The sequence below is a fragment of the Rana temporaria genome, chromosome 11 (genome assembly GCF_905171775.1).
Source record: "Rana temporaria chromosome 11, aRanTem1.1, whole genome shotgun sequence".
Taxonomy (NCBI): Eukaryota; Metazoa; Chordata; class Amphibia; order Anura; family Ranidae; genus Rana; species Rana temporaria.
Genome location: NC_053499.1, coordinates 129386034 through 129674391, shown reverse-complemented (window position 1 = coordinate 129674391; position 288358 = coordinate 129386034). Strand labels below are relative to the sequence as shown.

General features: G+C 44.5%; 2 protein-coding genes across 6 annotated transcripts; both read left to right on the top strand.

Annotated features, from left to right (window-relative positions):
- The first annotated feature begins 146956 nt into the window (after positions 1-146956).
- On the top strand, positions 146957-179034 carry CBFB (core-binding factor subunit beta). 4 transcript variants are annotated; one of them, XM_040329139.1, is made up of 6 exons: positions 146957-147151; positions 154348-154434; positions 155405-155521; positions 170608-170724; positions 172371-172466; positions 177584-179034. In XM_040329139.1, exons 1-6 carry the CDS (start codon positions 147074-147076, stop codon positions 177644-177646), a joined length of 558 nt encoding a protein of 185 aa, XP_040185073.1. In that variant the 5' UTR covers positions 146957-147073; the 3' UTR covers positions 177647-179034. The 4 variants fall into 4 exon arrangements, with proteins under 4 accessions (XP_040185073.1, XP_040185076.1, XP_040185074.1 ...); XM_040329142.1 differs by having other exon boundaries at positions 177566-179034; XM_040329140.1 differs by having other exon boundaries at positions 172371-172499.
- An 11570-nt stretch (positions 179035-190604) lies between these two features.
- PHAF1 (phagosome assembly factor 1) lies at positions 190605-266816 on the top strand. Of its 2 annotated transcripts, none has more exons than XM_040329137.1 (17): positions 190605-190694; positions 209024-209148; positions 218019-218101; positions 223989-224072; positions 224152-224195; positions 227723-227802; positions 227879-227973; positions 230015-230112; positions 231565-231677; positions 233639-233772; positions 235209-235292; positions 238729-238811; positions 243770-243813; positions 243927-243970; positions 252716-252774; positions 253648-253720; positions 260664-266816. In XM_040329137.1, exons 2-17 carry the CDS (start codon positions 209085-209087, stop codon positions 260751-260753), a joined length of 1272 nt encoding a protein of 423 aa, XP_040185071.1. In that variant the 5' UTR covers positions 190605-190694; positions 209024-209084; the 3' UTR covers positions 260754-266816. The 2 variants fall into 2 exon arrangements, with proteins under 2 accessions (XP_040185071.1, XP_040185072.1); XM_040329138.1 differs by having other exon boundaries at positions 190636-190684.
- The last annotated feature ends 21542 nt before the right edge of the window (positions 266817-288358 follow it).

Genomic DNA, 288358 nt, shown 5'->3' with positions numbered 1-288358 from the left:
ATTTTTTTGATTATGATGTGCTTCCTGTTGTTGTTTTTTTTTCTCATGCTGCTAACCGCAGTTGACAAAAAAGACTGCGATTACCTGTGGTTATGTGCATATAGCTGCGCTAAATCGCACCTGGACGCATTCAATTCTATTTTTCCTATTTGCACCAAACTGCATGTAACGAAATCGCAGCTAAACGCTGTGTGTGAATGGGGCCATAGGAAAGCATTGTGTGCTTTAACTAGAAAATCTGCAGCTAAAAGCACCATTCTATCCGTCCTTGTGAAAGGGGCCTAAGTAATTTTCTAGCAAAAAATACTTAGCTGGATACATGTAGGGGGCGGATTTTTGAGCCGGCGTAGCGTATCGTATTTACGCTACGCCTCCCTGTAAATCAGAGAGGCAAGTGCTGTATTCACAAAGTAAATAAACCATGACCCGACGTGATTGACGTTTTTAACGAACGGCGCATGCGCCGTCCGTGGACATATCCCAGTGTGCATTGCTCCAAAGCACGCCGCAAGGACTTATTGGTTTCGACGTGAACGTAAATTACGTCCAGCCCCATTCACGGACGACTTACGCAAACGACGTAAAATTTTCAAAATTCGACGCGGGAACGACGTCCATACTTAATAATGGCTAGGCCAGATTTTTGTTGGACTAACTTTGGGACAGATTCACAGAGCAGATACGACGACGTATCTCCTGATACGCCGTCGTATCTGTTGTTCTATCTATGCAACTGATTCATAGAATCAGTTACGCATAGTTAGCCATAAGATCTGACAGGTGTAATTGTTTTACACTGTCGGATCTTAAGATGCAATACCGCAGCCGCCGCTGGGGGGAGTTTGCGTCGTAAACCAGCGTCGGGTATGCAAATTAGGAGTTACGGCGATTCCCGACGGTTTTTCGCGTTCGCTACGTCGCCGCTAGTCTAGTTTCCTGTCGCAAAGTTAGTCGTTTTTTTTGGTGCCTTAACTTTACACAGCAATCGTATTGCTTTATAAAGTATGGCCGTCGTTCCCGCGTCGAAATTTAAAAAATAACGTCGTTTGCGTAAGCCGTCCGGGAATACGGAATTACGCTACGCTTGTCGCCGTTCGAAAAAAAGACGTCACGGCGCGCAATGCACGACGGGAGTTTGGAAACGGAGCATGCGCGGTAGGTCCGGCGCGGGAGCGCGCCTAATTTAAATGGCACACGCCCATTTAAATTGGCGAGCCTTGCGCCGGAGGCCGCCGGCGTAGGTTTTCATCGCAAGTGCTTGGTGAATCAGGCACTTGCGATGAAAAATTGCGGCGGTGTAACGTATCTACGATACGTTACGCCGCCGCTCTTCTATGTGAATCTGGCCCTTTATGCCTGAAAACGCCTTACGTAAACGGCGTATCTTTACTGCGACAGGCAAGCGTACGTTCGTGAATAGGCGTATCTCGCTGATTTACGCATTCTATGCGTAAATCAGCGTTCACGCCCCTAGCGCCCGGCGGAACTAGACAGCTAAGATACGACGGCGCAGGCAGTTGTATCTTAGCTACATTTAAGTGTATATCAATTTGAGAATACACTTAAATGTACGACGGAGCAGATTCAGAGTTACGACGGCGTATCTACTGATACGCCGGCTTAACTCTTTCTGAATCTAGCTAACAGATTTTAACCTGTAAGCAACAATTGTCAGAAAAAGGCTTAGGCATAAAGGGGTTAATAACATTCAATTACAACATGACTTTGTGTTGCAATTGTATATGCTAAAAATATGCTATATTATTATTATTTTTTTTTATTTGCTGTTTTTAACATATCATACTTACCTCCACTGTGCACACAGGGGCCCCGAACCTCGTCTTCTGGGGTCCCCCGGCAGCGTTTGCGGCTTCTCCTGGCATCTGTAAACCCTCTAGGAGAAGTTCTCCCAGGGGGTTACCATGCTGTGCGCTCTCCCGAGTCCAGCATTTGCGTCCGTAGACACAGAATGCCGAACTCGGCCCCGGCCCCCCTTTTAGTCTAATTACTATATGGAGTGTGCTGGATTTTTTTGTATTTATAAAACGCACATCAGAGCGTGTTGTGTGAAAGATAAATGGACCCTGAAGGATAATAAACCAAATCAGTAAATTACAAGTAAATAACACATACAGGTAGACAGCACAGCCATGTGCACAAAGCCAGCACATCTATATTTCTGCTTTCTTGCTTATTTGTATGTAGATGGAAATGTATAGCGGGTAGACAGGTGATTAATCGCTACAAGGGTCTCCGTATCTTTCATTTAAGTCATATGTAGCAGGGAGAAAACAGCAAGCGGGCATCGGGAGCTCATGGCTGCTATGAAAAGCCAAGAAGCAAATACTAGCTTCTGCTAGCCGAGCTCCCCAGAGAAATGCTGCTTTTACAGGCTGACTAGAAGTGTATTGTGTCGCCTCGGCCTCACATGACTGCCGGAACGTCTCCCCCTGTCCCCCATTGATTTGAAGACTATTGTTTGAGCTCTATGATAAATGGGAAGCTCGTGCTCATACATTGTGAATCCAATTAAACTGTCAGTTTAGCTGCACAATTCAGGAGCGCTTCATTCCATGCACACATCACAACAAGAGTAGGATGTTGGGATGTGTTATATCTGTTAGATTCCTCCTCAGTGTGGACATGAAATCCACCTGCCAAATGAAAGTCAGGCTGGATTGTATCACGGTGGCTCAGTGGGTATGGATGCATTCAGGGGGAGGAGTGGCGCTGAGCATGAAGATGGTAATGCTTCATGTTTTTCAAAGGAAGATTGACTTAATCCCTTCTCAGCAGCATGGCTACATTGGGTGAAACATAACGGAGGTACAGTCTACATATACAGATATAAAGGGTCTGAGTGACATCAGTATCGGCTATACAATTCTCAATTATAGCTGCTGTCTCTCCGGCATACAGGCAAGGACCTGAACTGAAAGTGTACCTGTTATGTGACACACTGGGGTTTAGTTACTAAGGCCTCGTACACACGACCGAGGAACTCGTCGTAAATGAAACATCGGGCCATATTCTCATAGAAGTTACGATGGAGTATCTCAGGATACTCCATCGTATCTCCCTTTTTTGGCCCGTGTATCTATGCGACTGATTCTTAGAATCATTTTCGCATAGATACACTTAAGATCCGCCATCTGTAAGTCACTTACACTGGCGGATCTTAAATGTAATGACGCCGGCCGCCGCTAGATGGCATTTACGTGAAGGACTCATTTGCGTATGTAAATGATCCTTCCACGCCAATTGTTGAACGAGTTCGCGTCGCGTAACCGTCGCTAACGTCGTTTGCGTAAGCGGAAACTTACTTCTGCTATATGAGGAGTAAGTTTCCGCAAGTCCCACGTAGGCCATGTTACGGATGGCGTCGGGTCCGCGTCGTGTTTTTTCGTCGGGTACGTCGTTTTACTAAGTCGTTCTTGAATACGACTTTACGTCAATGACACACACGTCGGCGTCATTGACGTTTTCCGCCGAGAACTGGAGCATGCGCACTGGGCTTTTTGAAGCCCGGCGCATGCGCAGTTCATTAGAATCGGGGGCGCACTTAATTTGAATACAAGCCGCCCCCTTGGAGATCCGCCAGGCTACGCCGTCCCAACTTACGGAGCAAGTGTTTGGGGAATACAACACTTGCTCCTGTAAGTTGGGACAGCGGAGTGTAAGTGCCTTTAGCGCAGCCCGCGGATTTTTAGAGAGAATATGGGCCATCGTTTTTCTTGACGAGTTCCTTGTCAGGCATGTCGAGAAACTTGTAAAAATTTGATTGCTTTGCCCTTGGATGGCAATCAGCATCCTTGAGAAAAATAGTGCCACATCCTAAATATATTGGAATTGGAAAGAATCGGAAAATGGACTTTGTAGGCACTTTTGTGTAAAAATACAAAATTTTAATAGAAAATCACAAGACAATAAGTAAACATATCAGTAAATACAAATATTAAAACATGTATAGGGTTGGAGAACCAGGTAAATGGACCATAAAGGGTGATATGTGTTGGCATAAATCACTAGGGAACTTGAGTTCGTGCTTGGTCCACACTTGTTCAGTCCTTAACATGTGAAGAGTTCCACGATTGGCTCAACTAGTTTCGCGGAGCTTATCCGCTTCATCGGGAGCTTGGAACTAAAATATAATATAGAGAATATATATGTCAAAAACAGGTAATATAGGATAAAGTAGGAAACCAAAACCATGACTAGAGATCAGTCCGGTAAGGAAGTTCCTGTAACTTATACTCACCGCTTGGATGGTATTTGTACAGAATGGAATGCTATAGCCAAATGTGCGTCACCCAAAGAACAGAGCCTCCTCCTGACCAACCCAGCCGGGTCAGACTAGGATATACATCACCCACCAGCAGATACCAATAGGGGCCACTTGGGTCGTTCCACAACCTAGGGGGTGCCACTGATACTGCAAAGATAATGATAATATAATTATATGAGGGCGTGATGACCTGGATGGAATTACATAATTACATGTCGAGAAACTTGACAAGCTTTCTTTGCGTACACACTGTCAAGACAAAATCTCGTTGTTCTCAAACGCGGTGACGTAAAACACGTACGACGGCACTATAAAGGGGAAGTTTGATTCCACTGGCGCCACCCTTCTGAGCATGTGCAGGTTTCTAAGCATACACACGAACGTGTTTCTCGTCGAAAACCAGCCCGACGAGGAACGCGACGAGGAAATTGAGACTCTCCACGAGGAAAAAGGGAACTTGTTCTCTTTTTTTCTCATCGAGTTCCTCGACAGTTTTCTCGATGAAAAACATACACACGACCGTTTTCCTCGACAAAAAAAGCTCTCCCACCAAGTTTCTTGATGGATTCTGTCGAGGAAAATGGTCGTGTGTACGAGGCCTAAGAATGGAGAATGCAAAATCTGGTGCAGCTGTGCATGGTAGCCAATCAGCTTCTAGCTTCAGCTTGTTCAATTAAAGTGATTGTAAGGCTTAGTTTTTTTTAAATAATAAATATATCATACTTACCTCCACTGTGCAGTTCGTTTTGCCCAGAGTGGCCCCGATGCTCGACTTCTGGGGTCCCCCGGCAGCGCTGGTAGCTCCTCCCTGCATTGTATAACTCCCTAGGAGAAGCGCTCTCCTGGGGGGTTACCTTGCTGGCGCGATCTCGAGTCCAGCATTTGCATCCATAGACGCAGAATCCTGGACTTAGCTCATTCCCTGGCACCCACATCATTGGATTTGATTGCCAGCAGCGGGAGCCAATGGCTGAGCTTCTATCAATCTATCCAATCAAGAGCCAAGACACGTACACACGATCGGTCCATCCGATAAGAACGGTCTGATGAACCGTTTTCATCGGACCAAACCGATCGTGTGTGGGCCCCATCGGTTATTTATCCATAGGTTAAAAAAAAGCCGATGGATTCCTAACCGATAGAAAAAAAACGATCGTTAGTAGGCACGACCATCAGTTAAAAATCCACGCATGCTCAGAATCAAGTCGACGCATGCTTGGAAGCATTGAACTTCGTTTTTCAGCACGTCGTTGTGTTTTACGTCACCACATTCTGACACGATCGTTTTTTTAACCGGTGGTGTGTAGGCACGACTGACCATCAGTCAACTTCATCCGTTAACCGATGAAAACGGTCATCGGATGGACCGACCGTGTGTACGCGGCATAAGCCTATCATTCAAGGAGAGGTAGAGGAGGCGGGCCTTTTGGCGTGTCATCGAGAGACCTGTCCACTGAACCCGGGAAAAGACGGTAGGCCTCTCAATGACATCAGCTAGAACATGGTGGAGCGGGACAGAGCTGTGGCGGGGCATGAGTGGATCTCAGCAGGACAACGCTGCATATACTGGATGGGAATCTGAAATGTGCAGATACCACCTTCAGGTAAGCGGGGTCAAAAACATAAATGGAAGGGTCAGCCAGAGGTCCTCTGTAACCGTATCTGAGCACCACAACCTGAAGCAGTTTAAATGTCAGGACAGGAAGCGTTGGGACATCTCTCCAACTTTGACCCAGGCCAAACCAGAAACATACTGTGGGACAGGGTAAGAAATTCAATGTATCTATCGATGCCTGTATCTTTGCTACTCGGTATAATTCGGTATAATTCGGTATAATTCTTTCCACCATTTCTTGTACAGGTGTCCCAGGAAGAGGAAGTTGTTTAACTGCTGCTTCTCCACCCAATCAGAAGGTTATTGCTGTGAAGCTTGACTATGGGATGTGCAGATTACTGAGGCTCTTGTTTCCGACAAAGCTAGCAACGACCCGTATTCCTTAAACCCAATGATTGACCAGGCGACATTCTTTTTGGAGTCCAATGGCCATAGCAGCCTTTTTATTACAACAAAATGAAATACAAAAAATGATCAACATACAATGTAATGCATATAATACATTTTTACATATCCATTAAACCAAATAAAAACTTGGCTTAAACCTGCCCGGTCTAGAGATCTTTGAAGGGCAATTTTTTCAACCAACTAGTTGTATCTGTACACCCCATAAAGGCCCCACGCCGCATATTATGCCAGCTCAGGGATTATTACCGTATTTTTCACCTTATAAGACGCACTTTTTCTTCCCCAAAACTGGGGGGAAAAGTTGGTGTGTCTTATACGACGAATATACCTTTTTTTGACTCGCCGATCCGACTGATCCAATCCGTGGAGCGAACCGCCGCCGCGGTCTTAGGAAAGGCAGCGGCTTTGGCCTAGCTCTGGAGCGGTCGGCCATCTTGGTACACTCGGCGCCGGTGCGCGCTGAGCAGAGCAGAGCAGAGGGCTCGCTTGGGACCTTCTATTCCTACCAGAGCGATCTGCAAAAGTGAGTTGGGGGCAATGTTACTGGCTATTATGTGGGGGCAATGTTACTGGCTATTATGTGGGGGCAATGTTACTGGCTATTATTATGTGGGGGCAATGTTACTGGCTATTATTATGTGGGGGCAATGTTACTGGCTATTATTATGTGGGGGCACTGTTACTGGCTATTTTTATGTGGGGGCAATGTTACTGGCTATTATTATGTGGGGGCACTGTTACTGGCTATTATGTGGGGGCAATGTTACTGGCTATTATTATGTGGGGGCACAGTTACTGGCTATTATTATGTGGGGGCAATGTTACTGGCTATTATTACTATGTTGGGGGCAATGTTACTAGCTGTTATTACTAATGTGGGGGCAATGTTACTGGATATTACTAATGTGGGGGCAATGTTACTGGCTATTACTAATGTGGGGGTGGTGTGATGGTGATGACGAGTGGGGGGCAAATATTTTACTACAGTATTTGGTTCAGAACCTTTTTTTTCTAGATTTTCCTCCTTTAAAATTGGGTGCGTCTTATATGCTGGAGCGTCTTATACTGCGAAAAATACGGTACCAGTGTCTTCCTTCCAGATACAACCAACTACAAACCATTGTGTTACCATTGTATTGTTAGTAAGGGAAGGGACACCCATACCTCCAGATGGGCCCAACCCCCCTAAACCTCCATTCTTTTTTCCGGCACCGGATTCAAAGACCCCATGGACCTCCCGGTGCTGCTACTATATAAAAAATAAAGAAAATTAACAAACCTCTAATGTTAATAGGCAAGGGAAACCATACTCCAGTAAGACCTGCCCCACCAGGTGTAAACCATCCTACCTCTTGGGGACCTAGAAAAAATTACAAAGGTGACACCCAAAAAAATACAAACCAAAAAAGGGGAGGGTGGGTGGGAAAAACCTTTCTTCCTCTGTGGCAAAAAAGCTCAGACTGAGCACTGTTGAAAAGAACGCCCCTCTACCTCCCTGACAACACCCCCACACTCAGGACCCACCAATCCTGGTAAGTGCCATAATACCTCCCCCTACCCCCAGCTCTTCCTCCGCCTCACTGCCCACCCCAGTCATGCTGGCCCTCCTCCCAGTTGCACTTTCTGCTCTGGGCCATTACTTTTCCGTTATCAAAATTCATATTTTACAAAACTACTCTGCATCAAGTAGACTGCACGTTCTCTGCATTTCACTGCCATATTTCTTCTGACCTAATTAGCACCTCATCTAAATAAGTAAACAACAAACAATGTTTTACCCCAGCTTTGATGTGACACTCTGTTGTTGCTGTAGGTACAATGGATGCATGGTTTGAAAGCTAGGTATCTAGGTCTACCTATAACATTTTTAAATCAATATGACAAATACACAATAAAGCACAGATATAAAACAGACATGCAAACGAAATGTTTATTTTTTTTAATATTCATTTGTATAACAGAGACAGAAATGTTAAACTAAGGCCGGGTACTCACGACCAAACATGTATGGTGAAAGCGGTCCGTCGGACCGTTTCCACCATACATGTCTGCCAGAGGGCTTCTGTACGATGGTTGTACACACCATCGTACAGAAGTCCGCGCGTAAACAATACGCGGGGCGTGTCCGCGGTGTCGCCGCGTCGATGACGCGGTGTCGCCGCGACAATGACGCGGCGACGTGGGCGGCCCGCCTTTAAAATGCTTCCACGCATGCGTCGAAGTCATTCGACGCATGCGAGGGACGGCGTGCGCCTGGACATGTACGGTAGGTCTGTACTGACGACCGTACATGTCCGAGCGGGCAGAATTCCAGCGGACTGTTTTAAAACAAGTCCAGGAATATTTGTCTGCTGGGAAAAGGCCCGGCGGGCAAATGTTTGCTGGAATTCGGCCCGCTCGCGCCCACACACGACCAAACATGTCTGCTGAAACTGGCCTGCGGGCCAGTTTCAGCAGACATGTTTGCTCGTGAGTATGGGGCCTAAGTTGCCTACATAGAAACACTCTAATCACTTTATTTTCATGGCCAATATATTATTTAACATTTTTATTTTTACTGTTTGTCAGGTTAATAAATAATGATTTTGTATTGCTTTTAACTGTGTACCAAGTATTATTGAACTCACATTCAGTGGCGGCTGGTGCTCAAAGTTTTTGGGGGGGCGCAAACAAAAAAAAGAAAAGAAAACGAATTGCAGCCTCCCTGTGCCCATCAAATGCAGCCACTGTGCCATCAATTGTCACCACTGTGCCATGCCATCAAATGCAGTCACTGTGCCATGCCATCAAATGCAGCCACTGTGCCATCAATTCGCACCACTGTGCCATGCCATCAAACACAGCCACTGTGCCATGCCATCAAACGCAGCCACTGTGCCATGCCATCAAACGCAGCCACTGTGCCATCAATTGTCACCACTGTTCCATGCCATCAAATGCAGTCACTATGCCATGCCATCAAACACAGCCACTGTGCCATCAATTCGCACCACTGTGCCATGCCATCAAACGCAGCCACTGTGCCATCAATTGTCACCACTGTGCCATGCCATCAAACGCAGCCACTGTGCCCATCAATTGTCGCCACTGTGCCAATTGTCACCACTGTGTCCTTTAATTGTCGACACTGTGTCCATTGTCGCCACTGTGCCCATGGATGTCACTGTGCCCTTTAATTGCCGCCACTGTGCCCATTGTCCCCACTGTGCCAATTGTCCCCACTGTGCCCATTGTCACCACTGTGCCCATTGTCACCACTGTGCCAATTGTCACCACTGTGCCCATTGTCCCCACTGTGCAAATTGTCCCCACTGTGCAAATTGTCCCCACTGTGCCCATTGTCACCACTGTGCCCATTGTCACCACTGTGCCCATTGTCGCCGCTGTGCCCCCCCCCCCCCCCCCCCCGCCAGGCACTTACCTTTCTGGAAGTCAGCCATCCTCCTAGTCCTTCCACGTCCCTCGATGTCTTCTCCCGCCCACGATGACGCTTCAGCCAATCAGGTTACCGATAACCAGAACCGGTGAACCTGATTGGCACCCCCCGTACGTTCCCTGGATAAGCATCCGGAAGGCTGAGGGCTGTACTCGGAAAGCCTATCAGAGTCGCTGGCTCTGATGAGCACTTCCGCACAACCACCTGAATAACGGCAGCTGGTTAGGGAATCGCTTCCCTAACACTGACCCGCCTCTCAGCCAATCAGGTGCACCGGGTCTGGTTACCGGTCACCTGATTGGCTGAAGAGACATCGAGGGCGGGAGAAGATATCGAGAGAGCGGAGGGAGCGTGGAGAGGATGGCACTGACCCAAGGAAGGTAAGTGCCGGGTTGGGGGAAACTGGCTGCATTTGGGGGCAAAAAACTGGCGGCAATTGGGGGCACAAACTGGCTGCAATTGGTGGGACAAACTGGCTGCAATTGGTGGGACAAACTGGATGCAATTGGGAGACAAACTGTCTGCAATTGGGGGGACAAACTGGCTGCATTTGGGGGCACAAATTGGCTGCATTTGGGGGCACAAACTGGCTGCAAATGGGGGGACAAACTGGCTGCAATTGGGGGGACAATCTGGCTGCATTTGGGGGCACAAATTGGCTGCATCTGGGGGCACGAATTGGCTGCATTTGGGGGCACAAACTGGCTGCAATTGAGGGGAAAAACTGGCTGCATTTTGAGGCACAAACTGGCTGCATTTGAGGGGACAAACTGGCTGAATTTGAGGGGGAAAACTGGCTGCATTTGAGGTGGCAAACTGGCTGCATTTGAGGGGGCAAACTGGCTGCATTTGAGGTGGCAAACTGGCTGCATTTGGGGGCAAACTGGTGGCGTTTGATGGGCACATTGGCTGCGTTTAATGGGCACAGTGGCTGCGTTTAATGGGAACAGTGGCGGAAGTTGATGTTTTTTTAAGTTTGTTTGTGCCCCCCAAAAATTTTGAACACCAGCCGCCACTGGTTGCACCCCAACCCAGAGAATTACCTGATTCTGGTAATAACCTGGCAATCGGTTTAAAATCCAAGCAAGTTCTTAAGTATATATAAATTACCTTCTCCCCTACAGAAAACAGGTAAAAGTGTTATATCCAGTGATTTCAGCAGCTTGTCATTTAAAAGCAATATCCTGCTCTCTAATTAGTCCAGAGTTGTTCTTTGAAATGTTGCCTACATCTAAGACCTTGTCTGTTGGCTGCATTTATTAGACTTTCCTTTGCTTCCTAGCAAACCAGAGGATCTCCACGGACTCAGCAGTCTGAAGACATTTTTCAAAGGTCACATGTATTTATAATATGCACACCGTTCTATCCTGTAAAAACAAAAGAAAGCACCAATTATTTAGACGGTCCCTTGGGTAGCAGTCAGATGGGCATGCTGCTGTGATAACACAGCAGTCCTTCAGCATATTCACAGCTAAAGCGAGGTTATATTGTTTCTAACTCATAAATATTTTACTTTGGCGATATCATTGTGAACAATTTGTAAATGCTTAAACATTAGTCAACGATAACACCCCAACAGATCCCTTGTTTGATTACCCTGCTCTATAGCAGATTTGACATAGAATGAATAAGATATTTGGCTTGTTGTTCTGATTATCACGATTATCTCTATCTTTATTACGAACAAGCTGAATGAACAATCATTATTTAAAGCTGAACTCCAGAAAATCTAAAATTCTACAAGCAGTTACCCCTTGTAGTGCAAGTGCAGCCCCACTGCCAGAGTTAATTGCTCGTTTAGTCTAGGTCGATGTTTCTCAACCTTATTGAAGCCAGAGCCCAGTCCATTCTTCCAAAACCTTCTGTGCCCCAACGGGAAAAATATACTCACACATATGTATTTAAATTCTGGAAGGCTGTAAATGGGGCTGGGTGTCACTGGAGGAGGATGAAGGATTTAGAGGGGGTTAGGAGACTCTGCAGCAGACTTGGTGTCCTTGTGGAGCAGTGTTGCAGGCACTATGAGGCACTGCAGCATGCTAGAGGGCACCACATTGTGCTGGGAGGCACTGTGGAAGATTGGCAGGCAAAGTGGGGACTGAGGACTCCTAGGCACTGTGAGATGTTGAGAGTAGGGTTGTCCCGATACCACTTTTTTAGGACTGAGTACAAGTACCGAAACTTTTTTTATGTACTAGCCGATACCGAATACCGATACTTTTTTTAAATGTGTCCCCAAATGCAGCCATGTCCCCCCACATATGCAGCCATGTCCCCCACATATTCCAGCCATGTCCCCCACATAATGCAGCCATGTCCCCCACATATTACAGCCATGTCCCCCACATATTCCAGCCATGTCCCCCACATATTACAGCCATGTCCCCCACATATTCCAGCCATGTCCCCCACATAATGCAGCCATGTCCCCCACATAATGCAGCCATGTCCCCCACATAATGCAGCCATATCCCCCACATAATGCAGCCATGTCCCCCACATATTCCAGCCATGTCCCCCACATAATGCAGCCATGTCCCCCACATAATGCAGCCATGTCCCCCACATAATGCAGCCATGTCCCCCACATAATGCAGCCATGTCCTACATACCTTGATGATTCCGCACGTGCCGCCGTTAATCAGCGTGCGGGGAACATTACAGCTTTCATTTGAATAGCTGTATCCCCGCCGTATATAGACACTCCCCCTTGCTCGGGATTGGACAGATCATCCGTCCAATCCCGCACAAGGGGGAGTGTCTATACGCGGCAGGGATACAGCTATTCAAAGGAAAACTGTAATGTTCCCCGCACGCTGATTAACGGCAGTGGCGGCGGCTTTGTGGTTTGCGGCGACGGGTTTGCGGCAGCGGCGGGGGGGGGAACAAGTATTCTATTTCAGTATCGGGGGTATTTGCGGGAGTACGAGTACTCCCGCAAATACTCGGTATCGGTCCCGATACCGATACTGGTATCGGTATCGGGACAACCCTAGTTGAGAGCATTGTAGGCCTCTATGTGAGGATGGGTGACACTATGGGAGCTGGAAGGCACTGTGGGAGGTTTGAGAATCTGCAACTAGCTGGTGGCCAGGTAGAAGGGAGGCCACGCTGCTGCAGTAGGCCATGGCCCGTTGGTTGAGAACCACTGGTGTAGGGGATTGTAAATGCACTTTTACATACCCAGTCCTCAGCTCTCCTAGTAGATTGTGCTCCTTCATGCTCCGGCAGTGGACTGTACCATGCCAATGCAGGGCTATAGACCTTGATGACGTCAGGACCTTGGACCGTCAGAGCATGAAGGATCTTCCAGTTACAGAGTATGTAAACCCAACATTTTATATTCCTGATATGTACCTTCTGTACCATGTACTTGTATGAAAAGGTATCCCGTTCTCTTTGTATTGCTTCCTTTGTGTGCAATCCCTGGTGATCCTGCCAGTCCCTCTGTTCTTCCAGTAAAACTGACTACGCTAGGCATGAGAGCACATGAGAGTACAGAGGGTATGTGATCACATGTAAAAAAGGAAATGTGTTTAGAATGTTTTTATATGTATATACAATTGTTTTGCCTTTCATTTCTATTTTAACCTGAACAGGTTGTTTTACAAGGTGTGGGTTCCCATATGCAGTTGGAGCCACATTGGAAGGGAGCATTTTCACAATTTCCATGAGTTTAGCCTGAAAATAAAACTGCCAATATATAGGTAGATTCAGGTACCTGGGTGCAAACTTGCGGCGGCGTAGCTTAGTCCTGTTTGGGCTACACCACCGTAAGTTAGCTAGGCAAGTACATGATTCTCAATGTACTTGCCTGCTAATATACGGCTGCGTAGCCTAAAGCGGGCGGGCGTAAGGGCGCCAAATTCAAATGTCTTGGAGGGGGGCGTGTTTTATGGTAATGAGGCCTGACCTCACTTTTTTTTTAATGCGCATGCGCCGGGCACCTACATTTCCCAGGGTGCATTGCGGCTAAGTACGCCGCACGGGCCTATTGATTTCGACGTGGACGTAAACGACGTAAATCCCGATCCAATTCGAATCTCGCGGCGGGAACGGCGGCCATACTTTGTACGGCCATACATTGTTATTCCACCTACTAGATGGAATAACTTTAGGCCTGCTAATGCCTTACGGAAACGGGGTAAAACTACTGCGGCAGCCGGGCGTACGTTTGTGAATTGGCGTATCAACTCATTTACATATTCTACGCCGACCGGAATGGAAGCGCCACCTAGCGGCCATCCAAAATATTGCAATCTAAGATAGGACGGCGCAAGCAGTCGTATCTTAGATATGTTTAAGCGTATCTCTGTTTGAGCATACGCTTAAACATAGGTCGGCGTAGATTCTGAGTTAGGTCGACTTATCTACTGATAAGCCGGCCTAACTCTTTCTGAATCTACCTAATAGTCTATAAGGGTGAGTTGGACTTAATTTGGGTAACCCCCAAATCACATTAGAAGCCTGTGGAGCATGCACAGTACGTCCTTGCGATGTCATTTAACGCAATGCACGTTGGGTAATTTTAGGGACGGAGCATGCACAGTACGTTCGGCGCGGGAACGAGACAAATTTAAATGGTCCCCGCCCCATTTGATTTACGCTACGCCGCCGCAAGTTTACAGGCAAGTGCTTTGTGAATCAAGCACTTACGCTGAAAACTTGCGGCGGTGTAACGTAAATGGGATACGTTACGCCGCCGCAGCCCAATTCTATGTGAATCTGGCCCAATGTTCCTGCATTTTGACACTTGTTGGGTTGATCAACTTTATTCTGTTTCTATTTGTTTTTATTCAAAATGTTTAAAACATAAACACAATTCACATTACATTTACAATAAACATACACCAAAATCCATGTTTAACATTCAACATTACATAGATATACATAACAACAACAATAATAATAACAACATTGTCGATATGGGTCTATCCTACGTTTTTTTTTTTTTACTGTAAGCTGTTGTCAATTGCTTGTTGTCAATCTTATAACGATTCAACCATAAGCAGAATATGTATGTAATTCACACAGGGCCGCCATCAGGAATTATGAGGCCCCTTACAGGTGTACTGCATGTACCCCCCTGATGGCGGCCCTGACTTCACATATAGTGCGGCATTCAATGCTTGTCTGATATCAAGGAGTGAACATTGCAGAATTTGCTATGGGAACTGGTCTGCCCTTGAAGGCATGTTCTGTAATTTTGAAAACAAACCTATTGACTTTAAAAGCATACACAATATCTCACAAAGGTAAGTACACCCCTCACATTTTTGTAAATATTTTATTATATCTTTTCATGTGACAACACTGAAGAAATGACACTTTGCTACAATGCGAAGTAGTGAGTGTACAGCTTGTATAACAGTGAGTTATCTCCATCAGCTATGTGCTTTTACTGACCTCATTTATTGGCATACTTTGTGTATCTGTGACCTAGGGCGCCTTCAGGTTTCTTCAAGGTTGCCTTGACAAAATGCCTGAATGATGCCCAAAAAGTCTATACAAGCCAGCAGGTGGAATAAAGCCTCCCTTTTAGTTACACAAAGCCACGTTTTTGCAAAGGGAACTGAGTTCCTGCTGTGAAAAAAGTGCAGGAACTCCGTTCCCACACGTTCCCGCAGGACTTGAGCCCTGTCTTTCACACTGCCCAAAGCCAGCACTAACAATTCACCCTCTCCCACACAGACAGGAGAGGAGAGAGGGGGAACACTGAGATCACCGATGTACGGAGAGGACTCTGATGTAAGGGGGAAGACTGTGACCTCTGGTGTAAAGGGGAACTCTGATGTAAGGAGTGCTCTGGGAACTGTGATTTACCTTAGTGTACTCACTCAGAGACAGGAGAGAGAAGGGGGAGACTTCAGTCGCAGATAGGGATGGATGGTGAGCTCACTCACACCTTGGCAGTCAGCACCTCTCATCCAGATGTAGCTAAGACTACTGGACTTCAAATTTCCAGTCCCCTCTTTCTTATTCTGGGGCACAGCGCCGGGGGTTAGATTGGGGGCAGACACAGAAGAGTAGGGGCGGGAAGAAGAGGTGCAGATCAAGCCCTCTCTCCTCTCCTGTTTTTGTGGGAGAGGGTGAATTGTTAGTGCTGGCTTTGGGCAGTGTGAAAGACAGGGCTCAAGTCCTGCGGGAACGTGTGGGAACGGAGTTTCTGCACTTTTTTCACAGCAGGAACTCAGTTCCCTTTGCAGGACTAGAGCAGCCGAGAGCAGCCGAGCCGCCCGAGCCAATCCTTCACTAAGCGGCGATGCCCAGCTCGAGTCACTGTCAGGGGCAGGCGAACTTTAGTAATCCTTCTTAGAAAGAACTTGCTTTTTTCTAAATCCCGCGATAACTCGCGGCAGACCTCCGCAATGTCTCCTGGGAGCAATGACAAAAGCTCCCAGGAGACATTGCCGCATTGAGGAAGTGACGGAATACCCGCACACTACCCGATGAATCCATATACAGGAAGCGGCCAGTAACATAAAGGATTACTAAGGTACAGTGGATCGAAAAAAAAAGAAACATGCGGTTTAGTAATCATGCATATGAGCGTATAATTTTTTTTTTTTTTGCTGGGGGAGTGGATCTTGGGTGGCAGTTCCCACACTTTTTCCCCAGGACTTGACCCCTGGTGAAAGAGAGTGTCAGGCCTCGTACACACGACCGAGAAACTCGATGGGCGAAACACATTGTTTTGCTCGTCGATTTCCTTGTTTGGCTGTCAAGGATCTCTGCGAGCCAAATTTCTCCATTGCCGTAGAGGAAAAAGAAGACATGCTCTCTTTTTGGCTCAACGAGATCCTCGACAGTTTCCTCGTCGAAAAGTGTACACGTGACCGGTTTCCTCGGCAAAAAAAAAACCAGCAAGTTCCTTGCTGGTTTTTGCCAAGAAACTCGGTCGTGTGTACGAGGCCTAACAGACACTCTCAGCTTAGACATCTGCAGCCAGCAACCCTGCTGGGAAGTCATAGTCTGGTCTGAATAATGTGTCCGGGTTTCAGGCGGTCTCAACCCCCGGATGCATGAATCCAAATCCGAACTGTCCGGGTGAATCCTAGACAGGTAGCAACCCTATAAGGGGGTTGGTGAGCTGACAAGTTTGGGGACCCTTAGCTAATGATTAAAACAATAGGCCAGATTCACAAAAGAGATACGACGGCGTATCTCCTGTTACGCCATCGTATCTTTGAGATCCGTCCGTCGTAACTATGCGCCTGATTCATAGAATCAGGTTACGCATAGATCTCACAAAAATCCGACAGGTGTAATTGACTTACACCGTCGGATCTTAGGCTGCAATTCGAGGCCGGCCGCTAGGTGGCGATTCCATTGCGGTCGGCGTAGAATATGCAAATGACTAGTTACGCCGATTCACGAACGTCCGCTTTGCCCGTCGCTGTAAATTTACGTCGTTTCCGTAGAGATACGCGGCGTCAAACTAAGGGTGCCCTCTAGGTGGCCTAGCCAATGTTAAGTATGGCCGTCGTTCCCGCGTCGAAATTTGACATTTCACGTTGTTTGCTTAAGTCGTCCGTGAATGGCGCTGGACGCCATTTACGTTAACGTCGAAACCAATGACGTCCTTGCGACGTCATTTAGCGCAATGCACGTCGGGTAATTTTAGGGACGGAGCATGCGCAGTACGTTCGGCGCGGGAACGAGCCTAATTTAAATGGTCCCCGAAGCCCATTTGAATTAGGCGGGCTTGCGCCGGGCGGATTTACGCTACGCCGCCGCAAGTTTACAGGCAAGTGCTTTGTGAATCAAGCACTTACGCTGAAAACTTGCGGCGGTGTAACGTAAATGGGATACGTTACGCCGCCGCAGTGTAGCCCAACTCTATGTGAATCTGGCCCAATGTTCCTGCATTTTGTCACTTGTTGGGTTGATCAACTTTATTCTGTTTCTATTTGTTTTTATTCCAAATTTTTAAAACATAAACACAATTCACATTACATTTACAATAAACATACACCAAAATTCATGTTTAAGTACATTCAACATTACATAGTTATACATAACATAACAACAATAATAATAACATTGGCCCAGATTCAGGTACATTTGTGCTTTATTTGCGGAGGCACAGGGCAACGATTTTGCCCTGCGCCCCCGCAAATATTTTGCGCTGCCCTCGATTCACGGAGCAGTAGCTCCGTAAATTGCGAGGGCGCGCCGGCAAAATTGCCCGGCGTAAGCGCGCGCAATGTAAATGATCCCGCCGGGGGCGGGAATCATTTAAATTAGGCGCGCTCCCGCACGGAGCGTAGAGCGCATGCTCCGTCGGGAAACTTTCCCGACGTGCATTGCGGCAAATGACGTCGCACGGTCGTCATTTGCTTCAGAGTGAACGTGAATGGCGTCCAGCGCCATTCACGATTCACTTACGCAAACGATGTAAAATTCGAACGTCGCGACGCGGGAACGCCGGGTATCCTTTAGCATTGGCTGCCCCTGCTTTTAGCATGGGCAACCTTTACGCTAAAGATGCCGTACGCAACCGACGTAACTTGCGTACGCAGGGGGCGCGCAACATTGTGAATCGGCGTAAGTATGCAATTTGCATACTATACGCTGACCACAATGGGAGCGCCCCCTAGCGGTCAACGCAAGAATGCAGCCTAAAATCTGCGTGGCATAAGAGCCTTATGCCACGCAGTTTTTTGGCTGCAGTCGGCATAACGAGTTCTCTGAATCAGGAGAACTCGTTACGCTGGCGCAAGTCAGCAATTGCGCTGCGTAACTATGGTTACGCAGGCGCAATTGCTACCTGAATCTGGGCCATTGTCGATATGGGTCTATCCTACACCTTTTATTTATTTATTTATTTTCCCTTTTTCCTCTCTTTCTCATCTCTCTCTCTCCCTTTCCCTCCCCCTTCTCTTATCCTTCCCTCCTCCCCCATATTTGAAAAGGGGAGGAGGGAAGGATAACTTTGATCAACTTTATTCTAAGACAAGAAAATCGCATACAGCCCATTCAGAGAAACATATCGGAGTATGTGCCATTGTTAGCAATACTGGCAGCCTTTAAATCTGAGCGGTTCTCTTGCTGTAACTGCGGAGAGCAGAGACAATGAAATATCTCCAAGGACTTGGCTCTTCATGTTGTCGATGGAAGTGTCGCCTCTCCCCTTTGTCTGTATACACATAATAACAGCAGGCTTGTTGCTTGCATAACAGCAGTTATCAGGTCAGGAAATGCTGACCACTGTTTATTTTTCTTGGTTGTTTCTCATAGGCTGTTTATTGATTTCGCAGGTGTTTAAACGCTTACAATTTCCTTCATAGCAGATAGTTTCCGCCTGTAATGACTGTAATGGGACTGTAATATATCTGGTGGTGAGCTATTAGAAAAACAGCAGTTTCTACATTTCTGCTTCATTCTGGCACTATAAAAAAATTGCCGTTATTGATGTATTTATGTTAGAAGAGGGACGCTAAGGAAGAACTCATCATTTGTATATAGACTGCAAATAAGGAATTGTTTACATTTCTGAATACCAAAAATGTTGTATATCAATTTTTATTTTGTTTTCAAGCTTTGTAAAACGTCATACACACGATCGGACTTCAAACAAGCTTTTCCGCGGATTTTTGTGCGAAGGGAGTTGGCCGTGAACTTGGTATGCATACACACAGCGGGGCTTTTTCAGCAACTTTCCCAAAATCCTGTGTTTTTTTCAGCTCTTTACCGCCACCCTTTGGTCAACTTCTGTATTGTTTTCTGATCTTTTGCATTGGTTCTGAGCATGCGTGTTTGTACTTTGGACTTAAAGGGGTTGTAAAGACAAAAATATTTTCCTCTTAAATTAAAGTCTGAGGCCTCGTACACACGACAGAGTTTCTCGGCAGAATTCGCCGAGAAACTCGGTCAAAACCCGGATTCTGCCGAGAATCTCTGTCGTGTGTACACTTTTGGCTCGATGGAGCCGCCGAGGAACTCGACGAGAAAATAGAGAACATGTTCTCTATTTTCTCGTTGTCCTCGTTCTTCTATGGGAGAAGCCGGCCCGCCGAGCTCCTCGGCGGCTTCATCCCAAAACTCGACGAGGAACTCGACGTGCCAAGCACGTCGAGTTCCTCTGTCGTGTGTACGGGGCCTGACAGTAGCTGATAAAGTAAAAAGTAATGTTTTGCATTATAACTAGTTTGATACCTGTTGAAATCTGTTTTATTCACCTCCATCACTCCTGAATCATTATTCTCACTGACTTCCTGGTTTGCGGTGCACATTCACTACAGTTCCCATTAGGCTTAGGCCCCGTACACACGTCCGAGGAACTCGACGTGCCAAACACATCGAGTTCCTCGTCGAGTTCAGTGTGGAAGCCGCCGAGATCTCGGCGGGCCGACTTTCTTCATTGAACAACGAGGAAATAGAGAACATGTTCTCTTTTCGGCCCGACGAGTTCCTCGTCGACTTCCTTGCTGAGAAGTGTACACACGACCGAGTTTCTCGGCAGAATCCAGCTCCGACCGAGTTTCTGGCTGAATTCTGCCGAGAAACTCGGTCGTGTGTACGGGGCCTTAGCCTCCATGCCTGTGAGGGATAAGAGATCATCTTCACGCAGGGCTGTAGTCATAGGGAGGGGGTGAGCACATTCTGCTTTCCACCATGCAAAATGGCTCAGACGCTGGTGGAAAGCAAGAAGAGGAGAGACAGGAAATGGCATTTTCAAACCTGGATTACTGGATTTTGGAGGTCAAAAGGAAAAACGAGGTAAGTGATATTTAAATGCTCTAGCTTACAGCAATCCATTGATCTAATAAAAAACAAACCTTTAGTGTTCCTTTAAGTCCGATGTATTTCTGTACACACAGCAGGACTTTGCATCATAGGACTTTTGGGGGTAATCCACAAAAGGGATACGCCGGCGTATCTACTGATACGCCGTCGTATCCCTGTTTTTATCTATGGAACTGATCCACAGAATCAGTTTCACATAGATAGGGAGAAGATCCGACATGTCTAAGGGACTTACACTGTCGGATCTTAGGATGCAGTACCGCAGCCGCCACTGGGGGCATTTCTCGTCGAAATGCCGCTTCGGGTATGCAAATTAGCACTTATGGAGATCCACGAAGCTTTTACGCTTCGTTTTTTCTCCGTAAGTATTAGTTTGCCGTCGCAATATTAGGGCTGCTTTTACAAGGCCTAAACTGTTTAGGTCTTGTAAAAGTAGACCCTTCTATCCCGCATCGCCGTTTTTTTTTTTCAAAATTTTTTTTTTCCCGCCGCAACTCGTATTTTTTTTTTACGCCCGTCTCGATTCTCAAAACCCGGCGCAACGTAAAACCGCGCAATGCACGTCGGGAAAATGACTTCGGGAGCATGCGCAGTATGTCCGGCACGGGAGCGCGCCTAATTTAAATGGGACTCGCCCCATTAAATTAGGAACGCCTTGCGCCGGCCGGATTTAAGTTACACAGCCGAATATTTCTAGGTAAGTGCTTTGTGGATCGGGCACTTAGGTAGAAATTTTCCGGCGATGTAACTTAAATCCGAATATTTAAGTTACACCGGCTGGCTGTGGATTAGGCCCTTTGTTGCCAGAAAGTTTGTCTGTTTGCAGAGCGAACATTTGTCCGATAAAAAAATGTGAAAAGGTTTGTCCGATGGAGCGTACACACGGTAGGATCTTTTGAAAAACCTGATCATTTTGAAGTTTGTTGTCAAAAAGTCCTATGATGTGTATGGGCCTTAAAGCGGAGGTTCACCTTAAAAACAGTATATACCATTCAATCCAGCATACTGCCGACATGTACAGTATGCTGTGTTTTTTTTTCGGTTTACATACCGCAGTATAGGTATTTTCCCCCCCGGCTTCCGGGTAGTGAATCCCGCGGGAGTGGGCATTCTTATTCAGAGACTAAGTGATTGACACGATGACAAATGCTTCACCCCCGGCGAAAAAGGCGCGTCACCAGTTTCCGAAAAAAGCCGAACGCCGGTGCGCAGGCGCCGTATAGCGCCCTATAGAGCCGACTCGCAGTTCGGCTTCTTTTGGAAACTGGTGATGCGCATTATGTGCCGGGGGTGAAGCTTTTGTCATACGTCAATCACTTAGTCTCTGAATAGGAACGCCCACTCCCGCGGGATCCACTACCCGGAAGCCGGGGGGGGGGAATACCGATACTACGGTATGTAAACCGAATTGAATGGTATATACTTGTTTTTAGGGTGAACCTCCACTTTAAGAGCTAATAGTATGCAAATTAGGTGGATTAACGGGAGTCTGTCAAACACCTGTGTGCCTAGGCTCTAGTTTTTTGATATGCGTGCCACATGTTAGTTTTTGGGTAAAGAGGCCACCTATTCAATGGGGTTGATTTACTAAGGACCCATTTACACCCAACAATTTTTGAATAATTCAAATCAATGGAATTGCATCACACCAGCTTGGACCAATGTAACTGTACAGTGCCTTGAAAAAGTATTCATACCCTTGAAATTGTTCACATTTGGTCATGTTACAACCAAAAATGTAAATGTGTTTTATTGGGATTTTATGTAAGTGACCAACACAAAGTGGCACATAATTGTGAAGTGGAAGGAAAATGCTAAATAGTTTTCAATTTTTTTTTTACAAATAAATATCTGGAAAGTGTAGTTTGCTTTTGTTATCAGCCCCCTTTACTCTGATACCCCTAACTAAAATCTAGTGGAACCAATTGCCTTTAGAAGTCACCTTATTAGTAAATAGAGTCCACCTGTGTGTAACTTAAAGGTGTTGTAAACCTTCGTGTTTTTTCACCTTAATGTGGGCAGCACATCTGATTGTCTTCCAGTTCTCCCCATATCCTCTCCCAGTCTGAGTGCTGTTGTGCAGGGGATTGCAAGCAACCAATGCCAAGCCAAAAAAACTGACAGTTGCATCTAAAAATATATTTACTGACTAATTAATAGACACCTGCAATAAACTGTGTCTTTTATATCTGCTTGGAGTACAGCTTTCATGAAATAACCATTTCTCTACCCATCTCTTATTAGCAGAAGAAAAATCATACAACCTCCAACTGAAATATTGATGCGTTTCAGAGCCATAAATTTACAGTTTTGAAGGAACATTAATAATGACATTACATAAAAATGGATATAGAATTGCCTGTGTACCATAGATCTGCTTCCCCAAAGTTGATTAATTAAACGTATTGCATGTTGATGACTTTATTGACATTTGCTTGCTGGCAGAAAATTACTTTTCTTTTTTTAATCTACAAGAAGTAAGTGCTGGAAAAGTGAAACTAGCAGAACTTAAATGGGCATATGTAGTCAAGTCAGGTTTTTTTATACAGTATATATATATGTAAAGAGTTAAGCTTGATACAAAAATGTTCCCCTGATGCGTTAAGCCGTGTACACACGGTCGGTCCAAACCGATGAAAACGGCCTGAAGTCCAGTTTCATTGGTCCTAACGGACCGTGTGTACGGCCCATCGGTCTGTTGTCCTTCGGACAAAAATTTGAGAACTTGCTTTAAAATCGAACTGATGGACGACTGACCATCGGTCAAAACCGATGGTTAGTACACAAAAGCAATCGGTTCAAAACCCGCGCATGCTCAGAATCAAGTTGACGCATGCTTGGAAGCATTGAACTTCATTTTTTTTCAGCACGTCGTGTGTTTTACGTCACCGCGTTCTGACCCGATCGGCTTTGGAAAAGATGGTGTGTAGGCACATCAGACCATCAGTCTGCTTCAGCGGTGAACCGATGGAAACGGTCCGTCGGACCATTCTCATCGGATGGATCAGCCTTAGACTGGGTTCTACCTGTAATGCCCCGTACACACCATCACTTTATGTGATGAAAAAAAAACGACATTTTCTGTGAAGTAAAAAATGACATTTTTGAAATTTCAATTTTCAAAGACGAAGTTGCCTACACACCATCGTTTTTCTCACAATGTTCTAGCAAAGCGAGGTTACGTTCTCACCACTTTTTCCATTGAAGCTAGCTTCATAAGTAGCTTCTGGGCATGCGGGGGTGAAAAAACATCGTTTTAAATGACGTTTTTTACTACACACGGTCAATTTCTGTGAAGTAAAAAATGACGTTTTGAAAAACGACACATAAAATTGAAGCATGCTTCAATTTTTTTTGGTCGTTTTTTACAAGACATAAAATAACGTTTTCCCCCACACACGGTCAATTAAAGTGACATTTTTAAAAACGTTGTTTTTTTTCATCACATAAAGTGATGGTGTGTACGGGGCATTAGGCTGCAGTCATGTGCACAATGTGATGTGTGTTATTTTTCATTCTTCATAGCACTCAAATGCATCTTTTCATGGATGTGCATTTCAGCACACAATATCGCATTGTGGTGCATGCGCCTATTTTGGGGCATTTTGATACAGAAGATAACCCATTTGCTGTCCTAACACAATTCATGTTAACATAGTGAAACTGTGTGAATGCAGCCTTAATGTTCTAAAAACCCTTGTGTCGGTATATCATTTTTTATTACATGTGCATATAGTGTCAACCATTTTTACTGGTTCTTATGCCGCGTACACACGATCAGACATTCCGACATCAAAACCTTGGATTTTTTTTCCGACAGATGTTCGCTCAAACTTGTCTTGCGTACACACGGTCACACAAACGTTGTCGGAATTTCCGATCACCTAGAACGGGGTGACGTACAACACTACGATGATCCGAAAAAAATTAAGATCAAATTGATTCCGAGCATGTGTAGGATTTGTGTGCGTTGAATTGCCTACACATGATCAGAATTACCGACAAGAACTTTTTTTGTCGGAAAATTTGAGAACCAGCTCTCAAACATTTGTTGTCGGAAATTTACACACGGTTGGATTTTCCGACAACAGGCTCACATTGAACATTTGTTGTCGGAAAGTCCGAACGTGTGTACGCGGCATTACTCTTTGCTTTCTGCTTTGCAGCACTATACGATACTTCCGTATTATTGCTCCTTCTCACAAGTCTGTGAGTCGGCCGATTCCCTTAAAACAGGGGTTTCCAAACTGTGGCCCTAGGGCCAGATGTGGCTCTTCGCTAGCCTTTATCTGGCCCTTGGGGCAGTATTGCTCCCAACAATATGAGACACTATTCTTCCCAATGACACCAACAATGGGGCACTATTTCTTCCACTTATAGCAATGATGGAGCACTATTCCACCTCCTACTGCCCACCAACAATGGGGCCATGTGTATTCTCACTGATGCTCGGCCCTTGGGCATTTTCTACCGCCCATTGGTCAGAATCCGGCCCCTCTGAAGTCTCAAAGACAGTAAACTGGCCCTTTGCTTGAAAAGTATGGAGACCCCTGCCTTAAAAGAATGACCTTCCAGAGTGGCTGAAATCTTATGGCAACAGTTGCTATGCAGGTTATGCAACAAAGAAGAATCACACCCATGGGCCTTTAAATGAGGTGAGCACAAAAAGGTCAATGAGAGTATACAAGGTACATGGTTTATACATTTATTAAATTTGTATAACATTCATTGTATATGAAATGCATGAACAGAGGTGCCAAACCACTTGGCAGTAATAAAACACAACATTACCAAGTGGTCACATACATATATATTTAGAATTGTTGATGTAAAGTAATACACAGCCATCGTAAAACTCAACGTGTTTCACTAGTCGCTGCTCGCTTCTTCAGGAGTAAATGTGTAGCATTGTATCTACAGAATAAAATGAGAACTATATAACATAAAAATAAATACCATATAGCAAATATGGGGGACCTTACTCAAAGAGATCACATACTCGCATATGGACTGAGCCAACGTCTCAAAAGCCATTAAACCAACAGGTGGAGGCGAGGTGTGTTTTTTTTCCTGGAAGCTGAAGGGAAGGAACCAGCAAAGACCCACCAGGGGACAGATGGAGGGCAAGCATAACATGGGAGCCGATATCATACTGTATGATATTTATTTTTATGTTATATATTTCTCATTGACATTTTTATTCTGTGGATACACTGCATTTACATCTACTCCTGAAGAAGCGAGCAGCGACTTGCGATACGCGTCAAGTTATACGATGTCTGTGTATTACTGTACATCAACAATTCTAAATATACATGTATGTAGCCACTTGGTAATGTAATGATGTCTTCTGAAACAAAACACATCGGTACGCTTTGCTGAAGCCACTGCTTTTTATCTACAAAAATGTGAGTGCAACCTCTCTTTTATATAATAAACATCTCTTATTTTAAACAGAATTACACTATGTGCCTCATCTGTTCTTCTTTTAACTATATTACCCTGGAGTATTTACTCATCTGGTTTTTGGATTAATTACGAATCCTATGGATGTCTACTGCTTGAATTTATTGTTTACGGGAGTCAGTCTCTCTTGGGTGTAATACACCATAAAGCTAGATTGACTCGTTAGGTGTAGACCTATTTGTGTTCAATCTTTCCGGTAAGTCTTCATTTTGTCTGGTGGTGGATCTACTATCAATAAGTTCCTTGGCACATCCCTCTGTTTTCAATATACACGGATGCTCAATTTTATCAATAGATCATTAGAATCACTTCTTTGGACATTTTCACCATCATATTGCTTGTTTGATGAAATTGATTGTTATATATTTTTTTTGCCGTACATACCGTTTTATCGTTAATTTCCCCCCGCTTCCGGGTTCTGGCTCCCGCGGGAGTGGGCGTTCCTATTCAGAGGTTAGATGATTGACGTCTGGTGAAAAACTTCCCTTGGCGCATAAGGCGCATCACCAGTATTCCGTAAATAGCCGACCTGCGAGTCGGCTCTATACGGCGCCTGAGCCCGTCGTGTAGAGCTGACTGCGCAGGCGCCGTATAGAGCCGACTCGCAGGTCGGCTATTTACGGAAAACTGGTGATGCGCCTTATGCGCCAAGGGAAGTTTTTCACCAGACGTCAATCATCTAACCTCTCAATAGGAACGCCCACTCCCGCGGGAGCCAGAACCCGTAAGCCGGGGGGAAAATAACGATAAAACGGTATGTACGGCAAAAAAACCCCAAAAAAACAGCATACTGTAGATGTCAGAAGTATGCTGGATGTAATGGTATATAATTGTTTTAGGGTGAACCTCCGCTTTAAAGGGGTTGTAAAGGATTTTTTTTTCCCCTAAATAGCTTCCTTTACCTTAGTGCAGTCCTCCTTCACTTACCTCATCCTTCCATTTTGCTTTTAAATGTCCTTATTTCTTCTGGGAAATCCTCACTTCCTGTTCTTCTGTCTGTAACTCCACACAGTAATGCAAGGCTTTCTCCCTGGTGTTAAGAGAAAGCCTCTTGAGGGGGCGAGCATGCAAGTCAGGACACTCTCTACTTTGCAGATAGAGAAAGGAGCTGTGTGTTAGTGGGCGCCTGACACTCCTGCTCGCCCCCTCCCCCCTCAAGAGGCTTTCTTCACACCAGGGAGAAAGCCTCGCATTACGGTGGTGAGTTACAGACAGAAGAACAGGAAGTGAGGATTTCTCAGAAGAAATAAGGACATTTAAAAGCAAAATTGAAGGATGAGGTAAGTGAAGGAGGACTGCACTAAGGTAAAGGAAGCTATTTAGGGAAAAAAAAATTGCTTTACAACCGCTTTAAGCACTGCAGATATATATCTTTTTTCACATTCTGCAACTGATCTCTTGCTGTGCTGGCTGCTACTCTATTATTTACAAAGACAGCGCAGTATATTTTCTCTGTATTTTTACATATACGATGAATGTTATACAATTTTAATGCATTTATAAACCATGTTTACCTTGTATACTCTCAATGACCTTTTTGTGCTCGCCTCATTTAAAGTCCCACGAGCGTAATTCTTATTTTTTGCATTTAATTTGGGGATGGAGGTGTGTCACTAGCAACATTTTCTTTTGTATATGCTGTGCAGGTTAGTTGCTTGAGGCAGAGTCAAATCTAGAGCTCCCTCTAGACATTAGTCTACAAATGTCTGAATTTAACCACTTAAGCCCCGGACCATTTGTATGGTTAAAGACCGGGCCACTTTTTGCGATTTGGCACTGCGTAGCTTTAACTGACAATTGCGCGGTCGTGCGACGTGGCTCCCAAACCAAATTTATGTCCTTTTTTTCCCAGAGCTTTCTTTTGGTGGTATTTGATCACCTCTGCAGTTTTTATTTTTTGCGCTATAAACAAAAATAGAGCTACAATTAAAAAAAATAAATGCAATATCTTTTACTTTTTTCTATAATACATATCCCCAAAAATATATAAAAAAACGTTTTTTCCCCTCAGTTTAGGCCGATACGTATTATTCTACATATTTTTGGTAAAAAAAAATCGCAATAAGCATTTATTGATCGGTTTGCGCAAAAGTTATAGCGTCTACAAAATAGGGGTTATATAGGGGTATATAGTTTTTTGGCATTTTTATTAATATTTTTTTTTTTACTAGTAATGGCGCCGATCAGTGATTTTTATCGGGACTGCGACATTATGGCAGACACATCGGACACTTTTGACACCATTTTGGAACCATTGTCATTTTTACAGCGATCAGTGCTATAAAAATGCACTGGTTACTGTAAAAATGACACTGGCAGTAAGGGGTTAACCGATAAGGGGTTGAGTTTGTCCTAGGGAGTGCTTGTAACTGCTAGGGGGTGTGGCTTGTCGTGACACATCACTGATCGTTGTTCCAGATGACAGGGAACACGATCAGTGTCACCTAGGCAGGACGGGGAGATGTTGTGTTTACACTAACATCTCCCCGTTCTTCAGCTCTGTGAACCGATCAGGCGCGGTCACGGAGCTCACAGCTCGCGACCACACAGCTCACAAATTAAAGGGGACGTACCTGTACGCCCATTTGCGAAGCCGTGCCATTCTGTCGTCGTACATCATCGTGTGCCGGTCGGGAACCGGTTAACAGAGTAACTAAAATATTGTATGAAAAATGTCACATCAAAATGAATTTTGAAGTGCTACATAACCCACAATAGTAAAATCAGTCTGTATTTGTAGTAATCATGCCTGTTATGCCTTGTACACACGATCGGTTTTCACAACGAGAAAACTGCCGTTTTTTATATTGGTCATGAGTATGCTCCCTAGCAGTTTTCTCGACGAAACAACTGCCCGCAAAAAAATTGAAACCAGCTCTCTTTTTTCTCGTCGTGTTTCCCGTCAGTCTTTTTCTCGTCACGAAAAACGGTCGTGCGTATGCTTTTCCGAGGGGAAAAAAACGGGCATGGTCAGAATCAAGTCTGCAGACCAAAAGCAGCCCAAAGGGTGGCGCCATTTGAAGGTAACTTCCCCTTTATAGTCCCGTCGTACATGTTGTACGTCAACGCGCTTTGGTCGGCCTTTTTTTTTGCATGAACGTGTGTATGCAAGTCAGGCGGTGGAGGAATAACGTTGGGGAAAACTTTGTTTTTTTCCTGCCAAGAAAAATGGTCGTGTGTACGAGGCATTGTACTTACTGTGGAACTTATGGGGTTAATTCTCTGCATTGTGTAAAAACACTGTTTGATCTTGTCTTCTCGGATCCTCTTCTTCGCCGTCGCTTGTGGGCGTGCACCTGTGGCCGTGCCGGTTCACGCCGGGTGACGAGCGGATCGCACATACCTGGCATGACTGTCGGGATGCATCCTTATTAGGGGGAGATGATCAGCAGGGTCTGATTTAGACTAGCAGATCACTCTCTAGTTGTAGGTCAGTAGGGAGCAGATGAGGAGTATGGCACATCCAACACAGAGGAGCATGTAAATCTTACCCTGTTTAGCTACATAGAGTCCCCCCCTCCCCTGATGGGCTACCTTTGTCTTACAATATATGTCTGCATTTGCCTTTTTCAGCTCAGGAAACCCCAAGGGTGGGTCATATCCCTATAATTGTCATATAGCACGAGGTGTAACCTGTTACAATACATATGGGATAGAGCTTGCAAAGGAGCAAAGACGTAGACAGACTCTGCATCTGCTGTGGACAACGTCCTAGATACAACTAGGCTTCCCATGACATGTACTGTATAAACCTATACACAATTAACTTTTACTGTAAGTATTATTCTACTATATGGGTTCCATCATGCAGTATTAGAGATTATATACATACACCTAGTTATACCTAGGTTTATGTAGATGCATTTTACATACTATTTTACATGTTACCCACCTAGGTGTATCCCCATATCTGCCTATAGAGGATGGGGGGAGGCAAAAAAAATAACTCGGCAAAGCATAAGCCAATTTTCCCCAGCGGGGGGAAAAAATCTTTCCTGATCCCCCAAGAGGCAATTGGATATTACCTGGATCAACTTTACCTATAAATGTTAGTATCCAGTTATATTATCCAGTTATATAATATTATGTACATTTAGAAAATGATCCAGGTCTTTTTTTAAAGCAATCTACTGAGCTGGCAGAACCACCTCTGGAGGGATTCTGTTTCACATTTTCACAGCTCTTACTGTAAAGAAACCTTTCTGTATTTAGAGATTAAGGGCCAGATTCTCAAAAGAGATACGACGGCGTATCTCCAGATACGCCGTCGTATCTCTGAGTTGCGCCATCGTATCTATGCGCCTGATTCTTAGAATCAGTTACGCATAGATTTCCCTTAGATCCGACAGGCGTAAGTCTCTTACGCCGTCGGATCGTAACTGCATATTTACACTGGCCGCTAGGGGCGTGTACGCTGATTTACGTGTCGAAATATGTAAATCAGCTAGATACGCGAATTCACGAACGTACGCCTGGCCGACGCAGTACTGTTATGCCGTTTACGTTAGGCTTTTCCCGGCGTAAAGTTACCCCTGCTATATGGTGGCGTAAGTGCGGCGTACCAATGTTAAGTATGGCCGTCGTTCCCGCGTCGAAATGTGAACATTTTGCGTCGTTTGCGTAACTCGTCCGTAAATGGGGCTGGACGTAATTTACGTTCACATCAAAACCAATATGTCCTTGCGGCGTATTAGAAGCAATGCACACTGGGAGATTTCCACGGACGGCGCATGCGCCGTTCGTGAAAAACGTCAATCACGTCGGGTCACAGAACATTAACATAAAACACGCCCCCCTGTCCCACATTTGAATTAGGCGGGCTTACGCCGACCGATTTACGCTATGCCGCCGCAACTTACGGAGCAAGTGCTTTGAGAATACTGCACTTGCCCATCTAAGTTGTGGAGGCGTAACGTAAATCAGATACGTTACGCCCACACAAAGTTACGCGCTCCTACGAGAATCTGGCCCTAAATCTCTTTTCCTCCAGACGTAAAGAGTGCTCCCTTGTCCTCTGTGATGACCTTAAAGTGAATTACTCAACACCAAGTTCAATACAGGGCCGGACTGGGAATAAAAACCAGCCCTGGAAAAAATTTCATACCAGCCCCATAACATTATTATACCAGCGTAACAGCATAACGTCATTATTTTCTTGTTCATAAAAGGGAAAACCATACACTTTAAAACTGATTTGAAGAGCGTATTATATATAGATAAGACAGATATAAAAGCATATAGGTCTATAATATATATCTCCCATTCTTGACTCCTCTCCAGACTCCCTCAGAGACTGCAGACATGATATAAGAAAAGATGGTCAGAGGTTGCGGGCATAGTACAGGAGATGTCGGAGGCTGCGGGCATGGTACAGGAGATGTCGGAGGCTGCGGGCATGGTACAGGAGATGTCGGAGGCTGCGGGCATGGTACAGGAGATGTCGGAGGCTGCGGGCATGGTACAGGAGATCAATGCAGCCTCACCAGTGCCCATCAATGCAGACTCTCTGCCAGTCCATGCAGTCTCACTGTGCCCATCAATGCAGCCTCACTGTGCCCATCATGGCAGCCTCACTGTGCCCACCATTGCAGCCTTACTGTGCCCACCATTGCAGCCTTACTGTGCCCACCATTGCAGCCTTACTGTGCCCACCATTGCAGCCTTACTGTGCCCACCATTGCAGTCTCACTTTACCCATCAATGCAGTCTCACAGTGCCCATCATTGCAGCCTCATTTTGCCCATCATAGCAGCCCCACAGTGCCCATAATTGCAGCCTCACCATGTCCATCATTGCAGCAAAAAAAAATGGCAAAAAAAAAATATCCCATAGTTTGTAGACACTATAACTTATGCGCAAACCAATCAATTTATGCTTTTTGGAAACAGAGTCGCACGATCGCTCAATTCCATTTTCTCCATCAGTTCATTCCCCAGTAATTACCTTTTTTATCACCTGAACGCATCCGCTTGTCAGAGCACCAGAAAAGCCCCGCCCTCTCCCTCCCTGCACACAGACTCGCCCACCTATGTGTCTACACAGCCACCTTCACCTGCTTCCCATCACTGGAGTGCCCCCATAGGCAGTGGTGGTGCTGCGCATGAATTGTATAATAATTGTCCGGTCTGCCCTCATTGGTGTAAAGTGCTGCGCAAACTGTTGATGAAATTATAAATCCTGTACAGTAAATAAATTGATTGTTTATTAGGCCCCATTCACATGAGGCGGACTCCGTCAAACTCCGTCGCAACGGAGTCCGCCTGCTCCCGTCAAGTCAGCGGGAGATCAGTCCGCAGAGCCAACGGATGACAAGCTCCTCTCTACTCACTGAGCGGCGAAGGGCTTGTCGGGCATCGCTGTCCTCCTATGGAGCGATCTGATGAAAACGGACAGCATGTCCGTTTTCATCAGATCTTACCCGATCCGCATGGATGGATGGGGACGTGCCCCCCATACGTTTGTTTTAAGCGGATCGGATGTCAGCGGACATGTCTCCGCTGACATCCGACGCTCCATAGGGATGCATGGAGCGGCCGTTCAGGTCCTCCATCAAAACTGACAGGCGGACCTGAACGGTCCGTCCCTGTGAATGAGGCCTTATAGTGTGTGTGCGGACACCCGTAGTTCCTTTCATCCGTGTACTACAGACAGTTGCGTTTGTCCTTAGCTAAATAAATACATTAATAAATAAAAATAAATACATACAAAAATAAATAAATAAATACACACATAAATATATAATAATAAAATCCAAATGTCTCATGAACAAGCCACTTCTCTGAACGACTTGCTGTCACAACAGATCTTCCACCTTTGGCAAGTAAATATTGCCCCCACCCTCTGCTCCATGTGCAGCACCGCCACTGCCTATGTGGGCGCTCCGCTGCAGTGATGGGAAGCAGGTGAAGGTGGCTGTGTAGACACATAGGTGGGCGAGTTTGTGTGCAGGGAGGGAGGGGGCGGGCTTTGCTGGTGCTCTAACCTGCGGACGCCTCTCCCTCGGTTTAAAGTTGTTGCTGCCGCTCAGGGAAGTGGCCTGTTGCCGAGGGATCGGGACCTACCTCCGACCGTCTCCCGGCGACTATGCCGCTATCATAGCGGCGCTATCTTGTCCTTCCCTCAGCAGGCCACGCTGCCTGTGACAAAAGTCCCGCCCTCCTCCTAGACTAGCACTTGTGATTGACAGAATACTGTGTCTATCAAATGAGCTGGTCTAGGAGGAGGGCGGGACGTTTGTCACAGGCAGCGCGGCCGAATATTTCACAATGAACTTAGTGCTAGCGTGTGTGACAGGAGGCGGGAGAGGAGCGGGACAGCCGCGGCTCAGCTCAATCCGGCCTCAGAACAGGCAGCCTACCGGGATATCTCCCGGGATCCCGGTTGGCCAGTCCGGCCCTGGTTCAATATATGGACCACTTATGTATTTGTACATGTTGATCATATCCCCCTTCATCTCCTCTTCTCAAGGGTGAATAAACTCAGTTCCTCTAATCGTTCCCCATAGCTGAGCTGCTCCATGCCTCTTATCAGAGCTATAAGAGCACAGTACTTATGTAAGGAGCATATTTGGAGCATATTTGGAAAAAGGTTCATAATAGACAGTTGTTAGGTCTTGAGCCAAGGTAACCATGGTTGCCATGCTTTTTTGAATTTGTCTAGTAGTCTATCCTTTGGCTAGTGATTTGTTTGTAGTCATAAGTGAGATTGACAGATTCAATCACTTTGGACAAGTTGGGAGCCTTATCCGATTTCCAGTATCTAATAATTATTAGAGACTAGTAGTATAGGCGCCACTACAAAATTAAATAAAGCTAAGAAGTTCCCAATCTCTAGGTTAAGTAGGGCTCATGTGGGAATCGGTGTGGTTAAGATGCCTGTGACAAAAGAAATTAAACTAAAAGTTTGGTTCCAAAAAACAGTTAGGCTCTTGCAGGCCCATTGCAGATTATCTACTTGTCTGTAATGGGGCCAACATAAAGGTGACTGATAAGGGTAAAATTGCGCGACTCGGTAGGGTGTAAGATACCAACGGGAAATTGAGAGAGTTCCCAGTAGTTGGTACACCTTTAGATACTGTGTGTGAATCTAAACGCTTAAAGCCATTGTTCTGGTAAATAGGATTTGTGCAAACGCAACTACAATCTCAGGATAGGGCCGGTCTTGCAGAATGTAGTCTTGCATTGTAAAGCCTCGTAGAAGAGAGATATACCTTTAGCATAGAAGAGTTATAAAAGGCAAATATCTGGGAAGGGATTTTAATTGTTGGAAGAGGGTTTGTTTTTAGGAACTAATGCCGCATACACACGATCATTTTTCGGCATGAAAAAAACGTTGTTTTTAAAAAATGTAATTTAAAATGATCGTGTGTGGGTTTCACATAATTTTTCGGCTTCTGAAAAACGGCAAAAATTTTTTTTCAAACATGCTGCATTTTTTAACAGCGTTTTAAACAATGTTGTTTTTCGGGTTGTAAAAAAATGACCGTGTGTGGGCTAAAACGACGTTAAAAACCCGCGCATGCTCAGAAGCAAGTTATGAGATGGGAGCGCTCGTTCTGGTAAAACTACCATTCATAACGGAGTAAGCACATTCATCACGCTGTATCAGACAGAAAAGCGCAAATCGTCTTTTACTAACACAATCAGCTAAAGCAGCCCCAAGGGTGGCGTCATTTTCGTTTTTTTTTATTTAAATATTACTTGCTCTGTGCAGTGGTTTTGCAGCCCAGATCCTCTTCTACTTGGGTCCCTCCCCAGAGCTCCGAGATCCTCCCTTCTGCCGAGTGCCTCCACAGCAAGCAGCTTGCTATGGGGCAACCCAAGCTGAGACGATGCCATTCAGACATGGAGCCGTGACTCAGCCCTGCCCCCTCTCTCTCCTCATTGGCTCACTGAATTTGAATGATCTCAGCCAATCAGGAGGGAGAGTGCTGGACAGCCGAGACTCTAGTGCAACATCGCTGGATCAAGCTGGGGCTCAGGTTAGTATTAGGAGGACTGAGTGGGGCTGCTGCACATAGAAGGTTTGTTATCCTAATGCATAGAATGTAACAAGATAAAAAAAACTTTCTGACTTTAGAACCACTTTAAAGCAGAACTTCAATTTTCCAATCAACATTGACTAGTTGTAATCCTTATGCTGCTAGCATTAGTAAATAGATAGAAAAGTACATCATAATTAAAAAAAGAGAGAAGGTTGATGTTCGGGACTTTAAATGAGGCACATAAGTTGAACAATATATCAGTTTAAGAACACAAGTTTAATGAAGCTATACACAGGTTATACAAATATCTTGTACAGCTGGCTCCATATAAAGATATAAGTTAACATTAAAATGTGCTGAATCACATCATATATGATAACATAATGCATCTAAGGTGGCCTGTTGGCTTGGATGGCCCGTTGGCACAACGCGTTTCGGCAACTATACAGCCTCATCAGTAGTAAATGCATGTAATCTGTATCAGATTTACTTGTTTTAAACTTTTTCCTTACAACATGACTAGAAGTGGTCAGTCCACTACCTCTGCATGAGGAGTTCCAAGTTTATCAGCAGCTGACAAAGTATTATATTCCTGTAAAAAATTTAAGTGCAATGCCTAGAGTAGTGGTTCTCAACCTTTCTAGTGCCATGACCCCTTGATACAATTTCCCAAGTTGTGGGGACCCCTAACAGTAAAATACTTTTCCTAGAGTGGGTTGTCAGCACCCAAGGCAAGATAAGTAATTTGCACCCCTAAACCGCGGACATTTAGCGCTCCTGAAGTCCCTTCCACTCTTAGGCCGCGTACATATGATCGGTCAAAACCAATGAAAACGGACTGAAGGACCTTTTCATTGGTCTAAACCGATCGTGTGTGGGCCCCATCGGTCAGTTAACCTTCGGTCAAAAAAATGAGAACTTGCTTTAAAATTTAACCGATGGACACCTAACCGATAGGTCAAAACCGATCGTTAGTATGCAAAAGCATCGGTTAAAACCCCACACATGCTCAGAATCAAGTCGACGCATGCTTGGAAGCATTGAACTTCGTTTTTTTAAGCACGTCGTTGTGTTTTACGTCACCGCGTTCTGACACGATCGTTTTTTTTAACCGATGGTGTGTAGGCGCGACGGACCATCAGTCAGGTTCATCGGTTAACCGATGATAACGGTCCTTCAGAGCGTGATCGAGTGTACGCGGCCTTACAGTATTAAAACTCCTTATGGTACATTTTAGGATGTTCCACTCTCTCTTTGTTCTCCTTTCATCTCTCTATCCGAATTTCTTTTTTTCCCCCATCCCTCTCTCTAGCTGTGTTTCTTGTTCTCTTATTCTTTCTCCCCCTTGTTCTTTGTTCTTCCCCCTTTTTTCCTCTCCCTTCCATGTATTCTCAAATTTTTATTCCTTCTCTTACTCCTTGGTGGCAGCGCTGGGGGGAGTTCTAATCAGCCTACTTAGGTGCTCTTGATCAAGGTCATCTGCTGATCTGAGAACTGTAGTTGCCATTAATCACAGGTAGTGTTACTCACTGTGTCTCCAACTTGGTGGTGACACCTATGCTGAAATCTGGAGATAGGGTCTCCTCCAGCCCCTCCCACTTTATATTCCTCACCAGTCAGCTGACCTCTAGTCTCTGCCCCCCAAGCCATTCCATGAACTGAATGGGCGGCTGCAAAGAGGCTGAGTGGGCGGTCACAGGCTCCAGCAACAGCCCTGCTGGGCGGGCGCAAAAAGGCTGGGAGAGTGGTGCGGGCTTCAGGAACAGTCCAAGATTTGGTGACCCCTGGCAAATCATCATTCTACCCCTGAGGGGGTCCTGACACCCAGGTTGAGAACCACTGGCCTAGAGCTAACAAACATGGGCTGTCACAGTGATGGGGGTCTCGTAGTGATTCTACAGTGAACTCCTGTGAACCACAGTTCTGCCTATTAGCGAGGCTTTCAAATATTCAATTAACTAACCACTCCAACAACTTGTACTCTTAGATGCGCCTTTATCTTTTTTTTTTGTTGATTCATATTGAATTCCTTTTGTGATTGTTCTTGTGGTAACAGACATCTGAGGGTTTTCCAGGAACTCTCATCTATGTTCATGTCCTTCTTTCTAAAAGCTTATTTTCTATTGATTGTACTTAGGTGTGAGGTGCAGATTATTCTTGGACTTTCATGGATAAATTGCAATGTCTGGTACTGGACGTGACATGTGGAAGTGTATATACAGTATGAACCTTTGCAAACACTGAATACACTGCTTGTGTGGAAGCTCGGGACTTCTACCATTTGTACATTTAGTTTCCCTGGTAACAAAGCTCAGAAAAGTCTCCTTGACAAAGAGAAGTCTGAGAAAAATCACTATACATGAGTGCAGATGTTCACAGGAGAAGTGCTTTTATATCATTCATTTAATATTACACTGAGTCAGAATGACATTATTTAAGGTAATCACATCCTGCACACCGTAAACGCACTGACCGTCTTGTATACAAAGTGCAGGCAATGCCTATAAAAACCCACGGTTAAAGAAGACTTCCATACTGGAGATTAGGGAATGAAAATAAATATTTGCATCTTTCTTTTAAGAAGACAGCAAGAGAAAAGCATTGATATAGGCTCAAATAGGTAGATTCAGGTAGAATGGAATAACTTTAGGGCGGCGTAGCCTAGCCTGTTTAGGCTACACCGCCGTAAATTAGCTAGGCTAGTAGTGATTCTCAATCTACTTACCTGCTAATATACGGCGGCGTAGCCTATACCGAGCGGGCGTAAGGGCGCCTAATTCAAATTGGTTGGAGCGGGGTGTGTTGTATGGAAAGGAGGCCTGACCCCACGTTTTTTGACGTTTTTCGCTACTGCGCATGCGCCGGGCGCCTACATTTCCCAGTACGCATTGCGGCCAAGTACGCAGTACGGGCCTATTGATTTCGACGTGGACGTAAACGACGTAACTCCCGATTCGCGGACGACTTGCGCAAACGACGTAAAAAATTCAAACCTCGCGGCGGAAACGGCGGCCATACTTTAACATTGTTATTCAACTTCATAGGTGGAATAACTTTAGGCTGCCTAAGGCCTTACGGAAACAACGTAATTCGACTGTGGTGGCCGCGCGTACGTTCGTGAATCAGCGTACAAGCTCAATTACATAATCTACGCCGGCCGCAATGGAAGCGCCATCTAGCGGCCATCCGGGCAATCTAAGATAGGACGGCGCAAGCCGTCCTATCTTAGATATGTTTAAGCGTATCTCTGTTTAAGCATACGCTTAAACATACGGCGGCGTAGATTCGGAGTTAGGTCGGCTTATCTACTGATAAGCCGGCCTAACTCTTTCTGAATCTACCTAATAGAGATTACAGGTGTGGTCTCTACTACTACTGCATGGGAAGACCCATCTGGGGCTAACAACATAATACCCAAGAAGTGCCTTACATGGTCTAGGTCATTGGTGGTCAACTCTCTTGATATATTGGGCCTTTAGGGATGCCCTTGACATTACCAATGGGTCACACATAATATGTAGTAAATGTACTACTAACAAAAACTGTCAAAGACTGCAGACATTTTTTAGGAGATGGTCAGAGGCTAAGCATGCTGTCCATGGCTGTCGTTAAGGCAGGGCAAAAGGGGAAACTGCCCTGGGGCCTGTCATTGTTGTGGGGCCCAAAGCAGCTCATACTTGCCAACTATCCCAGTTGAATTTCCTCTTTCCCTTGAAGTTTTATGCCGTGTACACACGATCGGTTTGTCTGATGAAAACGGTCTGATGGGCCGTTTTCATCAGACTAACCGATCGTGTGTGGGCCCCATCGTTTTTTTATCCATCGGTTAAAAAACTAGGAACTTGTTTGAAAATGATCTGATGGTTAACTTATGCCCTGTACACACGATCGGTCCATCCGATGAAAACGGTCTGATGGATTTTTCCATCAGTTATCCGATGAAGCTGACTGATGATCAGTCGTGCCTACACACCATCGGTTAAAAAAACGGTCACGTAAACCACGTATGACGGCACTATAAAGGGGAAGTTCAAATCCAATGGCGCCACCCTTGGGCTGCTTTTGCTGATTCCGTGTTACCGCGTGTTAGTAAAAGTTTGGTTAGAGACGATTCGCGCTTTTCAGTCTCTGTGCTTTGCAGACCGTTTTCTGGTGTTCAGTTCGTGCTTGTGGGTTCGTATCTGTCTTTCAGTGCTTGCAGTCAGGTCGTATCTGTTTTGCAGTGCGTTCCTGTCTGCTCGATTTCTGTTTTTCAGGTCGTTCTTTATAGGCCTTGCTGTTCCTGGGTGCGTTCTGTTTTAAGTGCGTTCTGACCAGCCAACCGGTTTGAAGCCATGTTGGAAGTGCGTTCTCATTCTTGAAGTTCGTGCTGCGTATGGGCTGTCTTCTGCAGTTCATAATGTTACCCGATCTGTGGCCGTGAACAGGGCAAGGAGGAGTTCATGGGCCAAGAATTGGTTGCGCCAGTGTGACCAATTTTCTCATATGCCTCTGCTTAGGGAAATCCAGGAGAATAACCCTGATGATTTCAGGAACTTTCTCCGTATGACGGACCCCGTTTTTCACAGTCTTTTGGATATTCTGTCCCCCTATATCACGAGGCAGGACACTGTGATGCGCCAAGCCATCATGGCCGAGCAGAGGCTCATTGCCACGTTGAAGTACCTGGCGACTGGGAGAAGCCTGCAGGACCTCAAGTTCTCGACAGGCATCTCCCCCCAGGCGCTTGGGATCATCATCCCAGAGACGTGTTCTGCCATCATACAAGTAATGCAGAAGGACTATATTAAGGTAAGTATTCTCCCTTAACCTCATAATCTATGTCTTGAATGTATGCTAATGTCTTGTATTTCTTGCATCATTCCCTAATTACCATGATTGTAATATGCTGTGAATGTCCCCTTTGTCCCCATGCATGCTGTAAGCTTTGAATGCTCCTTTTTTGGCCTACATGCATATTTCCCTCCACTAACCTCTCCAACAAGCTATCCTAGGCCCAAACACACCTAGCCTAGTCTTTTTTAAACTTGTTTTTTGTCTGCTCCATTGTAGTTCTGCCCCCCCCCCCCCTTAAAATGTGTCCCAATGTCTTGTTTCTGATTCCATTTTGGCAGAGTGCTAGAGGGATTTTTTTCTGGGCCCAAACTCAGCTAGAACCCCCCCCCCTTAAAATGTTTAATGGGCCATCAGAGGGGTGAGGAGTCTGATAAGTGGGCCTATTTTTGTTTGGGCTTGAAATACTGCCTCAAATAAATGTTATACTGATGTTGGACAAGGATGTCTTTTGTATTGTGATTGCAATGTTTATGTGCCAAAGTACTATTTTTTTCTTTTTGTTTGACTCCACAGTTTCCTTCCACGCCACTGGAATGTCAGACTGTGGCATCCCAATTTGCCCAGCGGTGGGACTTCCCTAACTGCGGAGGGGCAATAGATGGGAAACACAACCGCATAGTGACGCCACCCCGTTCGGGGTCATACTATTTTAACTATAAATGTTTTCATAGTATAGTGTTGATGGCAGTGGTGTACGAGTTTTTGTATGTGGACGTGGGGAAGAACGGCCGGATGTCCGACGGTGGAGTATTCGCGCAAACAGAGTTTGCCCAAAGTTTTCAGACTGGTGGCCTGGCACTGCCACCGGATGAAGATAATGTGGAGGGACTCCCTTTTGTGTTTATCGCGGATGAAGCTTTCGGGCTTGGACCACACCTCATGAGGCCGTTTCCCCAGAGGACCCTCACCCCGGAGAGGAGGGTTTTTAATTACCGGCTGGCCAGAGCCCGGAGGGTTGTCGAGAATGCCTTCGGGATAATGGCCAGCCGGTTCCGCATGTTCCTGACAGCCATCCACATGGCGGAATACAAACTGAACACTGTCATCTTATCCTGCTGCATACTACATAATTTTTTACGCAGGCATTCTGAGACCTACCTTACAAACCTCGGGCCTGAGGCCAGACATTCAGAAAACCTTACTGGCCTGGACACTGGCCGTACTGGCGTGGCCCCCCGAACTGCTCGAGATGCCCGAGAAAGATACGTGGAGTACTTCATGGGTAGGGGGGCCATCGCTATGCCAGTACAGGAGCCATCAGACCATTTTCATCAGACAAACCGATCGTGTGTACACGGCATAACCGATAGAAAAAAACGATTGTCTGTGGGCACGTCCATCGGTAAGAAATCACGCATGCTCAGAATCAGGTCAACGCATGCTCAGAAGCATTGAACTTCATTTTTCTCTGCACGTCGTTGTGTTTTACGTCACCACGTTCTGACACAATCGTTTTTTTTAACTGATGGTGTGTAGACACGACTGATGAAAGTCAGCTTCATAGGATATCTGATGAAAAAATCCATCAGTCCGTTTTCATCGGATGAACCGATTGTGTGTACAGGGCATTAGTCCTGTACTGTGTCCTGATATCTCAGTGTGAAGTGCTGCTACTAATGCTGCCCAGATCTGCCCTATTGTGCATAGATAAATCGCCTGCAGACCCTGTGTTTACATGTAAATAACCTTCATTCATATGTAAATAACGGGAGCATTCATATGTAGACAATGAGAGCAAAATTGCAAAACAGCAAGGTTGCAAAACAAAAAAGGGGTTGGACTTTATATGAAGCTTTTGGTGACAAAATGAATAACATGGTGGAATAGTAAACCATTTATTGGTACATAAAAAACATGTTTAGACACATTAGTTATGCATACAAAGAAATGCACCAATCACGTGGTGCCAATTTCTAACCTAATAATAACTAGTAGCAACATGGTTGGGAACATACCGTATTTATCGCGGTATAACGCGCTCCCGCGTATACCGCGCACCCCTAAAGTGGCCCCCAATCCTGTGGAAAAAAAGTTTTTTTGTTTTTTTTGTACTTACAGTTTTGGTGTCTTGCGCCGCGTCCATCGGCGGCGGCGTCGGGTCCGGCGTCCTTCTGTGGCTTCGGGTGTCCTCTTCGGCGGGTCCGGCGTCCGTCTTCGGCGGGTCGGGTGTCCTCTTCGGCGGGTCGGGTGTCCTCTTCGGCGGGTCCGGCGTCGTTCTGCGGCGTCCTCGCCGCTCGTTTCCCGCGCCGAGTTTGAATACTGCGCCGACATATACAGAGCGCAGTACACTCGTGTATTGTCGGCAATGCTCGGCTACCCACGCTGAAGTCCTGTACGTCCAGGACGTGAGTGCGGAAGGAGCCGAGACTGCCCGACTATACCCGAGTGTACTGCGCTCGGTATATGTCGGCGCAGTATTCAAAACTCGGCGCGGGAAATCGGGTATCGGCGTATACCGCGCACCCACGATTTTGCCCTGATTTTCAGGGCAAAAAAGTGCGCGGTATACGCCGATAAATACAGTAAGTATATGATACAATTAAGGGGTCCAATAAATGGTTTACTATTCCACCATGTTATTTATTTTGTCACCACAAGCTTTGTTTTGCAACCTTGCTGTTTTGCAATTTTGCTCCCATTGTCAATATGACAGGGATGGAGGCGCATGACTTTACCCAGTCATGGCTTCATTTAAAGTCCCAACTCCCCAATCCCCCTCGACATTCATGAGCATTCATATGTAAAAAGGGACTCATTCGTATGTAAATAGCTGGTGGCATTCATATGTATATCATGCCCCTCTGCAGTGAAGAGATGATGTGCTGTAATCTCTAGCAACCAATCAGTGAGCAGTATTATTGTACAGTAATCTCTAGCAACCAATCAACAAGAAGAAATCGTGTGCTGTAACCTCTAGCAACTAATTAGTGAGGTATAATGTGTGCTGTAACCTCTAGCAACCAGTCAGTAAGTGGTAATTATATGCTGTAACCTCTGGCAACTAATCATAATCATTGCCTGATCTGATACAATAAAATGATTTTAAGTCTAGCTGATATTTACTGTATGTCTCAAAGCAGGTGGAGAGCAACATTGCATGGGGGGGAGGGGCCCAAGAAAATGTTTGCCCAGGGTCCAATCGACATTAAAGACGGCCCTGCATGACTATTACAGCACTTTTACAAACTATTGCTTTCATATTTTTTCTCCTTATAGACTCCTTAAAATGACTTGTGCCACATTTGATATTTGGTGTGACCAAGTCCCCACTAGGATCACTAGCACAAAATCAGGTCCAGTAAGCAAAATATACTTAAAGTGGAGTTTCCATCCCAAAGATGTTTTGTTAATTATTGTGCTCATTAGACCTAAAAAATAAAAAAAAATGTTTTACTCATCTGGAAATGCCTGTTGCTATGCAGTCCCACAAAATCTGCCTTTGGAATCACCTAGGATCCTGAAATCATCTCCCTCTAATGCTCCTGGGAAATGTGTGTCATCATTTCCCAGGATGCAGTGCGCTACCCAATTATCACTCCCCATCCAAGACTTCCAGGAAGTGCGTGCTTGTGGGCTTCACAATGCCCACAAGCAAAATGACAACGGTGTGGACATAGTTTTATAAACTATCTTTTTTGAATATCTATGCGGATCGGTGGCGGATTGTAAAATAGTAAGTGACCGGATTTATATTATAAAAACGCAGGATGAAAGGATAAAAAAATAAAAAATGCTAATTGTGGTTGGAACCCCGTTTAAAAGTGGATGTAAACCCGAATTATATTTTTTTTGCTGGCACAATTTGGAGTATACGATTTCCTATGATCTGTGCCCAGTCTTGCCACGCAGAGTTAATCCACCTATGAGCAATCCTCTTTTATTTTTCAGTGAGATAAATCTTGACAGACAGAGAAAAACTTTGTCAAATCCTCCCCCTTGCTGTGAGCGACAGGTTATTTACATATCTCATGCACTAGCCTGGAGACAGGTGTGACGGTATCGGTATGATATCCCCGTCAACGTTCCCTTCTTCCCATAACGAAAATCACCCCAATATTCCACGAGGAGGGATATCCCTGGAATCGCCCAGAAAGCCACACATGAGACCAGCTTACTGCTTGAACAACACAGACTTTAATGTTATCACACACAGCTTATATGTCATTTCCAAAACTGTTACAATGACAAATCTCCGCCCCCCTCACACTGGGGCTTCCATACAGATTATAGGTAGACACGACGGGGCCGATGCTGAAACACATTTTCTTTAGACAATGACATCAATGACGCTGAGCTCTAGCTGTACTGAATACATCAACCAGACCGCTCGACCCCGCATATAGAGAGATAATTACCACAATGAAGCAATCAGAATAATTAACACAAGCCACTTAAACCCAGCTCTCCTTCACACAACACAATAGATCAATTAACCTTTAGAAATAGTGAGGGGACATTAGCACATCAATAACCTGGCTAGCAGGGAGCAGTAAACTGAGACATATAGGCAAATGTATCACAATGGCCCCCCTTTTGCTCCCTGCTCCGGCAAACCCGGTTGGACCTTCCCTGGTCCAGTAGGGTTGACGGGTTCAGAGCTATTAGTCAGAGGCTAACTCCGTTTGGCATGACTGACCTCCCTTGGCAACTGCTTCAGACTCAGGTATGTCACCGGGTCGTCAGATCACACGCCGGTCAGTCCCCAAGTCTTTGTGCGATCTGCAAAGTCACCAGAAGTCAGTGTGAAGACAGCGAATGGGTCTGTGCGCCGCCGTCTAGGTGTCCCGCTATGGGAGGGGGCAGGTTATGGCTCTGAAGTGACAATCCCAGGAGATTCATAAAAATAAAAAGTTATATTTGTTGTAGCACTGGTGCTCAGAGTCCGGGGGGGGGGGGAGAGAGGGGACTCAGAGCCCCATAAGGTCAGCCACCCCCTGCTCCCTCCGCAGCCGCCGGTTCTCCTCTTGGAGCTTCTCCAGCTCCATCTCCAGTTCATGGAGCCTGGGGGGGTCAGCCTGCTGTGACCTCAGGTGGTTGTTCTCCTCCTCCATGCGGCTTATGCACTCCTCCAGCTCTATGTACTCACGGATCAGCTCCTGCTTGCTCATGTCCTGCAGGCTCTCCACGTGGTCCTTCATCATCAGGAACTGGGTGGTGGTGTAAGGGGCCACCGGTGGGCCCTTGGCGAACATCTCGGCACGCATCTGGGACGCCCGCTGCGACTCCCTCTCCTCCAGTCGCTTCTTCTCCTCCCAGGTCAGCTTGTTATACGGCTTCCAGGACCTCTTCTTCTTGAAGGGTGGCCGGCGGTGCCTCTTTCTGCCCAGCTCCCTCCAGGGCCCCTCCGGCTCAGGGCTGTCGCCCATGACCAGCTGACAATGGTGTTCCCTGTTGTCCGTAATAACAGATTGTACCATGAGGGCTTCGTAAGGGGTGCCCAATGGTTCTTCCTGACCCAGCTCCTTTGGATCCCAAGCCGAGTCTACACAATGGGCTGCTGCTGGTGGGCGGTACCCAGGTTGAGACCAATTTGACCTGGTGTTGTCATTCATGGGGCAATTCTGCTTATAGTGACCAAGCTGTTTGCACCGGAAGCAGCGTTGTTCGTTGCCCTCCTGGCGATGATAGCGAGGGCTAGATGTCACCGGTCTGTTAGGAGGTTGGTATCTAGCGGTTGGTGGGTGTGAGGGCACCGTTTGTGGTGGAGGTTGTTCCTGTGGTGTGACCTGGTTCGTCTTGCGAGTATCTGCATATTCATCCGCCAACTTCGCGGCCTCTGGTAGAGTCATGGGCCTGCGATCTCTCACCCAATCCTTGACGTCCGTCTGGATGTGATTGTAAAATTGCTCCAGGAGCATTAGTTGCAAAATGTCCTCTGCGGTGGTGGCCTGGCTGCTGTTAGCCCAGTTAGAGGCCGACCGGGACAATTGGCATGCCCATTCCGCATAAGAGTCTTTCGTGGTTTTGCGTGAGTCCCTGAACTTCTGTCGGTGGGACTCTGGGGTTACTGCATAACGAGCCAGGAGCACTTCTTTAACCCGGGCGTAGCTATGGATATCCTGATCTGGCACGGTCCGGAAAGCATCAGAAGCTTTGCCTGACAGTTTGCCTGACAATATTGAAACCCAGTCTCCTCTAGCTATTCGGTGCAGGTTACATTGTCGCTCAAAATCCGCCAGGAAGTTATCAATCTCACAGTCCTTTTCATCAAAAGCTTTAAAAGCGCTAAACGGAATCTTCCTTGCGTCTGCTGTGCTGTACTCACTGTTCGTAGAAGGTGCGGCTGCTTGTTGGACTGCTGCCAGTTTTAACTGTAGCTCTGCGTCCCTTATTTGTTTATCCTTCTGTAGTTCTGCGTCTCTTATTTGTTTATCCTTCTGTAGTTCTGCGTCCCTTATTTCTTTATCCTCCTGTAGCTCTGCGTCTCTTATTTGTTTATCCTTCTGTAGCTCTGCGTTTACTAACATGTCCATCACTTTCAGTACCACATCTGGCGTTGGGTTCGGGCCGAACCACGCTAGCTTCTCTCTCATTAGCTTGTTGGCTGACGATTCCTCCTCCTGAATCACTGGTGTCTCCATCTCTTGTACTGCTGGTGTTGCTGCAATCCCGTCCTCCTGGTCTAGCTCCATTGATTCTGCTATGATGACCCGCTTGGTTTTGTTGCTAGCAATCCTTCCACGAACTTCCAGTAGTTCTTCCAGTGTCTGCTTGGAATCCGGGTGTGAAGGGGAATAGAAGGGAAAAATCCCACTGCTACCAACCAATTGTGACGGTATCGGTATGATATCCCCGTCAACGTTCCCTTCTTCCCATAACGAAAATCACCCCAATATTCCACGAGGAGGGATATCCCTGGAATCGCCCAGAAAGCCACACATGAGACCAGCTTACTGCTTGAACAACACAGACTTTAATGTTATCACACACAGCTTATATGTCATTTCCAAAACTGTTACAATGACAAATCTCCGCCCCCCTCACACTGGGGCTTCCATACAGATTATAGGTAGACACGACGGGGCCGATGCTGAAACACATTTTCTTTAGACAATCACATCAATGACGCTGAGCTCTAGCTGTACTGAATACATCAACCAGACCGCTCGACCCCGCATATAGAGAGATAATTACCACAATGAAGCAATCAGAATAATTAACACAAGCCACTTAAACCCAGCTCTCCTTCACACAACACAATAGATCAATTAACCTTTAGAAATAGTGAGGGGACATTAGCACATCAATAACCTGGCTAGCAGGGAGCAGTAAACTGAGACATATAGGCAAATGTATCACAACAGGCATTATTTTTTAATTCCCACCCCCACTCCTTTTCTGAAGTCATGTGGGTTACTTTTCTGGATTTTACTGGATGTTAGTGATCATAGCAGAATTTAGTGTAAGGAATACACAAGAGAAAATGCATGTTGACAAGGGGAGTGTAGAGGAGGGCGGAGAGTCAACTGACATCACGACTCCACCCACAGAGCTCCAGACAACAGACCCACCCACAGAATCTGCAGTTTTTCAGTTCTTATAACAGACAGAGGGGGGACATTTGACAGGTAAGGATACATGCATGAGGCATCTATATCCTTGTAGATCAGCACTATGGCAGTAGTTTAGAAAGTATGAGAGTGGGTTTACATCCACTTTAACCTAAACAACCAGTTAAAAGTCAACTTTTATTGCTCTTACTAAAGTAAAATGTGAACATGTTTTATCTAAGCTTTATCAGTAGTGGCTAATAAAATATTGCATGAAAATGCCCAACCCACCTGGTTGGTGTTGATGCCATTCTTCAGCAGTCCTCGGAAACAATCATTTGCACTCATACACGGGGAGATTATAGTAAGCCGCTCTAAAAAGGTTTGTAAACTGCTATAGTCTCTAACCGTGTATGGTGAGTTTTTATAGAGATTACCTGGGACTTCTTAAATTCGGGTCTTCTGTTGTGTCAACACCTCCTATCATTTACAAAAGCTGCAGGTGCTCCTAAGATCTAATGTATTTCCATTCACCTGGCAAACACAACATCCGGCTTATCACCTCTGTGAGCTCTGAATGCAGGTCTGTAGGCTGCCTTGTGTGCACTGTACTCTGGGGAAGATAAGAGGAGACACTCTAGGCACACACAGGAGACTAATGATAAAACAATATGCAAAACTAAACATGTTTACATCATGCTCTGGGTCACTGGCACCTGCACATTTTAAATGACGTGATGCGGTGCGCTGGGTTGATTCCCTGGGTGCAGATCACAGACTGGAATCCCCATAATGAGTACAACGCAGGGACGGAAAAAAACACTACAAGGCAAAAACAGTACAAGCATACAGCATTGTGACAAAGAGTATAGAAGAGACACAAATATATATTTTTTTCAGCATTTATCTTAGCCACTGCCTGCCTTTAAAAGATTTGAAATTCTAAAAATGCTTTTGGCCTGGTATGGTTTAGAAGGGGGGGGCACTTGCTTGTTCTTCCGTCCCCCCCATGATGACCTGCTTGGCTGCAGGCTCGAGTAAGGATCTGGTGTGGAACGTTTTTTTTTTTTTTCACGTGGGATTACCTTTAACCACTTAAAGCGGTGGTTCACCCTCCTTAACAACAGTATAGCATTAAATTCGGCATAGTAGCGCGAGCTACAGTATGCCTGTCTGTATTTTTTTATCCCCGTACTCACAGTGCTATTGTACATTGAAGATTCCGTCTGCCGCGGGGAATGGGCGTTCCTATGGAGAGGGAGGATGATTGACGGCCGGCTCTGGCACGTCACGCTCCCCGAAGACAGCCAGAGTAGGTCTCGGTTCTTCACGGCGCCTGCGCACAGGCTATGCGCAGGCGCCGTGAAGAGCCAAGCCTATTTCGGCTATTTCCGGAGAAGCGTGACGTGCCAGGGCCGGCCGTCAATCACCTTCTCTCTCCATAGGAACGCCCATTCCCCGGAATCTTCAATGTACAATAGCACAGTGAGTATGGGGATAAAAAAATACAAACAGGCATACTGTAGCTCGCGCTACTATGCCGAATTCAATGCTAGAGGGAAAAAAAAATTTTTTTTTTTATATAGGATGAACCCCCGCTTTAAGCCCCGGACCTTTAGGCAGCTAAATGCCCAGGCCAGGTTTTGCGATTCGGCACTGCGTCGCTTTAACAGACAATTGCGCGGTCGTGCGACGTGGCTCCCAAACAAAATTGGCGTCCTTTTTCCCCCACAAATAGAGCTTTCTTTTGGTGGTATTTGATCACCTCTGCGGTTTTTATTTTTTGCGCTATAAACAAAAATAGAGCGTCAATTTTGAAAAAAATTCAATATTTTTTACTTTTTGCTATAATAAATATCCCCCAAAAACATATATAAATAAATGTTTTCCTCAGTTTAGGCCGATACGTATTCTTCTACCTATTTTTGGTAAAAAAAAATCGCAATAAGTGTTTATCGATTGGTTTGCGCAAAATTTATAGCATTTACAAAATAGGGGATAGTTTTATTGCATTATTTTTTTTTTTTTTTTTTTTTTTTTTACTACTAATGGCGGCGATCAGCGATTTTTTTCGTGACTGCGACATTATGGCGGACCCTTCGGACAATTTTGACACATTTTTGGGACCATTGTCATTTTCACAGCAAAAAATGCATTTAAATTGCATTGTTTATTGTGAAAATGACAGTTGCAGTTTGGGAGTTAACCACAGGTGGCGCTGTAGGAGTTAGGGTTCACCTAGTGTGTGTTTACAACTGTAGGGGGGTGTGGCTGTAGGACTGACGTCATCGATCGAGTCTCCCTATATAAGGGATCACTCGATCGATGCAGCCGCCACAGTGAAGCACGGGGAAGCCGTGTTTACATACGGCTCTCCCCGTTCTTCAGCTCCGGGGAGCGATCGCGACGGAGCGGCTATAAACGAATAGCCGCGCCGTCGTCCTGGATCGCTCCCCGCGGGTATCCGACCGCCGCATGTAGCGGGGGGGGGGGGTCCCGATCGGACCCCCGACCCGCGGAAAGGCGGGGACGTACATGTACGCCCATCTGCCTGTACGTGCCATTCTGTGGACGTACATATACATGCGGCGGTCGGCAAGTGGTTAAAATCCATACCAGACCTGAAGGGCCTGGCATGCACTGGGAGGGGGACCACACACTGGGCCGGATTCAGAAAGGAGATACGTTGGCGTACCTCCAGATACGCCGTCGTATCTCTGAGTGCGGGCCGTCGTATCAATGCGACTGATTCAGAGAATCAGTTACGCATAGATTTCCCTAAGATCCGACCAGCGTAAGTGTCTTACACCGTCGTATCTTAGGCTGCATATTTACGCTGGCCGCTAGGTGACGCTTCCGTATAGTTACACAATGAATATGCTAATTAGGTAGATACGCTGATTCAGAAACGTACGTCCGGCCAGCGCATTTTTTTACGTCGTTTACATTAGGCTTTTTTCGGCGTAAAGTTACCCCTGCTATATGAGGCGTAGCTAATGTTAAGTATGGACGTCGTTCCCGCGTCGAGTTTTGAAAATTTTACGTCGTTTGCGTAAGTCGTTCGCGAATAGGGCTGTACGTAAGTTACGTTCACGTCTAAAGCAATGACAACTTGCGGCGTAATTTTGAGCATGCGCACTGGGATTTTTTCACGAATGGCGCATGCGCCGTTCGTAAAAAACGTTAGATACACGGGGTCACAGTTAATATACATAAAACACGCCCACATCATCCACATTTGAATTAGGCGGGCTTACACCGGACCAAATACGTTACGCCGCCGTAACTAAGGGCGCAAGTTGTTTCTGCATACGGAACTTGCGCCCAAATTTACGGCGGCGTAACGTATCTGAGGTACGTTACGCCGGCACATAGATACACAATTGTATCTGAATCTAGCCCACTGCTTTTTTTTTTCATAATTTTTAATTTCCGGCATGTTTTTTTTTTTTTTATTCAGCTGTCAGGTACCAGTGTTAATTTTGGCAGCAAATTTCGATTTAGATTTAGTCTAAAGCCCTGTACACACGATCGGTTTGTCTGATGAAAACAGACTGATGGACCGTTTTCATCAGACAAACCGATCGTGTGTGGGTTTGTTTTCCACCGATGAAAAACATTTTTCTATAGAGAAAAAAACGATATAAAAAAAAAACGATTGTCTGTGTGGAAGTCCATCGGTCAAAAATCCACGCATGCTCAGAATCAAGTCGACGCATGCTCGGAAGCATTGAACTTCATTTTTCTCAGCACGTGGTAGTGTTTTACGTCACCGCGTTGGACACGGTCGGATTTTTGACCAATGGTGTGTAGGCAAGACTGATGAAAGTCAACTTCATCGGATATCCGACAAAAAAATCCATCGGATTAGATTTCATCAGATATCCAATCGTGTGTACAGGGCTTTAGTCTGGGGACTAAAATGGCATTTTAGTTTTTGTTCCATTTTAGTCTTCTGCAATTGTTTTAATTTTAGTTGTATTTGGTCTACTAAATCTCCAGTACATTTTAGTCATCTAAAATCAAATGGGTGTAGTTAAATTGTAATGCATTCGTGAACATTCCTCTACAATTTCCAAACTCATTATATACTGCTGGAGTAAAAAACCTCATATGTTATTATTTATGGTATTGAGGTATGAACATGCACTACAGACCAGTGTTAATTTTGAAGTCAAATTTCAATTTAGTTTTAGTCTCAGGCCCCGTACACACGACAGAGGAACTCGACGTGCTTGGCACGTCGAGTTCCTCGTCGAGTTTTGGGATGAAGCCGCCGAGGAGCTCGGCGGGCCGGCTTCTCCCATAGAAGAACGAGGACAACGAGAAAATAGAGAACATGTTCTCTATTTTCTCGTCGAGTTCCTCGGCGGCTCCATCGAGCCAAAACTGTACAGACGACAGAGTTTCTCGGCAGAATCCGGGTTTTGACCGAGTTTCTCGGTGAATTCTGCCGAGAAACTCTGTCGTGTGTACGAGGCCTTAGTCATTTGACTAAAATGTGAGGATGATAATGTAGTGCCACATATCAGTCATGGTAACACTATGTGTACCCATTAGGGTGTGACCATATAGTATCTTATAAAAATGCTATGCAATAAATACCCAGAAAAGTGAACAAAAACGTGAAAAACAATCAACAAAATTTCAAATATAATCAAAATTAGGAAATATAGTGTCCATCATAAATAAAAATAATCAAAAGATGTCATGAGATGGAAGAAAACATCCCAACGGAAATCTTTAGATGAATGATGAAATACATATGCGCTTACCGGAGGCGTTGGACCCGACTGGCATTTTAGTTTTAGTCTTTTGACTAAAATGCAATTTTAGTTTTAGTCGCATTTAGATCAATTGTTTTAGTTGTATTTTAGTAGACTAAAATAGTATTCATTTAGTCGACTAAAATGTTTTATTCATTTTAGTCGACTTCCCAGCCTGTTCCTTAGCAACCAGCTCTATGCAGTAAATTACCATATGAAAAAAAGTGATTATCGATTAATCAAACAAATACCGCATTCGTTATTTAACCCAAAATTTGTACTTTCAAAACAGATTTATCGTGAGCAATATTTTACCATATTTTATTGGCCGTTATTTAATTATTGAATTGACCCCTTTATGCCTATTGAGCTTTTTCTTTCTGCGGTTGGGCCCTATAATCCCTGTTGGTGCTTCATCATGATCCTTCATGGGAAAAATAAGCTCATACAAATTATATTAATTCTGTAAAGCAGTGGTTGCCTTTCTGGAATGATTCTTTAGGGTACCTGACCTTGGTTTCTAATTAACATTTGGATATAAATTATCAGCTTGCCAGCATCAAAATCAGTTGGACAAAAAATGTCAAAAATAGCAAGTGGCAAAGAATGAGTCAGAAGAATAGTGAAGAATACTGCCCAAGGTTATTACCAGTAATGTGTGAAAAAAGCACAAAAGAAAGAAAAAATAATACATTTTCAACATTAAAAATGGTTCTTTTTGAGGCTGTAAATGTGGAATGGTCTGTCAGGAAAAATGGTTCTAAAGGATACTGTAGATCGGGGGTGTCAAACTCAATTGCGCTCAAAAGGGCCGGTTGTATCTGTAATATTAGATGTCCAGAGCATCCCCTCCCCTTACATTAGATGTCAAGAGCCACCCCACCATCTGAAGTTGAGTCCCCACACTCTCCCTTACATCACAGTGCACTCCCCTTACCTTATGCTGCTGCTGGGAAGAAGCTGGATGCTTTGCTTGAAAGCAGAAAGTAAGGGTCTGGAGGATGACCAGAGGAGGGCTGGAGCTCTCCTGCAGTTCCCAAGAGAGGTGCGAGGGCCACATGAAATGGCCTTGAGGGCCAGATTTGGCCCGCGGGCCTTGTGTTTGACACCTGTGATGTAGATTGTTTCACAAACAGTTGGAAATTTTTCTTAAAGAACCTTAAAGCGGAGGTCCACCCTAAAAATTTACTTTCTATTTACAGCTTGCCTTTAATGAAAAAAATATATTTTTTACTCACTTCTATCTGGCTGTTACTAGGCATATTTCATAATCTGCCTAGTTCCTGGTGCTAGGTGGTTCAACTTCCTGTCCTAAGACCCCATTGCCTCCTGGGAAATGATGACACAAATTTCCCACGAATCGCTGGGCATTACTGTACCGAAAAATCGTCCAGCATGCACCTCTCCCTGAAAACCAGGAAGAAAAAGGAACTGGGCTTCCCATGCCCACACATATGATGGATACGGCCACAACATGAGCTGGAGGATATAAGACAAGTGTTTGCAATGAATTCTGGAACGATTGGGGAGCTATTAATATGTTTTAGGGACTATTTAATGTGATTAATTTTAGCTTGCAAAAAAATAAAATTATGCCCGGAACCCCGCTTTAATGAACATAAAGGGTTACTAACAATATAAAAATACTTTGTTAACCCATGGGTTTATCCAATTAGAATTAGGCCTCGTACACACGACCGAGGAACTCGTCGGAAAAGACCGTTTTCCTCGACGAGTTCCTTGTTAGGCTTGTCGAGGAACTCGACAAGCTTGCTTTGCGTACAGACAATCAAGACAAAATCTCCTCGTTCTCAAACGCGGTGACGTACAACACATACAACGGCAGGGGAAGTTCGATTCCACTGTCATAACCCTTGGGGCTGCTTTTGCTAATCTCATGTTACTGCGTGTTAAGTAAAAGTTTGGTAAGAGACGATTTGCACTTTTCAGTCTGCTACAGTGTGAAAAATGTGTTATCTCCATTACAAACGCTACTTTTACCGAAGGTGCCCTCCCGTCTCATACTTTATTCTGAGCATGCGCGGGTTTTTTAGCATACACACGAATGTGTTTCTCGTTGAAAACCAGCCCAACGAGGAACACGACGAGGAAATTGAGACTCCCGTCGAGGAAAAAGAGAACTTGTTCTCTTTTTTCCTCGTCGAGTTCCTCAACAGTTTCCTCCATGAAAAACATACACACGACCGGTTTCCTCGGCAAAAAAGCTCTGCTACCAAGTTTCTTGATGGATTCTATCGAGGAAAACGGTCATGTGTACGAGGCCTTAGGGTCAGGAAGGATTTCTTCTTGATTGGATCACACTTTATAAGGGTTTTTTGTCTTCTTCTGGATTACCTTGGATGTCTAAGGATGCATTTACTTTAAGGTTGAACTCAAAGATCCATCAATGCAACTATATCATTTTTGAACTATCATTATGTAACTCGGAATATACAGATAGAAATGTCAGTGTGTCTCTGTATACTACATGATCACACATTAACCAACAACATTTTCAGCCTTCTTTCTCTGGTCACTGTACATTGCTTTGTGAACCTTTAATAAAACCTTTACTTATTTAGATATTGTTGATAGGAGAGCTGGCTCAGCTATTTCAACCAAACACATGGAGTACAAAATGTATATGCTGACATTGCAAAATCGTCAAATGTGTATTTGAACCAGTTCAATGATAATGAGCCTAGAGGTTATCCCACAGGGGGTGCCAAAAAATACTGTAAATGATAAAAAACAGTCCACACAAGTCCAAATCATCACAATTACATTAACCTATCAAATATTAGAAACATATTGGATTTGTTCATTTCTGTCCACATGTGCACTGGGTCTTTTCTAAATACATATCACAAAAAGACCAAATAGTTTAATTAGTAATTTATTAATTGCTTATTAAAATATACTAAATACACCTGTAATTATATTGCTGGGATCCAGTATGCACAGTTTTACAGTTACAGGGCATATTCTTGACTAAGGCCTCGTACACATGATCGGTTAAACAGATGACAACGGTCTGATGGACCGTTTTCATTGGTCAAAACCGATCGTGTGGGCCCCATAGGTTATTTAACCATCAGTTAAAAAAAGCCAACTTGCTCTAAATTGAACCGATGGATTCCTAACCGATAGGTCAAAACCGATCGTTAGTAGGCACAACCATCGGTTAAAAATCCACGCATGCTCAGAATCAAGACGACGCATGCTTGGAAGCATTGAACTTTGTTTTTTTCAGCACGTCGTTGTGTTTTACGTCACCGCGTTCTGACACAATCATTTTTTTAACTGATGGTTTGTAGGCGCGACGAACCATCAGTCAGCTTCATCGGTTAACCGATTAAAACGGTCCATCGGTCCGTTCTCATCGGATGGACTGATTGTGTGTACGCGGCATAAGTCCACTATTTTTACCATGTCTGGACAAAAACAGACCTCATTTATTAAAATCAGGATATTTGGAATATATTTCTAAATGAGCACATAAGAAAACAGGCTAGATGAATGACCAAGACTCAAATTTCATTTTTTAACACACAGTGGAAAAAGTAGCAGATGAAAAAAAAAAAAAAAAATGTTGCCTCTCGTGTCTCCTCCCTCTGCTGCAGATTGCCATTAGTTGATTGTGATTCACATAACTATTAAATGACTTAACTTTAATACAGCATTTATTAAAAAAAATTTTGCTTACATCGTTTGTTACTATAAACTGGTGCAGAAACATTAAGAATTTATCATCCAAATGACTGCCACCTTCATTATTTCCAGATCACTTATTCATTTGGAAAAAAGCAGACTATTTAGTCCCCTTCCATTTCTTGCACGCAATATTTTGCTATCCCTCATGGTGCGTTTAGGGGGTGCAATGCCAAAAGCATGTTCGGACATTTCTGGTGGAAATGTTTTAAGAGTTAGCGTTTTTGATCTTGCAACTACCAGATTGTCTATACCAGTGGTTCTCAACCTTCTAGTGCTGTGACCCCTTGATAAAATTTCCCAAGTTGTGAGGACCCCTAACAGTAAAATTATTTTCGTAGCTTGGGTTGCCAGCACCCAAGGCAAGACAAGTATTTTGCGCCCCTAACCCACAAACATTTAGTGCTACCTGAGTCCTTTAAATGGCAACTATAATCACAGGTAATGTAACTCACTGTGTCTCCGACTTTGTGGTGTCTCGTATCAGTGACACCTATGCCGAAATCAGGAGATAGGGTCTCCTCCAGCACCTCCCACTTCATATTCCTCACCAGTCACCTGACCTCTAGTCTTTGGCCCCCAGCCATATCGTGAACTGAATGGGCGCCTGCAAAGAGGCTGAGTGGGCGGCTGCGGTGAAATAGATAGCCCCTGACACAACCTCAGGGCATAACCCATTCTGCTGTTGATCCAAATTCATAATAGTGAAACATGCAGACACGAGGGAAGATAGTCTACATCCTCCACTGTTCAACGTCAAAGAGGAGGAGCTTTTATTGCTACTGCAGATTTATAGACAAAATTACATCATACACATGAGCACATGTGATTGGCTTAGTCCATATAAAGGGTCTTTTCCTGTGAGGCTATTCTTGGCACGAAGTCCTCGTGGCATACTCAGACGCACAGGGTCCACCACTCAAGCTCACAGGGGATTCACTCAGAGCCATATTTGCTTCTTCGGTTGAAGAAGGGAGGAGGGGTAACAGCTGTCTTCACTTAATAGTTATACCATCTGTCTTCAGTTTTTCTTCAGGCTGAGATGTTACTGTAACTCTATAATCTGTTACTTCATTTAAACCGGAGTTCCACCTAAAAATTGAACTTCCGCTTAATCCACTCCTTCCCCCCTTACATGCCACATTTGGCATGTAATTTTTTTGGGGGGGAGTGGGGGGGTCAGGAGGAGTGGGACTTCCTGTCCCACTTCCTCCTTCCGCCGAGGGGCTGGTAAGGCGAATAGCTTAATCGCCTTATTGCAGCCCCTCCCTGTAGGCGAGCACCTGTCCAATCGGATGGCGCCGCGCCGCTCGCGCATGCGCAGTGCCGCTCGCGCATGCGCAGTGGGTGCCCAGCCGTGAAGCCGAAATCTGTCACTGCCGGGTGCCCACACTAGGAATGAAGACGCCGGCCGGCGAGTAGCGGAGCCCTGGCCGGCGCGTCGCTGGAACCGTGGAGCAGGTAAGTGTCTGTTTATTAAAAGCCAGCAGCTACACTTTTTGTAGCTGCTGACTTTTAATAAACTTAAAAAATGGCTGGAACACCCCTTTAAGGATGATAATATTGTAGTATATTTTCACACACATATATATATATATATATATATATATATATATATATAGATAGATAGATCAAGAAATGAAAGGAAATCAAATAAATAAAAGAAATAAAACACTATAATGAAAGAAAAACAACCTTTGAGTGGTTTCAATAGAAAGTAGCATGACATAATATATTCATTTTATTTACCTCCACCACAGCGGCCTCCAGGAACAGCCCAGCTGGGCGACCACAGGCTCCAGGGATAGCCCTGCTGGGTGGCCACAAAAAGGCTGGGAGATCGGTGTGAGCTTCAGGAACAGCCCAGGTTTCGGTGACCCCTGGCAAATCATCATTCGACCCCCGAGAGGGTCCCGACCCCCAGGTTGAGAACCACTGGTCTATACCATCCTAAAAAAGACCCCTCCGGAAAAAATCATTGGAAGTTGTCTTGAACAAAAAATGACTAACTGTACTAAATCAGAATTTAATTTGTTTACGCATGTTTTTATTGTTGAAGAAGAGGACAATTGCCACACTCTGGAGAAAAACAACTACAGTGGATTCTCGGTTTAAGAGTAACTTGGTTTGAGAGTGTTTTGATTTGCGAGCAACTTTTTTTTTTTAAATTCTGATGTGCATTAATAAAATAATATTAATTTCCTTTTTGTATGTTTGCAAAACAAAGGTATTTCTAAAATGCAAAACAAAGGTATTTCTAAGCAAAATCATTTAATTTAGATATATACCGTACATTATGTTCAGATAAAAATATACAAGACTGAGTTCATTTCCTTATATAATTCTAAATATGCAATTTCCTTACAGAACCCTCTGCAGACATTGCTTCAGTCCTTCCATAGACACGATGGGCACTAAGCAATACCTGAAAAAGCAGTAGGGCTGGAGGTATGCAGCAAGTTATTGAAGCATGAAAAGGGGATATAAAAGCAACTAAAAATAAACAGCAATAGTATGTAAAGCAGAAATGGTAAGTACAGAACATTTCAGGTTTCTGGGTTCTAGAATCAAATTCCTACAATTTAGAGTTACAAAGTGCTTGTATAAAATAAAACAAACTGCAATGTATTTATGTGTCTGGCCACCAATCCTCACACAGTATAATCAGCCTCTCCAGTCATTCCAGCTGCTTGCTCTGCTTTTATCTGTGTCGTCTTTGAATTCTGCTACCTTTAATTAAGATCTGCTCACTTATGTATATTCTTAGACTACGAGCTGGCAGATACTTCCTGCCTTCTTCACATTACCAGCTGACTTTCCTCTTCTCAATCCCACAGTTTCTCATTGTTGATCATTTGCATATATTACAAAGCTGTTCTGACGATTTCCAAGTGTAAAGAGGATGTAGACCTACAAGTGAAGAAAAAGTGTTTTATATACAGTAAAACTTTGTGTTGAGAGCATAATTCATCACGGAAACATGCTTTTAATTCAAAGCACTCGTATACTAGTGTTGAGCGGAATACGCCATATTAGATTTCGCGATATATCACTAATATATAGCCGAATATTCGCTAAAATCGAATATTCGTGATATTTTATCAAAAAAAAATTTTGCAAAATTTCGCTAATGCGAATGTGAAACTGATTGCGAAATTTCGCTAATGCGAATGCGAAATTGATTGCGAAATTTTGAAACATTCAATTTCACCTGCCCTTTGGAAAAAGTGTGGTTTTACGTAATGGACCCTGCAACTAACAAGGTATTAATAAAATAAATACATTATTATATAGATTTGAGGGTTTACTTTGACCAATTTGTATATTGATTAGTTTAATAAATATTGAATAACCATAGATTTGGAAAATACAAGTAAACCGTTTACGTTGACATCTCTTAAATGTCTTTATGTTAAACAGTTATTATTCTCATTAAAGAATGCAGGACAAGCAGGGGCATGCTGAGCCTCCATAACTGATATATATGCATGTATTCATTCACAAGCTGAATCGTAATTATCTTCCAAACCATAATAGAGCTTCCCCAGGTAATGGTGCAGAAAAAAAGACTAGCATAGCTGGAGTGTCCATACTCAGGTCTGAGAAATCTCAGAAAAAGTGCAGGGATCATAACAAACTCTGATTGGCTCTGATGCAAAAGAAGGGCGGAGAAAGTATTCGCGAATATTCAGAAATCAAATATACGCGATTGCGAATATTCGGCAACATAAAAGGATCGCCTCAGCTTAGCTACTCGGCCCAGGGTCTCTAATCATACCAGCAATGCTTTTAGACGTCGATGGAGATCACTAGGATGTGATCTGTTTTAAAAATAAATTTGAAAAAATACGAATATTCGGAATAGCGAATATTGGCCGCAAAATTCGAGTTATTCGCGAATATTCGAATATGCCATATTCGTAACGAATATTCGCAATGCGAATATTCGTGAGCAACACTATCGTATACTTTCCCATAAGAAATAAAGGAAACTCAGATGATTCGTTCCTTCCACAACCATTTATTCATAAATCCTCCAGTTTATAGTTCATATAATAAGTTTATAGCAATGTGACAGGTTATGTAACCATAAAATGTCCATCCACAAATGGAAGCCTCCACAAGGGGATTAGAAGCAAAATCCAACAGGAGCTACAGAGTATAAAAGAAGAGGGGTGTTTCTAATGCCGCGAACACACGATCGGTTTGTCTGATGAAAATGGTCTGATGGACCGTTTTCATCAGACTAACTGATTGTGTGTGGGCCCCATTGTTTTTTTTATCCATCAGTTAAAAAACTAGGAACTTGTTTTAAAATTATCTGATGGTTAACTAACCGATTGAAAAAAACGATCATCTGTGGGCACGTCCATCGGTTAAAAATCTGCGCATGCTCAGAATCAAGTCGACGCATGCTTGGAAGCATTGAACTTCATTTTTCTAAGCATGTCAATGTGTTTTACGTCACCGCGTTTTGACACGATCGTTTTTTTAACTGATGGTGTGTAGGCACGACTGATAAAAGTCAGCTTCATCGGATATCTGATGAAAAAATCCATCGGTCCGTTTTCATCGGATGAACCGATCGTGTGTACAGGGCATAAGTGTAGCAATATGGTTACATTTAATGAAGGTACAACATTTAGCAACTCACATGGTTCATTATTCAAAGAGGCACATCTGAGGCCGCGTACACACGGTCGCTCCAAACCGATGAGAATGGTCCAACGGGCCATTTCCATCGGTTCACCGCTGAAGTGGCCTGATGGTCTGATGTGTGTACACACCATCGTTCCAAGAAACCAATCGGGTCAGAACGCGGTGACGTCAAACACACGACGTGCTGAATAAAACGAAGTTCAATGCTTCCAAGCATGCGTCGACTTGATTATGAGCATGCGCGAGTTTTGAACCGATGCTTTCTGTACTAACCATCGGTTTGGACCGATCGGGCAGCGGTCCATCGGTTCGATTTTAAAGCAGGTTTTAAAATTTTGGACCGAAGGAAAACAGACCGATGGTCTATACACACGGTCGGTTTGGACCGATGAAACTGAACCTCGGTTCATTCTCATCGGTTTTGTCCGACCGTGTGTACGCGGCCTAAGGCAAGCATCAGGGGGGAAAACGGTCCATATAGACCATCCTCCGCACCGCCGGCTCTTGCTGCTGTCAGTCTGCAATTGTGACCGGGAAGACAATCCAGTAGAGCTATCTGAAAGCAAGGCTTGGACCACTCATGGAGTGCAGCATGGAAGGGATGACGTCAATGGCGGTGCGGAGGAAGGTCTGTTTTACCCCAGATTCCTGCATACTTAGATGTGTCTGTTTTAATCATCAACCATGTGAGTTGTTAATTTTTGTACCTTCATTAAATGTAACCATATTGCTACACTTAAAGGGGTCTCTCTTCTCCTTTATACTCAGTTTGCTGTTGTCTTGCAAAACACTGACCAAGTAACTCTCATTCCAAGGTCTTACTGTATCACCAAACAAGCATTGTATAATAGTAAAGAACTAGATTGTTTCTCATGGTAACAAAAGTAAGTAATGCTACGTACACATGATCGGAAATTCTGAAAAGAAAAGTCCAATGTGTGTAGCCTCCAACGGAATTTTTCTGTCGGAATTTCCACCAAGAAAAATTTGAGAGCTGGTTCTCAAATTTTCCAACGGGAAAAGTTCTTGTCGGAAATTCCGATCGTCTGTATGCAATTCCGATGGAGCAAACTCCTACGCATGCTCGAAATTAAGTGGACGCATGCTCGGAAGCATTGAACTTCATTTTTCTCGGCTCGTCACAGTGTTGTATGTCACCGCGTTCTTGATGGTCGGAATTTGGTGTGGCCATGTGTATGCAACACAAGTTTGAGCCAAAATCCATTGTTTTCTTGTCGTCATTTCCGATCGTGTGTACGTGGCATAACAGTGCATTATAAAGACACCAAAATCATATAAGTAGACTTGAAGTCAAACTATGTTACATAGTTATTGCTGTTATTTCTGTTGCCCACACAGGTTCTCTTCCTTTCTCTGGCCACCAGTGGTTGGAGCTGCGGCCCTGGGAAGTGCAGAAGAGGAGAGAGAAAGGGAGACACAAGCTTCAGCCAAAGCCTTGCCCGAGGCTCCCTCCCACCATCATTGCCTGGAGAAGGAGTGGGAGAGCTGTGAGTGGCTGTAACCAGCAGCTTGGGGAGCAACATACACACCTCCCCTTGCTGGAAATATTGGGACGAGGAAAGACTTGTGGGGGTAGTAGTTCCCAGAGACTGAGCTCAGTGTTGTTAAACTGTGTGGGACTAAAAATCACAGAGGCTTAGGGTTGCCACCTGTCCAGGATTCACCCGGACAGTCAGGGATTTGAATCATGTGTCCGGGTTTCAGTCTGCCTAAAACCCGGACACATTATTCAGACCGGGTTGTGGCTCCCCAAGTAACCAAGATAGTCAAACACAAATCTGTTGCCACCCAGGAGCTGCGGGAGGCTGTCTGCAGGCAGGGGCGATGATGTCATCAAGAGCAATTTGGCCACAACCACCAGCGCACTGCATTACTACTCTCTTTGGGGCACCCAAAGGTGTCCCGGGTCTTTTATAATCCTATAGTGTATACTATGAAAAAAATTTTAAAAATTCTCTCTGTGCCGCTAAAGTGTTCGGGTTTGGCTTGAAGAAAAGGTGGCAACCCTACAGAGGCTGTGTGCTGGAAAGAGAAGGAAAAGGAAGGAGAAGCCAGGTCTTGGGGCAGTCTTGCATTGGGATGTGATAGATGACCTGAGATTGGGCTGTGGAGTTGGAGAAATTCCTGCCATGAGTATCTGCCATGGTGTTGGAGAGAGATCATCACTAACGATTTTCCACCAATGACAGTGGTTCCTGATGCCAGAAAGCAGGAGGAGGCTTAATTACAGATTGCAAAGTGGTGAGAGGCCGCAGAACACATTTTTGTTATCCAGTTCACAGACTGCATAGTGGTGGGAAGCCGTGTAACACAATTTCCTTACCCACTTCTTAACCTCCCTGGCGGTCTTCCCGAGACTGACACGGGGTTAGATTTTCTTGCTACTATCGGTAACCCCGTGTCAGTCACGGGCTTGCCTCGCTAGATCCACAGGCACTTTTTACTTACCTTGTCCCTGGATCCAGCGATGCCACCGCGCTGTGTGAGCGAGCGGGACCTCCCTCGATTCACATAGTGCCTCCGTGTGACGCCGATCTCCGTTCCCTGCGACGTTACGACGCACGGGGACGGAGAACGGCGCCAAATTCAAAAACGTAAACAAACACTTTACATACAGTATACTGTAATCTTATAGATTACAGTACTGTATGTAAAAAAAACACACACCCCTTGTCCCTAGTGGTCTGTCCTGTGTCATGCATGTCATTTTATATAATAAAAACGTTTCTTTCTCCCTGCAAACTGTAGATTGTCCATAGCAACCAAAAGTGTCCCTTTATGTCAAAAATAGTTTTAGATCAGCTAAAAAACAGCGATAATAAATTATAATCACTTGCAGAATTGTGCGATAGCGATTTGTGGGGAAATTCGTCATAAAAAAAAAAAAATAATGACAGCAACAATTCTGCAACTGAGCAAATTTCAGTGATTTTAATTTGATTACATTATTGAATAATTTTTATTATAATTATATTATTATTTGTTATAATTATTTATAATTATTTATTATATTATAATTTATAATTTTGTTTTTAAAAAAATGTCATACCCGGGATGCCTATTAGAATCTTGTTTGGTCAGATTTAAGTGAGTTATTTCTAAAAATGACAGACCTACAATATAAAACGTCAAATTTCCTTGCAAATAATGGTACCGCTTTCAGCACCTTTTTTCTGACAGAATCATACCGCCAGGGAGGTTAAAGCAACAATGTCACCTTGTTTTGGGCTACAATTTACACCGTGTACTGTGAGATCCACTTAACCCTGGGCACTCCAACGCAGGAAGTTTTGGGCTCCAATATTTAATAGTACACTCAACAGTGCAAAGGGCTTTGAGAGATTGAAGAACCTTTAAGTTTCCAGTACAACTCTATAGATAGGACAGCCCTAGATTAAGGGTTCAGTACAAAGGCACTTTAATGCCTCGTACACATGACTGTTTTTCTCGGCAGGAAAAAACCTGACGTTTTTCCCAACGGGATTCCTCTTAATGTGGATGTAAACCACAATTTTTTTTTTTTTTATATATCACAGTGTAGAGAATACGATTTCCTATCATCTGTGTCCAGTCTTGCCACACAGAGTTAATCCAGCTCTGAGCAATCCTCTTTTATTGTTCAGTGAAAATTAACAGACTTCCAGATAAAAACTTGTCCCCTTGCTTCGAGTGACAGGGTTTTTACATATCTCGTGCACTAGCTTGGACACATGCACATTCCTGGATGTTTATCATAATATGGGGGGTGATCCACAGTTCATTGTGAGAGGTAATGTATGTCACTCAAAGCAAGGGGACGGAAAGGACTTTTTATTTAGACAGGTTTTTATCTCGAAGTCTGTTAATTTTCACTGAACAATAAAAGAGGATTGCTCAGAGCTTGATTAACTCTGTGTGGCAAGACTGGGCACAGATGATAGGAAATCGTATTCTCTACATTGTGACATCAAATTGCATACTCACGTTCAGGCCAAATAGCGCCCGTCCAAAGCGCGGTGATGTACAACACATACGACGGGACTATAAAGGTGAAGTTCCATTCAAACGGCACCACCCTTTGGGCTACTGTTGCTGATCCTCGTGTTAGTAAAAGTTTGGTGAGAGACGATTCGCGCTTTTCATGCGCTGCATTAAACTATGCAATCATTTTCAGCGTGACGAATGTGCTATCTCCATTCTGATTGCTAGTTTTACCAGAACGAGCACTTCCGTCTCATACTTGATTCTGAGCATGCACATTTTTTTCCCCCTCAGAAAAGCATACACATGATCGGTTTTCCCGCCGGGAAAAAGTCAGCGGGAATCCCGGCAGGAAAAAAGAAAACATTTTCACAGTTTTCTGTTGGAAAAACTGCGATGGAGCATACACACGGCCGGGATTCCTGGCCAAAAGCTCTCATGGCAGTTTTGCTGCCGGGAAAACCGGTTGTGTGTACGAGGCATAAGAGGTTCTCACATTGTTTGTGGTGCTGTACAATGTTGTTCACTTTTAAATATGGGTAGAACCATCAGATGAAAGTACGCTCCTCTGATACCATCCCTTGTTACATACGGTACAAATCTTTCTCCAAAACTCCACAACAAGGGGGAATGGAAGAAGTAAGTTGGGACTTTAAATGTGCCTTGGAGGGACCATATATCAGACAATAATTAATAAAATTACTTTCTATTACAACATTAGAATCCTGTTAAAATACAAGAGTACAAAAAGATTTTCAGTCACCATATCTTGCGTGATATAATTAACAAGTATTTACGGCTCCAAAAGGTGTTTTTGGGTTAATGCGTTTTGCAAAAATTCTCACTTTCCTCATGCAGCTATATGATGTGGCTAAAACATGTTTGGAAAACAGTCAAATGGTGCAAAACTAACATCATGAAACACCTCCAAGGATAGATCAAAAATATTTCAGTGCTGTTACTCAAGTGACTGTATAGCAGGGGTCTCCAAACTGCGACTCCAAACACGTGGCAATATTACTCTAAAGCCCCATACACACTATCGGTTTTCCTGCAGGTTTTCTCTTCAGGTTTACCAAAACCATGTAGTGCAAGGGCCTGCCTGATTGCATACAAATTGAAACTCTTGAGGTTTGACCTCATATTAGATGGTTTTGGTAAACCTGAAGAGAAAACCTGCAGGAAAACTGATAGTGTGTATGGGGCTTAACTGACATCAACAATGATAGGACACTATTCCTCCTACTAACGGGGGCACTAGTCCTCCTCTTACTGACCACCAACCTTGAGGCCATATTTATTCTCACTGATGCTGGGCCCGGGACATTTTCTGCCCTTAAAAAAAAAAATATATATATAGAATATTGCGCCAAAAGTGAGAGGTAATAAAAAAGCTGCTAACACAACAAAAGGACAATATTGCAACAGAACAAAAGTGATAAAGTGCAGCGCTAAGTGTAGGAAGAGGTGGGATGCCCCCCTCTAAACCGTGAAAAAAGTTAATAGTGTATCCACACTAAACAACAAATATCATATATGTGTATATGTATATAACATAAAAACTGCTGATCATGATGTGAACAGCAAAAAATATTGTAAATAGTGTAAATAACCAAAAATTACATATAAAACACTGCAAAAAAAGAAAATTAATCAAGTAATCACTTAATAATCACTCAAAATAAATGTATAGACACAGTCCAAAGTGGTTTCCATGACAACCGTCACCATAGGATCACTAATGAGTGTCCAAACAGTAGAATGTCCCAGAATGATGTAGAAAGATGATCAGAAACTCTAAGGCCCCGTACACACGACCGAACATGTCTGCTGAAACTGGTCCGACAGACCAGTTTCAGCAGACATGTTCGGTCGTGTGTAGGCCCGACCGGACAATTGTCCGGCGGATCGGCCAGTTTCCAGCGGACAAATGTTTCTTAGCATGCTAAGAAACATGTCCGCTGTAACCATGTTAGTCGGACATGTTCGGTCGTCTGTACAGACAAACCGGACATGTCCGATCGGCCGCCATCCCTCGCATGCGTCAAAGTGATTCGGCGCATGCGTGGAAGCTTTGAACTTCCAGGGCCGCCCACGTTGCCGCGACGGCGCGGCCACGTCCCCGCGTATTGTTTACGTGCCGATTTCTGTCTGATGGTGTGTACAACCATCAGACAGAAATCTCCGGGCAGACATGTCCGCTGAAAATGGTCCGGCGGACAGTCCGTCCGTGTGTACGAGGCCTAACTGGTCTCTATGTGAGCAGAGTGGTGTGCTAATCAGAAACTTCACCAGGGACTGCCTTCACCTTTGGGTTGGGGGAGCGAAATGAATACTCTTACCCTCCAATATGGATCCAACTCACCCTACAGTGGTGGATCGCTTGCGCTTATATCCCAGAGGGGGACCCGAGGGAACCGAAACCGCAGAGTGTCCCCTCTCTCTTCCAACAGCCTCCTCCAAGATTGATGACTCCAAAGCAGGGACCCAATATGTCAGGATCAGATATCCAAACCAGAAGAGCTTATCCAGGTATATGTGAAAAAAGGAGAAATGCTCCACATAGTGTAAACCCAACAGGGATTTTTAATAAAATCTTAAAAAGCTCCACAACTCCAACGGCATAAAATTTTAATTAAAATAAAATAAAATAAAAAATCCAAAACCAAAAATCCAAAAAACAACCGGTCCAAATAGCATGTAGGGACAGTGGGAGCTGGCGTATAACCCGATGTGTTTCGTCTGAGAAAGACTTCAACTGACAAAGACAAAACGCGTCGGCTTATACGGCAGCTCCCGCTGTCCCTACATGCTATTTGGACCGGTTGTTTTTTGGATTTTTGTTTTTTTATTTTATTTTATTTTATTATAATTGAAATGTTATACCGTTGGAGTTGTGGAGCTTTTTATGATTTTTTTTTAAAAAGCTCTTCACGGTGAACCTATATGAAGAGCTTTTACAAGTAATTTCATTTAAAAAAAGATCACCTGGTCTGTTCTTGGAAAATTCATATGTAGGTCAGGTCAGTGAGTCAGGTCAGTGGGTTAGGTCAGTGGGTCAGGTCAGTGAGTCAGGTCAGTGAGTTAGGTCAGCGAGTCAGGTCAGGTCAGTGTATGTAGGTCAGTAAGTCAGGTCAGTGTATGTAGGTCAGGTCAGTGGGTCAAGTCAGTGTATGTAGGACAGGTCAGTGGGTCAGGTCAGTGTATGTAGGTCAGGTCAGTGGGTCAGGTCAGTGTATGCAGGACAGGTCAGTGTATGTAGGACAGGTCAGTGTATGCAGGTCAGGTCAGTGTATGCAGGACAGGTGAGTGGGTCAGGTCAGTGTATGTAGGTCAGGTCAGTGTATGTAGGACAGGTGAGTGGGTCAGGTCAGTGTATGCAGGTCAGGTCAGTGTAAGCAGGTCAGGACAGTGTATGTAGGACAGGTCAGTGTATGCAGGTCAGGTCAGTGTATGCAGGACAGGTCAGTGTATGCAGGTCAGTGTATGCAGGACAGGTCAGTGTATGCAGGTCAGGTCAGTGTATGCTGGTCAGGTCAGTGTATGTAGGTTATGTCAGTGTGTGTACACACACGTAGGTCAGGGTATGTGTGTAAGGTAGGTCACCCCACTCCACCGACCATGCCCGAACCCCGCCCCCCCCCCCCGGTGCCAGCTTGGCCCCTGGTCTTTTTGGCACCTAGCAACGCCCCTGGTGCTGGCCCTAGAAGAGTGGGACCTGCTGGAAGCCCAAAAGAAGCAGTGACAAGGTCTCTTCAAAACTTGGCAGGGATTTGTTTTCTGTCTGACCTGGCTATGAAAAATGTTCTTTAATTACAAGAACATGAGTAGAGATTAGGGAAGTTGTTTTAGATAGAGGGGGGGGGGGGCAGGTAAAACTTCTGCCCTTTCCTTTTTGTTGCCTGTATCCCTGTTGAGTTGATTCCTCTTACTTCCTGTGTGGCCACCAGAATAGGAAATTAGAGGAATTGTCCCCCGCGAGACCAAAAATGGCTATAAAAAACTTGATAATGGTTTTATTCTTTCTGCACTCATACAATATTCTAAGCAGGGCATGATAATAAAATGTGACTGCCTATAGAAAAAATATGTAAATTTCATTAGTGGGGGTATGTTGATAAAATGCTGCATATCTCCGTTCATATCAGTCAGCTGATGATGGGAAATTGGAATGAATTGTGTAAATGTTATATTACCAGTGCTGTGTCCTTGTATTCAGCTGATAAAGCAGGTATTTGACAGTCACTGAAAGCTCAGCAAAAATCTCCTGGCTCTGCAGTGTGGAAAAACAAAAACTTTGTCTGCTGAACCACTGCTGATTATTGAATGGTACCACAAAACGTCATAAAACACGATTCTACATATTCAGTATGTCCTCATTCACAGGGTCTCTGAGACACGCAGACCGTGAATGGGCCCTGTGTTTATGTAGCTCACCCGCCAGGTGACAACTGCTCATTCTAAACAGCTTTATACACACAATTCACCATCAGTGGTACAGATCATCTTCCCATTCTCCCTTGTTTAAGTACTGTGGTGCTCTAATTTTTCAGTAAAAAATAGTAAGAAATTTAAAAAATTTAAATTTTAGGACACATAAACACAATAAGTTAATACATTTTTGGTAAAATATAAAAGATAAGGCTGTGTTGAGTAAATTGTGCTCATAAGTTTACATACCCTTGCAGAATTTATGATTTCTTGGCCATTTTTTTCAGAGAATATGAATGATAAAAACTTTTCTTTCACTCATGGTTAGTGTTTGGCTGAAGCCATTTATTATCAATCAACTGTGTTTACTCTTTTTAAATCATAATGGCAACAGAAACTACCCAAATGACCCTGATCAAAAGTTTTTGTACCCTGGTGATTTTTTTGCCTGATAACATGCACACACGTTGACACAAATGGGTTTGAATGGCTATTAAAGGTAACCATCCTCACCTGTGATCTGTTTGCTTGTAATTAGTGTGTGTGTATAAAAGATCAATGAGTTTCAGGACTCCTGACAGACCCTTGCATCTTTCATCCAGTGCTGCACTGACGTTTCTGGATTCTGAGTCATGTGGAAAGCAAAAGAATTATCAAAGGATCAGCAGGAAAAGGTACTGAACTGAACAGTATAAAACAGGAAAGGGACATAAAAAAAAGATATCCAAGGAATTGAGAATGCCAATCAGCAGTGTTCAAACTCTAATCAAGAAGTGGAAAATTAGGGGTTCTGTTGAAACCAAACCAGGTTGACCACTTTAAGCACTCCTTGCCCCTTACATTTGGCATGTTATTTATTTTGGGGGGTGGGTACCTTGTTTTGAGAATGATTTCATGTCCCACTTCCTCCTTCCTTCTTTTGGCCGCCTAGGCGACTCCTCCTCTCCCCCTAGGCAGCCCCTCCCTCTCTGCAATCTTCTGGGACTCGTCACAAAGCCACAAGCTGTCACAGCCGGGTGCCCACAGTTGCTATGACGGCGCCGTGGAGAAGAGGGGGAGAGGAGCGAGATCTTGGGCGGCCGCATTGCTGGACCTTGGGATAGGGGACTGTCTGTTTATTAAAAGTCAGCAGCTACACTTTTTGTAGCTGCTGACTTTTAATAAACTGAAAAACAGTAGAACTCTGCTTTAAGGGAATGGACTCTCTGATGTGCTTTGTATGATTAAGTGCATGTAGCATGAAATGTGTTGATGTTGTTCCCTGCCTGTAGAAGCTGTGATGTATTTGTATTGATGGATTACTACAAATAAACTATTTTTGGATTTTCTGTGGATCCAAGTTCAGTCACCCATTTTTAAATGTGAAGGAGCTTGTGGCTGCGAATCGGACTGGCACATTTTTGTATAAATTGTCACACAGTTAACCCTTTGATGAGTAACTACCTGCCAACCAGTTGAACACCCAAAAAGGAAACTTTGTTATTGTGAACATGACCCATAAATTAAAAATTACAAGAATTATATTATATAAATCAAAAATGTCTCTAACTTACCCACTTCTCTATCACATCTGAATAAGAGGTCATCAATGTACCGCAAAAAAAAAATCCTAATATGATACAAATAAACTCTTTTGGATTTTCCATGCATCTGAGTGCAGTCATCCATTTTTAAATATTGAAGCATCTTGCTTCCAGTGTTCTAGCTATCCTTTTGTTCAGTGTTCCAGTCATCACCTACTGTTATAGATGCAGAAAGCTGGCTGGCCAATGGGAGACAAGTATTTTGTTCTTCCTAATTGAGCTTTCCCCTGACAGGGTGCTTTAGCTGTTTGTAACCCTGTACTATAGCCTATGCCATGCCTGTCTTACAAATGTGATCGTTGTATTCGTATTGTTGTTGTTTAACCCATTTTCTTTACAGAGCAGTGCTTCTTTAAATAAAATCCCTTAAAAATGTTACAGATGTTTTGGTGTTCACAAGTCCAGATAAGAACAGGTCTTCATTGGTGCAGGGCAGAGGGACCTGGTACAAACCAATGATCCCTTCCAATCTGCAGTGCTAGCTGTCAGAATACCCAAACAGTGTCTGCATCTGATTGGGGCAGCCGCTGTTCGCCTGAAGATTTTTCATCCAGCTTTATTTATAATCAATATTTAAAGCGGAGCTCCACCCAAAAGGGGAAGGTTCGCTTGTCTCCCCTCCCCCCCCTCCACTGCCACATTTGGCACCTTTTGGGAAGGACCTGGTGTTGACAAGTAAAAACATAAAAAAAACAATAGATGCATGTAAAAAGCACTTACCCAATCTTCCAGCACACTCACATTGGCTAGTGTTTTTGCGGCACTGGACCTTCTTGCATCATCCTGAAAAAGCTGAGGATTCCAAATTCATAACCATGGACTCCTGACAGTCTTTTTGCAAGATTTGGGATCCTCAGTTTTCCAAGGATCCTGCTGTGACGCCAAGCAACGCCCTCACCCCCACCTAAGGGTGCAACTACAAGATTTTTTTTTAAAGACTTTCATTTACTGTTTTAGAGTGGATGGGGGTCGATGTAGTTGAAATAACATAACAGAGCACCCCTGGTGTTTACTTACAGACTGCATGCCTGTGTGTCCCCTGGTCCTGTGCAAAGGCGGCCCATAATTCAGGGTGCATGGGCGTCAGCCCCCCATCTATGTGTCGGCCCCCTAATCTACATGCAGGGTGTTGGACACATGGATTCCAATTCTTTTTTTTTTTAAGCACATGATTAGAGCCAGAGGTTTTAATAGGCTTTAAAAAAGGGTGGGCTTGTGGCACAGAGCACTGCACCCTGAGCACACCCACTTGTGTGATAATAGCAAATGAATATTCGATATTGTCTTCCTGATTCCTGAGGAGGGAGGAGACACACTATGCATTGAGGAGAGGAGGGAGGAGAGGCACAGCGTGATGCAGGGGAGGCCGCCGTCCGAAGCCGTCGCGACCTAGATGAGGTAAGTACAGGTATAGAAAAGAAATTACCGCGCTAAGTGAAACACTAATATGAAGCTGCAACTAAAAAGTGATATACACACCAAACAGTCAATAGAAAAAATGTAGTTGCGCTATAAAAAAACTATATAAACTAAACAAGTGACAACAAATATTAAAAGAAGCAATGACAGCTGTGTTAATCATGTGTTCAGTGAAGTCCAAAGATAAAACACAATTGAAGTAAATTCTTCAGTGGTTCAAAATATAATTCAAAATGTTGAAAGAATCCACCACCAAAAGTGAAGACACCACAAGAAATGCAGGCTTACCAGATGGCAAGCAAAGATGGCTTGCGGCTGTAAACCCCAGCCCGGGCCTTTAGTCATGGACTGCAGCACACATCAGTGGAAGTGGATCCTCAGGGCACAGATGTCACCAGATGCAAAGGATACCCAAAAAATAATGGGACTCACAATAGTGAAATACCATAGTATAAAGTGTAAAATGTTATGAGATAAAACACTTACAAAAGATCGATCACATAGAAAAATAAAATAAAGCCGGCCGGCTAAAACGAACGCCCGTCCGCTCGGACTGTGACGCAAAACGTCAGCACGTCTCCTCTCCCGACGCGCGTTTCGTCACACAAATGATGTCGTCTGGGGAAGGTGACCAACCAACAAGGGGGGTGTGCATGTGAACCGACTAACTGGGGGGGTGGCGGGAGGTGTGGGTGACCTTTGACCGGGGGGTGGCTCTGGGTACATGCATAAAAATATACCACCAGCCGCCACTGGTCCTGTGTGTTCCAATGTCCCGGCCACACCTTCTCTGTGTGTTCCCAGGTTCAAGCCTGTGTGTTGACTGTAGTCTTGATTACACACATGCTGGATCAAGAAAGGGAGGTTGTATGACCAGGGCTGCTGTTAGAAATCATGGGCCCCCTGTTGAACTTATGGGGCCTGGGACCTGTACAGGAGGGCAGGTGCTACCCCCTTATCAGTGTCCCTGTGCAGGACATATAATTAGGATTAGAATCTGTCAGCTGAGGACTATCTGATCTTTTTGCAGCGACAATGGACTAGCAGTTTATTGTTACTGTTTCATTTGATTGGTATCCTTTGGCTAATGTACATTAGTGTCAAGGGCTGCTACTTCTCCGAAAAGCGTTCCACACTCGGATTGTTTTTCACAGGTGTTTCACAGGCGGTAAGTAGGTGATACGTCAAATTTTAACAGTTACTGTAGTTATAACCCCAAAGATGCTGCATCATGGTGCAATGCACATGGTTGCAGTGGGGTTGTAGCTCAACCCCATTAAATTGAGTAGGTCACATTCGGCGGTAGTTCCCACCAAACACAACATAGGATATAATTCCATTAAGGCAAAGCATCACGCTTGTGGCATGTGTATACCCCCGGCTGTTGTCTTTGCAGGTTTGAAGAAGCAGTTGGGGAACAGTAAAAACTTGGCTTACAAGAACAAACTATATTGCAGTTTTTCATGGTTCCCAAGGCTTTGGTGGTAGTCAGGGGTCAAGTCCTGGGGAAAAAAGTGTGGGAACTCCCACCCAAGATCCACTCCCCCACCAAAAAAAATAAAAAATGATACGCTCATATGCATAATTACTAAACCGCATTTGTTTTTGTTTTTTTCGATCCACTGTACCTTAGTAATCCTTTATGTTACTGGCCGCTTCCTGTATATGGTTTAATCAGGTAGTGTGGGGGTATTCCGTCACTTCCTCGATGCCGCAATGTCTCCTGGGAGTTATCGCAGGATTTAGTAAGAACTTGCTCCCAGGAGACATTGCGGCATCAAGGAAGTGACGGAATACTCCGTTCCCACGCGTTCCCGCAGGACTTGAGCCCTGGTGGTAGTTATCTCTGAATAGATGCTAATGGCCTTATTTCAGACAAGTGGGGGTTAAAAGTCCCCTCCTCCATCTTCCGGTACTTATTCCTGGAAATTTACTTGTTAACATTTGTTAAATGGACTTTTCATGACGTTTGGCAATACCTGACTCTGCTGTGAATGAATATTTCATGCTATTTGCATTACCAGCTCAGAGGAACTTAAATGTCTAAAAAGGGTACAGAAAAGACCCAGCTAAAGGTTAGAGACAAGCAAGATCCTACATGGCTGTCTTTTTAAAAGGTTGTTATGAATGGCCAGATTTATTAAAATGAAACCCCTGTAATTGTTCTTTTATCTTGCTTAGGAATTCACTGGAAACAGAATGATACATCTTAAAATAGCTACAATGTTTGAACCAAAGTGGAATTAAAAGACCTAATATAGACATACGCTGCAGCGTTATCCTAGAAAGATGAGAGCAGGCCCCCTGCTGGGAGTACTTAGGTATGACATCATAAGGAGCTGTCAGGCAGTAAACCTAGCTCCACCTTCCTGGCACATAAAAAAAAACATTGCAGGGAAATGATAAACTTTGCAAATTGCATAAACTCCCTGTCTTTCTCTTTTATGTCTGTTCTGGTTGTATCTTTTGTAGCCAAAGAAAAAAGTAAACTTTGCTACTACTGTCATCCCAAGCACCAGAAAAATGATTTGCTATTATGAAAAAAACAGATACCTCAAGACCCTGCATAGACATAAAGCCACATACACTATATTACCAAAAGTATTGGGACACCTGCCTTTACACGCACATGGATTTTTATGGCATCCCAGTCTTAGTCCGTAAGATTCAATATTGAGTTGGCCCACCCGTTGCAGCTATAACAGCTTAAATTCTTCTGGGAAGGCTGTCCAAAAGGTTTAGGAGTGTGTCTATGGGAATGTTTGACCATTCTTCCAGAAGCACATTTGTGAGGTCAGGCACTGATGTGGACAAGAAGGCCTGGCTTGCAGTCTCAGCTCTAATTCATCCCAGTCAAGTTCCTCCACCCCAAACTCGCTCATCCATGTCTTTATGGACCTTGCTTTGTGCACTGGTCCAAATCATTTGGTGAACAGAGATTATGTTGTGGGGTTGTTTTTCAGGGGTTGGGCTTGGCCCCTTAGCTCCAGTGAAGGGAACTGGTGTCAGTAGTGTTTTGCTTTTATTATATTATCTATTATTTTTTTAAATGTTGTTGTTTATTCATTTTTTTCATATTTTTTCATATGTTTTTCCACACTGCTTCTGGGGAAGTGGGTGGGGGTATGGGGAAGTGGACGGTGTCTGTAGGGCAGGGGGAGAGTGGTAGTGGTGTCAGTAGTTTTTTATTTTATATTTGTTTTACAATTTTATTTTGCATAATTCTTTTACAATTTTATTTTGTAATATGTATTGCAATTTTTATTTTATTTTTTTATCAGCCCTGTTGGTGGGCTTTGGTGAGATTTCATGGGTCTAAACATACCCTTGACATCTCCCCTTTGAGACAGAGAAAAGGAACTGAGGATACTCTCAATCTCAATCTCAGCATTGGGATGAATGGAGAGAATACAGGGGCTCCTGTTTAATCATAAACTGATGCAGAGTTTACTCTGCCCAGTTATCAGAGGGCACAGGAGCGATCGCTCACTGTGTTGAATTGAGAAAAGGAAGGGGACGGTAAATTACATATTTACTGGCCATTTCCTCCACTCTCCATCCTGACAGATCCCCCCAGCAGCCAGGGGAGAGGGGTGAAGCCAGCTGCAGGGCACAAGGGGGGTGTAGGTGAAGCACAGGGGACCTGAGGAGCGGCCAGAGCACACGGGGGTGGAGGAGGAGGACAGGGGACCAGAGGAGCGGCCAGAGAATACAGTGGGTGGAGGAGGAGGACAGGGGACCTGAGGAGCAGCCAGAGCACACGGAAGTGGAGGAGGACAGGGGACCGAAGGAGTGGCCGGAGCACACAGGGGCAGAGGAGGAGGAGGACAGGGGACCAGAGGAGCGGCCAGAGCACACAGGGGCAGAGGAGAAGGACAGAGGACCGGAGGAACACACGGGGGGCAGAGGAGGAGGACACGGAGAAGGAGGACACATGGAACAGCCACGAAAGATCGGTGCGGCGGGAGGAACCACTGTGAGCACCGGTGTCTCTACATGGCTTTTTAGCTCACAGTCATGGGAGGGAGAGGAGGAGAAGTGGCTGTGAGCTAAAAAGCCATGCAGAGCTATCGGTGCTCACAGCTGGTCCTCCCGCCGCACCGATCATCCTAGCTGTGAACCAGGGGACCATTCATGTGTGCAGGATGGGTCACAATGCTCCCCCCGGGGGCACACATATGGATGATACGCCACAGGCTTGCGTGTGATTCGATGATGGAGTCCAGCAGAGCTTCCACACATTTACTATGATCTAGAGCAACTGCTCTTGAAGAGTGCAACTGCACTTTGCAAAGTGCACAGTCTATTTGCATTTAGTAAATCAACCCCATAATCCCTGCAGTTCAAATACAGTCCCAGTACAAAAAATATATGTACAAACGGCAATGAATTGTAAGTGTACTTCAAAGTGTAATCTGTGCAGTTCAGTTATAGTCCCAATTAAAAAACTCCCTAAGGTCCCTTGCACTCTGTGTGTTCAGCCTCTAAGTTTCAGAGTGCCCTGGGAGCACAGATGCAGCATCCAAACCCACTGCAGCCTGTTAAAATCTATGGCATGCTGAAATTTGCTGCTGCAGGATGGGGCTCAGGACATATGCAGAATACACACAAGTACCACTCAGTACAGCGTTCATTGCAGTTCAGTGTATTTCAGTACCCCATTGACTTTGACCGGCAGCAGGGCACACATAGTGCTCAGAGTTCTTAGCCATGAGGTGCCATGGTGAACTTCCAGTGACTAGTATGAGAGAGTGAGAGCTATAACACCAAATTTAACACACTTGCTCCCTTTTCACATATGAGACCGTGTAACACTAATGAGTCACGTGACACCGGGGTGGGAAAATGGCTAATTTGGCCCAAATTGGACATTTTCACTTATGGGTGTACTCACTTTTGTTGCCAGCGGTTTAGACATTAATGGCTGTGTTGAGTTATTTTGAGGGGACAGCAAATTTACACTGTTATACAAGCTGTACACTCACTACATTGTAGCAAATTGTCATTTCTTCAGTGTTGACAAGATAAAATAAAAAATATTTACAAAAATGTGAGGGGTGTACTATTTTTTGTGATATACTGTACTGTATGTGTTATATGGATATTTAATGTTCAAACAGTAATTCTAGGGTGAACTTTCATTTTAATATTCCATCACATTAGTTGTATTTACCACTGCGTCTAATGCTTTGACACCATGTTAAGGTGCTAATTGAGTTTTGGCAGTCCAAACAGAAAATATAATCAGAGAAATAAAAATACGAAACACTGAATCCTCAATGGGATCATAACTGACTCTTTATTATGATTGATTATGCAGGAAAGCATGTATGTTTACTTACAAGCTCAGACTGGCCATTAATGGAGTAGATCTTCTTTATTCTTTAAAAGACTTAGTAGTAAATATATGCTCTATTTGGCAAGTCTTTTGTACTCAATAACTATTGCAAAGTGCCACACTGACCTAGCAAGTCAATTCACCAAGGGTGTGAAATGTTCACTTAGCCTGTAAAAATCTAGCTTACTTCTATGACAGAAAACCTGGCACCTAGCTTTGGTGCCTCCATCAAGATACAGCTTCCTCCATTCAGGAACCAGGAATCAGATATTATAGCTGAATATTGCACCCAAGAACTAAACGACACTAGCTTAGATGCAAACTCAGCTGTGGCTGGTGCTCAGTATTTTGAGGGGTACAGCAAACAAACCCTCTCTCACTAAACATCCCAAAACGGTAACAAGGTAAAGTGGGCACAATGGTAGTCACATCTCCAAGAGGATTAACAGACAGAAACAATAGGTGACTCAATTAACAATGGGAATTCACACCTAGGAGGCACACAATGGAGAATTATACCATGAGAGAAAGACACCCTAATAAACAGATTATAACAGGAGACCCCAGCATCAGGTTGTTTTGAGCTGTTTATGTTAACATCTGAGTCTTTGATTCTAGTCTCAGAGTCTCTGAGTCTAGGAGGTGGGGTGAATGAGTCCATGTTGGTTTGGACACAGAGGCCCCAAATCTGTATCCAGGTCCTAGTTTCCCAGAGTCTGTGTGTTTCGGGGAGACAAGAAGCTGAACAACTCCAAGGGACCGCCAGGCACACACCTCCCAAGAATAGAATTTGTTTGCTCTTTGGGTATTTTTTGTTTCCCAAGAATAGAGACCCCATCAAAATCCAGGACCCATAGTCAGTAGCCAATAGGCTACCCTGCAACCCCCTCCAAAAGCCCCTGTCCTGATAGAGTCTGTCACAACTTCAGTCCCCCAAACATATGCAGACATTTAAACAAACTTTGGAGCAGATCCCTATTGTTGCTGTGAAGAAATAGCTCTTTGTTTAACCAGACTGGTTGCACTCTCATTCTGAATGGGAGCAACTGGTTCATTATTAATCAGCAGATGCACTTTCTGTGTTCTAATGGGGAAAGCTTGGGGAGTATCTCACCAAATCTTACATTTCTATAACAGGGGGTGCCTAAAACCTGAACTTTATCTTAGTGCATACTTCTGGGAAAATCAGTGAACCAATTACAATTACACAAGCAAATGACATTTCTGGGGTAGTTTTGTACTGCAACTCCGCACAGAGCACCTCCAAGTTGCCATATTTGAATGACAGAGCTGCAGAGTGACAAGGAAAGGTCATTTTTAATAACATTCAATTACATCATACACGATGGACATCCTTTTATACATACTCCTTTTGAGTTTTAATTCTTAAGGGAAGGGAGTAAATCAGGCTTCTGAGGCTGTGGATGAGAACCAGTGTTTTAAGCTTTTTTGACCTCTTATAACAATGGCGGCCCATCAATGAATGCGAGGGCACACCTATACTATTCACACATGATGGAATATATTCTAATGAACACTGGGACCTCGGTACACTTGCTATGGATTGAGTTTTATTGTCCCCTTGGGTGAATGTTAGAAGAAAGTGGAAAGTTTGGATTTACACAAGGGACTATGGTGTAACAATGCAGTCCCCTTTATATAACTGTGCCCCTTTACAGTGCAGTCCGCTTTACATCACAGCTCTTTACATTACAGTGCCCCTTTACCGTGAAGTGCCCTTTATATTACAGTTCTCCTTTACAGCGCAGTCCCCTTTACATCACAGCCCTTTACATTACAGTGCCCCTTTACCATGCAGTCTCCTTTATATCGCAATGCCCCCTTCCAGTGCAGTCTCCTTTACACCATAGCTTTCCTTTACATTACAGTGCCCCCTTTACTGTGCAGTCCCCTTTATATCACACTGCCCCTTTACAGTGAAGTCCCCTTTACATTACAGTGCCCCCTTTACATTACAGTGCAGTCCACTTAATATCCCAGTGACCCCTTTACATCATAGCCCCCCTTTACATTATATTGCCCCCTTTACAGTGCAGTCCCCATTACATTAATGTAAAGATGACTGCACTGTAAAGGGGTACTGTAATGTGAAGGGGGGGGCTGTGATGTGAAAGGGACAGGGCCGCTGATAGGGGGGGACCACCAGCCCTCCTGTAGGGGGCCCAGGCAAACAGGGGGGCCCGGACAGCAGAAGGAATCATTGTGGTCGGATGGAGGGGCAATTACAGAATTACTTCACCCTTCCCGTTCTGCCTGCTTCTGATCCCCCTCTGTGCCCCATGTCACGGTGCTGCCGCCCACGGCACTGCTGGCTTACCTGTCTCATAAAAAAATTACAAATTGTAAAATAAGATACATTTTAATAAATTTTAACATTTTTAAAAAAATTATATTAACAAAAAAGTTTAAAGATTTTTCAAAACTTTAAAAAAGGGCTAATTCACACAGGTTTGTGTCCGCTAATAATGATTTTAGTGTATTTGTTTGTGAAAATATTGTTTTGATATATTTGGGGGGAGCTTGGGGGGCCCTGTCAGGTAGGCTCTACAGGGCCCCGTGATTTCTAACAGCAGCCCTGGAAAGGGAACTGAGGACACTGTGGACATTGATATAAAGAGGAAACTGTGCTGTAAAGTGGGGTTGTGGTGTGAAGGGGGCTGAGGACAATCTCTGTGAATATCACATCTCCCAACCCGTCCACCACAACTCTGCCTATAAACCCCGGCCCCTGGGAAAATTGGCTACCATGAAACTGGTCCCTGGTGTAAAAAAAGGTTGGGGACTGCTGATTTAGCACATATATACCAGTGTCTTGCAGTAATGTGCTCCCATTTATTGCACAACATTGCATGTTTAACATGTGTTGTGGCAATCAGCCTATTCATTTTAATGCACACACTAGGTGGACATGCAACATTTTCTTAAAGGAACACTAAAGGCAAAGTTTTTTTTTTTTTTAAATAACAAACATGTTATACTTACCTCCACTGTGCAGCTGGTTTTGCACAGAGTGTCCCCTAACCCTGTCTTCTTGGGGTCCTTTGGCGGCTGTCTCAGCTCCTCCTCGCAAAAGCTTTCCACCTTCATGTGAGCGAGCTCGCATGGTGGAAAGCTTTTGCGAGTGTGCTCCCGTGATACAGCGGCGGGCATAGCCGCCGACTGTATCACTCGGCCCCGCCCCCCGGTGCGCAGCGTCATCTGCTGTGATTGACAGTAGTGCCTGCCAATGGCTGCGCTGCTATCAATCCGTCCAGCCTAGCCAATCAACGACCAGGCTGGGAACCGAGGAGGATCACGTGGACGCGCGCGGGGTCAGGTAAGGAAAACAGGGGTTCGGGGGGGCCAGTACCGTCGGATGTTTTTTCACCTTAATGCATAGGATGCATTAAGGTGAAAAAACATTTACCTTTACAACCCCTTTACGGCAACACACCACAATAAACAATTAGATGTGTGGACTGTGGAGTGCCATTCAAAATAATAACACAGCAATACATTGCTCTGTGTTTGGTGCATTAAAATATTACATGGTAAAAAATGTACTGCACATTTCCACAACACTGGTATCTTCATAGAGGAATAGAAATTCTGCGTGGCATGTGAAGATAATACAAATCCTTTCGGGCATCATTGAGGATGAGAGAGGTTGCTGGTGACACTGACCCTGTAATCCCTTGACGCAACAAGAGGTAAATTTAGATGCGTGTACAGGAGGAGTTTTATGTTAATTTTATGTAGATTTATCAACATAGATCTTCTGGTCATCCCAGCCAGCACTGAAATTAATTATCCTGTATACCTAATAAAGTCTTTCTAATGCCAAGTACACACGGCCGTTTTTTTCCGTCTGAATAAACTCTGACGGGTTTTTCCGATGGAATTTCGCTGTCTTGCATACACACGCACACACCAAATTCCGACCGTCAAAAATGCGGTGACATACAACACTACGACGAGCCTATAAAAATTAAGTTTAATGCTTCTGAGCATGCTTGGAATTGTTTCCGAGCATACATGTTTTTTTTCTCCATCAGAAATTCATACAGACGAACGGAATTTCTTAGAATGTTCTCTTTCTAAGTCCGTCTAAATTTCCGACGGAAAAAGTCCGATGGGGCATACACACGGTCGGAATATCCGATGAAAAAATTCCGTCTTTTTTCATCGGAAATTCCGACCGTGTGTACGCTTTATAAGGCTGTTTTTAATTTTACTGACTATTAGATAATCTCTTCCAGCTCTTGCTTTCCCTGACATTGGAAGGGGTGGGAGGAGTTAGAACTTACAAGGAGGCCCTGAGAGCTGAGATGCTGGCAAAGGATGGATGGAGTAGTTAGCTGCATAATTAAGGTAAAAAGTTCAAGTGTGTTTAATGGTATTTATTTAGTTTAGAATGAAATGGGGAAGAATTGGATCTCCTCTCAGGCCCCGTACACACGGTCGGTTTGGTCCGATGAGAATGAACTGAAGTTCATTTTCATCGGACCAAACCGACCATGTGTATAAGCTATCGGTCTGTTTTCCTTCGGTCCAAAATTTTAAAACATGCTTAAAAACCGAACCGGTGGACCGCTGCCCCATCGGACCAAACGATGGTTAGTACAGAAAAGCATCGGTTCAAAACCTGCGCATGCTCAGAATCAAGTCGACGCATGCTTGGAAGCATTGAACTTCGTTTTTTTCAGCAAGTCGTGTGTTTTACGTCACCGCGTTCTGACCCAATCGGATTTTGAACTGATGGTGTGTACACACATCAGACCATCAGGCCACTACAGCGGTAAACCGATGAAAACGGTCCGTCGGACCATTCTCATCGGTTTTGTCCGACCGTGTGTACGGGGCCTCAGGGATTTATTGGTGTGTGTATCAGCCTTTCTATTTGTCCTGGTGCCCACTGGAATTGATTTACTAAAACTGGAGGGTGCAAAATCTGGGGCAGCTGTGCATTGTAGCCAATGAGCTTCTAACTACAGCTTGTTCAATCTTCATAGATAACACTGCAGACAGTCCATGTACAAAAACATGTTGAATAAGTATAACAGAAAATGGCGGTTCAAATATTCAATCTTGTCATTCAACATAAAATGGTGGATATATTTATTTTTTCAGTATTTTTACTCTCTCTCTCTCTCTCTGTAAGTTATCAAAGCATTCTCGGATTTCCCTGAAAGGTATGACTGTGGTTTGCAACTTGGTTTGCAGTGTTGCTTTAGTTTGGTTAGCTTGTTAAAGTGGATGGATGGATGTGACTTAGTTTGGTGGAACTACAGTTAGGGCGGTTAGATGACTTTGTTTGATGGCTTAGTTCGGATGACTGAATGCAGTTAGGGCGGTTAGATGACTTTGTTTGGTGGAACTACAAGTGAACACACAACTAGATCAGTATACAGTTCTGATCACACTATTTACAATAAGAACATATATATATATAACTTGTGTAACGTACCTATTTAGGCCCTTGCTTTCATAAAACTGAACTCTGTATGTCTGCTCTGCTCTCTGTCTTCATGTGGAATGAATTTGCAGCACATGTATAGTATTAGGAACCTCCCAGACAGAATGGATGCAAAGGTAGCTGTGATAGGTCAAGACTATGCTCCATGTGAGATTAGCTGTGATTGGGCAAGGCTCACAAAAGCTTAACTCTAGGCTTTCTGGCATGAAATCTACTGTGTAATTTGAGCTTACCTTCACTGTCATATAAATAAACGACTCTTAAAGGCATATTTTTTCTTTTGCCTCTGTGAACACAACATAGAACTATTATATGACATTCAAGATAAAAATGACAGTGAATAACTTTGCTTTTGTCTCTCACATATAAACATGTACAGTACATTTAGGTTCTTAGCAGGTTTAGATGTATATACATGTAGGTTATATTAGCTACCTAGGACAGGTTCTAGCTGGCCAGCTACAGGCTGTACTACGGGTACAAACAACAAATAACATACACATATGTAGTATCGCTGCGATTGCCAAGAGCAGGACAATTTATTTTGGGTTGTTCTTTGATAGTAGGTTATGGTATTAGAAAATATACAGCTACGGTTATTAAATATCAAGAACTGTATATAATCTTACATGTGAGAGGCAGGTTCTCTTTGTGTACTGCTATTCTGTATGGAAAATAATTAATATATGCACATTCTTTATGTAAAAGAAGAATCACTGTAAAAATAAAATGTCATACCACCATTAGAAATGATACTCCATACTGTGTTCTTATATATGGCTGCTCCATCAGTGCATTCACGCAGCTTAATAAAGTGTCCCTATAGGATAATGCAGCGGTAGGTGATATTTTTGTTGCATCAGAAGGAATGACACCATTCTCAAAATCTAGGCCGTAATTATTTATGAATTTATAATTTATATCCCAGCATGTTTAATATGCACCCGTACACAGAACATGTTTCTACATAATGACCTAGATTTATCAATGAACTCAACCCCTTACATAAAATTAAGAAGAGAGGCGCTAAGCTTTATTTAAACCGAAAATAGAAGAACCTTTTTAATGTCATCACTTAAACTCAGCATAAGATTAGCTCAGACAGTGTGAAAATTTTTAACCCTGAACTCAAATTGTAGGAATTTGTGACACAAGACAAGCTGATTTTTCAGAGTCTTCTACCAAAACTTCAATTTGAAGAATGATTACAGCATTATAGGTAGAAAAGGTTTGCTCCTGACTTATAAGAATAGGCGATACAGTAAAACCTTGGATTGCGAGCATAATTTGTTCCTGAAACATGCTTGTAATCCAAAGCACTTGTATATCAAAGCAAATTTCTCCATAAGAAATAATGGAAACTCAAATGATTTGTTCCACAACCATTTATTTATAGGTCCTTCAGTTTATAGTCCATATAAAAAGATTATAGCAATGTGATAGGTTGTGTAACCATAAAATGTCCATCTTCAAATGGCAGCCTCCATAAGGGGATTAGAAGCAAAATCCAGCAGGAGCTACAGAGTATAAAAGAGGAGAGAGGCACCTCTAAGGCCCCAGCCCAAGCTGGTTGGAAACTGGGCACTCAGGGCCGATCCTAGGGTCACAGGCGCCTGGGTGCAGAAATATTTCTGGCGCCCCCCACATGGGCGTGGTCATTTTACTAACTCCTCCCCTTAAAAATGTTTCTATGGCAATGACTCAAACACAGAGATGCTCCCCCACGAAGTCTTCATTACCCTGGGATCCTTACATGATCGCTTAACAATAAGCAAAATACAGGAAGAGAAGCAGAGTACTGTATTGGGACCTGGAGGGGGGCCACTCTGATGGACACAGAGAGGGCTTCTGTTAGAGAGTCTGTTAGAAAGAGCCCCCAGACATACTACAGACATGATACAGGAGATGGTCAGAGACTGCAGACATGGTACAGGAGACGGTCAGAGACTGCAGACATGGTACAGGAGACAGTCAGAGACTACAGACATAATACAGGAGATGGTCAGTGACTGCAGACACAGAACAGGAGATGATCAGAGACTGCAGACATAGTAAAGGAGATGGTCAGAGACTACAGACATAGTACAGGAGATTGTCAGAGACACATCAGTTCTGGACAGACACACACCTATGCTCAGAACACTAGTTCTGGGCAGACATAAACAAGGAGAGAAGGAGGAAGGGGAGAACTCTGACATTTCGGCGCCCCCGCCTCTGCAGGCACCTGGGTGCAAAGCACCCTGCCTAAGATCGGCCCTGCTCACCCTAATATGGAAACTAACAGCCCCCTTATACTGTGCCCTTTACAACCAATCAGCAGGAGTACGGTAGCTGGGGCATCCCCCATATAAATGCATAGGATATCCCTGAAGCAAGTGAGGCACTGTGTCTTGAAAGAAGGAAAAAACACAGCTGAGAAATTTACTGAATAAGAATTATAGTCTGCTGCTCTCATTATAACATACAGAGCACTATCAGACAGTTCACGGCTTCCTATCAGTTGCTACTTTTTTGACTTGGTTTTGATTTTGAAGCATACACTTTGAGTGGTGCAACAAGATGAAGACTAGAGTGCCTGTAGGGGGAAAAAATGTAATAACATTTCAGAGTGAGTGGGAGTTTTCAAGGAATTATGAAACCACAAAACACTTGATGTATAAAGTAGGATAACATCACCAGGCACTTGTTACAAACTGCATTTTTGTGTATTTAAAGCTAAACTTCAAGTAGACATAAGGCAGTGCAGCACAAACCGCAGTGATCACATCTGCACCATTGCTGTGGGGAGACTCACACCCTCTACATCCTCTCACCCTTTACTTCCCACAACTGAATCCCCATAGGCATTCCATGGAGAGACTGAGAGGGCCCCCTTTGTACAGCGAGAGTTCACAGCCACCCCACAGGGACTGGTGAGAGGGCACTAGTGTTGCTCACGAATATTCGTATTGCGAATATTCGGCTCGAATATGGCATATTCGAGTATTCGCGATATATTTCGAATTTCGAATTTTATTTTTAGAACAGATCACATCCTAGAGATCTCCATCGACGTTTAAAAGCATTGCTGGTATGATTAGAGACCTTGGGCCGAGTAGCTGAAGCGATCATTTTATCTTGCCGAAAAATCGCAATGCGATTATTCGGCAATCGGAATATCGCGCGATTATTTTCTCCGCCCTTCTTTTGCATCAGAGCCAATCAGAGTGCTCCTACCGCAGTTGTCGAAATTCCGCAATAAATATCGCATTCGCATTTTGCGAAATTTCGATAAAATATCAGGAATATTCGATTTCATAATGAGCCAATCAGAGTGCTCCTACCGCAGTTGTCGAAATTCCGCAATCAATTTTGCATTCGCATTTTGCGAAATTTCGATAAAATATCACGAATATTCTGAGCCAATCAGAGGGCTCCTACCGCAGTTGTCGAAATTCCGCAACAAATATCGCATTCGCATTTTGCGAAATTTCGATAAAATATCACGAATATTCTGAGCCAATCAGAGGGCTCCTACCGCAGTTGTCGAAATTCCGCAATAAATATTGCATTCGCATTTTGCGAAATTTCGATAAAATATCACGAATATTCTGAGCCAATCAGAGTGCTCCTACCGCAGTTGTCGAAATTTCGCAATTATTTTCGCATTCGCAATAGCGAAATTTCGCAAACATTTCATTTCGATAAAATATCACGAATATTCGAATTTAGCGAATATTTCTCGAATATTCGGCTATATATTCGTGATATATCGCGAAATCGAATATATGGCGTATTCTGCTCAACACTAGAGGGCACTGCCCATTGTCCAGACTGCCAGCAGGGACTGAGTTACCAAGGGCAAATTATTAAGTGTACTGCACCTATACTGCACCTTTGCTGCATTTTTCTTGCATTATACTGCATGCTGGTTTATCAAAACTGTCATTAAGTGCACCAATGCTTCTTAAAGGGCCCCAACAGTAGCCAGCAGAACAGCATGTGGGCCAGGGACGATATGACTGGGGAGGAAAGAGCTAAATGATGCTGGGTACCCTTAAGCCAGGAAATTAGGTAGGCTGTCTGTAATTTTCTGCAGTTTTCAATGCACACTAAATGAAGCTTACAGTGTGCAGTGAAATTAAACAATATCAGTACAGGAGAGGAGCATGTACAACTATGCAAGCCTGAAGGTAAAGATGGAGTTAAGATTTAACCAGCTATTACAAACTGCATTCTTAAACCTATAAAATAATAGGTGTGACCCACTACACAGATTACAATGTTCCTTTCTAACAGCAAAATATTTTTTACCACAGTTTTAATGTGCTCGTCCACATTGTTCTCCAATGACCAGTCTAGAGGTGTTTTTTTTTTGGAGAACTTAGATAGAGTTGAGGGAATTGAGTGGGATACTCCAAAAACAGGAACCATGTATAAGTTAAGGACTTAGGCCACGTACACACGGTTGTTCCAAACCGATGAGAATGGTCTGACGGGCCATTTCCATCGGTTCACCGCTGAAGTGGCCTGATGGTCTGATGTGTGTACACACCATCGTTCCAAAAAACGATCGGGTCAGAACGCGGTGACGTCAAACACATGACGTGCTGAATAAAATGAAGTTCAATGCTTCCAAGCATGCGTCGACTTGATTCTGAGCATGCGCGGGTTTTGAACCGATGCTTTTGTGTACTAACCATCGGTTTGGACCGATCGGGCAGCAGTCAATCGGTTTGGTTTTGAAGCATGTTTTAAAATTTTGGACCGAAGGAAAACAGACCGATGGGCTATACACACGGTCAGTTTGGACCGATGAAACTGAACCTCGGTCCATTCTCATCGGTTTTGTCCGACCGTGTGTACGCGGCCTTAGTGTTCTTTCTGGGAAATATGTAATAAAGTCCATCCTGGCAACAAACAGTGGACTTCAGCTTTGAAGTAAAAGTAGTAGTAACTTCAATCTCATTTCTTTAGAGCTGCAAGAGCAAAGAACTAAGCTTTTCAGAACACCAGCCGATGTTCCCTTTAAACAGACCCACAACAGACCCTCTAGCGCCAGAGGGGTGGAAGCAGCACAAAGGTCCCCAAGATCTCTCAGAACTATCTGTACTCTAACTCCAAGTGACACCTTACCAGACCAGATCTTCAGTGGGCAGCCCCCCTTAGTCAGCTCTTTCTCTAGCTTCTGGGTCTCATCATCCAGGCCCACAAGTCGCCCACCTGAGGCCTCACAACAGCAGACATGTGGCAGCAATGCCCTGGAGGGCAGAAATCCCCTCCAGGCTGGACAAATTCTCTTAAGGAAAATGCCCAGAGCCCAGTGTGCTCCAGTAATATAGAGTTGCAATAAAAAGTATGTGAACCCTTTTGGAATGATATGGATTTCTGCACAAATTGGTCATAAAATGTGATCTGATCTTCATCTAAGTCACAACAATAGACAATCACAGTCTGCTTAAACTAATAACACACAAAGAATTAACTGTTACCAGGTTTTTTTTGAACACACCATTTAAACATTCACAGTGCAGGTGGAAAAAGTATGTGAACCCTTGGATTTAATAACTGGTTGAATCTTCTTTGGCAGCAATAACTTCAACCAAACGTTTCCTGTAGTTGCAGATCAAGACGTACACAACGGTCAGGAGTAATTCTTGACCATTCCTGTTTACAGAACTGTTTCGGTTCAGCAATATTCTTGGGATGACTGGTGTGAATCGCTTTCTTGAGGTCATGCCACAGCATCTCAATCGGGTTGAGGTCAGGACTCTGACTGGGCCACTCCAGAAGGCGTATTTTCTTCTGTTTAAGCCATTCTGTTGATGATTTACTTCTATGCTTTGGGTCGTTGTCCTGTTGCAACACCCATCTTCTGTTGAGCTTCAGCTGGTGGACAGATGGCCTTAAGTTCTCCTGCAAAATGTCCTGATAAACTTGGGAATTCATTTTTCCTACGATGATAGCAATCCGTCCAGGCCCTGACGCAGCAAAGCAGCCCCAAATCATGATGCCCCCACCACCACACTTCACAGTTGTGATGAGGTTTTGATGTTGGTGTGCTGTGCCTCTTTTTCTCTATACATTGTGTTGTGTGTTTCTTCCAAACAACTCAACTTTGGTTTCATCTGTCCACAGAATATTTTGCCAGTACTGTTGTGGAAAATCCAGGTGCTCTTGTGCAAACTGTAAACGTGCAACAATGTTTTTTTGGACAGCAGTGGCTTCCTCTGCGGTATCCTCCCATGAAATCTATTCTTGTTTAGTGTTTTACGTATCATTGATTCGCTAACAGGGATGTTAGCATATGCCAGAGACTTTTGTAAGTCTTTAGCTGACACTCTAGGATTCTTCTTCACCTCATTGAGCAGTCTGTGCTGTGCTCTTGCAGTCATCTTTACAGGACGGCCACTCCTAGGGAGAGTAGCAGCAGTGCTGAACTTTCTCCATTTATAGACAATTTGTCTTACCGTGGACTGATGAACAGCAAGGCTTTTGGAGATACTTTTATAACCTTTTCCAGCTTTATGCAAGTCAACAATTCCTAATCGTAGGTCTTCTGAGAGCTCTTTTGTGCAAGGCATCATTCACATCAGGCAATGCTTCTTGTGAAAAGCAAACCCAGAACTGGTGTGTGTGTTTTTTATAGAGCAGGGCAGCTGTAACCAACACCTCCAATCTCATCTTATTGATTGGAATCCAGTTGGCTGACACCTCACTCCAATTAGCTCTTGGAGATGTCATTAGTCTAGGGGTTCACATACTTTTTTCACCTGCACTGTGAATGTTTACATGGTGTGTTCAATAAAAACATGGTAACATTTAATTCTTTGTGTGTTATTAGTTTATGCAGACTGTGATTGTCTATTGTTGTGACTTAGATGAAGATCAGATCACATGTTATGACCAATTTTGTGCAGAAATCCATATCATTCCAAAATGGTTCACATACTTTTTATTGCAACTATATACAGTCTCCCAGCATGCCTTCAGAGCCTGCCTCTCTGGGATTGGCCAGGGTTGTATCAATGTTCATGTGGCCATATGCATACCTCCACACCTATGATCCAGAAGCTCAGTCTTTATAGAGACAGAGGGAGCTATAAGACTGGCAGCAGCTGAGCACACTGAGCAGACATAACTAGTAGAATGGAGCTACACTGATTAGATTGAGCAAACTGCATTTCTAACAAACAATTACAGCCAGACTGAGTACGGTGAGACAACTTAAATGTACCTATCAAACAACAACTGCACAAAAATGCATTGAGCCAACACTAAATCTATCTATCTAATCCTCACACCTACCTAGGCAGGTGCTACACCATTCTGTATATTTAGCTGTTTGCCTAGGGTTTCGCATTAAATAAATATCTAAAATTAAGCATCTTAAAGGTACCTTTCTATGGCCATGAAAATTCTTGCTATGCGTTGGTTATCAGCTGTACCCCCAACATTTATTATACAGAAATTATCTATTCGCGACAGCTGACTGTACAAAAAAGTGATTTATCACAACAGAGACTGTTCTGATTCATGAAGATTTGAGATGTATAACTCCAAGCATTAAATCTCTGAGGAGCTATGACCCTTAACCAGCACAACTGTATATCATTTCAAGCTGAGCCTCAAGCAAACAGCTAAAAGAAAAGATGAAATGCAATTATGGAAGCTACCGGCCAAGAATATTTGCACTTCTGTCCATACAGCCCTGAGCACTGGTGACTGGTGCTGTATTTTTTTTTTTGGGGGGGGGGGGGGCTGCATATAAACCACCCCCCGCTACATTTGGTTGGTCGGTCACACATCCCCCCCGACGCTCCCAACCATCGCTCAGTCGATTGTCCATCAGCCCCGCACTTACTACATCCAGGCAGCTTCCCCCTGCATATCCTCCTTGGCACCTCCCCCCCTGCTCCTGGCCAATATGGTCGCTTCTCCTCTCGGTCAATCAGGATTTAAGACCTGTTTCCTGATTGCCCGGGAGAAGAAGCAGGGAGACAATAGCGAATATTAATTTGACATTGTCACACAAGTGGATGGGCTCGAGCCCACCCTTTTTTGAAGCCAATTGGCGACTCAGGCTTTAATCACGTGCTTAAAAAAATCTGGAAAAAAAACATAGAAATCCATGAGTCCGGCGCCCTGCATGAAGAGTGGGACCGGGCACATGGGTTGGGGGGGGGGGGAAGCACCTGTGCCCTTAATGGAGCAGCCGCCACTGGTCCTGAGATTTTTTTACAGTTCTGCCAGAAGAGGAGGGGACCTGATCTTTTTCTGCTTCAATTTCACTTTTAGGTACAAGTCTTCTCCCCACCCCCATCCGATTACTAGGCATTTGGGAAAGGAAAAGCAACATACTGATGAGCTCATCCCTGTGCTGATTCTCTTCGAGATTTGCTATACTGAAAACTGTAAAAGGGTGATGACTGAAGTTTTGTAGCCAAACTGCTTACATAAAAATAAACATTATGACATATTCAAGTTTAAAGGGGTTGTAAAGGTTCATTTTTTATTTTCTAAATAGCTTCCTTTAAGCTAGTGCATTGTTGGTTCACTTACCGTATTTATCGTGGTATAATGCGCTCCCGCGTATACCGCGCACCCCTAAAGTTGCCCTCAAACCTGTGGAAAAATAGTTTTTGTTGTACTTACAGTTTTGGTGTCTTGCGCGGCGTCCATCGGCGGCCTCGTCGGGTCCGGCGTCCGTCTGCGGCTTCGAGTGTCCTCTTTCTTCGGGTCCGGCGTCCTTCTGCGGCTTCGGGTGTCCTCTTCGTCGGGTCAGGCGTCCTTCTGCGGCTTCGGATGTCCTCTTCGTCGGGTCTGGCGTCCTTCTGCGGCGTCCTCCCCGCTCGTTTCCCGCGCCGAGTTTGAATACTGCGCCGACATATATCGAGCGCAGTACACTCGTGTATCGTCGGACAGGCTCGACAACTCTCGCGCTGATGTCCTGTACGCTCAGGACGTCAGCGTGAGAGGCGCCGACACTGCCCGAAGATACACGAGTGTACTGCGCTCGGTATATGCCGGCGCAGTATTCAAACTCGTGGCGGGAAAGCGGGTATCGGCGTATATCGCGCACCCATGATTTTGCCCTGATTTTCAGGGCAAAATAGTGCGCGGTATACGCCGATAAATACGGTACCTTTTCCTTTGATTTCCCTTCTAAATGTTTTTTTTCTTTGTTTTCTTTGTCTGAATTTCTCACTTCCTGTTCCTCCTCAGTAAGCTGTCCTGGCTGACTAACCCCCAGCCAGAACAGCTCAGATGATGGGGGTAAGCTTACAGGAAGTGAGAAATTCAGACAAAGAAAAAAAATATTTAGAAGAGAATTTGAAGGAAAAGGTAAGTGAACCGGCAAATGAATGTGATAAAAAGTGATCAGCGCATAAATAAATTAATAGTACATAAATAAATATATATTCCAAAGTGATGAAGTAAAATACCAAAAATATAGTGCAAAGTGGTAAAATACCAGAAATATTGTGCAAGGTGCAGCAATAATGTGCAATCATTGCATGGGACGAATAATAAACAAAAAGTCCCAAAGTGGATGATGAAATGTCCTTGTGTAAACAGATATCCAAACAGATATGTCTTCACAATCTTCTTATGTGACTCTTCTATAAGTTGTGCTCTCAGAGCGCTTACCTTATGGCAGGTGTATAACAGCTTGTGCGGATGTGAATAATCCAGGGATGGTTCCTCTGTGTTGGTCTCAAGCTGTTGTCTGTCACTGTGGGTGTAGATGGTTTCCCAGGATCTCTCCTCGATTTTAGCCCGAGTGTAAAATAGAGAGATATACCCTAGTGAAGTATATCATAAAATGTTATTGAATAAAAACATAGGGCCAGATCCACATACTTGTAGAACGGCGCAGTGTATCAGAGATACACTACGCCGCCGTATCTTACCTGGCGCATTTTCGAATCCTCAGTGATTTTGTGCCGTAAGCCGGCGGCGTAGTGTATTTCGGGCGGCGGATTTCAAATTGGGCGGGTTTGGGGCGGGTTTCATTTAAATGAAGCGCGTCCCCGCGCCGAATTAAATGCGCATGTGTCATGCAGAAATTTCCTGCCGTGCTTTGCGCGAAATGACGTCGCAACAACGTCATTCTTTGAACTTAGACGTGAGTTACGTCCATCCCTATTCACGGACGACTTACGCATAAAAAAAATAATTCAAATTTCGACACGGGAACGACGGCCATACTTAACATGGCAATTCTATGTATACGCCGCAAAATACCAGCTTTAACTATACGCCGGAAAAAGCCGGCTACAGACGACGTTCGAAAATGCGACGGCCGCGCGTACGTTCGTGGATCGTCGTAAATCGCTAATTTGTATACCCGACACGGAAAACGCCACCCAGCGGACGCCGAAGTATTGCATCTTAGATCCGAAGGCGTACGAAGACGTACACCTGTCGGATCTAACCCAGGAGCCGTCGTATCTTGTTTTGAGGATTCAAAACAAAGATAAGACGCGGGAATTTTGAAATTACGCGGCGTATCACTAGATACGCCAACGTAATTTCTTTGTGGATCTGCCCCATAGTAACTTACATAAAGGATTGTTAAGCAATGTATAGCAACGATTCAGCGTTCAGTTCCTGTGTTTCCTGGTGCATCAGGTCCTTACTAGTTACGCCACATCACGTGGCTTCATCACTAGCTTAAAGGAACCTATTTAGAAAATAAAAAAGAACCTTTGCAACCCCTTTAAATTAAAGTTTATCTCTAATTTTACTCCTAGGCCCTCTCCAGCTTGATCTGCAATATATATATATTTGCTCTTCATGCCTGTACTGTTAATATTTCAAGAAATAAAGAATTCCCTTTATTAAAAAAATAAATAAAAAATAACATTGATGTGTTTCTGTGTGCTCATGAATATTTGGCCTCCTGTCCATAAAAATAGCAAATTAGGCTGGCAACCATGCCTTTATTTAAAATTGCATGTGATTTTTATCCTGCCAAGAATTCCTCTTGAGCACTGCAGTAGGCACCCTTGGCCTATTGTTCTCATGGGAAAAGTCTTCCAGCCAGGTTGGATTTTCCTGGATGGCTGCTTTTGTTTTCTGGAGCTGGGGCTGGCACTGGGCTTGTCTGCTAAATGAACTGGCATGCACACTTGTGATCTGTCTAAATAAAAGATTGTTTAGTGTACAAAACATACGGAGACATCTGACCTCTGTCTCATGTCTCATGTCTATTGCCAGGGTTTTCACAAGCACAGAAGCCCATGGCTGGGTAATTGCTGCTACCTGTATGTCAACAGCTTGACCTGGAAAGGGTGAAAAAGAAAATTTGATCAGGAGATATCTTTGCCTGGCAGTGTATGTAGACATCATAAATCTGAAATTCAGGCAGAAATAAAATATGCAGTTTCAGTAATCATAAACAGCAGCACTCAGTTTAGGAGAAAGAGGGCAGCACTGGGAGCCAATTAAATGTGTTGCATTCAAACATAGCCCCAACTGTCACTCATATTAAGGGACTGTTTCTCTTTTGAGACCAAGTTACTCTGTCACTCGAACAACCTCAGTTGTCACTCTTTTTGATCTGATGGGTGCATCACTATGTAGCACTACCCCCGAAGGAGCTGCTGGTTTAGATTTGGGCCTGCAGTTACCTTACTATTCCATACGCTCGTTTATGGGGTTATCCTTGAAGAGTTGTCATAGAAACGTCTGCACCAAACACAAAGTCTCTTTCAAGGTTTTTATTGAACAAAATTCTCCAACAGAGGGGTAGAGGGATGGGAAAAGACTCAGGTACCTTTGCTTTGCGGATCACGGGTACAACTCAGATCCAGAGGATTAACTCAGCTCCACACTGGATTTCAGCAACCACCAGATAGGCCTACTCTCACTGGCCTAGCAGCTGGTGCGAAGCTCGACAAAGTCTCTGCCACAGACTTGATAAGTGTTGTCAGGCCGTCCCACGTGCCAAGAATCTTTCAACCGGCCAGCAGCACAGTGAGGTAAATTTGCCAGGGTGCGTCCATCAATTGAATCCCACTGGTTCGGCTTCCTTCCGTAGGTAAGGTAGCGAATGACCATCCCTGGATAAGTAGGCCCCAGAAACTCCTGGGCCTACTCTCAGTTGCGAGGCCTTGGGCCAGCTGGCCCCGAGGCTACAAAACAGCTCACACATCCCTGAGGCCAGGAGGGCCATCAGGTCAGGCTCAGCAAAATGAACCCTGCCAAGACGGCTTCTGTCCCTTAAAGCGGAAGTAAACCCAATGATTTAATAGTTTCCAAAGACAGTTACATTCCCGGCATGGCGGAAATGCTAACTGTCTCATTGGCTGTGCTCTCAACCAAACTGTCACACCATCCAATGGCTGGTGTCATAACTGATCACATGTGCAGAATCATGGCAGTTGAAGATTAAACAGACGCCAAGATGGCAGCTTCCTTGGCTGAAAATGATAAGTGGGTTTACTTCCACTTTAAGTAACCCTCCCCAGAATGCACAGCAGGTTAACCACGCCCCCTGAGCTGCTTCTGGGAAAGAGATACCCAATGCATCCAGCCTGCTGCCTTTCCAACCTTGACCTGTGGTAACAGCGACACCCACTGTCAAGGGGAGAATTGCACAACCCAGCTGAACTGAAATAGAACCAACAATTTAGCATAATTGTTCTGAGCTAAATTGCAGCTCAGGCAACTAGAATTTAACAAAAAGCGCATACTCAATGGGAGCATGGCACTACAACTATACACAATGTACTATTTTACTACCAAAAGTGTTATACTACACTAAACTTTTTATCCAACCTCTGTATTGCTGCATGTGCTATTTTAAAAAGCCAATATAAAGGACAAATAGATTTTTAAAAAAAGCACCTGTGTGGTTTAGCCAATCATTTTCCGCAGGGGTTGAAGATGAATGGGTTCCCCACTCCTGCACAGCCAGGCAACAAGTATATTCCAAATTTTCGCCAGACATGAGAACAGTCTTTGAGCTTGGTTTTTATTAGGGTTGTCCCGATACCACTTTTTTAGGACCGAGTACGAGTACCGATACTTTTTTTCAAGTAGTCGCCGATACCGAATACCGATCCTTTTTTTAAATGTGTCCCCAAATGCAGCCATGTCCCCCACATATGCAGCCATGTCCCTCACATATGCAGCCATGTCCCTCACATATGCAGCCATGTCCCTCACATATGCAGCCATGTCCCTCACATATGCAGCCATGTCCCTCTAGCCATGTCCCTCACAAATGCAGCAATGTCCCTCTAGCCATGTCCCTCACATATGCAGCAATGTCCCTCACATATGCAGCCATGTCCCTCTAGCCATGTCCCTCACATATGCAGCCATGTCCCTCTAGCCATGTCCCTCACATATGCAGCCATGTCCCTCTAGCCATGTCCCTCACATATGCAGCCATGTCCCTCACATATGAAGCCATGTCCCTCTAGCCATGTCCCTCTAGCCATGTCCCTCACATATGCAGCCATGTCCCTCACATATGAAGCCATGTCCCTCCAGCCATTTCCCCCATACCTTTGCCGCCGAAAGCCGCCGCCGCCGCATGGAGAAAATCACAGCATTCATTTGAATAGCTGTTTTGCCCGCGCGTATAGACACTCCCCCTTGCTCGGAATTGGACGGATCACGATCACCCATCCAATCCCAAGCAAGGGGGAGTGTCTATACGCGCGGGAACGCTACAACTATTCAAATGAAAGCTGTGATGTTCCCGCACGCCGTTTAACCCATGCGGCGGCTTTCGATGCGGCGTGGCGGGGGTGGGGGGGCGAAAGTATTCTATTTAGGTATCGGGGGTATTTGCCCGAGTACGAGTACTCCCGCAAATACTCGGTATCGGTCCCGATACCGATACTGGTATCGGTATCTGGACAACCCTAGTTTTTATGTTTTATTATGAGTGATAACTTGGATGGGGCATAGGAATTATAGGATGCCCAACTTGATAGCAACAAAACCAGGGGCAACGTCCTTCCTATTTACAACTTCAGATTTGTCTCACTTGGATGCAGATCAACCCTACCAGCCTCCGTACTCCAGCTTCTAGAAGTTTCTCCAAACTCCCAGGGGGAGTCATCCAGCTCTGACCTAAAGTAAACCTGTGACCCAATTAAGACTCACAAGTTAACCATTAGCCAAAACATACATTTTCCTGTATTCACATTAGTAGCACACCAGAGGGTGCTATAGATGTGTCCTTCTGCCTACATACTGTGTGCTTAAAGAGGAAGTAAACCCTGATGGGTTTTACTTCCTCTTTGTTTCCCTGCAAAGGTAAGGCATAATGGGCTACTATGCATTGCATAGTAGCCCATTATGTGTCACTTACCTGAAACGAAGCCTGCGATTTCCCTGATTTCCTCACTGGCTGGAAGCGTCCATTCTTTCATTCCGGGGCTGCGAACTCCGGCTCTGTGACTGGCCGGGGTCACGTGACGTCAGTCATGGCATGACCGCAGTTTCAAATGGCACAGTGTGCCCTTTCAAGAGTGCACATGCGCCGAATACATTGCCGCATGTGCAGAAGACGGCATTGTTCAGGGACATTGTAAATATCTCGTAAACTGTGTAGGTTTAGGAGATATTTCCAGCACCTATATGTAAGCCTTAATCTAGGCTTACCTGTAGGTGAAAGTGGTCTCTTAGGGTTTACAACCGCTTTAAAGGTGTCCATCCTTATCATTTTAGAAATTTGGGGGGTATGTGCAAAAACGATGACAAGCAACATGCTCATAGGAACAGAGAGCTGGATGAGCACTCAGTCCACTCAGAATGTTGGTATTGCAGAAAGACACTGCTTTATCGTATCAAACTTATGTAGCACCCTCCTAGATAGGTGCTAGGGTTAGGTAGATTTAGTTCTGCCTCTCTGGGTTCAGTGGAGCTGTATTTTTGTGGTTAGGTAAATTTAGCTTGCCTCACTGTAATTGGTGTTTCTGCAATTTCTGGGTTAGGCAAATTTACTTCTACTCACTGTAATCAATGCAGCTGCATGTGAAAAGTTAGGTCTGTACAGTGTTTCAGCTGTTGCTGATTTCATTGCTTTCTCTACTTTCCAGGAAAACGGTAGAACTCCCTGGAACATAGGTGTGGAGCAAAGCAAATAGCAGCATGAATATTTATACTGTACAGCCCAGACCAATCCCAGTGAAGGTGGCCCTGAAGGCTGTTGGGAGTCTGTAGTAATACTCTGACACACAAAGCTTCTGGGTTTTTTCCTTCTGGAGAGGAACACGGCCTGGAGGGCTTACTGTCCTCCGGGCAGCCCTTCCATGTACTGTTCATTAAGCCTCAGCTGGGCCTGGGCTAGCTAAGGGGCCTGGATGCTAAAGCGACAGAGAGCTGACTAAGGGGCTGTTGTCTGAAGATCTAGTCTGGTATCACAGGAAAAGGTGTTGCATGGATGTTGGAAGGCGGCAACCAACTTTCCCAAGACATTTGTGAGTTGTGAGTTGTGAGTTGTGAGGGAGACTGCTGTGAGAGATTTTTTTTTTTACAATTATTTTTTATTAAGAAATTTTTCAAAAAATAATGTAAAATAATTATGACAGTCAAAAGGTATGACAATGCAGCTCAAGTATTAAAAAAAAAAAAAAAAAAAAAAAAAAGACAGTTACATCACTTAGCCCACAAAACCATCACTTAACATTGTCCCCATTCAAATACCTAGAATCAAGCAAGTACGAGGGCCAAAAATTGTAGCATCCCCTGGAATCCCAAACCTTCAAGAGGAGACATATTGACTACATCTACTAACTTATACATTGTCGAATACCTTCATTAATACACAAACAAAAGTATCTCTCTCTCCTCCGGAAATTTGGAGAGAGTAAAAAAGAATAGAGTCCAGATAAGAAGAAAAAGAGGAAGTAGATCAGAGGATAGGAGAAGTTGACAGAGAGCCAGAGAATCAGTGCACCCCAAGTCCCGGTCTAACCAGGACCCCTGCTATTCACAGGAAGTCAGACAAATATTTGATCCAGGGTTTCCACACCATATCAAATTTAGCTTGTTTATCCAAAAGAATCGCCGCTATACGTTCATTTACCATAATCCATGAAAGCTTAGATTTGACTAGAGTGAAGGGAATCACCGGAGACCTCCATGATCTAGCGATTCTTGCTGCTGTAAAAATAAAAGCTATAAGCTTCCCCGCCCGTCTTTGAGTACCCTCTACTGGGCATCCCAAGAGAGCCTGCTGTGGAGGTTTACGTAAATTCACCTGAGTCAATGAGTATATGAAATTGTAAACACGAATCCAAAAACGCTTCACCTTGGGGCAAGCCCACCACACATGGAGCACTGTACCCTCCATCCCGCAGCCGCGGAAACAGAAGAAAGAGGCTCCCGGAACATAAGATACAATTCTTGTTGGGACCATATACCACCTTAACAACACCTTGTAGTTCGCTTCAATGAAGGAAGTATTTATGTAGGACGCGTAAGCACATGTGGACATCTTAATCCAGTCATCTATGTCATAAGTTTAATCTAAGTGATGTTCCCATTTTAACATATAGAACCATTTTTCAGGTTTAGAAACCAGGATGGTATATATCTTAGAGATATGTCCAGTGTGTTGGTCATAGGTGCTACACAAACACTCCATCGATGTAGAAGTGGTGAGATCAGAAGTACGCTGTAACTGATTCAAAAAATAAACAATTTGAACATATCGGAAAGATTCAGAGTCAGGAAACTGATACTTGTCCCTTAAAGTACTTTTAGATAGAATCCCTCTAAGGTCACATAAGACCCGGAGTGAATGCAGAATTATAAACTAATGGGGCCAAAGGGGCGTGTGGCGACTTGAAACCATGGGACTTAGCAAGTCTATCCCAGAGGTGTAGTGAAAACGACAGCGTCGGACACATTATGACCGGCCTGTCACTGGATCGCAACCACATCAAAAGACTAAGGCCTCGTACACACCATCGAACATGTCCGATGAAAACGGTCCACGGACATGTCCGCTCGGAGATTTCGGTCTGATGGCTGTACACACCATCAAACCGAAATCCCCGCGGACAGACAGCGCGGTGACGTGGCGGCCGCCACGTCACCAAACCAGGAAGTAAAATACTTCCACGCATGCGTCGAATCCATTCGACGCATGCGGGAGATATCTGTCCGCTGGTTAGGTGTACTAACCAGCGGACATGTCGGACAGACGGGTTTCCAGCCAACAAGTTTTAACGCATGCTTTAAAACTTGTCTGCTGGAAAAACCTGTCTGCTAGGCTGTACACACGGTCGGATCAGTCCGCTGAAACTGGTCCGCGGACCAGTTTCAGCAGACATATTCGATCGTGTGTACAGGGCCTAAGCGGTCGCAAGGGGTATAAGGAAGATTCCAAATGACGAATGAAATCGTATCAATTGGGCAACCTGTGCCGCATGATAATACTTGGCCAGGTCCGGAACTTCAAGAACTCCTCGTGATTTGGGCGTGTAAAGTGTACGCTTATTCACTCTGGGTCTCCTATTCCCCCAAACAAATTTTAAAAGTCTATTCTGAAACTTGTCCAGACTGTGAGAGATTTTAGAAACTTTTGGGCTACTACCACCCCTCTGGTGCTAGAGAGTCAGATGTTTGTGTAATGTAATGCCTGCAATTTGTATCCATCCTAACAAATGTCGGTGACATTTTTGACCTATGTATTGATTTATGTATACACGCCAACATTTGCCACCAATGTATTTTTTATTTGCTTCTTTGATGTCCATGCCGCCTGCATTTGCCACCAATGTCTTTTTCATTTGCGTGTTTGATGTCCATGCTGCGTGCATTTGCCACCAATGTGTTTTTTATTTGCTTGTTTGATGTCTATCCTGCCTGCATGACTACATGGCTGTTGTGTTGTTGTTTTTTTTTTTTACTTTAATAAAAATATTGAAACAGTACAATATTTTTTTTCCTCTTATTTTTATCTTATTAGGTGTTTTTGTCCCCGTACACTTTGCCACTACTATTGTAATAATTTCGCAAAGCAACTGTATCTCATCTGCTTTTTCTACACTTTCTATGATATAATATAAATGAATGAATGGAGAGACCCTTGAATGGTGCTTATATCTTATGGAGGATGATTCCACCTGCAATTATTCTTCGATAAATTAAATACCTGCATTAAGTGGATTTACTGCTAAGGCAAATGTATATATTTTACAAGATTGCTATTTTTTTTTCTTACATCTTACAATTTACTTTCCCCAAGGCATATACTATGTACACTGCTGTAAGTAGGTCCTCCCTGAGCTGCATTCTCTGTAATGTCCTTTAGCTGACTTTAGTAGAAGATTTGGTTTCTTTGTTTCCAAACTCCTGCTAAATATATGTAAAATGCTCCACTATGATGAGCTTGCTAAATGGAGTTGTAATTAACACCTTGTTTCCTGTCTGAAAGGCGCACAGGGGTTCCCACAGGCTGGATTAATCTTCTGAAAGCTAAGAACCAGGAGACTCCTGACCGCATCACCTCTAGAAAGATGCAAGATGATCAGCTCCTCAATAGCTGCAGCTGTGAAGGTGACAGGAGGAGAGCAGACAGAGAGGCATCTAAGGATCACCCTGTAAGCTGCCTGTTCTTAAAGGCATATTACACTTTTTGTAAAAATAAATGCACCTGTAATCTGAACTGTAGCTGATAACAGCTGTGGAACTCCCTCCATTGTTGCCCTGTCCATCTGCAGTGTGGACAGGGTTAAACTGCATATTCATGAATGCAGAACTGCAGGAGCCATTTTTTTTTTATCCAGAAAAAAGGTTTATTGAAGCACAAATGAACATTTACATACATCGAGGTTACTCTCGGGCAAAAAACAGTTGACACCAATCCAGTACCAATTCTAACAGTAATAAACCATCTCCCTGCACCATCCACATACATGTCAATATCCAATCCCGGCCCCACCCAGCCTCCCCCTCTCATTATAGAGGACCTCCACATCTCATTGACCATTCCCGGTAATAGTACAAGAATCTAGTTGAATTGCTTAAACCAAGTAACCTACCCGTGACCAGATCCACCGGGGCCAAGCCCGGTACATCCAGCCACGCGCCCCACAGCTTCTCAAACTTCTGGGAGCACCCTCTATGTTGGTATATCACCTTCTCTTTTCGGAGCATTTCCCCCATTATGTTGATCCACTCTTTCAGACTCGGAGGCTCCTCCGATATCCAGTGAGACATTATGAGCTTGCGGGCCAAGAATAGAGACCTAATGACCACCACTTTAGTACCTTCCTCGCATTCCAGCTCATCTAATATAAGGAGCAAACAATGCTTTGGGTCAGTAGGCAGTGATATCTGGAACACCCTGTTAATGGTGTCCACTATTCCCGTCCAGTAAGGGTGGAGCTTCGGACATCTCCACAGTAGGTGAATCAAGTCCCCGTGATCCCTCCTACACCTGGTACATACCGGGGTGGGCCGTAGCCCCATAGCAAACAGTCTATGGGGGGTGTAGTACACCCTCAACAGTAGGTACAATTGCGACACCTTATGAGATACATTCAGGGAACAGATTGGTACCGCCTGTAGAGCCTCGTCCCACTGTTCCCCGTCCATCGGGCCCACGTCTCCCTCCCACTTGGCCCTCACTCTCAGCGGGTGTTTGGTCATAAAGCTGTGCAGCAGCATATTATAACATTGTGATATGAATCCCTTGGTAGTATCCGCTCTTGCGATCAAATTAAACAAAGGGGTAGGGGAGGTAAGCCACTCAGAGGCCTCACCCTGGGCCCTCACTGCATGACTAAGTTGCATATAGTAAAACTGCATTGACTGTGGTAGCATGAAAAGACCCTGCAGAGCCTCAAATGAGAGGAGATTCCCATTGCGAAATATCTGCCCCAGATGTACTATCCCATATCTCTTCCAAAGTGCCCCATGTTGTAGCTTAGCCAGTTCAGGGTATGAATCGTTCAACCAAATGGGACTATATTCCGTGAACCCTGTCACTCCCTGCAGGTACCTAGCTTTGTTCCAGACTTTTTGAATAAGGTTATAGCAGGAGCCATTTTTAAGCAGACCACTTTACAATTCTCCTTTAAGGGAGTGTCTCCAGTTGCAGGGGACATCCATCTTGGCTGAGTCTAGGCAGATGCGTGAGGCAAAAGTGTAACTTCCGCTTATCTGTCCCCCCCCCCCTTCTGGTGCCACATTTGGCACCTTTTAGGGGAGGAGTGGGTACCTATTTTTTACAGTTACCGTTCCCCACTCCGGGAGACCGGGCTGTGGCTAATTACGTCAGCAGATCGACCCCCCTCCTCCTCCCTTCTCTTCTGCCAGGCCAGTGAGAGAGCTCAGCGAGCTTTGTGCATGTGCAGTTGGGTCCAGGCCATGATGCCGAAAGGCTACTCTGCCGGGTTCCCTTACCCGCAATGGCAGCGGCAGCACCCAACCAGCCGATGTAAACTTTGGTTGCAGTGCCATCATTACTGGACTCCAGGACAAGTAATGCCACGTACACACGATCGGATTTTTCATTGGAAAAAAACCTTGAATGTTTTTTCTGATGGAATTCCGCTCAAGCTTGTCTTGCGCACACACGGCAAATGAGGCAGATACGCCGATTCACGAACGTACTTGCGTCCGGCGCATAATTTACGCGGTTTCCATAAGTCGTACGTCCGGCGTAAAGTTATTCCCCATATATGAGGCGCAACCCATGCAAAGGTATGGACCAGGGAACACAGCCGGCGCGTTTTACGTTGTTTACGTAGTACGTGAATAGGGCTGGGCGTAGGTTACATTCATGTCGTAGGCAGTGAACCGTCGTATCTTAGGGAGTAGTTCCGACGTGATTCTGAGCATGCGCACTGGGATACGTCCACGGGACGGCGCATGCACCGTTCATTTTAAGTACTTGTATGGCACTCGGCCCATCATTTGCATGGGGTCACGCCTCATTAGCATGGCTCATGCCCACTTCCACCTACGACGGCTTAGGGAACCCAGCGCAGTTTGGGAGGCAAGTGCTTTGTGAATTCGGTGCTTGCCTCTCTGCGCTACGTCGGCGTAGCGTATATTAGGTACGCTACGCCGGCATAAATATGCGCCAATGTATGTGAATCCGGGCCAATATCTTTTACTTTTTGATTTAATAAATATCATAATTTATTTTAAAAATAACTATTTTTTTCCTTAGTATTCTTCTACATATTTTTGGTAAAAAAAATCGCAATAAGCATATTTGATCGGTTTGCGCAAAAGTTCTAGCATCTACAAAATAGAGAAAAGAATTATGGCATTTTTATTTATTTTTATTTTCTTACTAGTGATGGCGGCGATCTGCGATTTTTATTGTGACCGAAACATTGCGGCGGGCATATCGGACACTTTTGACACATTTTTGGGACCATTTACATTTATACAGCGATTAGTGCTATAAAACTGCACTGATTACTATGTAAATGTGACTGGCAGGGAAGGGGTTAAGACTAGGGGGCGGTGTAGGGGTTAATATGTTTCCTAAAGTGTGTTCTAACTGTAGGGGGAAGGGACTCACAAGGGGAGGAGACTGATGTGTGTTCCTCTGTACTGGGAACACACATCTGTCTCCTCACCGCTGACAGGACATGGTTCTGTGTGTTTACATACACAGATCCATGGTCCTGCTGTGATTGCGGGCAATCGCGGGTGCCCGGCGGACATCGCGGCCGCCGGGCAACGCACCGGGTCCCGAGCAATGCGGCAGGGGGGGGGGGGGGGTTGCGCGCGCCCCCTAGCCGCCCGGGAATGCAAGGACGTCATATGACGTCCACTCTGAAGGAGGAAGGGTTCCCGCCGACGTCATTTTACAGCAGGTTCCATTATTTTATCCTGAAGGCTTTCTATTTCTAAACCACACCAAATATGCTATTTATACAATGTACTGTATATCTACATTGCTTGGTTGTTCTTTATTAACCTGAAAAATTGCGAGAAGTACTATACAGAACATAATTCAAATCAATCACCATACATTATTCATCTGAGCTGACTTACTTTACATAATTCTATGTATATTTTATACATATCTGTCACCGGATAGAATGCTTCAGTGTGTCAACTCTGTTAAACGAGCATATGTTGTTTGGTTAAAAAATACTTTTATTTACTTGTGAACAGTGCCAGATTTATAATTAGACACCCAAAGATCATGACTATAGGTGCCGGCAGAAGTGGGGCAGATAGTCCTTGCCAACTTGACCTACTTTAATGCCATTATAACACTGAACATTGAATACAAATCACTTTACACATATTCCAAGCAGTTTGTTTCTGTCGTGATTTTATTATTGCCACCAACTAAATAGTATGGAATAAAAAATAGATGGAAATGTTATAAGCCAGTATAAACAAATTCTTGACATGTCACAATATACAGTGCATCCGGAAAGTATTCACAGCGCTTCACTTTTTTCACATTTTGTTATGTTACAGCCTTATTCTAAAATACCGTATTTGCCGGCGTATAAGACGATTGGGCGTATAAGACGACCCCCTAATTTTCCAGCCAAAATGTTGGTTTTGGGATATACTTGCCGTATAAGACTACCCCCTTCCTACTAGTCATGCCTCGCCTCACGGTGCCACCATTACATGCCAGACTGTGTCACTACATGCCAGACTATGCCCCATTACATGCCAGACTGTGCCCCATTACATGCCAGACTGTGCCCCATTACATGCCAGACTATGCCCCATTACAAGCCAGACTGTGCCCCATTACATGCCAGACTGGGACCCATTACATGCCAGACTGTGCCCCAGTACATGCCAGACTGTGCCCCATTACATGCCAGACTGTGCCCCATTACATGCCAGACTGTGCCCTTACCTTATCCCAAGACATGCAGAATCGCGGCCGTACGATTTTTCAAAAGCCGCGCCTTCTACGTCTTCTGTTCCGTGATAGGCGGAAACACTCAGCTTCCCATAAGGCACTGTGTTCAGTGTTCGCCTATCACGGAGGCCCTCTCGTCCGAGGACGAGAGGGCCTCCGTGATAGGCGGACACTAAACACAGGACGAGAGGGCCTTCCGTGGTAAGCGGACACTGAACACAGTGCCTCCTGGGAAGCTGAGTGTTTCCGCCTATCACGGAACAGAAAACGTAGAAGGCGCGGCTTTTGAAAAATAGTACGGCCGCGATTCTGGGATAAGGTACGGTTAGGTTACCGGCGTATAAGACGACCCCCGACTTTTAAGAAGATTTTAAGGAAAACGCCGGAAAATACGGTAGATTATTTTCCTCACAATTCTAAAACCAATACCCCATAGTGACAACGTGAAAGAAGTTTTTTTTAAATCTTTGCAAATTTATTAAAAATAAAAAAAATAACATGTACCTAAGTATTCACAGCCTTTAGCCCCATACACACGACCGGGTTTTTCCAACGGGAAAAGCTTTTGGCCGGGAATCCCAGCCGTGTTTATGCTCCCTCGCAGTTTTTCCGACGGGAAAACTGCCAAACCCGTCGGACAAAAAAAAAGAGAACCGGCTCTCTCTTTCCCCGCCGGGATTTCCGAATGACTTTTTCCCATGAGAAAACCTGGCCGTGTGTAGCAGAAAACGGCACTTTTCCTGTGGGGGGAAAACTCTGATGGAGCATAAACACGGTCGGGATTCCTGAGGAAAATCAATCGTTTGTATGGGTGAAAAGTAGAGAGCAGGTTCTCGGTTTTCCCCTTGGGATTTCCAACTGGCCTTTTCCCGTCGGGAATCCCGGTCGTGTGTACTAGGCATTTGCCACGAATCTTAAGATTGAGCTCAGGTGCATTCTGTTTCCACTGATCATCCTTGAGATGTTTATACAACTTGATTGGAGTCCACCTGTGGTAAATTCAATTGATTGGACATGATTTGAAAAGGCACACACCTGTCTATATAAGGCCGCACAGTTAACAGTGCATGTCAGAGCACAAACTAAGCCATGAAGTCCAAAAGAATTGTCTGTAGACCTCAGAGACAGGATTGGCACAGATCTGGGGAAGGGTACAGAAAAATGTCTACAGCATTGAAGGTCCCAATAAGCACAGTGGCCTCTATCATCCTTAAATGGAGGACGTTTGGAACCACCAGGGCTCTTCCTAGAGCCTTCCCAGAACCTGATGGTTACTCTGACAGAGCTCCAGCATTTCTCTGTGGAGAGAGGAGAACCTTCCAGAAGAACAACCATCTCTCCACCAATCAGGCCTGTAGGGTAGAGTGGCCGGACAATAGCCACTCCTCAGTAAAAGGCACATGCAGGGCAGCCATCACAAAAATTGGGGCCCCTTACACAGCTTTAGGCAGGGCCACCCTGGAGCAGAGAACCAGGGGGGGGCCCTCCTCTCTCCTGCTGCGAGATGAGCGGTAACAAAAGTGTCATCTCTTCTGTTCTCTCTCCTGCCGAGAGATAATAAGCGGGATGGGGGGATTGACCAACACAAGGTCAAGTCTTCTCATCTCTCTCCTGCCACGAATTGGGCGACCGGGCCCCTTACAGGTGTAATGCCTGTACCCAGTGGCGTCTCCAGCTTTCATATTTAGGGCGGGCACATGGGGGGACAGGGACAAAAGTAGGGGGGCCAACTATAAAATGCAATTATATATATATATATATATATATATATATATATATATATATATATATCTATATCCTGGGGCCCTTTACTATGATCCCACAACGGGCCCTTTCACATGTTCTGCAGTGTGCTCCCTTCCTACTATACTGGGGCCCCCCAGGGTGGCAGAAAACAAGTGATATATGTCACCAGCACACCAAGAAAATATAAGGGTCCAAAGCAGTGAGAGAACTCTCAGGGTTGCAAAGGTTGTCTTGCCACCGGGCCCTGGTGTTCTGTCACTGTAGGGTTCCCCAGCTGTCCTGTCCTTGCTATTGACAGCGCTGGTCTGACATCTGTCTCCTTGGCAGTGGCGGCAGTCTATTAGTGCTGGTGACATTATGGATGCATGCAGGGGAAGGCTGGCACTATTGGTTATAGAGAGCCGAGCCCCCAGCTGGTCACCTAGCAGCATTAATGGTGTATAACCTTCTCTGTTGACATGCTGATCGGGATGTGATCCAGGTGATGCTCCCAGTCAGATCTAATAAATACAGTATTTTTTAGCATCAAGAGTACAACCACATATATACAATCAACTGTATGTCCCGCAGCCATGTGGGCTCTATGCCTGTAAAGTGTGGGCTTTGATCAATAAACTCACTGATATTTAACACTAGGATTTGACTAGGAGCATCACCTGGATTGCATCCCGATCAGCTTGTCAGAGAAGGCTCCACTGCTGCTAAGCAACCTGCAGGGAGCTCAACTGTCTACAACCGAGATGGGCTCGGGTGTGTTTGAAATCCCACATGCCCGATCCCGCCAGGAAGCCGACACTCCACAGCGCTTATCACAGCCACTGAGACAGTCCTGATCTGTGCAGGTGCGGACCGGGAAATGTCTCACTGCCTGTGATTAGCGCTGTGCAGTGTGGGCTTCCTGGCAGGCTCTGGCATGTGGAATTTTGAACATGCCCAGCCCATCTCTAACAACAAATTATGTTGGCCCTCCTGTACATCAGCCCCATAAAGTAACCAGCACTGGGTTCCAATGTGCTGCCGCCGCTGCCATGGAGACAGAGACCAGCGCTGTGAATAGCCAGGACAGGACAGCAACTCTGGTAATTCCAGCATTGGTCCACACTGGGAGTATTCCCCCATCCACCTATAATGTGTAGATGGGGGAATTGGATCATTTCTTTTTTTTTTCTAAAAAAATAGTTGAATGAAAAAAAGTGATCAATGTATGGGCTGCCTAAGAGCTAATACCAGCCATAGACAGTTTAAATCTCAGCTGGTTTAGCAGGAACTGGCTGAGATTTGAACCATTAATGAGCAGATTCTCTTATGATTATCACTAGTGGTTGCTGTATAGCCACTAGTGATAATCACTGTTTGTCAGGAGAATAAAATTGCTGGGCAGGAGGGATATTCCCCTGTCATCACTGTTTGTGTTGATGAGGGAATAATGCAAGTTTCTTTCCTGCAATCTGTGGATGCAGGAAAGAAATTTGCATTGTATATTACCTGCCTAACTGAGAGTGACAGTAAATTGTGAATGTCTTGAAAGAACAGGAGAGGGGGAAGGAGACAGATGGGGGAGAGAAGGGATGGAGTGGAATGCAGTTCAGTAATTACAGTGTACTGCAGTCTACAGTGCACACAATTACCCACGGTCCAGGCTAGAATCTCAGGCATCATTCACACACAGCCAGAAATGCTGCTGATTTTCACATTTCCCACCCACACATCACCTCTCTTCAGATACAGCACACCGGATAGTGTGGGAGGGACTGAAAGGAGGAGGAGGAGCTGTATTCCTCCCTACTCATATGTGAGGAGAGTGGGGGGGTGGCTAGACTGTAAAAGAGTGTCATAGACTGACACTCGGCTCAGCTTGCAGTCACCACTCTCAGAATTTACAGTTTGGTTCTCCTGTCCTAAGGACGGGAGAAATCAGTCTGTTTTATCAGTAACTGAGATGAAGGCTTACCCCCCCCCCCCCCACTTGGCTCATGGAGTCCTTTCTGCAACTTGTTCTTCTCCGTGCCAATGAGGATGCAAGGGAAGGAGCAGATCGGGCGGCTGTGGTTGTGTGAGCGCTTGCATTATGCAGTGTCAGCGAGCAGAGGGAGGGGGGCGGAATGCCCCGCAGAGCTGACTGGGGACGCTCTCCCCCTCAGGAGAGACTGTTACTCCAGCGGCGGCACAAGCAAAATACAAAAAATGCAAAAAAAAATTTTGTTTTTTTTTGGGGGGGGGGGGGCACATGGTGGGGCACAGCATAACCCCCCCTAGCGTCGCTATTGCCTGTACCCCCCTGATGGCTTCCCTGGATGCATCCAATTGTGCCAAAAATCACTATAGCAACCGCTTGAAAGAAACCAGTGGTAGATCTAGCTACTATGAAAAATAGACTGACATGGATCATGCTCAACAAAAAGCTGGTCAGTATCTTGCAGGATAAAACTACTAAGTTTGACCGTGTTTGGGATCCTTGGATTACGTTTTTCCAACTTCCATGGGCTAGATTCAGGTAGGGGCGCGCATAGTTACGGCGGCGCAGCGTATCGTATTTACGCTACGCCGCCGTAAGTTAGAGAGGCAAGTGCTCTATTCACAAAGCACTTGCCTTCTAAGTTACGGCGGCGTAGCGTAAATGGGGCCGGCGTAAGCGCGCGTAATTCAAATGTGGATGAGGGGGCGTGTTTTATGTTAATGTATGATGACCTGACGTGATTGACGTTTTTTACGAACGGCGCATGCGCTGTCCGTGTACATATCCAAGTGTGCATTGCTCCCAAGTACGCCGCAACGGCGTATTGGTTTCGACGTGAACGTAAATTACGTCCAGCCCTATTCGCGAACGACTTACGCAAACGACGTAAAAAATTAAAAATTCGAAGCGGGAACGACATCCATACTTAACTTTGGCTGCGCCTCCTAATAGCAGGAGTAACCTTACGCCGAAAAAGCCTAACGTAAATGACGTAACTAAATCGCGCCGGGCGTACGTACGTTTGTGAATCGGCGTATCTAGGTCATTTGCATATTCTACGCCGAAAAAAACGGAAGCGCCCCTAGCGGCCAGCGTAAAAATGCACACAATTATACGCCGCCGTATTCAAGTTACGTCGGCGGAGGAAGCCTATTTTTTGAACGTATCTGCCTTTGAGAATCGGCGTAAAGATACGACGGCCCAGATTCGAAATTACGGCGGCGTATCTGGAGATACGCCGCCGTATCTGCTTACTGAATCTAGCCCAATATCTTTAACTTTTTGCTATAATAAATATCCCACTTTTAAAAATAAAAATAAAAATTTTCCTCAGTTTAGGCTGATATGTATTCTTCTACATATTTTTGGTAAAACAAAATCGTATATTGAATGGTTTGCGCAAAAGTTGTAGCGTCCACAAAATAGGGGAAAGAATTATGGCATTTTTAGTATTATTATTTTTTTTACTAGCAACGGCGGCGATCTGCAATTTTTATCGGGCCTGCGACATTATGTCCGGCACATCGGACACTTTTGTCACATTTTTTGGACCATTGCCATTTATACAGCGATCAGTGCTATAAAAATGCACTGATTACTGTAAAAATGTCTCCAGATAGTACCACAGCCAGAGCAGAGGCAAATTTGTATCAATTAAACAGGCCTGGGCCCAAGTATTGGCCCAGACATCCCTTAAATTTAAAATAGCACCCCCTAGATTTGGGGTGGGCGTTATTCTTCTATTTTCTCTTGTTCAAGTTACCCTGCAGAGAAAGTAAAACCTGTGGGCCAGATTCAGGTACATCTGCGGCGCCGTAACGTATCGCATTTATGTTACGCCGCCGCAAGTTTTACGGGCAAGTGCTTGATTCACAAAGCACTTGCCTGTAAAGTTGCGGCGGCGTAGCGTAAATCCCTCCAGCGCAAGCCCGCCTAATTCAAATGATCCGGGTAGGGGGCATGGATCATTGAAATTAGGCGCGTTCCCGCGCCGAACGTACTGCGCATGCTCCGTTTTGAAATTTCCCAGCGTGCTTTGAGCGAAATGACGTCGCACCGACGTAATTTTTTGGACGTGAGTTACGTCCTTTCCTATTCACGGACGACTTACGCAAAAAAAAAAAATTCAAAATTCGACACGGGAACGACGGCCATACTTTAACATGGCAAGTCTATCTATACACCACGAAATAGCAGCTTTAACTATACGCCGGGAAAAGCCGACTAACGACGACGTAAGAGAATGCGACGGCCGCGCGTACCTTCGTGGATCGTCGGAAAAAGCTAATTAGCATACCCGACGCGGAAAACTACGCAAACTCCACCCAGCGGGCGCCAAAGTATTGCACCTACGATCCGAAGGCGTACGAAGCCGTACGCCTGTCGGATCGAAGCCAGAAGCTGTCGTATCTTGGTTTGAGGATTCAAACTAAAGATACGACGCGGCAAATTTGAAAGTACGCCGGCGTATCAGTAGATACGCCGGCGTACTTCTTCTGTGAATCTGGCCCCAACTGTTGAAGGTTTTACATCTGTCTGGACATTGCAATTATTATGGACTTCCATACCCTGACAACGAAGCTTGAAAGGTGACGTGCAAACCCAAATTTAACCAGCAGCTCCTTCAGGGGTAGTGCTACAATTCTAATATCTGTCGAGGAAATTATTATAATATAACGGGCTTCACTTCCGTGACAAAAATTTGCAATATATATCCTTAATCTATGCACAGACTTCAGTCTCTTCTGGTGTGCTCTGTAGCTCAACCAGTTACAGTCTATTTATTAATATTTCATAAGTGTGAGTGTAATAATAAGAGAACATTTTAAACTCATAAATAATGTTGTGTGAAGAGCAAAAGCATTAATGGTTAATGAACATTAGCCGAGGTCACGTGATGGGAGCGACTGACCACAACCTGCAGATCCTGACATTTTACATGAGAAAATTTCCCCTTAATTAGACCCAGAGCTCGCTGCAGGTGCAAGACTGGCAGGGAGCTGCTAAAGCCCCATCCCCCATCTTGGACATAATACAGCTATCCCCACACACTGTGTGAAGCCACCGTAGTGACTGTATTATTAAAAGCAGCCCTGGTCATGGTTAGTCTTTCTATCATTTCAAAGTAGAACTAAATGGAAAACACCCGCTGATTGGCTTGAAAAAGGTTATGTTTATTATTTGCATGATGCATCTGGTATATCTTCCATCCTTTGTCATCAGCTGCAGATCTTGCCGATAGACTCAAATTTAATCCTGACATTTAACTGATGCACTTGTCTTTCCGCATAGCTAAATTCCTATAGCTGATAATATTGGCCCAGATTCACGTAGACGCGCCTATCTTTAGGCGGGCGTAGCGTATCTCAGATACACTACGCCGCCGTAACTTAGTGAAGCAGGTCCCGTATTCACAAAGAACTTGCGCCCTAAGTTACGGCGGCGTAGTGTAACTGTGACGGCGTAAGCCCGCGCAATTCAAAGTAGGCTGGTGTGGGTGTGTTGTATGCTAATGCATCGTGACCCGACGTAATTGACGCTTTTAACGAACGGCGCATGCGCCGTCCGTGAACGTATCCCAGTGCGCATGCTCAAAAATGCACAGCATCTGACCTCCTGCCCCCTGCAGCCTCTGACCCCCTGTTCCCCCTCCACAGCATCTGACCTCCTGCCCCCCCTGCAGCCTCTGACCTCCTGTCCCCCCCTCTGCAGCCTATGACATGTCCCCTCCCCACAGCCTCTGACCTCCTTCCCCCCCCCTCTGCAGCCTCTGACCTCCTGTCCCCCCCCTCTGCAGCCTATGACCTGTCCCCTCCCCACAGCCTCTGACCTCCTGTTCCCCCTCTGCAGCCTCTGACCTCCTGTTCCCCCCTCAACAGCATCTGACCTCCTGCACCCCTGCAGCCTCTGACCTCCTGTCCCCCCCCCCTCTGCAGCCTATGACCTGTCCTCTCCCCACAGCCTCTGACCTCCTGCCCCCCCTGCAGCCTCTGACCTCCTGTCCCCCCCTCTGCAGCCTATGACCTGTCCCCTCTCCACAGCCTCTGACCTCCTGTTCCCCCTCTGCAGCCTCTGACCTCCTGTTCCCCCCCTCCACAGCATCTGACCTCCTGCCCCCCCTGCAGCCTATGACCTGTCCCCTCCCCATAGCCTCTGACCTCCTGTTCCCCCTCTGCAGCCTCTGACCTCCTGTTCCCCCCTCCACAGCATTCTGACCTCCTGCCCCCCCACTCTGCAGCCTCTGACCTCCTGTCCCCCCTTTGCAGCCTATGACCTGTTCCCTCCCCACAGCCTCTGACCTCTTGCTCCCTCTCTGCAGCCTCTGACCTCCTGTTGCCCCTCTGCAGCCTCTAACCTCCTGTTGCACCTCTGAAGCCTCTGACCTTCTGCTCCCCCTTCCGCAGCCTCTGACCTCCTGCTCCCCCTCCGCAGCCTCTGACCTCCTGCTCTCCCTCCACAGCCTCTGACCTCCTGCTCCCCCTCCGCAGCCTCTGACCTCCTGTCCCCCTCCGCAGTCTCTGAACTCCTGTCCCCCTCCGCAGCCTCTGACCTGTCCCCTCCCCGCAGCCTCTGACCTCCTGTCCCCCCCTCTGCAGCTTTTGATTTCCCCTGTACCATCCGCAGCCTCTGACCATCTCTTGTCTTATATCAGATCTGAAGAGGAGTCGAGAGAGGGAGTGCTGCCAGGATGGGGGTTCACGGGAAAAGTCAGACATGTATGGACTGTGGAGAGGAAACTATGGGACCAAGCTGGAGCCGAGTGACTGAGCCACGCATGGTGCACCTGAAAGGAGGTCAGTGACAGCACCGCCAGGCCAGTCTGAGGGGGGGGGGGTGTCAATACAATATTGTAAGAGGGGACTGATCTAAAGGTTCCCCCCTTATATCAGTAAACCCCCTTACCTTAGTGTTCACTTTCTGCGTTAGGTGGTCTCTGGTCACCAGAGTCCTCCCCACATTCCCAGAGTTTCCCTTTACATCATAGTCTGCAGGATTCAACCTTACAGTGCAAGGGGGCACTCTGATGTAAAGGGGAATGCAGTGGACTCTGATATAAGTGTGGTCTCTGGTCACCCGTGCCCACATTTATATTAGAGTTCGACCCCTTTCACACTGAGACGCTTTTCAGGTGCTATAACACTAAAGATAGCGCCCTGAAAGAGCCGCTCCTGCCCATTGAAATAAATAGGCACCGCAGCTATACTGCCGGCAAAGCGCATGATGTTATGATGTTGGGCTGGTATAATGCTATGGGGCTGGTATGAAATAATTTCCAGGGCTGGTTTTTATTCCCAGTCCGGCCCTGACAGTACTGTATATATAGTGGCTATACAGAGACATCTTGATTGTAGGGTTGTGTTGATCTGCTACTGCAGTCCTTTAAATTACCACTAATTACAGTCTCATTCATGCTAAGCACGATTCACAGAAAAGAATCTTGCAGCTCCCTAGTTGCTGATCTACCTTTTCTAACATCCTATTCCAGTTATTTAAGCACTTTTTAGTTTCTTTTGGCCCTAAGCACTTTTTAGTTTCTTTTGGCCCTCTTACAATAACCTGACCGGTTACACTGTCCAGTTATTTAATAATAGGTTGTCTGCCCATGACTGCCACCCAGTGGCTAAACACCCCTCGCTAGATTTTAGGTGTCAAAACTGCAATGTAGGAACTGTGCTTTAGCCTAGGTTCACAGTGCTGCGAATTCAAAATCGCGGTAAAATACGCGATTTTGCCGCGATTTCAGCCACAATTTAATGTAAATCGCGGCCCGAAATCGCAAAAAGTAGTACAGGAACTACTTTTTGAAATCGCAGATGCGGCGTCGCACTGATTAGGACAGTGCCATTGCCGACAATTGCCGCCGATTTGAGATGCGATTTGACATGTCAAATCGCATCTCAAATCGTTCCAAATCGTACCCAGTGTGAACCAGGGCTTAAACTGTGTAAGGGCTTTTGTACATGGGCACCAAAATAGCCAAATTTGTAGCCATCCAGGTGTTTTTCTTTTTACTAATCTGAATGTAATCCATTTCTTTCAATTGGCCTGTACACACAGGCACAATAATATCAATAAACTAGCTCTGCGTTTAGATCAGTACGAAGAAAAAAATCAATCGCAGGGTTACTGGCCAGTATTTTGCACATGCATATGTGAATATGCATGTATGTGCGTAACTCACACCTCCCCCCAAAAAGTAGATTTTTTTTTTTTTTAAGTGTATTTTGTGCGTGTACTCGAGAGAGGAGCCGGACTGCAGGAGTTGGGAGTAGGCAGGCCTCCCCCAGAGGCAATCTGCCACCTTTCTCCATGCCCCGGGTGGCAATGGCGGGTGTGTGAGGGGGTCCTCCCACACAGACCGCCCTACCTGCTCCGCTTTGAAGCCCAACGAGGCAGAGGGACTCCCTATAAGGGAGTGAGAGGATTTGCCCGCTCAACCAGCCCCGTTAGTCCTTCGCCTCTCTTTTTTTAGAGACCGCGTGGTCAAAGTACGTGCATGTTAACCCAATTTCGAGTGCGTGTAAGTGTGGTGGTTTTTGTGGGAGGGGGGTGGGCGTACTAAGCGCAGGCTTACCTCGCATAGTACACCCACCGGGAGCCGGGCTGAGACCACCAAACTCAATTCACATGTAGCCGAGACCGGGAGCCTTGGCAGGGTGCAGGGTACAGGGTGCCTTGGCAGGGCCTGCAGCTTACGCATGTATTTGCAGATGTGTACAACTAAACCCTTGTTTTTAACGCATACTGTTAGATAGGTTCATTCGGTAGGTCGCAGGCTGGTTGGTAAGTTGAGCTTGGAAATTCTTTGGTTTTATTTGCCTTAGCTCCACCCCCCTTTGCCCTGCCCATGTATACCCCACCTTTTTAATGAAGCACCCATCAAATGCAGGCCACCAGCGCCCATCAAATGCAGCCTCACCAGCACCCATCAAATGCAGCCTCACCAGCGCCCATTAAATGCAGCCTACCAGCGCCCATCAATGCAGCCCACCAATGAATGTTTGCTTGCTTCCATTTATTCAGGAGTCGGGACACAGTCCTCCACCGCCACTGTGCCTCTGACATATGTGCGAACAGAGCCGTGACTGCCTGCTGATTCTAAAACTTAGTTGCTTGGTGCAGAGTGAAGAGAGTAGGAACACCAGTGGCCGGGCTGCCTTGTTTGCCTAATGGTAGCACCGGCCCTGCCCCTGGCTGTGCTGGCCAGGAAAGGGTGCATCTGAAACGGAAAGTGACATCACTTCCGGTTTCACTGTTTGCAAGTGAGATCGAGGCATGGATTGCCTCAGTCTCACCGCAATTTCTCTCCCTCAGCTGCCGGATGTGTTCCAGAGCACCGATCAGTGCAGCATAGCCCGGGAACTACGGCAGAAGGGGGGGGCACTGACAGCAGGGGGAGGCACGCCCTGCAGGCTATGTGAAAGTGATCAGCAGCTATTGAGCTGCCGCATCACTTTCACTTTAAAGCCAGTCTACAAAACCCACAGCCATCATCCATCAGCTTGTGATTAAGGGTTCACTCTTTGATTTACATAGTACGTCCAAAGAGCTCAATTGGATATACACTAGTGGCTAGATTCACAAAGAGTTACACCGGCGTATCAGTAGATACGCCGTCGTAACTCGGAATCTAAGCCGTCGTATGTTTAAAGCGGAGTTCCGGCCACAATTTCACTTTTTAAATATAAATACCCCTATAATACACAAGCTTAATGTATTCTAGTAAAGTTAGTCTGTAAACTAAGGTCCGTTTTGTTAGGTTGTTACAGCATTTAGACACTTTATAAAATAGAAATTGACTGGGGCCATCTTAAGTGTGGGCATCATGAAGCCAGACTGTATGACTTCCTGGATTTCAGCCTTGCAGATCTTGCACATGCTCAGTGCTGCACAAGCAGTGTAATAGGTTTCAGATCAGGTTTCAGCACCTGTACTGTCCAAGTCACATGATTCTTCGAGACTGGGGAGTGCACAGACTCCTGGAAAGTTACACCCACTACATTCCCAGGAGTCTGTGCGGTGTAGGTTAGGAAGCTTAAGCACCTAGGTGCAGGAAGAGGGAAGATTAACTATTCTGCCTAGCAACAACACTTTGAAGTAAAGATAGCCGTTTACGTAAGGCGATTCCCGGCGTAAAGTTAGTCGAACAAATAGCTGGCCTAGTCAATGTTAAGTATGACCGTCGTTCCCGCGTTGAAATTTGAAAAATTTACGTTGTTTGCGTCCGTGAATGGGGCTGGACGTAATTTACGCTCACGTCGAAACCAATACATCCTTGCGGCGTACTTTGGAGCAATGCACACTGGGATATGTCCACGGACGGCGCATGCGCCGTTCGTAAAAAACGTCAATCACGTCGGGTCACGAGTAATTTACATAAAACACGCCCCCTCATCCTCATTTGAATTAGGCGCGCTTACGCCGGCCCATTCATGCTACGCCGCCGTAACTTAGGAGGCAAGTGCTTTGTGAATACAGCACTTGCCTCTCTGACTTACGGCGGCGTAGCGTATATGCGATACGCTACGCCGCCGCAAAAGTAAGCCAGTCTATCTTAATCAGGCTATAGATTACCAAAAGTATTGGGATGCCTGCTTTTACACGCACATGAACTTTAATGGCATCCCAGTCTTAGTCCGTAGGGTTTGATATTGAGTTGGACCACCCTTTGCAGCTATAAAAGCTTCAACTCTACCCGGAAGGCTGTTCACAATGTTTAGGAGTGTGTCTATGGGAATGTTTGACCATTCTTCCAGAAGTGAATTTGTGAGGTCAGGTACTGGTGTGGACAAGAAGACCTGTCTTGCAGTCTCTGCTCTAATTCATCCCAAAGGTGTTCTATCAGGTTGAAGTCAAGACTAAGTGCAGACCAGTCAAGTTCTTCCACCCCAAACTCGCTCATGCCATTAAAGCTCATGTGTGTGTAAAGGCAGGCGTTCCAATACTTTTGCCAATATAGTGTATATATCTATATATCTATATATAGATATATACATATATACACATATATGTAATGTGTATGTATATTTTAAAAAAATTCTTATTTTCCTGGAAATTCAGTACGATAGTTTAGAAAATGACAGTTGTGCTCATCCCTTTTTAATAAATGTGAGACAATTGTGCCTAATGAACTGTTTTTAGTTAGTTTGGGAAACAATCCCCATTTCTGTGGATGGCATAAAACTGCACCCAACACCCCCAGATGACTAACCATGGAAAAATGTGAATCCGCTACACATTATTATACAGGATTTATATAACGCACACACGAATACACTGCCAATATAAAGAGGAAATTCAAAAATAAAATAAAAGCAGCCATAAATACTGTAGCCTTTGACTTTTAGGAAATAGACATTTACTGGCCAGTGGAGTCCTATACTGTCTTCTTTCATTCTCTCCTGGCCTTCAGGTCTCTGTTGCTGCCTTCTTGGATATGGATATATGGAAATATAGCCAGCAGTGACGTCTTCTTGGATATGAATATAGAGCTAGCTGTGACGTCTTCTTGGATATGGATATAGAGCTAGCTGTGACGTCTTCTTGGATATGGATATAGAGCCAGCTGTGACATCTTCTTGGATATGGATATAGAGCCAGCTGTGACATCTTCTTGGATATGGATATAGAGCCAGCTGTGACGTCTTCTTAGATATGGATATAGAGCTAGCTGTGACGTCTTCTTAGATATGGATATAGAGCCAGCTGTGACGTCTTCTTGGATATGGATATAGAGCCAGCTGTGACGTATTCTTAGATATGGATATAGAGCCAGCTGTGACGTCTTCTTGGATATGGATATAGAGCCGGCTGTGACGTCTTCTTAGATATGGATATAGAGCCAGCTGTGACGTCTTCTTGGATATGAATATATGGATATAGAGCCAGCTGTGACGTCTTCTTAGATATGGATATAGAGCTAGCTGTGACGTCTTCTTAGATATGGATATAGAGCTAGCTGTGACGTCTTCTTGGATATGGATATAGAGCCAGCTGTGACGTCTTCTTAGATATGGATATAGAGCTAGCTGTGACGTCTTCTTAGATATGGATATAGAGCCAGCTGTGATGTCTTCTTGGATATGGATATAGAGCCAGCTGTGACGTCTTCTTGGATATGGATATAGAGCCAGCTGTGACGTCTTCTTGGATATGGATATAGAGCCAGCTGTGACGTCTTCTTGGATATGGATATAGGGCCAGCTGTGACGTCTTCTTGGATATGGACATAGAGCCAGCAGTGACGTCTTCTTGGATATGGATATAGAGCCAGCAGTGACGTCTTCTTGGATATGGACATAGAGCCAGCAGTGACGTCTTCTTGGATATGGATATAGAGCCAGCTGTGACTTGATATTGATAAATGGATATGGAGCCAAATGTGGCTTCCTGAAGTCTAGTTGACTGGAGACTGGGCATCTTCTTGGGACATATGATGTGTCCCAAGAGTTGTGGGCAGGGGGTGGTCAATCGAGCCAACCTGATCTAATTCTTACCTAGCCTTGAAATGCAGAAGTTGGAGCTGATATCTGTCACAAAAGGGTACCCGCTCAAAGAAAAAAAAGGAAAGAAAAGGAGTGGGGGGGAAGCAGGTTGAGCGGTACTTTACTATTAAGGGAAGGTTCTCTTTGAAGAAAGATTTAGATTTACTGTATGAAACAACATTTTAAAAGAGAGATCACATACCTCCCAACATTTTGAGATGGGAATGAGGGACACCTACTAACAAACGTATGTAGGCATAGGACACGCCTCCTGCTACACCCCCTTAAAGGAGAATTAACCAAAAAAAGGTTAATTAAATCCATAAGGACTTTTTTTTTACCACTGCTATTCCTTTATATTGGCTTTTAAAATGTACAAATGCAACAATTTAGAATTGGGATGAAAAGTTAAGCACTGGGAAACTCCTTTAAAAAGTGCATTTTATATGCATCTATACAGATCAGACCAAAATGAGGGACAAGCGAGGAGAAAAGAAGGACAGAGGGACATTGCTCCAAATCAAGGACAGTCCCTCATAATCAGGGACAGTTGGGAGCTATGGAGATCATTTTGTAGTGAGAATACACGCACACATTCAGGTGCCCTCCAATTTGTATGGCCAGATTTTCTGAAGCAGAAGGAACAACATTTCACTGTATTTTCCATCCTGTTGTAGGTAATATGCAAATATTGCCCCCTCCTGTGCCTGCCTGATAAGTAGGAGAGATTTGTTCCATTTGGGTCATTTTAGTAGTAAATAAATAATGATGGCAAGGTGTTATATTGCACCAGATTGTGGCAGAGAACAGGAAGCTGGGAATCCGGTTTTACAGAAAATAGCTGAAATATTTATTTCACGGGAAGAGTGATTTAAACTAGAATGAAAATCTTTAGCAGTTTATATTACACTTACGTTTCACACAGTTGCCTTGTTTTAGGTCAGGAAATTAGGAGGTAGATCGAATAGACATTGTATAGAATTAATTGCTTGCATTCTAATTTAGATTTAAACCTATAGGGGCAGATCCACATAGATCTGCACCGGTGCAGCGTATCTGAGATACGCTATGCCGCCGTAACTTACCTGGCTTTGGTTCGAATCCAGAAAGAATTTGCGCCGTAAGTTACGGCGGCATAGTGTATCTCTCGCGGCGTAATGGCATGGAATTCAAATGCGGCGAGTAGGGGGCGTGTTTCATTTAAATGAAGCGCGTCCCCGCGCCGAACGAACTGCGCATGCGCCGTCCCTAAATTTCCCGCCGTGCATTGCGCTAAATGACGTTGCAAGGACATCATTGGTTTTGACGTGAACGTAAATGGCGTCCAGCCCCATTCACGGACGACTTACGCAAACAAAATACATTTTTTAAAATTCGACGCGGGAACGACGGCCATACTTAACATTGCGTACTCCACCAGATAGCAGCTTTAACTATACGCCAAAAAAAGCATAACGGAAACAACGTAAAAGAATGCGACGGCCGCTCGTACGTTCGTGGATCGTCGGAAATAGCTAATTTGCATACTCAACGTGGAATACGACGGGAACACCACCCAGCGGACCTCGAAGAATTGCATCTAAGATCCGAAGACGTACGCCTGTCGGATCTAACCCAGATGCCGTCGTATCTTGTTTTGAGGATTCAAAACAAAGATACGACGCGGGAAATTTGAAATTACGCCGGCGTATCAGTAGATACGCCGGCGTACTTTCTTTGTGGATCTGCCCCATAGGGTCAGAAACAATGTTAGATTTTTCTTTAAAAATGAAGGGTCAAATGAGATTCCATTTCAAGATCAAAGCATTTAGAAATTGACTTTTTTTCTAGCATCCTTGGTTAGTGGGCTCATTGATGGTAAACATACTGCAAGTGGACCACTGGCAAAACTAACAGTTGCACCATCAATCAACACTCACCATTCTCATTGCATCTATTTTTGTCATGGCATCACTTGGTCAAAGGTTGTCTCCAATAAAGACCCACAGGTCATAGATTGTGCCAGAGAAAAACATTATCCATATTCTTTCTATTTTACATCACATCTTTTAACCACTTGAGCCCCGGAAGAATTGGCTGGCCAATGGCTGGTCCATTTTTTGAGATTCTGCACTGTGTCGTTTTAACTGACAATTGTGCGGTCGTGTGACGTTGTACCCAAACAAAATTGATGTCCTTTTTTGCCCACAAACAGGGCCGGATTTGCTCCCCCTGCCGCCCCAAGGCCAGGTTCCGCAATGCACCCCCTCCCTGCCAACCAAACCAGCCCCCCTCAAATCAACTGAGAATGGTAACCAGATGGCAGGGGCGGCACGGTTAGTTCAAATATATATATTATTTTTTTTTACTTTTTTATCACTTTTTGATTTTTATTTATTTGTAGCTTGTCATTTTACTTTTTTTATTTTTGTATACTTTTCTTTTTTTTAATATTATTATTTTTCTTATTCTTTACTTTTTAATTGCTTTTTTATTTTATTAATTTAATTATTATTTATTTTTTCACTTAACTTTAATGCTATCACACAAGAGAAAACAATTCCCTGTGTAATAGCAATCAGAGGTGACAGGTTCTCTTTATTGACCATGTCACATCCAAAACAGGAGTCCTAGCACTGTGCTAGAACTCCTGTCACAGCTGAGATGGGAAGAGCACAGCTCACCCCTCTCACTGTGTACATCCGGGGGAGGGACGGGAGACAGACTTGGTGGCTGGGGGGAGGATGGAGTCCCAAAGACAGAGCCAGCAGAGAGAGGTATGTGGGGGGGGGGGGGGAGGAGGAACGGCAGCACACATTTTACAAGTGATTTCGGCGACATCGCAGCAATCACTTGTTAACAAGCGAGTGGAATTTCCCCACACTGCAATTAGTCCTGCTAGAAAGCAACTTACCGCCCTTATCTGTATGTTCCAGCCTCCGGGGGACTTCATGCCCCTGCCGCCCCTCTGTGCCCTGCCGCCCCGAGGCCTGGCCTCTGTGGCCTTGTGGGAAATCCAGGCCTGCCCACAAATAGAGCTTTCTTGTGGTGGTATTTGATTGTCTCTGCGATTTTAATTTTTTGCAATATAAACAAAAAAATATCTACAATTTTGAAAAAAACACAATATTTTGTACTTTTTGCTATAATAAATAGCCCCATTTTTTTTTTTTTAAAAGAAAAATCTTCCCAAGTTTAGGCCGATATGAATTCTTCTACATATTTGTGGTTAATAAAAACGCAATACGCGTATATTGATTGGTTTGCACAAAAGTTATAGCGTATACAAAATAGGGGATAGATTTATAGCATTTTTATTATTTTATTTTTATTTACTAGTAATGGCGGCAATCTGCGATTTTTATCGGGACTGCGACATTATGGCGGACACATCGGACACTTTTGACACATTTTTGGGACCATTGTCATTTATACAGCGATCATTGCTATAAAAATGCACTGATAACTGTATAAATGACACTGGCAGGGAAGGGGTTAAGACTAGAGGGTGATCAAGGGGTTAAATGTGTTCCCAAATGTGTGTTCTAACTGAAGAGGGGGGGGGGACTGGCTAGGGAAAGAGAGAGATCGGTGTCCATACATTGTATGAACACACAATCAGTCTCTTTGCCCCTGAGAGAACTAGGATGTTTTTTTATTTTTACACACACACATCCCCGTTCTCTAACGAGCAATCGCGGATGCCCGGCGGTCATCGAGACCGTCGGGCACTCGAATTGGCTCCGGGGGAAAGGCTTCGGGCACCCGCGCCCCCGGAGGCGTCTTAAAGAGCCGACGTACAGCCACGTTGGCTTGCGCAGGGGGGCCAGCTTGCCGCAGTATAGCTGGTCCGGAAGCGGTTAATGTATCACTTAAAGTAGATTAAGCACACAGGGGGTTATCCACAAAGCCTTGGCGCAACGTAACTTTTCTGATTTAAGTTACTCCGCCGCAAAATTCCAAAGTTAGGTGCCGATCCACAAAGCACTTACCTGGAATTTTGCGGCGCTGTAACTTAAATCCGTCCGGCGCAAGGCGTTCCTATTCAAATGGGCGAGTCCCATTTAAATTAGGCGCGCTCCCGCGCCGGACGTACTGCGCATGCTCCGTCGGGTAAATTACCCGACGTGCATTGCGCTAAATGACGTCGCTCCGACGTCATTTGCTTAGACGTTACCGTAAATGGCGTCCAGCGCCATTCACGGACGTCTTACGCAAACGACGTAGAATTTAAAATTCGACGCGGGAACGACGGCCATACTTAACATGGCTTAGGACAACTAGGGCTTAGCCCTAGTTTTACGCGGCGGAACTCGACGTAAACGACGTAGATTTAGAGCGTCGGGCCCGTCGGAGCGTTCGTGGATCGCCGTAACTGGTCATTTGCATATTCTACGCCGGCCTCAATGGCCTCGCCACCTAGCGGCCGGCCTAGAATTGCATCCTTAAGATCCGACAGTGTAATTCAATTACACATGTCGGATCTTCGTCCTAACTATGGGAAACTGAGTCTGTGGATCAGTTCCATAGTTAGGACCAGGGATACGACGGCGTAACAGCAGTTACGCCGCCGTATCTCTTTTGAGGATCTGGCCCACTATTTTTCTGACACACCAACATTTTTCTGTGCTTGCAGTGTGTTTAAAGGGATAAAACATTAGTAAATGGGCATTTATTGCCTAGATGTACTACTGTATATATGTTTTCTTTTAATTTTGCCTTGACATTTGCTTTAAGAACCCTTGCCATGTATGTCCTACTGGGCCCGGGTACAGCTGCAGAAGCCAGCATGTCCACCCCAAGGCTCATATATAACTATTCTCAGGGGTCTTAGTGTTGTTCAGTAGAGGTGTAATCTTAATCTTAAACCTTAGAGACTGGAATCACTATGTAATTATATACAAGAATCCATGGTTATGTGACTGTCGCTATGGTACTTGTAAATATAGCTCAGGTTATATACTATGAATACACCAGCATATCTCCAAAAAAAAACAGGATTCAGATAGATATACGACGGCGTATCTCCTGATACGCCGTCGTATCTCTGAGTTCCGACGGTCGGATCTGTGCGGCTGATTCATGGAATCAGGTTCCGCATAGATCTTCCTAAGATCCGACAGGTGTAAGTGACTTACACCGTCGGATCTTCGGCTGCAATCTCCCGCTGGCCGCTAGGTGGCGTTTCGTTTTTGGAACTCAACGAATATGCAAATGAGGAGTTCCGCCGATTCAGAAACGAATGCCCGCCCGTCGTTTTTTTTTTACGTCGCTTGCGTTCGGCTTTTTCCGGCGTATAGTTACCCCTGCTATGTGAGGGGAATCCTATGTTAAGTATGACCGTCGTTCCCGCGCCGAGTTTTGAATTTTTACGTCGTTTGCGTAAGTCGATTCTGAATACGGCCGGACACAAGTTACACTCACGCCGAAACCAATGACGTCCTAGCGAGCAATGCACGCTGGGAAAAATCGCGGACTGCGCATGCGCTGCTGAATCCGGGACGCGCCTGATTTAAATTGTAGACACCCCCTAGCCGCGGAATTTGAATTCCGCCGGGGGATTTACGATACGCCGCCGCAAGTTTTGAGGTAAGTGCTTTCTGAATACAGCACTAGCCTTAAAAACTTGCGCCGGCGGATCGTAAATCAGATAGATTACGCGGATCTAAAGATCCACTAATCTATCTGAATCTACCCCACACTGTCTTTGGATGTGGCTCACAGCAGGAGTCCTGTACATCCCTGTTCTTCGTTTCAACGACGATACAGGCCGAATTTTTTAAAGACGCACAGGACCCTTGTGCAATGCGCTCTGCAGCCTCCTTGGAGATGTGTCAACCGGCTCCATTGAGAGCCAATCACAGTCTTCTGTCATGCAAATTGAATACTGGGAACCCCGCATCCAATTCACATCAGTGTGAACCTAGCCTCAATGTAGCACACCCCCGAAGGACCCCTCAAGCTATGATTGTCCCATTCCCCCAAACGTAGTGCACACACAGCCAGGCACACAGCATTTTATTCTTCCCATGGGCTCAGTAACAGTCTAGGGAGCATTTTTTATACTTTTATTGCTGATGTAAACTTGGATGGGGTGAGGGGACAAATAGGATACCACAAAAAGGAAACTAAATTGGCCCAGGACACTTCTCTTCAACCTGTTTTGGCAGAGAGCCCCCACAGAGTTCACTACTGCTGAAAAATACCTAATGCTTCGCACACATGACCGTTTTTCTCGGCAGGAAAAAAAACGTATTTTTTACCAACGTGATTCCTCTCCAGCCTGCCTTGCATACACACGTTCATGCAAAAAAAGTCCGACCAAAGCGCGGTGACGTACAACACGTACAACGGGACTATAAAGGGGAGGTTCCTTTCAAATGGCGCCACCCTTTGGGCTGCTTTTGGCCTGCATACTTGATTCTGAGCATGTACGTTTTTTTTTCCCCTCGGAAAAGCATACACACGACCGTTTTTCGCGATGAGAAAAACACTGATGGGAAACACGACGAGAAAAAAGAGAGCTGGTTTCAAATTTTTTGCGGGCAGTTTTTTCGTCGAGAAAACTGCTAGGTTGCATACACACGACCGGTTTTCTCGACCAATATAAAAAATTGCAGATTTCTCGTCGTGAAAAACGGTTGTGTGTACGAGGCATAAGACTTGATTTTGTAGAACTGAGAAGTGCACACAGTCACTAGGGTAAAGGACATAAGTCAGTACTCACAATGCCATAGGATCATCAGCTGCCTCTTTCTGATATCCACCGGCAACTCTTCAGTGAGGGAGACACAGACTCACAAAACCACAGGACAGCTTGACACTCTTCAATCCAACCTCCACCAGGTATTCTCCAGTGAGCAGATTATAAGAAAATCCCACACTTTGGAAATAGGCACCCCAGCTTAGACTGCATCTGGGACCTCGATGGCCTTAAAGCAATGGGGTTGGTTTACTTGAAAGTGCACTTGAACGTGACTTTGTAAGTGCAGTTGCTGTAGATCTGAGGGGAAGATCTAAAATGAGATGAAGCTCTGCTGACGTTATCATCCAATCACGTGCAAGCTAAAATGCTGTTTTTTTTTTTTCTTTGCATGTCCCCCTCAGATCTACAACGACTGCACGTCCAAGTGCACTTGTAGTGCAAAGTGGATTTGCCTTTAGTAAATAACTATTTTTGGGCTCTTGAACCACCTACTGGACACACCTCCTCAGGGATTGGCTGGATCCCAAAAAATATTCAGACTGCCTTTCTATTCTTTCTCCCACTGTGATTCTAGAATCCTGTAGAATGCAGGGTGAGGCAATTTGGTCAGCAGCCTGAAAAAGATTAGGCAGACTGTAACGGAATGACCCGGGACACCCAGAGACTTTGTGAGGATGGGGGATACTCCTGTGTCATCGTCACTGATAACTGTTGGGTCTGAGTCCACCCTGTGCCCTTTGGGCATGGGGTGGCAAGTGAATCATAATTCATGTATTACATGAGATGGGACATCACTGATAGTTTGTATTGCAGGATTTTCAGATACTGCAAGATGTTGGCCCAACCAGTCAATAGTGACTCATTCCCTGACTAGTGACATGCTAATTGAGTCAGGGCTTGGAAGACATTCCATTGTCCTTGTGTAAAGGTGTTAACCCAGGTCTGCTCCCAGAACTCTAATTATGCATGCTAAATACTGTTTATGTGTGATAACACTGTCTAAAGCCTAGTGATGCTCAGAGGTGTGAATAGGTGTCAAGCTGTATGCGGAGACGGAACGTCTGCCTAGGGAGCTCAGTGTGTGATGGGGTTTTAAGTTTGTTATGCTGTTAATGAAGGAATGTGCAGTGATTAGACATGATAATTATAGGCCGGCGCCTACCTGTCTAGAATGGTTAGTAATTAGCCTTAGTGTGTGATTAGGGGGGTGGATATCTCTTTGTCCCTTTGAATACTGTCACATGGTTGTACTGTATATAAGACTGAGAAGAAACCATTAAAATTGTCTTCATTTAAAACAAGTACAGAGCTACGTGTCTCGTCTTGATTCTGGGAAAATGGGAGGCCTGCTGGTTTGTCTGTGTGTCAGATCAGCTGTCGTAGTTGATGGAAGGTCGTAAACGGTGGTGACCGTTGCACAGACTAAAACAATCAACCCCTGCTCCACTGATTACAGAACTGAACAACATTTACCTGACATCCTACACTGACTGGGAGGGCGTTACATTTACAGTAAAACCTTGGTTTGCGAGCATAATTAGTTCCAGAAACATGCTTGTAATCCAAAGCACTTGTATATTAAAGCAAATTTTCCCATAAGAAATAATGGAAATGATTTGTTCCATAACCATTTATTCAAGGTCCTTCAGGTTCTAGTCCCTATAACAAGATTATAACAATGTGATAGGTTGTGTAACCATAAAATGTCCATCCACAAATGGAAACTTCCACAAGGGGTTTAGAAGCAAAATCCAACAGGAGCTACAGAGTATAGAGGCGCTCTAATGCCTCGTACAAACGATCGGATTTGCCGATGAAAAAAGTCTGATGGACTTTTTTCATCGGAAATTCTGATCATGCGTGGGCCCCATCGGACATTTTTCCATCGGTGTTTAGAAATAGAACATGTTTTATTTTTTTCTGATGGAAAAAAAACCGATAGGAAATTCGTATCGTCTGTGTGCAACTCCGATGGAGAATAAACCCACGCATGCTCATAATCAAGTCGACGCATGCTTGGAAGCATTGAACTTAATTTTTTTGGGCTCGTCGTAGTGTTTTACGTTCTGACAGTGTGTATGCAAGACAGCTTGAACGGAATTCCGACGGAAAATTCCATCAGATTTTAGGCCATCGGAAAATCCGATCATGTGTACGTGGCATAAGTGTAGCAATGTGTTGCTAAATGTTGTACCTTCATTAAATGTAACCATGTTGATACATTTAAAGGTGCCTCTTCTCTCTTTTATACTCAGTTGTGACATGACGCTACTCTTATATCAAGACATTGCTTGTATTATGTATATCAAGTCAAAACGCTCTTAAACCAAGTTACTCTCAAACCAAAGTTTTACTGTACTTTTTTTGTGTTTTACTGTGTAGTGTTCAGGGCCGCCATCAGGGGGGTACAGGCAGTACACCTGTAAGGGGCCCATTATGTTTATTATTATTTATTTATTTTGTTTGGTTCGTCAGCACCTAAAGCCCCCCCGACCTCTAAGGGGCCCGGTGGTCCCCAAAGGCCCCTTAGGCATCCCCTTTATTTATTTTTTATCATCAGCACCCAAAGCCCCCCCCCCCCCCCCCGACCTCAAGGAGCCACTTTTTTTTTTGTCTCCCAACTTGTGACACTCCCCCCAGTTCTCAATTTGCAGCGGAAGCACCCCCCCCCGCCCCGGTTCTCTGCTCCAGGGGGGCCAGTGTTGCCAACCAGTTCGTAAAAATGGGCACTTTTTCCCCCCATTCGTAAATGTCCATGGTTGCAGAAATGTGCCAGTAAAAATAGCCAAAATGGGTTTGGCTTGGAACTGCACATGGAGATTGGAGGCAGGGGATGATTGGAGGCAGGGGGAGATTGGAGGCAGGGGGTGTTAGTGGCAGGAGGTGTTGGTGACACCACAAAGGGGGATGTGACACCGCAGAGGGTGGGGGATGGAGACAGGGGTTGTCGGTGGCACTGGGATAGAGGCAGGGGGTCTGGGGGAGATTGGAGGCAGGGGGTGATTGGAGGCAGGGGGTGTTGGTGGCACTGCAGAGGGGTATGGTGGCATCGCAGAGAGTGGGGATGGAGACAGGGGTTGTTGGTGGCACCGCAGAGGGGGATGGAGGCAGGGGACGATGGAGGCAGGGGGTGATTGGAGGCAGGGGGCCTGGAGGAGATTGGAGGCAGGGGGAGATTGGAGGCAGAGGGAGATTGGAGGCAGGGGGATATTGTGGCACCACAGAGGGGGGTGAAGGCAGGGGGTGTTGGTGGCAGAGGGGGGTGAAGGCAGGGGGTGTTGGTGGCAGAGGGGGATGGAGGCAGGGGGTGATGTGACTAAATAATTTGCCCTTTTTATATCGAAAATAACAAAAATATTTTTTTTACTTTAATATCTACCTTAAATCACATTGTTATTTGCCTAGCGTATTTGTTTGTAGCCTAAATACTGAAATTTGCACCTAAAAATTTCATTTAGTAACTTTTGTGAAATGCCAGTAAAAACGTGTACATTTTGGGTGTCATGCCAGTAAATTTCTATCTGGTAGGTTGGCAACACTGAGGGGGGCCCATGTCTGAAGCTGTGTAAGGGGCACCAAAATTCCTGATGGCAGCCCTGGTAGTGTTATAGACAACATTCAAAGATCCATTTTTAGGAAATGAAGTACTAGGAAACAGAATTTGTTGTCATAACTTATTTGTCAAAGTTTCTGTTGCCGTTCACTCAAGCATGTGATTCAGACTGCTCCAACCTGTATTAAGGTGCATCAGATGACAATCTGCCAATTTGGGCTTTTTAGCTGGATCTAGCTATAGTCCAAAGCCTAGGTTTGCCCTAGAAGGTACCACGAACAAATGGGTAGATTCAGGTAGGGGCGCCTAAAAATAGGTCGGCGTAGCCTAGCGTGTTTACACTACGCCGCCTTAAGTAAGAGAGGAAAGTACATGATTCAGAAAGCACTTACCTCCTTACTTAGGGTGGCGTAGTGTAAACACGGCGGGCGTAAGGGCGCCTAATTCAAATGGGTTGGGGGGGGGGGCGTGTTTAATGCTAATGAGGCTTGACCTCACGTTTTTTGACGTTTTTATCTTACTGGGCATGAGCCGGGCGCCTACATTTCCCAGGGCGCATTGCGGCTAAGTACGCCGTACGGGCCTATTGATTTCGAAGCGGACGTAAACTACGTAACTCCCGATTCGCGGACGACTTACGCAAACAACGTAAAAAATTCGAACCTTGTGGCGGGAACGGCGGCCATACTTTAACATTGTTATTCCACCTCATAGGTGGAATAACTTTAGGCCGCCTAAGGCCTTACGGAAACAACGTAATTCGACTGCGGCGGGCTCGCGTACGTTCGGGAATCGGCGTAAAAGCTAATTTACATAATCTACGCCGGCCGCAATGGAAACGCCACCTAGCGGCCATCCGAAAAATTGCAAGCTAAGATAGAACGGCGCAAGCCGCCCTATCTTAGCTTTGTTTAAGCGTATCTCTGTTTGAGAATACACTTAAACAAACGCCGGCGTAGATTCAGAGTTAGGTCGGCTTATCTACTGATAAGCCGGCCTAACTCTTTGTGAATCTACCTAACAGGCTTCTAGGAATGGTGGAATAGCAGGCAGACAAGCTAAAAAACCTTATTCAACCATTGTTGCTTTTATTAGATACATCAGGACTAATACGTCATAGGCCAATAATCACCTGGGACATCCATTTGTGTTTAGGGACTGCTGGCCTGCTACTGTTTATTGCAAGCTTGAAAGGGTTCTTGGAAATTATAGTAAATTATACTGAAGGAAGCATCAGAGGAAGATATGGGTCCTATGAAAGATGTATAGTGTGACAGCTGTGATTGATGATGAGAAGTTCCTATAGTGCAGTATGTCAGTGCAGTGACTGCATACTAACTCTTAAACATCATTACAGGAAACTTCTTTGGAAAAAAAAAAAAATATAAGATTGAAATCCATAAATCTGTGAGAGTTAAGCGACATGGAAAGAGATTAAAAGCCCGTCTCACATGGAAGGGGAAAACACATGGAGCCAAAGGAAATAAGTACTAATAACACGCCCTCCACCAATGCCATTATCTAATGAGTTTGAATATACTTCCAGTAATTTCATCAATTCTTTTGGACATGTATTAATGATAGTACATGGAGACGTGTATTTTCTTTGAGAAGGATGGATTTGTGCAAACAATGGCTCTCTATTTAATGAAAGAGTCAATAGAGCTGTTAATAATTTATTTGGTAAAAATCTGATGAACCTGCACTATAAAATGAATGGAAATATATTTATCTTATTTTACATATAATGTTTCAGTGAATACTGATCAACACTTTTCAATCCAATTGCTTAATGTTCTAAAGAATTTCAGTTTATCGTTACAAATCAATGAGTCTCATTTATGAAGCAGTCTGAAAAAAGCTTTCCATATTAGTAGAATATAATCAGTGATATTTTCCCTGTCAGTTACAATTTACAAGTACATTTGTGAATATAGACAACCCTTACTTCAGAAGTATTAATAAACAAGGGGCTAGATTCAGGTAGCCGGGCGCATTGTTACGGCGGCGTAGCGTATCGTATTTACGCTATGCCGCCTTGAATCAGAGAGGCAAGTGCTGTATTCACAAAGCACTTGCCTCCTAAGTTACGGCGGCATAGCGTAAATGGGGCCGGCGTAAGCGCGCCTAATTCAAATGAGTATGAGGGGGGCGTGTTTTATGTAAATGGAAGGTGACCCGACGTGATTGAAGTTTTTTTACGAACGGCGCATGTGCCGTCCGTGTACATATCCCAGTGTGCATGGCTCCGAAGTACGCCGCAAGGACGTATTGGTTTTGACGTGAAAGTAAATTACGTCCAGACCTATTCGCGAACGACTTACGCAAACAACGTAAAAAATTCAAAATTCGACGCGGGAACGACGTTCATACTTAACATTGCGTACGCCTCATAGAAGCAGGAGCAACGTAACGCCGGAAAAGCCTTACGCAAACGACGTAAAAAAATTCCGCCGGGCGCACGTACGTTTGTGAATCGGTGTATCTAGGTCATTTGCATATTCTACGCCGAAAACGCGTAAATATGCACCCTAAGATACGACGGTGTAAGAGACTTACGCCAGTCGGATCTTAGGCTAATTTCGGCATATCTTGCTTTCTGAATACAGAAAGAAGATACGCCGGCACAGCTTTGAATTTACGCGGCGTATCTATAGATACGCCGGTGTAAATCAATGCTGAATCTAGTCCAAGGTCTGTTGTATTTGATTGGAGTCCTTGGTAATATAGATGTAACCAATATGGGCATGAGAGCAACATCAGTGGCAGCATGTTAGAAAAATGTTTAATACAGGTATTTGCACCCACTTCCGGGGAGAAATATCCGCAGAATTCCCCCCCCCCCTCGCCGCTGTGTTCTGGGAAACACACAGTTCCCCGAAAACAGCGGGGACAAGTGAAAATGTGCAGCGCGACTCGCACATGCGCAGTAGGGAACCGGGCAGTGAAGCCGTAACGCTTCACTTCCTGGTTCCCTCACCGAGGATGGCGGCGGGGGCAGCTAAGAGACGAGCGATTGCTCGTCTTCGGCTGCCGACATCGCGGGCACCCTGGACAGGTAAGTGTCCATTTATTAAAAGTCAGCAACTGCAGTATTTGTAGCTGCTGGCTTTTAATATTTTTTGTTTAGGTGCATTAAAGCGGGAGTTCACCCGAAATTTTTTTTTTAACATTAGATTGATGCTCATTTTGTGAAGGGGAATCGGGTAGTTTTTTTAAAATCGAAGCAGTACTTACCGTTTTAGAGATAAATCTTCTCCGCCGCTTCCGGGTATGGTCTTCGGTAATGGGCGTTCCTATTTGATTGACAGGCTTCCGACAGGCTTCCAACGGTCGCATACATCGCGTCACGAGTAGCCGAAAGAAGCGGAACGTCGGTGCGGCTCTATACGGCGCCTGCGCACCGACGTTCGGCTACTTTCGGAAAATCGTGACGCGATGTATGCGACCGTCGGAAGCCTGTCGGATTCCTGTCAATCAAGTAGGAACACCCAGTCCCGCAGCCCATACCCGGAAGCGGCGGAGAAGATGCATATCTAAAACGGTAAGTACTGCTTCGATTGTAAAAAAAACACCCGATTCCCCTTGACAAAACGAGCCTCAATCTAATGTTAAAAAAAAAGGTTTTTGGGTGAACCTCCACTTTAAGGTGAAAAAACACAAGGCTTTACAACCCCTTTAAGAGGAGGTGCAGGGGCGGAAGCAGCAGTGACAGTAATAGTGACAGCCCGGTCCATGCTGCAAAGCAGAGCACTGTTGCGGACAAAGGAGCCGTGGACAGGGGGCTACGCCTGTGCTGGGGCAGTCAAGGGGTGGGCTATCGCCAGGGAGACTGCCCAAATTGTACACAGAGGAAACTGTTAAACTAGAACTCCCCACTACCAGGAGTCAAGTAGTGCGACAGCAAAGTGGAACCAATCCCCTTTAAAGAACAAAAGATGTGGTGGTCAACTGTTCTGTTGTGCATGGATGTTTCAACGATCAAGAGATCAAATGCTTCTTCATTACTGGCTTGCAAGTCACTACGCTGCCAGAACCGTTGTTCCAGCAATACTTTCCTAGAAGAACGTGAACCAAGACATGCCATGGCCTTTTTTTTTTTTTTTTTTTTATTGTTTATTGTATGATTTGCATTAAATCTACAGTATGTGGATATATTCATGCCATGGGCCTTATTGACAGCTGCCAGTGAGCTCCTTATGGAATTAGTCAGGATTACCCAGATGAAAGTGCTGTGGGGACAGGACCTCAGCTAAAAGGGCATAGTGATTGCACAGGCCTCCAGGAGCATGATAATTATCTGGGGACTGAGGGCTGAAATGCTAATGGGCCACCCTGCACACATAAGTCAAACAAAAAAAAATGTGGAACTGCTTCATGCACTGGAAGCACTAAGCAGGGATATACAATTAGCAGACCTCCAGCTGTTGCAGAACTACAAGTCCCATGAGGCATAATAAGACTCTCAGGCCTCGTACACACGACAGAGTTTCTCGGCAGAATTCGGCGAGAAACTTGGTCAGAACCGGATTCTGCCGAGAAACTCTGTCGTGTGTACACTTTCGGCCCGATGGAGCCGCCGAGGAACTCGTCGAGAAAATAGAGAACATGTTCTCTATTTTCTCGTTGTTCTATGGGAGCTCTCGGCCCGCCGAGCTCCTCGGCAGCTTCAGGGCTGAACTGGCCGAGGAACTCGATGTGTTTGGCACGTCGAGTTCCTTGGCCGTGTGTACGAGGCCTGACAGTCACAAGCATGACACGCAGAGGCATGATGGGACTTGTAGTTTTGCAACAGCTGGAGGACCGCTAATTGCATATTCCTGCACTAGAGGGTCCTGTTGCATGCTCTGTAAACATCTGGTGAAAAGCTGACATCTTCCCTTTGAGCAGTGGCGGCTGGTGCTCAAAATTTTTGGGGGGGCGCAAATGGAAAAAAAATTGCAGCCTCACTGTGCCCATCAAATGCAGCCACTGTGCCATCAATTGTCACCATTGTGCCATGCCATCAAAAGCAGCCACTGTGCCATGCCATCAAATGCAGCCTCTGTGCCATTAATTGTCACCACTGTGCCATGCCATCAAACGCAGCCACTGTGCCATGCCATCAAACGCAGCCACTGTGCCATCAATTCGCACCACTGTGCCATGCCATTAAACGCAGCCACTGTGCCATGCCATCAAACGCAGCCACTGTGCCATCAATTGTCACCACTGTGCCATGCCATCAAACGCAGCCACTGCGCCATGCCATCAAACACAGCCACTGTGCCATCAATTGTCACCACTGTGCCCTTTAATTGTCACCGCTGTGCCCTTTAATTGTCGCCGCTGTGCCCTTTAATTGTCCCCACTGTGCTCAATATTGAACCCTAAGGACTAAGACTGGGATGCCATTAAAGTTCATGTGCGTGTAGCCTCTCATTTCCTGTTGCATCTCTAGGACAAAAGTTAAAAGAAATTTCGCAAATCTTTTGCTACAATTATTGCTCTCACTCTAACGATTGCGGCGATACCTCACATGTGTGATTTAAACACCGTTTTCATATGCGGGCGACGCAGTAAAGTTACGACGTTTACGTTAGGATTTTCCCGGCGTATAGTTGCCCCTGCTATATGGTATAAGTGTGGCGCATCAATGTTAAGTATGGCCGTCGTTCCCGCGTCGAAATTTGAAAAAGTTACGTCGTTTGCGTAAGTCGTCCGTGAATGGGGCTGGACGTCATTTACGTTCACGTCGAGCAATGCACACTGGGAAATTCCACGGACGGCGCATGCGCCGTTCAGGAAAAATGTCAATCACTTCGGGTCACAGTAGATTTACATAAAACACGCCTCCCTGATCCAAATTTGAATTAGGCGGGCTTACGCCGGCCGATTTACACTACGCCGCCGCAACTTACGGAGCAAGTGCTTTGAGAATATAAGTTGCTGAGGCAGAACGTAAATCAGATACGTTACGCCTGCCCAAAATTGCGCGGAGATACGAGAATCTGGCCCTGTGATTCTGAATACTGTATATATATTTTTTTTTTATCAGTTCTTTATTTTTTTTAAAACAGTGTGATAATTCCACAAGGAAAGACATCTTAGGCCTTGTACACCCAGCCATGTCCGATGAAAACGGTCCGCGGACCGTTTTCATCGGACATGTCTTCTGGGAGGTTTTGGTCTGATGTGTGTACACACCATTAGACCAAAATCCCCGCGGACAGAGAACGCGGTGACGTATACGACACCGACGTTCTCTGACGCGGAAGTTCAATGCTTCCACGCATGCGTCGAATCAGTTCGACGCATGCGCGGGATTTCGGGCCGCTGGTTATACGTCATAACCAGCGGACATGTCCGATGAGTCATACTAACCATCGGACATGTCCGACGGACAGCTTTCCAGCGGACAAGTTTCTTAGCATGCTAAGAAACTTTTGTCCGCTGGAAACCTGTCCGCTCGGCCGGAAAAATGTCCGCTAGGCTCTACACACGGTCGGACATGTCCGCGGAAACTGGTCCGCGGACCAGTTTCAGCGGACATGTTCGGTCGTGTGTACAAGGCCTGACATCCATGACATGTCATATAACATAAATCTTGCCCACTTCATAATCAACAAGTGCTACTATACTATTGTAGCATTACCCCCATTGGAGCTGCTGGATTTTTGGGCGGCGTGTTACCTCGTGGCTCCTCCGAAATTCCTAGGGGTAAATGATGCGTATTGCATGTAATAGAAGTAAAGGAATGTCCAGACAGGTGCTCTTTGCAGTGCTCTTTATTACCCAGCCGGGTAAAAACAGTAAAACTTGTGGTGAGGAAAGTAAAGCTGAAGAAGATAGGAGAATAGCAGATTCAGGGGTAATGATAGGAAACAGTCCAGCTCCCAAACGTAACACTTCTCTTCACCACTCCCGCCGGAATGGGTTTAGTGTACCCAGACAGGCCTCTCTCACTGACCTGGCAGCCGGAGTATCACTCAGACAATTATAGGAATAAGTCTCTGCCACAGACCCTCCTTGGTGAACTTGAACTTGGGAGAAAGTCTCTGTCAGAGACCCCTCTCAACAAGCCTCAGAAGATACCTCTGCCACAGGTCCCCTCTGGGTTGAATTCCTGGAGATATGCCTTCGTAATTGAGTTACGTCTGGATCTCCTTCAACTTGCCGCCCAGGTACCGACCGACAGGTGATCAATCCCTCGGTGTCCGGCTACCTCGATCCCCGGTGGTTTGTCCAGGCCCTTTTGGACCGCCAGCCTCTCAATGGCGCTCCTCAGACCGACTCCCCACCGAACAGCAGTACAGCTTGGGATCTTCAAGAATGGGAACCCAGTCACTCACTGGATCCCCGTCGCTGTTCAGATGCTCCGGGTCAGCATGGCTCCGGAACCAGGAACACTGCGTGGCGCGCACGCCCTGGCCAAGCAGGCCATAACGCCGGGGCGTCGTGATGTGGCCACCCTAAAGGTGGGTGCCACACTGGACAAAGAAGAACCCAGAACCAATGGTGTCTGCCCCATAAATACCTCTCCCCAGCATGCACAGCAAGGACAAACCCCCGTGATTGGCTGCTGGGAAGAGCACCCAAACCTTGACTCCACTGCTGCCACCTGCAGCACCGGGGCTGGAAGAACACCCCAGTACAGCAGAATGGACTCACAGCACAGCCAAGCTGAGACAGAGACCGCATTTTGCTACTTACAATCTGGATCAGAGTTTAACTACACTCTGATCTACACATAAATTTAGCTAGCACCGGTACTGTATAGTACATAGGCACTACACTATGTTATCAGAAATTGTATAGTCTTCAAACATAGTTCCCCTGAAGATCACTCCATTTTTCCTTTTATATTTCCCTTTACCAGGTAGTAATTTTTTTTTTAAATCAGCGCCATTGGAAGCCGAGTAAACCGGAAGTGACATTGCTTCCGTGTTTTTACATAGGAGACTGAAACCAAGCAATTTTCGGCTTTGTTACAGTCTCAGCCTAGCCGGCGGAAGTGCCGGATCGTGGATCGGGTCTCCCGGTGGGACGGGAGGCCCGGGAAGAGTGGCGGAAGGTGGCGGTAAGGGGGGGTTTTCCCCCCTCCTGCTCCTTTAGGACAACATCCGAGCGGCTTTTAGGCACATTAATTGTTACCCCTAAAGAGCCCGACCGCCCGCTCTAAAAAACGGTACCAGGGTGATGACTGCGGCTGCTTGCATCAACCCCGTATAACCCCTTCAAGCCGAGGCCACATTTGTGCGTACGGTCGACGATAAGGGGAAAAGCTCCTTTCAGTACCCTAATGCAGAATCTAAAAATCTGCCTCTAAGAACATGTGATTTACGCGTTTACGATGTATATGCATTTGTGCGCATGTAAATTAAGTATAAACAGGGGAAAAAATACATTATATAAACAAAGTATGTACCGTATTTATTGGGGTATAGCGCGCTCCTGCGTATAGCGCGCACCCCTAAAGTTGCCCCGAAATTCCTGTGGAAAAAAGATTTTTGTACTTACAGTTTTGGTGTCTTGCGCGGCGTCCATCGGCGGCCTCGTCGGGTCCGGCGTCCGTCTGCGGCTTCGGGTGTCCTCTACGTCGGGTCCGGCGTCCTTCTGCGGCGTCCTCCCCACTCGTTTCCCACTTTCCCGCAACGAGTTTGAATACTGCGCCGGCATATACCGAGCGCAGTACACTCGTGTATAGTCGGGCAGGCTCGGCTAGTCTCACGCTCACGTCCTGTACATCCAGGATGTGAGCGCGAGAGGAGCAGAGACTGCCTGACTATACACGAGTGTACTGCGCTCGGTATATGCCGGTGCAGTATTCAAACTCGGCGCGGGAAAGCGGGTATCGGCGTATATTGCGCACCCACGATTTTGCCCTGATTTTCAGGGCAAAAAAGTGCGCGGTATACGCCGATAAATACGGTACTCAGTATTTTAATCATTATGCAGGAACTTTTCTCCTAGAAAACCTGTGTAAGTCAGTTTTGCCGCAATTAAAAGCATGTACATTTTCAGTGAAATTCAAGGCTCTGGGCACTGCGATTAGCTGCATTTGTACATTGCGATTACGTGCGGTTACATGCGGCCGCGTTTAGCTGCGGTAGTCATTTCCATAGCAACCCTTTTTTTTTTTTTTGATTATAATGTGCTTCCTGTTGTTCTTTTTCTTTTTTCTCATGCTGCTATCCGCAGTTGACACAAAAGACTGCGATTACCTGCGGTTATGTGCATATAGCTGCGCTAAATCGCACCTGGACGCATTCAATTCTATTTTTTCTATTCGCACCAAACCGCATGCAACGAAATCGCAGCTAAACGTTGTGTGTGAATGGGGCCATAGGAAAGCATTGTGTGCTTTTAGCTGCGGTAGAAAACTAGAAAATCCGAAGCTAAAAGCACCATTCTCTCCGTCCGTGTGAAAGGGGCCTAATAAAGCCTTAAAGCATTGTTCAGTTTTCCTATTTTAATGTCAGACTGAGAAAGCCACAATGTCTGTAGTTCGCCACTAGAGGTCCCAGTAATACTACGTGTCACAAGGCAGCTGGATTTTGTCCTCTCATGACCCAGCAAGCTCTTACTTCCCATGTTAAGGAATTCAGATGTCAATATAAAAGTATCCTTGCCTGGCCTTGTTTTTACACAGCCTGGTGAAAATTAGTGTTGCTCACGAATATTCGCATTGCGAATATTCGGCTCGAATATGGCATATTCGAGAAATCGCGCTATATTTCGAATTTCGCGGTGAATATTCGCAATTCCGAATATTCGCATTTTTTCAATTTGATTTTTAAAACAGATCACATCCTATCGACGTCTAAAAGCATTGCTGGTATGATTAGAGACCCTGGGCCGAGTAGCTAAGCTGAGGCGATCCTTTTATGTTGCCGAATATATAAAAAAAAACATTGCGATTTTTCGCTATTGCGAATGCGAAAATGATTGCGAATTTTCGATAACTGTGGTAGGAGAACTCTGATTGTCTCTGATGCAAAAGGGGGGGGGCTTTGTGTATGTTTCTGTTATGAATATTTGTATGTTTGATATTATTTTTTTTTGTAAGAAGGAAAAAATTGCGCATACCTTAAAAAAAGGGGAGAATACAGCAGCAACTCAAAAATGTTATACAACATAATTTAATACAAGACAGAAAATGGAGTCGCTCTACAAGAATAAAAAATATGTCTAGTGACAAGACATGTGGGCAAATTTTAAAATAAGCAAGCGCAAATAACTTGTGAAATACACAGTGAAACAAATATATAAAGAAATATAGTCCCAATAATAGAAAAATAATCTTTCATAAAAATGTCTTTGATATGTGAAGTGAAAAAAAGTCCAAAGCATGCAGCATGAACGTGTTCAATCTTCAAGGTGTTTGATTGACAAACGGCTGTGACAGATGGATAGAGTAAAGAATCACCACCAATGCAAAACACTTTTTATTTTCTATTGTAAAATATCACGAATATTCTGAGCCAATCAGAGTGCTCCTTCTGCATTTGCCGAATATTCGCAATTATTTTGTATTGTAAAATATCAAGAATATTCTGAGCCAATCAGAGTGCTCCTTCTGCATTTGCCGAATATTCGCAATTATTTTGTATTGTAAAATATCAAGAATATTCTGAACCAATCAGAGTGCTCCTTCCGCATTTGCCGAATATTCGCAATTATTTTGTATTGTAAAATATCACGAATATTCTGAGCCAATCAGAGTGCTCCTACAGCATTTGTCGAAATTGCGCAATAAATATCGCATTCGCATGTTGCGATATTTCGATAAAATATCACGAATATTCTGAGCCAATCAGAGCGCTCCTCCAGCATTTCTCGAAATTGCGCAATAAATATCGCATTCGCATGTTGCGATATTTCGATAAAATATCACGAATATTCTGAGCCAATCAGAGTGCTCCTACCGCAGTTATCAAAAAATCGCAATTATTTTCGCATTCGCAATAGCGAAAAATCGCAATCATTTAATTTCGATAAAATATCACGAATATTCGAATTTAGCGAATATATCTCGAATATTCGAATATATATTCGAGATATATCGCGAAATCGAATATGGCATATTCTGCTCAACACTAGTGAAAATGCCATAGCAGCTTTTTCATGGTCTGAAGATTTTCTGATTTAATAAATCACATAGTTTTTTCAGTTAAAATGTTAATCATTGTTTCTGTGATTAGTTTAACCACTTGCTTACTGGGCACATATACCCCCCTTCCTGCCCAGGTGAAATTTCAGCTTCCGGCACTGCATCGCTTTAACTGACAACTGCGCGGTCGTGCGACGTGGCTCCAAAACAAAATTGACGTCCTTTTTTTTCCCACAAATAGAGCTTCCTTTTGGTGGTATTTGATCACCTCTGCGGTTTTTATTTTTTGCGCTATAAACAAAAAAAGAGCGACAATTTTGAAAAGAAAAATATAGGGCCAGATTCTCGTAGGAGCGTGTATCTTTGCGGCGGCGTAACGTATCCGATTTACGCTACGCCGCCGCAACTTAGACGGGCAAGTGCTGTATTCTCAAAGCACTTGCTCCGTAAGTTGCGGCGGCGTAGCGTAAATCGGCCGGCGTAAGCCCGCCTAATTCAAATGTGGGACAGGGGGGCATGTTTTATGTTAATCTTCTGTGACCCGACGTGATTGACGTTTTTCACGAACGGCGCATGCGCCGTCCGTGGAAATCTCTCAGTATGCATTGCTCCTAATACCCCGCAAGGACGTATTGGTTTTGACGTGGACGTAAATTCTGTCCAGCCCCATTCACGGCGCAAAATTTGCAAATTTCGTCACGGGAACGATGGCCATTCATAACATTGGTACGCCACTAGATGGCTGTATGGTCAGTTCTTAAATAGCTCATTCTCTCTAGCAGCAGATAAATTCTCATAGCAGCAGTTCCCCAGTCCCAGTGATATTGCAGCTCACCATCTGGACACAGAGAGTGATTAGTCCACTCTCTACACCCAGATGACTCTGGTTGTCAGCACACCTGGACTCGGATCTCTGGAACCCGTTCAGGCCACCTTTATGCAGCAGTGGTGGTGCAAATTGGACAGCAATGTGCACTCTCAAGGCTCCCTCACGGCAAGAGAAAGCCGTGTCCTCTACAGCCTGAGAAAAATGCAAGACATTCTTAGGTAGATTTCTTTAGGCAGACAGCTTTACAGGTGAAGGCCTCCAGCCGGAGACACCACTTCTGTATAGGTAGGACAAAAGGGTGGGCCAACGCAATATTGAACCCTATAGATGTAGACTGGGATGCCATTAACCACTTCCAGAACAGCCGCCGCAGTTATACTGCGGCAGGCTGGCCCCCCTGCACGAGCCGTTGTAGCTGTACGTCTGCTCTTTAACCACTTAAGCCCCGGACCATATTGCTGGTCAAAGACCAGAGCACTTTTTGCGAATTCGGCACTGCGTCGCTTTAACTGACAATTGCGCGGTCATGCGACGTGGCTCCCAAACAAAATTGGCGTCCTTTTTTTCCCACAAATAGAGCTTTCTTTTGGTGGTATTTGATCACCTCTGCGGTTTTTAGTTTTTGCGCTATAAACAAAAATAGAGCGACAATTTTGAAAAAAAATGATATTTTTTACTTTTTACCATAATAAATATCCCCCAAAAATATATATAAAAAACATTTTTTCCTCAGTTTAGGCCGATACGTATTCTTCTACATATTTTTCGTTAAAAAAAAAATCGCAATAAGCGTTTATTGATTGGTTTGCGCTAGGGTTGTCCCGATACCACTTTTTTAGGACCGAGTACAAGTACTGATACTTTTTTTCAAGTACTCGCCGATACCGAATACCGATACTTTTTTTTAAATGTGTCCCCAAATGCAGCCATGTCCCCCCACAGATGCAGCCATGTCCCCCCCATATCCAGCCATGTCCCCCCATATATGCAGCCATGTCCCCCTTACCTACATGCTGCCGCATCCCCGCTGCCACTTGGTTAATACGGGCGGCGAACATTACAGCTTTCATTTGAATAGCTGTAGTCTTTCGCGCCGCGCTGCGTATAGACACTCCCCCTTGTTCACCCGAGCAAGGGGGAGTGTCTATACGCGGCGCAGCGGGAAACACTGCGCTGCTACACCTGTAGCTGTAATGTTCCCCGCCCGTATTAACCAAGTGGCGGTGGCAGCGGGGATGCGGCGTAGCGTTGTTGGCGGGGGCAGGGGGGAAAGTATTCTTTTTTTTTTAAAGTGTATTTTGTGCGTGTACTCGAGAGAGGAGCCGGACTGCAGGAGTTGGGAGTAGGCAGGCCTCCCCCAGAGGCAATCTGCCACCTTTCTCCATGCCCCGGGTGGCAATGGCAGGTGTGTGAGGGGGTCCTCCCACACAGCCCGCCCTACCTGCTCCGCTTTGAAGCCCAACGGGGCAGAGGGACTCCCTATAAGGGAGTGAGAGGATTAGCCCGCTCAACCAGCCCCGTTAGTCCTTCGCCTCTCTTTTTAGAGACCGAGTGGTCAAAGTGCGTGATGTTAACCCAATTTCGAGTGCGTGTAAGTGTGGTGGTTTTTGTGGGAGGGGGGTGGGCGTACTAAGCGCAGGCTTACCTCGCATAGCACACCCACCGGGAGCCGGGCTGAGACCACCAAACTCAATTCACATGTAGCCGAGACCGGGATGCGAACCCCTAGCTACAGAGGTGAATGGCTTGTCAGCGCAGTGCCAATCGCGTTGAGCCACCGCAGCTCCACGGGGGGAAAGTATTCTATCTAGGTATCGGGGGCATTTGCGGGAGTACAAGTACTCCCGCAAATACTCGGAATCGGTCCCGATACCGATACTAGTATCGGTATCGGGACAACCATAGTTTGCGAAAAAGTTATAGCGTTTACAAAATAGGGGGTAGTTTTATGGCATTTTTATTAATATTTTTTTTTACTAGTAATGTCGGTGATCAGTGATTTTTTTTCGGTACTGCGACATTATGGCGGACACTTCGGACACTTTTGACACATTTTTGGGACCATTGGCATTTTTTTAGCGATCAGTGCTATAAAAATGCCACTGGCAGGGAAGGGGTTAACACTAGGGGATGGGGAAGGGGTTAAGTATGTTCCCTGGGTGTGTTCTAACTGTAGGGGGGGTGGACTCACTAGGGGAAATGACTGATCGCTGTTCATACATTGTATGAACAGACGGTCAAGTATTTCTCCCCTGACAGGACCGGGAGCTGTGTGTTTACACACACAGCTCCCGGTTCTCGCTCTGTAACAAGCAATCGCGTGGGTGCCCGACGGTGATCGCGACCGCAGGGCACATGCTCGGGAGTCAGGAGCGTGCGGGGGGCGTGCGTGCGCGCCTCCGCCGGCACGCGTGCCCCTATTGGCTGCTGGGAGAGATGACTTATAGCTACGTGCTCTCGCCCAGCAGAGCCGACCTGCCGCCGTATAACTGCGGCGGCTGGTCGGCATGCGTGCCTGCCCGAAGCGTGTGCCCGGAGCCGACGCGAGTGCCCGGCGGTCGCGATGACCGCCGGGCATACGCAATTGCTCGTTACAAAACAAGAATGGGGATGTGTGTCTGTAAACACAGAAATCCTGGTTCTCTCAGGGGCGAGGAGACTCATCGTGTGTTCATACAATGTATGGACACCGATCTCTCTCTTCCCCTAGTCAGTCCCATCCCCCCTACAGTTAGAACAATCAATAGGGAACACATTTAACCCCTTGATCACCCCCTAGTGTTAACCCCTTCCCTGCCAGTGTCATTTATACAGTAAACAATGCATTTTTATAGCACTGATCGCTGTATAAATGACACTGGTCCCAAAACTGTGTCAGAACGATTTGTCCGCCGCAATATCGCAGTCGCAATAACAATCGCAGATCGCCGCCATTACTAGTAAAAAAAAAATTATAAAAATGCCGTGAATCTATTTCCTATTTTGTAGACGCTATAACTTTTATGCCAACCAATCAATATACGATTTTTGCGATTTTTATTACCAAAAATATATAGAGGAATATATATCGGCCTAAACTGAGGAAAAATTTTCTTTAAAAAAAAAAAAATGGGCTACTTGTTACAGCAAAAAGTACAAAATATTGTGTATTTTTTTTTTAATTGACACTCTTTTTTTTGTTTATATCGCAAAAAATAAAAACCGAAGAGGTGAATAAATGCCACCAAAAGAAAGCTCTATTTGTGGGAAAAAAAGGATGTCAATTTTGTTTGGGTGCAACGTCGCACGACCGCGCAATTGTCAGTTAAAGCGACGCAGTGCCGTATCGCAAAAAATTCTCTGGTCATTGAGCAGCCAATTCTTTTGGGGCTCCGGGCCAGTCACAGCGCCAGAGCCGCGATAGCCGGAAGTCACTCCGGGTATCATGGCGGCGATGGAGGAGGTGTCTGAGGACTGCTGCGGGGGCTTCGATCTCAGGTAAGTAATTTATAATGAGCTAGTATGCCTTTGTTTTGCAGGGGTTTTTTTTCGTAAATGTCTGTCGTTGCGGGAATGTGCCAGTAAAAATAGCCGAGATCGGTTTGGCTTGGAACTGCGCATGGAGATTGGAGGCAGGGGGTGATTGGAGGCGGAGTGTGATTAGAGGCAGGGGGTGATTGGAGGCAGGGGGTGATGGTGGCTGTGGTGGCACCACAGAGGGGGATGGAGGCAGGGGGAGATTGGAGGCAGGGGGAGATTGGAGGCAGGGGGAGATTGGAAGCAGGGGGTGATTGGAGGCAGGGGGTGATTGGAGGCAGGGGGTGATTGGAGGCAGGGGGTGATGGTGCCTGCGGTGGCACCACAGAGGGGGATGATGGCAGGGGGAGATTGGAGGCAGGGTGTGTTAGTGGCAGGGGGTGATTGGAGGCAGGGGGAGATTGGAGGCAGGGGGTGATTGGAGGCAGGGGGTGATGGTGCCTGCGGTGGCACCACAGAGGGGGATGATGGCAGGGGGAGATTGGAAGCTGGGGGAGATTAGAGTCAGGGGAGATTGGAAGCAGGGGGAGATTGGAGGCAGGGGGTGTTGTGGCCCCGCAGAGGGGGATGGTGGCACCACAGAGGGTGGGGGATGGAGACAGGGGTTGTTGGTGGCACTGCAGAGGGGGGTGGAGGCAGGGGACGATGGAGGCAGGGGGCCCGGGGCAGATTGGAGTCAGGGGGAGATTGGAGGCAGGGTGTGTTAGTGGCAGGGGGGTGATTGGAGGCAGGGGGAGATTGGAGGCAGAGGGAGATTGGAGACAGGGGGAGATTGGAGGCAGGGGGTGTTGGTGGCCCCGCAGAGGGGGGTGGTGGCACCACAGAGGGTGGGGGATGGAGACAGGCTTTGTTGGTGGCACCGCAGAGGGGGATGGAGGCAGGGGATGATGGAGGCAGGGGGTTATGGGAGGCAGGGGACCTGGGGGAGATTGGAGGCAGAGGGAGATTGGGGCACCGAAGAGGGGGGTGAAGGCAGGGGGTGTTGGTGGCAGAGGGGGGTGGAGGCAGGGGGTGATGTGACTAAATTATATTATTATATCGAAAATAACAAAAATATGTTTTTTTACCTTAATATCTACCTTCAATCACATTGCTATTTGCCTAGCGTATTTGTTTGTAGCCTAAATACTGAAATTTGCACCTAAAAATGTAATTTAGTAACTTTTGTGAAATGCCAGTAAAAATGTGGCTGCGCCAGTAAATTTTAGGTGCCGTGCCAGTAAATTTCAATCTGGTAGGTTGGCAACACTGGCAGGGACCGATCATAAAATGAATTGCCCAGGTCAGGAAGGGGGGGGGGGTAAAACCTTCTCCTGTTTATCATAGACAGGTCATATTATAAGGCGGATCTCTGACAATGTGATGAATAACAATGACTCCATTTATGAATCACATTCCTATGACAATAAATAAAGTGACACACAGCAGCGGCAGATCTCTCATTCCTGGAATCTATGAATGTCCATGATGATGACGACACATGAACCACACACAAACACGTGACCGCGGGCACAGCCAGCCCGGAGCGGCGCCCTGCGAATGGTCCACGGCGCGTGACGTCACAAAGCTGGAAGATGGGGTGGGCGGGGTGACAGAATGATGGCGGGGGACGTGATTGGAGGGGAGGAGCCCGGAACGGTGCAGGAAAGGGGTGGGGCTAGAGAGCGGCGACCACCGGGCGGGAGTGAGAGAGACACCCAGCGTGAGGTGACCCGGGGCGGGTGACAGGAAGAGTGAGCGGTGACCCGGTTGGTGGTGAGAAGATGCCGCGGGTGGTGCCCGACCAGAGGAGCAAGTTTGAGAACGAGGAATTCTTCCGGAAACTGAGCCGGGAGTGTGAGGTGAGAGGGGGGGACCGCGGGGTGTTTATATACAGAGGAAGGGGGAGGGGTGATGGGTATTGGGGGGTCAATGTTCTGGGGGGCCCCCATGTACACACCTGGGAACTTTTGACCATTAGTAATTCTGTGATGGGGGTGGGGCTTCTAGTGACACAATTATGTCACCTGTGTGTATCTCATCGCTGCCACCACTATTACCCCCCAAATCCCACGAAAAGTTCCCAGGTGTGGCCCCTCCGCTCCATGATTTTAGGGCCCATTCACATCATACGTGTTGTCCATTTTATAGAGAATGAAGTATATAAAGATCAGAGGATTGGTCCCCAAATTGAAAACAAGGGGATGCGGGCAATTGGACTATCACGGTACAGATAAGAAGATGAAGTGAGGTATAAATGCACATGTATAGAAAAATAACTAAAAAAAAAAAATCAATAAAAGACAATAACCTTCATATATAGTTAAAGGTAGGGTTGTCCCGATACCACTTTTTTTAGGACTGAGAACAAGTACCAATACTTTTTTTCATGAACTTGCCGATACCGATTACCGATACTTTTTTTTAAATGTGTCCCCAAATGCAGCCATGTCCCCCCCCCCCCCCCCACAGATGCAGCCATGTCCCCCCCCCACAGATGCAGCCATGTCCCCCCCCCCACAGATGCAGCCATGTCCCCCCCCCACAGATGCAGCCATGTCCCCCCCCCCACAGATGCAGCCATGTCCCCCCCCCCCACAGATGCAGCCATGTCCCCCCCCCCCACAGATGCAGCCATGTCCCCCCCCCCACAGATGCAGCCATGTCCCTCCCCACAGATGCAGCCATGTCCCCCCCCCCCCAGATGCAGCCATGTCCCCCCCCCACAGATGCAGCCATGTCCCCCCCCCCACAGATGCAGCCACGTCCCGTCCCCCCACAGATGCAGCCACGTCCCGTCCCCCCACAGATGCAGCCACGTCCCGTCCCCCCACAGATGCAGCCACGTCCCGTCCCCCCACAGATGCAGCCACGTTCCCCCCCCCCCCCCCACAGATGCAGCCATGTCCCCCCCCCCCATATATGCAGCCACGTCCCCCCCATATATGCAGCCACGTCCCCCCCCCATATATGCAGCCATGTCCCCCTTACCGTACATGCTGCCGCGCCGCCGCTTGGTTAATACGGGCGGGGAACATTACAGCTTTCATTTGAATAGCTGTAGTCTTTCGTGCCGCGCTGCGTATAGACACTTCCCCTTGCTCGGGATTGGACAGTTCACCCGAGCAAGGGGGAGTGTCTATACGCAGCGTGGCGCGAAAGACTACAGCTATTCAAATGAAAGCTGTAATGTTCCCCGCCCGTATTAACCAAGGGGATGCGGAGTGGCGGCAGGGTGCAAGTATTCTATTTAGGTATCGGGGGTATTTGCAGGAGTACAAGTACTCCCGCAAATACTCGGAATCGGTCCCGATACCGATACTAGTATCGGTATCGGGACAACCCTAGTTAAAGGGTTACTATAGGAATTTTTTTTTTCTTTAAAATAACAAACATTTCATTCTTACCTCCACTGTGCAGTGGCCCCGATCCACGTCTTCTGGGGTCCCTCGGCGGCTGTCTCTGGTCCTCCCCGCAAGAACTCACCACATTCATGTGAGAGCTCGCATAGTGATGAGTCCTTGCAGGCGCGCTCCTGTGATACAGCGAGTGGCCATAGCCGCTCACTGTATCACTCGGCCCCGCCCCTCGGCGCGTCACTGGATGATCGGCGAAGAGGATCTCGGGACCGAGCGCGGGACTTTCGAGGGGTCAGGTAAGTAAAACGGGGGCTCGGGGGGCGGGCATCATCGGATGTTTTTTTCATTTTAATGCACAGATTGCATTAAGGTGAAAAAAACATTTTCTTTACAACTCCTTTAACCACTTTACCACCGGGCCAATTTTGTCACTTCTCTCCTTCATGTAAAAATCACATTTTTTTTGCTAGAAAATTTATCCGAACCCCCAAACAACATTATATATATTTTTTTTTAGCAGACACCCTAGAAAATAAAATGGCGGTCATTGCAACTTTTTTTTCTCGCATGGTGATTGTGCAATATTTTTTCAAACGCTTTTTTTGGGGAAAAAACGGTTTCATGAATTAAAAAATAACAAAACAGTAAAGTTAGCCCAATTTTTTTGTATAATGTGAAAGATGATGTTACGCCGAGTAAATAGATACCTAACGTGTCACGCTTTAAAAATTGCGCACACTCATGGAATAGCGCCAAACTTCCGTACTTAAAAATCTCCATAGGCGATGCTTTAACATTTTTTACAGGTTACTATTTTCGAGTTACAGAGGAGATCTAGAATTGTTGCACATGCTCTAACGCACGCAACGATACCTCATGTGGGGTTTAAACGGCGTTTACATATGTGGGCGGGACCTGCATGCGTGTTAGCTTCTGCGCGCGAGATAACGGGGACAGGGGCGTTTTAATTTTTTTTTTTACTATATATATATATATATATATATATATATATATATATATATATATATATATATTTATTAATTTTTGATCACTTTTATTCCTATTACAAGGAATGTAAACATCTCTTGTAATAGGAATGTGTGTGACAGGTCCTCTTTATGGAGAGATGTGGGGTCAATAAGACCCCACATCTCTCCTCCAGGCTTACAAGCATGAAATCGGTGAAAGAAAAATCACCGATCACATGCTGACAGCCGCAGCTTTGTTTACTTCTGGGTACCGGGCGTGACGTCATAACGTCCCGCCCGGGCCTCCGACGGTCATAGAGATGACTGGTCACCAGTCATCTCTATGCTTTCCAGCAGCGCCGAACGATGGCACGGGAGAGCCCGCAGAAGCACCGGATGGCGGCGGGAGGGGGGGGACATCCCCTCCCGCTGCCTATAAGAACGATCAAGCAGCGGGATCGCCGATTTGATCGTTTTTATCGCGCACGGAATCGGCAGGTGACGACGGAGATATCTGAATGATGCCTGTAGTTGCAGGCATCATTCAGATATCACCGCACAAAGCCGAGGACGTCCTCAGTCGTCAAGAGGTTAAAAACATTTGGTGACAGACCACCAATAGAAGAATCACCAGGTGGGGGGAAAATCCCAATGGGTCATGGGTCGCGAAGGGCATCTCTACTAGTTTCGCAGTTTAAACCGCTTCATCAGGAGAATGTCTGTAAACGATTAATAATTTAATCAGAGAACTATACAATGAAAAATTCAGAAATACAGTCTCGTATATAAAAAAACAAAAAACAATGTATAATGAGGGGAAAAATTAATAAAAGCTGCTTACCTAAAGCCCCTAATAGACCCGGGACACTAAAGCACCACAAGAGGAGGTCCTCTTATAGAGAATGAAGTCGGCCTCCTAAGAGCTCCGCTCACACCAACACCAACGACAGGTGACACACTGCGATTCATCGCAATACTCTACCATGCAAGGAAATGAGTGAGGTGTCATTTTTCTTTTGCATTTCAATAAAGTTTCAAAGAAATAAAAGTAAACATTGAGATGCTTTACAACAGCGCCCCCACCCAATAACACACTAAGCGTGGCCATACCCCCTGCTTCCTCCCCACTGACGGCAGTGGGAGCCAATGAGGAGTGAGAGTTTTGTGCACATCACTGGGCTGAGTTCGGGCTCAGGTAAGTATGGGGGGGGACTCTGAGCCTAGGTTCAGACAAGTGCGATCTCAAGAATCGCATGCGATTCCCACCCGTACTGCCGATCACATGCAATGTTTGAGCAATGCAAGGTTAGTTATACAGTTGTATGGCAGAACTTGCATTGGATTCGCACAGAAAAAGGTGCAGGGGCTTGTTTTTTTCCCCGCACTGGAATCTGATTGCTTGGGTGTTCTCGCCCATATGATCCGATTGCTGTACGAATCTACAGTTCACACTGCGATCTGTGAACCAATCTGGGGGTGTCATTAACTTTGTATTGACACTAGCAGCGGGCAGTGTGAAATGCTTGCGGGAGAGAAGCGATGCGGGAACTGACACTGGAATCGCACTGGTTCCTGCATCGCACAAGTGTGAACCCAGGTTTACAAGTGGTTGTAAAGTCAGAAGTTTTTTTTTTTACCTAAGACCAGTGTTGCTCATCTTACTTTAAAAAAGTAATTAGTTACAGTTACAAATTACTTCTCCGAAAAAGTAATTGCGTTAGTGAATCAGTTACTACATTGAAAAAGTAATTAGTTACTCAGCAAAGTAACTGTGACTTTTTTTTTAATATTCTACAACATGCCTCACTGTGCCATCTGTAAACATGCCTCACTGTGCCATCTGTAAACATGCCTCACTGTGCCATCTGTAAACATGCCTCGACAATCTCCCTACCTTCTCCTGTTTTCAGAGATGTCAGACGGCGGCCATCCATTATTCAAAAGCCGCGCCTCCTCAGGCTGTTCCGTGATAGGCGGAACAGTAATTTTCCCATCAGAGCCTCTGTTCAGTGTTCTGCCTATCACGGATGTCCTCTCGTCCGAGGCTGAGGAAGAGAAGGCATCCGTGATAGGCTGAACACTAAACAGAGGCTCTGCTGGGAAAATTAGTGTTCCGCCTATCACGGAACAGTCAGAGGAGGAGGCGCGCTTTTTTAATAATGGATGGCCGACGGCTGACACAGGTAGATGTAATTGCGGTAACGCCGCCCAAGTAATGGGAACGGCGTTACCGTGAGGGGAAGAGTAATCGGGTAGATTACTCGTTACCCTCAAAAGGGGCATCGTTGGGTAACGGCATTTATTTTAACGGCGTTACTGACAACACTGGCTAAGACCCCTTTCACACTGGATCGTTTTTGCAGGCGCTATTGCACTAAAAATAGCGCCTGCAAACCGACCTAAAACAGCCACTGCTGTGTCTCCAGTGTGAAAGTCCCGAGGGCTTTCACACTGGAGAGATGCGCTGGCAGGACGGTAAAAAAAGTCCTGCTAGACGCATCTTTGGAGCAGGGTGTATACCGCTCCTCCACCGTTCCTGCCCATTGAAATCAATGGGGCACCGCGGCTATACCGCCGGCAATGCACCTCTGCAGAGGTGCTTTGTGGTGGTTTTTAACCCTTTCTCGGGCCGAACAGCGCTGCAAAATTGGAGGTAAAGCACTGCTGAAAATAGCAGCGCTTTACCGCCAACCCCGCCCCAGTGTGAAAGGGGCCTTACTGTGTAAAATGCAGCCCCTCCTAAATGCATACCTGAGCCACATCTCGATCTAGCGATGTGCAAAAGATCAGCAGTTCTCCCGACTTTCTCATTGGTTTAGAAACAGCAGTGGAAGCCATTAGCTCCTGCTGCTGTCACTCGCAGTGATGAGGGAGCAGGGAGCGCAGTCAAGCCTGTGTCTTATTGACACAGATGAGGGGCTCAAAAGCAAGCATGCAAAAGTGCCCTATAGCAAGAGGCTTACTATTGGGATGCTTGTCAGATGGGGGGGAGCCAGGAGCGCAGTCTGGGGACCCAAGGAGAGGAGGATTGGGCCGCTCTGTGCAAAACCATTACACAGAGCAGGAAAGTATAACATGTTTGTTATTTTAATAATGATTAAAAAAAAAAAAAACTTCCTGCCCATGCTACAGCCGAAAAAAGACTATAGTGTGGCTCACCAGTTGTTCCCAGAACTGCGCCTCCTGCATGCTCTGTGACCGATGTGTCCTTTGGACACGGCTGATCACAGATTGTGATAAAGGGCCAATCGCAGTGGCCCTTTACCATGTGATCAACTGTGACCAGTCACAGCGGATCACATGTATGTAAACAGACCTTCTGGTTGTCGGCATTTCTTTTCTCACACACTGTCTCTGTGTGAGGAATGGAGAGATGATAACCGGCAAGGCTGACAGGGCACAGTGACTACATTGTTTACAATGTCAGTGCAGCTTATCAGTGCACATCAGTAGAAAAGAAAAATTACTTATTTTCAAAATGTTATAACAAACTAAGAAAAACAAATAATAAAATGACTGCCAACATTTCTACAACCAGTGATCTAGCTGCTGCAATCACTCTAAATGTGTGCGCGTCACATCTACTACAAATACCAGTATGATAATTAATGTGTTCCTAAACCCAGGAGCCTGCATATCTGGTCTCCTACAGTACCCAGAACATGGCGATGCAATAGTTTTAGTAAATATAAACTGCTAAATACCTTTTCTCATCAGCAGTATATAACATGTGACTTCTACCAGTGGCTTGTTAAATCTGTAGAAGAAGTTTTCATTCTCCTCTGACTGTCCTGTGAGGCTGCAGGACCCCTGACCCTGTCTTGACAGTGGTGATTAGCCCTGCGCTGATCACTTGCACTCTCCCAAGGAAAAAAATAACTCTTGCGCAATACACCCCAAACTGAGCATGTGCAGAGTGCACCCAAGACTATGTTCTATCAGCAGATTGGGGACAGCAGAAAAAGAGGGGGATCAGAGAAGACAAGCGGCGGATTAACCCCTTAGGTTCTACAGTGAGTATAACCAGCATGCTTTACTGCATATACAGACTGATTTTTATTGTTGTGGGATTAGTAACACTTTAATGATAGTGCTGGTTCAATACACGCTGCTCACAGGTGAGCTGGCTCCAGCGGCATTATCTCCTTACTATAGGGTGCTCACCCAGTTACAGCTGAAACAGTAATGAAAGGAAAGTCAGGATGGCTGCACAACAAACTGAGATCCAAATCCCTTTATTCGCATAAAACCATGAAGAGCACTACATGTACAAGCAAGGGAGGACCGACTTACATGTTTCGCACATGAATTGTGCTTTATCAAGATCTCTGGTGTGCAGCCATCCAGACTTTCCTTTTGTTACTTTAATGATAGTGTTGCACTGCTGTTGTACAAATGCTAAAGAATGGAGTGTAGTGCAACAAGTAACTTTTGGTACCATAGAAAGAAACAAAGAAGAAAGAGAGACTAATTAATTTATTAGAAAATCATTACTTTACAACAATCCAATGTTTGAGGAGGACCATGGGCCCTTTTTTTATATCTTGGGTCACTTTAATGAAGTGGCCATTCGTGTCTCAAAAAGATTTTGGATGTCACTTTGGAGTTCCAATGACCTACTGGCTCTACCTGAGGGCTGTCTGTCCATTTCAGGTACAGCATGCTTGGTGGTATTACAGAAATATGTTAATACTGTTTTTCACTGGGTTACCTTATTTTGTTTACTTTTAGATCAAATACACAGGATTTCGAGACCGACCTCACGAGGAACGGCAGGCACGTTTTCAGAATGCTTGCAGGGATGGCCGTTCTGAAATAGTAAGTATTTAAATAAATCGTTAGTTGTTCAGTATATCCATACAGAGCTTCAAATCTTATTCATTAACCACTTAAGCCCCGGACCATATTGCTGGTCAAAGACCAGAGCACTTTTTGCAATTTGGCACTGCGTCGCTTTAACTTGACAATTGCGCGGCCGTGCGACGTGGCTCCCAAACAAAATTGGCGTCCTTTTTTCCCCACAAATAGAGCTTTCTTTTGGTGGTATTTAATCACCTCTGGGGTTTTTAGTTTTTGAGCTATAAACAAAAATAGAGCGACAATTTTGAAAAAAATTAATATTTTTTACGTTTTGCTATAATAAATATCCCCCAAAAATATATTAAAAAAAACATTTTTTTCCTCAGTTTTGGCCGATACGTATTCTTCTTCATATTTTTCGTTAAAAAAATCGCAATAATCGTTCATTGATTGGTTTGCGCAAAAGTTATAGCGTTTACAAAATAGGGGGTATTTTTATGGCATTTTAATTTAATATTTTTTTTGTTTTACTAGTAATGGCGGCGATCCGCTTTTTTTTTTTTTCGGTACTGCGAAATTATGGCGGACACTTTTGACACATTTTTGGGACCATTGGCATTTTTATAGCGAACTGGCAGTGAAGGGGTTAACACTAGGGGGCGGGGAAGGGGTTAAATATGTTCCCCACACAGCTCCCGGTCCTCGCTCTGTAACAAGCGATCGCGCCCACTGGGCACGGGAGTCGGCGGGGGGCGCGCGCCCCTAGTGGCCTGCGCGAGAGCCGATGTTATATTACGTGCTCTCGCGCAGGGGAGCCGGCCTGCCGCCGTAAAATGACGATGACTGGTCGGCAACCAGTTAATAATGCTGCCTAAGGAAAGTGTAAGAGTTCTGCTTGTACACTAGAGCTGGACTTGTCTTTGTAGAAGGTGATCGCTTTGCATTTATGCATAAAATTTACCTGATGTCTATTGATTTTCTGTTATAGGCATTTGTGGCAACAGGAACCAATCTTTCTCTGCAGTTCTTTCCAGCTAGTTGGCAAGGTGAGCCACGCCAGGCACCCACACGAGATTATGTGGACTTTGAGAGGGAGTCCAGCAAGGTAAGCTGCAGGCCAGATGTTTTCTAATTTCTGAGATCACTTTTTTATTTAGATGCTGTCCTGCTGAATGTTCTTCTTGCCTTTTTCTCCTGGGAACTCCTATCTGTGAGGTTTTCGCACTAGATGTCCCAGCACTGCCTACTTCTCATAGACACTACAACTTGCTTGTCCTGTGTGTATTTATTTTATATATTGACCCTCTGCAGAGAGACCACTGCGTCTACACAAAAAAAAACAACGGTCCATCTCAACAGCATGTTGGGAGGATGCAGTTTATCTACCTAGGATGTAGTGGATTTTTTTTAACTTGTAAGACTTTGCACACCTTTCGTTTTAATGCACCTAGAATGTATTTAGCTGATATATACTGAACATTCAGTTGGGGTTTACATCTAAAACATGCACAGCATAGTAGCATGGTCACTTCTCATAGAGCACAGCATATAGTGGCATAGTCACTTCTCATAGAGCACAGCATATAGTGGCATAGTCGCTTCTCATGGAGCACAGCATAGTAGCATGGTCACTTCTTATAGAGCACAGCATATAGTAGCATGGTCACTTCTCATAGAGCACAGCATATAGTGGCATAGTCGCTTCTCATAGAGCACAGCATATAGTGGCATAGTCGCTTCTCATGGAGCACAGCATATAGTGGCATAATCACTTCTCATAGAGCACAGCATATAATGGCATAATCACTTCTCATAGAGCACAGCATATAGTAGCATAGTCGCTTCTCATGGAGCACAGCATATAGTGGCATGGTCACTTCTCATAGAGCACAGCACATAGTGGCATAATCCCTTCTCATAGAGCACAGCATATAGTGACCTAGTCGCTTCTCATAGAGCACAGCATATAGTGGCATAGTCACTTCTCATAGAGCACAGCATATAGTGGCATGGTCCTTTCTCATAGAGCACAGCATATAGTGGCATGGTCCTTTCTCATAGAGCACAGCATATAGTGGCATGGTCCTTTCTCATAGAGCACAGCATATAGTGGCATGGTCCTTTCTCATAGAGCACAGCATATAGTGGCATAGTCACTTCTCATAGAGCACAGCATATAGTAGCATGGTCACTTTCCATAGAGCACAGCATATAGTGACCTAGTCGCTTCTCATAGAGCACAGCATATAGTGGCATAATCGCTTCTCATAGAGCACAGCATATAGTGGCATAATCACTTCTCATAGAGCACAGCATAATGGCATAATCACTTCTCATAGAGCACAGCATATAGTGGCATAGTCACTTCTCATAGAGCACAGCATATAGTAGCATAGTCGCTTCTCATAGAGCACAGCATAATGGCATAATCACTTCTCATAGAGCACAATAAGGCAAGCAGTGAGGATAATACTAGCAGTACATGGGAAAATTACTCAGGAGCTTAGTAAAGGGGTTCTTCATGGCAAATTATTTAGAGTACCCATAGACCTGAGATTATTTACTTTTTTGGTCCTACCCTGTGCTAGCTGGCAGCCTATAGTCAGAAGGTTGGTTGAATCAGTACGGGCGATGGCACACTGATGAATCCCCAAGGTGCAGCTAATGCCTTCTGTAATGGCCATTGCAATCCTTGTTGGCCAAAACACTAATGGTACTCAAGAATATAGTGAACAAAACCCCAATTTTGCACATTGCGCAGTTAGTCTGAAATGCAGTGAGCTTCCTATCGCAATAGAGGGTAAAGGTACTAAAGGCTACAGTGAACATACTACAGTCCCTATATGGGAGTGTTAGGAACACAATGATCCTGTACATTTATACAATTAGAAGCACAATGCACTTAATACTACCAGTACATGGTGAATTTACTTGAGATCACAGTGAGCATAGTATTGTCAGTGCATTGTATTTAAACGATTAGATCACCTTTTCAGTAAAAAAATAAAAGGTTAACCCTCCCTACCCCCTGGTCCCTGCTGTACTTAACATCCATGAGTGATGTCGACCTCCCAGACATGAAAAAAGAGACAGGCTATTCTAGAGAAAGACAGGATATCCCATTATGAAGTGCTTGTATTCCTCATTCTCATGTGAGTTTTATTCTTTACAATTGGAATAAATGTTTTAACAGTATATGCTCAAAGGTGCCTTGCAATCTAATACTGTGTGCACATTATTAGGCTTGCCCTAGTTATGCCAACACAGGAAACAAACCCCCTAATGCATCATGTGATGTGTAGCCCATTGTAAGTTAAAGAGGGGGGGGGGGGTGTTGTGTAGCCCCGCTCTGTTCTTTCCATCATAGCCTGGGGGAGATCAGTAAACACAGCAGCTAGTGATGACCACACGGGTAATTCTATATCAGATTTTTGCCGATGATCTGCCGATATGGTTCCTCTCTGACTGCGCAGGCGCAATCCGAGTGGACAGAAATCGCGAACCTGAGCAGTTGTAGCAAGAGATCCCGGGCGACGTGGAATTTGCTGTAAGTGGCCAGTCGGCCTCACGTCCTCGCTTCGCTTGGACGGCTCGCTGCGTTTGCTTGGCCTCCTGGCACTTTTTTTTTAACATACTTCATTCCACAGGGATGGTAAGGAATGAGCCTGGATGCCGCCCGAGGTTCAGAGATTCCTCTGGGCTTGGTCTGCGCCTGCGCAGTCAAGCAGGGAACCATATCGATGGGGGAACTAGATTGACAAGACACCGGCATTTACATGTTTAGTGCAAAAACTGTTCAATGTTAGAATGAAGGGAGCACTAGGAAAGGTTGGGTGTATGTGTTTTTTTTTGATTATTATTATTATTATTATTATTATTGTAACCTGGAGATCCGCTTTAAAGATGTGGGCCAAGTACAATTTTTCTTTTTTTTTTTTCCTATGTTTACTGGGACTACATTGTATCGAAAAAGTTTTCTCTGCAGTGCAAATACATTGTAGAAAAAATTGTATCTGTTCTGTACACAGGTTAATGCTAATACTTCCCTCTTGCCTGATTTGTCAGAGAGAACCCCCCCCCCCCCTCCCCCTTTATTTTGTGGTTGGTAGGACTTCCTTCACACAGCAGGATAACCAAATAATGTTTTCCTGGGGGGGTTGGGGAGTAACCAATCGGAGGGTCTTGCCATATGGACTTCTTTAATCACTTATCTCGGACTGTCCTCTTTTAAGGATGTGGTGGTCTTATCTTTAGTAACTTCTTTTTCATTTACAGAACACAAAAGAATGTTTTGTGAAATGATATAATTTCTGTGACATTTTCTTTCTATAATTATAACAATAATTTAGATTAATGTGGCACAGGGAAATTTCATGCTGTTCTAAGTCACATAGGTTTTCACAATGCATTGTCTGTTTTTCAGCAGGTTTTGTCTAGTGAAAGTTCTTAGATATGGGTTATTGGGTTCATCTCTACAGGCATGTTCTAAGGCTGGGTTCACACTGCTGCAAATTTGAGCCGTTGCGATCGCTCTAATTCACAAGTCATTAAAATAACATTGTTTTCCATTAGTGCCATTCACATCAATCTAAGGCCTCGTACAGACGGACGGATTGTCCGCTGAGAACGGTCCGCCGGACCGTTTTCAGCGGACATGTCCGCCCAGAGATTTCTGTCTGATGGTTGTACACACCATCAGACAGAAATCCGCGCGTACACGATACGCGGTGACGATGACGCGGCGACGTGCGCGGCCCTGGAAGTTCAATGCTTCCACGCATTCGTCGAATCACTTCGACGCATGTGAGGGATGGCGGCCGATCGGACATGTACGGTGAGTCTGTACAGACGACCGAACATGTCCGACGAACAGGCTTCCAGCGGACATGTCTCTTAGCATGCTAAGAAACATTTGTCCGCCGGAAAACGGTCGGCTGGACAAATGTCCGCTGGAAACCTGTCCGGTCGGCCGTACACACGACCGAACATGTCTGCTGAAACTGGTCCGCGGACCAGTTTCAGCAGACATGTTCGGTCGTGTGTACGGGGTCTAAGCTGCAGGAAAAAAGGGTCCTGTGCGAGTTTAATCCGTGTGCGATGCAAATTCAGCTCTATAGACTGGCATTCCCTGAAATCGCAACCGTGAATCGTAAAAACGCTTTTGAGTTCGCAGCAGTGTGAACCAAGCCTAAAAGGGAAAATCCCTCCACCTTGTAATTTGGTTTTGACTGGCTGGGGACACAGTGCTTGTTTTCCTCATCAGCTACATTTAGGATTCTTTCCAAGAATGATAAAATGTTGAGCTAATTGGCCTTTTCTGCTGCAGCGGTGCATCGGCCTTGGAAATGTATGAAATCGGTAGCCAAGGCCAGAGCTTTATCACACTCTAAATGAACTGGATAAGCTGGTCCATGTGCTTTGTTTCTGGGCTTCCAATCCGTGTGACCCCCTGATGGTTTTATTGGCTTACAAAGCAGAGGGGGTTTCACCCACTAATCTGAAGACCACATTTCCCAAAAGCAGATCTAAAGCCTGAGATCAGGTGTACAGTTTTAACTCCCACCCAATGGCTGAACAAAGAATTTTCATTGCGGTGTGTTGCATGTTTTCAAAGACAATAGTGCCTGTCTGTTATGTTTTTTGTTTCTCAGCAAGCTGCTGAGAGACTGAGTCAACTGCTCCCGCCCCCTCCACAGCCCAGCACTCCAGTGAGCGCTGGAGGGGCAGAGCAGAGAGTCAGTGACTGACAGTCATGGCTCTCTGCTCAGAGCCTAGGGGACAACTGAGCAATCGGCAGCATTCGCTTGGTTCTCAGTCTCAGAGCCGGACAGGGACAGATGCTGCATTAGATAGATGCTGCACCCATCTAGGTGTTTTTTTATAATTTTTTTTTGTTTTCACAAGCCCATACATCTATTTTAAAGTGATATAAAGGCTATTTTTTTTATTATAATAAAAAAGAGAGGCTATACTTGCCTTAATGGTTCAACAATATTGCACAGTGATCCCTTACCTCTTCTTTGGCGTCCTCCACCGGCGCTATGCACTCACTCTGGCCCTTGTTAAGCCTTGTGCTACGGGGGCACTGGTGAGGGTGCAGTCCTTAGCCAGGCTGTGTGCATCCATAGACGCACACAGTGTTGGTAAGCCATTACTCCCTCCTCACAGGAGAAGGACTAACAGCAGCAGGAGCCTTTGACTCTGCTGCCCTTGGTGTCTTCTGTGAGACTAGAAAGAGAGGAGGGCAGTGCTGCTGCAGCCAGGACAACACTGGATTAGTGGGAAGAGACAGGTAAGTGTACATGAATGGGGAGGGGGGGCAGATAGTGGGCAGTTTTTTTTACCTTAATGAAGGACATGAATTAAGGTAATAAAAAGACTTAATCACTTTAAGCATGAGCAGGGAGATCTCTACACTGCAACTTTCTCTCCAGCAATGATCAACACAGCAGTAACGTCACAAAGGGGGTTATATACTAAAAGCAAATCCACTTTGCACTACAAATGCAAACTACAAGTGCAAAGTGCACTTGAAATTGCACTGAAAGTGCTCTTGGAATTGCAGTCACTGTAGATACGTGGGGGAAATGCAAGGAAATAAAAAAAAATGCATTTTAGCTTGCACATGATTGGATGATAAAATCAGCAGAGCTTCCCCTCATTTCAGATTTACAGCGACTGTACTTCCAAGTGCCATTTTTATGTGCACTTTGCACTTGTAATTTTCACTTGTAGTGCAAAGTGGATTTGCCTTTCGTAAATAACCCCCTAAGTCTCACTTGTGAGCATAGCAGTCAGGTACAGTGTCTTAAATGATATACAGCTAAGGCTGGGTTCACACTACGGTTTTCCCGTCCGTCAGCCGCATACGATTTCAGTATTGAAAACGTACGGGCCCGGACGGGAAAACGTAGATAGACAATGCATTGCAAATCGTATGCACTCGGATGCATCCGGGTGCGTACGATTTGCTGGCAAAACGTTTTTTAAACGTACGCAAAACCGTGTTCAACCACTGTTTTGCGGTCGTTTTTAAAACAGTATGGCAACCGCATACGTTTTCCTTTAACATTAATGTTAATGGAAAACGCACATATGTGCGGTGCCATACGTTCCCGTCCGTTTCAGCCGCATACGTTTTTTCATATAAATCGTATGCGGCTGACGGACGGGAAAACCGTAGTGTGAACCCAGCCTAATACACTAAAGCCACAGGAATCTATAATCTAAAGCCAAGAAGTGTACTACTAAACCTTTACAAGGAATGTAAGGCAAAATATCTTTCAGGACGCAATGAACATTTCTAGACGTCCCCTATTACCTAGAACTTATTATTTTTTTTTTTTTTTTATTTACTTTGAAAACCTTTTTATTCTGGAATGTATATACAATATATGTAGATGGGGCCACTCACTATGTTTACTCGTTCACACTCATGCCTCATCAGACATGGTGTGAACTAGGACAAGGACTAGTAAGCTGCAATAATATTAAATTTTTCTTCTTGGGTTTGAATTTCCATTAACTACTATTCTATCCAACGATTGTGATATGTTTGCTGCCACAAGCTATTCATTTAAAGCGGAGTTCCACCTACAAATGGAACTTCCGCTTAATCCACTCCTTGCCCCCTTTACATGCCACATTTGGCATGTCATTTTTTGGGGGGGGGGGGGGAGTGGGGGCTTCAGGAGGAGTGGGACTTCCTGTCCCACTTCCTCCGAGGGGCTGGTAAGGCGAATGGCTTAATCGCCTTATTGCAGCCCCTCCCTGTAGGCGAGCGCCTGTCCATTCGGGCGCCGCTCGCGCATGCGCAGTGGGTGCCTGGCCGTGAAGCCGACAGCTGTCACTGCCGGGTGCCCACACTAGAAATGAAGACGCCGTTGCGTCGCTGGAACGTGGAGCAGGTGAGTGTCTGTTTATTAAAAGCCAGCAGCTACACTTTTTGTAGCTGCTGACTTTTAATAAACTTAAAAAAAGGCTTGAACACCCCTTTAAAATGTGTACTTGGCCATTATAATCCTAGTAGACAGATGGAGAATACACTTTGCATAAACTGTGACCAGTGCTCAAAGGTAACAGTCAGGGGAACATTTTGCATGTGAAAAGGTGATGATGTTTTTAAGCTAATGATGTAAGGTCAGACATTAAAGATTTGGTGACGTCATGCTGTGTTCTCTTTAGAGAAGTGTGTCATTAAGCAAGTGGTGGCATTAACAAATTTGTAGCACAGACTGCCCTAGGTAAGGCTGATGAAAGCCATAGCTGCAGGCGGTTGGTCTTAATTTCTTTTGAAGTGGGAATTTGCAATCTTTTTTTCTAAAGGACATACTTCCCAGTGCAGCTCCAAAATAAAGATCTACCACTGTAAGGTTTCATTGACTGTTTCTGCTTTTTGCTTCTCCTGTAAGTTCCTAATTAAAAGTCAACAGCTACAAATACTGTAGCTGTTGACTTGTATTATAAGGACACTTATGCCGCGTACACACGGTCGTTTTTCGGCATGAAAAAAAAAAAAATGTTTTTAAAAACGTCATTTAAAATGATCGTGTGTGGGCTTCACATCGTTTTTCGGCTTCTGAAGAATGTCGTTTTTCGGGTTGTAAAAAATGATCGTGTGTGGGCTAAAACAACGTTTTAAACCTGCGCATGCTCAGAAGCAAGTTATGAGACGGGAGCGCTCGTTCTGGTAAAACTACCGTTCATAATGGAGTAAGCACATTCATCACGCTGTAACAGACAAAAAAGCGCGAATCGCCTTTTACTAACAAGGAATCGGCTAAAAGCAGCCCAAAGGCGAATAGAACTTCCCCTTCAGAGTGCCGTTGTACGTCACCGTGCTTTGTTCATCATTTTTCAAAAACGATGGTGTGTGGACAACGTCGTTGTTAATGATGAAGTTGGAAAAACGTTGTTTTTTGGACATCCTGTAATAACGGCAGGGGGCCCCAGAAGAAGAGGCTCAGGGGTGCTCTGTGCAAAACCATTTCACAGTGCAGGCAAGTATTAGGTGTGTGTGTGTGTGTGTGTGTGTGTGTGTGTGTTTTTTTGTTTGTTAAATGAAGCTTTATAACCACTTACATTTTCCTCACTTTCAGTACATATACTAATGGACCTCCCATTTATGTAAAACACAGAATTACCAAGTTCTTATGCCTGACATTGTATAAGTTTACTTGAGACTTTATCCCTGACTAGTGCTTTTCTGTAAAGCAGTGTCATCGTCAGATTTTAAATATTCTGAGCACAAATGTCAAAAGAGCGCTCTCCTGGAACCTATTAATCACTGTCATCCAGAACCCAATCATTGCTGACTCTTGTTGTTGGAGGAGAAATTATATTTGATTAGGCTGGAGAGATAATAAATCATGTACGTGAGAGATCCTGGAGAATCCACATTTATTATAGGTAACAAACAATTATCTGACCAAGCTAATATTGCTGTTCTTGATGGAAAGTTCTGACCCTTGCCTACCTGGGTTTTGCATCTTCTCAATTGTGTTTTTTTTTTTTTTCTTCTAATGCTCCTGTCATAGATAAATCTAACTGTATAATAAACCTTTCGCTAAGCAAAACAAGCTTGTAGACTATAGGTGCTACAATTTATTTGGTTTACCTATAGTTGTTCCAGTAAAAAATTCCATTCAGCCAATAGAATAGTCGATGACGTCACCACGTTCGTGCCATTTAAAAGAGCGGCGGTTCTTTTGAATTGTGTGTGTGTGTGTGTGTGTACACTCGGCCGGCAAGAGAATCTCGTCAGGAAAAATTACGTTTTTTTTCCTGACGAGCATCTGGGCCTTGTGTACAGGGCTTGAGAGTATCTCGCAAAAAATGAATTTTTTATTGCAGGGGATGCTCAAAATCTGATTTGTATCTTAGTGCAGACTTCTTAGAAGATCAGTAAGCCAGTCACACAAGCTGGAAATGATATTTCTGGAGGTGAAAAGATTTTTTTTAATAATATTCAATTACAATATGACTTGTGCTGCAATTGTTACCCTAGGAAAGGTCCCTGGGGTACAACTAAGACTGTCTTTGAATGAGTTTAGGTGTGTGCAAATGGCTCCTCTGTACATCTTTGGCATCATGGAAATGACGCTTTTTAGCTGTGGTCATGTAGCTTTCCCTCGTATTCCTGGTCTTCCTCGTCAATGATTTGTAGTCTGGATGTATTCTCCTCTCTAATGTTATAGCTGCTCCTTAATTAGGACTTGCTGTAAGGAGCAGGTAGTGAAGCATGACCATAGAATGCAGACGCAGCGGAGACCAGCTTTTTACATCCTCTAAAATCCTCAATAATCTTTCAATGTGCTGAGCACAGGTGTAACGGCCTTCGGGCAGATCATACAAAGTGCAGTAACCTATTGCAGTTTATGTTGCTGAAGTCGGAACAGACTTCTACTAATGATTCTTGTGCTAATTTGCTGAATAAGCATGTGTGGCTGGTTTCAAGTTTTGTAGGATGGTGAATGGGGAGTGCAGAGCGGCAAATAGCTGGTTAATTGGTGAATCCTCTCTCTTTGGATGTTGTCCAGCTCTAGCTCACATTTCCCTCGTGCTGTGCACCCGCTGAATTCCTCTCTGATCCCCCCACTGGTTGGCACACTGCCCACATTAAATGGTTGTTCTCTTCTGGAGTGTGCCAGCTATATCTGCGAAGCTGTGTGTCTAACGAGTCCTATTAGAGCCTGCCATTCTGGGAACTCTCATGTTTCCTACTTAACCACTTGCTTACTGGGCACTTGCCCAAACCAATTTTCAGATTTCAGCGCTGTCACATTTTGAATGACAACTGCGCGGTTATACAACACTGTACCCAAATTACATTTTTTTAATTTTCCCCCCACAAATAGAGCTTTCTTTTGGTGGTATTTGAGTACCTCTGCGTTTTTTATTTTAATTAAAAATGTAAAATGCTGATTTAAAAAAAAAAAAAATTATATTCTGTTATAAAATTTTGCAAACAGGTAATTTTTCTCCTTTGATGTACACTGATGAGGCTGCATTGATGGTCACTGATGGGCTGCATTGATGGTCACTGATGGGCTGCATTGATGGTCACTGATGGGCTGCATTGATGGTCACTGATGAGGCTGCATTGATGGTCACTGATGAGGCTGCATTGATGGTCACTGATGAGGCTGCATTGATGGTCACTGATGAGGCTGCATTGATGGTCACTGATGAGGCTGCATTGATGGTCACTGATGAGGCTGCATTGATGGTCACTGATGAGGCTGCATTGATGGTCACTGATGAGGCTGCATTGATGGTCACTGATGAGGCTGCATTGATGGTCACTGATGGGGCTGCATTGATGGTCACTGATGGGGCTGCATTGATGGTCACTGATGGGGCTGCATTGATGGTCACTGATGGGGCTGCATTGATGGTCACTGATGGGGCTGCATTGATGGTCACTGATGGGCTGCATTGATGGTCACTGATGGGCACTGATTGGCACTGGTAGGTTACACTGATAGGAAGTATTACTAGGTGGCACTGGCACCACTGGTGGGCATTGATAGGTGGCTCTGTGGGCACTGGCAGGTGGGCACAGATGAGGCAGATGAGCCTCCTTCCTCTTCGGGACCGATGTCCTTGTACACAAGCTGGTGATCGGCTTTTTTTTTCTCCTCACGCTGTCAGCTTGAGAAGAAAAAAAAAACTACCAATCCTTTGTTTACATCACGTGATCAGCTGTCATTGGCTGACAGCTGGTCACATGGTAAGAGGACGGGACCGGGCCACTTACGCGGATCTGTGATCACCCGAGTCTCAGTGACTCGGTGATCACAGCGCGCGCCCCGCAGGGGGCGTGCGTTGCGTGTGCAAAGGGGAGGAAGTCTATTGACGGCCTCACAGATTTTCAGGTCCGCACTGTGGCCGTCATTCGGCTATAGCGCGGGCCTCTAGTGGTTAAAGTGTTAATAAACCCAGGACCTGCATTCACTATATCTGGTCTTCCACAGAACATGGAAATGCAATTATTTTAGCAAATATGAACTGCTAAACACCTTTGCTAATCAGCAGTATATAGCAGTCTTGTGACTTCTACCAGTGACCAGCTGAGCACTGGTTAAAGCTTGTAGAAGGAGTTTTCATTCTCCTCTGACTGTTCTGAGGCTGCATTACTCCGGACCCATCTGTCTGGAGAGTGCTGATTAGCCCCGGGGCTGATCGCATGCACACTCCCCAAAAAAAAAAAAGAATTCTCTAGCAATACACACCAAACTGAGCATGTGCAGAGTGTCTACTAAGGCTCTGTACTATCCAGAGATGGATTGGGGACTGTGGAAGATAGGGAGAATCAAAGAAGACAGGATCAAAAGGCCTTTTTTACACAATGTGGATGGCTGCCCCCTTAGGTTCCACAAGCCTGCCTTACTGCATATACAGGCTGATTTTACAGTTGTGGGTTTAATAACACTTTCACCACTTGCCGACCAGCACACGCACTTTTACGTCGGCAGAATGGCACGGACAGGCAAATGGGCGCATAGGTACGCCCCTATAAATTTGCCGCCAGCGGCCTGCTGCGAGCTCCGTCACCGTGTTCGCGGGACCTGCAGACTTTATGTCCACCGGTGTCCCGCGATCGTGTCATGGAGCTGCAGAACGGGGGAATGCCTGTGTAAATAAGTGACAGGACTCTGATCGTCTGCTCCCTCTCATCAGGAGCAGTGATCACTGTCGTGTTACAGTAAGCCACGTCCTCACACAGTTAGAATCACTCCCTAGGACACACTTAGCACCTTATTTGCCCCCTAGTGGTTAACCCCTTTCCTGCCAGTCACATATTATACAGTAATCAGTGCATTTTTATAGGACTGATAGCTGAATAAATGTGAATGGTACCAAAATGGCGTCAAAAGTGTCCGATATGTCCGCCATAATGACGCAGTCACGATAAAAATCGCTGCTCGCCGCCATTACTAGTAAAAAAAAAAAATGCCATAAAACTGTACCCAGTAACACACTTCCATCCCTGTTGCATATAGTCAAAACAAAGGATTCTTTGTTTTAACTTTTGCGCAAACCAATCGATAATCTCATATGCGTGTGTGTGTGTTTTTTTTTTTTTTTTTTTAAAGAATACGTATCGGCCTAAACTGAAGAAAAACGTGTATATATGTGTGTGTATGTATATATATATATATATATATATATATATATATATATATATATATATATATATATATATATATATATATATATATATATATATATATATATATATATATATATATATATATATATATATATAGTTGGGGGGGATTTTATAGTAAAAAATATATATATATATTTTTTTCAAAATTGTTGCTATATTTTTGTTTATAGAGCAAAAATAAAAACCGCAGAGGTGATCAAATACCACCAAAAAAAGCTCTATTTGTGGGGGGGGGGGGGGGAGACGTAAATTTTGTTTGGGAGCCACGTCTCACGACCGCGCAATTGGCCGTTAAAGCGACGCAGTGCCGAATCGCAAAAAGTGGCCCAGTCATTGGGCAGCCAAATCCTCCGGGGCTGAAGTGTGTTTTTTGTTTTGTTTTTTCCCGTAGGGAGGTCCAAACTCTACAATGGTTACCTGTTTAAATGTAGGGGTAGAGGAATAAGCTGTATACTTGTCTCGGTCCTCTTCAGTTTGTGGCTGGGCCCTCGCCCTCCCTATGTACAGTGCAGGACTGTTGATGCTACCTTGTAAGTGATGATGCCAGAGTGTGACTGCTGTCCAGAGTGCTGAAGGTGCCCCAGATATATAAGTGACATGTTTACAGGCAGCTATGGGACTGGGGATGTCTCTGCCTCCCAGATGATTGGCTCATCATGTGACAGCTTCCTGGCAGGCTTGGTCATGTGGGTTATGAAGAACATCCAAACAGGCCCATTTGTACTCTTCAGTTACTCAATCACATGCAGATGGAATAAGTAAACGGGCCTTTTTTTTTTTTTCTTTTTTTTTTTTTACGTGATTGGATAATTGAAGTGCATATTCTAGCAAATTATTAGATGAAGAATCCTTTAGTAAATCAGCCTCTTTTATGTAGGTTTATGTATCTGGAGGTAATAAACCTTCATAATATAATTTATTTTTTTATTACATTCGTATTGAATCGTTGGGGGTTAAATTTCTCTCTGTCTCTGTCTGTCTCTGTCTTTCTGTCTCTGTCTCTCTCTCTCTCTCTCTCTCTGTCTGTCTGTCTGTCTGTCTGTCTGTCTGTCTCGCTCTCTCTTTCTCTCGCTCTCTCTTTCGCTCTCTCTTTCTCTCGCTCTCTCTTTCGCTCTCTCTTTCTCTTGCGCTCTCTCTCTCTCGCGCTCTTTCTCTTGCGCTCGCTCTCTCTCTTTCTCTTGCGCTCGCTCTCTCTCTTGCGCTCGCTCTTTCTCTTGCGCTCGCTCTCTCTCTTTCTCTTGCGCTCGCTCTCTCTCTTTCTCTTGCGCTCGCTCTCTCTCTTTCTCTTGCGCTCGCTCTCTCTCTTTCTCTTGCGCTCGCTCTCTCTCTTTCTCTTGCGCTCGCGCTCTCTCTCTCTCTCTTTCTCTCGCGCTCTCTCTCTCTCTCTCTCTCTCTCTCTTTCTCTTGCGCGCGCGCTCTCTCTCTCTCTCTCTTGCGCGCTCTCTTTCTCTTGCGCGCTCTCTCTCTCTTTCTCTTGCGCTCTCTCTCTCTCTCTCTCTCTCTCTCTCTCTCTTTCTCTTGCACGCTCTCTCTCTCTCTCTCTCTCTCTCTCTCTCTCTCTCTCTCTCTCTCTCTCTCTTGCGCTCTCTCGCTCTCTCTCTCTCGCTCTCTTTCTCTCGCGCTCTCTCTCTCTTTCTCTTGCGCTCTCTCTCTCGCGCTCTCTCTCTCTTTCTCTTGCGCTCTCTCTCTCGCGCTCTCTCTTTCTCTTGCGCTCTCTCTCTCGCTCTCGCTCTTCCTAGTAGCGCTGTAAGACGGCCTATTTCTGTGTGCTTGGCTTATACTGCAAAGTGTATGTGATCAGACAGGAAGTTCTTTCCCTCTCACTGCCACAAGTAAATAGAGCTGAAACCACGGCCTGTGCAGCACAGCGTCCTTTTCCTGTGTATGGAACAACCCACAGCCACGTGTTCCATATACTGCTCCATGCATACATCTTTTCAGTCACTGCACAGGTCACACATTCCTGCTTCACAATAGAAGACGAGGGTCGGGGAATGTGGCTCTCTGGGTCAATCCCCAATAAGAAACCTATCCAATAGGTCAATCATTTTATACAGGATTGCCACACAGCTTGTGCATTGAATAGGGTGACTATTTGTATATAATAGGCACTATTTGTGTATAGTAGGGGAGGGGATGGAGAGAAGGGAATTTTATTCAGAGGGTGAAGATCAACTTTAATTAAATAGTCCCAAGCTCAGCTGTAACCAAACAATTGAAAGCACTGTTAAAACACATATTCAGAATGTTAAAGTGATTGTAATAAAAATAACAAACCTGTCATACGCGCCTGCTCTGTGCAGTGTATTTGCACAGAGCAGCCCTGATCCTCCTCTTCTCGGGTCCCCTGCCGGAGTTTGGAGCCCCTGCCGAGTGCCCTCATAGCAAGCTGCTTGCTGTGGATGCACTTGTGTGTGCTCGCTTTCGAGACAGCTCTCTGTGTCCATAACACAGAGAGCGTGGTTCAGTCCCGCTCCCGACTCACTGGCTGGGCTTGACAGCAGGCTACTGCTCAGCCAATCAGGAGGGAGAGACTTGGCTCCCGTGCACATCGATGGATCAAGATTGGGCTTGCGTAAATATGAGGGGGGGGGGGGGGAGCTGCAAAGGCTGAAAAACTTCAGCCTTTACAACCACTTTAAGCCTTAAATTGTATTTCTGTGCAGCCTATTTGTGATGTAGTCACCACTGCCAAAAAGCACAGTCAGTCTCTGGGCCGATATTGTGGCATCAACATAGTTTGGTCAAGAGCCATCCTCCATCATGCTTATTGGAGAGTAAAGGAGCAGCAGCACTGTGGTGAGTTCTTACTCTATTCTCTAATACTGTCAGTACATGTGCTCTTGATTGGCTCCAGTGTGTTGTCACAGGGGGCTAACAAGACAAGTTCTGGTTCTTACACAAGTTGCAATAAAATGTAGCGTTTCTTTGTATAATGGATACATTATAACATCAGTACTATATCTTCCTGGACGTCTTGGTGAAATGATTAAACACAATCCCTTCTTCTATTTTAGGTATACTTAAAGGCTCCAATGATCCTAAATGGTGTCTGTGTCATGTGGAAGGGATGGATTGACCTCCAGAGGTTGGATGGCATGGGATGCCTAGAATTCGATGAGGAACGAGCGCAGGTTAGTAAAGATTTGTCTCTGGTACCTGCAGGTCAGACCTATTTTATATATATATATAAATTATATAAATTATATATAAAAATTTTGTATACCCCCTGGATGGGTTCACTACACACGGAACGATACAGAGAAACAGCCGAAGACGGTTGAAAACAAAGAATTTGGTTTATTCTTCCATCTTGCTGGAAACAAGTGCAAGCATCCAAACAGCATAAACAAAATAAAACCTAAAATAAACCCTGGCCACTTGGGGCGTCTACCTTCACCACACAAGAACCTATCTATGGAGTCTGGCACAGCCTACTGCTGGGTAGACACCGCTGGTCATACAACAGAAAAACAAATAGTCTTTTTGATTTTTATCACACAGAAAAATCAACAGCACCTCACCTCTTCAGAAGTATTTCTGTTCACTGCTCTCCTTCACTCACAATGCAGCAATCAGGATACAGCAATCAGTAGTAATCCTCTGGATTACTTATAGAGGCCTTAATTGCCTCATTCTGAAGATTCCTGGTGTGCTGGTAATCTAAAGCCTCGTACACACGATCGGATTTTCCAAAGACAAAGCCTCGGAATTTTGTTCGAAAGGGTGTTGGCCGTGAACTTGTATTGCATACAAACGGCAAAGAATTGTTGGCCAACAAACATGAAACTATGTGTTTTTTCAGCTTTTTAGAACCACCATTGGGGGAAATTCTGCTAATGTTGTGTCATGGTTAGCATTGCATCTGAGCATGCATGTTTTTTACTTTGGATTTTTTCCCACCGGACTTGTGTACACACATTTGTTGTTGGAAAATTTTAAAGCATGCTTCCCCACATTTTTTTGGGCGACAATTCTGACAACAATTGTCCAATGGAGCCTACAAACGGCTGGCCATCACACAATTTCTGCCAGAAAATCCGATCGTGTGTACGAGGCTTTAGCCTTAACTGTATATCTGCAGTAATAACTCTATCTATCTATCTTTCTCACACAGGGAGAGATGGATGCAGATGATACCATTTGGAATCAGAATGAAGCAGCCAATTGCTTGCTTTGGGGTTTATTTAAAGAGTAGTCACCAGGAGCATTCTGATTCCTTCATTTCAGAGCCCTTTCACACTGAAGGCACCCGGGCGTCGGCGGTACCATTGTTTTTGCAGCACTTTTTGGTCGCTAGTGGGGTTAAAAAGCGCCGCTGTGTTTTTCCGGCGGTGCTCCCCATTGATTTCAATAGGCAGGGGCACTTTAGGAGCAGTGTATTTACCGCTCCTAATGCGCTGCAAAGAAGCTGCTGGCAGGACTTTTTTTGACAACCCTGACAGCGCAGCGCCCCAGTGTGAAATCGCTTTTTACAGGTGCTATTTTTAGCACTAAAGCGCCTGAAAAACTCCCCCAGTGTGAAAGGGGTCTAAGAAATTAAATCTCATTGCATGTAAGATTGTTAGTTTTCTTTGTGTGAGTCTTTTGAAGAACAGCATCAGTTTTACATATACCAGCATAATGGATTATGTTTAGCCACAAAGTGCACTCAGCATCCTGGGCCTGGAAGGCAACCAGCATTACTTCATATTATGTTTGGAAAGAGGTCCTTTATAGAAATGCAGTTCAGATCTCTAAGCCTGGAAACCTGGCAGACTTGATTGTACTTGTCTTGCAGCAGGAAGATGCTCTGGCCCAGCAGGCGTTTGAGGAAGCTCGCAGGAGAACCCGAGAATTTGAGGACAGAGATCGCTCTCACCGGGAGGAAATGGAGGTGAGAGTTTTACGACCACGCTGCCCTTAACTGGTCAGTACCCCTGAGTAATAATAAGTATTGTGTGCATGAGTTCCCAGTCTAGCGGGGAAGAACCTGTACATTGAAGACATAAATGTAGAAAAATAAAAAATGTTGTGATATTGAATCATCACAACACCATCTTTTGAACATTTTCATTTAACCATACCATATCCCTGCTCAATGCATACATAGTTACATAGCCAGGTTGAAAAGACACCAGTCCATCTAGTTCATCCGAAAATAATACAGTCCCATATACACAATCCTTCACCCACAGTTGATCCAGAGGAAGGCGAAAAACCCCAGCAGAGCACGATCCAATTTGCTACAGCATGGGGAAAAAATTCCTTCCTGATCCCCCGAGAGGCAATCTGATTTTCCCCGGATCAACGTTACCCATAAGGCCTCTTCCATACGAGGTGGACTCTGTCGCTACGAAGTCCACCGGCTCAGCGGGAGATATCTCGGCTGAGCCGGCGGATGACAAGCCCCTCTCTGCTCACTGAGTGGGGAGGGGCTTGTGCAGCGCTGCTGTCTCCTATGGAGAGATCTGATGAATTGAGGTATTTTATGCAATAAATGTTTACCCTTTCTGAGATCAGATATAAGAAAAATGTTTGCTTATAACATGCATGTAATTAGAAATTGCAAAGCATTAAAACTGATATGATCAAAAAATGCCCACAAATGGTATGATTAGAGCAGTATATTGGAATGATGGGTTTGTAATGTATGGGTGTCATAACTGGTAATGAGGTTCCCTTTCCCACTGACGCAGCCCAGCAGCATCATTGGGTATCACTCAGGACTGGTAGGGGTATAACCCTGGTCACATGGGCCCTTAAGGTGTAGGGAATTTCTGCTGTAGTCACTTGCATCACCAAAGGGCCCCATGTAATATTCAGTAAATGTAGTGCTACAGAAAACTGTTAGATGCTGGAGACCTGCTACAGTAGACTGACTGAGGCTGCGCGCCTGCTACAGGAGACTGACTGAGGCTGCGCGCCTGCTACAGGAGACTGACTGAGGCTGCGCGCCTGCTACAGGAGACTGGCTGGGGCTGCGCGCCTGCTACAGGAGACTGGCTGGGGCTGCGCGCCTGCTACAGGAGACTGGCTGGGGCTGCGCGCCTGCTACAGGAGACTGGCTGGGGCTGCGCGCCTGCTACAGGAGACTGGCTGGGGCTGCGCGCCTGCTACAGGAGACTGGCTGGGGCTGCGCGCCTGCTACAGGAGACTGACTGGGGGGCTGCGCGCCTGCTACAGGAGACTGACCTCGCAGGCAAGCTATAGGAGACAGTCGGGGGTGCAGACATGCTATGTTTGGTTAGGGACATGTTGCATTAACATTGCAAAGCACTTACAATTCAGTACTACTACTAAAGTGTGAAGGCTTTCCAACCAGAAGTACCGACCAGCCTCACTTGGCCCATTAGTGATGTCAGGGGTCCCTGCTGAAGTGCCCACCACTACAATGCAGGACACAGTGGCAAGTAATGTTTTACAACTGCTGTGATGTCACTTTTTAAAACAATTGTCTAAATCCTCTGACCTGGCTCTTGATCGCCACGTAGTGCGTTCAGCCTCATGGTTTTTCTTTCTTTGCACAGATTGGTTCATCTTTTTCTGAGCTGTGTGCTCTCATTCAAGCCTTTTCTGACGTGTCAAACCTCTTCCACTCAGTTTTTGCATTGTCAGCCACCCCTTTATGAATCTACCACAGGCCTGCATGCTTAGCTCCATTTCCTCACCACAATATGTCAACTTGTGATTTCAAATTGTAGACATGCGTATGGGTGGATAGGAGCGCCCTCTGCTGTTCAAATGTTAACAGTTCATTTTGCTATTTCTTTCTTTTAGCAAGTCTTTTGCATCCTTGCTTGTTAGGGTTTTATTTTTATTTTTTAATATAGTTTTTGATACAAACTTGATATAGCTTTAACAGTCTTGTTCTTTGTAATCAAGAACAATGTACAATTGCAATAACTGACAGTAACCACATACAACAAATCCCTATAAGCGCAGTAATGGGCATGTTGCTGAGCCTAAAATATGTCCTGGGCCTTTCCGTGTACTGAATTTTGCTGGTACAGTAATGTTATGCATGGTGCCAGCCACTTTTCTACGTATTTAAAGTTTTACTAAACTCACAACAGTAAAATCAGTCTGTATATGTAGTAAAGTATGCTTGTTATACTCACTGTGGGGTTAATCCTCTGCATTGTGCAAAAAGGCTAGTTGATCCTGCCTCTCTGATCCTCCCCTTCTTTTACTGTCCCCAATCCGTCTGCTGATCAGACAAAACCTTTTTGTAGTCGCTCTGCACATGCTCAGTTTGATGTGTATTGCTGGAGAGTTTTTTTTTTTGGGAGGGTGTATGTGATCGGCACAGGGCAAATCAGCACTGTCAAGACAGAGGGTCAGGGGTCCTGCAGCCTCATAGGACAGTGGGAGAAGAATAAAAAAGTTTAACCAGACACGAATAGAAGTTATAAGACTGCTATATACTGCTGATGAGAAAAGGTATTTTGCAGTTTATATTTACTAAAATAATTGCATTTCCATGTTTTGTGGAAAACCAGATATAGTGAATGCAGGGTCCTGGGTTTAGTAGTACTTTAACCACCTTCCGCCCCGCCATATAGACAAATGATGGTGGGCAGGATTCCCTCTCCTTCTGGGACCATGTCCAGTCTTCTTTCTTCTTCTACCTCCTCCAAAATTACATTCAGTGCACAAAGCAGGCAAACAAAAAAGTTTTTATTATGCAAAGTTTTTACAGAGCATGCAAAATAGAACCAGAGGCAAATCCGATATTAGTAAGTATACTGTCATACACTGCAAATCACTATACAGACTGCTTTCATGTCAGTCTCCTGAACAATACACATTTCTTTGTGGAATCATTCTAGGATCATAGCCTCATTTCCACCAAGTCATCGTAATAACCCTTGTTATTTGTATAACTCTGTGTGTGTATGTGTATGTGTGATATATATATATATATGTGTGTGTATGTATGTATGTATGTATGTATGTATGATATATATAATGTTATAGTGTGTGTGTGTGTGTGTGTGTGTGTGTGTGTATGTACAAATGTGCTTTACTGCCTTTTCTCACAATGCAGTTTTATGGGTCTTCTGACCCACTGAAAACCGTTCACTGCCTGTGTAGATGATATCCTATTGTATTGTACAGTTTTTGAGCTATTTGAAGATAATTGATTTCCATTCAGAGTTCCCTTTAGTGGTTTATCTACATACAGTTGCAAGAAAAAGTATGTGAACCCTTTTAGAATGATATGGATTTCTGCACAAATTGGTCATAAAATGTGATCTGATCTTCATCTAAGTCACAACAATAGACAATCACAGTCTGCTTAAACTAATAACACACAAAGAATTAAATGTTACCATGTTTTTATTGAACACACCATGTAAACATTCACAGTGCACGTGGAAAAAGTATGTGAACCCTTGGCTTTAATAACTGGTTGAACCTCCTTTGGCAGCAATAACTTCCACCAAACGTTTCCTGTAGTTGCAGATCAGACGTGCACAACGGTCAGGAGTAATTCTTGACCATTTCTCTTTACAGAACTGTTTCGGTTCAGCAATATTCTTGGGATGTCTGGTGTGAATCGCTTTCTTGAGGTCATGCCACAGCATCTCAATCGGGTTGAGGTCAGGACTCTGACTGGGCCACTCCAGAAGGCGTATTTTCTTTTGTTTAAGCCATTCTGTTGTTGATTTACTTCTATGCTTTAGGTCGTTGTCTTGTTGCAACACCCATCTTCTGTTGAGCTTCAGCTGTTGGACAGATGGCCTTAAGTTCTCCTGAAAAATGTCTTGATAAACTTGGTAATTCATTTTTCCTTTGATGATGGCAATCCGTCCAGGCCCTGACCATACTTCACAGTTGGGATGAGGTTTTGATGTTGGTGTGCTGTGCCTCTTTTTCTCCACACAGTGTTGTGTGTTTCTTCCAAACAACTCAACTTTGGTTTCATCTGTCCACAGAATATTTTGCCAGTACTGCTGTGGAACATCCAGGTGCTCTTGTGCAAACTGTAAAGTGCAGCAATGTTTTTTTGGACAGCAGTGGCTTCCTCTGTGGTATCCTCCCATGAAATCTATTCTTTAGTGTTTTACATATGATAGATTCGCTAACAGGGATGTTGGCATATGCCAGAGACTTGTGTAAGTCTTTAGCTGACACTCTAGGATTCTTCTTCACCTCATTGAGCAGTCTGCGCTGTGCTCTTGCAGTCATCTTTACAGGACGGCCACTCCTAGGGAGAGTAGCAGCAGTGCTGAACTTTCTCCATTTATAAACAATTTGTCTTACCGTGGACTGATGAACCGCAAGGCTTTTGGAGATACTTTTATAACCCTTTCCAGATTTATGCAACTCAACAATTCTGAATTGTAAGTCTTCTGAGAGCTCTTTTGTGCGAGGCATCATTCACATCAGGCAATGCTTCTCGTGAAAAGCAAACCCAGAAGTGGGGTGTGTGTGTGTGTGTGTGTTTTTTTTATTATTTTTTTAAAGGACAGGGCAGCTGTAACCAACACCTCCCATCTCATTGATTGGACTCCAGTTGGCTGACACCTCACTCTAATTGGCTCTTGGAGATGTCATTAGTCTAGGGGTTCACATACTTTTTCCACCTGCACTGTGAATGTTTACATGGTGTGTTAAAAAAAAAACATGGTAACATTTAATTTGTGTCATTAGTTTAAGCAGACTGTGATTGTCTATTGTTGTGTCTTAGATGAAGATCAGATCACATTTTATGACCAATTTGTGCAGAAATCCGTATCCTTCCAAAAGGGTTCACATACTTTTTTCATGCAACTGTATGTATGTTTAATATTTGATGCAATAAAAAAAATATGGAAAACCAATGTGAAATTCCCATTTAAAAATTAGGGCAACACATTAATAACTACTGAAAATTCAATGTACTTTCCTATCCATTACCAAGTATTTTTGTTCCCCTGTTTCTGTACTGTTTTTATATTCTGAAAATCCCAGCTCTCGCCCCTACAATGCTATGTTAACTTTAAATAGAATTTCTCTTTGGTGTAGGCTCGGCGACAGCAGGACCCCACTGTGGGTCTTGGAAGCGGGGATGATATGAAACTCCGCTAAATCCAAAGTCCTCAGCTTCCGATCTCGGCCATCTTCAGCACCAGGAGAAGAAAAGCCTGTGACAATCTCCTGACATCTGACCTGCCGGCCACCTGTCTCTACGCATGCTCCCCACACCCTCAACAAACGGTTAATGTCAGCCCGCTCTATGCAAGCTCTAAGCCACATGTGATCTGCACACAGATGGCTGTAGGGTCTTATTAACGGTTTGATGATAGGTCATGATTTTTCTACAAAATGTGTTTTTGGTAAAGATGCTTCCTGCATTGGATGATGTTGGATATGTAAAGTTGGCAAACTTTGGTTATTTTCTGGTGAATCCACATGCCATAATGAGTAATGCATTCTGTAAAATTGCATGCAAAACCATCTCCTGTAAAAGTTTGGCTTGACTCCAGTCCTTTCCATCTCCTTAAACTGTCTATTGGTTAACTATAATGGAGAGGCTGGAGCTGAACATGACTTTTATACAAAGTCAATATTTGTGTATACCTTCACATGCCTGTATCTCTAGATCTACACATCATTTTGAAATGCAGTGTTTCTAGATGGTAATCTTGGCTTACACAGGTCTTTCTCATATATGCTCATTTTGAATCATCAACAGTTTGACTTGTTTACTGTAAGGTGTCACTCCACCTTTTTTTTCCCCCCTAGCTTTTGGCACATTTTAAGGCAGGTTAGAACAATATTTGATTTTAAACTAAGCAGGCATTACATCATATTTACATTTTATTATTTTGTTGGCCATTTAATTATTTATGAGGTCCACATAAGCATCATATCTGAATTGTAGCAAATTTGAATACATTTCTTTGGGCACGGAATGTTCAAAACTGGGTATGCATTGAAAAAAAATATGATGGTTACCTTTTGCAAAACTTCTTCAGGCAAGCCACTAAATACACAGTTGAAATGCATATGCATATATACCCAAGCAGTTCCTTGGTAAGCAATTAATCTTACTTTCAGTAGTCCAGTCTCCTCATTGGACAGTGAATCCATACCTGTCCAGTGAGCAGGGGGGAGTAATACTGAACTAGGAAGGGGCAGAGTGATCTCACTGACTAGTGGATATCAGAAGAATGGCATTAAAGGATAAGTTCACCTTTGGGAACATATTCTACCCGTTCTTTGGGTAGAACATGCAACGTGGTTCCGCTCCTGCAGCCTCTGCCTGATTCCCATTCTAATTGTGACAGCGGGGATTCTGAAAATGAATGAAGTATCGACAGCCTTTGCCGCTGACTGCTTGTAGTTCTCAATTAACTACCATGGACCTTGTGAGCGCTCTAGTAGTTAATTTGCCCTGTCATTCAGTAACTGCCTGCCCGTATGGGGTATGGGCAGACAGCTACAAATGATGCACATTTCTTTTTTACTTGCAAAAAAATTTGCATTTATTTATTTTTTAGAAAAGAGAAGTGTGGTATCCTTAAAAAATAAATACCGTATAAACTCGAGTATAAGCAGAGTTTTTCAGCACTTTTTTTTTGTGCTGAAAATGCCCCCCTCAGCTTATACTCGAGTCACCTTTTTGCGCCTAATCTCCTGGACTTTGGGGACCCGGTACCGGCCAGCCGTACACATATAGGGGCTTGGCACACATATTGCCCCACTCTTCCTCTACAAGTGTGCAAAGTTTGTTGGCCCGGGGAGCACAGATTTTTCAAATTCGGGCACCCCTTCTATAGACTCCCATGTTAAATGGTTATTTCTCCGCTAAATGTGGGAACCCGGTATCGGCAGGCCATAGGTCCCCTGGACTCGAAACTTGGCACACATACAGCCCCAGTTCTCCTCTACAAGTGTGCAACGTTTGCTATCTGGGGGACCTACGGCCGGGGAGCACCGATTTTTTTTTTTTTTTTTTTTTTTTTTTTTTTTTTTTTTTTTTTTTCTCAAAGCCGGGCAGCCCTTCTATATACTTCCATGTTAAACGTAAGTCTAGTCATGGACACAAGGAGGCAAAGTGAGGCACGCAGATGGACACCCTAGGCTTATACTCAAGTCAATACGTTTCCCATTTTTTTGTGGTAAAACTAGGTGCCTCGGCTTATACTCTAGTATATACGGTATTTATACTTGTACATCACTCCAATGCTGCATCTGTCCCCTGCCGCTTCTACACAGAGAAGTGAGCAATCAAAGGCCGCTGATCGTTTAGTTCTCGGCCCCAAGTGAGCAGAGATCCAGGGTACTTGTTAGTCACTGGCTCTCCGTTCTGTCTCTCCAGTGCTTACTGGAGTGATAGGCTGTGGAGAGGGTGGGAACAGCTGTCTAAGTGATGGGATCGAGGGTCCCTCACAGATCCCTCCTCAATGTGACGAAGAGGAAAACATTTGAGTACTGTTGATAACATTATGGCAAGTAAATGTGATGATTTTTCATCTCTGCATTGACTAGTTTACAAACTTTGGGGGCATTTTAGCTGTTAATAGGGTAACAAGGAAACCTTGTAGTAAAATTAGTCTTTTATACTGGAATTCAGCCTGAACATATTACAGATCCTTTTACCTTAGTGGGTAAAAATGTAAGCATATGTTTTTTTTTAACTTTGTATTTAAACTTTTTGCCTGGAAAATTACTTTTGGTGGTTTAAGTGTTTAAGGCTTACACCATACAAAACTGATATTCTTGTTTTAGGGGATATGCTGGCAGCTTGATTAGCTTTCAGCTTTCTCATGTTTCTAAGGATCTTTTGAATTCTCAGCCCCGCCCACCTGTCATAGCAATTGTAATTGGCTCTCATTCTCTATGTAGAGATATTCTATTTATTTCATCACAGAGAAAGCATCAGGAATTTCAAACTTCTCCTGATGTGATGGGACAGAGGCAGGAACTCTGGTGTTGAGATCGTTCTGCTTGAAGTTATCAACAGCCACTGGCAATTCAGCCCAGCAACATCCTCCTATGGCTGAATCATCAGTTTTGGATGAATAAATCTTTTAATATGCCAGATGAAAAACCATGGTACTGCTGGCGTTAGGTCAATAATAATTATTTAAGAAGCACTGCAGTAGTCATAATGTGGCAGGATAATGGCATGTAAACTGGTCCTCTACAGTCTTTTTTGCTTTTTGTATCTTTCATTGTTGTAATTAATGTTTTTTTTTATGGTACTTATTAAGCATCTCGTATTGCAGGAATGACATAGTAATTAAAAAGGGTACAGGGAATGTATAATATACAGCCGTCCAACCCCAAAGTTAGACGGTGGAAAGGCTGTTATTTTGTATGTCTGTATTTCAGTTCTTTTAACGCTTTAATATGTGTACCAACAATCTATACACAAAGCAGATTACGCTTGTTGTCCTTGATACCTTGGATGTACAAATGAAAGGCTCTACACAGAATCATTCTCTATATCAAAAGACCTTTATCTACCAGTGTTGCCACATGGCAGCACTATGCCCTGTGATATCACAGAAGACAGGTGTCAGGATTAAAGTTTTAATACCCATCAAACTTTTCTACCTGCTAGTTCAGCAAAATAAGGAATCTAGCAATCTGGTTTAGCTCACAGAGCCAGTGCCACTGGCATGCATGATTAGAGTCTAGATCAATTTCATTTTACCACTCTTTGGGCAAATCATTGTTGCAAATCACCAGCCTACAATTTCTATAATTATTTCTTTATTAACAATTTTTTTGGGGGCTGCGCTGCTCAGGAGACTTCTCAAACTATGGCTCAGCTATTTATCACCTCTGCTAATCATTGACTTAAAGTGGTTGTAAATGCAGTTTTTCTTTTTTAAAGAACAAACCGGTTTATGCAATGGAATTGCACAGAGCGGCCCCAAGCCTCCTCTGCTTGGGTGCTCCAGGCTCCTACTCTCTGGCGAGTGCCCCCATAGAAAGGCGCTTTCTATGGGGGCACTCGGGTGGGCTATTGCCACAGACAACTGTACTCTGCCTTGATCCCCGCTCCATTGTCGCTGGCTTTGATTGACAGCAATAAGAGCCAATGGCTCCCGCTGCCTCTGCAAATCCTGTGAGATCAGGAAGTGAGGGGAGAGAAGATCTGCAGATGTGCACAGCACTGGATCGAATCTGAAGGCTGGGTTCACACCTATGCAAATTGGATGCAGAGGAATCCATATCCAATCGCATGACAGGAGATTGTGACCGGCTCTCTATGGAGCTGGTTCACATATCTCCATTGTGGCTGCGGAGCGGCTTGCACAGGAACACTGCGCTTCTTTGGCTCCGTTTCAGGGCCCAATTCAGGCAAAAATTTGTCCCTGAAACAGAACAGGGAAGCACTGGACCAATGCTGTGAGACGCATCTGTCAGGTGTGAACCCAGCCTAAAGGATAAGTTCACCTTTGGGAACATGTTACATTTTCCACACGTTTTTAAGGTAGAACAGGTAACATGTTCCCAATGCTGCATTGCTGCAACTTATCCTTTAATGCAAAGAATGCATTAAGCTTAGAAATGTTTAGGCTTTATAACCACTTTAAGGCAAGCTTTGTAAGTGAAAGCTAACATCTAACTAGTCTTGTCCATGCCACGAGCCTGTGACTGGACAGTGAATGAGAAGCAGCAGACTGGACCTCTCCTGTCTGCTTATTCGTTGTTTGGCACGTGAGCAACGCTGCATAACTGATCTGCACCTCGTGATGCTTCTCCCAGTCGGAGCTCAGCTGTACAGAGATTGGGAGAGGTTGGTGCCAAATCAAATTCAGGTTATTTTTTTACTTGCTACTATTGAAAATACACTTAATTACTTTGTGAACCTATAAATGCATACATTTTTGTTTTGTTTGGAGTGCAGCTTTAACTGAGACTGCTGTAGTAAATAACATTAATCCCTTGTCACAAAGCCTGGAAAGTCATGGGCGAGTGGCAACTGTGAGATTTGCAGCGACACAATTCAGAAGCAGTATATAAAAAGCCCTCAAAGAAAATGTAAACGCAACATTAAAAATTAAAGGCTATTTGGGGTTTTATGTTCCTTCGCTGATCCCTAAATAGCAGATTTCTAGTCTCACAAACGGTGTACAGTAGTGGCTGTGATTAGAGCAGGAGCCCATTTGTCTGCAAATACATCCAAGGTAAGTGACAGCAAAATATAACAAACCAGATCACACAACGTTCTTTTTGGTCTGAATTATGCATTATATTTAAAACTAAAATCTGGGAATTCTGGGGGATATCCGGGATTGGTCAAAAAAAAGTATTTTTGCACTTGGTATGATGATTTGCAAATATATTCATTTTTCTGCTGCCTGTGGGTGGAAAGCCATCAAAGCTGAAAAAAAAAAATATTAAAAGCCAGCAGCTACAAATACTGCAGCTGATGACTTTTAATATTAGGACACTTACCTGTCCTGGAGTCCAGCGCCGTCCACAGCGATCGCTCGTCACTCTGCTGCCCCCCGCCATCCTCGGTGAGGGAACCAGGAAGTGAAGTGCTCCGGCTTCACTGCCCAGTTCCCTACAGCGCATGCGTGAGTCGCGCTACGCCTGCCGATTGGCTCCCGCTGTGTACTGGTAGCCGAGTGTTCCCAGAACACAACGGGGGGAGGGGGGGGGGGGTGACGTCATGCCCGCAGTCGGCCCGAGACTGTGTGGCCAGAAGTGGGTGCAAACACCTGTCTTTAGCCAGGTATCTGCACCCCCCCTCCCCCTGAAAGGTGTCAAATGTGACAACGGAGGGGGGAGGGTTCCGATCAGCGGGAGTTCCACTTTAGGGTGGAGCTCCGCTTTAAAATGCTGCTGTTTTCTAACAGATCTCCTTGTGATCTAGGGATGTGAGCAGGGCACTTGAAAGTATAATTGAGATATATATATGCAGGGTACAGCAAAAGCTTCACTTAACTGCTGCAATCCCCAGCTACAGCTACTCTCCTTCTCTTAAAGTGGATGTAAACTCACATACACCCAGTAAAGTGAATAACCTCAGATGATGCACAGAGATGAAACCAATCCCCCTACTTAAGTTTTTCTTCTCTTCTGTATATCTGTTCAAATGTGCAGAATTGTCAGATAAAATCCTTCTTCATTTGTCAGCATCATAGAGGAGGGTGTGAAGGAAAAGGGCACAACCCCTTCCAAGATGGTACAGAAATGAAGGAAAGATACAGAGCTGTCCTCAATAGACAAGCTGTGTGCTGCGTTTTCACCCCCATCACAAATTAATCTTGTCAAGAAAACTTCTCAGAAGTGACTCATTGGCCCTCTTGTGACTCGCCAAACCCCCCCCCCCCCCCCCCATGCAAACTTTTATGAGAGAGAGCTGTGCATGATGGCATAAGCCTAGGCCAATAACTAGAAACAAGAAGTGGGCTGTATAAGTTATTTACTGGCAGAAAAAAAAATGTTTTACTATCCAAAGTTATAACGACAAGGGCAGAAGATTTAATAGATGGAAAGTTGAAAAAATGACTGACGGTCTGCTTTAAGAGAAGGTGAGTAGCTGCAGCTAGGGAGTGCAGCAGTTAAGTGATCCTATTGCTGTATCCTGCATTGACAAAGCACAGGTTTGCTTTGAGTGAGATTGCAGCTTGATTACCCAGAACCTTGGAGCATGTGACTGTTTCCTTCTCTCACACAATGGTGTTAGGTCCTGTTCACACCTGAGCGATTTTCAGCTTGTAGCTCAAACGCCCAACAAACCAAATCCCATTCATTTCAATGGCCCCTGTTTACATCTGAGCATTCTGTCGCCTGAAGCAAAATGCCTGTCACTCAACGTACATGAGCTTTTTTTTGGGCAGATTGCAAGTGTTTCTGGCCCCATAGACTTTTGTGGAAATGCCTGAAAACACATGACCTGAGCGTTTTATTGGCTAAACAAAAAACGCCTAAAGCTGTAAAACTCTTGTTAGGCCCCTTTTCACACATGCAGACCGTATTGCCGCTTTTTTATCCATCCGTTCATTCGCTGACACCTGATTTGAGTTGTCTGACGAGTTGCCCCAGTGTGAACCGGCTCTAAGTGGTTAAAGAGGCTGGTTCACATATGTGCGACGCATTCACACTGCGCATTGCCCAAAATTGCATATATATTCATCTATGGCCAGCTTTAGGCATTTGGCCAGTCATTTTTCTTGGCAGTTTTAGGGATGAAAAAGTGACATGCATTGATCCCTATGAGATCGCGGGTGTCAGCGGATGAACATCCGCTGACACCCGATCTCATCCGGGTCCGCAATCCTCCGATTTTGCAGACGGAGGAAATGCCTCTTTTTCCATCCGTCATCGGATTGGGTGAACACGGACAGACGGTCCATGTTCATCCGATCCCCCCCCATAGGGTAGAGCGGAGATCTGACAGGGCGGTCCCTGCACAGTGTGCGGGGACCGCCTGGGGATCAGCGGAGCGTTCCGCGCTGAGCAAGCTGAGGTTCACAGGGCGGATCATGACAGATTCGTCCCATGTGAAAGAGCCCTTAGGCTCCATTCACACTTGCAGCCCATTCTTTTCAACATCACCCACTCAAACCAATGTAACTTGGTGAATTTTGATGCGTCTTTGATCCAGAGAGTTTAAAGTCGCATCAAAGTCACACTAGAAATTGTACAACTCTGAAGTCGCACTAGTGTGAATAGAACCTTATTGGCGGCTAGGTTTCTTTAGAGCCAGCGCCCTCTTGTTATACAGCTTCACCTGGCCCCTTTGTGATCCCAGTACTGTTGAACTGGAGATGGTAAGGAGAGCAATGGTGGATGAATCGGATCTTTACTGTGCTAATTGAATTTGAAAGCGCTCGGCACTGAAAAGTTCACAGCCTTAGTAGCTGTCCATGATCTGAGGGGATAAAGGGGGAAGAGACATCAGGGGTCTACCAAAATTGTAAAATCTCCATTAAGAGTGCAAGGGGGCTTGTGCTGGTAATTTGGTAAAATAACATTTTAAAAGTGTATTTCCATTTCTGTGTGATTGCATTACACTTTTAAATAATCTAGAAAAATATCTGGAGAAATTGCTGCAGTTCCAATACTAGTAAATTTAAGCCCTTGATTCTCTACTACAGTGATGGCGAACCTTGGCACCCCAGATGTTTTGGAACTACATTTCCCATGATGCTTATGCACTTTGCAATGTAGTTGAGCATCATGGGAAATGTAGTTCCAAAACATCTGGGGTGCCAAGGGTCACCATCACTGCCCTACTTCAGCATTGTCACAATGATCCGCTTTGATGTAGAACTGGTCCCTAGGACAATATAGTACCAGTTGTACTGTGTGGTTTAGGTAGAGTTAAAAATGAATGTCGAGTATTTTTGCAAATCATCTTCTTTTCAACTGGAGTGTTTCATTTAAAGAAAACATGGGTGGGAATGTCCTTAATTTTTCTATCTGCTCATTTTGAAGGCAGCTCTTTTTAATTTTATTTTTTAAACACATTAGTTTTGTACCTTTTTTACGTGTGCCACATTTTTTTTTTTTTTTTTATGTGCTCTATCGGTGTAACATTTCTTTGCATTTAGGAATTAAAACATTAAATAGTTAAAACGACTCCTTATGCTCAGAAACTGGGTGCCTGATACAATCGTCCTAAAAAATACTGTTGATTTATCCTCTTATTTTAAATAAAAGGTTTCACTGTCTTTTTGCTATCCTCTCTAGGTCACCCAGCACCTGAACGGTTAATTGCTTTAAGTCATGTGTGCTTGTATGTTGTCATGGTGAATACTGTATGACTTGGAAATGTATGTTACAGGATTGGTTTTAATAAACACCCAATCTTATCAACAGTTATTGTGCTTTATGTGAGTACGAGTATCTTTTGTCTCACCACTTCACATTTAATTGAAGTAAATCTGTATGTAACTGACTGTATTAATATGCTGACAATACGCACAACAAATCTAGCCCTGTCGGCAACAGATTGAAAACAAAAGTTGATTCTTCCATCAACTGATGGGTGACAAATTGATGGCCAAAAGACACGTACATCTAGTTTCTAGTTTCGTTTTTGCATGTTGTTTCCTGCTTCTCTGCTGTACAGAGCCAATACAGGGCAGTGATGGTTTGGAAAACGAAACTGATTGGTGTTGAGGGGTTTTAGACACACAGTAATCACACATCATTGATTAGTGACCACAGAGAGAAAGCTCCCAGTACTGTGGTTATCAGGAAACAGACAACCAGGAAGTGTGGAGATCAAAGAAGAATTACAGCAACTTGAGAGCAAAAACGAACAATGAGGACATGAAAACAGCACTGTATTAATGTAAAGGAAGCTATTAAGATAAAGAAAAAAAATTCCTTTACAAAACCTTTAAGGCCCGTACACACGGTCTGATTTTTTGCCAACAAACTTTAAAATGAGCAAGTTTGCCAAAAAATCTGACCGTGTGTACGCTCCATCGGACAAAATTTTTCGGTTTTCATCTGACAAAAGTTCACTCTGTAAACGGACAAATTTTTCGGCAACAAAAGTCCGATGGTGTCTAGTCTGACCGTGTGTACAGCAAGCGATCAGACTTTTGTACAAAGTACAAATACGCATGCCCAGAACCAATGTTAAAATCGACCAACAATAGCAGAAGTTGACCAAAGGGTGGCGGTAAAGAGCAGAAAAGCCACGTGATGTTGGGAAAGTTTTAGGAAAAGTCCTGCCGTGTGTATGCTATGGGTGTGCCCGGCCAACTCCCTTCGGACAAAAATCCACGGAAAAGTTTCTTTGAAGTCCGATGGTGTGTACGAGGCTTTAGGCTATTTTTCTTCTGTTTTCACCTGGCCATTAACACAACTCTTCTATTAGTGTGCCTCCACTCTGAATGAAGGAACACAGGGGGCACCTTTTGGACAGCAACATTGTTAATCTGAGGGAAGGGGAGTGTTAGTTTATTTACATCTGCTAGTACATGTAACAAATAGCAGCAAAACTCCAACTAATAAAGTACTTTATAAGCAATTACAGCAATCAGTGTTTTACATAAATAAATAAAAAAATTATCATTATAAGCACCCCTGTCAGTGGTAATTGGTTTGTCCAATCCCTATAACTGATACATCTACAAGAGACCTTGCTCTTCTGAAAAACAACAGAATTACTGGCTGAATCTCCATATGAAAATAGACCAAAGAAAGTATAAAAAAAACGAATGCAGCCATCATCTCTAAGACTTGGTAGCTGCAATATAATAAATGTTTGCTTTTGGGTTTAATACCGCGTTAGGGTATGAATTTTATCCTTTTATATTTTTATCATATTGGTGAGGAGGAATGGGGTAGGGGGTGGAATTGGAAGCTGTTCTGGTTCTGAAAGTACCGGTTCCCTGGCTCGTACCATTGCCCGATGGCTTGGATATTTTATTCCTATTACAAGTACAAATTAGGAGTTTTCATGTCACTGTGTAAAGATACTGAATCCAGAAACATCTTAAATGTATTCATCTCTGTGTTACGGCAACCCAGAATCATGAATCTAGCCTTATGTGTACAGGGAACGTTCTGTATCTGGCGTTACCGAAACACAGTCATTTAACATTTTAACTTTATATAAAATATAAACTATATTTATTTTATTTACTCTTGTAATAATGAATACATCTGATATAAAATAGTAAAAAGAAAATAAGAAACTGGTAATAAAACCAATGAATACATATAGCTAGATACAGTGTGTGATCTCTTCAGTGGATGGTCATTGGTCAGCATCTGTCGCTGTCTAGTGACTTTTGTCTTACCATGCATAAATCAAGGCATGGCAAATAAAAGGAATGAATACAAAATATAACTGAAAGGAGCGGAATAGAGAAGGTGAGAGGAGAAAAAGTGAGACAGAGAAGGGAAGAGAAAGAGATAAGGGAAGAGAGAAGTGAAGAGAGAGAAGGGAAGAAAAGGAGATAAGGGAAGAGAGAGAAGGGAAGATAAATAAAGAGAAGGGAAGAGAAAAAGAGGGGGATAAAAGGGAAATGAAAAGGATATAAAAGGGAAGAGAGAGAAGGGTTGGGAGAGACAGAGAGAAAGAGATAAGGGGTGTGAGTGAAAGAAGGGAAGAGAGAGAGAAGGGTTGAGAGAGAACGAAAAAAAAAGAAAGAAGGGTTGAGAAAAGAAGATAGAAGGGAAGAGAAAGAAAGAGAGAAGGGTTGAGAGAGAAGGGAATAGTAAGAAAGTAAGAAGGGTTGAGAGAGACAGAGAGAAGGGAAGAAAGAGAGAAGGGTTGACAAAGAGAAGGGAAGAGTAAGAAAGTGAGAAGGGTTGAGAGAGACAGAGAGAAGGGAAGAAAGAGAGAAGGGATGACAAAGAGAAGGGAAGAGAAAGAAAGAGAGAAGGGTTGAGAGAGAACGGAAGAGTAAGAAAGTGAGAAGGGTTGAGAGAGAAGGGAAGAGAAGAAAGAGACGGGTGAGAGAAAGAAGAGAAGAGAGAGCAAAGGGAAGATAAAAAAAAAGAAGGGAAGAGAAAGAAAGAGAGAAGGGTTGAGAGAGACAGAGAGAAGGGAAGAGTAAGAAAGTGAGAAGGGTTGAGAGAGAGAAGGGAAGAGAAAGAAGAGAGAGAAGGGAAGATAAAAAAGGGAAGAGAAAGAAAGAGAGAAGGGTTGAGAGAGACAGAGAGAACGGAAGAGAGAGAGAAGGGAAGAGTAAGAAAGTGAGAAGGGTTGAGAGAGAGAAGGGAAGAGAGAGAAGGGAGAGAAGGGAAGATACAAAAAGGGAAGGGAAAGAAATAGAGAAGGGTTTAGAGAGACAGAGAGGAGGGTTGAGAGAGAGAAGGGAAGAAAGAAAGAAGGGTTGAGAGAGAAAAGAGAAGAAAAAGAAAGAGAGAAGGGTGTGAGAGAGAGAGAAGGGAAGAGAAAGAAAGAGAGAATGGAAGAGAAAGAAAGAGAGAAGGGTTGAGAGAGACAGAGAGAAGGGGAGATAGAGAGAGAGAGAGGAAGAGGTGTGAGAGAGAGAAGGGAAAAGAAAGAGAGAAGGGTTGAGAGAACAAAAGGAAGAGGGAGAAAACAAGACAGCAGGACAGGAAAAGAGAAAAGAAAAGAGGAAGGGAAAAGAAGGGGTAAGGAGGGAGGGAGAGAAATGGGAAGAGTAAGCAGAAAAAAAAGAATAGCAAAAGAATAGGGTAGAGAGGAAGAGTGAAGAAAAGAGAAAGAAAGTGAGAAAAGAAGAGAGAAATTAACAAATGGAAAAATAAAGAGAGAGAGAACTAAAAAAAATAAATAGGGGAGCAGAAAGCAAGAGAGAAAGGAAAAGAGAAATGTCAAGAAAGTGAGAAAGGAAAAGAGAAAGAAACAGAGAAACAAATGAGGGAAAAGAGAAATGGAAATGACAAGATTGGGAAAGGAAGAGAGTGAAACAAAGAGAGAATAAGGGAGGGAGAAAGAGAAGAGACAATGAAACAGAGACATTGGAATGACAGGAGAGAGAGAGAGAAAGACAATGGAAAAGAGATGAAAAGAGAGAAAAGAAGGGTAAAAAGGAAAAGAGAGTGAGAAAATAAGAGAAACAGACGGTGAGAATAAAAAGAAAGAGAGAAAGAAAGGAGGAGGAAAAGAGAAGGAATGACAAGAGAGAGAAAGGAAGAGAAAAGGAAACGGAGAAACAAAGGAAGAGAAAGAGAAATAATGACAGGAGTGGGAAAGGAAGAGAGCGAAACAAGAAGAAAATGAAGAAAGAGAGAAAGGAAGAGAGGGGGGAATTGGAATGAAGAAATAAAACAAAAGAGAAATGAACAGAGAGAAAGGGAAACGAGAGAGAGGAAGACAGCAATAAAGAAGGAAGGAAGGGACGGATGGAAGGTAAGAAAGGAAGAGAGAAAGAAAGAGAGAAAGAAAATAAAAAAGGAGAGAGAGAAGGAGTGAAAAGAGAGAGAGGAGAAGGAGTGAAGAGAAGAGGGGAGAGGAGAAGTCATACACGGGGTTCTGCAGCTGGAATGAGAAGTGATGAGAGAGGGGGGGAGGGGGGATTGCGCGGTGACACTGTTGCGGTTCTGTACACACAGAGCCCCCTCCCCCTCTCCATTCCTGATCCCCGTGTCACTGTCGCCCCCTCCAGCTCCTCCCACTCTGGGCGGGTCCAAGTGTCACTTTACGGCCCATCTCCTCAGAACCGGAAGTTTTTCAGCAGCGAGCAGGAGAAGAAGGTAAACAGAGGTGAGAGGTGTCTATTGTACGGTGTGGGTTCCCCGCTCCGTGCTGTGTGTACCCGGGGTGGGTTTTCTCCTCACAGGACATGACAGCTGTGTACAACACAGGAGATTATTCTACACAGGCGACCTGCTGTGGAACTACAAGTCTCAGCAGTGTGTGTGGGGGGATGGTGGGGCTCCCTGTATTGTAGGCTGTGCCTCTATGGTGTGGCCTGTAGGGGGGGCTCCATGGAGCAGTATTGTGCTGTATACAATGTCTCTGACAGCTGATATTATTACTGTGTGCTGAGACATAGCTGTGTATAGGGGGAGGGGAGTGTGGCTGAGGTGCTACTACAAGTCCCAGCATTGGACCATTGCACATTCATCTCAGACCACCAACTACAGTGATTGGGCACGGGGGGGAGGGGGGTACACGTCACCTGAGTTCTGTTTCCTGCCCCTTGTCATGAGATCGGGGCAATTGAATGGACTCAGTGGGGTGGATTAACCACTTCCATACCAGGCACTTACGCATCTTCCCGCCCAAGCCAATTTTCAGCTTTCAGCACTGTCGCACTTTGAATGGCAATTGCGCGGTCATGCTACACTGCACCCAAACAAAATTGGCGTCCTTTTCCCCCACAAATAGAGCTTTCTTTTGGTGGTATTTGATCACCTCTGCGATAAAGACTGAACATTTTGGGAAAAAAATATGTTTTTATTTTTTTCTGTTAATTTTTTTGTAAATAAGTACGTTTTCTCTTTCAATTACGGGCACTGATATGGCGGCACTGATGAGATGGCACTGATGGACATCGATGAGGTAGTACTGACGGGCACAGATGAGGTGGCACTGATTGGCGGCGCTGGTATGCGGCACTGCTGGGCACACATAGGCGGCACTGCTGGGCACACATAGGCGGCACTGCTGGGCACTCATGGGCGGCACTGCTGGGCACTCATGGGTGGCACTGCTGGGCACTCATGGGCGGCACAGATGGGCGGCACTTATGGGTGGCACTGATGGATACTTATGTGTGGCACAGATGGGCACTGGGCATGGATGGGCACTGTGGGGTGCCACTGATGGACACTGTGGGGTGGCACTGATGGACACTGTGGGGCGGCACTGATTTACCCATGTTGCCAATCAGTGCCCATTTGTGGGCACTGATTGGCATCTTTTTTTTTTTTTTAATGCTTTTTTTTTTTTTTTGCCCTTCCCTGGTGGTCCAGTGTGGCGATCCGAGGGGGGGCTGCGCTGATAAACAATCGGCGCGAACCCCCCCTGTCAGGAGAGCTGCCGATCGGGTCTCCTCTACTCGCGTCTGTCAGACGCGAGTGAGGAAGAGCCATCAACGGCTCTTCCTGTTTACATCGTGATCAGCCGTGATTGGACACGGCTGATCACGTGGTAAAGAGTCTCCGCGAGAGATTCTTTACCGAGATCGGTGTTGCGCGGTGTCAGACTGACACCCTGCAACAACGATCGCCGCGATGCGCGCCCCCGGGGGCGGGCAGCGGCTCAGAATCCTGAGGACGTTATATGACGTCCAGTCAGGATTCTACAACCACTTTGCCGACGTCAATTTGTCATTGGCGGGCGGCAAGTGGTTAACTAAAGTTGGAGAGTGCAAAATCTGGTACAGCTATACATGGTAGCCAATCAGCTTCTAACTTCAGCTTGGACAATAAAACCTGAAAGCTGATTGGCTTTAATGCACAGCTGCACCAGATTTTGCACTCTCCAGTTTTAGTAAGGCCGCTTTCACACTGCGCAGCGCTGGGACGTTGGCGGTAAATTCGCGCTCTACTGCCATTTTTGTGGTGCTATTCGGCCACTAGTGGGGGACGCTTTTAACCCCCGCTAGTGGCTGAAAAAGGGTTAAAACCGCCCTGCAAAACGACTGGAAAGAGCCTCTGCTTTCACTCCAATGTGCGCTGGCAGGATGGTAAAATCCTGCTAGCTGCATCTTTGAGGCGCTGTATACAACGCTCCTAAAGCTCCCTGCCCAATGGGAAGGGGCACTTTAGAATCGGTGTATACAGCGCCTCAAATATGCGGCAAGCAGGACTTTTTTTTACCATCCTGCCAGCGCACATTGGAGTGAAAAGAGAGGCTCTTAAAAGGCGCTATTTTTAGCACTATAGCGCCTGCAAAACGCCTCAGTGTGAAAGCAGCCTCTGCCGCGCTCTGTGATGCATTGTAGTGTTTCTCACTGCGGCCTGTTCCATTGTGGCCCATTGGAAATAATGGATCCCAGTTTGCTGAGATGTTTTTTTCACCTTAAAAAACTTTTACCTTTACAACCCCTTTAACCACTTAAGACCCGGACCAATATGCAGGTTAATGACCTTGCCCCTTTTTGCGATTCGGCACTGCGTCGCTTTAACTGACAATTGTGCGATATGGCTCCCAAACAAAATTTGCGTCCTTTTTTTCCCACAAATAGAGCTTTCTTTTGGTGATATTTGATCACCTCTGCGGTTTTTATTTTTTGCGCTATAAACAAAAATAGAGCGACAATTTTGAAAAAAATACAATATTTTTTACTTTTTGCTATAATAAATATCCCCAAAAAAGATATAAAAAAACATATTTTTTCGTCAGTTTAGGCCGATACGTATTCTTCTACCTATTTTTGGTAAGAAAATCCGCAATAATGGTTTAACGATTGGTTTGCGCAAAATTTATAGCGTTTACAAAATAGGGGATAGTTTTATGGCATTTTTATTAATAATTTATTTTTTTTACTACTAATGGCGGCGATCGGCGATTTTTTTTTTTTTTTTTTTTTTCGTGACTGCGACATTATGGCGGACACTTTCGGACAATTTTGACACATTTTTGGAGGCAAAAAGTGCTATAAAAATGCACTGATTACTGTGAAAATTACAATTGTAGTTTAGGAGTTAACCACTAGGGGGCGCTGTAGGGGTTAAGTGTGACCTCATATGTGTTTCTAACTGTAGGGGGGCGGGGCTGGACGTGTGACGTCATTGATCGTCTGTTCCCTGATATAGGGAAAGACAATCAATGACATTGCCACAGTGAAGAACGGGGAAGGTGTGTTTACGCTCACCTCTCCCCGTTCTTCAGCTCCGGGGACCGATCGCGGGACACCAGCGGGAATCGGGTCCCGCGGCCGCGGAGCTTCGGACCGGGTCGAGTGCGCATGCGACTCATGGCTGGGCTCTTAAAGGCGACGTACATGTACGTGCTTGTGCCCAGCCGTGCCATTCTGCCAACGTATATCGGCATTAGGTGGTCCTTAAGTGGTTAAGAATGCATTATTTCCAGCCCACCATCTTCACTAGTGCAGGCAGAACATTTATTCATCACCCACAGAGACATTGAAGCATCCGCAGCTTTTGAGAAGCTTGAATTCAGCTTTAGCTTTGCTATGTTTTGGAGAAATTGCAGGTATGAGATATGCACACGCACACAGGGCATCTATCAAGCTTCAAAAGAGCATCCTCGAAGCACCACTAAAGCTTCACTGAAGCACCACTAAAGCATCGAAAACACATCATAAAAACATGTTGAAGTGGTAGTTGCTTTAACCACTTAAGGACCCCCTTCACGCCGATATACGTCGGCAGAATGGCACGGCTGGGCACATCCACGTACCTGTACATGGCCCTTTAAGACCAGCCGTGGGGTCGCGCGCGCCGCCGGCACGTGACCCGGTCCGAAGCTCCGTGACCGCGGGACCCATGGACGGTGTCCCGCGATCGGTCCTCTGGAGCTGAAGAACGGGGAGAGGTGAGTGTAAACACACCTTCCCTGTTCTTCGTTGTGGCAATGTCATTGATCATGTGTTCCCTGATATAGGGAACACACGATCAATGACGTCACACGTCCAGCCCCGCCCCTCTACAGTTAGAAACACATATGAGGTCACACTTAACACCTTCAGCGGCCCCTAGTGGTTAACTCCCAAACTGCAATTGTCATTTTCACAGTAAACAATGCATTTTTATAGCATTTTTTGCTGTGAAAATTACAATGGTGTCAAAATTGTCCGATGTCTCCGCCATAATGTCGCAGTCACGAAAAAAATCGCTGATCGCCGCCATTAGTAGTAAAAAAAAAAAATATTAATAAAAATGCAATAAAACTATCCCCTATTTGGTTTGCGCAAAATTTATAGCGTTTACAAATGAATAAACGCTTATTGCGATTTTGTTTTAATTGTTTTTAACAAAAATAGGTAGAAGAATACGTATCGGCCTAAACTGAGAAAAAAAATGTTTTTTTATATCTTTTTTTGGGGATATTTATTATAGCAAAAAGTAAAAAATATTTTTTTTTTTTTCAAAATTGTCTCTCTATTTTTGTTTATAGCGCAAAAAATAAAAACCGCAGAGGTGATCAAATACCACCAAAAGAAAGCTCTATTTGTGGGAAAAAAGGACGTCAATTTTGTTTGGGAGCCACATCGCACGACCGCGCAATTGTCAGTTAAAGCGACGCAGTGCCGAATCGCAAAAACTGGCCAGGTCCTTTACCTGCATAAAGGTCCGGGTCTTAAGTGGTTAATGTGAGTTGAAGCCCGAAGCAAGTGTAAATGGGCTCTTAAAGAGGTGTATTTTATTATACAAATACTGATTTATTATGTAAGGGAAGCTGAGGCTAAGCCCTCAGTTGTCACATCCTAGTGAGCAGGAGGCTGGGAGGACAAGCAATGGCGGCTCCTGCAAATGCTTTTGGAAACACCAATAATTGCCTTATGATTCAGTCTGTGCTGGGGAGGTGCGATTCAGTCTGTGCTGTGGAGATGCTCTTTGTGGGGTATTTCTTCTGCTTATAGCATCCTCATTTATGATAGATCATAGCTTTACCAAATAATACATCCTATATAAACGTACAGTATATTGTTACATAACATGACATTACATAACAAACCATTTATTTTTCTTCTGTACATTCAAACACAAGTAGGATTATTGATCTGACATATACCCATGTGAATGGATTACCTGAGATTAGGTGATCCACATAGGGAATAAGCTGTACAGAGCTCCATATTTGGGCACCACCCAGTTCAACCAACTTAAAGCGGTTGTATACCATCCCTTTTTTTTTTTTTTTTAAACCTGAAAAGCAAATGCCATAATCAGCTAGTATGCACCGCATACTAGCTGATCATGAAATACTTACCTTGGAACGAGGTGAGAGGAACTTACCTGGTCCACGCCAAGGGAGATGTCATCTTTCCTCGGCGTGTCTTCCGGGTATCGCCGCTCCAGCGCTGTGATTGGCTGAAGCGGCGATGTTGTCACTCCGGCCCATGCACGCGGGAGACTTCTCTCCGGCAAGGTCCGGCGGCTGCCGGCACTTTAGCCGAGGATCCCCGCTGCGCATGCGCCGCTGCAGTCAGTGGCGCATTGCGGGGAGAATATCTCCTAAACCTGTAAGGTTTAGGAGATATTTATACCTACAGGTAAGCCTTATTATAGGCTTACCTGTAGGTTAAAGTGGTAGTACATACAGAGTTTACTACCACTTTAAACCAATAAATCAGGCTTTTGCCCAAAAATCTTTTTAAGCTTTTTGGATATCATAGAGAAGGGTTATCACCCTTGCAACATTTGTTTTGCTGTCTGTGCCCATGTTGAGATTTCACCTCACTTTCTGTCCCAATGACAATTAGATTTTGAAAGTTTGGGGTTGTTGAGGAAACAAGGATTGGTGATAAAGCTTCAGTGGAGACGCCTTTTTCCCATACTAATGTTTACAGGAGAGAATTTCTCTTCCTAGGGGTAGATTTCCTCTCACTTCCTGTTGTCTCCTTCTGTTTGTAAGTAGGAGTCGTTTGCAAATCGGATGTTTGTATCTTGGGGACGCCTGTACAGACTGATTTTATGGTTGTGGACAGGGCTCGACAAATCCCGGGCGCCAGGTCGCCATGGTGACTAGAAATAGGGTCCTGGCGACTTAGCTTGTGAGCTGGCGCCATCTGGTGGTGGCCGTTGGTATTACAAGTTAAGCATTACAAGTTAAACAGCAATTCTAATGTTATTTTTCACTATTTTCACTGCCATCTTCTTCCCTCTAATTAGAACCCCCAAACATTCTATATATTTTTTATCCTAACACCCTAGAGAATAAAATGGCGATCATTGCAATACTTTCTGTCACGCCGTATTTGCACAGCGGTCTTACAAGTGCACTTGTTTTGTGAAAAAATTACACTTTTTTTAATAAAAAAATAAGACAACAGTAAAGTTATCCCCATTTTTTTTTTATATTATGAAAGATAATGTTACGCCGAGTAAATTGATACCCAACATGTCACGCTTCAAAATTGCGTCCGCTCGTGGAATGCCGACAAACTTTTACCCTTTAAAATCTTCATAGGCGACGTTTAAAAAAAATCTACAGGTTGCATGTTTTGAGTTAGAGGGGGTCTAGGGCTAGAATTATTGCTCTCACTCTACCAATCGCGGCGATACCTCACATGTGTGGTTTGAACCAGGGCTGTGGAGTCGGAGTCGGGGGAAATTTTGGGTACCTGGAGTCGGAGTCGGCAAACAATGCACCGACTCCGACTCCGACTCCTACTAAATTTAGATTGGAATAAAAAAAAAAAAAAGCAAGTTTAAATGTCCCAATTCACAAAAAGTTATAATTAATGACTTCTCTACTGTAAGAATAAAGACCAATGCATGCAGTGCCTCACGTAACCGCAAAACGAACACGTTAAGTGACCGTGAAGAAGCATGCTTTTCATGTGCTTCACTATATGGCACGCAACGCACAATTAGGAGCTGCAATACTTATACTTTCCATAGTGTTGTGTTCTGCTTTTACAGGGAACGCAGCGTCCATGTGTAACCTAGCCTCTCACTGATAAGGGATTAAATAAATATGTTTTTTGCAGGACTAGAGAGTGAGACACTTGTATAAGTGGAGGGAATGGAGGGCCAATAGTTCAAGACTGAAGCTGTAAACCATTGGAAAAACTGCTGTCATTTAGCTAAGGCTATAAAAACTTGTAAACTCCGATTGTTAGCTTAAACTTTAAACATGACTATGGGATTCTCCTAGGAAAATCATGTTTTAGAATAAAAAAAACGTTGTTTTCATTGTGTTTGTCTTTTGCTTAAACTGTGCAATACAGTAGACCAGGGGTCTCAAAGTACCGGCCCGCGGACCGGTTTAAAATGGCCCGCAGGCAGGGCGTGTCCCGCGGAAGTGTAGATCGAGGTGCATGAAGAGTAGCGCAGGAAGAGTCTGTCATAAGTTCACTTGTCTCTCATGTCACACTGCTACTCCCCGGCGGCCCCTCCTCTCTTCTCGTCTATCCCCATTTGCTTGTGACATCATCTGAGATGGACGAGAAGAGAGGGGGGCTTCCGGGGAGTAGCACATCAGGGCACATGGCACATCAGGGTACAGGGCACATGAAACAGCACATCAGGGCACATGGCACATCAGGGTACAGGGCACATGAAACAGCACATCAGGGTACAAAGCCCAGCACATCAGGGTACATGGGGTACCCTGATGTGCTGGGCTTTGTACCCTGATGTGCTGTTTCATGTGCCCTGTACCCTGATGTGCCATGTGCCCTGTCCTGATGTGCTGTGCCATGTCCTGTACCCTGATGTGCCATGTGCCCTGTCCTGATGTGCTGTGCCATGTCCTGTACCCTGATGTGCCATGTGCCCTGTCCTGATGTGCTGTGCCCTGATGTGCTCTCATGTGCCCCATGTTCCCTGGTGTGCCCCATGTTCCCTGATTGTGCCCTGATATGCTCTCATGTTCCCCATGTGCCCTGGTGTGCTCGTATGTTCCCCATGTGCCCTGATATGCCCCATGTGCCCTGATGTGCTCTGATTGTGCCCCATGTACCCTGATGTGGCCCATGTACCCTGATGTGCCATGTGCCCCATGTACCCTGATGTGCCCCATGTACCCTGATGTGCTGGGCTTTGTACCCTGATGTGCTGTTTCATGTGCCCTGTACCCTGATGTGCCATGTGCCCTGTCCTGATGTGCTGTGCCCTGATGTGCCATGTCCTGCACTGTGCCATGTGCCCTGTCCTGATATGCCCTGCCCTAATGTGCCGTGCACCCTGATGTGGCCTGTTGTGCTGTACCCCTATGTGCTGTGCTCTGATGTGCCCTGTACCCTGATGTGCTGGGCTTTGTACCCTGATGTGCGCTGTGCACTCATGTGTGCTGTGCCCTGTGCCCTGATGTGCTGTACCCTGATGGTGAGTGGTCAGTGTGTAGTGTAGTGGTCAGTGTGCAGTGTAGTGGTCAGGGTTAATAATGCTTTCGCTGACACCAGTACTGTTTTTGAAGTTTGAAAGTTTGCATGCGGCCCCCCATGGGATATGGAAACTTGTCTTGTGGCCCTCAGGTAATTTGAGTTTGAGACCCCTGCAGTAGACTGTTGACTTCCCAGCCAGTAGTCCTGTGGTAGGTTGCGTTTCTTTCCCTCAAGGAATGTATAAAATACATTTGCATATTAATACAGAGGAGTCGGAGTCGGAGTCGGAAGTACATAAAACTGAGGAGTCGGAGTCGGAACATTTTTCTACTGACTCCACAGCCCTGGTTTGAACACCGTTTACATGTGTGCTGCTCGTCGGGACGGGGCGCGTTTTCGGGCTCCTAACTTTTTTACCTGGCTCCTAGATTCCAAGCAAATTTGTCAACCCCTGGTTGTGGCTTCCTGCCCGGCGCACCTCTTTGTGGAGAGCGGATGAAAACGGACCACACAAAAAAGCCCGCAAACAGTTTTCTGAAGACAAGCAGACTAAGGAGATGGATTACTGGAACCAAGTCCTGTGGTCTGATGAGACCAAGATAAACTTATTTGGTTCAGATGGTGTCAAGCGTGTGTGGCGGCAACCAGGTGAGGAGTACAAAGACAAGTGTGTCTTGCCTACAGTCAAGCATGGTGGTGGGAGTGTCATGGTATGGGACTGCACGAGTGCTGCCGGCACTGGGGAGCTCCAGTTCATTGAGGGAACCATGAATGCCAACATGCATGTGACATACTGAAGCAGAGCATGATCCCGTCCCTTTGGAGACTGGACTACAGGGCAGTATTCCAACAAAACAACCCCAAACACACCTCCAAGAAGACCACTGCCTTGCTAAAGAAGCTGAAGGTAAAGGTGATGGACTGGCCAAGCATGTCTCCAGACCTAAACCCTATTGAGAATCTGTGCGGCATCCTCAAACAGAAGGTGAAGGACGCAAGATCTCTAACATCCACCAGCTCTGTGATGTCGTCATGGAGGAGGGGAAGAGGACTCCAGTGGCAACCTGTGAAGCTCTGATGCCCAAGAGAGTTAAGGCACTGCTGGAAAATGATTGTGGCCACACAAAATATTAACACATTGGTTCCAATTTGGACATTTTCACTTAGAGGTGTACTTACTTTAGTTGTTGGTGGTTTAGACATTAATGGCTGTATGTTGTTATTTTGAGGGGACAGAAAATGTTACACTGTTATACAAGCCGTACACTCGCTACTTTACATTGTAGCAAAGTGTAATTTCTTCAGCGTTGTCACATGAAAAGATATAATAAAATATTTACAAAAATGTGAGGGGTGTACTCACTTTTGTGAGATACTGTAGGTATATAGTGCAGTCTCTGTACACACAGACAGGTATTGAGATGTCGCAACCAGCATCTAGGGTAGCTGGGATCTAAATGTGCTTCTCAAGCCACTGGTTGGGGGTTTCTTCTTTATTTTTTTGTCTTTATGTGTTTTGAAACACTTGTGTCATCATATATACTGTATGTATGTCTTTTATCTGTGAAGGTCTCTGAAGTTATTTCCTGTTCTGTTTTTGATTTGTGTGTAGCTATTTATACAGCTATGTATACAATGTTACATTGCGCTGGAACTGCTTTGTGAGTATAACACTGGTCTGCATAATTCAGGTTGTGCTGCTGGCATATAAAGATGTATCGGGTTAAACATATAAACGTATCAAATATTGAGCAAGGTTGTGAAATGCCCAGAGGAGTCTGCCATGAATAACTGGTAAATATGCATGGCAACCTCAGAAATAATTCATGAAGCATAAAGGGGCAATCTGGTCAAAAGAAAAGGAAAAAAAAATATATATATATATATAATATATAAATATATTTTAGTAATTAAAGTGATATTAAACTCCTATTTGTTTCTTAACTGCTTGCCGACTGCCTCACGTAGATATACGTCGGCAGAAGGGCACGGGCAGGCAAAGCAGTGTGTGTGTGTGTGTGTGTGTGTGTGTGTATGTATGTATGTATGTATGTATGTGTGTGTATATATATATATATATATATATATATATATATATATATATATATATATATATATATATATATATATATATATATAATGCGTTGCTTTATGCCAGCCCTATTGGGGGGGTGGGGGCACGCCGCGGTCTCCCTGATCGTGCTTACAGGACCCACGGACTCGATGTCCCGTGGAACAACAGAACAAGGGGATGCCTTTGTGAACAAGGCATCTGCCTTGTGACATGTCACTGATCGTCTGCTTCCTCTCACCGGGAGCAGTGATCAGTGACGTGTCACAGTAAGCCACACCTCCTAACAGTTAGAATCACTCCCTAGGACACACTTAACCCCTTCCTTCCCCCTAGTGGCTAACCCCCTTCCCTTACAGTCACATTTATACAGTAATCGGTGCATTTTTATAGCACTGGTCGCTGTTTAAATGTGAATGGTCCCTCAAAAGTGTCCGATGTGTCTGCTATAATGTTGACCCCCTTCACGCCAATATACGTCGGCAGAATGGCAAGGCTGGGCACGTACGTGGCCCTTTAAGCCCAGCCGTGGGGTCGCGCACTCCCACGAACCGGTCCGAAGCTCCGTGACCGTGGGACTCGCGGACCTGATCGCCGCTGGAGTCCCGCGATCCGTCCCCGGAGCTGAAGAACGGGGAGAGCTGTGTGTAAACACAGCTTCCCCGTTCTTCACTGTGGCGCTGTCATCGATCGTGTGATCCCTTTTATAGGGACACACAATCTATGACGTCGCACCTACAGCCACACCCCCCTACAGTTAGAAACACAGATGAGGTCATTCATAACCCCTTCAGCGCCCCCTGTGGTTAACTCCCAAAATGCAACTGTAATTTTCACAGTAAACCATGCATTTTAAATGCATTTTTTGCTGTGAAAATGACAATGGTCCCAAAAATGTGTCAAAATTGTCCGAAGTGTCCGCCATAATGTCGCAGTCACGAAAAAAATCGCTGATCGCCGCCATTCGTAGTAAAAAAAAAAAAATAATTAATAAAAATGCAATAAAACTATCCCCTTTTTTGTAAACGCTAAAAATTTGGCGCAAACCAACCGATAAACGCTTATTGCGTTATTTTTTTTTTTACCAAAAATAGGTAGAAGAATACGTATCGGCCTAAACTGAGGAAAAAAAATAATGTTTTTTTATATATTTTGGAGGATATTTATTATAGCAAAAAGTAAAAAAATATTGATTTTTTTTTTCAAAATTTGTCGCTCTATTTTTGTTTTTAGCGCAAAAAATAAAAACCGCAGAGGTGATCATGTACCACCAAAAGAAAGCGCTATTTGTGGGAAAAAAAGACGCCAATTTTGTTTGGAAGCCACGTCGCATGACCGCGCAATTGTCAGTTAAAGCGACGCAGTGCCGAATCGCAAAAACTGGCCGGGTCCTTTAGCTCCTTTTTTTGTCCGGGTCTTAAGTGGTTAAGCTTCTATTCTGTCTCCCAAACCAACCTTCATCCCAGTTATTCTTTTGTTTTTATTGCTATAGCTTTGTTGAAAATATAAAACCCTGTGGAATAAAAAGTTCACAGATTGCCAAAGTCATACACTTAAAATCTTTTTTTTTACCAGGGCAAAAAAAGAGAAAACAAAAGGGAGATTTGGCAAATTAGCAGGCTGTGTTCCCACTTGTGCGATCACAGAAATAGCATGTGATTCGTCCTGCATTGCTGTGCAGATCGCATGCGATTTCTGTGCGATGCAAATTCAGACATGCAAACCTTACATTACTGTCTATGGAGATGGTTCACATCTCCACTCCAATACGCCTGAAGCCGAACGCCTGATGCTCAAACAAGTTCCGGACCCTTTTTTGTCGCGCGTATCGGGCGGTTTGGGCGTTTCTATTTCCCATAGAAAGTAATGGAAACGCTCGATTCAAGCGACTAGCGCGACAACGAGCGTTTGCTACGGGCGTTTTGACGCTTTAATCAATAGAACATTTCATCCAGGCAGAAGATAAAAAAAATCTACCAACCTAGCAACAAGTCATGAAAAGATGATCATTTTTCCTATTGGCTAAAATAAAAAACGTCGCAGTACAAAAACGTCGGACGACGCTGTATGCAAACGCGCAAATAAGCATGAATAAGCACGACAAAACGCCGGAAAAAACGACCGACGCTCAGGTGTGAATGCAGCCTGAACAATAACCTCCTCCCCACCTCTCCACCCTAGATTTGCTGAGATGAAGGAAAAAAAAAAAGAAATCGGCCTAAAATATCGGCCGCAAAAACATATTTCGACCATTGGACGCCCCAATTTCTAAGTATCGGCATTGGCCAGAGAAAAACCCATATCAGTTGACCTCAAATACCGCGTACACCCGTTTTTCATGACGTGAATTTTTTTTTTTTTGCGCTATAAACAAAAAAAGAGCGACAATTTTGAAAAAAATTAATGTTTTTTGCTGTAATAAATATCCCCAAAAATATATAAAAAAAAAGATTTTTTTTCCTCAGTTTAGGCCGATACGTATTCTTCTACATATTTTTCGTAAAAAAAAAATCGCAAAAAAAAAAAACGTTTGGTTTGCGCAAAAGTTATAGCGTCTACAAAATAGGGCATAGTTTTATGGCATTTTTCTTAATATTTTTTTTTACTAGTAATGGCGGCGATCAGCGAATTTTATCGGTACTGCGACCTTATGGCGGACACTTTTGACACATTTTTGGGACCATTGGCATTTTTATAGCGATCAGTGCTATAAAAATGCCACTAGCGGGGAAGGGGTTAACACTAGGGGGCGAGGAAGGGGTTAATTATGTTCCCTGTGTGTGTTCTAACTGAAGGGGGGGTGGGACTGACTAGGGGAAATGACTGATCGCTGTTCATACATTGTATGAACAGAGGATCTGTCATTTCTCCCCCTGACAGGACCGGGGGCTGTGTGTTTACACACACAGCTCCCGCTTCTCGCTCTTTAACGAGCGATCGCGGGTGTGTAACGGTGATCGCGCCCGCCGGGCACGAGCGTCGGCACCAGGGGCGAGTGGGGGGGCACGTGTGCGCGCCCCTATTGGCTGAAATGCGAGATGACGTATAGTTACGTGATCTCGCGCAGCCGAGCCGACCTTCCGCCGTATAACTGCGGCGGCTGGTCGGCTAGCGGTTAAAGTGATTCTAAAGGCAGAAGTGTTTTTTTTTTTTTTTAAATACCTTAAAGTGTTACTAATCCCAGGACCCTGCATTCATTATATGTGATCTCCCACAGTACACAGAACATGGAAATGCAATAATTTTAGTAACTATAAACTGATACAAATTTCTCATCAGCAGTATATAGCAGTTTTGTGACTTCTATCAGTGCCTGGTTAAAGCTTGTAGGAGGCGTTTTCATTCTCCTCTAATTGTCCTATGAGGCTGCATAACCCCTGACAGTCTGTCTGGACAATGCTGATTGGCCCTGTGCTGATCACATGCACTCTCCCACAAAAAAAGAAACAAAAACTCTCAAAACAATACACACCAAACTGAAGTGCAGAGTGCCTCCAAGGCTCTGTACTATCAGGAGATGCATTAGGGACAGTGGAAGAAGGGTGGATTAGAGAAGACGGGATCAAACACCCTTTTTACACAATGTAGAGGATTAACCCCTTAGGTTCCACAGTGAGTATAATAAGCATTCCTCACTGCATATACCAGGGATCCTCAAACTACAGCCCTCCAGCTGAACTACACATCCCATGAGGCATTGTAACACACTGACACTCCCTTCTCATTGGCTCCCACGGCTGTCAGTCACAGCCAGTGAGGGGCGGGGCCAAAAAAACTGCCAACAAATACAGAATACTGTCCCTTAATTGTTAAATGAATAAATAACATGATGGGTCCACTCATTCAAGTCTTCTAGAGCCTCAAGCCTGTAACTGTTGGAGAATACAGAATGGAATTCCATTGCACAAGAGGAGGTGTTTTTCTATTGCACAAAGGTTACTATTACAATAGTTTCTCGGTATAAAAATATAGTTAATTTTAATAACGCAGCCAGCAGATTCAGGAGTTCAAGCCAGGTGAGGTCTGTCTCTGGAGTTTGTCATTCTGACTACTAATGGAGGTTCTGTGCTTTACAACTGCTAACTGTCACATAGAATTTCAGACATGGGCCAAAGACATAACCATCATAATTCTCTAATGAGATTAGAAGTACATGCATGGCTCGTGCTTCAAATAGTCCAGAAGCCAGTTGCACTGCAGAATGTAACAGTCTTTATAGGTGACGTTTAGGCTGCATTCACACCTGAGCGTAGGGCGTTCGGTCGTTTTTTCGGGCGTTTTTTTTCGCGCGTATTCATGCTTATTTGCGCGTTTGCATACAGCGTCGTGCGACGTTTTTGTACTTCGGCGTTTCTTATTTTAGCCAATAGGAAAAATTATCATCTTTTCATCACTTGTTGCTATGTTGGTAGATTTTTTTTAATCTTCTGCATGGGCGACAAGTTCTATTGATTAAAGCGACGAAACGCCCATAGCAAACGCCTGTTGTCGCGCGATACGCTCAATACGCGCGTTTCCCATTACTTTCTATGGGGGAAAAAAAAAACGCTCAAACGCCTCTGTCGCTCGATTCGCGCGACAAAAAAAGGTCCGGGACTTGTTTGAGCTTCGCGCGACAGGCGTTTGGGCGTTCAGGCGTTCAGGTGTGAACAGTCACCATAGGGAATAATGTTAATTCTCCCCTCTGGCGTTTGTGAGCAGTGCGCTTCAGGCGTAAAAACGCCTAGGTGTGAATGGGGCCTTAGTCTAAACCAGGGGTCTCCAAACTTTCAAAAGAAATGGTCAGTTTACTGTCCCTCACACGTTATGGGGGCCAGAGTGTGACCAGTGGGAATAGAAGTTGTCCTGGTGTCAGTGAGTGTAAATGGCAAATCTTTGATATGGGGGGGGGGGGGGGGGCGGTGCATTGGCTCCTGCTGCTGTCAGTCACAGTCAGTGAGCTAATCAGGAGATGGAGGGGGTGGGGCCAAGCCTCAGCTCCATGTGTGAATGGACACACACGGCCACGGGTCGGGAGCGCTCCTGCTTCGATGCCCCCAGAGCAAGCTGCTTTGCAGGAAGAGGGAGGAACCCCGAGTGCCGGTGTAGGACCCGAGAAGAAGAGGATCCGGGCTGCTCCGTGCACCCGACTTACACGGCAGTTCACACTGCCATATGCAAACTGCTGGGAGTGTCAATGCATTGTTTACCACTTAAGCCCCGGACCAAAATGCAGCTAAATGCCCAGGCCAGGTTTTGCGATTCGGCACTGCGTCGCTTTAACAGACAATTGCGCGATCGTGCGACGTGGCTCCCAAACAAAATTAACGTCCTTTTTTTCCCACAAATAGAGCTTTCTTTTGGTGGTATGTGATCACCTCTGCGTTTTTTTTTTTTTTTTTTTTTTGGCGCTATAAACAAAAATAGAGCGACAGTTTTGAAAAAAAATGCAATATGTTTTACTTTTTTCTATAATGAATATCCCCCAAATATATATATAAAAAAAAAAATTTCCGTCAGTTTAGGCCGATACGAATTCTTCTACATATTTTTGGTAAAAAAAATCGCAATAAGCGTTTATCGGTTGGTTTGCGCAAAATTTATAGCGTTTACAAAATAGGGGATAGTTTTATTGCATTTTTATTTTTTATTTTTTTTACTACTAATGGCGGCGATCAGCAATTTTTTTTTTTTTTTTTCGTGACTGCGACATTATGGCGGACACATCGGACAATTTTGACATATTTTTGGGACCATTGTCATTTTCACAGCAAAAAATGCATTTAAATTGCATTGTTTATTGTGAAAATGACAGTTGCAGTTTGGGAGTTAACCACTAGGGGGCGCTGAAGGCGTTATGCTTCACCTAGTGTGTGTTTACAACTGTAGGGGGGTGTGGCTGTAGGTCTGACATCATCGATTGTGTCTCCCTATAAAAGGGATGACACGTTCGATGCAGCCGCCACAGTGAAGCACGGGGAAGCCGTGTTGACACACGGCTCTCCCCGTTCTTCAGCTCTGGGGAGCGATCGCGCGGGGGGTGGGGGTCTGGGGTGGCTGGCTAGAAACGAATAGACGCCCCCTCATCCCGGATCGCTCCCGGAGGCTTACCGACCGCCGCATGTACCGGGGGGGGGGGGGGGGGGTCCCGATCGGACCCACGTCTAGGCACGCCCATCTGCCTGTACGTGCCATTCTGTGGACGTATATGTACATGCGGCGGTCGTTAAGTGGTTAATGACACCCCCATTTCAGCTCGCATATCGCACTGCAAACTGACAGCTTGGACATTAATCAGATCGTATGGGTGTTCACAAAAAAAAGGGGTCCTGTGCGAGTTTGGTCTGAATGCGATGCAATATCAGCCATACTATCTGTATGGCTGAAATCGCATTTAATATGCAGTGCAGTGCGAATTGCATGCGATCTCGCTGAGTGGAGAAGTGTGAACCGGCATTTAAGCCTGCATCTTGAGGCGGATTGTAATTAACCACTTCCCATCCGCGCTATAGCCGAGTATTGCCGGGAGGTCGTCAATAGACGTCCTCCCCTTCGTGCTGTGATCACCGGAGTCACTGAGACTCAGGTAAACACAGATCCGAGTAAGGGGCCGGTCCCGGCCCCTTACCACGTGATCAGCTGTCAGCCAATGACGGATGATCACGTGATTTAAACAAAGCTCGGCAATAGTTTTTTTTTTCTCACGCCGACAACGTGAGGAGAAAGGAAAAGCCGATCACCGGCTTAAGCAGGCCATACATGGTCGAATTTCGAACTAATTTTCTTTTCAAAAATCAGAAATATCGTTTTTTTTTGTGATCCGATGATGCCACCATTGATTTTCGAAATTCGGCCGACCAAACCTTCATGTTGCCGGGAATATTCTTTTCTCTCCGGGAATATTCTTTTTTTGCACATGCGCATTTTTTTTCATATTACATTTCTCGCACAATTCTCCCATCATTGATCAGAAAATCGTTTGTTTTTCCAAAAATTTTCCAACATGTTGGGTTTCTCAAATTTGTTTGCCACACGAAAATCGGCTGTTGCTGCAACCCACTAACGGTGCGAAATTCGTACGAAAATTCTTTGATACGATTTTCGAAGGAAAATTATTTCGAAATTCGAACCGTGTATGGCCGCCTTTAGGTTGCAAGTGACATCAGTCCCGAACAGGAAGGAGGCACATCTGCCTCTATGTGCCACCTCCAGTGTCCACAGTGCCACCTATCAATGCCCACCACTATTGGTGCCAACTAGCAGTGCTTCCCATTAGTGCCACCTATTAGTACCACTTCTCAGTGCCACCTTATCAGTGCCCATCAGTGCAGCCTCATCAGCGTACATCAATGAAGGAGAAAAATTACCCGTTTGCAAAATTTTATAACAAAATTTAAGAAAATATTATTTTTTTTTAAATTCAGTCTTTTTAATTTTTTTAACCAAAAATAAAAACCGCAGAGGAGATCAAATGCCACCAAAAGAAAGCTCTATTTGTAGGAAAAAAAATGATAAAAATTTAATTTCGGGTGAAGTGTTGTATGACCGCGCAATTGTCATTCAAAGTGCGACAGCACTGAAAGCTGAAAATTGGTCTGGGCAAGAGGGGGGTTTAAGTGCCCGGTAAGCAAGTGGTTAAAGAAACAGGCCATCCCTTGGAGAATCTAATCCCTTACCCAAATGTACCATTGTGGCAGGCTCTCTGGGAGCTCACATTCTGCCTGATCTGTTCATGAAGATCCCCGGTGCTGATTGAGGTTTGCCCACATGGACATCTTAGTAGCAGATAAATGGTTAACACCATACTCAAAGTGATCTTTCCCGACTTTTCATATTTCATTACATGCATTATGGCTCTGTCAAATCAACAAAGGAATTCATTCAAATTCAATGATTCGCATCATTTACCCCGCTTTTGTCTAATGAAAGATTTTATTATTAGCTGTAATTAAACACTGTATTTATATTCTATTAGTAAAGCAAATAAAATGGCTTTTTTATGTTACAATCAGAAAATTGCAGGCCTGTGTTTGTACGGATTTTCTCATTTTAGTTTCTTCTCTGATATTTTTACAGGTTCAGCTGTGTTAACAGTCTGGATCTAAGCTGACAGCTGGTACCTCCCCGTCCTGAGCCAATGCTGGATCTGGAGGTTGTTCCTGAGAGATCCCTTGGCAACCAGCAATGGGAGTTTACCTTAGGTGAGTTGTGTTATTTGGCCAATGGCGGACCAAGTCTAGCTTAAAGAGGAACTGCAGTCTGCTCACATAATTTGTAATAAAAACATCTTTGCCATTCTGAAGCTTCCCTCCAACCACTTTTGCGTATTACTTTATATATACTGTGATTCTGTATTTGCCGAATATGCTGCAGAAATCTCCCTCCACTAAGTCTGGCTGCAGCCATTTTAACTGTGGGCAGCTGAAGCGGCTGCCTGTTCACTTCCTGGATTTACACAGACACACAGAGGCACACCTCCAGCTCTTCAGCTCTCATTTAACTAGTTCGCCCTCCCTTCCTGGCAAACTCACAAGAGAGTGAGAGAGCGAGCTGTGCATGATGTCATAAGCCTTTTTACCAGACAAGAAACAGGAAATGACCTGTATAAGGTATTTACTGGCAGAAAAAAAAATGGTTTACTATCCAAAGTTAAAAGAACAAGGACAGAAGATAAGATGGCTGGAAAGTTGAACAAATGACTGAAGGTCCACTTTAACCACTTTCCGACCAGCCACCGTCATTATACAGCATCAGGGCGGCAAGATCCCACGAACTTTTGTAGCTGTACGTTGGCCCCTTTAAGCAGGATAGCAGGCGCGCGCCCGCTCCATTGCGGGAGTGCCAATGCGTGTGACGGGCGGCCGCAATGACCACCGGGCGCGAGCAATCGTGGGCAAGAGAGGCAGAACAGGGACGTGTGTGTGTGTGTGTGTAAACGCACAAATCACTGTTCTGTTCTGTGAGACAGATCGTGAGTTCCTAATGGCTAGGAACCACGATCTGTCATTTCCTCTAGTCAGTCCCCTCCCACCACAGTTAGAACGCACATTCATGGAATTAATTTAAACCCTTGATCGCCCCCTAGTGTTAACCCCTTCTCTGCCAGTGACGTTTTTACAGTATTTTTATAGCACTGATCGCTATACAAATGCAAATGGTCCCAAAAATTTGTCCGATGTGTCCGCCATAATGTCACAGTCAAACAAGTAAACTATTTTGTAGATGCTATAACTTTTGCACAAACCATTAATAAACGCTTATTGCGATTTGAATTACCAAAAATATGTTGAAAAATACATATCGTCCTAAACTGAGGAAAAAAAACATACATTTAAAAAAAAAAAATGGGGATATTTAATTTAGCAAAAAGTACAAAATATTGTGTTTTTTTATTTATTTTTTCCAAAATTGTCGCTATTTTTTTGTTTATAGCGCAAAAAAATAAAAACCGCAGAGGTGAACAAATACCACCAAAAGAAAGCTCTATTTGTGGGAAAAAAAGACGTCAATTCTGTTTGGGTACAGCGTTGCATGACCGCACAATTGTCAGTTAAAGCGACGCAGTGCCGAATCGCAAAAAATTACCCAGTCATTGAGCAGCCAAAGTGGTTAACTACTTAACGACCAGCCGTTGCAGTTATACAGTGGCAGGTCGGCTCCCCTGCGCGAGAGCCCGTAGCTATACGTCGGCTCTCTACGCGGCCACTAGGCCAGCTCGTCCCTATCTCCTGTGCGCGTGCCCGGCGGGCGCGATCGCCGCCGGGCACCCGCGATTGCTAGTTACAAAGCGAGGACCGTCCCAAAAATGTGTCAAAATTGTCCGAAGTGTCCGCCATAATGTCGCAGTCACGAAAAAAATCGCTGATCGCCGCCATTAGTAGTAAAAAAAAAAGAATGAATAAAAATGCAATAAAACTATCCCCTATTTTGTAAACGCTATATATTTTTTTTTTTTTTTTACCAAAAATATGTAGAATACGTATCGGCCTAAACTGAGGAAGAACATTTTTTTTTTATAAATTTTTGGGGTATATTTATTATAGCAAAAAGTAAAAAATATTGCATTTTTTTTCAAAATTGTCGCTCTATTTTTGTTTATAGCACAACAAATAAAAACCGCAGAGGTGATCAAATACCACCAAAAGAAAGCTCTATTTGTTGGAAAAAAAGGACGCTAATTTTGTTCGGGAGCCACGTCGCACGACCGCGCAATTGTCAGTTAAAGCGACGCAGTGCCGAATCGCAAAAAGGGGCCTGGTCCTTTACCTGCATTTTGGTCCGGGGCTTAAGTGGTTAACTGGAGAACGGCAGCCATTGTATAGCTGCCAAAAAAATAGACACAGAATCACACAGTCACACATACAGTGGGGCAAAAAAGAAGTATTTAGTCAGCCACCAATTGTGCAAGTTCTCCCACTTAAAAAGATGAGAGAGGCCTGTAATTGTCATCATAGGTATACCTCAACTATGAGAGACAAAATGTGGAAACAAATCCAAACAATCACATTGTCTGATTTGGAAGGAATTTATTTGCAAATTATGGTGGAAAATAAGTATTTGGTCACCAAACAAGCAAGATTTCTGGCTCTCACAGACCTGTATCTTCTTCTATAAGAGGCTCCTCTGTCCTCCACTCATTACCTGTATTAATGGCTCCTGTTTGAACTTGTTATCAGTATAAAAGCCACCTGTCCACAACCTCAAACAGTCACACTCCAAACTCCACTATGGTGAAGACCAAAGAGCTGTCGAAGGACACCAGAAACAAAATTGTAGACCTGCACCAGGTTGGGAAGACTGAATCTGCAATAGGCACGCAGCTTGGTGTGAAGAAATCAACTGTGGGAGCAATAATTAGAAAATGGAAGACATACAAGACCACTGATAATCTCCCTCGATCTGGGGCTACACGCAAGATCTCACCTCGTGGAGTCAAAATGATCACAAGAAAGGTGAGCAAAAATCCCAGAACCACACAGAGGAGCCTAGTGAATGACCTGCAGAGAGCTGGGACCAACGTAACAAACGCTACCATCAGTAACACACTACACCGCCAGGGACTCAGATCCTGCAGTGCCAGACCCAGACGTGTCCCCCTGCTTAAGCCAGTACATGTCCGGGCCCGTCTGAGGTTTGCTAGAGAGCATTTGGATGATCCAGAAAAGGATTGGGAGAATGTCATATGGTCAGATGAAACCAAAGTAGAACTGTTTGGTAGAAACACAACTCGTCATGTTTGGAGGAGAGAGAATGGTGAGTTGCAACCTAAGAACACCATACCTACTGTGAAGCATGGGGGCGGCAACATTATGCTTTGGGGCTGTTTCTCTGCAAAGGGAACAAAACGACTGATCTGTGTACATGAAAGAATGAATGGGGCCATGTATCGTGAGATTTTGAGTGAAAACCTCCTCCCATTAGCAAGGGCATTAAAGATGAAACGTGGCTGGGTCTTTCAGCATGACAATGATCCCAAACACACCGCCTGGGCAACGAAGGAGTGGCTTCGTAAGAAGCATTTCAAGGTCCTGGAGTGGCCTAGCCAGTCTCCAGATCTCAACCCCATAGAAAACCTTTGGAGGGAGTTAAAAGTCAGCGAAAGCCCCCAAAACATCACTGCTCTAGAGGAGATCTGCATGGAGGAATGGGCCAACATACCAGCAACAGTGTGTGACAACCTTGTGAAGACTTACAGAAAACGTTTGACCTCTGTCATTGCCAACAAAGGATTTATAACAAAGTATTGAGATGAACTTTGGATATTGACCAAATCCTTTTTTTCCACCATAATTTGAAAATAAATTCTTTCCAAATCAGACAATGTGATTGTCTGGATTTGTTTCCACATTTTGTCTCTCATAGTTGAGGTATACCTATGATGACAATTACAGGCCTCTCTCATCTTTTTAAGTGGGAGAACTTGCACAATTGGTGGGGACTAAATACTTTTTTGCCCCACTGTATATATGGCTTGCATTCCTTTTCTCCTCCTATACTGCTCTTTTATGCAGTATTTGTATTCCACTATGTCCAGCAAATTTGAGACATTTTTGTAGTCTTCGGATTCCCAACTTCAGCAGAACTTCATTCATTACATTCAAAAGGTGGCCAAACGTAGTGGTGTGTAAACCTTCCAACATGGTAGTATTGAATTACATGTATAGGGTATTATTGTTTCCTTACACGCTTCGATAAATCAACTACAGTTTGACGTATTGCAGAACATTAGGAGTTTGGTTGCATAATGGAAGAGAAAAGATCTTTACAGCAGAATGCTTTTGCATGTGTCCAAAATGTAGCTTTTAGGCTGGATTCACACTAGAGGGGGTTTCTCTGCATCCAATTCGCATGACAGGAGAGTGTGCCTGACTCCCAATGGAGCCGATTCACACATCCTCAGAGAGGCTGCAGAGCAAATTGCACAGAGGTCCTGTGCATCTTTGGCTCTTTTTCAGGTCCAAATTCAGGCAAAAAATTGGGCCCGATTCATCCCTGAAATGGAGAACCCCAGCTGTGAGCCGCATCCATCTGCAGTGTGAACCCAGCCAAAAGTTCCAATGTTTAACAACTTGCCGACCAGCCGCCGTCGTTTTACGGTGGCAGGTTGGCTCCCCTGCGCGAGAGCCTGTAGCTATACGTCAGCTCTCGCCCAGGCCACTAGGGGCGCGTGCGCGCCCCGACTCCCGCGCGCGTGATCGCCGCCGGGCACACGCGATCGCTCGTTACAGAGAGTGGGGACCGGGAGCTGTGTGTGTAAACACAGAAGCTCCAGGTCCTGTCAGGGAGAGAAATGCTGATCTTCTGTTCATACAATGTATGAACCGAAGATCGGTCATTTCCCCTAGTGAGGCCACCCCCCCTACAGTTAGAACACACCCCAGGGAACATACTTAACCCCTTCCCCCGCCCCCTAGTGTTAACCCCTTCACTGCCAGTGGCATCTTTATAGTAATCAATGCATTTTTATAGCACTGATTGCTATAAAAATGCCAATGGTCCCAAAAGTGTCCGAAGTGTCCGCCATAATGTCGCAGTACCGAAAAAAAAATCGCTGATCGCCGCCATTACTAGTAAAAAAAATATTAATAAAAATGCTATAAAAATACCCACTATTTTGTAAACGCTGTAACTTTTGCGCAAACAATCAATAAACGCTTATTGCGATTTTATTTTTATTTTTTTATTTTATTTTTTTACGAAAAACATGTAGAAGAATACTTATCGGCCTAAACTGAGTAAAAAATGTTTTTTTTTATATATTTTTGGAGATATTTATTATAGCAAAAAAGTTAAAAATATTCATTTTTTTTTTCAAAATTGTCGCTCTATTTTTGTTTATAGCGCAAAAACTAAAAACCGCAGAGGTGATCAAATACCACCAAAAGAAAGCTCTATTTGTGGGGAAAAAAGGACGCCAATTTTGTTTGGGTGCCACGTCGCACGACCGCGCAATTTTCGGTTAAAGCGTCGCAGTGCCGAATCGCAAAAAGTGCTCTGGTCTTTGACCAGCAATATGGTCCGGGGGTTAAGTGGTTAAAGGGTTTGTTCACCTTTTTCAGATAAAGAAGAAAATGGCACTAACCCCGTAGACACTCCCTCCTGGTCCCCTCTGTACTTGCCCCCATGGGTGATGAGCTGTGGGTGCCCACACAGCTGATGCAGTGCTCCAGGGATTTTAAATCACTGCTCTTCTTCCACCTTCTTTCTGCAGGGCTTCTGGGATGGATCTGAGAGATTCTGCCTCCCGAGTATTACCCTGATTAGTCCCAGAAGCCGTGCAGAAAGAAGGGGGGAGAAGAGCGAGGATTTTAAATCCCTGGAGCACTGCATCAGCTATGTGGGCACCCACAGGAGTAAGTACAGTGCCCCCCGGGAGGATGTGCGGAGTTCACCTTTTTCATTTTTTCTGATAAGGTGAACTTTAAATCATTTTGTAGTTCAGCTATAACAGAATTGGAGCAGACCGGAGTTCTGTTCATTGCAGCCAATCCTTTTCTAGATCGAACGATTAGGCCTGGTTGATTGTTTACACTGTCCAGCACTTTATTTTGCGCACTCCATTTTTTTTTCCTGTGTTGCACAATAACCAGTCTGATGTAACCCATGTGTTTTGTGTGAAAAACTGCATACGTTTGTTTCTTTCTCAGCTTGTTTTTTTGGCACTTTACTCATAGTGTCACCTGATTTCAGGAATCTAGCCTCCTGGTTTTCTTTATTTGTACATTTGTGAAACCAGTGACATCTCAGCAGCAGCCACTTTGTACAATGTCATTTTTTTTTTTTTTTAAGAAAGGTGGATAAGGCTACAAACAGGTGTTCATTTTTTTTTTTTTCAATATATAGTAGCTTATTGGTCGAAACTGTTGTTTAGTGCAGTTGGTTTCTGAAAGCAACCGCTCAAAGCATTCAAAACCACAATATGGTAATTTTTTTCATATTGGTAATGGTTTGTATTCCCTTTGATCCTCCTCTCTTTGTATATTATACTTCCTTTTAACCACTTCACCCCCAGAGGATTTGGCTGCCCAAGGACCGGGCCATTTTTTGAAATTCTTCACTGCGTTGTTTTAACTGACAAATGTGGTGGTATTTGATGGCAATATTTTCTTTCTTTTTTTTTTTTTTTTTTTTTTTTAAATATATTTTTATTGAAAGAAGTTTCATACAGGTATAAACGTAAAACATTGTACTTTTTTTATTTTATTTTTTTATTTTTTTTCGTATACAGAAGAAAGAGAAAGCAACAATATTTTTTACCTTTTGCTATAATAAATATCCCCAAAAAAGATATAAAACAACTACCGTATTTATCGGCATATAACACGCACCCCAATTTAAGAGGGATTTTTTTTTTTTTAAATGAACCACTTAGAAGCAAAATAATGGTATCTGAGCATCAATGCAGCCAGATCTGTACTCATCTGCAGCATTGATCTTCAATGCAGTTTGATTAGTGGCCATCTGCAGCCTATACATTTATCAAAATGCTCTCCCTGTTCAGTGCCAATCTGCAGTTTTTACCTTTCAGCGTCAGATCATCTCTGTTGTCACCGAGGGCAGAGGGGGAGCGAGATCGCCGCTGAATTACATAGAGCCGTGATCTCCTTCATCTCTGTTGTCACCGAGGGCAGAGGGGGAGCGAGATCGCCGCTGAATTACATAGAGCCGTGATCTCCTTCATCTTTATTGTCGCAGAGGGGAAGCGAGATCGCCGCTGAATTACATAGAGCCGTGATCTCTTTCATCTCTGTTGTCACCGAGGGGGAGCGAGATCGCCGCTGAATTACATAGAGCCGTGATCTCCTTCATCTCTGTTGTCACCGAGGGCAGAGGGGGAGCGAGATCACCGCTGAAATACATAGAGCCGTGATCTCCTTCATCTCTGTTGTCACCGAGGGCAGAGGGGGAGAGAGATCGCCACTGAATTACATAGAGCCGTGATCTCCTTCATCTCTGTTGTCACCGAGGGCAGAGGGGGAGCGAGATCGCCGCTGAATTACATAGAGCCGTGATCTCCTTCATCTCTGTTGTCACCGAGGGCAGAGGGGGAGAGAGATCGCCGCTGAATTACATAGAGCCGTGATCTCCTTCATCTCTGTTGTCACCGAGGGAAGAGGGGGAGCGAGATCGCCGCTGAATTACATAGAGCCGTGATCTCCTTCATCTCTGTTGTCACCGAGGGCAGAGGGGGAGCGAGATCGCCGCTGAATTACATAGAGCCGTGATCTCCTTCATCTCTGTTGTCACCGAGGGCAGAGGGGGAGAGAGATCGCCGCTGAATTACATAGAGCCGTGATCTCCTTCATCTCTGTTGTCACCGAGGGCAGAGGGGGAGAGAGATCGCCACTGAATTACATAGAGCCGTGATCTCCTTCATCTCTGTTGTCACCGAGGGCAGAGGGGGAGCGAGATCGCCGCTGAATTACATAGAGCCGTGATCTCCTTCATCTCTGTTGTCACCGAGGGGGAGCGAGATCGCCGCTGAATTACATCTGAGGGAAGAGGAGCGGGCGCCGCTAAATTACATAGGAGCTGAGATCTTCTTCCTGTGTATTCTGCGCTCCATCACTCACAGCCACGCCTCCTGTCCCTGCTCATATCATAGACAGTACAGTAGTCCAATGCGGGGCCAGGAGGCGTGGCTGTGCGTGACTGAGCGCCGGATACACAGGAAGAAGATCTCGGCTCTATGTAATTTAGCTGTACTCGCTCCTCTTCCCTCAGACAGCGGGGATCGGCATAAAAACACGCACCCACGATTTTCCCCTTATTTTTAAGGGAAAAAAAGTGTGTGTTATACGCCGATAAATACGGTAAATTCGTTTTAGGCCGACTACTGACCACGAGGCTCTGATGAAAGAGGTTCGCCTCTGAAACGCGTAAGCCATAGATGTCGGTCTGATGCCATCTCATCCGTGTTGTTACCGTGGTCGCTGGGCGATACTGTATACCAGTTCAATTGTCTGATAAGCGCTGTCTTTCAACTCTGTTTGTGAGTATGACCATTGTTTTAATTTATCGAATAAAATCCCTTTAAGTGATAATGCACTAGGTCAGTGCGCCCTCCTTTTTCTTTTCTGTGCTAGCACTGGGGTCACAGCTCCATAAGGTGTACAGCCCAGTTCCTATGCCACAAAGTTGGTTTCACCTACAGGCAGGGCTGTCTTAATGCGAGGGCACGCCTGGGCACTGCCCAGGGGCCCCAGCTGCATGGGGAGCCCCTGCACTTTCCCCAAAGCAGCTGGTCCTTGAGCCCACGCTGGCCTGAAATTGGGGGCCCCAAGATGGCACTGAGAGTGATGGATGCAAAGGGGAGTCAATCTGCCTCCTACCTACTTAATGTCTGTTTGCCTGCAATGTCATCATTGTAGGGGCCCCAGAGCATTACTTTGCTCGGGGGCCCATGATGCTATTAAGATGGCCCTGCCTACGGCAGCAAAGATCCTGGCATCCCCGTCTCCCCAGGACTCCAGAGAGGGCTTTGGGAAGATTCTGCACCTGAAAAGCTCGAGCACCTAACCATTAAACCACTTTACTGTCATAAGATATAACTGTTGATTGTCTGTTTCAGGAATGCCCCTGGCTCAGGCTGTGTCCATCCTCCAGAAACATTGCAGAATGATCAGAAATGTGCAGATCCTCTATAGCGAACAGGTGAGTCTTTACTTAAACTAAAACTTTTAGTAACTTTACAAATTTAAATGAATAAAGGCTACAATATGACATAATTCAGAAGCAGATTTTTTCTTTTTAGGGCTGGTTCACACCAAATGCAGCCCTGGGTGTTTTTATTCTGCTTCAAAAATGCATGGACAGTGTTTAAAGCGGAGGTTCACCCATGGAGAACACATTTTCCCCTTAGCTTCATGCTCGTTTTGTCTAGGGGAATCGGTTAGTTGTTTTAAAATATGATCCGTACTTATCGTTTACGAGATGCATCTTCTCCGTCGCTTCCGGGTATGGGCTGCGGGACTGGGCGTTCCTTCTTGATTGACAGTCTTCCGAGAGGCTTCCGACAGTCGCATCCATCGCGTCACGATTTTCCGAAAGAAGCCGAACGTCGGTGCGCAGGCGCAGTATAGAGCCGCACTGACGTTCGGCTTCTTTCGGCTACTAGTGACGCGATGGATGCGACCGTCGGAAGCCTCTCGGAAGACTGTCAATCAAGAAGGAACGCCCGCTCCCGAAGACCCATACCCGGAAGCGACGGAGAAGATGCATCTCGAAAACGGGTAAGTACTGCTCATATTTTAAAACAAATGGCCGATTCCCCTAGACAAAACGAGCATCCAGCTATGGGGAAAAGAGGAAAAAAAACACAAATGGGTGAACTCCCGCTTTAACATGGATTTCAGTGACTCTAGTTCACACCAGTGCAGTGCGTTTTCACGCATTCAACAAAAGTAGACATTTTTTTCTGTATGGAATGCACCTGAAATGTGGCAAAATGCTTCAAAAATGCACCGAAACACACATGTCCTCAATTGAAATTAAGAAAAAGAAGGGGGGGGGGGGGAAGCACCCAAAATGCAGAAACTGTGGTGTGAACCGGCCATAAAGCTTTACTTTTTATTATTAAAAAGCAGTCTTGGAACCCCAATAAATTGACCTTGCCAAGGCTGAGACAGGGCCGATCCTAGGGTCACAGGTGCCTGGGTGCAGAAATATTTCTGGCGCCCCCACATGGGCGTCATCATTTTACTAACCCCTCCCCTTTACAAATGTTTCTATGGCAATGACTCAACCACAGAGATGCTCCCCCACAAAGTCTTCATTAACCTGGGATCTTTACATGATCTCTTAACAATAAACAAAATACAGGAAGAGAAGCAGAGTACTTTATTGGGACTTGGAGGGTGGCCTCTGTGATGGACACAGAGAGGGTTTCTGTTAGAGAGTCTGTTAGATGTTCGGCGCCCCCACCTCTGCAGGCGCCTGGGTGCAATGCACCCTGTGCACCCTGCCTAGGATCGGCCCTGGGCTGAGATGTCATCAGTCTGCTGCAGGCAGGAGAAGGCTTTCCCTAGTCTGCTCTTCCCTGGTGATCCAAATGCAACATTTGAATTTGTAGCAAATTATAACTGGAGAGTCTGCAGCAGAGGACAGGTCTGTCTCAGACATTTGTATACACAGCCAAGAAGAGAACATGCATCGGTACTGTCAGGAGTGATCTCTGATCCAGCAAGTGGATGCAGATCCTGAATGTCTATACAAAGATGTCACCGTTCTTCTGGAAAGAAAAGCATTGTCAGCGGGGGAACTGTGAGAAGTAATAAATACCAACAGGCTTTACATTTACACAGTCAATAAAAATCCTTTGTTTTGCACAGCTGTGACTGCAGATTAACGTGGTTGTAAACCCACTTTTGAAAAAACGAAAAAAAATAATACCTGCAAGACAAAGGCATAATGAGCTAGCATGCTTATTATGTTATATTATGTAATACTCACCTGGGATCGAAGCCCGTGTTGCGGTGCCCGACACGGCACCGGCCGGCAACATGTTGTCCCGGAGTTACTTCCGGGTATCGCGGCTCCGTCGCTGTGATTGGCCGGAGTCGTGATGGACTTTACTCACGCCCATGTGTGTGGGAGCCGCCAGTCACGGCATGACCTCCTTTAGAAAAGGCATGATCGCTGTTTCTAAAGTGCGCATGCGCCATAGACATCGCCGCACGTCTCTTGTAAATATCTCCTAAACCGTGGAGAATTAGGAGATATTTCCAGCACCTAGAGGTAAGCCTTAATCTAGGCTAACCTGTAGGTAAAAGTGGTTGTACAGGGTGTACAACCACTTTAAGTAGACTAGATTTAGACTGAAATATATACACCTTGGCCCGGATTCACGTAGCACATACGCCGCGTAAGTGTAAATGTGCGACCGATGTAAGTTTCCTACGCCGTCGTATCTTGGGTGCATATTTACGCTGGCCGCAAGGGGCGCTCCCATTTATTTACGATTCGAATATGCAAATGAGTGAGATAGGCCGATTCATGAACTTTGTTGTGCCCGGCGCATAATATACGCGGTTTGCGTAAGGCTTACATCCGGCGTATAGTTATTCCCCATCTATGAGGCGCAACTCAAGCAAAGGTATGGACCTGGGAACTGCCGTCGTATTTTACATCGTTTACGTAGTAGAACGTGAATAGGGCTGGGCGTAGGTTACGTTCACGTCGTAGGCAGTGATCCGTCGTATCTTAGGGAGTAGTTTCGACGTGATTCTGCGCATGCGCACTGGGATGCGTCCACGGGACGGTGCATGCGCCGTTTGTTCGGCCCATCATTTGCATGGGGTCACGGTTCATTTAAATGGATCACGCCCACTTCCACCTACGATTTTACGTTACGCCGGCGCAACGTTGGGAGCAAGTGCTTTGTGAATACTGTGCTTGCCTCTCTGTGTTACGTCGGCGTAGCACATATGAGATGTGCTACGCCGGCAGAAATATGCGCCACTGTCTGTGAATCCGGACCCTTTTGTCCAACCTTTAGACCACTCTCTTACCTTGTTACCTTTTGGATGTGTCCGATGTCCAACCCATGCATTTATGGCGTAGGAGGGCACATTGTAATCAGTCAGGTTATAGTGAGTGGCCCCCCCCATCCAAAGCATGATTTGACCCTGAAACGCTTCCTGACCATGCTAAATTAATTTTCTCGTTCCGTAAGTAGAGAGAGTGCACTGTTCAATCATTTAAAGGTAACTTGTGCTAAAAAAATATATAAATAATACAAATTGCCCCACCATTTTGCTGATCCAAAGTGTTTCATACTTTCTTGTTCAATGTGTTTACTGAAGCCTTTCCTGCGTTGCTCCCGTCTCCCATCTGAAGCAGATAACTGGAGAATATTCAATTGAAACTGAAGCGCTAAACACAAGATTGCAGTTGGACCACGAGTGTGTGATTCTGCTGCCATGCAATTGTCTCCCAACATGATTTATTGGAATAGCAGATGCACAGGAGAAAAAAAAACCTGAAACCAGAACATGGCTTTTGGTCTTTTTGACTTGGGTCCAACCAAGACCTTGCAGTGACAAAGTGTAACTAAAGGCAAAACATTTTTATAGCTTTGCATAGAGTGGAGAGGGATTAGAACACCTGTTCGTTCTTATTGCTGTCTGTGCCCCTGTTAAAGTGAAGTTCCACCCGTTTTTTTTTTTTTTTTGTTTGTTTGTTTTTCCACCAAAAATCTTAAAAAAATATATATATATATATATATATATATATATATATATATATATATATATATATATATATATATATAATATAATTTTTTTTTAATACTCACCTGAAAGGGGGTTGCTATGCGGAAGTAGCTCTTCTGCCTCTTCTTCCACCGCAGTGGATCTTCTGCCTCGTCCTCCATCGCGGTGTCTTCTGGTGAATGAGCCACGCTGCTTTCTGGGAACTGTGTGTATCCCAGGAGGCAGCCGCCCATTCACAAAGCGCCGTAGGAAACGGGCAGTGAAGACGTAAGGCTTCACTGCCTGTTTCCCTTAGTAAGGATGGAGGCGCCAGAACTGAGCGATCACCGTCGGGGGGCCGACATCGCGAGCGTCTAGGACAGGTAAGTGTCCTTATTAAAAGTCAGCAGCTACAGTATTAGTAGCTGCTGACTTAAAAAAAAAAATCGCGGGTGGAATTCCGCTTTAAGGAGGTTCTCCATTTGTTCTTTTTACCGTTTTTATAATCAAAAGTGAAAGTAAGACGTCAGAACACTAATAGAGGGGAAACCTTCCACTGGGGACACTAGTTCTGGTGGCACGCTGGGAATCCCTCACTTTGGAGGGATTTCCTCTGACTTCCTGTTTTGTCTATGAGACAGGAAGTGAAGGTAAATCTCCCCAATGGGACATGCATGGGAGTTAGAAACCCTCCCCTACTCAAAATGGTGGGGGGGGGGGATATTTTACCTTTTTAACCCTATACTGCCGAGCGTACGCACATATGCGTCCTCGGCTTTCGGGGGTTATACCGTGATAATGCCCACAGCAGCAGGCATCATCCCAGTATAATTTTTTAGGGCCGGCGATTGGCTTTTCAGAGATAACAACCGATGCGGCTAAAAGCCTGTCCCACCGGGAGACCCGATCCGTGATCCTCCAGTGCCCAGCGAGAGACTTAAACAAAGCCGCGAACGGCTTCAATCCAGTCTCTTCAGTGTAAACACGGAAGCGACATCATGACGTCACTTCCGTGTTACTCAGCTGTCAATGGTGCCGGTTTAAAAAAAATACATAATATTCAGAATCGCCGTTTTCAGCGATCTGAATACTTTGACGTGCAAAGGAGGGATTGGGGGTCTTTTAGAACCCCCGATCTCTCCATAAAGAGTACCTGTCACCACCTATTACTGTCACAAGGGATGTTTACATTCCTTGTGACAGCAATAAAAGTGATCAAATTATTTTTTTCAAAACACAATTTTATATTATAAAAATAAATAAAATATATATATATATTTTTTTTTAAAAGCTCCCCCATCCCCGCAAGCATCAAAGAAAACGCATACGTAAGTCGCACCTGGATATGTAAACGGTGTTCAAATCACACATGTGAAGAATCGCCGCAATCGTTAGAGCAAGAGCAATAATTCTAGCCATAGACCTCCTCTGTAACTCTAACATGGTAAGGTAAAAAATATTTAAATCGTCGCCTATGGAGATTTTTAGGTACTGCAGTTTGCCGCCATTCCACGAGTGCGTGCAATTATAAAGCGTGACATGTTTGATATCTATTTACTCGGTGTAACATCATCTTTCACATTATCCCATAAAAAATTGGGCAAACTTTACTTTTTCATTTTTTTTAATTCATGAAAGTGTCTTTTTCCCAAAAAGTTGCGTTTTTAACACCGCTGCACAAATACCGTATAAAAAAAATATAAAATATAAAAAAATATAAAAATATAAAATATTGCAACAATCGCCATTTTATTCTAGATCCTCTGCTAAAAATATATATAATGTCTGGGGGTTCTAAGTAATTTTCTAGCAAAAAATATGGATTTTAACTTGTAAACACCAAATGTCAGAAATAGGCTTAGTCATGAAAGGGTTAATTACACTTGAATTGATTTGTAAGATCTGTGGGTTTTTCTGTTTTAGCCCATAGAAACGTGATGAGTTTCTCAAAGACGCTTCTAGGATCTGGCATAAGCTGGCCATACATTATACAATTTTCTTAGTCCATTTCCTTTAGGATATACCTTCAAGTATATAGTGCAAGGGCAGTCTGATTGCATACAAATTGAAAGCATTTAGATTTGACCTCATACAAACCCCCTTTTACTAATAATAAGGCTTACCTGTACGCTTTAAGAGATATCCCCTGTATCGGCATGTGCCGACGCCATGGGCACATGCGCACGTTCTGCCATTGCTTCAGCTGACGTGCCGTTACCGGCAGCTCCCGTACATTGAAGTAAAAAAGATTTAAAAAATCTGACCATACATAGCAAGCAAATAAGAACTTTGTGTTGGTCAAGAAATAAAAACCACATTTTTTTTTATATTCTGTATTTTGTTTTTTCCAGTGTCCTTTGAATCATGACCTCATACTTAGCCTTACTCAGGACGGGATCAAACTGTTGTTTGATGCATTTAATCAACGGCTAAAGGTGAGAAGCTTATAGAAATTGAAAAATGAGGGTTGTTTTTGGCATTTTTTTTTCTAATGCTCTTGATCTTTATATTCAGGTGATAGAAGTATATGATTTGACAAAAGTAAAATTAAAATATTGGTAAGTGTCTCTGTCACCATGTTTTGTCTCTCACCTGAGCACATCTTTTGGTCAGTTTCATTAACACCTCCCTTCTTTCTTTGTCTCTCAGTATAGTTGCTTACATGACTTTGCAATTTCTGTGACTTTTTATAGGAATCTCCACGCTTTCACTGCTACTTACATTGTGTGTATATAAGCAAAAACATGCTCACTACATCTCTGCACATTTCCCATGTTTTACCTGTTTTGCTGCAAGTACAGAAAACAATGCCTGTTGATCCTGTCAGGCCCCGTACACACGGCCGAGGAACTCGACGTGCCAAACACGTTGAGTTCCTCGTCGAGTTCTGGGATGAAGCCGCCGAGGAGCTCGGCGGGCCGCCTTCTCCCATAGAACAACGAGAAAATAGAGAACATGTTCTCTATTTTCTCGACGAGTTCCTCGGCGGCTCCATCGAGCCAAAAGTGTACAGACGACAGAGTTTCTCGGCAGAATCCGGGTTTTGACCGAGTTTCTCTGTGAATTCTACAGAATTCTGTCGTGTGTACGAGGCCTCAGAAATCCAGAGAGATCCTAAGTTAGCAGATAATTCTGTACTGTACTAAAATCTCAAACTGTGTTGTGAACTACAGAACACGTCACCATCGCATCATCGTCGCTTCACCATCTTTTTTTCTTTTTCTTTATAACATAAGGTGTTCTGTAGTCTGACAGAGGGCTGACAGCACTGCTAGGGATTTCAGTGCAGCAGAGGCAGCATTGTCAGCATGTTGCAGGAAGTTATGAGTATGCTTGATTTCTGGCAGGATCATTAGGTACTTTTCTGTACCTGCAGCATTTAACGACTTAAGCCCCGGACCAAAATGCAGCTAAAGGACCAGGCCCCTTTTTGCAAATCGGCACTGCGTCGCTTTAACTGACAATTGCGCGGTCGTGCGACGTGGCTCCCAAACAAAATTGGCATCCTTTTTTTCCCACAAATAGAGCTTTCTTTTGGTGGAATTTGATCACCTCTGCGGTTTTTATTTTTTGCGCTATAAACAAAAATAGAGCGACAATTTTGAAAAAAATTCAATATTTTTTACTTTTTGCTATAATAAATATATAAAAAAACTTTTTTTTTCCTCAGTTTAGGCCGATACGTATTCTTCTACCTATTTTTGGTAAAAAAAAAATCACAATAAGCGTTTATCGGTTGGTTTGCGCAAAATTTATAGCGTTTACAAAATAGGGGATAGTTTTATTGCATTTTTATTAATTTTTTTTTTTTTTTTTACTACTAATGGCGGCGATCAGTGATTTTTTTTTTCGTGACTGCGACATTATGGCGGACACATCGGACAATTTTGACACATTTTTGGGACCATTGTCATTTTCACAGAAAAAAATGCATTTAAAATGCATTGTTTATTGTGAAAATGACAATTGCAGTTTGGGAGTTAACCACAAGGGGGCGCTGATGGGGTTATGTGTGACCTGAAGTGTGTTTACAACTGTAGGGGGGGTGTGGCTGTAGGTGTGACGTCATCGATTGTGTCCCCCTATAAAAGGGATGACACGATCGATGCAGCCGCCACAGTGAAGAACGGGGAAGCCGTGTTTACACACGGCTCTCCCCGTTCTTCAGCTCCGGGGACCGATCGCGGGACTCCAGCGGCGATCGGGTCCCGGGGCTTCGGACCGGGTCGCGGGAGCGCGCCCGTGACCCACGGCTGGGTACTAGTAGAGGACGTACCTGTACGTGGATGTGCCCAGCCGTGCCATTCTGCCGACGTATACGTGCAGGAGGTGGTCCTTAAGTGGTTAAAGGGATAAAGCATAGGAAATGTGTATGTATTGCAAAAATATACCCTCTACCCTATTATTTTGTTTTATAATCCTAGATCTTTTTCTGCTCACTCTAAGCTTTGAATCTCTTACTTTTTTTGTTTGTTTTTTGCTAACCTCTACCCTTTCTTCGCAATTTTTACTGTCTTCTGCTCCTTCCACTCCATTTTTTTTTCTCACTCTGACTCTGGTTCTTTCTCTGTAACCTTTGTTTTTTACTCCTTTCTCTCTGCCCTCAAGTCTCTTATAAACTCCTCCTTTTTTTCTTTCTCTGCTGCTCCCTATTCTCTCTCGCGCTCTCTCTCTCTCTCTCTCGATCTTTCTTCCTTTGCTCTACTGCTCAGTCCAGATTTTTCTGTGAGCTCCCATTTTAAAAGCGGAGTATAGCCAAAGCTATTTTGGCTATACTTCTCTTATGGATCACAGGAGTGTGGTTCATTCTGCACTCCTGTGTCCCATTCTCAGCCGACAGTGGGCTAATGGCTGACCTCACTCAGCTGGTCCAGGCTTGGGAAAGATCCCTACTATACAGGCAGGGACCCCCCACAGGTGCCTGGATTGGCAGCTGGCTCAGCCTCTCAACATGCTGCTGGGAGACAGAGCCAGCCGCTTCCACAGGCCAGCCCTTCAGTGAGCACTGGAGGGGCAGAGCAGAGAGCCGGTGACTGGCAGTCACCATTTTCTGCTCGAAGTGAATGGGGAGAACTGAGCGATCAGCAGTTTTTGGTCACTCAGTTCTCAGGGGGACAGCTGCAGCCATATAGGAGAGTATGATCTTTATTTTTTTTTTGCTATTCCTGAACTTCTCTTTTAATTAATGCTTTTCTCCTTTGTTTTTGTTCACCCAGAACCTTACCTTTTCTTGGCAGCTTCTGGCCCAGATTCTCAAAAGAGATACGACGACGTATCTCCAGATACGCCGTCGTATCTCTGTGTCGCGCCGTCGTATCTATGCGCCTGATTCTTAGAATCAGTTACGCATAGATATCCATTAGATCCGACAGGTGTAAGTCTCTTACGCCGTCGGATCGTAACTGCATTTTTTTTTGGACCGCTAGGTGGCGCTTACGTCGAATTCCGCGTCGAGTATGCAAATTAGCTAGATACGCGAATTCCCGAACGTACGCGTGGCCGACGCAGTAAAGTTACGACGTTTACGTTAGGCTTTTCCCGGCGCAAAGTTGCCCCTGCTATATGGTGGCGCAGCCAATGTTAAGTATGGCCGTCGTTCCCGCGTCGAAATTTGAAAAAGTTACGTCGTTTGCGTAACTCGTCCGTGAATGGGGCTGGACGTAATTTACGTCCACGTCAAAACCAATACGTCCTCGCAGCGTATTAGGAACAATGCACACTGGGAGATTTCCACGGACGGCGCATGCGCCGTTCGTGAAAAACGTCAATCACGTCGAGTCACAGTACATTTACATAAAACACGCCCCCCTGATTCAAATTTGAATTAGGTGGGCTTACGCCGGCCGATTTACGCTACGCCGCTGCAACTTAGGGAGCAAGTGCTTTGAGAATACAGCACTTGCCCGACTAAGTTGCGGCGGCGTAACGTAAATTTTTTATTTTTTATAGATCTGAGCTTTGTTCTTTCTTAAAATGATCTGCTTCTCATCCTGACCTCTTTATCTATAACTAATTCTCTTTCTCTGTCTATGTTCATTTTTTTTTCTCTATCCAAAATAAAACGTTTGCCCTCTTTTTGTTACAGTGGAGTTCATTTTAACTCCCAGGCCATAGCTCCCACTATAGAGCAGATCGATCAGTCATTTGGAGCAACGCATCCAGGCAGTAAGACCCCACTTTATTAGTTGGTATGTACTTGCGTCAGTACAGCAGTTTTCTTAATGCCCTATGTTCATTTCAGTATACAACTCAGCAGAACAACTGTTCCACCTCAATTTTCGAGGTCTGTCCTTTTCCTTTCAACTGGATTCCTGGACGGAAGCACCCAAGTATGAGGTAAGAAATTCTGCTTGATTAAAAGGATATAGTTTTACTGATTTGTATAATCTGTGCTAGCAAAGGTGTGCCCTATCACGAACAGGCTTATTTAGATTTAATGGCTTTTGGCCTCTAAGTGATTCATAATATATATACGGCTATGAATTGCTGGCCAGTTAGACAACATTTTAGCTAGACATGTATTATTTGGTCAAGTATACAATCTCACTAGAACTGGTCGTGGGGAGGGACAAAGGGAACGGCAAAACGGTTGCTGAACTTGATTTATTAAAACTGCAGAGTACAAAATCTGGTGTAGCTGCACAAAAAAAAAAAAACAATTAGTTTCTAACTTTAGTTTGTTCACTTAAGCCAGGGGTGTCCAAACTTTTTTCAAAGAGGGCCAGATTTGATGAAGTGAACATGTGTGAGGGCCGACTATTTTGCCTGACATTCTTTGAACCATTAAAATTTGGTTTAAGTGTGTTCGTCTGAGCTCTAATACACTGCCCAACAAGAATTCTCTTACCTTTGTGTGCTGTGTGTGTGGTGAAGAGATGAGCTTGGGCGTGTTATTTGCATATACTGTATAGATTTCTTTTGTGGTCCCAACGAATCCCAGAGCGCTGCTCAGGACTAAGGATGAGCTTGGGCGTGTTTTTTGGATGTACCGTATTTAACGGCGTATGACACGCACAGGCTTACCATTTCCATGAATGCAGCCTCACCATTGCCATGAATGCAGCCTCACCATTGCCATGAATGCAGCCTCACCATTGCAACCAATGCAACCTCACCATTGCAACCAATGCAGCCTCACATGTGGCATAAATCCAGCCTTACATGTGCCATGAATGCAGCTTTACCACTGAAATCAATGCAGCCTTACCATTGCAACCAATGCAGCCTTACCATTGTCATCAGTGCAGCCTTATCAATGCCCATCTGCAGCCTCGGAGGGGGGTGGGATGAGTGCCGACAGATTACAAACAGGAGAATATCTTGTTTACTCTGTGGTCTCTTTAATACAAAGTCCCGCCTCCTGTGATAGACAGGACAGTCGTCCAATGGCATCCCAGGAGACGGGACTTCCAATACAGGCGCTGCTGAGTAAACAGGAGACTCTCTTCATGTTATCCAACAACGCTCATCCTGTCCCCTCCAAGGCAGTGCCGATAAATACGGTATATATCTTTTGTGGCCCCCAAGGGGGCCTTATTCAACAGGGGGGCTGCATTTGGCCAGTGGGCCGGACTTTGGACATGCCTGACTTAAGCTTTGACAATAAAACCTGGAAGCTGGTTGGTTACTATTCAGAGCTGCACCAGATTTTGCACTCTCCAGTTTTAGTAAATCAACCCTACAGAGTAGTAGCTCACTGGGGATAATATAGATAGGTTGTAGAGTGTGACAGGGAAGTTAATGAGTGGTAGCACTGTGCAGATAATCATAGAATGGGGAAGAGACAGAAGGCAGGCGGATCTAACTGTGCACAGGGATTAGAGGAGGTGGAGTGTGATCAGAAAGTGGTTGATTTACTAAGACTGGCGATTGCAAAATATGGTACAGCTTTGCATGGTAGCCAATGAGCTTCTAACTCAAGCTTGTCTAATTAAAGGATAAGTTCACCTTTTGTAACATGTTACACCCGTATTCATGGTGTAACATGTTACAGATGCACTGGCCCCCACTCTTGAAAGAAAATCGCATCATCTATGGTCTGCCTTAGGAGTTGGGAGAAGTGTCAATGCAGCAAAAATATCTGGTCCAAGGCCAAGAAGGAGCTGATTATGAATATGAACTGAGGAGAAAGATCACCTATAAACTGTAATATCTCCTTCCCAGAATATTTTTTTACCTTCTGTGTAAAATTGTGGTGCAGCTGTTTGTGCCAACTATGCTACCCTTCTGACAATGGGTGGAACTTTGCCAAAGTGGGAAGGAGCAAGTGATTTGTACACAGCAATGTGTTGCTGTGTTTTTACTGCCACTATGTGGATTTAATTACTGTATATGTATGCAAAAAAGTCGATACAAATTTTTATTCTTGCTTTTATAGCCCAACTTTGCCCATGGGTTGGCATCACTTCAAATACCACATGGAGCCATGGTGAAACGCATGTATATCTACAGCGGTAACAGTCTCCAAGATACAAAGTAAGAGATCATTTAAAGCACAGCTGCTGCTGTTTGCATTGCTTAAAGCGGAGGTTCACCCTCAAAATTAATTTTTTACCTAACCTATCTTCAGTCTTAATAAAGGCTTGTAGCGTTGTAATTTTTTTTTAAATGTGTAAACTTACCTGTTTTCAGCCTCACTTCCGGGTCTTCTTCCTTGCGGGGAGTGGGCGTGTCGCTCCTTTTCCCCGACGGGGAGCTCTGCGCAATGTCTCCTGGGAGTGAGTGTTGATCCTCCCAGGAGACGATTGACGTGCAGCTAAAGCGCGTCATCACCTTCCGACAATATCCGACGGGGACTCGGCTCTTTACGCCGTTATACAGCGCCTGCCGTGTAGAGCTGACTGCGCAGGCGCCGTAAAGTGCCGAGTCCCCCTCGGATATTTTCGGAAGGCGATGACGCGCTTTACCCGCACGTCAATCATCTATGCCTCGTCTTAGGAACGCCTACTCCCCGGAGGAGCGAGAACCCGGAAGCCGGGTGAATAGAACACCAAAAAACGTAAGTACAGCTGGAAAAAAAAAAAATCCAGCATACTGTTGATGTCAGCAGTATGCTGGATGTAACTGTACATAGATGTTTTAGGGTGAACCCCCGTAATGTACTCTGGCAGAGTACATTACATTCACAGAAAGTCAACTGTGGAATAGCTGTAATGGCAGATTACACAAAAAGTTTCAGTGCTAGAAAAATTCTGGTAGTACATTGAGAAGTCCAAACCAAATCTATTTGCAATGGGAGTACACTTTTGGACCATAAATCATTAAAACTAGCTATGGCTTTATGCTATACTGATGTAAATCATTTGCTAAACAACAACTATTTTGTTTCAGCACACAAAATATCTGTTTCTGATTGTTGGTGACAAGTACTCTTTAAAGGGGTTGTAAAGGATTTTTTTTCCTAAATAGCTTCCTTTACCTTAGTGCAGTCCTCCTTCACTTACCTCATCCTTCCATTTTGCTTTTAAATGCCCTTATTTCTTCTGAGAAATCCTCACTTCCTGTTCTTCTGTCTGTAACTCCACACAGTAATGTGAGGCTTTCTCCCTGGTGTGGAGTGTCGTGCTCGCCTCCTCCCTTGGACTACAGGAGAGTCAGGACGCTCTCTACGTTGCAGATAGAGAAAGGAGCTGTGTGTTAGTGGGCATCCTGACTCTCCTGTAGTCCAAGGGAGGGGGTGAGCATGACACTCCACACCAGGGAGAAAGCCTCACATTACTGTGTGGAGTTACAGACAGAAGAACAGGAAGTGAGGATTTCTCAGAAGAAATAAGGACATTTAAAAGCAAAATCGGAGGATGAGGTAAGTGAAGGAGGACTGCACTAAGGTAAAGGAAGCTATTTAGGGGGGAAAAATTGGACCTTTACAACCCCTTTAAGAAAAAATTAATTGATGTGTATTTTTTTTCCTATAATTTTACATGGTAGAGCTCCAACAATGCCTTTGGGATGCTACATGGGCAATGTATATGCGGAGAGTGTGGATGTCCTACGAGATGCATCTGGTCCTCTAGGTCTGAGACTCCGTCTGCAGAGTACAGGTATGTTGAGCTGTGCATGAAAAATGTATTGAAATGTGCATATTAAATTAGAATAAAAACAATCCTGTTGTTATACATACTCTCCTGTAACATTGCATAGGTTAGATGGTAATAGCACTCTCTAGTGAACTGACAGGGGATACAGGAATATAACTAAGCATGGTCATGTTGCTGTGTTTCCTGTGCTCTTCTTGTCTTCCAACTGCCTTGTATATCTACTCCTAGCTCCAGCGCTGGAAAACTTGTTAGATTGGTAATACTGCACAGCACATTAAAGTATGATGCATGGCCTCTCAGTTTAGTGTGATTTTTAATACACAAATGATTATGGAAAGATGACAAACTAGATTCCAGACAGTTATATTTTCCCCATTAAAGGGTATGCCCATCAAAAACTTTTGGCCCTGTAGAATAAAATATGGTAGTTGCAATTTATTTTGCAATATTTGCCTAAATTTCTATTCAATCTGTATTTTCAGGAAATAATAAACTAAAGTGAATTTGGGTGCACGGAAATATATATATATATTTGTATAAAATAAAAGATGAGGTTATACTGAGTAAATAAATGGCAAATATGTCAAGCCTTAAAACTGCCTACGACACAGTGAAAATGTATGGTTCCCAAAACTATCAATAGACCATGCTTAAAATGCCTTTAAAATTCATCAGTTTAAAGTTAACCATAAGGCTAAATTCACACAGCTGATCAGGGACATAAGGCACATTTTTTCCATCCCTAACCACAGGTAGATGCTGGATGTGCAGGTACATGCATACAGCCGAGGCTCCTGTCAACCTGCTATTGCTTTGTAAAGGCTTCCTGGCCGAAACAGTTCTATTACACCAGTTTGAAAATAAGGGGGGTGTAACGGCGCTTGCAAATAACTAAATAACTATAAATATATTTCTTATTAATAATTTTCGGAATAGTGCGTCAAAATGAAATTATTCCTATGTGTCTAAAAATGTTCCACTCCAAATAAGATCAGAAAGCCATCCAACATCAATGAATTTATGTAGAGGGTGATAGGAGTGAAATAATAATAATAATAAAATTATTAAAATAAACAAACGTGCCAATGAAAGCACAGTGTTGATGAGGTGGGATGCAATATGATAATCCTACGGTGTCCAAATAATGCTCAGCAATAATACTTCATATAACATATATATATAAAATAATTGATAATTGAATGAGTGATAAATCAATAAAGTGCTCCATCCATTAAAGTGCAATATTGCAATAGTTATTGTCAGACCCAATGAATAAAATGCATGCAACAAAATTCCTTATAAAAAATGTTCACCCATGCATGCTGAACATTTTTTTTAAGGAATTTTGTTGCATGCATTTTTGTATTGTATTGTACTATTGCAATATTGCACTTTAATGGATGGAGCACTTTATTGATTTATCACTCATTCAATTAATGATTTTATATATATAATATATATATATATATATATATATATATATATAAATGTTATATGGAGTATTATTGCTGAGCATTATTTGGACACCGTAGGATTATCATATTGCATCTCACCTCATCAACACTGTGCTTTCATTGGCACGTGTGTTTATTTTAATAGGAGTGAAATAATAATAAGAATAAAACTATTAAAATAAACACACGTGCCAATGAAAGCACAGTGTTGATGAGGTAAGATAGGGGAAACCTAGAACCCCTGTCGGCTTTTAATTTCTTTTTGTATCTGGTTTGCAAATGTTCCCTCCCTTACTGTCTGGTAAAACTGTTTTCACTGTGACATTAAGTGAGGGGAAAGATCTTTTATAAAGTATAGCAGTAAAAAGCAGTAAAAACCAACAGGGGGTTCAAACCTTCCAAACTCTTTTAGTAAAGAATAAAGAATTTTGGTCAGTCATACACTTTTTTCTTTTCTTTAACTGTTTTCTGATATACAACTGTATAATACCATGTTTTCTTTACTGGCAGGTTGTGGTCCGGGTGTAATGGCCGATGCTAAGCTGCGTGTATCTGAGCGGTGTGTGTATTTTGGAGACTCATGTCAAGATGTGATGAGCATACTCGGAGCTCCACATAAAGTCTTCTACAAGTCCGAGGACAAGGTAGATGGACCTGCAATTAGGTGGAAGCCTCATGCACCCTGGTTTATTGTAAACGCTGTTTCTCCTGACAAGATAAAATCAGTGGGCAAGATTCACAGAAGAAATACGCTGGAGTATCTACTGATACTCCGGCGTATTTTCAAATTTGCTGCGTCGTATCTTAATTTGTGATTCACAAACAAGATACAACGGCTTTTGGCTAAGACGTACTTACCGTTTTAGAGAGCGATCTTCTCCGCCGCTTCCGGGTATGGTCTTCGGGACTGGGCGTTCCTATTTGATTGACAGCCTTCCGACAGGCTTCCGACAGTCGCATACATCGCGTCACGAGTAGCCGAACGACGGTGCGGCTCTATAGGGCGCCTGCGCACCGACGTTCGGCTACTTTCGGAAAATCGTGACGCGATAGATGCGACCGTCGGAAGCCTGTCAATCAAATAGGAACGCCCAGTCCCGCAGCCCATACCCGGAAGCGGTGGAGAAGATCGCTCTCTAAAACGGTAAGTATGGCTTAGATTTTAAAAAAACTACCCGATTCCCCTTGACAAAATGAGCATCAATCTAATGTTAAAAATTTACTTTTCGGGTGAACCTCCACTTTAAATTTAGGAGCTGCAGATCACCTTTGTTTACAAAGGCAAGATATTACTTGAGCCATAACTGCAGCCAAAGCAGTTGTCTACCTGAGATATCATGGAAGTGCTTTGATACACACATCTCTCTAGACTTTGATTAAACATGCTAATATAATACAAGATACCAAATTATTATTTAATGCAACATAATCTATACAGAATCTAAAATCCAATTTTATGTAAAAAAAAAATTGTACTCAGTAGAAACGAAAATGTTAAGTATGCAATAAAAAGCTGTTCTGCAACTACATAAATCTTATTTCCAGGCACAGCTATTTTTGAATTTTGTATGTTTGATACTGACTTTAAAACCGTAAGGACCCTTTCCGATCGGTTCTGACCTGATCGGACGCTCCATTCACCCCATTGGGCAGCAGATGTCAGCGGTGACATGTCCGCTGCTATCCGATCTGATCATCCTGTCCGCCAAATCCAGACGGATGGTGACCCTATTTTCCATCCGACTGGCGGATTGTATAAAAACGAATAGGCAGTCCGTTTTCATCCGATTGCCCCATAGAGGTGAGCAGGACCCCTACAGGTCCATCTCCGCATAGTGAGTGTAGACAGACCTGTCATCCGCCTACTCAGCGGGGATCAACGGGACAAGTCCGTGTGAAAGGAGCCTAATTGATTGACACACGTTTCTTTCATATACAATCTATAAATATGAAAGGTTTTTAAAAATCTATTTATACTGTAGATTTTTACAGGTGGCAGATTTCTACCAGTGTATTGTTACAGAAAATGTATAATTTATTCTATTGCTGATTAAGCAGCAATTTTCTACTTTGTTTCCAGATGAAGATTCATTCCCCGTCCCCCCACAAGCAAGTCCCAGCAAAGTGCAATGATTATTTCTATAACTATTTTACTCTGGGTGTGGTGAGTATAGACCCAGTTTTATGTGTAGTCTTTATTGGTAGTAATATAATACGATACTCTTAAACAAATGAACACGATTAATTGAAAAAGTGTAAGTAAAACACTGCATTTAACTTACCGTATATACTCGAGTATAAGCCGAGTTTTCCAGCACATTTTGTTTGTGCTAAAAATGCCCCCCTCGGCTTATACTCGAGTTACCTTTTTGTGCTTGATCTCCTGGAGTTTGGGACCCGGTACTGGCTGGCCGTAGGTCCTCTGGACCCCAATCTTGGCACACATATAGCCCCACTCTTCCTCTGTGCAAGTGTGCAAAGTTTGTTGTCCGGGGGACCTACGGCCAGGGAGCACCGATTTTTCAAAGCCGGGCACCCCTTCCATAGACTCCCATGTTAAACGGTAATTTCTTCAGTGACTTTGGGGACCCAGTAACTACCGGTCATAGGTCCCCTGCACCCGGAACTTGGCACACATGTAGCCCCATTTTCTCCTCTACAAGTGTGCAAAGTTTGTTGTCTGGGGGACCTACGGCTGGGGAGCAACGATTTTTTAATGCCAGGCACCTCTTCCATAGACTCCCATGTTAAACGTTAGTCTAGTCATGGACACAGTGAGGCATGGGAACAGTGAGGCATGGACATGGACACAGCGAGGCATGCAGATGGACACCCTAGGCCAGGGGTGCTCAACCAGTGGCCCGGGGAGCTCTCTGATGTGGCCCGCGATCTCCTGCTCTGGGATGAAATAGAATACTGTTGTTAAAGGTCGGTTTATTACTAAAATCACAGTGTATATATAGGCATACCTCTTCTGCAGTGGTTACTGGGCTGCTTTCAAACTGACCCGAAGATGCAGAGAAGTGCATCTGCGGGTTACCGGCACTGAGCCATATACATTCTGAAAATGCACCAAACATGCAGCATATAATAGAAGTCTATTGCAAAGTGCAGGAAAGCCAAAGGCACACTGCGTTGGTAAATCACAGCACATCAGTGTGAAAGCAGCCTTGGGCCCCTTTTACACGGTCAGTCCGACCCAATTGGACCCTCCTTTAACCTCTAAGGAGTGGCAGATGTTAACCGACTTGTGTCCTACCTCCAATCTGATCTGCTAAAAAAAGAGTATAGTGGGCTGTGTCCGTATCCGCTCTGCATATGCCATCTGCCCGCTCCGTATTGTGGCCCGCAACTGATTATCGAGTTGCTTAACTGGCCCTCGTGCTTTAAAAGGTTGGTCACCCCTGCCCTAGACTTATACTCGAGTCAATACGTTTTCCCAGTTTTTTTGTGGTAAAATTGGGTGCCTCGGCTTATACTCAGAGTATATACTCGGAGTATATATGGTAATTGCTCCCTTTTAAAGAGGAGGGTCATTCTGGAAAAAATGTAGCTGCTGACTTTTAACAAAAGGGCATTTACCTGTCCAGGGATCCAGCGCTGTCCTCGTCTGGGCTAGTTCTTCATTAGCTTTCAGGTTTCTGGAAACGGCATCATGAATGTGGGCCACCGGCTGTGCTTCTTGCGGGTTTCACTGCCAGCTGCCTACTGCGCATGTGTTTGCAATGCTGCATTTTGTGAATGGAACCTGTGATGTGTCCCAGAAGACTGCGGGGGGGGGGGGGGGGACACCTCATCTAGGCAATCCGAGTGGGAGTGGGTACCTGTCAAAACTATGACATGCCAAATGTGGCAGGGGAGGAGGACTTAAAGCAGAACTTCCCATTTTGGATGGAGATTCACTTTAAGTGTGTTTAAAGTGGTTGTAAACCCTCTCTGACCACTTGCACCTACAGGTAAGCCAGGGGAGGGCTGGCAGCCTTAGGCCTGGGGGGCAAGTCCAGTCAAGCGGCCCATAGAGCGTGGAAAAGTGATGGATCAAGGAACACAGTTTAAGATTTTTCATGATCACAAGAGTCCCCACAAAGGCCCCCTTACATCAGAGTCCGCACAGAGGCCCCCTTACATCAGAGTCCACACAGTGGCCCCCCTTACATCAGAGTCCGCACAGAGGCCCCCCTTACATCAGAGTCCGCACAGAGGCCCCCCCTTACATCAGAGTCCGCACAGAGGCCCCCCTTACATCAGAGTCCGCACAGAGGCCCCCCTTACATCAGAGTCCACACAGTGGCCCCCCTTACATCAGAGTCCGCACAGAGGCCCCCCTTACATCAGAGTCCGCACAGAGGCCCCCTTACATCAGAGTCCACACAGTGGCCCCCCTTACATCAGAGTCCGCACAGAGGCCCCCCCTTACATCAGAGTCCGCACAGTGGCCCCCCTTACATCAGAGTCCGCACAGAGGCCCCCCTTACATCAGAGTCCGCACAGAGGCCCCCTTACATCGAGTCTGCACAGTGGCCCCCCTTACATCAGAGTCCGCACAGTGGCCCCCCTTACATCAGAGTCCGCACAGTGGCCCCCCTTACATCAGAGTCCGCACAGTGGCCCCCCTTACATCAGAGTCCGCACAGAGGCCCCCCTTACATTAGAGTCCGCCAGTGGGAGGCGAGCAGCGGCCGTGAACTGTGTTAAAAGAGCTCCAGCAGGCATATTCCTGCTCTGCAAAAACAGCATTTGGTAGTGGCGGCCGGTGGCTGTGCATAGTGTCACCAGCCCGGGGGGAGATTTCCACCCTGCCCCCCCTGCCAGCCCTCCCCTGAGGTAAGCCAAGGTAGCATTAAATTGATTAGGATTTATAATCAATAGACTGATAATGTTAATAAATTCTTTTAATTTTTAGCTAGCTAGCATCTTGAAGATGACACTGGTTCAAAGGTGAAGCTGTTCAAAGAAAACTAAATACAGTAAAAGAGGAAGAATATAATATACTGCAGCTTACCAGTCTTTAGATGTGGTGGCTGCATTTGTTTGTTTTATTTTTTCAGGCTTATAGCCCTTTTACACTGCCAGTGCCCGAAAAACGCGGGTAAAGCCCTGCCAAAACTTGCTGCGATTTACCGTGGGCTAGTGGGGCGCTTTTAAATCCCACTAGTGGCAGAGTAAAGGGTTAAAAGTGCCAAGCACCCACAAAGCGCTGCTGCCAAGGCGATTTGCAGGCACTTCCCATTGATTTCAATGGGAAGGGGCGCTTTAGGAGCGGTGTATTCACCGCTCCTAAAGCGCTGCAAAGAAGCTGCTTGCAGGACTTTTTTTGATGCCCTGCCAGCGCAGCGCCTCAGTGTGAAAGCACTCGGGCTTTCACATTGGGATTGCAGATGAGGCTTCTTTCAGGTGCTTTTTTAGCGCTAAAGCACCTGAAAAACGCCCCAGTGTGAAAGGGGTCTAAGAACAAAAATTGCCTGTTGATCTTACTAGAGCAAAGCTACACAATGTTTTAGTTCTCCTGTCTGCTTATTGGTTGGGATCGGTATGCTTGTTTAAACTCTATACTGTAACTTGAATCAGAAATAATCCTTGCTTGTCTCTCATATTTGCAGGATATTCTTTTTGATGCAAATACCCACAGGGCCAAGAAGTTTGTTTTGCATACAAATTATCCTGGACATTACAACTTTAATATGTGAGTTGATGTTTGACTCATAGTTATGTGTGTTTTTTTTTTAAATACATATTTGTTTCTGCCATACTGTATATACAGTATATTGAATTCATCATTTCATTAGTAAAGATTTTTTCTCTCCATATCTGAATATATCTTTCAGGATACTGCCATAAAGATGCAGTAAGGATAGGAATATTTGTTTTTTTAATTATTAGAAATGTGTATTGTTGTAACAATGGATTACTCCCATTGTGTGTACAGTAATGGTAGGAAACCTTATTGGGTACAATCTTTAATAATAAAGCCCAAGGTTTAAATAGATTTTCTTATGAAATGCTGCTACCATTGTTTGCACCATCTGGTCCTATATCTCCTTACTGGTACCTGCTTTTATCCTGCAGCTAGGGTATAGGGAGGCAGGGGCTGTTCCAGGTTGGCTTGACTTAGGCAGGCTATACATGGTACAAAGTTCTTTCCTGCAACCACAAGTTGAAGGAAAGAATTTTGCATGGTTTCGCCATCAACACAGACAGTGATGATCGGGAAATCAGCAATTGTCTTCTCCTAGCGGGGGGGGCGAGCAGGGAAGTCCTCCCTACTGGGCAGGGCAGGCCATTGGGCTTGACTGGGCTCAAACCCATGGGCCCCGCCCAATAGGGGTCCCCTGCCTGTTAAACAAACATATTCGCCAGCACACCAAGGATCATTTAAAAAACGTCCAAAAATGTTATGCATATTAGCGATCCAAAAAGCTTTTTGGATCGCTAATATGCATTACATTTTTGGACGTTTTTTAAATGATCCTTGGTGTGCTGGCGAATATGTTTGTATGATTTGCTTTCCGGTTCCCAGCTGGTGATCGTTTCAGCACCCTTTTACTTATTGGCTATTTTCCTGGAAGGTGTACGATTGGAATATTTTTGAGACCCTGCCTGTTAAAGTCTCCTTACTTTTTTCTTCTTCTTGTATTTCGTCCTGCAATGTTTGATTATCTCTCCAGCGCATGCGCTTCCCGTCCACTGAGTCACGGCACGCTCTGTGTGTGCCATTCCCATTTCAACATTATGCTGTGTCTGAGAGTTCCACTCTCAGCGGCACAGCTTAGCAGACACACGAGACTTGGCACTCATTCTCAGCTTCCTCGCTTAGTTGCCGAAGTAACGTCGGTCAAGAAAGAGGCTGTTTAAACATACAATCGCGCATGCACGAGATTTCAGCAAGGGGAAGCAAGGAAGGGCGGAAGTGATTTCCACAGGGGACTCGGAGAACAATACATACACAAGATGGTGCAGGCGCAGCCTAATTCCCGGAAGTAGAATTTGTTAAAAATGACTAAAACACAGTAAGTAAGAATCGTTTTTACATACATTAGACTGGGCAATATTGTAAATAATGTTACACATTACATGGCATAAAAACCCTGATATGAAGTGCTGAGTTTACTTCCCCCAAGATCTAGCACAAGTCTTGCGTTATGAAAAGAACCAATGAATGACAGACTGACTGACATTGTGTTTTTATATTTGTTACTTTTTTAACTTTTGTGACATTGAATTACCATTTAATTTTTCAATATGTTCAATAGTAAGAGCTGTGAAAATGTGGAATAGACTCCCTCCAGAGGTGGTTCTGGCCAGCTCAGTAGATTGCTTTAAGAAAAGCCTGGATTCTTTCCCAAATGTACATAATATAACTGGGTACTAAGATTTGTAGGTAAAGTAGATCCAGGGAAAATCGGATTGCCTCTCAAGGGTCAGGAAGGATTTTTGTCTTTTTTCAAACTGACTAACTTTGTAACTATGTTTTAAAACGCTAGCAATTTAAAATATTTTTCAAAAATCCCACGGCACACCTGCAAATCTCCTAGTGTGCCACGGCACACAGTTTGAGAATGACTGCGATAAGGTATTCTTTAACAAGAGCATGCTTGTTTCCTAGTCTACATGGTTGTCATTCACTTTTAAATTCATTAGGCCCCATGCACACGAGAAGCAATTACAAACACCTCTAAACTCACGTTTTCAAAGGCAAAAAAACGGCGTTTAAAACGCCCGTTTTTGCCGCGATTAGCGGCATTTTACCTCGTTTGCGGCTGTCAGCGCTTATCTCAAAGACATTGTAGACCCTCCCAAAGTTAAAAACGCAAAAATAAAACGCTTCTGAACCCAAAATTTTGCGTCTGAAAAAACTGACATAAACCCAACTGCTTTAAAACGCCAAAAAAACTTGATTGTGTGCATGAACACATAGGATAACATTAAATGTGTTCAGGGGCAGTTGAAAAAAATGCCCAAATGCCTCTGAATTCGAGTTTAGCAGCGTTTCGTGTGCATGGGGCCTAATGGTAAAAGGGCATGTGATGTCAAATATACTGTATATGAGACGTCTATAGTATAGTTGGTAATGGTAACCCCAGATCACCGTATCTCAGGTATGATGGAGTTACTGTCAGCCACATTCATGCCAGCAATTCTAGTACAGTATTTCTTAAGCCATAAATTATAGCAGTCCATTAGTTGACTGAATATTAATAAAATATTAATGTAACTGCATCCATCCATACATAATGTATCTGGATCCATACATAATACATACACAGAATTCAGCAGATCAGCCTCTGAAAAGAAAGTATTAAGATCTTATAATGGACAATGCCCAGTTATCTCCATATGTAAACGTGACAATTGTGTGGTACAGAAATCTCTGTCTGTCCATACAGCTGTCCAAAATTCTGTCTCTGAAATGGCTATCAGTGTCAGACAAACAGATTGAATTTAGAAAATTATTTGTGACCAAAGGACCTGGCAGGCACCCATATACAGCTACAATTTATCATTTTCAACACAGTTGATAAATAGGTCATGTGTGCTATGATTCTGCTTATTAAATGATTTGTAAAGTCTTGCTATATTGTGAGAATTCTGCAGTCGTTGTTATATGCATATATATTATTTTTAAGCCTATATACACTATATGGCCAGAAAATTACGTGGACACCCCTCCAAATGATTGAGTTCAAGTGAAGGGATTGGAGAGGGTTGAGGATTATTACGGTGCCGATTATAAAGACCAGACGTATTGTTATATCAAAAAATAAAGAAGTTTTATTAAATTCATACAAAATTTTAAAATCAGCTTTACAACATTTAATAGTGGGAGCAATATGTAGGGACAATTTTCTTGAGCAAGTCTACCCTACTAGTTTCGCCAGACACTGGCTTCTTCAGGGGTTTTAGGACTTGATCGTTTCAAGAGAATGCTCTAAAATGAAACAAAACAGTTTTAACAATTCATCATGTATACAGTGAGCTATTTATTATTTAATATTGTCAATAATAAATAGCTCATTGTATACATGATGAATTGTTAAAACTGTTTTGTTTAATTTTAGAGCATTCTCTTGAAACGATCAAGTCCTAAAACCCCTGAAGAAGCCAGTGTCTGGCGAAACTAGTAGGGTAGACTTGCTCAAGAAATTTGTCCCTACATATTGCTCCCACTATTGAATGTTGTAAATTTTGTATGAATTTAATAAAACTTCTTTATTTTTTGATATAACAATATGTCTGGTCTTTATAATCTGCACCGTAATAATCCTCAACCCTCTCCAATGCCTTCACTAAATTTATCGGGGATGAGGTGCCATACGCTTAAGAGGACTTTCGATCACTGACCTCTCACCAACCCATTGAGTTCAAGTGTTTCCAGTTCAGGGTACTTTTGATTCTCCAGCATACAAAGTCATTTCAGACAACTGTGTGTTGCCAGGCTTTTGGTAATATTTTTCTGTTTCAGCATGACTGTACCCCTTTGCACAAAGCCAGCTCCTTAAAGACATGGGATGAATAATTTTTCGTGTTGAGGACGTTGTGGATTGCACAGAGCCCTGAGCTCAACCCACTTGAGCACCCTTGGTATGAATTGGTACGGCAATTGCTGGTCAGGGCTTATGACCTGTACCCACAATCTGAAAATCGTCTTTCGACGCGATCATACGATAATCGGATCGTTAGTACAGAGCTTTCGACAGCCGATCATGACAATTCATCCGATATTATTAGATCTGACAAACACGAAAATTTTCGTTGTACGATACCATATCGTACTACGATTTTCGTTTAATCAGTACAGTTGTCGTCCTAAAATACAATACAAATACATTAGAACACATGACATCACTTCTGTTGTTTTTTTTCTGTTGCACGAGAATTTTTGTGACTTTAGTAACCTATTTATTTTCTACTTGCGACCATTAAGTGTAAAAAGTCGGACGATCTTTCGTCCAATTTTCGGATCGTGTGTACGGGCCATTAGGCTTCATTCATACCAGTGATTTAGGCTGGTGCAAATTGTATTGGCAGAAATCGGAGACTCCTGCTGCGGCTTTGAGGGGCTAGGTGCCCCGCTCACTATAATGACAGGTCGCTGGTGGCCACTGCTATTCGTGGCTGTTTGCTTAGCCAGCGATTAACTGCGGTGATTGCTGCTGGACTCACTTTGTGTGCATCCAGCAGCGATCATCTCGGGTAACCTCTGGCTGTGCGAACAACAATAAATGGCTGCACCCAGCCGCTCAAAGCCACGGCAGGATATTTGATTCCTGCCGCTACAATTTGCACCTGTGTAAAGTGGCCATCGTGTCCAACATCAGTTCCTGACTTCACAAACGCTCTTTTGGCTGAATGGATGCTAATTCCAACCGACACAGCCCTCGGGTGGGGAGAACACCATATTAATGGCAATGGTCTTGAAAATAGATCAAGATGTGATGGGCAATAGTCCACAAACTTTTGGCCATATGGTGTATGTTGAATCAAAGTTTTTGTTGGTGCACTGGTGCACCCCTGTGATTAAACGCTGTAGGTGACACAGATATCTTTATTTTCCTTAGGTTGTTGCTGTCATGTTTCAACTTGTCATATCACAGTATTTGATTCTTTTTATATTATGTGTAACATAACTTTTTCTGTTTTTAGTTATCATCGTTGTGATTTTCGGATTCCTCTAACTGTGAAGAGAGGTGAGGTTAATGGATTTCACTGCATGTTTCACAGCATTGTTTCCTATGACTGCTCTCTATCTATGTGGCCATGCTGTAGAAGATGACTCAATTTCCTGTTTTTCTTTGTACAGACGGCTCAGAAACACAAACAGAAATCTGCACCACGTACAGTAAGGTGAGATATCATTCCTTACAGTTGGTCATCCAAACTTGTTCTTTTAGTACTAGTTGTATACTGGCTGGCTGAATTACATCCTGGCTTCTTATAATTCTTGTACATAGATGGGGAGGAGGGCCTGGTACGAAAATGTATCTCACTCGAACAACTTTTTGAAACATTTAATGGTTATGAGCTTCAAATAAATCCAAACTTATTTTAAGGGAAAACGGAAAAAGTAAAACATACTGGGCCATATTCTTGTAGAGTTGAGGCGGGCGTAGCATAAGCCATTTACACTACGCCGCCCCAACTTACAGGAGCAAGTGCTGTATTCCCCAAACACTTGCTCCGTAGTTTGGGGCGGCATAGTGTAATTGGCCCGGCGTATCCCCGCGTAATTCCAAGGGGGCGGCTTGTATTTAAATTAAGCGCGCCCCCGTTTCGATTGAACTGCGCATGCGCCGGGCTAAAAATAGCCCAGTGCGCATGCTCCAGTTCTCGGCGGAAAACCTCAATGACGCCGACGTATGCGTCATTGACGTAAAGTCGTATTCAAGAACGACTTAGGGAAACGACGTACCCGACGGGAAAAGACGACGCAGACCCGACACCATACTTAACATGGCATACGTGGGACTGGCGTAAGGTTACCCCTCATATAGCAGGGGTAACCTTACGCAAACGACGTAAGCGACGGTTACGCGACGCAAATTAGTTCGGGAATCGGCGTATCAGGCTCATTTGCATAAACAAATGAGACCTGAACGTAAACGCCACCTAGCGGCCGGCTGGGTAATTACATTTAAGATCCGACAGTGTAAGTGACTTACACATGTCGGATCTTCAGCGTATCTATGCGAAAATGATTCTAGGAATCACTCGCATAGATACGCGGGTCAAAAAAGAGAGATACGACAGAGTTTCCTGAGATACTCCGTCGTAACTATACTCAGAATATGGCCCACTGTAATTATCTCATGTAAACTATATAGTAATACAAGTCCATAAAATGTATATATCAATAAAGTATCCTTAAAAGCCCATGTCAATAAAATGCGAGTCAATCCAAACAATCTGATAATCAAGATGATTCAGTATTTGTATGAAATATATTATATAATGGATAAAGACTCCCTTATAGACTTCATAATTTCTTGGCAAGAGCAAGGACTTTAAGAGTGATCTCCCTGCAGTGGTAATAGGCGACTGAGGGGGAATTAATACAGCCACACTATACCCAAAACTAAAGGATGAGCTTTGATGAGTTCTGTTATATCGGTTGGGACTAGAAAACTGCCAACCACAGATTGACGGTGATTTGTAAGTAAATTGTGCTTGCAAGAAGGTAAAAAATCTTCAGTGTGCAGCTCCCCCTTCGGCCACCCCTAATACTTACTTGAGCCTGATCTCAATCCAGCGATGTGCACGAGACCCAAGGCTCTCCCGGGTCTCTCCCTTCTGATTGAGGCATTGGCTCCCACTGCTGTCAAACGCAGCCAGTGAGGTGGGGGCAGGGCTGAGCCAGCTGAGGTGTCTTATGGATGCAGAGAGCTGGCTCTGGAGCGAGCACCCACAAGTGTCCCCACAGCAAACAGCATGCTATGGGCCCACTCGGCAAGGGGTGGGGCCCAGAGCGCTGGCAGGAGACCTGAGAAGAGGAGGATCAGGGCTGCTCTGTGCAAAACCGCTGCACAGAGCAGTTAAGTATGACATGTTTGTTTGTTATTTTTTTTTAAATAAACCATTTTCCTTTACAATCACTTTATTTTGGTTCTCTTTAGATTTCTAACGTTTTTAGACTTGATTAGAAACATTACAGTGAACTTGTACCCAGATCGTGCAAATTAAAGCATATACATGTTCTGAACTAACTATAAAAACACTCAAGGTTTAAAATACATGCATTGAAATCTAAGGCCCCTTTCAGACGTCCACTCCGCCTGTCCGTTTTTACAAGTCCGTTAACGGAATTGTAATACATCCCTATGGGATAGCGTCCGTTAGCGGTTGGAGCGTCCGCCGGGATCCGCTTTTCCGAACGGAAGAAACCCTATTTCTTTCTCGTACATCACGGGACACAGAGCAGCATATTCATTACTATGTGGGTTATATGGAGTACCTTCAGGTGATGGACACTGGCAATCTCAAACAGGAAGTGCCCCTCCCTATATAACCCCCTCCCATAGGAGGAGTACCTCAGTTTTTTCGCCAGTGTCTTAGGTGTTGGTCATGGTTTAGCTTACCTCCACATCCTTGGGATTAAGGTGGGCTAACCGGTTCTGTCCAAAGGCCTCAGTGCTAAAGTGGTCAGCAACCGGACCCCAAACCATTGGGGTGTAGCCCATAATGCTTTCTGTTCAGAGAGCTGGACCCTGGGCCCAGAACTTAGAAACCTTTGGGGGCCTAATGTTTCTGTTGCCAGGGTGCTATATGGGCCCAGGACAGTGGCTCCTTCATAGGAACCCAGGGCCTGAAGGTCTAGACGCCACCCACGGAGATGGGGGAAGATTGGACCTCTTGCTGTGCAAAAGTCCTGCGGCATGGAGCAGGTAAGTATTGGGGGAGCTTGCGGAACTTGGTTCTTAGCAGGTTCCCTACAGGGGGTGCACAGGGGGGCAGGCCTGGGTATGCTCTGCATTGGCAAGGAATCACTATGTCTATGACAGAGACAGGATGATTCAATCTTTTTTCCCCAGTAATATGTGACCTCCCTGGTAAGTGTTGTTTAGCTGGGCTGCTGGCGCTAGGTGTGGGATCTCTGTAAGAGGGGAGTCTTTTCCCATGCTAAAAGGAGGTCTGTGACCTACCTAAAGGGCTTACCTGCCTGGGTGCCTGCGCTGCTCCGTCCTCCTCCATGTGTGATGGCCCCCGCCGACGGGCGCGCGCGCGCGTGCCCGAGATATAAACGATTTTCGTGGTGGGGGCGCGTCCCGGTGGGCGGCGAATCACAAATAAAGGAAGGGGAGGTCCTTCCATTAGCTGCCAAGAGCTCAGTGTCATCCTGAGCTAGAGGAGAGGAGGACACAGAGCGGAGCATGCCGAGGACACCCGGTGGCGAAAGGAAGAATTGCAGTTTTTTCTAAGGACTGTCAAACCTACAGATAGGTTTTCTTTTCCTTTTTTCAGCAGATGGCTATTGGCAATACTTAGTGGGAGACAGAGTGGTTTCTTTTCCTCTTCAAAAAAAAAAAAAAAAAAGAAGAAGGGAAAGAACTGCTGATCTCCCTTCTCAGTTTGGGCGTTAGTCTCTATCGCTCCCAAACCGACAGATCCCCTTAGCTACGTCTGTGGCTGGGTGATAGCAGGTGTACCTCGGTATTGTACCATGCCTTCTGGGTCAGAGGGTACAAGGGGTGGGGATTCCCCGCAAAATCCGAGGGCTCAGACACGGCTATGCCGCTGCTCTCCCCACAGGACATATCAGGGCACGCCTTGATGGGACCTGGGGGATCTGGTGCTGGGGCTGATCCAGGTCAGTCCAACCCCGGCTTTGTCACTGAGAGAGTTCTTGCTGTTTCTTTAGGTAAACTAGAGAAAAGAATGGCAAAAAGGATAGCTAAAGCTATATCGGGTAGAAAGCGGACTAGGTCTCCGTCACCCGAGCAAGAACCCTCAGACACAGAAATCCTTTCCCTAGGGGAATTGGATAGACTTGACGCTTTGGACCAGGGTGGTTCAGAGATCGAGGATCTGGATACTGAGGGGTCTGGTTCAGCCTCCCAAGGGGAAAGTTTGTGGGTTCAGGCCTTAACGAACATGGTCCATGAGGCATTTAAGTTACCCATACCAGAACCTCAAGTATCGGCGGTTTCAGCTTTAGGCTCTTTAAGAACGCCTCAAAGCAACGCAGTTTTCCCGATCCATCCTCTACTCGGGGAGGTCATGTTTCAGGATTGGATTAAGCCAGATAGAGTCTTTTTACCACCTAAAAAATTCTCTGTTTTATATCCTATGGAGGAGAAATTCTCCAAAAGATGGGCGCCCCCGGCGGTGGACGCAGCCATCTCCTATGTGAACAAATCCTTAACTAGTCCGGTGGAAAACGTACAGGTGTTTAAGGATCCGGTTGATAAATGCTTGGAAACATTACTGAAAGCCTCCTTTACTTCAGCAGGGGCGATAGTTCAGCCCGCTGTGGCTGCTATTGGAATTACCCAAGCATTATCAGATAAGACTAAGCAAATGCTTAAACTTATCCCTGCCCAGCAGGCAGAGGAATTTTCGGATATACCGAGGGCTATACGCTTTACGGTGGATGCTATCAAGGACTCCATCCAGCAGGCATCACGTTTATCCTTATTTCTAATCCATATGAGAAGGCTCTTATGGTTGAAGAGTTGGGAGGCTGAGCCCCCATGCAAAAAGCTCCTGGTAGGGTTTCCCTTCCATGGAGGACGACTCTTCGGAGAAGATCTGGATAGATATATTCAGACTATATCAAGCGGCAAAAGCACTCTCTTGCCAGTCAAGAAGAAAGCCCGAGGGCCCGCGTTTAAGCGCCAGCCCTCCCCGGGACAGGGGCCCTCTAATACCAGACAGTATCGACGGCCTCCTGCAAGATCAGGCTTTAACAATAAGCCACAAGGCCAAGCCACTGGGGGCAAGAAGCAGTGGTACCGCAAGCCTGCGAAGCCAGCCCCCAAGTCGGCCTTATGAAGGGGCGCCCCCACCCACGATGGTGGGGGGAAGGCTACGTCTCTTTGCAGAAGTTTGGGAGGCCAGCATTCCCGACTGCTGGGTACGGTCTTCCGTGGCCACGGGCTACAAACTAGAATTTTCAGAATTCCCTCCTCCTCATTACCAGGAGTCAAGAGTACCAGGCGACCCGGTGAAGGGAGCCGCGTTGATGGCGGCATTGAATCATCTGCTGTGCCAGAAGGTGATAGTAGAAGTACCAGTCCAGGAACAAGGCTTGGGGTTCTACTCCAACCTGTTTATCATCCCAAAGCCCAACGGCGATGTCAGGCCAATTTTGGACTTAAAGGGAGTAAATGCGTACCTAAAGGTCCGCTCATTCCGGATGGAAACTATTCGGTCAGCTGTCGCCGTGCTCCAGAAGGACGACTTCATGGCGTCCATAGACATAAAGGATGCTTACCTTGATGTGCCAATTTTTCAGCCACATCAGGTATTTCTACGCTTCTCGGTGGCTCAGCGTCATTTCCAATTTGTGGCGCTCCCCTTCGGGTTGGCTACGGCCCCCCGGGTATTCACGAAGGTCCTAGCCCCAAACCTAGCCAATCTAAGGACCCAAGGGGTCACGGTCCTAGCTTACCTGGACGACCTCTTGGTCGTAGACCACTCGTTTCCTGGCCTGGAACGAGCAGTCGCCCTAACGGTTCAGTACCTCAAAAGGTTCGGCTGGGTCCTAAATCGAGACAAATCAGCATTTCGGCCCACAAGGCAGCTGGAATATCTCGGCATGAGATTGGATACAGAACAACAGAGGGTGTTCCTACCTCTATTAAAGGTCAAGGCCATTATCTCTGTTAAAAAAAAAAAAGGTCAAGGCCATCAAAGAGCTAATACAAATAGTTCTGAGCAAGAGAAAGCCAACTGTTCGCCTATGTATGCGGCTACTAGGCAAGATGGTGGCCACCTTCGAGGCGGTACCGTATGCTCAGAGCCACACTCGCATCCTGCAGGCAGCCATCCTGTCAGCATGGAGCAAGAGGCCTCAGGCCTTGGAGATTCCTTTGCCACTCTCACCAAGAGTCCGGCAAAGTCTATCTTGGTGGTTAAACCCTCAGAATCTCCTGAAGGGAAAGACGTTCAGTCCTGTGACCTGGAAGATAGTAACCACAGACGCCAGCCTGATCGGCTGGGGAGCAATTTTGGATGGTTGCACTCGCCAGGGCACTTGGGCAGCGGCAGAGAAGCAGTTGCCCATCAATATCTTGGAGATCAGAGCTGCCCGACTAGCCCTCAGGGCTTGGACGTCCAAACTGCAGGGGTTCCCGGTGAGAATACAATCGGACAATGCCACGGCGGTGGCATACATAAATCACCAAGGGGGAACCAAGAGTCAAGCCGCTCAGAAAGAAGTGAGCTTGATTTTCTTGTGGGCATAAGCCCATGTGCCCTGCATATCGGTCATATTCATTCCCGGAGTGGACAACCTACAGGCGGACTTCTTAAGTCGCCAGACTCTATTGCCGGGGGAGTGGTCTCTGCATCCACAGGTCTTTCAGACACTCTGCCAGAAGTGGGGAGTGCCGGACGTGGATATCATGGCATCGAGACTAAACAAGAAGCTAGACAGGTTCATGTCCCGCACAAGGGATCCCAGAGCCTGCGGAACCGATGCGTTAGTTTGCCCTTGGCATCAGTTCAAACTTCTTTATGCATTTCCCCCGCTCCAGTTACTACCCCGCCTGCTGCGCAGGATCAGGGTGGAGCACATACCAGTCATCCTGGTAGCTCCAGCATGGCCCAGAAGGGCATGGTATTCACTAATCCTGAAGATGGTAGTGGGAGACCCTTGGACTCTTCCTCTACGGCCAGACCTGCTATCGCAAGGTCCGATCCTCCACCCTGCCTTACGGCATCTAAATTTGACGGCCTGGAAGCTGAATCCCTGATTCTCAGGGGTAGAGGTCTGTCTCAGAAAGTAATCTCTACCCTAATCAGAGCCAGGAAACCGGTCTCTAGGGTGATTTATTACAGGGTCTGGAAGGCCTATGTAGGCTGGTGTGAGTCCAAGCGATGGCTTTCTCGCAAATTTACCATCGATAGAGTATTAAGTTTTCTCCAGCTAGGAGTGGATAAAGGACTGGCATTAAGCACAATCAAAGGACAGATTTCAGCTTTGTCAGTGTGGTTTCAGCGGCCGCTGGCCACCCACTCGCTAGTTAAGACCTTCCTTCAAGGGGTCTTACGTATTAATCCTCCAGTTAAATCCCCGCTTTGTCCGTGGGATTTAAATCTTGTTCTGTCAAGTTTACAGAAACAACCTTTTGAGCCGTTGGCTGAAATTCCGTTGGTTTTACTAACAAGGAAGTTAGTATTTTTGGTAGCCATAGTTTCCGCCAGAAGAGTATCGGAACTGGCAGCCTTATCCTGTAAGGAACCATATCTTATTTTACATAAGGACAAGGTCGTTCTCCGCCCTCATCCTTCCTTCCTACCGAAGGTTATATCCAGTTTTCATCTAAACCAGGATTTGGTATTACCATCCTTCTTCCCTAAACCTACTTCCAGAAAGGAAGGGTTGCTGCATACCTTGGATATTGTCAGGGCCATGAAGGCCTATCTTAAAGCTACAGAGAAGATCCGGAAAACAGATGTGTTGTTCATTTTACCGGATGGGCCCAAGAAGGGGCAGGCAGCTGCAAAATCCACCATCTCGAGATGGATTAAACAGTTAATCTCTCAGGCCTACGGCTTGAAAGGGTTGCCTCCTCCGTTATCATTAAAGGCTCATTCTACTAGGGCCATGGGCGCCTCCTGGGCAGCACACCACCAGATCTCTATGGCTCAAGTTTGCAAGGCGGCAACCTGGTCTTCTGTCCACACGTTTACAAAATTCTACCAGTTGGACGTAAGAAGGAATACTGATACAGCCTTTGGGCAGGCAGTGCTGCAGGCTGCAGTTTGAGACCCTCGGATTCCGGGGGCTCCCTTTTGAGTTAAATTTAAAATTTAAAATTATTTTTTCTCAACTAAGTTGGATTTATTATGATTTAAGTATATCTCTAAATTAAATCCTTTTGTCTTGGGAAGATGTTCTCCCTCCCCTCATTGTAAGCATTGCTTTGGGACATCCCACATAGTAATGAATATGCTGCTCTGTGTCCCGTGATGTACGAGAAAGAAAAAGGGATTTTTAATACAGCTTACCTGTAAAATCCTTTTCTTGGAGTACATCACGGGACACAGAGCTCCCACCCCTCTTATGGGGACCATTTTGGGAGGCATGCTGCTTGCTACAAAACTGAGGTACTCCTCCTATGGGAGGGGGTTATATAGGGAGGGGCACTTCCTGTTTGAGATTGCCAGTGTCCATCACCTGAAGGTACTCCATATAACCCACATAGTAATGAATATGCTGCTCTGTGTCCCGTGATGTACTCCAAGAAAAGGATTTTACAGGTAAGCTGTATTAAAAATCCCTTTTTTTCTTCCGTTCGGCGGAGCGGAACTGATGCAGACGGACAGACGGTCCGTCTGCATCAGGTTTCCCATAGGGGACAGCGGAGCAGAGACAGGGCGGTCCCTGCACTGTGTGCGGGGACCGCCCTATCCGCCGACAGCTGAGCGGGGATCCCCGCTGAGCCAACGGAGACACACGGAGCGGACCCGGAAACGGTCCGCTCCGTGTGAAAGAGCCCTTAGATTTTCTTTTCTATGGTATAAGATATTGGCAGGCTGCCAGCCCTCTGATGTAAACAACCATCAGGTGTTCCAACACTCTTAGAAACTGAATGAACCCAACTTTAGGCTGGATTCACGCCTATGCATTTTTAGTGCTTTTTGCATTGTGCAGATTTGCTCCACAGAACATGTTCCATAGGAAACCATGTTAAATGGACTGTAGTGCAAATCTGGAAAATGCAAAAAGCACTAAAAATGCATAGGTGTGAATCCAGCCTTAGTGTCTTTGTTGTGATCTTTGAAAATAGATAACTTCACATTAAAATTACTTAGTTAGGCGAGCAAAAGCTTATTTTAAAGCTTTTACTGCTTGTGAGGAATATGAAATATAGTTTAATGTTCACTTTAAGAATAGTATTTGTCTAATTCCCTATGTGTGTGTTGCAGTGGGAAAGTATTCAAGAACATCTAGGGCACCCAGTGGAGAAGCCAGTCGTCCTTCACAGGTAAATGTCTGAATATACAGTACAATCAGCCACTTTTTACTTTATGTATTGAGCCGAGATCATGCTATCTTATTCCGCATTTGTGATCTGCAGTGCCCTTTATTTTTGTTTGTCACCCCAATAGACTAAGGCGTCTGTGCTTCAGCACACCACAACACACTGCCATATATTGCATTACCTCCCTGCACCAGCCCATTAAAAATGAATGCATGACATAACACAGATTAATGCATTGGACGTTTGTGAACATTGACTTAGTTTAAATTTCTGCCTCAAGATTGCCTTTTAACGTGGTAGTCCCTTGTTTTTTTGAGGCATTGTATAATATTTGAAGCGTGTGAAAAGGGTTTGTTTTTGGCAGCATTTTTTATTTTATTTATTTTTTTAGGGATTTTGAGTTTTGCGGGTTGGAAATCAGGCTGGATTTTATTCATAAGACCCCTGCAGGTTTCTAGCTGAAGAAGCCCCTGTAGTCACAATACCTTGCAGCTACAACTTGCTGATTTAATATGCATGAGCAGACACAGTACACTGGACCGTGTTAAGTATAATAGACCTTTGCAAACTGGATTTGCTTAGCACAGTGCTGGAAAGTTACTATGAAGTGGCAGTTCTATTGATTGCAATTTGTTTTTAAAAAAAACATTAAAAATGCTCATCTTGAGGAAGAGGATTTGCGTTCTTTTTTCTTAAATGGCTCTTAATTATATTCAAAGTCATTAGGATTCCATTTTTTTTTTTTTGTGCAGCCAATGAATTTTAAAAAGCCGAACACAGCTGGCTTCATGTAGTCACTCTTGAGCAAATATCCATCTGAAATTAACACATTTTTTTGTGAAACGTAATGTCATGTGTCTTTCCCCTTTTTTACAGATCGTCATCGCCAAACAACACAAACCCGTTTGGATCAACTTTTTGTTTTGGTCTGCAGAGAATGATTTTCGAGGTAAAAAACAAAAAAACTTGAGTTATTGTTCAACATTAAAATATATGTAGGCTGACTGCAAAATAGAAGTGTTAAAGTGCCTATGATATGAGATGACTAAAACCTGACAGATCAGTCAAGGAGGATGTTCCTTTATAGCAGCTGCAGACAATCCCACCTGACAGATCTCAAGAAGATATTAAACAGAAAGTTTAAAAAAACATTGTCTAACCCAGTGGTTCTCAACCTGGGGGTCGGGACCCTCTTGGGGGGTAAAATGACAACTTGCCAGGTGTCACCAAATCCTGGGCTGTTCCTGAAGCCTGCAGCACTCCCAACATTTTCAGGGCTGCCCAGCAGGGCAGTCTCTGGAGCCCTCGGCCGCCCATTCAGTTCACGGCATGGCCTGGGGGGGCAGAGACTAGAGGTCAGCTGACTGGTGAGAAATGTGAAGTGTGAGGGGCTGGAGGAGACCCTAGCTCCTGATTTTGGCATAGGTGTCACTGCTGCGAGACACCACAGAGCTGGAGACACATTGAGTAACACTACCTGTGATTAGAGTTGCCATTTAAAGTCCCCACTACAGTTCTCAGATCAGCAGATGATCTTGATCAAGGGAACCTAAGATGGCTGATCAGAACTCCCCACCAGTACTGCCACTCATTCCAACACCCCCCCCCCCCCTCCCAAGGAGTAAGTGAGGGTATAAAAAAGAGAATACATGGAAGGCAGAGGGTAAGAGGGGGTGGAACAAAGAAAAAAGTGAGTACAGGAAAGGCCGCTAGAGAGAGGGGTGGGGGGGGGGGGAGGGGGGAAAGAAATTAAGATAGAGAGAGAGATACAATGGAAAGAAAGGAGAACATGGAGAGAGTGGTACATCCTAAAATGTACCAGAAGGAGTTTTAATACTGTACGAGTGGAAGGGGCTCAGGGAGTCCTAAATGTCCATGGGTTAGGGTTGCAAATTACTTGTCTTGCCTTGGGTGCCCACGACCCACACTACGAAAATTCTACTGTTGGGGGTCCCCACAACTTGGGAAATTTTATCAAGGGGTCACAGCCCTAGAAAGGTTAAGAACCACTGGTCTAACCTATATTATTTATTTTGACACAGACCAGTGGTGGGATAGTCTGCAGTGTTCAGCAGCACCTCCATCTCCAATTTTTTATAGAATAGTGATAAGAGCTGAGCATTCCTGTTTACAGCTCTAGCTGTGCCAGAAGACACATGGCCACCTTTACTCGTAGCAACCAACTATGATTTCTTCTATTTTTAAGCTGTTCTAGAAACGTGATAGCTATATGTTGGTTGCCATAGGTAACACCACCTGCTCTCATTTCTTTCTAAAATTAATAAGACCTATTTTGCTGGATTTTTAAAAACGTTAAACAATATTGTAAAAAATAAGTAATGCCAAACCCAGTGCTGGGATGAGATCCTCTAGATCAGTGGTCATCAACCTTGTCCTGCAGGGCCCACTAACAGGCCAGGTTTGCAAGATAACTGAAATACATCACAGGTGATATCATTTGCTCCTCAGTGATTGCAGTATTCTAGACTGCATCTCCCCATGGTAATACATAAACCTGGCCTGTTGGTGGGCCCTGAGGACAGGGTTGATGACCACTGCTCTAGATGCCAAATTGTGCCCCCCCACCCCCCACCAAGCTCCTTAGTTTGGCACTACAACTGTAAAAAAAAAATTAGGGAAGGACAAAGTTAATAAAAATAATGGCTGCAGCGCTGATCAGTGTATTCTGACAGTGAGGGAGTCCATGCTTTCAGAATACAATAGAGTAGTTGGGAGGTTTACCTCATCTACGTCAAATGTGCGATGGGTGAAACGTGTGTGTTTGTTTGTTTGTGTTGTTTTTTTTTTTTTTTTTTTTTTTTTATTAAGCCTGCTGGCTGATTAAAAAAAAAAAATGAAAAAAAAAGGATCCATCTAAAGGCAGGTTCTGCCTCTGCTTCATCCAGGCCCTGGGCAAATCCTTGGTTGAATAGTATACCATGATTAACTGCTAAAAAGATAACCGCAGTATAATTTTAGATCATTTTTTCTAGGTATCCATTGTAGCATTTGCACTTTGCAGAGCAGAATAGGACTGGCCAGAGAGGGATTACTTTGACGCAGTTGGCCAGCTTAAACATGTATTGCAATGTATGTGAACTAAAAATCCCCATTTTTTTTTTTAATTGCAACGTTTGCTAGAGATGGTGCGTTGCAGTGTGCAGAGGGTTCATCCAGAACTTTCCATGCATTCTGGAACACATTAGTGTGAACCAGATCTTAGCTGGTGCACACAAAAAAAAAATTGACTGCATCAAGTTTTTGTTTTATTTATTGAACATAATTGTAAAGTCTCATCTTTATTCTATAAAAAAATTTACATGTTATACTTGCCTGGTTTTACACAGGGCAGCCAGATCATCCTCTTCTTCTCCTGGCCCCTCCCTCCTGTTGAATACCCCCACAGAGCCGAGCCGAGGCGCAGCTCTGTGTATCCATTCAGACATGGAGCCATGGTTTGGCCCCGCCCCTCTCACTCCTCGTTGTCCTGTATATACATGTACTGACAAGGAACTCGCTAATAGGAGAAGAAAGCAGAGGAAAATGATTGCGATACCACTACATTCAACAAAGACAACACAAGATTAACACAAATTGAAAGCAGGAAATCAAACCACCAAAATGCAAATAATACACCACTTTCTCTAACATTACCCCAAATAATAATTAACATAATACCAAGATATTATAAAAACAACATAAAAATCCTGATCCTAAACCAGATTGAAAGAAAAGTATGGGAATCATTCATTTATTTTTTTTCATCATGCTTACCTACTAGGTGGATGTAGCATTGGTCCGAATCGAGCGATCAAACACCGCTGATCACTCTGTTCTGTCAGTCACCGACTCGCTGCTCAAACCCCCCCGTGCTTATGGTGCTTATTTGGTGGCCACAGGCAAAAACTATTTCCTGTGTCGCTCTGTGGTGCATTGTGGTTGTAAAAATCTGTCCTTGATGGTACTCTGCAGACTGACTAGCATATTGTGGAGTGGGTGGGAGGAGTTGTCCAAAACATAGCGCAAAGAATCCACTATTTACTCATGACATACTGCGGTCTTCCTGTCCAGTAGTCTACAATCCATGACACAAGGGAGACATCAACCTGTATCACTCCTAGCTTCTCGCCCAAGATCTAGCCTAATAGTATCAAAAGCACCAGAGAAGTAAATAAACACGACCCTCACAATGCTGGCTTATCCAGGTGTGCATACATGCGATTTTGCATGACGATGATAGCATCCTTAACTCCCAGCCTCGGCTGGTAGGAAAAATGCAATGGTTCTATGCAGGTTGCAGTTTGCTTATTGCAGGTGCATTTTGCGTTTTTCAATACACGCTTTTGATCCATTAAAGTCTATTTAACCAAAAAACAGAAAAAAGTCACTGGCCCTTTCCATAAAATGCACAGATGTAAACTTCATCCATGGGAAACCATGATAACCACTTGCTGCCCGCCGTATAGCAAAATTACAGCGGAAAAGTGGTTGTATTATCTTGATCGGACATCATATGATGTGATCGGGCTAACAGAGCCGGCGCGCGACGATCGGAGGTGCTGTGTCAGTCTGATCATCACGTGAACCAGGAAGTGCCGGTAAATGGCTTTCCTCAGTTCACGCTGACAGGGAGAGGCGATCAGCAGGTCCCCTATCAGAGGGTTGGGGTCTGTGCTGATAATCAGCACATTGATTATCAGCACAGCCCCCATCAAAAAGTGCCCATCAGCTGCCAGCCTGTCCCCCTCTATAAATGCCAGACAGTGCCCATTAGTGCCCCATCAGTAATGCCTGTCAGTGCCCCATCAAAGTGCCACTCAGTAATGCCTGTCAGTAGCTCCTCATCAGTGCTGCCTCTCCAGGGCCACCTATCAGTGCCGTCAGTGCTGTCTATCAGTACCCATCATTTTTTTTTTTTAATTGTCTGTATTTTTACGTTCATAACACAAAAATTTAGTTTGGGTACAGCATTGCATGACCGCGCAATTGTCATTCAAAGTGCGACAGCTAAAAATTGTCCTGGGCAGGAAGGGGGGAAAGTGCCTGGTATTGAAGTGGTTAAATGGACTGCGGTGTGTTTCTGCAAAGCTTAAAGTAAACTAAAAAATGCATAGTTGTGAACCAGGCCTAAATATTTACTAACCACATATATTTTCTGGTATTCCTTTATTGTCTAGTAAGGGGTCAAGGGGGAGAGCTGGCAGCCTTTAACTACAGCTAAAAAGCATGAGATCACCATACTGGCTGTGCTGTGTAGTGTAGCTGTTTAAATCTCAGTACTAGATCAACAGAAATAGAAATCTTTTGGGAAGTAAAACAGGTCTCATGTATGTACTTTAACTACTTCCCGCAAACTGTCATCATTGTGCATCGGTACTTTGATGTACAATACCGGGGTTATGGCAGCCGATAGCTGTCATAACCCCGGTATTTTCTTCAACGGCGAGCGGTTCGCTGTCAGATAAAAGTGGTCTGCGCATTGGATTCGCCACAAGATCACTTTTATCGGCGGCGGGAGAGGTGCCCTCCCCATCCCCCCGTGCCCTGGACCTGCCAGAGACTATCCGATCCTATCCCCTCAGTAGCATGGAGCCGAGGTGAGGGAAAGCTGGCCCCTCACTCAGCTTCATAGCATTGAATGACGGAAGCAACGTCAAACGTTGCTTCCGCTCAGTGGTCTTAAAGGGGAATTTTATTATTGCATTAAAGTATAAATGTGAGATCTGAGGTCTTTTTGACCCCCAGATGTCATATTAAAGCCGTCCTGTCATGCTTTTTGTTCTATTACGAGGGATGTTTACATTCCTTGTAATAGGAATTCAAGTGACCCACATTTTTTTTTTTGAACAGGACAGTGTAAAAATAAAAAAGTAAAATTAAATTATAATAATAAAAAAATGTAAAGCACCCCGTCCCGCCGAGCTCGCGTTCAGAAGCAAACGCATACGTAAGTAATGCCCGCATATGAAAACGGTGTTCAAACCACACATGTGAGGTATCGCCATGATTGTTCGAGCAAGAGCAATAATTCTATCAAAAGACCTCCTCTGTGACTCAAAACTGATAACCTGTAGATATATTTTTTTTTTTTTCAAATGACAATTTTTATTTGTATAAAACATTTTACAGGAGTAAGTACCACATATGCATCAAGAGATCAGTACAAACACAATCCCGTGCCAGGAAGTATGCAAACTATTCCCACCATACATGGGAACAGGGGGATTGGGCCAAAGGCCATTGTAGTATAACTACGAGGGAGACAGAAAGACTAACATGTATACTAAAAAAAATAATGCAATAAAGAACTGTTCCCTCCAACAATCATGTCAATCACCCTGGCACGATGAGCCGTGGCACACATATGATATCGCAGCCCTTACTGCAACAACAGTCAATTAGAAGTAGAGAGAGAGAAGGAGGAGGAAAGAAGAGAGGAAAGAGATACAGAACAAGAGCAGGTTCTAAGTTACTGTGTCCGCCCCCGCACCCGGCCCGTCCTCCCGCCGATGCCACTCCCTCCAGACCTCATCATGGTTGTAGATATTTTTAAACGCCGCCTATGGAGATTTTTAAGGGTCAAAATTTGTCGCCATTCTACGAGCAGGCGCAGTTTTGAAGCGTGACATGTTGGGTATCAATTTACTCGGCGTAACTTATCTTTCACAATATAAAAAAAAATTGGGTTAACTTTACTGTTGTCTTATTTTTTGCAAAAAGAATGCACTTGTAGGACCGCTGCGCAAATACAGTGTGACAAAGTATTGCAACGACCACCATTTTATTCTCTAGGGTGTCTGGAAAAATAAATAAATTATGTAAATAATAATAATGTTTGGGTGTTCTAAGTAATTTTCTAGCAAAAAAAATTATTTTAACTTGTAAACAAGTTTGAAAAATAGGCCTGGTCCATAAGTGGTTAGTAGTGTTTTTGCCTGGAGTTCGGATTTAGGTGATTGTAATGCAGAAAACTTTTCCTGAGCATACAGTTAAATAAAGGCACAACTTTTTATTTATTTTTCCCAAAAAGATGGAGTAGTGAGGGGATAAAACTGGCAGGTTTTTATTGCTGTCTGTACCCCCATTTGGGAGATTCACCCTCTCTAACGATCCTGATCACCACTGTCGCCAGAAATTAGGGTAAATCCAAAACTTTGAGGGAAAATCTTCCAAGGGAAACACTGTACCTGTGACATCTGTGTAAGAAGGGATCTCCCTCACAATGAAAATATATCCTCTACCTTCCTGCTGAGTCTAAAGGACGGGAAGTGAAGGGAAATCTCTCTATTGAGCCACACATGGAAAAATAAAAACTGACAGCAGTTCTAATGCCGCATACACACCATCACTTTATGTGATGAAAAAAAACGACGTTTTTAAAAACGTCAATTTAAATGACCGTGTGTGGGGGAAAACGTCGTTTTATGTCTTGTGAAAGACGACAAAAGAAAATTGAAGCATGCTTCAATTTTTTGTGTCGCAAAAATTGACCGTGTGTAGCAAAAAACGACGTTTAAAACAACGTTTTTAAACCCGCGCATGCCCAGAAGCTAGTTATGAAGCGAGCTTCAATGGAAAACAGTGGTGAACGTAACCTCGCTTTGCTAGAGCATTGTGAAAAAACGATGGTGTGTAGGCAACGTCGTTTTTGAAAATTGAAGTTTCAAAAACGTTGTTTTTTACTTCACAGAAAATGTCGTTTTTTTCCATCACATAAAGTGATGGTGTGTACGCGGCATAACCCTTCCCTACTCCAAAACACACACAGAAAAAAGTTTTGACTTAATAAATACTTTAAATGTAGGTCTTAGCCTTGCTAAAGCTTATATGAAATAGGTATTCTTTGGTGATGTTTATGCTTTTAACTTTCTTTTCCTTTCTTTGCATTTAAGGTGATGCAGAACAACCACATAGCATCAGTCACCCTTTATGGCGCCCCAAGAGCCAGCGGTCAGCAGAAATCCTCCGGGCTCAGCCAGTAAGCATGGAACAGCGGGTGGGGTGGTACAGCCCAGTGTGCCTTCACTTGCTGACGGATACTCACACAAGACTCAGCTGTGTGTGCTGTTGGCAGAGAGGCAAGGAGCTGCATGGATTGTGGGTGACTGCAGCTGCTGCCTCATTTCCAGTTCCTGCCGGGCATCATCCTCATTGCAGCCAGCGTGCCCTCCATATCCCCGTGACCTCCTCCATAGAATGTCAGGGTCATCAGGGAGCTCTCTGCTGCGCATAAAGCACAAACATGCACGAGCCATGTGCAGGAACAAGGTGTAGGAAGCCTTTGTGTTGGTGTTCTTAAATTCACGTTGTAATCACATCTTTATATAATAATATACGTGGATATGTAAACAGTCTAACGTAAATGTTGTGTGTGTGTGTGTGTGTGTGTATATATATATATAGATTTATATATACAGCCACACATTCAGGTACTACATCATGTGACTTTAAAAATAGACTACACACAACCTACCGTTTAGAATCTGTGTGTTTGTGCGCAAAAGAAAATCTGTTGCCCCTTCCCCACATCACAGGCTTCTGTTCCTGATGCTACTGATTCATAATGGATCTTTAGTATTCTTTTCCTGAGTAACTGCCATGGTTAAGAGCATTTAAAGGGGAAGTATTTATCTTAAATCATTTTTTTCTAAGTTGTACATATTATGAGGGGGGGGGGCATGCTGATCTCAGCTTTTGAAAAGATCATGATTATCCGAAGAGGCTGTCTAACATTGTAAGCCTAGAAAGGATAGAATACTTCCCATTTAGGCGATTCTACAGATTCTTTAGAGTCCAAGCTCAGGTTCGAGTGCTGGAGTCATGTAGCTTTATCAATTTGCTGCCAAAAAAGCACTACATGGCACCCTGCGGGGTTAATCATACACATGCTTCGTCCATCTAAGAGTTCCCACAGCTAAAATGTAAATGTGGCAGCCGTTTTGTTGGTAGGCTCGGTAGTCAGTGAAAATCTCAGTTCTCTGGGGGGTGCTGGCATCACCGAGGCATGAAACACAAATGACGAACTTGAGAAACTGCTCTTAGCAATGTGTCAAAAGCAGCCACATAGGGGGAGATTTATTAAAACTGGAGCACTCAGAATTTGGTGCGGTGGTGCATGGTAGCACATCGGCTTCTAACTTCAGCTTGTTCAATTAAGCTTTGGCAATAAAGCATGGAAGCTTAGTGGTTTTCTATGCAGAGCTGCACAAGATTTCACACACTCTAGTTTTAGGAAATCTCCCAATAGTGCAATATTGCTGTATGATACCCAGTGTGCATGTTGTGGATGAGTATACATTAGTCTTCATCAGTCAGCCTTCACATGAGCTGTGCTGACAGTATGATCAGAGTTTGGGAGGTCCCAAGTGCACAACACCTTTCCTAGGTAGAACCCCAACCCTTTGAGCAACTTCGGCTGGGTGGAGAAGTGCTGTAACAATAAGATCCCCCATGGCAGAACCACTAATAGCCAGCATAGAAATGCTTCAGTATACATCCGCTGTGCTTCGTCATATAATATCACAGATCGGACTGCAGTCACCAGCAGCGCCGCCTTGGGATAATCTTGTTACAGCACCTCTGCCCAGTACGCTTTACTGTGAGTGATACTAAAGTCACAAGGAGCAAGTTTCCCAACTGGTTCCAGGCCAAATTTGAGCCGTGAGTGACTTGTTTGCATTCTCCTACCTGACCTCATTTATTCTGAAAATCAAAGAAGCCGGGTGGTCAGATTGTCACCTGAACAGCAGCTGCATCCAATCCAATGCATCCACTGTTTGGGTTTTTTGAAAGGCATGGATGTCGGCTGTCATAATACAGTAGTAGGCAAAGGAGATTCAGCCACCCACACTATATTGTATAGACGGGGAATAGATTGACATCTCTTGTTCAGCCCATGACACTGAACAAGCAAAATCTTAAAGCGGAGTTCCACCAATATAAAAGTCAGCAGCTACAAAAAAATTAGCTGCTGACTTTTATTAATCGGACACTCATCTGTTCCAGGTTCCAGCAATGCGGGCGTATGAAGCCCTGCTCGTCTCCACCTCCTCAATGCGGCACCGGCATCGTGACTGTGGGCGCCCGGCTGCGCTCTGTGATTGGCCGGGCAATTGTATGGGACTTGTGACGTGTCCCAGATGATTGTCGAGAGGCGCCGCGGAGCCCCGGGAGGAAGTGGGAGCTGGAACCCTCTAAAAAGAGGGTTTGCGCTCTCCCACCAAAAAATTTACATGCCAAATGTGGCATGTCAGGGGGTCTCCTTCCCTTAAAGCGGAAGTTACATTTTTGGGTGGAACTCCACTTTAAGTGTATGGCCATCTTAAAGTGGTTGTAAAGCTTTTATTTTTTTATTAAAAAAAAGGGTTGCCTGCTTTGTGCAAGGAGTGGCAACTTAACTCTTTTAGGATTCCCCACTGGTGCTTTCTGCTCCCACGCTTCTCCGAGTGCCCCCATAGTAAGCCAGCTGCTATAGGGATGCCCGTGACCATAGATGCACACAGTGTGGCTCTGCCCCACCACCCACTCCCTCCTCACAGAATTTGACTGACAGCAGTAGGTACAAATGGCTCCCATTGCCATCAGAGTCTCCTGTTAATACAGGAAGAGTGGAGAAGAGTTACTGCACAGGGGCATGGCACTGGATCTAGAAAGGATAAGTGTTGAGGGGAGGATCTGCTATTTTAAGTTTTTTTACCTAAATGCAGAGAATGCATTAGGGTAAAACAACTTTTGCCTTTAGAACCACTTTAAGAGGCAGCAAAGACTTAGAGGGCCATAGTGCCTCTTTCTACAAACTTGAATATGATGTAGTGGATGGGGCGCTCACAAACACAGGGTGTTGCATACAATAGAACTGCTGGTTGGCATCTTTTTGCTTTTTGCTTGCAGCTAGTTTCAACAAAAGGAGGTAAAAATCATGATTGGTTATGTTTAAAGCTGCTTACATTTATGACACATTGATGTCTTTTAATCAGACGGGCATCTCTGCTAATACAGAGTATTAGCACAGTAACCTATGGCGGCCAATCAGAGTTAAGCATTTGGCACAGGAATAAATATAAATTACTGATTTTTGCTAGCACACATTCCCTCTATGCTATAGCTTAGTAAATAATCCCTTGCATTAGTCAGTAACAGGACATTATACCTCGTGCCTCTGTTGTTGCCTGTTCCTAGTAAACTGATGGCCCTGATACTCGGTCCTCTCACACATTCACTGCCTCCTCAGTGTATGCAACAGGTACTCTTTACAAAGGGTATCATGAGTTACTCCTCATTTGAGCCGTAACCTGAGAATCTCGCAGCCTTTCCAATAAATGTGCATTGTTTGCAGCCTGCCCCATCAGTGAGGATAAGCATGCAAAAATAAGATGCTTGCCTTTTTTTTTTTATTTGTATTTAATTTTTTTTCTAGCCATTTGCACTACATACACTTTACTTGATCAGTCAATGTGTTCACTGAACATCATCTGAGGGATCTTATGGACATTCGGATGTTGAGCGTAAGGCTTATTTATATGGTGGGAAATTAACCTTCTCCCTGCTTTCCTGCACTAATGATTACTTGACAAGCTTTTTTTTTTCTTATTATATTACACCCCTTCATCTCTGTTAATGATTTTGTTTTCATACCCATTTAATTGTGACTTGTAACTTTTTTTTATTTTTTATTTAATAGCTATAGTAATTACTCCACTTGAATCTTTTTAGTTGTGGTATTTTTAAGCAAATCCTTAAAACAATTTTTTATTTTTTTTTGCTTTTCTAATGTAATAAAGTTCTCAGAAAGTCTTATAGTTAGTTAGTTATTAGTACAGTGTTCCAAACTGAGGCCAAACAAGCCCATTTGCACCTTTTTGTCAGAACACCTTTCCCCTCTTACATACAATAGCCAAAGACCGGATCTGCACGTGCGTTGGGAATTCTCTTTACTTTAAAAAATGACGAATTCCTCCACGGTTCATGTCGCTTGACATTGTCACAGTCGCTCTAGATGGAAAATTTGGAGTACATTTCTGGAATATTGTAGTCCATTTCCAACAAAGCCTCTGTACAAATCCTGTAATTTTGTTTAGGTGGAGGGTGATACTTGAAGCCTCTGCAGCCCTGTAAAAAATAAAAAAAAAGTCAAATTTGCTGCCTTATTCTTTAAATGCTAGTTGCCTGCCTCCCATGTTGAAATATTGGCTAACTGTTGTAGTTGTAGGCACTGTGGAACAATTCATCCCCAAATTGAAAGCAGAAGCCCTGAATTTGTTAAAGTTGCTCTCGGTAGCTCAGCTTACCCTTCTCTACCTCCCTGCAGTGACCCAGCAGCCCTCTAATCTCTTAAAGCAGAAAACCAGAGCTCTTGGAGGGGTTGCAGGGTGAACTGAGCCGCTGAGAGAAAGTACTTGAAGTGGAACTTCAACCAAAGGAGAAGTTCTGCTTTTCCTCCTTCAACCCCTATCTCCTCTCGCATATTTGAAATGTCTTTTTTGGGGGGGCAGATACATGATTTTGACAAGTACCCGCTCCCACTTTGTCATATCGTCGCAGCCATTCAAGTGGTAGATCTCCCCCCGTTCCTCCAGACTGCAGTACTATTCACTCTGCACGGCTCGCAGCCTCAACCCCTTCGTCGTCTGCCCACAGTTAAGATGCCAGCGCCTGGACCCGAAGACTGGCAAAGAGCCGGGGTCGGTGAGGATGTCACTGAATCCTGGGACAGGCAAGTGTACGTTTTTTTTTAAACGGCAGCAGCTACAGTATTTGTAGCTGCTGACTTTAACATTTTTGTTGACAGGGTGAAGGTATTCTTTTAGTGCTTCTGTTCTGAACATTGAGATGAATTTCTCCACAGTGCCCACAGCTACAAAGATAAGTGTGGGCCTTATTTTAAAGTTGATTTAATGCTAGTTAAGAATATATAAAATACTGAATTTAAACAGCAGAGCTGCAGAGATCTCTGTGTTGTTACACAAGGCTTCCCGCATCCACCCAGCTTCACCAGAAAGAATAGGATTTGGTGGAGGTGTACTGTAAACCTTTCTTGATATGTCCTTTTTATGATCTTCAATAAGATATCTCCTAAACCTGTGGCCAAGCTACTCCCAGTTTACCACAGGCAGAGTGACCTGTAGCATTCTATGTCAAGGTTTGTAAACTGTTCATAGCAAAAGACATTTTCAGCAAGAACCTGTTCCCTATTCCTACTAGAGCAGTGGGGGGTACTGGAGGGGAGAGACTGTCTATGGTATAATTCCCATTTGTAATATTTTGCTGTAAACTTGTGATACATGGACAAATTTTTGTGTGTTTTCCACAGAAACAAAATTGTACAGATTTTGTATATAATATTTTTTGTAAGACTAACTTGTGTGTAGCTTATATTGACACACAGGTGGAGAGCCAGAATGAAAAAGAGAAGGGCACCCCAGGACCAGAGAGCAGTGCAGGAATTTGTCTTCTTGGTTCAGTCATTGTGTGGCCTGCATCTCTGTCGGAGGTTCAGGTCTTGTCACCGATTCAAATGTACACTTTTCTAACAAGTTTTCAGCAGCGAGTTTATTTCAGTTCACAGATTTGAATTGATGTCCTCTTGTATGGTAAGGGTAAATATCCTGTGTGAAAAGCCTCCATGTTCTTTACTAAGAAAGCCGTGGAAGTAGTAGTCTTTCCTGCAGGTCAGGGAAAGGCTGCTTCTCTCTCTGAGGTTTCTCATGTGGTCAATTTTGTTTCATGATCTAATCCTCTAAAAATAACAACATACAACGTACATTAAAAATACCGGCAAACGGTACATAAATGGTTAATTGAATACTACACTGTACTGACGCTACTTGACTGCACGGAGTATAGCAAGGCATAGGTGTACAAGGGTGGTCAGATATACAGGAATTATCCATCCACCCTAAGGGTAAGTCTCTTGGCAGGCTGTCCCATAAACATGTACGTTTTGAATTTGCTAACTAATGAATTGTACCCATGAGTGAATATTTGTAGCTGGAATCTCCTAGGTGTCTGCTGACCTAGAGAAACAATTGTGATTAAAAAAAAAAAAAGTATCCAAACCTGACCTAACTATTCTTTCCTTCTGAAATCGCTTGACAAAAGTGTTTCTAGTAGTGTTCGTTGATGAGAGAGACTGTTATTTGATCTGGTTAAAAATCAATGGATGGGGTAGCTGATTTTCCTTGTAAGGTAGGGTAACTACAAGTCCCATGATGCATTGCAAGGCTGTCAGTTACAAGCATGACTCCCAAAGGCAGAGGCATGATGGGACTTGTAATTCTTGCAACCACTTGCCACAGGTTGAGCACCCATGCTGTAGGGCAACCCCAAACACACTTCCCCGTATGAGTGAGTGAGTGAGAGACTTGTAAAGCGCAACACATACAAACTGAATCGCCTCTGGGCGCTGTATCCATTTCATGGGTAAGGAACCCCTTGACCTCAGAAGAGATGTGTTTTAATCTTTCTATGGATACCCTAACTATATATCACAGCTTTGTGTACAGTTTCCCTATCTGGACAACTACATTTTACTCTTCTGTGCTCCTGCACACTTTCCCTGTATGTATACCACAACTACATTTCACTACTCTGTCCACTCTTTCCCTGTATGAATACTCCAACTACATTTCATTGCTCCATGCACGCTTTCCCTGTATGGAATCTCTAACTACATTTCACTGCTCCATGCACGCGTTTAATTTATGGGTACCCCAAATACATTTCATTGCTCCATACACATTCCCTCTACAGACGGTCCCTGGGTTACAAACAAGACAGGAACTGTAGGCTTGTTCTTAAGTTGTATCTGTTTGTAATTTGGAACATTTCGGTTTTTTAAGTGTAGCTCCAGCCAAAAAAAAATATTTTTTAACTTTTTGGATAGCATAGGGAAGGGTTTTCACCCCTGTAACACGTTTTGCTGTCTGTGCACCTGTTCAGAATATTTCACCTCCACTTTCTGTCCCAATGACAATTGGATTTGGGGTTATTAGGGAAACAAGGATTAGTGATAAAGCATCAGTGGAGACACCTTTTTCCCATACTAACTCTTAGGCCCCGTACACACGACCAGTTTCCTCGGCAGAATTCAGCTTCCGACCGAGTTTCTGGCTGAATTCTGCCGAGAAACCCGGCCGTGTGTACACTTTCGGCCGAGGAAGCCGACGAGGAGCTCGGCGAGGAAATAGAGAACATGTTCTCTATTTCCTCGTTGTTCTATGGGAGCTCTCGGCCCGCCGAGCTCCTCGGCGGCTTCAGTGCTGAACTGGCCGAGGAACTCGATGTGTTTGGCACGTCGAGTTCCTCGGCCGTGTGTACGAGGCCTTACAGAAGAGAATTTCCCTTCCTAGGGGTAGATTTCCTGTCACTTCCTGTTGTCTCCTTCCGTTTTGTAAGTAGGAATCGTTTGTAAGTCAGGTGTTTGTAAGTAGGGGACCGTCTGTATATCTATACCCTAAATACATTTTAGTGTTCCATATAAACTTTCTCTGTATGAATACTCCAACATTTCACTGCTTTGTACACAGGGCAGTGTAGTTCGGGTAGTGTGCACACTTTCCCTGCTTGAATACCCTAACTACATTGTATTGCTCTATACGGATAGCCTAATTACTCTTCCGTAGTACAGATACCTTAATTACATTTCACTGCTCTGTGCACACGTCTGTATGGAAACCTAAAATACGTTCCACATCTGTTCATACATCCTCTGTATGGATGCCTAACTTTTACTGCTCTATGCACATCTTCCCAGTATGAAAAACTAACTACAAATCTCTGCTTTGTGTGCAGTCAACTTTAAGGGCTGGTTTACACCAGATGTAGTCCAGTGCGTTTTTAATTTTGTATCAAAAATGCATGCATAGTTTTCCATATATTCCAATGGCTCTAGTTCACACTAGTGCAGTTCGTTCCAGTTCAGTCAACAAAAGTAGACATTTTCTGTATGGAACGCATCAAAATGCATGTAAATGCACTGGAATGCATATTGTCCTGATTTTTCAAGTGTCAACAAAAAAGGAAAAATTGTACTGGAAGGCTTTCAAAAAACATCAGACATGTGCAAATGCATGTGCAAAAATGCATTCGGAACACAGAAATTGTGGTATGAACCAGCCCCAAGTCTGAAAAGGAAACCTTATGCCGCGTACACACGATCATCTTTCGGCTTGTAAAAAACTACGTTTTCAGCCTCTAGAAAAAACGAAGTATTTTTTTAACTTCATCATTAAAACGCCGTTGCCCACACACGATCGTTAAAAAAAAAAAATGCTCTAGCAAAGCGCAGTGACGTACAACACTTACGACGGCACTATAATGGGGTAGTGCCATTCGGATGACGTCACCCTTTGGGCTGCTTTAGCCGATTTTGTGTTGGTAAAAGACGATTTGCGCTTTTCTGTCTGTTACAGCGTGATGAATGTGCTTACTCCATTACGAACGGTAGTTTTACCAGAACGAGCGCTCCCGTCTCATAACTTGCTTCTGAGCATGCCCGGGTTTATCACGTCGTTAAAGCCCCCACACGACCATTTTTTACAACCCGTAAAACGACATTGTTTAAAACGTCATTAAAAAATAGAGCATGTTCGAAAAAATATGTTGTCGTTTTTCAGAACCTGAAAAATTATATTTTTAAAAAACTTTGTTTTTTGCAAGCCGAAAAATGATCGTGTGTACGCGGCATTAGTGTTGCTCGTTGAGATAAGCTTGGAGGAGCACATTATGTGAAAGATTTCCATAAATTCCCCAATTATACAGTAAGATATGCATATAATGATGTTACAATGCATATTCAATTCTAAATTTTGTGTGGTGGAAAAACAAAAGTTCAAGAAAACTTTTTTTATTATTATTTTTAATTTTAACTAAAATATCGTATTGGTGGTTATAAGCAGCATTTTTTTTTTTTTTTTTTTCTTTAGAATCTAAAAAAAAAACAAGGGCATTTTTTAATTATGAGGATGTGGAACCCATATTATCACTTCCTGTCATTTCACAACACAACATAAGTCCACCTAGAAAAAAGAAACCAAAATCTATTTTGGTTTCTCTTAGTAGCCAAGCAAGTTTAATTCACTCTTCCTGAAAATTAAATAGGCAACCTGTTTTCTCTTCCTAAATGTTTTTCTTATTAATAGGCCTCATCATGTTTGTGGTTAAAAAATAAAAGAATAATTGGGATGTTATTGACATTTTTTTTTTTTTTACTTTAATTTTAGTTTTTTTGCTATTTATATTGGCAGTCAATTTGGAAGTTGTAGGTTATAAATTCTAAGTTAAATTGTATTAATAATTAATATGTATAGCTGAATACATTTTTCTCTATTTTGGTGTCTAGAAAGGAAGAAATGATTAAATGTAAAATATTTATAGCCAGTATATAATTTAAAAGTGGACTTTAATACCACTAATTGAAGAGTTGGTTTAGATTTCGAACTATAGCCTATTGAAAAATGTATCAATGTTTTCTGAAGTGCTGCTGATGTGCAGTTTAGCTCATGTACACCAGACTTCCACATAATTCAGGAAAAAGTGTTATTTTTGCTCATAGCAGCCAATCATCTGTTTTTACTGCGAACATCGAATTTGGTAGCTTTGAAGTGAACCAGTAATATATAGCTCCCATTTAGGACTTTTTTTTTCTTTCTTTTTTTTTAAACGGGTCCTCTAAGTTCTGAAGATTTCAAGTTGGGAACGTAGAGCTGTCTTTTGTTTGTCTTCATTTATTTTCCACAGCACCAGGAGCCCTCAAACGAACTGTGCTCAGTGCATTGTGTATGGCAACCCCAACTTCAGCTTTTGTTTTTTCCAACCAATGGAGAGTTGTGAATTGCAGAGGTGGGTGCAGGAGTTGGTAGTAATTGCATAGTGAACACCTCTTCATCTACTGCTCTTTATCTTTGGAAATAAAGAATAATACATGAAGGCAACCAGTGACAAGTTTAAGACCCCATGCACACGAGACGCTGGTAAACTCGAGTTCAGAGGCATTTGGGCATTTTTTTCAACTGCCCCTGAACACATTTAATGTTATCCTATGTGTCCATGCACACATTCACGTTTTTTTGGCGTTTTAAAGCAGTTGGGTTTAGGCTCGTTTTTTCAGACGCAAAATTTTGGGTTCAGACGCAAACGTTTTTGCATTTCAAAGCTTTGAGAGGGTCTACAATGTCTTTGTTATGAACGCTGATAGCCGCAAACGCGGTAAAACGCCGCTAAACGTGGCAAAACGCCGCGAAATTCACGTCAAAAACGGACGTTTTAAACGCCGGTTTTTGCCTTTGAAAACTTGAGTTTACATGTGTTTGTATTTGCTTGTCGTGTGCATGGGGCCTAAAAAAAGTAAGATCCTCTCCTCCAATCCTAATCCTGAAAGCCCACCAAAGTGATGCAAAACACCAGATGAAATAATTAATGTGCTTTTATTAACCAGTGAACACATTTGTGTTTCTATTGGTATGTGTGGCAAACCAGACCTGCTGGTTCTCACCGAGAAGGGAGTTGGAGAAAAACCGCCGCTCTGTCTCCTGCCACGGACCCTGCTGCAGAAAGCAGTCTGCACTTGTTTCCAGTCCTGGGTCAGCCTTCTCTTGTAGCGAATTGCTGCTTGTATTTATATTTTGTTTACATTGCTCATCCCTTATAGTATTATGTCCTGTAGGCCATGGTGACATGGTCCATGTGACTGAACATAAAGAGACTGATGTATATGGGGTGGGGTGAGGGGGGTTGCCTGGGCCAAGAATTAGAAAAATTTTATGGAATTACCATACGTTTTAGGGTCTCTTGTGGGTTTCAGAGCCAAGGTATCTTGTGGGGTTCTTTTTTTTCTGTACAGGGTCAGTTGGAAAATTTGTTGTTTTAATAAAATTCTAAATAAGGGTGTTTGTGGTCATGCTTATTTTCCTGTTTTATCTTTACTATTATTTTATAATGAAAAATACTCTGGAATCTGTAGCCCCAATCAGCATGTATACCCACAGGTCAATAAAGGGAGACCATTGGTCACAATCTTGAATTGTTGATTATTCTTTTGTTTTGTTTTTTGTTTTTAAAGAGGCAGCAAATTTTGCTTTTACACTTAGAGCCGGTTCACACTGGGGCGACTTGCGATCCGACTTCATGTCGCCTCAAGTCGTCCCAAGTCGCGCTGTAGAGAAAAACAATGGAAGTGAATGGGAGCTGTGTTAATACACACGACTCAAGGCGATCCGACTTCAGAAAAGGTTCCTGTACTACTTCAATCCGACTTGTAGGCGATTTGTACCCATTGATTTCAATGGAAGTCGCCTCAGAAGTCGGATCACTGTCTTATCTGAAGCTACTTTCCAGGAAGATAACATACATTTCTCAGGCAAATCTCTCCTGCCCTCCTCCCTCCCCCTCCCTCTCCTTGAGCTGATTGTTGTTTTATTGGCCACTGGAAAGTCTCCTGTCCTGGAGACGACTTCAAGTTGTGTTGTAAATCGCCCCAGATTGCCCTGTGGTTCATGTTCAAGTCGTGTCGGAGTCGCCTCTGAAAGTCGTGTCGCCCTAGTGTGAACCGGCTCTTACTCAGAGCTGCATATGATAATGGAGATAGTAGCTGCTGTGATCATATTCATACACATAACCATCCTTCATGGGCGGACTGACAACTCATGGGGCCCCAGGGCAATAGAAGATTATGGAGCCCCCAGGCTTACAGATGGCGACCACGCCGGATTTTCACATCAAAAGCATGTCAGTTTCGGACATATCAGGGAGGGTCTGGGTACAGTCCCCAATGCACACATTGAGGATAACCAATCTGAAAACTGCTAGATAGCCTAGGGTAGTAAGTCACATCTTAACCGCTTGCTCACCAGCGTACGAAGATGTACATCGGCATAATGGCTCGGCTGCGCAAATGGGCGTACAGATACGTCCCCTTTAAATCGCTGCTTAGTGGGCAGAGGTTCACATTCCAGCAGGACAACGACCCTAAGCATACAGCCAGAGCTACAATGGAATGGTTTAGATCAAAGCATATTCATTTGTTAGAATGGCCCAGTCAAAGTCCAGACCTAAATCCAATTGAGAATCTGTGGCAAGACTTGAAAATTACTGTTCAGACACTGTCCATCCAACCTGATAAGGCTTGAGCTACTGTATTTTGCAAAGAAGAATGTGTAAAAATGTCCCTCTCTAGATGTGCAAAGCTGGTAGAGACATCCCCAAAAAGACTTGCAACTGTAATTGCAGTAAAAGGTGGTTTTACAAAGTATTGACTCAAGGGGGCAGAATACAAATGTACACCTCACTTTTCAGATATTTATTTGTAAAAAAAATTTAAAACCATTGATTACTTTCATTCCACTTCACAATTATGTGCCACTTTGTGTTGGTCTTTCATATTAAATTCTAATAAAATACATTTACGTTTTTGGCTGTAACATGAGAAAATTTGGAAAATTGCAAGGGGTATGAATACTTTGTCAAGGCATTATATTTGCAGTGGTAAAAGGGTGAGCTTCAGTTGGCCACATGTTGCACATATGCATCACTAGGCTGGCTGTGCAACCTCTCAGCACAGAGACCGAGCTGTCACAGTCTCCACTAATGATCAGTAGCCAGAGGGACAGCCAATCACAGTGGTCACATGATTGCTCATCTGAGGCGTTCAGAACTTTCTAAAGTGTCACCGTTTGAAAGGAGTTGATATACATTGGGCTAGATTCAGGTAGGGGGACGTAAATTTGTGCGGGCGTAGCGTATGTTATTTACGCTACGCCGCCACAATTTAGAGAGGCAAGTGCAGTATTCACAAAGCAATTGCTCTAAAAGTTGCGGCGGTGTAGCGTAAATCTGCCGGCGTAAGCGCGCCAAATTCAAATTGTCAAGAGGTGGGCGTGTTTTATGCAAACAAAACATGACCCCACGTAAATTACGTTCCTCACGAACGGCGCATGCGCCGGCCCTGAACGTATCCCAGTGCGCATGCTCCTAATCACGTCGTAAATAGTCAATGCTTTTGACGTGAACGTAATTTACGCAAAGCCCTATTCGCGAACGACTTACGCAAACGACGCAAAATTCGACGCTGTCCCGACGTCCATACTTAACATTGGCTATGCCTCATATAGCAGAAGTAACGTTACACCGGAAAAAGCCTTACGCAAACGACGTAAAAAAATCCGCCGGGCGCACGTACGTTTCTGAATCGGCGTATCCAGCTCATTTGCATATTCTACGCTGAAATCGACGGAAGCGCCACCTAGCGGCCAGTGTAAATATGCACCCTAAGATACGACGGCGTAGGAGACTTACGCCGCTCGTATCTTAGCCTAATTTAAGCGTATCTGGTTTCCAGAATACACTTAAATTTACGACGGCGTAGATTCAGAGTTACGACGGCATATCTACTGATACGCCGGCGTAACTGTCTCTGAATCTAGCCCATTGTGTTTAGTCAGCCTATTCATTTGAATGGGCTGTTCAATGAACCAAATAGCTGCATGTAGCACTTCTGGCAGTGCACTGCAACACACATCTGGGGCCATTCATTCTAAATGGCACCCAAGGTGCTCTGAGTGACATTTGAATGACTGGCACCATTGTGATACTATGCATTGCGGTAATGCTCCTGTTACCACAGTGCTACAGTTCGAATACTCATAATACTTGTAATTCAGTTCAGGCTTAAAAATATGAGTTTTATGGTCTGAACATCCAGTGTGAACTATCTCGTACACAAAATCCAACGCTAAAACGCTTCCAATGGTGCAGATCAAAAAAGGATAAAGTAAAAGTGATCACTATAAGATAAAAACAATATGGGGAACAGTGTACCTGGCTTGACGCGTTTCATCCTACTAGGACTTCTACTGGGGCATCTGAAACTCCAGTACCAACCGAACACTGTTGGACTGCTTGGTTTTCCCATAAAATTGGAATATCTATGCTTGACTGAGCACTGGTCGTGAACAACTGGGTCCACCGGTTCCATTCGTGGTTACTTCCATCCAGATTCCCTCAAGGAGTACCCCGAGTTCCTCTGGATTCCTTGGATACCTACTGATTGGGAACACCTATGTCTGATCGATCCGCTGTTGCTGACAGTCGGGTCCAATGGTTCCAGTAAGCGTGTTTAGACATATCATTTGTTTGAAGGCATATTCTCTGTGATGGTTTATACAGTTCCTGTGATATCTTCACTGTGAGATTCTTCATCCATTTTTGACGGATATTGTCATAATATCGGCTCCTTTTGTGGACAATGGCCCGGATTCCCAAACAGCGGCGCATATTTATGCCGCCGTAGCGTATCTTCTTTACGCTACGCCGACGCAGCGCAGAGAGGCAAGCACTGGATTCACAAAGCCAGTGTTGCCAAATCTGCGCTGGGTTTCCTAGGCGTAAGCCGGCGTATGTGGAAGTGGGCGTGAGCCATGCAAATGAGGCGTGACCCCATGCAAATGATGGGCTGAGTCTCAGACAGATACGTATAAGGAATGGCGCATGCGCCGTCCCGTGGACGCATCCCAGTGCGCATGCGCAGCATCACGTCGCATCTACTCCCTAAGATACGACGGATCACTGCCTACAGCGTGAACGTAACCTACGCCCAGCCATATTCACGTCCAACGTAAACTACGTAAAATACGACGGCTTGAGTTCCCTGGTGCAGACCTTTGCATGTCTGCTGCTGAGTTACACCTCCTTTATGGCCGGACGTACGACTTACGCGCACCAGTCGTAGCCTGCATCGGGCGCAAGTACGATCGTGAATCGACGTATCTCCCTCATTTGCATATTTGAATAGAAAATCAATGGGAGCGCCACATGCGTCCAGCGTAAATATGCGCCCACTATACGCTGGCGTAGGCAAGTTACGTCGGTCGGATGAAGCCTATTTTTAGGCGTATCTTAGTTTGTGGGTCGGCGCATAGATACGACGGCGCACATTTGTACTTACGACGGCGTATCTTGGCGCAAGTGCTTTGTGGATCCGGGCCTTAGTTCTCTAATTTTATCCATTAATTGTTTTGTTCCTTCACTGTTTATTTTACCCTGCTGGTGTCACATTGTTAGTGATTTATATATATTTCACTGTTTCATCACTTTTAGCGCTACATATCTACCTCCACTTGTCCTTGAATTTGTGTCACATACTTGGGTAGCTGCTTTCCTTTTTCTTTTTTTTTTGGATAGCGAAATAATCACTTTCATTCACAGTATACCCAGTCGGTCGGTCGATCGGAGGGCGGGTCTGGTGCACTTATTTCATCTATGCAGCGCTTCACCAACACCTCCGCCGCTGTAATTCAGGTGCCCGGCATCCTGAAAGTGGCCAGATTCTTAAATAGGGGGTGGATCCATTTTACATACAGGGGGTGGCGCCCGGGCGCCCCTTATGGACGGCTGCCACTGCTTTCTTATAATTGTTCTGATAGCATAGTAGTCAGGCATTTAGCTTTACAAGAAGGAGAGTTTATCCATGGCTGTACAGGTCTTCGCAGTATGCAGTAGCATTTGAAACTGAAACCCTAAGGCTGGGTTCACACACACGTGCGGTGCAAATTGCAGCTTTGGTTTCCATGGGAAGATATAAATGATTAATTCGGCAGTATCTCGATTGTAGCTGCGGATCGGCTGACCAGGGAGAGGGGGTAGGTGTAGTGAGGAGGGAGAGAGAATTTGTGTTCAGAACGGAACACATCTGCGAATCAGGTGCGCTCCCATTGAAGATTATGGCCCAGATTCACAAAGCACTTACACCGACGTATATCAAGTTACGCCGACGTAAGTGCAAATGTGCGCCGTCGTATCTGTGGGCCAGACCCACAAACAGATCTGCGCCTAAAACCAGGCTACACCCCGCCGATGTATCTTGCTTACGCCGGCATAGGGTGGGCGCACATTTAGGCTGGGTGCACGGTGCCGCTCCCATTGATTAGCCATTCAAACATGCAAATGAGGGAAATACGTGTGCCCGACGCAGGCTATGCGAGGTGCGCGTAAGTTGTACGTCCGGCGTAAAGTTATTCCCCATAAAGGAGGTGCAACCCAGCAGCAGACATGCAAAGGTCTGCACCAGAGAACACAAGCCGTCGTATTTTACGTTGGACGTGTGTCTGGCTGGGCGTAGGTTACGTTCACGCCGTACGCAGTGATCCGGCGTAGTTTAGGCAGTTGTTCCGACGTGGTTGTGAGCAGGCGCAGGGGGAATGCTTCCACGTCACGGCGCATGCGCAGTTCATGATACATATCTGTCTGGCGCTCGGCCCATCATTTGCATGGGGTCACGCCTCATTTGCATGGGTCACGCCCACTTCCACCTAGGCCGGCGTACGCCTTCGAAACCCACACCACGCTGGCGCAGCGTTGGGAGCACTGGCTTGCTGAATTCCATGCTTGCCTCTCAGCGCTGCGTTGGCGTAATGTGCGCCGTGCTCTCTGTGAATCTGGGCCATTGTGCCTGCAATTCGCACTGCCTAGAAAACGCACAGTTTTTTTGTGCAATGCGAACTGCAGATGCAATGCACATTTGTGAACCAGACCCATTAAAAAGAACATATTTTCAAATATTCTGCGAATTGGATGCAGTGTAAGCAGCATCTAATTTGTATATGCATGAACCCAGCCTAAAGGCGGCACACCAGTTTTTGTCCAGAAGACTTCTTGGAGATGTGTAAAAACTGAAGCGTTGTGATTTTCCACTGTAACCAAATTGCATCCATTCTTTCTCTTGTGTTTTCTAACTTTCCTATCTTAATCTGAGTGACCGTTTATTTCTACAGAGATCATTCCAAATGCAGTGATGGTGCCAGCATTATCCAAGAGTTATGTAATTAAAAGCACAAATGCTTCAACTTCTTGCGTCCTCATTTCCTGTCTAGCCCCAAGAGCCAACAGCATTAACAGATTATATTAAATGGTGCTTGAGAGTTCTCACCTGCTGTGTATGACATAAAATGTATTAAGTAGATTCAGGTAGGGGCGCGCTAATTTGCGGCGGCGTAGCCTAGCGTGTTTACACTACGCCGCCTTAAGTAAGAGAGGCAAGTACATGATTCTCAAAGCACTTGCCTCCTTACTTAGGGCGGCGTAGTGTAAACGCGGCGGGCGTAAAGGGCGCCTAATTCAAATGGGTTGGAGGGGGGCGTGTTTAATGGCAATGAGGCTTGACCTCAAATTTTTTACGTTTTTTGGCTACTGCGCATGCGCTGGGTGCCTACATTTCCCAGTGCGCATTGCGGCTAAGTACGCCGTACGGGCCTATTGATTTGGACGTGGACGTAAACGACGTAACTCCCAATTCGCGGACGACTTATGCAAACGACGTTAAAAATTCGAACCTCGCGGCGGGAACGGCGGCCATACTTTAACATTGTTATTACACCTAATAGGTGAAATAACTTTAGGCCTCCTAAGGCCTTACGGAAACCGCGTAATTCGACTGCGGCGGCCGGGCGTACGTTCGTGAATCGGCGTACAAACTCATTTACATAATCTACGCCGACTGCAATGGAAGCGCCACCTAGCGGCCATCCGAAAAATTGCAATCTAAGATAGGACGGCGCAAGCCGTCGTATCTTAGATATGTTTAAGCGTATCTCTGTTTGAGCATACGCTTAAACATAGGTCGGCGTAGATTCTGAGTTAGGCCGGCTTATCTACTGATAAGCCGGCCTAACTCTTACTGAATCTACCTATATTTTTCTCTACAATGTTATCTCAGTATCACTTGATCCTAAGTTGATCCAATGAGGATGTACACTATATTGTCAAAAGTATTGGGACACCTGCCTTCACACACACATGAATTTTATTTGCGTCTTAGTCCGTAGGGTTCAATCTTGAGTTGGCCCACCCTTTGCAGCTACAACAGCTTCTACTCTTATGGGAAGGTTGTCCACAAGGTTTAGGAGTCTGTCTATGGGAATGTTTGACCATTCTTCCAGAAGTGCATTCATAGCTCCCAACTGTCCCTGATTTCGAGGGAATGTCCCTCTGTTCCTCTTTCCTCCTCATTTGTCCCTCATTGTGGTCTGATCTATATAGTTGTATATAAAATGGACTATTTATCTATAGTGCTAAACCTTTTATCCAATTTCTAAATTGCTGCATTTGTAAATTACAAAAGCCAAAATAAAGGAATGGTAGTGGTTAAAAAAAAAAAACACTTGTGGGTTTAACTAATCATTTTTAAAAATAATTCTCCTTTAAGGGGTCCTAGCAGGGTGTGTGTCCTATGCTTACATACCTTTTCTAATAGGTGTCCCTCGTTTCTATCTCCAAAAATTGGGGAGGTATGGTACTTCTGTGAGGTCAGGCGCTGATGTTGGACGGGAAAGCCTGGCACGCAGTCTCGGCTCTAATTTATCCCAAAGGTGTTCTATCGGGTTGAGGTCAGAACTCTGTGCAGGCCAGTCAAGTTCCTCCACCCCAAACTCACTCATCCATGTCTTTATGGACCTTGCTTTGTGCACTGGTGCACAGTCATGTTGGCACAGGAAGGGGTCATGCCCAAACTGTTCCCATATAGATGGGAGCATGAAATTGTCCAAAATGTTTTGGTATGTTGACGGCCTAAAAGTTCCCTTCACTTGAACTAAGGGGCCAAGCCCAACCCCTGAAGAACAACACCACACCATAATCCCCCCTCCACCAAATGATTTGGACGGGTGTCCCAATACTTTGTCAATATAGTGTGGATGAGCGAGTTTGGGGTGGAGGAACTTTACTGGCCTGCACAGAGTCCTGACCTCAACCCGATAGAACACCTTTGGGATGAATTAGAGCAGAGACTACGATAGGGAGTTTCCCTCATTGTATATGGGACTTTAAAGGCTCAAAGAGTAGAAGTATGTGTATGTTAACAACGACAACAACATAGAGCGGAGACAGCGAGCCAGACCTTCTCTACATCAGTGTTTGACCTCACAAATGCACTTCTGGAAGAATGGTCAAACCTTCCCATAGGCACACTCCCATTGCTCCCAACTGTCCCTGATTTTGAGGGACTGTCCCTGATTTGGAGCAATGTCCCTCATTCCTCCTCATTTGTCCCTCATTTTGGTCTGATCTATATAGTGCACTTTTTAGCTAAAGTGTTTCCCAGTGCTAAACCTTTCATCTGATTTCTAAATTGCTGTATTTGTAAATTTCAAAAGCCAATATAAAGGAATAGTAGTGGTAAAAAAGCAGCACGTGTGGGTTTAACCAATCTTGTTTTTTTTTTTGTACAATTCTCCTTTAAGGGGGTGTGGCAAGGGGTGTGTCCTATGCCTGCATACTTTTGCTGATAGGTGTCCCTCATTTCCATCTCAAAATGTTGGGAGGTATGACACTCCTAAACCTTGTGGACAGCTTTCCCAGAAGAGTTGAAGCTGTTATAGCTGCAGAGGGTGGGCCTACTCAATATTGAACCCTACGGACTAAGGGCCAGATTCACGTAGACTAGCGGCGGCGTAACGTATCGTAGATACGTTACACCGCCGCAAGTTTTCATCGCAAGTGCCTGATTCACAAAGTACTTGCAATGAAAACCTACGCTGGCGGCCTCCGGCGTAAGCCCGCGTAATTTAAAGGGGCGTGTGCCATTTAAATTAGGCGCGCTCCCGCGCCGGACCTACTGCGCATGCTCCGTTTCGAAATTCCCACCGTGCTTTGCGCGAACTGACGTCATTTTTTTCGAACGGCGACGTGCGTAGCGTACTTCCGTATTCCCGGACATCTTACGCAAACGACGTGAATTTTTAAATTTCGACGTGGGAACAACGGCCTTACTTTAAACAGCACATACGTGTGCTGAGTAAAGTTAGGGCACCCAAAACGACGACTAACTTTGTGACGGGAAACTAGACTAGCAGCGACGTAGCGAACGCGAAAAACCGTCGTGGATCGCCGTAACTCTTAATTTTCATACCCGACGCTGGTTTACGACGCGAACTCCCCCCAGCGGCGGCCGCGGTATTGCATCCTAAGATCCGACAGTGTAAAACAATTACACCTGTCGGATCTTAGGGCTATCTATGCGTAACTGATTCTATGAATCAGTCGCATATATACTCTGAGAGATACGACGGCGTATCTCCTTTGTGAATCTGGCCCAAAGACTGGGATGTCATTAAAGTTCAAGTGCATGTAAAGGCAGGCGTCCCAATACTTTTGACAGTATAGTGTATGTGTTTTTGAATGGGATTCCATTCTAAGTCCTAAAATGACACCTTCTTGAAAAGTAGGCATCTCAAGGTGATCCATTTATGAAGGGGTTGGTTCAGATGTTTAGATGTGCAGTATAAGGGAGGTAAAGGGGTTAATATACAGGTTACATACAGAGATAGACTGGAGATTAGATGTACAGGAGTGAAAAAAAAAAACATTCCACAGTCAGTGTATTACCTGCTGCTGATCATCAGTTCATTCACTTTGTATTATTATTCATTTGTTCATTCATAAATTACTTTCCTTTCTCTGTTATAACAGTAGTATGTCTACATTTGTGATCACTTTTGTGATCTGCCTAGTTCCTGGACCTAGGTGGTTCAACTTCCTGTCCTAAGACCCCATTGCCTCCTGGGAAATGATGACACTCGTTTCCCAGGAGTCTCTGGGCATTACTGTGCCTAAGAATCACCCAGCATGCACCTCTCCCTGAAAACCAGGAAGAAAAAGGAACTGGACTTCACATGCCCACACATATGATGGATACGGCCACAACATGAGCTGGAGGATATAAGGCAAGTGTTTGCAATGATTTCTGGAACGATTGGGGAGCTATTAATATGTTTTAGGGACTATTTAATGTGATAAATTTTCGCTTGCAAAAAAATTTTTTTGCCCAGAACCTTGCTTTAAACCCTCCCCATATCCTATTCTTCACAACAAAAGCACTAATCAGTAACAGGAATTGTGTACTAGACACAGGGTGGCTCTGCAGTTCAAGAATGATCAACAGGTGTTTTTTTTTTTTTGCACTTATTGAACACATTTTCTATGGCCTATTCAACAGACTATGGCCCAGATTCTCAAAGGGCTTACGATGGCGCAACGCCATTTGCGCCATCGTAAGTCCTAATCTGGGCCGTCGTATCTATGCGACTGATTCTTAGAATCAGTTACGCATTGATATCCCTTAGATCTGACAGGCGTAAGGCTCTTACGCTGTCAGATCTTAAATGCAATTTTTTTTCCCGCCGCTAGGTGTCGCCTCGTCGTTTTCCCCGTCGTCTATGCAAATTAGCTATTTACGCGAGATTCCCGAACGTACGCGCGGACGACGCAGTGAATTTACGACGTTTCCGTAAGCGTAAACTTGCCCCTGCTATATGAGGGGCAAGTTTACGAAGGTCCGTCGTATGCCCTGTTAAGTATGGCGTCGGGTCAGCGTCGGCTTTTTCCGTCGTTTACGTCGTTTTCCTAAGTCGTCCGCGAATACGACTTTACTTCAATGACGCTCACGTCGGCGTCATTGACGTTTTCCATCGTGAGCTGGAGCATGCGCACTGGGCTATTTTTCCGCCCGGCGCATGCGCAGTTCGATCGGCGCGGGGGCGCGCTTAATTTAAATACAAGCCGCCCCCTTTGAATTACGCGGCCTTACGCCGGGCCATTTACACTACGCCGCCGCAAATTAAGGAGCAAGTGCTTGGAGAATACGGCACTTGCTCCAGTAATTTGCGGCGGCGTAGTGTAAATGGCTTACGCTACGCCGCCGCGGAATCTACAAGAATCTGGCCCTATGTATCAGACTAAAACTTAGCAAATACAAGAAATTCATTGTTAAAATTTACATACACTGGTTTAATTCTAAGATGTCATTTTATGCCCATAGTTTATAATCGGAATACCTAACTCGTAAAATGATGGAAAATCTGAATTTTGTGGCTGTAGAGAAATGGTCACAGTTCTTAGTACTAATATTTGATATTCGATTTTCTTTTCCTTCCATTTCCTTAGTGAATGCATTCCCTATCATGGGCTTTAGGAAAATAAATATTGCCCACGTACTAAAACCAATGTTGGATCTTCTACTGTGACAGGCAATACATTTTAATGTAGACCTTACACTATTTAGTGTCATTCCCTCCCAAACCATCTCAAAACACTGCTAAAAGAGAAGAAAAAAGTATATACAGTATATACCATAGTTTGTGGACGCTATAATTTTCACACATCTCAATTACTGTATACACTTATTGGGATTTTTATTTTACCAAAGACATGTAGCAGAATACATTATGGCTAAAATGTATCAAAAATGTTATTGTTTTTGTTTATTTATTGGATATGTTTTATAACAAAAAGTAGAAAATATTGTTTTTTTTTTCAAAATGTTCAGTCTTTTTTTTGTTTATATTGCAAAAAATAAAAAATCCAGCAGCGTTCAAATACCAACAAAAGAAATCTCTATTTGTCTAAAAGAAAAAAAATATTTGCGTACAGTGTTGCATGACCGCCCAATTGCCAGTTCAAGTAGCACTACACAGTACTGAATAGCAAAAAGTGCCCTGGTCATGAGGGGGGTAAAACCATCTGGAGGTCAAGTGGTTAAGGGTTCACACCAGTGCAGAAAGATGCATTTTTTTGTAGAAAAACACAGCTCTCTTTCTGTGTGCCCCATTCGCACTTCCACACTGCGAGGCAGGGCGGTGAAGAAAAATTGCAAGATGAACTGCTACGCATAGATATGAATGGACATTCCATTACATTTTAGAAAATAAAAGAGGAAACTGTGGCTTTCATTTATAAAAATGCAGGCCACCATCCCCCTGATGCGATCACTACCCACTGTGATAAAAAATACTTTTTTTCTATGCAGGTAGTGTTTGCCCACCCTAGATTCTAACAACTCTTATGACGGGTACACGAGGTCGTTTTTAAAAACGTCATTTAAAATGATCGTGTGTGGGCTTCACATCGTTTTTCGGCTTCTGAAAAAAGACCAAAAAAAAAATGTGAACATGCTGCATTTTTTAACGTCGTATTTTAAAATTTCGTTTTTCGGGTTGTAAAAAATGATCGTGTGTGGGCTAAAACTACGTTTTAAACCCGCGCATGCGAGTTATGAGACGGGAGCGCTCATTCAGGTAAAACTACCATTCATAATAAAGTAAGCACATTCATCACGCTGTAACAGACAAAAAAGCGTGAATCGTCTTTTACTAACAAGGAATCAGCTAAAGCAGCCCAAAGGCGAATAGAACTTCCCCTTCAGAGTGCCGTTGTACGTGTTGTACGTCACCGTGCTTTGTTCATCATTTTTTAAAAACGATGGTGTGTGGGCAACATCGTTTTTAATGATGAAGTTGGAAAAACATCGTTTTTTGGACATGCTGAAAAACGTTGTTTTTTTCATGCCGAAAAACGACCGTGTGTACGCGGTATTAGTATTGCAGGTTTCCAAATTCCCCGCATCCAATTTTCATAGCAGGAGATTGTGACACATCTCCGCAGAGGCCCGGTGTGAATTGCACAGGAGTCCTGTGCGTCTTTTGGTCGGTTTCAGGTCCGCATTTAGCCAAAAATTCTGCCTGAAATTGGACCTGAAACAGTGAATGGGGATGCACAGGACTCCTGCTGTGAGCCACTGCGTTCTCCAGTGTGAACCCAGCCTAAAATAGTAAAAAAAAGGAGGAATCTTTTTCAGGAAGGAACACAACGAACAACAAAACCTTTTATGTGTATGCTGCCTGGGTAAGGAGAGGTATGGGATCTTAAAGACTTTTCGATTGCTAATAATGTAATGAAGAGATGATGGACAATAACATCTGAATTCTAATGTAGCCAGGTGCAGGCCACTAAGAAATGGAGGAGAGGAGACATTGCCATTAAAGACCTTATTTATTTTCCCCTCTTCTGCTCATGGAAAAGGTCATTGCATCATCTCCTGCCTCTAGAGATCACTTTTTTTGTTTTGAAGCAGAGGATTTTGGGACTTGTGGTCCAGCAGCTAACATTCTCTGAATCTTGAAGCCATTTTGAAACTGTGGGCCAGATTCACAAAGAGATACGACGGTGTATCTCCTGATACGCCGTCGTATCTCTGACTTAAACTGGTCGTATCGATGCGCCTGATTCATAGAATCAGTTACGCATAGATATGGCTAAGATCCGACAGTGTTACACTGTGTTACACCGTCGGATCTTATTTTTAATTTGAAAATGGCGCAGGGGGCGTTCCCGCTGATTTACGCTGAATAATATGTAAATCAGCGAGATACGCAAATTCACGAACGTACGCAGACCCGACGCAGTGTTGTTACGACGTTTCCGTAGCGGTTTTCCCGGCGTATACTTACCCCTGCTTCTATGAGGCGCAGCCAATGTTAGGTATAGCCGTCGTTCCCGCCGTTGAATTTTTTTTACGTCGTTTGCGTACGCCGATTCAGAAACCCGCGCGTCGCAAGTTACGCTCACGTCGAAACCACTGACGTCCTAGTGACGTTAGTGGGAGCAATGCACACCGGGAAATTTCGCGGACGGCGCATGCTCATTTAAATCGGCGCGGGAACACGCCTGATTTAAATAGTACACTCCCCCTAGCCGCGGAATTTGAATTCCGCCGGGGGTTTTACGATCCGCCGCCGCAAGTTTGGAGGTAAGTGGTTTGTGAATTACCCACTTGCCTCTCAAACTTGCGGCAGCGTATCTTAAATCAGATAGATCGAGCGGATCTAAAGATTCGCTGATCTACGTGAATCTGGCCCTATAAATCCTAGCAATCTGAAACAACAGAGAATTCTGGGATAGTTTATAAAGTTGACTATAACTGGCAGGTTGCCTCTCCTCTACCAGTAAAGAACTACTACCTTCCCAATACTGCATCGGTTGCTGAGCAGAGAATGCATTGGTGGCAAGGTGGCCTCCTTTCCACAGCCAGTGCTGCACCCTTAGAAAGCACCGCTATAATCCATAATTCTTCAACCAGTGGTTCATTATCATCTGCTTTAATCTATCTATTCATTGTTATCTGTATTAGCTCCACTTACTTTCTAACATCATATAACTGTGTATTGCTTCAGACTATGTAACAGACTAAAATTAAGCAAATAAGAGAAATTAATTGTTAAAATGTAAATATACTTTTAGAACACTATTGCAATGGGTAAAGAAAGCACATGCAAAACTCCATAGTGTAGCAAACTTTGTACCTTATTTATATTATAAGCATTGTAAAACTACTCCTTAGACAGTGTAGGTAAACAAACCACCATTCTGTTTGCTCTGGTGGATGTGATGGTTTCACTGCTCCTCCCCTACGCGTGTTTCTTCCTAATGGATGTCTATGTCACTGGAAGATGTTACTAATTATTTAGCTACCTGTGGGACTTTATTTACAGCTGTTGAATTTTCTATTTTAACATTTTAAATATTAATTTTACATATGAAATATCCCTGTTTTTTCTGAGAAATATTTATAGTAGTATAATTTGATCTTAAAATAGGATATTTTTTTTAACACACTGAGGCAGCACAGCACTGTTTGTTTTTCTATTTTTTGTATGTATTGTTCTGTATCATCTGTTGCTGTGCATTACAACCCAGGTGCACTGGGGTGCTACTCAAATGAATGGCACCGCAGCAAACCAATACACTTAGGTCAATGTGAACGGGACATATAGCTAGATTCAGAAAGAGTTAAGCCGACGTATCAGTAGATATGCCGTTGTAGCTCTGAATCTAAGCCGTCGTATCTTTAAGTGTATTCTCAAAATGAGATACACTTAAATCTAGCTAAGATATGACGATCTACGCTGTTGTATCTTAGCTTTCTATTTAGGCCGGCCTCTAGGGGCGTGAACGCTGATTTATGCCTAGAATGCGTAAATCAGCGAGATACGCCTATTCACGAACGTACGCTTGCCCGTCGCAGTAAAGATACGCCGTTTACGTAAGGCGTTTTCAGGCGTAAAGTTAGTCCAACAAAAAGCTGGCCTAGCCAATGTTAAGTATGTACGTCGGTCCCGCGTCAAATTTTAAAATTTTTACGTCGTTTGCGTAAGTCGTCCGTGAATAGGGCTTGGCGTAATTTACGTTCACTTCGAAACCAATAAGTCTTTGCGGCGTAATTTGGAGCATGCGCACTGGGATATGTCCACGGATGGCGCATGCGCCGTTCCTAAAAAATGTCAATCACGTTGGGTCACGATTCATTTGCATAAAACACGCCCACCTCTTCACAATTTGAATTAGGCGTGCTTAGGCCAGCCCATTTACGCTACGCCGCCGTAACTTAGGACGCAAGTGCTTTGTGAATACAGCACTTGCCTCTCTAACTTACGGCGGCGTAGCGTAAATACGATACGCTACGCCGGCTCAAACATACGCCGCCCTACGTGAATCCAGCTAATAATCTTCATCCTGGCATTCTGCAGTGTTTCCTAGAAGTCATAAATAGAGTTGCAGTCTAAAGTGGAAACTATAGAAAAAAAAAAATCTAAAACCCAAACACACACATAGGGCCAGATTCACAAAGAGATACGACGGTGTATCTCCTGATACACCGTCGTATCTCTGACTTACACTGGTCCTATCTATGCGCCTGATTCATAGAATCAGTTACGCATAGATAGGGCTAGATCCGACAGTGTTACAATGTCTTACACTGTCGGATCTTTTTTTCAATTTAAAAATGGCGCCGGGGGCGTTCCCGCTGATTTACGATAAATAATATGTAAATCAGCGAGATATGCAAATTCACGAACGTTCGCGGACCCGTCGGAGTGTTCTTACGTCGTTTCCGTAGCGGTTTTCCGTCGTATACTTACCCCTTCTTTTATCAGGCGCAGCCAATGTTAAGTATAGCCGACGTTCCCACGTCGAATTTAAATTTTTAACGTAGTTTGCGTAAGTCGTTCTCGAATACGGACGGACGTCGTTTACGTAAGCGTCGCAACCACTGACGTCCTAGCGACGTCAGTGGGAGCAATGCACGCCGGGAAATTTCGCGGACGGCGCCTGTGCATTTAAATCGGCGCGGGAACGCGCCTGATTTAAATAGTACACTCCCCTAGCCGCGGAATTTGAATTCCGCCGGGGGATTTAGGATCCGCCGTCGCAAGTTTGGAGGTAAGTTGTTTGTGAATTAGCCACTTGCCTCCTAAACTTGCGGGAGCGGATCTTAATTCACGTAGAACGAGCGGATCTATAGATCCGCTGCGCTACGTGAATCTGGCCCATACAATTCTTGAGACAAGGTACTGCTCCAGTGCAGGCGAGCTGCATATACTTTCTAGGGGCTGTCTATACATAATTTCCTTTCCACCTTAATACTGTGATAGCAATTTGTACAACAGTTATTGTTAATCATCAAAGCTTGACTTTAGATCACATTTTTATTTAGAAAAAAAAAAATCCATTTAACCGTTCTACAGTTTTTTTTTTGTATATTTACATAAATTATATTATTTTTGTGCAATACTAGGCCTAATTCTTTTGATGAACTCTAATGCAGCCCACATGGCTGCAGGTGACTTAAAAGCAGCTACAAATGAAGGCAGGTATTGCGAAAGCATTGAAAATACAATTCTTTTGAAACATTTTTTTGATACAACTATTGCTATTTTTCACTATGGCAGGTGAGAAGACCTTTTGTTTTCCTGTAAGATATGCTATTAAA

Coding starts and splice junctions, on each gene's coding strand:
- CBFB (XM_040329139.1), top strand. CDS start 147,074: ATGCCGCGGGTGGTGCCCGACCAGAGGAGCAAGTTTGAGAACGAGGAA. Junction 170,725..172,370: donor TCGATGAGGAACGAGCGCAG/GTTAGTAAAGAT, acceptor CTTGTCTTGCAG/CAGGAAGATGCTCTGGCCCA. Junction 172,467..177,583: donor CTCACCGGGAGGAAATGGAG/GTGAGAGTTTTA, acceptor TCTTTGGTGTAG/GCTCGGCGACAGCAGGACCC.
- PHAF1 (XM_040329137.1), top strand. CDS start 209,085: ATGCTGGATCTGGAGGTTGTTCCTGAGAGATCCCTTGGCAACCAGCAA. Junction 231,678..233,638: donor ACTCCGTCTGCAGAGTACAG/GTATGTTGAGCT, acceptor CTTTACTGGCAG/GTTGTGGTCCGGGTGTAATG. Junction 233,773..235,208: donor TCTACAAGTCCGAGGACAAG/GTAGATGGACCT, acceptor CTTTGTTTCCAG/ATGAAGATTCATTCCCCGTC.